The 274,669-nt window shown below is 32.6% G+C and overlaps 1 protein-coding gene across 1 annotated transcript; it reads left to right on the plus strand.

The window, feature by feature from the left end:
• The first annotated feature begins 71,175 nt into the window (after nucleotides 1-71,175).
• Nucleotides 71,176-220,606, plus strand: LOC114330209 (odorant receptor Or1-like). Its single transcript, XM_028279530.2, has 5 exons — nucleotides 71,176-71,192; nucleotides 71,259-71,358; nucleotides 138,209-138,313; nucleotides 218,280-218,438; nucleotides 220,467-220,606. Exons 1-5 carry the CDS (start codon nucleotides 71,176-71,178, stop codon nucleotides 220,521-220,523), a joined length of 438 nt encoding a protein of 145 aa, XP_028135331.2. The 3' UTR covers nucleotides 220,524-220,606.
• The last annotated feature ends 54,063 nt before the right edge of the window (nucleotides 220,607-274,669 follow it).

The following is a 274,669-nucleotide window of genomic DNA, read 5'->3' on the forward strand; positions in this document are numbered from 1 at the left end:
GAGCTTTGACAGTAATTATTGGAATTAATCCATATTTTGAAGTTTGCCCGGCAGATTCAAGTGAATCCAAAGTATTACCTATAAAAAATAAGATTCGATCATAACACAATCACATAAAAAAGTTATAATGAGAAATTTAAAAAAATATTCCTAAACTCAAAAATCGTTGCAAGTACTTATTACATTTTGAAAAAGCTTATCTTATTCAAAAATAATCCTAGAATTTTTTATAATACACCATTTTCAGGTAAACGGAATAAGCTTTCGTTTTTATTATATAATATATACCTAAATATAGAAAAAAAAATTATAATGGGAAATTTAAAAAATAATCGTAAAAAATATAAAAACTCGTTAAAAGTATAAAATCTTGAAAAAGATAACCTCTTTAAAAGAAGTCGTACAACATTATACAGTAGAACATTTTAAAGGTAATTGATTTCCTTTCGTCCTACATGTACCTACCGTTACATATGCCTAAAGTTGCGTAGAAAAAAGTTACAGAACAATATTTGCGAAATAACAAGAAAAATTGCCCAAAATTGCTGTGAATGGCGAATTTTGAAAAATCATATTTCGAAAACTGTAAATCCTAATGACCCCTACCAAACATCATTTTAAATCGAAAATATGTAAGTTATTTTTCTGTGAAGAAATGTCTATACCTATATCCCCGTGGACAAAAGTTATGGAACAAAAAATAAAATTTCTTTCTTTTGAGTTTCTTTGTGCTTTTTCTTTTGAATGTATTTTTGTAAAAAAAAGTATGTTTGACTTTTAAAAGTTATATTTAGATAGGAAATTTTACCAGGAATAATTTTTATGTAGACGTGTTTGTACCAAAAGTGCATAGATTTCACCCTAATGCAACCTGTGCCCAGGGACTAATTCACCCATTTCTCAAAAACGCACCGCTTTAAATGGTAGCACTCCACGGTTTTTTCATATATACAGATTCATTGACCATATGAAATAATAAAACCTTGTTAACGTTGCAGTTCCTTTCTATAGTACATAATCAATAGCCTAGTTGGTAACAATTTATTAATCACAATGTATAAATTGTTTTATTCGAGTTGATAATTATTGTTATCGAGGTCATGACAAAAACCAAATTGATATTAAATATAATAATTTTAATAATTTAATACGAGCCATAACAACTATGTATATATTGCATAACTAATTAAAATATATTACAAACTCAAATGTTTACAAATTATCTGAAATTAGCAATATTTTAAATAAAAAATAATTATAAAACGTAATTAATATTTTTTTTTGTTATTTATGTACCATGTCCTTTCAGAACGTTGGTTACCATCATTTCTATATTAATTTTATTCACTGCCACCCTAAATAGCATGTTTGTATCGATACCGTATCAATCTCGCAAGTTCTTCAACCGTAAAGTCCTTCTTCGTCCTGCACTGCGTTTGCCTTCTTCCATTAAATCACTGGTAAAATAAAAATCATCAAAAAATTAATTCTTTTTGTAAATCTTTATTATCATACAGAGAACCATTCTTTACAATAATTATCTCTTAAAGATAATTTCTTGTAAATGTTTGCCGTGAGTGAGTACGGTTAAGATGGTCCATTCTGAAGTTCCAATTCTCGACTACGCTTTCGAGCATTTAGATTGGTATTTGACCAATGACTCGAGTAACCCATTGAATCCTCATGACGCCTAAAGACATCATACCGGTATTAATGTCATGTAAATAAAGCATGACGGTTTTAGGTCTCATATGCAGACATGCACAACATTCGTCTAGAGGTTATTATAAATATATTTCTATCGAATAGAATAGAAATATGCTTTATTGTCATGGAAAATTGTACAATTTTATCGACAGAGCTTCTAAAAACTTAAGAAAATAAAACAATAACAATTCAATTTACTAAAATTACATAAATCGTCAATACAATTAAAAAAACGCTGGACGGAAGGGCCTCCCGAGAACTTTATCGTACCGATCTATTATCGTTATCGTACTAGATACTGGCATTCTATAAAAATAACAAAGTTACTCGTTATTTTGATATTTTAGAAACACCTTGTATACCTGAAAATATTTTATGGTTCTTCTTCTTCTTCTTCAGGTGCCATCTCCGCTACGGAGGTTGGCAATCATCATAGCTATTTTAATTTTTGGTTCTACGCATCATTAATTCCTGCATTTGAGAAAATCTTTGATGCCATATTTCGGGGACACACTATAGATTATTGCATATATCAATAGAATATTAGTCATACTTGCATTTCAAATTAGTTCGTTTTTCTGAGAAATTAATAGTTTACAATATTTGCATTTTACTGCATGGATTTTAATGAAATTTTGGGAGTAGCCCAATCTCCTAATTGAAAGGCTATCCTATATACTATATACTATGGCGCTTTTATCATGGGGGCGGTTCCCACCACTTCTCGTGGATATTTTATTTTCGAATTGCATGGAGCAAAAGGAAGAATTTTAACAAAATTTAAAAATGCGCTCTATAATTTGTTCTTTTTTTTTCAAAAATCTTTCATTTTAAACCCGTCCAACTTTTTGAAAATAGAAATAACACTATATTAAGAGGTATTGCAAAAGAAAAACAATGCATTTAAATTCTGGTGGATGACGGGTTAAATGTATGTACTTCTCATTTTACCTTAAAGTACATTAGTCATATAACTTTTTGCACCATATCTCGCTTAGTTTGAATGTAAGCGACATTTAACGGTGCTAGTTTTAAAGGCCTTTTCAAACACTACAAAAGTATGAGACTTTGAGCATGCACCAAAAAAAAAAACTCTTTTTACCTACCATATCTCTTCTTGTGTTATATGTAAATAGAAAATTTACGAAGGAACGAATCTCTTTGTTATTTATAATCTAAAAAGAAAATTATATAGTGTTTTCAGTTTGATGCATAGTTTTTAAGGTATTCACAAAAAACCGTCCGAAAACGTGTCATTTTTAAATGAAAATGGCCAATTTTCAACTACGCATAACTCAAAAAGTATTGAGTTCTCAAAAAAAAGTATAGATCAATTTTTACTTAAAAATAGGTTCTCTAGCCACTTCCATGCTTATTTTGACCAACAAATTTTCTACCCCCTTGAAGGGGTGGGAATTGCGCCAAGATAAAAGCTCCATAGTATATAGGGTAGATTTTGTTTCTTGAGCTATTCCCTATTTACTGTGAAAATATCAAGTATATCGATGTAGTAGGATGGAATTCGGAGCCAAATACTCTCATGACTGCCCTATAATAATGCTCTGCTCTGATCGTGTGAGAGAGGACACACATAAGATTCTAGCAAAATTTCTATTTTCTGTAACTTTTCGAGTTTTTGAGTTACAGCAACGAGTTTTATGTCATTGGAAAGGTAATTTTGCATCCTTTCAAAATGTGTAAAAATATACAGGGCGTTTTTAAAATATTAAGATTTTTTTCATTTCCGGTTCAACCGGAAGCCATATTGTAGATAAAATTTATTGTGATAATAGATGATAAAGTACTATATACGTCTGCCAAATTTCAAATTTTAGTTTCCGCCATTTTGGATTTGGAAATGTCAAATTCCGTATTTCTATTTATCTATCGATGAGCTAACTTTAAGTTAAATTTCATTCGTTTAGGTCAAAATTTGCAAAAATGGGCCCCAAATAACCCCCCTATTTCGGCCCCCCTTTGAGAGATTTTTTTCAAAAGCTTAGTTTCTCGACAAAATTCTCTTAAACTTACTCATACCGAATTTCATCGAAATCGGTCTAGTAGTTTTTGCTGGGCGGTGGCGACATACGTACGTACATACGTACATACTTCCCACATGTTTTTTTTTATTTGCTTTTTAGACTCAGGGGGACTCAAAACGTCGAAAAAAAGTGAAATCTGAAAAAATTTTTTTTGCACGATCCTATAACTTTATCTATTATACTCATACTTCGTATGTAGTACGATAAAGTAAAAATATAATAATAATGAAGTAAAACAAAAACAATTAATATGCAAAATTTAAAAATTGAAATGAATTGCAAATTGCCTAGTTTACCTACTAACTCATAAGTTTAAAATTTAAGCTGCTGCATACGATAGCCAAATATAGATAAAAAAATTTATAAAAATACTAGTTGTGAAAGGGTACTATAATTTCTTAGTTATTGATTAAGAAAATCTTCTACTGAATAATATGGTCTTTCAGGTAGGTGGACTTTTGTGATTTTACGGAATTTGGGGAAACATGCTGCAGATTAAAGTTGTAGTGGAAGATGGTTGTATAGTATTTTTGCGAAATATAATAACTCAGAGGACGGGGTCCGTAAATAGACGTTAAAGGTAGAATTTCTCGTGAAGTAGTCATGAGTAGGTCTTGGTGTAAAGATATGTAGATGTTTACGAATTAAGCAAACAGTTTCTAAAAATAACAAAGATGAATGGGTTAAAATTCCGTGATTTTAATCTCTTTTTTGTAATTTGAAAATAACATCTAATTGGGCAGATGTACCAGAACCCCAAAAAGGAGGACCATATCGAAAATGCGACTCGAACAAAGAATATGTTATTTTAGAAGATGCTAAATTAAGTAATTTCGAAACAGATCTTATAGCATAGCAAGCTGAAGATAGTTTCTTCCTTAACAAATCGATATGAGGGGACCATTTAAGGTTGCTGTCTAAAAAAATACCAAGAAATTTTACAGAACCAACGGTACTGATCTGGCTGTTATTAAGAGGTAAGGGTTTAAGAGCTCCTTTATAAGAAAATGTTACTCTCTTATCTACGTTAAACGAGAGTAAATGAGAGTCAGACCAGGTTTTTATTGTAAGTAGATCAGAAGTTATATTAGCATGAAGAGTTGCAATATTTAGGTTGCTCCAAGTGATACTGGTATCATAATCAAAAAGAATAATTTTTTCACCATGTGAACAAGTTAAACCAGGGCTCAGATGTCACCTGGGACATATTAATGAAAAATACTTTAAACATCCACGCTTAAGTTAGAATTTTTAACCGATGTTTCCTTCACGTAATACTTGTACAGGGCTTTGACCCACATATTTTTGTAATATTATATCTTGGTGTTTAGCATGTAAATTTCACGTAAGCACTGATGATGATTGGTAAACCAATCGAAAACTAGTTCTGTGATATAGCTCTTTTTAGGGATTTTAAATATCGTCGCCTCCAAGCAATAGTAGGATATGTAAAAAAATGACTTTTTTGATTTCCATGTCAAATGATTCGAAATAATCCCTTCTGAAACACTAAGATAAATAAAAAGTGAAATAATTTTTTCATAATATTACATAACCTTGTGTAGCTTAATTCCTTTTAGCCCAAATTCTATAATGCAACACTAAGACAACATACATATCATAACATTATATTTTGTCGTTTACCCATTTTGGTCATCAATATTAATGCAACACTAAGTTATCTTACCCAAATATCCTGCCTACTCTTAGTTGCCATGTAGTTGTTGCTGAGTTGCGATTATGTCTTTGCTTATATTATCCAGCTTGTGGTCGCAATTTTATCTTCAGTAATCTTAAACAATATTCCTATTACATTGATGTTAAAAGGTGTAAGTTAAGAGTAGAAATGAATAATTCAGCCAATTTAAATTGTAAAAATTATGGGTATCTAGAAAAAGTCAGTATTTAGTGTATTTAGCGAACAAAAATAATACTGATTCTGAGTTGTTATCTGGAATTTATCAAGCACAGGAAAAAGTTAACATTATGATAAATTCCTCTTTAGAAATTTCGGGCTGATTTAAGAAAATGCAATAGGTTTTTACTTTCACAATTTTCAGCATCCGCTATTACCAAAACTGATTCTGGTGATTTTTTCATTTTATTTTTTTTTTATTATCTTGTCAAATTTTTTAATTTTTGGAAAACAAGTATGTTTATGTTATAATTTATGTAATCAAATGTTTGAACAACAAAATTGTTTTGTTTTTTCTATTGAATTGTGTAAAATTTTAAACAAAGCTTTAGTGCAATTTAAGGTTATATAACAGAAATTTACGGATATCGTTATAAAACAGGTTATCTTTGAGGGCAACAGTAGGAAAACTAACTTTTTTCCAATTATTTTTCACTTTTTTATGAATGAATATAAATTGTTATGTGATGCATATAAAGTTAGGTACTCAAACAAAATTCCATGTAAATCCATTAAAATATAAAAAACTTATTAATTACTGAAGTTTCGTAAAATTTTTGATTGCGTTTTTCTCGAAACTACATTATTTTACATATCCTACTGTTGCTTTGACGCGACGATATATACCTTTTATAAAGGATTTTATTGTTTTTTGTATTACATGGTATACTTACAGCCAACTACAGGAAAGCTTTTTCCTTGTGGATCTTTAAGGCTATTCAAAAATTCTAACAAACTTTTACATTTTCAGATCTCTATACCCATTCGATTGTAGCGTCACCCCTATATACGAATTCATCTACATTCTCCATTGTTTCATTAATGCATACCTCGTCAACTGGGCGGTACTGGGATTCGATTTTTTATTTATGGGAATTTGCCGGAACATTGTTAGTCAATACACTTTGTTACAAAAAGCATTTTTGCAGCTTGGAACGGAGAAGGAAAAATATCTAAACACGAAGGTACGAAGTTTAAATATTGACTTAATTATGAACGATAACTTACGAGAGAATGGGAATTCGACGCTGCTTGTGAAATTGATTCAACTCCATCAGCTGCTGCTAAAGTAAGTTAGGTTATATATATATATATATATATATATATATATATATATATATATATATATATATATATATATATATATATATATATATATATATATATATATATATATATATATATATATACGTCTTCATATCAAGGCGAGATCCGACTAAATCGAGGACAACCCGAGATCCACCAATAGGAAATTAATTATTGGAGTATATTGTTCATAAGTATCTTTATAATTAACATATTAATCATGGCACACTTAGAGGGGAAAAGATTTTTGTACTTAAATTTTTCTGATAAATTTACAGCGAAACGAGATCCGTCGCTGAAAAGTAAAGGGGAGGACTTATATACGAAATTTTAGATATTTACCGTTCAACGCGAGATCACACACTGATGCCAGCTCTAAAGAGTATTAGTCGAGCGGTTGGAGCTCGTGTTGTATTGTATATTTCCCACGATATAAAGATATATAATGGGCGTAACTTTTAAGTATCGCTTCTTTTGTGTCTTTAAAGTCGACGATTGACCTTTCAGAAAGTCCCTTAGTTTTATTACATACTAAGGGTGTGAAAAAAGAAAAAGAATACTTGACAAATAATAACCATTTAATAATGATAATTATTTGCAATACAATATTTTAAGAGGAAACAGTAGCGATCAACAGGTAGCGAAAACGCATTCCAAGATTGCGGCTGTAATTTTGAATATTTTTTCGAGATATGTGGCACACGTATTCGTAATATAATAAAGAATGGCGGTACAGAGCCCAATTTAAAAAATATATTAATATGTGGAAATTACTCTGTAATTAAATACAATATTAAAAAAACGAGCCTGTACCGCCACTAAGAAGAACAAAAAAATACACTTTCTTCAAATAAACTTTTTTATCCGATGCCTAGATTTTGTGTCATTGTGGAACTACTAAAATTTTTTATTTCATTAGTAGTTCCAAAATGACACAAAATCTAGGCATCTGATAAAAAAGTTTATTTGAAGAAAGTGTATTTTTTTGTTCTTCTTAATGGCGGTACAGACTCGTTTTTTTAATATTGTATTTATTTACAGAGTAATTTCCACATATTAATATATTTTTCAAATTGGGCTCTGTACCGCCATTCTTTATTATATTACAAATACGTGTGCCAAATATCTCGAAAAAATATTCAAAATTACAGCCTCAATCTTAGAACGCGTTTTGGCTACCTGTTGATCGCTACCGTATCACCTTAAAACTATACATTAATATTCTTAAAAAACACTTACTACGAAACCAAAATGTAATTATTATATTCTTAAATAATACAAATTGTTACAAAATAATTATTTAAATGATTGCTTGTTTTAAAAATACATTACAAGAAAGTAAAATTTTTTATAAATATTATTAAAGTTTAAAAAATAAAATAACTCAATATGTAATTGAGGACCTTGCTGCAAGAAGGGGGCAGCTCCATTTATAATAACTTTTGGGAAAATAGAAAAAATGTTTTAAAAAAATTTACTCATGTATTAATTAAAATAAAGCAGTTAAGTTAAAAGATAATCATATTGGTACACCTGCCAACTTTTTCCTTTATTTATATAAGCTTCTTTTTTGCTGAAAAAATGCAAAAAAATTTGGAGCTGCCCCTCTCTTGCACCAAAATTACAAAAAAATAGTATCCATTGTAGTTATTATTGGAAAATAAAAAATAACTTACTGCAAAATCTGTTTATTATTATTAAAAACTGACAAAAAAACGTTTTTTCTTTTATATTCAAACAGAAAATCAGTCTATTCGTCTACTTGGTCGTCGTCATCCGTGCCTGAAATCTGGGAAGCATGGTTGTCATTACCAACGTCATCACATTTAAGGGATTGGTAAAACTCCATTTCGTTGGCTGGAACGTAGTTGGTAGCTAACTGCATTACGTCTTTGTACTTGGCCTTTTTTATGGGTATTGATGACTCGTACACCATTAAGTTTGTTTCAACTGAAAGATTATCTTTATTGTCCCTCAAAATGTAGTACGATTCAAAGATAGGAATACCAGTTGTAACAGACACATTAACTGTATCCATGTGGTCCTTGCTGTATTCAAAAATCCGGTATTGAGAAATCTTAAACCTCTGTTTCTGAGAATTCATTATAACTTTTTTAAAATGGTTCTCAAAATGACTGCTAAAGTTGAAGATCATATCTTGATGAACCATAATGGGTATGAAATATTTGGATGTCTGTTGAATAAACTGACAGTATTGTGTAGGAGAGAAAATATAATCTTTTTTTCGTAAAAACTTTTCTATAACACCAAAACAACGGTCACACGGTAGGAAACTGTGCCCTGGTTCAGGAAAACGATGTTGAATATTCTCCAAAGACGTGGTTCTTACAAGAAGATGCAGAAACTGTAGTATCGTTGAATTTTTATTTTGAGCTGCAGCATTATCAGAAAAGAGGTACAGTTGTTTGACATTTTTTGGAAGGATATTTTTTATGTAGTGATAAAGAAAAGAAACAACTTCATTCGGTGATTTTCTAGCGGTTGTTTCATCGTAAATGTAAAAATGAGCTTTGCCGGTTTTGCCCGAATGTATGCAAAAATTGTAGACCCATAGTTGACGTTTGTAGAAGGCTTCGCCGGCCGGAATTTTCGGAAGAGGAAGATTCTGCTGAAAATCAAACGTTAAAATTTCTATGTCGTTATTTTGTTGGCTCAGTTTTGTCTTTTCTTTTAAATCTGTAAAAAAACGACTTGCTTTAACCTCATGTACTTTCTTTTCAAGTCGTAGATTTTCCTTTTCAGTATCATCAAGAGCTGGATCTTGAAGGCTATTGTGTAATATGTCACATCTTTTACAGGTGTCTGAACGAGGCGCCCCAAAACTATAATTAAAATTTGCTTTAAAATACCTAAAATAAAAATCGTAGGTTACTTTAGGTTTATAGGTTTTATCAACAACATTTCCCGGTTCATTCACTTGCAAATAAAGTTCATGCATCTTTTTAACATTGAGATCAGGAGACAAATAAAAACGGGACGTTTTCACTCGGCTGTAGTGTGACTCACGTCGTGGAAAACTTTTTATGTGATTATCTACCTTCTGCAGTAAATCTTTTGAAATGCGGTTTTTTCTATTTTTATGTTTACCTTGTTTGCTGTTCGGTGGTGTAATGTTGTTACTGCGAAAAGTTTTAGCAATATTATCCACTCGTTTTTTGGATATCCCGTGTATTGCTCCAAATGCACTCCTACAAACTCGTATTTTTTCCATACCCAGCTTAATATAGTACTTGTGAGCACAACTACGCCTCTCTCTCTCACCAGTTTTAGCTCGAGTTCTGGCAACATTGCTTGTTGTTATTAAACCACCCAAGTAGATAGTTTGAATCTGTTTGTCTCCTATTTCATTAAAGTTTACTAAAACTGCTTGCCTCTGTTCTTCGTTCACCTTTTCAAAACATTTAAACTTACATTCACAGTTACGTCCAGTTTGCCTAGGTCCCACACTACTACCTTTCCAGTTAACATAACTTTTTCCTTCTGCAATACACTTTTTCTTAATGTTCCGTTTCCACTTAGCTGGATCAACACTTTGTCTGTTCTTCGCAAACGAAACACTCTGAACCTCGTTTTGAACTGTATTGACTGGAAGCTTGTGTTTTTTTACACGCCTTCTTTTCACTGAAGGCCCTGCTTCATCAGGATCAGAGCTTTTTTCCGATTCGGATGGATTATACAGATCAGACGAACCTGTACTAAACAGACTAACATCATCAAAATCAGATTCTGTACCACTCATGATACAAATAAATAATAAAAAACACTTAAAAAATAAATAAACAGTTGTATAGAAACACACGTGGTCAACTTTCGTAAAATGCACTGCGAGAATACGTTAGACCGTTATAGCAATGGACTTCAATCGACTGAATCATAGACTGAATACTAAACTTAAACTTCCGTTAATTTCATTCGAGGCCAAGCTAACGGTTACAGCCGAAGCGTCTCGATGTTTGGCGAAAGAAGGGGGCAGCTCCGGAGCTGCATCTTTCTTGCAGCAAACAATTTCGGAGGCAGGTACATAAACAGTTATAGGTTTGCCATTTATAAATGGATCTGCTTCTTTCTTGTACCAATCGATTCAGCTAATTTTTTTACATAATATGCATCTTTAACCCAAATTTGACCAAAAATGGAGCTGCCCCCTTCTTGCGGCAAGGTCCTCAATTATTATTTGATAGTTAAAAAATGATTTTAAGTAAAATGATTTAAAAGATAAAAAGAAACACACATAATTTTCAGGGTCAACTCCTAATTGCATGAAAATTTGGATTTAGATTCTACCCATCCCCCACTTCAAAGTTAAATTTGTGCCGTTGATTGCTTTTACTTGGAGGGTGAAAAAATATACGTTTAAAATAAGTCCGGAAACAGATCTGACTAAGTTTAAGCAACTTTTGTTCTATAGAGTTTTTTTAACTTAGGTACTAGGTTAATTTAGTAGTAGGTACTAGAGTCACTTGCGACTAAAAATATTTACTTTTCAACAAAAAAAAACACGTTTTTCGGCGGTTTTTCGCAAATACTCAAAAAGTAAGTATTATATCGAAAAAATATTCTTGGAAAAAATGTAGCATATAAAAAAACGAAAAAATGGTATATTCTTAGTCTATAGAACCAGTAAAAGTAAATTTGTAGCTCATAAAAAAGACGATCTTATCCTTCAAATTCCAAATCAAATATTTTAACCTGATACATGGTACCAAAAAATGAAGCTCTTTTCGGGGAAACCCATTAAAATTTTTTTAAAGTGTTAACAAAAAGCTTTATTTTATTTTATAAAAGTTATATACGGGTAGGAGAGACAACGGAACGAATTTTTGAACGTTTAAACAGACGACATCCCAGATTTACCAATTTCTGGACAATTGATCCAAAGGCTGGATTCTAACAACGAAACAGTTGTGGATTTTCAAGTTTTCAATGAGAGTTAGAATGAAAAAACATTAGTGACCTTGAGTATGATGGTTTGGAGAATTTGGCTGGTTATATCTGCCATAAATTGAAGGACTCCAGTATTCAATCCGAAGATGTTTCAACGTACACGTGGGTTGATCATTTGAGTAAGTGTGGTTTATGTAAACCATCAGACACTCTCTTGTCATATATTAAGTAACTGGAGACAATTTTTCCTTCCACATGAATGGTGATTCCATTTTGGTAACTAAAAATTATTTAGAAAACCTTATGCCAAAAGTGTAACTGTAGACTGTTCTAACAAAGCGAACAAGTTATTTTTTAGGTCTCGGATGTACTTCCGAATTAAAGAATTAAACAAGTCTCTTAACAACCTGACATTGCGTAAAAGAAAAATTATGAAAACTGCTACATAGTTGCTGTATGTACGTCTATTTCACATGCACAAAATTTAAATAAAGTGCATGGCATGAAAACTGTAAAACTTATTTTTGTCTTTTCCAAGCCTCTTACTTAAATCTGATGAAATACATTATTTAAAAAGTAAAAAATTTTGGTTTTTTATCAATCCATTAAATTTATGGTTTTATTTTGGGGCTTTTCTTCCCCTTGGTAAAAATTATATTTACTAATGTGTAGGCCACTAATCAATTTTTGCCAACTAACGAAATATAATAATTTTAGTAGATATCGATTATATGAATATTTTTATTTTCCGGATACCAATATAATCAAGAAACTGGGAACTTTACAAATAACTGAAAATCAATTTAAATAAAAGTAAATAGTTTAATGATTTTCCTCTAAACTATAAAAATCACTTAGTTTCTTTTGTACTATTCTCAAATTTCATTCGCGTTCGTATTACGAACGCATAGACGGGACTATGCTTTACTCTGTTGTTAACGTCATGCGCCAATCGGACGAGCTTACGTAACTAGAATATCAGGGTGTGCATATTTCCGGGTCCCGGTGAATTCGTATCTATTTTAATCCCCATCCTAATTACAGACCAACTGGCAACTCTGGTGCGCAGGTAATTTTTAAATAACGCATTAACTACCGGTGAATTGGTAACTTTCATTTTTTAAGTATTGTTGATAATCTAATATCGGTATTCCAGGTATTTAGCGCTGCACTCCTAGAAAATGGAAAAAATGTCACAGGAAGTGAAACCGATGATGAAACGAAACGCAAAAGAGAAAACTTGGATGATTGTTTTAATAGAAGTAAAATTAAAAAACGGTCACCAAGCAAAGCAGGCAACGAAAACAAGGAAGACATGAAAAATGTTATGATTACAATAATGAAAGAGCTAATGAATAAAAACGATGAAATGCTTCAGGAAATAAAACAAATAAGGAAAGAATAACAACAAACCAATAAAGAGTTAATGGGTGTAAAAGCAGAGAAACAAAAACTAAAAAAAGAAGTAAAACAGCTACATGAATGAATGGAGCAACTGGAGAAATTTAGCAAAAAGATAAGCTTGATCGTAACTGGGTTGAAAGTAAAAACAAATGATTATAAGAAATTAAAAGAAGAAATGGAAAATTTCAGAGCCCAAGAGTTGCAAATACAAATAAAACTAAGAAGTGCAAAAAAAATAGGAGAAACAGTATGCGCAATAGAAACAGAAGCCCTCACGGATAAAATGGAAATCCTAAACAAGAAACGTAAACTAAAACAGCATAAAGATCGTATCTATATAAACAACGATTGGACATCTAAAGAAAAAGAAATAGAAAAGGAAATAACTAAAATAGCAAAGGACGAAAGAAGCAAAGGTAAGCAAACGAAAATAGGCTACAAGAAATTAATAGTGAATGGCAAAATCTAGATATGGGACGAAGAGAGAGAGAGCAGCTGATAGAAAATTCAAAAAACTAATAAACGAAGAACAGCGGCTGAAATATGATATTGACATGGCAAAAAAAGACTCGGAAATGCAAACGGTTAACGAAAACAAAATAACGCACACAAAATAAAGAAAGAATCTCAATAAGAAGAAAAGAACAAAACCCATTAGAATGGGCTCTTGGAATATTAGAACCATGCTGGCAGCAGGTAAGATGCAAGAAATAGCTCTTGAAATGAAAAAATACCAACTAGAAATCCTAGCCGTACAGGAAATACGATGGAAGAAAGAAGGAAAAATTGAGAAGAAAAACTTTAGCATGTATTATTCGGGAGAAAACAAACAGGGAACGAATGGTACGGCATTTATGGTGAACAAAAAAATGAGGGAAAAACTGATACAATTCAAAGCAGTTAATGAAAGGATATCTTACATAAGAAAATAAACAAGCCCACATCTCGATAGTCAATTGCTATGCACCCACCGAAGAAGCAAACCGAGAAGATAAAACAGAATTCTAAGACATCCTGGAAGAAACCTGTGAAAATATTCCGAGGAATGACATATTAATAATATTGGGTGATTTCAATGCAAAGATCGGAAAGGAGGACTATAATCGTAATGTAGCTGGCAAAGAAACCATTCATGAAACTACGAATGATAATGGAGGAGAAATCTGCAACCTAGCAGCAGCAACAAATACATATATAGTTAGTACTGGGCATAAACATAAAAAAGAAAACAAAATAACATGGATGATACCAGGAAGAATGGATGGAAACCAAATAAATCATACTCTAATTTCGAAAAAGTGGACACAAATAGTACCAGACGTAAGGTCATATAGAGGGGCAAATGGAGGCACTGACCACATATTGTTGATAGCAAAACTTAAGATGAAAATAATCACAGCAAATAATCATAAGGAAGGAAAAAGGAGGAAATGGAATATAGCCAATCTGAAAACGCAAGAAACAAAGCAACAATATACAGAACAACTGGAACAGAAATTGGGTCAGTACGAGCACATAGAAATAGAAGGAGAATGGAAAAACATAAAGAACAGCATAATAGAGACAGCAGAACAAATAATAGGATTCCAAAAAAACAAAGAATCGAAAGAATGGTTTGATGAGGAATGTCACCACAAAAGTCAACTGAAGCACCTCGCAAGAAACAAATGGCTACAAAGTGCCGAACAGGAACAACTGGACCAATATAGAAAAGAAAAACAAGAAGCATTAAAACTCTATAGAAGAAAGAAGAACACATGGATCTCTGAACAAATGCAAGAATTAGAAACGAATAATAAAGACAACAAGAAATTGTTCGAATAGATAAAACAACAACACAGTACCAAAAAATCTGTCACAAAAATAAACAAAAAAGATTGGGAAAAACATTTCACGGACCTAGACAAAAACGACAATAAGGCATATTCAGAAGATGAGGATATAAGAGATAACAGAGATGAAGAGGAAGTCGCACCTACTTATTAGGAATTCATGGAGGTATTAAAACAACTAAACAAGTAATGGAGTAAAAGGTAAACAAAACGCCAGGGCCAGATGAAATCAACAACGAACTGATCATCAACGGCGGAGAGGAGCTCACGAAGCGAATGCACAATTTAATGGTTACAATTTGGAAGGACGAAAGCATGCCCATAGAATGGAAAAACGGACACATCGCACCAATCTTTAAGAAAGGAGATCCAACTAAGTGCTGCAACTACAGACCAATTATGCTACTAAATACAACGTATAAGATATTGACCACAATTATAAGAAACCGACTAAATCAATACACAGAAAAAATTATAGGACCATATCAACAGGGTTTTAGAACAATAGATCAAAGGAAGATCAACAATAGATGCAATACACGTACTGACACAAACAATTGAAAAAAGCTATGAACATGACATAGAATTACACATACTATTCATCGACTTCCAACAGGCCTTCAACAGCATATACAGACAACAATTATTAAAAGAAATGAAAAAAATGGAGATACCGGCAAAATTAATAAGACTAACTAGAATGACAATAAAAGACTCAACAGCAAAAGTTAAAACAAATGAGGGCGATACAAATGACATCAAAATAGAACTTGAAGTAAGACAAGGAGACAGTCTGTCAACGACAAACGACACTATTTAATATCGCTCTAGAAGGAGTAATTAGGGACACAGGGCTGAAAAAGACAATTATTCAAAGCTCAACACAGATCATAGGATATGCAGATGAACTGGGACTGGTAGCACGAGATAAAAAAAGACTAGAAGAGGCACTTTTAACCCTGGTAAGAGAAGCAAAGACGAGAGAACTAATAATCAATCAGAATAAAACAAAATATCTTATAAGCACACGAGACAATGTAAACAGAATAGCAGAAATAAAGATAGGTGAAAATACATTCCAGAGATTAGATTGCTTCAAATACCTGGGGGTGATGGTGGACGGCAAAAACGGAAGGAGTATAGAGATAAACGACAGAATTAAAGCAGGTAATAGAGTATATTGGAAATATCACCAACTACTCAAGGACAAAAACCTGAGCAAAAAAAACAAAATCAAAAATATACACAGCAGCAATCAGATCAGTGATAGCCTATGGAACAGAAGTAATGTGCCTTACGAAAAAAGACGAAGAAAAGTTAAAAATAATTGAGAGAAAAATTATAAGGATACATGGCCCAGTAAAGACAGAAACAGGGGAATATTGAAAGCTGATGAACCATGAAATAATAAATATAAATAAAGGAGAAGATATAGTAAAATTCATTAAAGCACAAAGCCTCAGATGGTTTGGGCACACACAAAGAAGAGGGGTAGAAGAACTGATCAGAAAGATAATGAACTGGAAACCAGTAAAAAATAGACCAAGAGGAAGACCAAAAATTAGATGGGAAGATCAACTGCTAGACGATATATCAAAGATGGAAATTGCAAACTGGAGAGAAAAGATTCAGGACCGGAGAGAGTGGAAGAAGATAGTAGAGAGGGCAAAAAAACATCACAACCTATGAACTAAGACCTAAAGGAAAAACGGACTAATTTACCGCGTGAAATGGATTAAAAGAGCTCATATTTGAGCGAACTATACTCTAACAAGAGTGAACGGTCCATATAATAATTCCAGGTATGTACCTGTATAAATTACCCTCCTTGAAGTTGGTGTAAAAGGTATTCACCATTTATGTATTGTCTTTTGGAAGGATTACTAGAGAAAATCCAAATAAATTTTGAAAAAATGGCTGAAATCGCTGAAATTCTTGTAACAGATTCCGTAATGAGTGTACATGGGTGGTAAATGATTTTAAATTTCACTTAAAGAAAGTGCTAAAAAGTCTAAAACATTTATGGTACTGTTCTCCATCTGGTTTCCAGGCAACCTGTTATACCGACGGTTAGTTTTTTTAATATTTTGAGTAGTAACTATGTTGGTTATCAACAATTTGATGTCAAAAATGCACATTTTGCCATTTTTTGTCTACCAGTAAGAATAAAAACATTCAAAACAAAATTTAACATAACTGCATTATAGAGCATGTAAAACAATTTAAACAAGTTTTGTAAATTTCGCTATACTTAATTGTTGCTTATAAAACTATAAATTAAGTCAGTTTAACGTTAATATAACTTATGTAAAAAATACAACTTATATCTCGATATTACGTGAAATAGCTCAAAGAAATGAGTAAAAATACACGGTTTTTATGACACTCAGTGTAACTACGTAACAATTGTTTTAGTTTCTATATGGACGGAAAAACAAAATTTATGTAAATCTGACCAATTTTTTCTCAATTTAATTATTTATTGACAATTTAAATGAAAAATAGCCGATTTTAAGAATTTTCGTCTATAAGTTACAATATTTTACCAAAAAACTGAAAAAAGAACCGATTAGTTTATTGAAATAGCCTTAAAATGAGTTGAAGTAAAATAGAATTGGAGCTTTGTTTATCAATAAACATTAACTATTCAAATTTATTTCTTACGTTTTAAGCTAACTACCTGAGGTACCCCTAAACCCTAAAAATGTCATCAAAACGACTATTTTGAAGCTCTTCCGACTGGATTAAAGAAGCTATTATCGATTCAAACAAAAGTTGTGTATTTTTAATTATAAATTTCAACTATTTAATTAAAAATAAAGTGTTTCAGTTGAAAATTCAAAGTTGCTACACCCACCGCTTTCGCAGGCAGAATAAGAACCCTGCTATTGCATAAGTATATAGATTTTGAAAAACCATTCAAAAAGCATTCCAAAGTTTTTTCGATATGCCGTCTAGTTCTCGAGATATTTGACAATCGCCTTTCTGGACAGAGCCCTTAAATAATGTAAACATTCTTATTCAAGCTAGACATAAGCCGAGTGAGAGAGCTGACCGTGAAATTCATTTGCGATGTTTCCAAATTTACCGGATCTCGGGTTGTCTGCAAAATATATATTTACCATATACACAACGGATCGCGCGCGCTGCCCTCTACAGCGGATTTAGTGGAACCACTGCAATATAAAATTCACCAAAAGGGGTGCAAAATGAGGTCCAGACAAAAATCGATTTCCTTGTACCCTAACCATTGTTACATCGAGATGTCACTATATACACGTGAATACAAGGTGAGATCCAAAATCGGATCTCGCCTTGCAAAACGGATCTCATCTTGTATAGCTTATGATACAAACGGATCTCGCCTTGATATGAAGACATATATATATATGTATATATATATATATATATATATATATATATATATATATATATATATATATATATATATATATATATATATATATATATATATATATATATTGTTAACTTAATGTTTATACACAGAGTGTGCCAAAAAAAAAACAGTCCACCTCGATATTTAGCAGTAATTATTAGATTTTAACAAAAATTACGAAACAAGGAAATTTTTTATTTAAGGGGGCACATTTACATATATCTGTCATTTGTTAACCCCCTCCCTTTCACTTCCCCCACCTCTTATTGTTAAATATGAAATAGGTGTCGTGTGGTAGCTCATTTGACTGGAACAAATTCAAAATCCTAACGAGACAAAAAATCAGAAAAGATTCTCACCTCATTGAAAATAATCGAATACTGTCAAATCCTCAAGACAAAGCAGAAGTCTTCAAAAGATATCTTGAGAGCACATTCATTACCCCAGAGAATCAAAATTTCGAACAACAATTCCGAATAGATACTGAGCAGAACGTACAACGATTGCTGGGAAACCCAGCACCCATAGTAGGGCCCAACTATCAACAGATAGTGGCCCAAACATACATAGAAACCGTCAGGAGACTGTGTAACTTTGGCAAAAACACAGCTCCTGGCCCAGATGGCATACATAAGAGATGCCTCAAACAACTTCCTGATGCAATTTTCCCGCTTCTAACAAGAATAATCAATGCATGTCTACTGTTAGAATATTTTCCTAATCCTTGGAAAATATCTAACACAATCCTGATCCCTAAACCAGGGAAACCCTCTACTAGCGCTGAATCCTATAGACCAATCTCGCTTCTAAATACTCTAGGCAAGGTCTACGAGAGGCTCCTTAAGGAAAGGCTCGTAGAACACCTAGAGAGCCACAATATTCTACCAAGTTTCCAGTTTGGATTCAGAGCTAGTCACTCCACAAGAAATGCATTGATAGAAGCAACAACTTTCACGTCTCAGGCAATGAATGAGCGCGGCAGACTAGCAATAGGCATCTTTCTGGATGTCCAGAAGGCCTTCGATCAAGTCTGGCATGCTGGACTTATCGAGAAATTGCACCGTGCTGCTGTGCCCATTCCTTTCCTGAGAATAATAAATTCCTATCTAACTGCTCGTACTGTTCGGGTAAAAGTTGCAAAGCACATCTCAGAACCTTTCACTCCTCAAGCAGGAGTGCCACAAGGTTCCGTAATTGCGCCTATATTATACACAGTCTATAACAGCGACCTTCCTAGCCCTAGGAATCCTACAGAAAGTATCTTGCTATTCGCCGATGACACAGCCTTAATCACCACTGGCCCACCTCTCCGTAAGAGGGGGGAGAGCTCGGTATTCGATAAAGCTCAAGCACAGCTTGACAGAACTGTCGAGTGGTGCAACAAATGGAGAGTGACCCTAAATCCTGCTAAAACCCAACTAATGTTATTTAGAAACCCTAAATGCCACGCTGCTTCTTTGGAGCAGAACAACCACATTAGACTCAACGGAGAAAGGCTCGTTTTCGCCCCGTCTGTTACCTATTTGGGTGTCGAATTATCCAAGACACTCAACTGGGATAGAGACGTTAAAAACACTCTAAACAGAGTAAGGAACAGAGCCAATCTGCTGAAGTGTCTAATGGGTAGAGGGGGTACAAGCAAGGCCACTCTCCTCCACACATATAAAATGTACGTAAGACCACTGATCGAATACAGGGCTGTCCTCTACTCCACACTAAGTCCGAAGCTTATGCACTCGGTCTTAGCCACGGAGAGGAGGATCCTGAGAAGGATAATGGGCGTGGATTTCGACTACCCATCGGCTGAAATCCACCAACTAGCAAATATCCCCTCGATCCAGGATAGAATCAGTAAACTTAGCAAAAGATACGTCCTAAGAACAATTAATAGCAACAACACCAGAGCTAAGGAGGTCCTTAAGACCAGAGTAGATCGTAGAGGACAAATACTCACCAGGAACCCAGCAACAAAAGTTCCCTTCCCGCCTGCCAAACTTCTAAATTTGGCAGGCAACGAACTTCCTGAGGAGTATTGGAACGTCCTTGAATCAATTCCCCTATTCTATCGTAGACAATAAGAAGTCTACACTCCCAATGCTGATTCCAAGAGCCGTTCCTAAATAAGATAAATGAACTTGTGTCTAGTAGCAGCACACCCCAAAAAAAAAAAAAAATACCAAAAAAAAAAACTCAAAAAAATGTAAAGATGTAAATGGCATGTCGTACCACTCCAAGCAAAACCCCAGTCCAGTCGTCTGGACAACTTACCAACCTGTCAACCATAAAATTCGCACCCAAGACGCTAACATTTCTCAAAACTCCCCCCGCAATAAAAAAAAAGGGGGGGAATCTGCCCTTGAAGAGGCTGCAAAGCCTAAACGAGGTTAATCAACAAGGTGGAGCTCATTTGAAAGGCTATTTAATTCTCTATTCAGTAATATAAACATTAACATAATTCAAAAATGAATATCCATTTTCAATTTCGTTGCAACACCAAACTACAGCCGCATCAATATTCCAGTTCAATCAGAGTGCAGCAAGCACCTCTACCGGTTTCGAAACTTATTAGTCTCTCATCAGGAGGCACACATGCTGCTCTCTTTGACCCAACTAGTACAACCCCCGGCGTGCAGTCACGAATTGCAACGAACGAAATGGCAGGGATTCCCTAGCGGCAACTGCTATCAAAAAACTAAGTTTTCAATCTAATAGCACATAAAACAGCATTCAAAAATGTTATTCTATATCCTACCAGACTGAAAACAATGGGAACCTTCCCTGGTAACACCTTTTTTTTATTAAAATTATTATTTATACTGGGTGTCTATGAAAAAAATATAATCAACTTAATTGTAACAAAAAGAAGAATATACGGTATGTCCCTGTAAGTTGTATCCATATGGAAAACTTTTTTATTATTAATTTTACGAAAAAAAGCTATTCTTCATAAAAAGCTCTGCATGGTCCAAAACCTAAGATTCAGCCATCACATATCAAATTTTATGAATATTATACGAGATATGTCAAAAAGTTTGAATTTCACTCAAGAGTAAAGTAGCTTTATTTTTCACAATATTGAAAATTGCTATTATGAAAAGTTGTTTGGAACTAAAAACTATATTCTAATATGCCATTATATCCTTCTAATTAAAATTTTTTTTTTGAAAAATTTTGGATATCCAACATTATTTGCAGTAATTTTAATTCTAATAACCCTTTTATTATTAATTTTACGAAAAAAGTGATTTGTAGTAAAAAGTTCTACATGGTCTAAAATACTCTAAAACCTAAAATACAACCATCTTATGTCAATTTTATACGAGGTGTGTCAAAAAAGATAAATTTAGATCAAAATTAAAGTACCGTTATAGTTCAAAATATTTCAATAAGAAGGATGTAATTACATACTGAAACATGGATTTTAATTCTTAAAAACTTTTCATAATAACAATTTTCGATATTGTGAAAAATAAACGTATTTTACTCTTGAGCCAAATTCATATTTTTTGACATACTTTGTATAAAATTGATAAAATTTGACATAAGATGGTTGTGTTTTAGGTTTCAGACCATGCAGAACTTTTTATTAAGAATCACTTTTTTTCGTAGAATTAATAATAAAAGAGTTATCAGAATTTAAATAACTGAAAATAATGTTAGTTATCCATAATTTTTCAAAAAAAAATCAATTAGAAGGATGTAATTGCATATTAGAATATAGTTTTTAATTCCAAACAATTTTTCATAATAGCAATTTTCAATATTGTGAAAAATAAAGCTACTTTACTCTTGGGTGAAATTCAAACTTTTTGACATACCTCGTATATTCATAAAATTTTATATCTGATGGTTGAATCTTAGGTTTTGGACCATGCAGAGCTTTTTATGAAGAATAACTTTTTTGGTAAAATTAATAATAAAAAAGTTTTCCATATGGATACAACTTACAGGGACATACTGTATATAATTTATTTAAATAAAAATACATTCTACTGCTGTCACAAAACAGAAAGAGATGTTTTTTGAAAACCAAACATTGCTTTTCGCTTAATTTCAGTGCCCAAGCTGCCACTTATCTGCCCCTTGGTAGGTTGAATATTGAATTTAACCAACAAACAATGTTTATTTATAAAATAAACATTTTTTTATGTTTTCTGTCAGCGGTATAATGTATTTTAAGTAAAATAAATTGCATACATTCTTCTTTCTGTAAGAAATAATTTAATTCAAAATAATTTTTCTTGGACACCCTTTATAAATAATTATGTCAATGTTAATATTACTGAATAGAGAATTGAATAATCTTTAAAATGAGCTAGCACACGATCCCTATTCTCTATATAAAAATAGGGGGTGGGGTAATGGAAGGGAGGGGGTTGACAAATGACAGATGTTTGCACCGTAAAAATGTGTCCCCATTAGATCAAAAATCGACCTGTTTCGTATTTTTTTTTAATCTAATAAATACTGCCAAATATCGAGGTGGACTGACTTCTTTGGCCCACTCTGTATACTAAATTTATTGTCTTTCGGTTGGGTGTCGCTTTTGGAACCTTTAAGGGTATTTATTTAGGATCTCAAATATTTCGAATAATTCACCTTTGTTTAAAACGCTTGTGTACTGTAAAATGAAACAAAAACAGTTTTCTTGATGTTTTAGATATTTTTAAAATTAATTAATAAGGGATTTTTTAAAACAAAATTTATAACATTCTAATAGTGAAATTATTATATGGCAGTTTATATTCAGAGAAGCGTTGGACGAGGTTTAAGTTGGAATCAAGTTTAACGGAACTAGCATAGACAACATCAGGTACGCTGATAACACCGTCCTAATAAACGTACCAGACCTACAAATAATAAATGCGGTAGTTCGTCACAGCGAAATGTTCGGTTTACATCTTAATGTTTCCAAAATTAAATTTTAGTATTTTTCAACACCAATAAACGTACATTGGTATGTCAAGTGACAAATAATAGAGCAGGTGACTTCCATAAAATATTTTGTCAATAGTCAGTGTAGTCAAAAAAAAAAAAAAGAAATCCAATCAACAATCGAACAAGCGAAGAAAACACTCATGAACATGAAAACATTCTTTTATTAGATTAGACTTTATAGTCCTGTCGCCAGTGGGGCACAACGGCCTACTTTATTCAGATGGACTTACCCAAGTTTTTTTATGTATTTTGACCCGTAGAACACGAATTTTTTGGGTAACAATTGATCCGGATGTCGATAAGATTGTTATAAACAAAGAACTTGGGTTGATTTTTTTGTATTTATTCGGTCATTCTTATCACAAAAAGATCTTACAAATTTTTTCGTAGGATGCATAGTTTGCGAGATAAACTCTGTTGAACTTTCAAAAAATCGAAAAATATTAATTTTTGAACCCGAATAACTTTTGATTAAAAAATAAAATAACAATTCTGCCTACCTCATTTGAAAGTTCAAGTCAAATTATACCGGTTTTCATTATTTGCATTGCTAAAAATTAATATTTATATTGTCAAACAAAGCTATATACAAATAGTGTTTCTTATGCCCAATGTATGCGTTTTAGTAGAAATTGCCTGTTTGTAGGCGCGCCTACTCGTTCGATTTTAAGGGGATGGGTGCAAACTTTCGGCTTCAATGCTATTTAAATGGGATTAATTTTTTTCGATTCCTGAGGAAACTAATAAGTATTTTTGAATAATTTAAACCCCAGAATGAAAGATTGCGTTATTACCGAGGGCAGAAAGTCACTGAAAACTTCTATAATCTTTATTTTAATAAGTTACAGGGGTGAAAAACTAAGAGAAAATTTAGTGTGATTTTTAATTTCAAATATCTCATTCAAAAGAAACTTTTTATTCATTCTTAGGGACTTTCGGCCCTCGGTAATAAAGTAATATTTCCTCCTGCATTTCAATTTTTCAAAAATGCTTATAAGTTTTCTTAGGATTCGAAAAAAATGATTATATATAAAATGCATTGAAAATTTTGACAGGCGTCAAAATGTTCCTTTTCTCTTAAATGAGAAATACATTGAAAACATCACTCAAGCACTATGTGTTTATACCTTTGTTTAACAATAAAGTAATTTATTTTTAGCAATGGAAGTAATCAAAGCCGATAGAATTTGACTTGCTTTCAAATGTGTTAGGCAGAATTGCTAGTTTATTTTTTAATCAAAATTTATTCGGGTTCAAAAATTGCAATTTTTCGATTTTTTAAGAGTTCAACCGCGTATATCTCGAAAACTATACATCCTACGGAAAAATTTTAAAGAATATTTTTGCTTAGAATGGCCCAATAAATTCAAAAAATTGTTTTGTTTTGCGGAAAATCGCTGTTATGTAATTCCTCAAGTTCTTTGTTTTCAACAATCTTATCGGCAGCCGGATCAACTCGACTCATTCAGCGAAGACTGTACTAACTCATTTTTTAAGTTTTCGAATGAAGCAAGATAAAGTTTTGATTAATGCAAAAATCAGGGGTTTTTATTTACTAAATTCTTTTTATATTTATCCATTGTGTTTACCGTGTTGTTCTATTTGTTCTTTTGAACATGTGAATTTTTTTCTTTATATGGTTTTTGAATGAGTTAGTACAGTATTCGCTGGAAAAAATCGGGAAAATCCTGGATAGTACATCCTGGATACTTATTTATACTTATAAAATGCACCTTCTATTCACATGTATTATTTTTATCTAATAGAAATTTATACGCTGTACAACTTTTATAACGTAAACAATGTTGTTCATGTACACGGTTCTTAGACATTCCTACGGTTGCCTAAATCGACTAACCAATGAACATTAAGGGTGAGATTACGTCACGAGAGTTTACTGTCATTTGAATCGTAATATGATTTTTTTCGAATCCTGAGAAAACCAAGTATTTTAGAAAAATTTAAACGCAGGATGCAAGATTACATTATTACCGAGGGCGGAAAGCCCCTTAAAATAAACAAGCAGATTCTATTGAATGAAATATTTGAAATTAAATATCACACTTCCCTTTTATTTTCAGCCCTGTAACTTATTAAAATAAACATTATAGAAGTTTTCAGAGACTTTCAGCCCTCGGTAGTAATGTAGTCTTTCATTCTGAGATTAAATTTTTCAAAAATATTTATTAGTTTTCTCAGGATTCGAAAAAAATGAATACAATTAAAACACATTGAGAATCAAGTATATTCAAATGGGAAATAAGCCACAATTTTATGGATTTTATTTATATAATTTTACTATGGAATCTCTAACGCGAGAATTTCAGTACCACCGTTGCATTTGGTTGTCTTTTTAAAGACAGATCACATGCTATGATTTTTTTGTGGCGGCTATTCTTGAGTTGGGATTGATTTCATGTAATCGAATGAACTATCTTTTAGTAAAGTCGTCCCAGGAACGCAACTCATCAATATTGGCAATATCATTTTTAAAGTCGTCTACTTTAAAATGTATAATACGTGTCTGAATTGCCGATATAAATGAGTCAGATTAAATAAATTATTAGAAGAATTTTTTACTAAGCAACAACATTTTTGTTTATTTAATATTATTTTGTATTTTGACAACGACACCCGACTTGGGCGTCGAAACGTTAATAAAATCATTTTTAGGTAAAATTGTGGCTTATTTCCCATTTGAATATACTTGATTATAAAAATGCCACAAGAAAATAGCTTCAGAACAACACATTGAGAATTTTGACATGCGTCAAAATTTTGCATTAACTCAATGTAAAATTTTGAACTGCTGAATTCCAGCTTCCCTAATAATTATTGTACATCAAAAGACATTAGAAACTATTTGTAGAGGATTGAAATCTGTATTGGAAATAACTGTTAAAATTGGTCTAAGTAATTAAACATATTCCAAAATTTTGTAAAAATGTAATACATTTTAGTTTTCAGCCCAAACTTAGGCCACACACAATGCAATAATGTTCACATTTTTGAACTGTCAATATTTTTATTTTATCATCTATTGTTTAAAAACAATACAGTTGATAAGATATAGTATTTTTACTACCAAAGCGATATTACGTAGGTCAAAATTTTTGACGTAAGAGAACTGTCAAAACATTAGAATGTGACTTTTCATTATTGCCATGTTTATAGTAAACATGACAATAATGAAAAGTCACATTCTAATGTTTTGACAGTTCTCTTACGTCAAAAATTTTGACCTACGTAATATCGCTTTTGTAGTAAAAATACTATACCCTCAGTTGCGGAGAAAGGATTAATAATAAAGATTTTTTTATTCAGTCAATGGTGTGAGCACTGTCAGTTAAATAGTAAAGTGTGGCCTTACTTTTACACGCATACCTATTGTGGCAAATGTATCACATTTTTCAAAATTTTGGAATGCATTTAAATTTTAGAACAATTTTAACTTTTGATTTTAATACAGATTTTAATTCTCTACAAGTATTCTCTCATGACTTTTGATGTAAAATAATTAGGGAAGTAGGAATTCAACAATTCAGAATTTTACATTGAGTTTCCTATGGCCCTTTTTACGATTCACCACCCGGTATAAGATAAACTGTGTACTATTTGTCTAATTATTTTATAATAACACAAATAATACACATATATACACAATAACACACATTCAATGATCGAAAATCATTTAAAAATATGGGAATGTAAACTCTTGTGACGTAAAGTCAAAAATATAATTCTCCCCACCACCGTCGGACAAGACAACCGTAATAAAGTCTAATAACCGTGGTTCATGTAGGCGTACTTTACTTAACCTTAAAATGCGAAAACTATTCTAACTCACGAGACAATGACGCTTCCGTTCGGAATGCCGAGGAATACTATACTCTTTGATTATGCGATTATGCTTTGATTGAGATAGGAGATAGGGAGATAGGACAGTTTTCGTGGGATAATGTAAAGATACAGTCCTTTTCATGATCATTTGTCAGTGCGTAACAGATGATAGGAAAAAGGGTAAGTCCGTGATAATACACATTTATGACATTTATTCTAACATGACATTTTAGTTAAATCTGACAGTTGTCACATTTTATTTTCAATTTGGAATAAAAACAAATCAAATATGTTTCTTGCATTTATAAAATGGTATTCTCTTTGATTTGTATAGTCTTATAAATTATACAGATTATATTTGTAATATTATTATCTAATTAAAAAAAATATTTTTTATTATGGCGCCATCTATCAGTAACTAGAATAACTAGAATAAATGTTATAAAAATGTCACCGACGAAATGTAATCATCGACGTGCCTTTTTCTGTCACATACACTTTAATGCGTTAGAAAGAAATCGAAAAACTGTGACGCACTGAAAGATGATCATGAGAAATACTGTATACAAGTTAGTACAATATCGAAGTGCAAAATTGGTTGCCTAAACGTGAACAAATTAACACAGAACTTTGTTCGTTGAAAGGCATCACGGTTATCTAATTTTTCAGGGGTATAACTCAAAAACGCCAAAAGTTGAGTTAGTACAGTCTTCGTTGGACGAGTCGAACTGTTACCCAAAAAATTCATGTTTTACGGGTCAAATACATAAAAAACATTTGGGTAAGTCCAACTGAATAAAGGAGGCCGTTGTACCTCCCTTGGCGACAGGACTATTTAGTCTGAAGCTCAGAATACGATTGATCAGCTGTTACGTTTTTATGTCGTTATGGTATAGTCGGTTCGCTAAACTCAGATGCAACTGGCTAGATATTTTAGTCGATAATTTTTTTGTTTTTTGCCAATTTTGCAAAAATTGGCAAAATTACTAACTATTTAGTGATTATTAACCATTTAGTAATTATTTTTTGCCAATTTTACTAAAATTGGGAAAATTACCGACTAAAACATGTAGAAAGTTGCGTCTGAGTTTAGCGAACAGACTATATAAGTGTAAAAGTTAGACAATGAACTATGAAACAGAAAAAAAGAAAAGACGCCTTTGAGATGTGTATACATACAGACAAATGCTGAGAATTTTATGGATACAAAAAGTTTCTAAAAATGACGAACTTCGGCGCATGATTAAACAAATAGAATTACTAAGAATATCAAAGAAAAGAAAATAAAATACCTGGGTCGGGTATTGAGAGGTGAAAGATTTGAGTTACTTTAAATCCTAAAGTAAGTAAAAGACATGGTATAAGATCAGTAGAAAGACGCCAAAACCCATGTCTGAAACACATGATGAGATGTTTTAACTATTCATCCACAAAAATCTATTGCGAAGCAGTTTTAAAAAGCCACAATGTTATTTGTATCGCCAACCTTCGAAAGGACATGGCGCAATAAGAAGAAGAGCAAAATAAGTGGACAATTCGATGTAAATATCAGGTTCGAGTTTTTTTTCCTAATGCCCTTTTGTCCAATTCTTCTCGATCGACGATGGTAAATAAATGTTTGAAGTGTGGAGTAAAAATATGGTTTTATTGACAGCTACTGACAATTACACTATGATTGTTGGTCAGGTAACTTTCTATAATAGACTGCGACTCAAAATAGCACCTTTGGCTAATTTATAGTCTCATCAAAATATACAACTCATCAATAACTTGCATGATAACAGGGAACTATGAACTTGCACTCTACAGTTTAATCGAGAAAGCTATTGCAAAACTTAGGAAGTTCAAATGGAAATACCACGATTTGGCAATTTATTTAGGCTGCAGAAAGTTAACTGGAATCTAATAATTAAAATATTACTCGATATGTTTCCCAACGTTTCAATTATAATATACGGTGAAACTATAAAAGTTTAGGAAGATAAGAATAGTGTGAGATTACAAATTAAGGGATTAATTTGAGATTGAACAGAAATGAAATGGATAGATGAAGTATGAAACACTTTTTTTAAATGTTCTCGTGCTATTTATGTGTTTTAGTTTTATTTCACGCATTTACGTGTTTTACTATTTTACGATTTTTTACCAAAAAAAAAAAGAAACTTCTACTACTTACTTTTAAGGTTGGAAACTTTTTTTTAAACAAAAATAAAGCTTCTTTAAACACCTTAAAAAGTTGTACTTAATGACTACTTCGAAAAATGCTTGATTTTTTGGTTATTTCCCGTTGATATATTCGATTTGGAATTTGAGAAATAAGAACCTAATTTTCATTAGCTATTATACCTACTCAGCGAACGAAATAGTTTGCAGTGTATTGTTAAAAAATGAAATATTACTTATTGCTTACTAAAGTAATGGTAAGTATAATAAAATTATACACGTAACGTGAAGTATCCAACTGCTTCTACTGGATCTATAGACTTTATGTATATTATGTTACCGGCCAAATCCGATTTCCGGATAAACTAGTTTCGCCTAGGCCAGTGGTCGGCAAAGTGCGGCTCCGGAGCCGCATGTGGCGCTTTGGTTCCTTAGATGCGGCTCTGGCACAAATATCCACGGAAAGCATTATAATATTTTCATTAAAAACGCTGGACGGAAGGGCCGCCCGAGAACTTTATCGTACCGATCTATTATCCTTATCGTACTAGATACTGGCATTCTATAAAAATAACAAATTTACTCGTTATTTTGATATTTTAGAAACATCTTCTGTACTTGAAAGTATTTTATGGTTCTACGCATCATTAATTCCTGCATTTGAGAAAATGTTCGATGCCATATTTCAGGGACACACTATAGATGTATAAACTATTGCATAATTCAATAGAATATTAGTCATACTTTCATTTCAAATTAGTTCATTTTTCTGAGAAATTAATAGTTTACAATATTTGCATTTCAATTCTATTTCGATTACGCCAGTCAATGCGAGAGATTAAGAACAAGATATTATCTCCGAATTCTATCCTACTGCATGGAATTTAATGAAATTTTGGAAGTAGCCCAATCTCCTAATTCAAAGTCTATCCTATATACTATGGCGCTTTTATCATGGGGGCGGTTCCCAATTATAGAATGAATTTGATCACATTTTTTACAAAAACCATTCATTTTAAACCCGTTCAACTTTTTGAAAGTAGAAATAACACTATATTAAAAGGTATCGCATTTAAATTATGGTGGACGAGGAGTTAAATGTATACATATACTTTTAATTTTTCCTTAAAGTACATTAGTCATATATTTTTTTGCACCATATCTCGCTTAATTTGTATGTAACCGACATTTAACGGTGCTCGTTTTAAAGGCCTTTTCAAACACTACAAAAGGTGTTGGTAGCATTTGTTATATTTCTATTTGATATGAAAATTAAATTTTGATAATTATAAACAGAATTCAATTTAATATAAAATATTTTCAATTTTCTCAACCACGGGCATATAAATTTAGAACAACCTGTATACAACAAATTGTTATATGTAATTTTAAGAAGTGATTAGAAGAAGCTTACGAAACTCGGGACAATGCGCCGAGAATAAACAAAGTGAATGGCGCGTACCATTATCGTTGTTCGCGGAAGGTTCGATCATTAGCCTATGCTAAATAAGACTCAGTTGAAATATATAATAGGTCATTATCGTTGTTCGCGGAAGGTTCGATCATTAGCCTATGCTAAATAAGACTCAGTTGAAGTAGATAATAGGTCATTAAATTTTGTAAATAGTAGAAAGTAATTTTAGAATGGGAATTAACTATTTTTTTTTGAAATCCATTAAGCATATTTAGCAAGATTAAAAATTGGTTTTGAGGAATACTGCGAATGAGAGTTGGTGGTGGAAGGTTGATTTGTGAATCTGGAGGGGATATTTAGAAAGTAGGGGAATGAATGAAAAATAGAGATCAGAATGTTTTGAGCTGTCGAGAAGTGAAGTCCAGTAGTAGACGGTAGTGTACGGAGAGTGAGAAAGCCGGTGTAGTTCCGTGAGTGTGGAGTATCTATCGTGGAACGAGAGGTAGGCCAGGTCGAGAGTAAAGAACCTCCTTGAGCCAAGAGTGTCCCGGTAGCTGATTGAAGTTTCGAAAAAGGTAGAAACACGGCATCACGACAGAAGCAGGAACGGGAGCTATACGAGCTAGTTTTCAAAGGAGAACATTACTGGAAGCCAGGACGAGGTGTTGATCGCAGCCAAGGATAGCAGAAAACGGGTCTTGTGTGAAGACATTCTCATTTCACCAGAAAAAGGTCAGTCTCATTTGTTTGGACATGAATGTATGGGTTTTTCGTATTAAATACCACATTTAAAATTGAAGAACATAATCAATAATATCAGAAAAGCTTCATCAAACTAAAATAGAATTGTTGCTAATAAATCATAATAGTTAAATGTTAATAAAAACTTTCAATTGGAAACCAAAAGGAAATAAGATTCCCATTTGTAAATATTATGTTTAAGAATAATAAGATATAGCAAATATTAAGCAGTGATTGCCATTTAAATAAAATAAACAATATTTTGATTATAATTGTAACCCATATGTGTGTATTATTTTACTCTTTTCTTTCCTATCCCGATTAGGAACCATTGAGAAATACTTAGAAGCCACGTAAGTAAGTAATTAATTTTATAAAAAGCCCTGAGATTGAAAACATATTGATATGTGATCTGGTAAATTAATTAGATTATTATTAATGCATTGATTAAATAAAAGAGATGGAGAAAGTACTTTGACAGCTTATTAAATGAAGAATTTGACAGACAGCCTGTAGAGTCAACGGAGACAGTAGCAGCAATGGTCACCAAAATAACCAACGAGGAAGTGGCTCAAGCGCTTCAAAAAATAAAGAAAGGAAAAGCGGTAGGACCAGATGATATTCCTGGGGAAGTATGGAGAGCATTGGGAGAGACAGGAACAAGGTGGCTAGCAGGTCTATTTAATAGAATTATGGAAGTCGGACAAATGCCAGACGAATGGAGAAGCAGTATACTGGTACCTGTTTACAAAAACAAGGGAGATATACAACAATGTACAAACTACAGGGCTATAAAACTGCTTAGCCACACCATGAAAATATGGGAAAGAGTAATTGACAGACGGATACGTGAAGAGACCGAAATATCCGAGAATCAATTTGGCTTTATGCAGGGTAGATCAACAACAGATGCAATTTTCATTATAAGGCAGTTGATGGAAAAATACAGGAGTAAAGAAACAAACGCTCATATGGTATTCATTGATCTTGAGAAAGCATATGATAGAGTTCCTCGAGAGATTCTGTGGTGGGCACTCAATAAGAAAGGAGTCCCTGGTGAATATGTAAAGATTGTGAGGGATATGTATGAGGGAGTAACGACTAGTGTTAGGACAGGTGTGGGAGAGACTGATAAATTTCATGTGAAAGTAGGATTGCACCAAGGCTCTGTGCTTAGTCCGTATTTATTCTCATTAGTTTTGGACCAGATAACAGCGAAACTACAGGGTAACATTCCATGGTGCTTAATGTATGCTGATGATGTCGTGTTAGTAGGAAATAGTGAAAGAGACTTAGAACAAAAACTGGAACAGTGGAGACAAGCTCTGGAGGAAAAAGGTTTAAAACTTAGTAGGACAAAAACAGAGTATTTGGAATGTTCATTTAAAGATGGAGCTACTACAAATAAAATGGTATCTTTGGATGGTGAAATGATTGTGAAAAGCAATAGTTTTAAGTACCTAGGATCGGTATTACAGAGTAATGGAGAAATAGATGGAGATGCATGCAGTAGAATTAGGGCTGGATGGATGAAGTGGAAAGAAGCGAGTGGTGTGTTGTGTGACAGAAAAATTCCAATGAAGCTGAAGGGAAAATTCTATAAAACAGCCATAAGACCGGCTATGATGTACGGAACTGAATGTTGGGCAGTGAAAAAGAAAGAGGAACAACGAATGCATGTGGCGGAAATGAGAATGCTTAGATGGATGAGTGGAGTGACAAAGAAGGATAAAATTAGAAATGAGTATATTAGGGGAAGTCTAGGTGTGGCACCAATTAATGCCAAAATGAGAGAGCATAGGTTAAGATGGTTCGGTCATGTTCAACGTCGAGACGTTAATCACCCAATACGAAGAATAGCTGAAGTGCAGATTCCTGGAAGGAGTAGGAGAGGAAGACCAAAGAAGACCTGGGGGAGGCGATAAGGCAGGACATGTTGGTAAAGGGGATTAACATTGATATGACCCAAGACAGAATTGTGTGGAGAAATGCAATTAGGGAAGCCGACCCCGCATAGGGATAAGGCAAAGAGAATGATGATGATGATTATTAATGCATTGATTAAATTAAATGACATATAAGAATATTATCTCATATCAATAATCAAGATCACATCAACTGTCGTCCAACGTGGAAAGCATGGAAAAGTATTTCTAGTGGCAAATTTGAAGGATAGAAAGAGTAAAGCCGGTATTTGAAAATTTATATGCCTGTGGTAAAAAGTGAGATACTTACATGTGATAACATAAAATTTTAGATCTCTTTAGGTACAAATTTACATAACTGATTTAATATTTTATTTTTACGATATTTACATTTGATATATTTATTGACAATTTATAATATTTGGGTGAGAAAAAGTCGTCTTGGTAACATACTAGTAAAATTTCATATTTGGCGGGGACAGTACTTCTTGAAAACAACTGTCTGTGACAAGAAGCCAAAGCAAAGACAATAAAAAACAAAAAAGAACATTCAGATCAAGAGGAAAATTCAGACCAAGAAGATATTTTAGACACAACAATCATGGAAACAGGAATAGATAAACTATTACAACTGATGCAACTCCAGTCACAAAAACTGGATGACAATCAAAGAGAAACAAAACAAGCAATGGATGAAGCAAAAAGGACAATGGATAAAAATCAGGAGGAAACAAAACTAGCAATGGATGAAGCAAAAAGGACAATGGATAAAAATCAGGAAGAAACATCAAAGAAAATGGATGAAACACAACAAAAAATGGATGAAACACAACAAAAATTGGATCAAAAAATGGATGAAACACAACAAAAAATGAAACAAGCAATAGAAGAGAACAACAAGAAAATGGAGGAACGCATAGGAAAGTATGAAAAGGAAGTAAAAGGATGTTTAACAACAATGAAAAACGAGATGAAAGAACAAGAAATGAAAATTCAAAATAAAATGAAGGAGTTAACGAATTGCCAGAAAAAAGAAATGGAAAGTTTGGAAAACAAGTTGGAAAATGCTATTCAAGTAGACAGAGAAGAAATGGAAAAAAGAATCACAGAAATAGAAAAACAAGTCACCGAAAACAGGACGCAACAGAATGTCGGAGAAAGAAGAGAAATGGTTATACATAGCACAGATGACGTGAAGATAAGGTTTGGCGGGGATGTAAGAAGATTACACCCAGTGCCGTTCATAAATAGCCTAAAAAAGAAAATACAGCACATCGGAAATTTCGAAACAGCAAAAGAAACTATCAGAAACCATCTCAAATATGAAGCAAGCCTATGGTTCGATAGTAAAGAAGAAGAAATCGGCAATTGGCAACAATTTGAACAAAAATTTTTGAATTATTTCTGGGGAAAAGTCCAACAATTGGAAATTAACAAGGAATTGCAAAATGGGAAATACAATGATAGGATGGGGGTATCAGAAAGGACATATGCTTTACAAATTTACAATAATGCAAAGCATTTACAATATAATTACTCATCGGAACAATTAATCGAACTGATTGCAAGACATTTCGAGGAAACGCTGGAAGACCATATCACATTACAAAATTACAAAGACATAGATAGTTTATGCCAATTCCTACAAATAAGAGAATCACGTCTAAGAGAAAGAAAGTCAAGAAGGTCGTGAGAAGATTACAGGCCCCGAGAAACACAAGATTACAGAGATAGAAATCAAAATAGGAGGGACTATACAAGACGAGATTTTAATCCCAGAAGGGAAAACGAAAATAGAGACAACGGAAGAGGAAATTATGAACAAAGAAATAGGCAATGGAATGAGGATAGAAATCGAGAATACCAGAATAGAAACACCACACGCTCAAATCAAGAAAACAGAAATAATGGTAGACAAAATGAACAGGTATATCGAGAAAACCGAAACAGATCCGACAGACCAAGAGAAAATAGAAGAGAAGTAAATAATACCCAGACAGATGAATATGACGGAGAGAGACATTATGACGAAAATATAAACAACGATGAGCAACCGGCGTCTTTTCACGACGGCGCTCACTAAAAACCAAAAATCAAACAGGAATCTTTTGTCACCCCAAGGAGTTTATTAAATTGGCAGGAAACAACGAAAAGAAAAATGGAGTTAATTTAAAATTTGTGGATGGATTTATCAACGAGAAACCAATTAAAATTATGATAGACACTGGATCTGAAATAACATTGGTCAACAGAAAACTAATAGAAGAAGTTAACTTAACAAATTTAATTTACAAAATACCTAGGGTAAATTTAGTGGGCGCAAACAAACGGACATTGGCAACTATAAATGAAGGCATACGAGTAATGGTACGACTGGGTAAGAAGATGTATGCACTACAATGTGTAATAATGCCAAACATGTCACATGACATGATAGTAGGAGTTGACGAATTTGCAGAAAAACATGTAGTGATAGATTTTAAAAATAATACGATGAATCTAACAGAAGAAAAAGAAGAAGAACAGGACAAGGAACAGGAGAAACAAAATACGGACGAATCAGGTAAAGAACAAACAGTGGAAATGAATTTGGCAACGAAGCAAGGACAAAGAAGAAAAGGGAGAAAAAGTCAGAAAAAGGTAAAAGAAAATGAAACCTGTGGCTCCTCAAAAGAAGAGTTGAGCCCAGAAGAAGAAAAATTGAGAGTATCAAAAGCAAAAGAAAACTGGGATTCCTCAAAAGAAGAGATGAGCTCAGGAGAAGAAGAAATAAAGCTAACAAATGAAAGCGAAAAAGATATGATCGAAACAGTGGCATTTGAAGAGGAGGCATATGAAAACGAGGATGCAGAATACACGGTAAAAGTATGTGAAAAATCTGAGGAAAAAGACAGAAGATTGATATGGGAAAAAGGGAAAGACAACATAATAGCCGACACTCTAACACAGGATGAGGACACTGAAAATAAGGAAACAATTACTCTACAGTTGGGACTAATTAGAGTAATACAAGAAGAAGGGGTATAGACGTAGATTAAAGTAAGGAAATATACAGGGAGTTGGTTTTGCCTCGAGAAAATTTATTTAAAAATGCAGATAAATTTTATCGAATACAAGGCGGGGATTTGTTATATTTCTATTTGATATGAAAATTAAATTTTGATAATTATAAACAGAATTCAATTTAATATAAAATATTTTCAATTTTCTCAACCACGGGCATATAAATTTAGAACAACCTGTATACAACAAATTGTTATATGTAATTTTAAGAAGTGATTAGAAGAAGCTTACGAAACTCGGGACAATGCGCCGAGAATAAACAAAGTGAATGGCGCGTACCATTATCGTTGTTCGCGGAAGGTTCGATCATTAGCCTATGCTAAATAAGACTCAGTTGAAATATATAATAGGTCATTATCGTTGTTCGCGGAAGGTTCGATCATTCGCCTATGCTAAATAAGACTCAGTTGAAGTAGATAATAGGTCATTAAATTTTGTAAATAGTAGAAAGTAATTTTAGAATGAGAATTAACTATTTTTTTTTTGAAATCCATTAAGCATATTTAGAAAGATTAAAAATTGGTTTTGAGGAATACTGCGAATGAGAGTTGGTGGTAGAAGGTTGATTTGTGAATCTGGAAGGGATATTTAGAAAGGAGGGGAATGAATGAAAAATAGAGATCAGAATGTTTTGAGCTGTCGAGAAGTGAAGTCCAGTAGTAGACGGTAGTGTACGGAGAGTGAGAAAGCCGGTGTAGTTCCGTGAGTGTGGAGTATCTATCGTGGAACGAGAGGTAGGCCAGGTCGAGAGTAAAGAACCTCCTTGAGCCAAGAGTGTCCCGGTAGCTGATTGAAGTTTCGAAAAAGGTAGAAACACGGCATCACGACAGAAGCAGGAACGGGAGCTATACGAGCTAGTTTTCAAAGGAGAACATTACTGGAAGCCAGGACGAGGTGTTGATCGCAGCCAAGGATAGCAGAAAACGGGTCTTGTGTGAAGACATTCTCATTTCACCAGAAAAAGGTCAGTCTCATTTGTTTGGACATGAATGTATGGGTTTTTCGTATTAAATATCAGAAAAGCTTCATCAAACTAAAATAGAATTGTTGCTAATAAATCATAATAGTTATATACACCTAAAACCTACCATTCCTCTGTTATTTTAAGTTGAATACACCAATTTGAGCATGCACCAAAAAAGAAACTATTTTCATCTACCATATCTCTTTTTGTATTATAAATAGAACATTTACGAAGGGACGAATATCTTTACTATTTATAATCTAAATAATGTTTTATATAATGTTTTTAGTTCGATGCATAGTTTTTAAGGTATTCACAAAAAATCCGTCCGAAAACGTGTCATTTTTCAATGAAAATAGCCAATTTTCAACTACGCATAACTCAAAAAGTATTGAGTTCTCAAAAAAAAAGTATAGAGCAGTTTTTGCTTAGACATAGGTTCTTTAGCCACTTCCGTGCTTATTTTGACCAACAAATTTTCCACCCCCTTGAAGAAGTGGGAACCGCCCCAAGATAAAAGCGCCATATTATATAGGGTAGATTTTGTTTCTTAAGCTATTCCCTACTTACTGTGAAAATATCAAGTACATCAATGTAGTAGGATGGAATTCGGAGCCAAATATCCTCATTAACTGCCCTACAATAATGATCTGCTATGATCGCGTGAGAGAGGACACACATAAGATTATAGCAACATTTCTATTTACCGTAACTTTTCGAGTTTTTGAGCTACAGCAATGAATTTTATGTCATTGGAAAGGTAATTTTGCATTCTTTCAGAATATGTAAAAATATACAGAGCATATCTAAAAAAATTAAGGTTTTTTATTCATTTCCGGTTCAACCGGAAGCCATATTTTTGGTAAAATTTATTGTGATAATAGATAATAAAGTACCATAGATGTCTGCAAAATTTCAAATTTAAGTCTCTATTATGAAAGAAGTTACGGGTACTCGAATATTTTTTAATAAAAAATTCATAACTCCCCTCCTATGGGGAGTTAAGAAATCTGACTAGTGTCATTCAATTTATCGATAGGATATCAAAAACATATCAAAAAATAAAAAAATTCCTCCGAGCCATTTTTGAGAAAATCGAGTTCAAATTTATGTCAAATTTTGACCCCTTAAATATGGGCAACCCGTAACTTTTTTTTGAAAAACGATAACATCCTTCTTATAGTCCCATCTTTAGGCTATATAACGACGTTTTCAAATAAAACTTATCTTAAACAAGTTTTTAGATAGGTAGGGAAATTTGTCGGGTGGGCGGTCGGCCATGTTGGCCACCATTTTGAATTTGGAAATGTCAAATTCCGTATTTTTATTTACCTATCGATGAGCTTACTTTGAGTTGAATTTCATCCATTTCGGTAAAAATTTGCAAAAATGGGCCCTAAATAACCCCCTATTCGGGGGGCCGAACCCCCTTTGAGAGGTTTTTTTTAAAAGCTTAGTTTCTCGACAAAATTCTCTTATACTTGCTCATACCGAATTTGATCAAAATCGGTCCGGTAGTTTTTGCTGGGCGGTGGCGACATACGTACGTACGTACATACTTCCGACATGTTTTTTTTTATTTGCTTTTTAGACTCAGGGGGACTCAAAACGTCGAAAAAAAGTGAAATCTGAAAAAATTTTTTTGCACGATCCTATAACTTTATCTATTATACTATACTACGTATATAGTACGATAAAGTAAAAAACGGTAGGAAAACATTACCTACATCTTATTCTCATAAATTAGCTTTAATCAAACTTACAAACTTTAGCATTTGTTAAAAATCCTCTTAATGGTGGGATAACCGAGTTGAAATTTCCTCCTTTTGAAATTGGCATTAATGGCTTTGAAATATAATTTCTAGATTTAAGAACAACGAGGTATGACGCTTTCATTTCGAACGTCTTTGTGTTAAATTGGAAATATTGGAGAAGAAAAAAATGTTAACCACACAAGTGGTCTACTTTGAATCATAGGCGTAACCAGGGGGAGTTTTAGGGGTTATACTTTCTTTTGGATTTACTTTGAACTCTATATGCTTAACAACATTACTATTCCATACTCCCCAGAGACCATCCACTAGTTGTAACCCCCCTTAGGATAATCCTGGTTACGCCGTTGCTTTAAATGTACTGGAGAAGGAAGACATGATCATTTTCAACGCTTGGAATAGTATTCCTGATTCTTATGATCAGCTGAAAAAGCTCACGTTTGCTATTCTTTCACTTTTCGGTTGTACATATCAACATTAAAAAAAAATAAATTTTGCGCCAAAAATTTTGTAAAACATATAGGATAGAACATAAAACCGTTGTTCTCTAATAAAACTTTACAAAACGAAACGTTTCTACGATGATTAGAAACGAAGACATCGAAAAAAACCGAAGAACACATTTTAATTTTTTGGCGGGTTTATGGATGTGGCTAGGCTTTTAAAATTTTTTTTGGTCGAATACTTTTTGATGTAAAACATGTGGTTTTTTTATTTATGGAATATCGCTGGGAGCATTTTTCACTGTCTTCCGAATAAACCCTTTAGTTTTATTCATTGTAATAAAAGTTTGCTGAACACACAGATTTAAATCCCAATTTTTTTGAATAGTTATAATGTTCATATTTGGCTCTTTGGCTCTTTGGCCGACCACTGGCCTAGGCCAAAGTGGTTTGTCCTGAACGCGTTAGGATAAACTAGTTTGGCCTAGGCCAAACTAGTTTGGCCTTAACGAGATATGATAAACTAGTTTAGCCTAGGCCAAACTAGTTTAACCTGATATTAATACGGACACTGCAGAATAAACCAGTACGGCCTAGTATAAACATTTTAGTATAATCTACAAAGCCAAAATAAATAGCTTAACTAACAATAAAACACTGAAAACGTTTGTTTTCTATACTTCCACAAAATTTATTACAACTAAGTGACTACAGCTGTTTCGGCAGAGTGCCTTTCTCAAGTGATATAGTTTACAATGTGTTTGTCTTTTTAAGTCTTTAACTGAAGAGGTTGAGGAGTGGGGAGCTGTTTGTCTCGAGTTGGTCATTCAGAATTATATCTGTATTTTTCAATATATTAATTTCCATAGATTCTAAAAAAGATAGCTTAAGGCCTTTATTTGGTATATCGATGGCTTAGTGTGAAAACCTCGTATCTCATTTTTTTTTTTTCGAAAATGACATTTTGGTGGTTTTAGTTTGAAAACCTTGTATCTCACGATTTACAACTGTTAGAAAAAATCCAAATACACTAGACTATTTTCTACAGCCGAAAAAAGAAACCACGTATATCAATTGCTCTCTTGATTTAGTGTGAATACCACGTATATTTATAACCAAGAATTTGGTACTTAATTTGAAGTGTTTGTTTGAGGGATTCGACTTGGAGAAATGTTTTTGTGAACAACAAAAGGTAGTCCTGCATACAGAAACATTTTATGAACCTTAAATCAAAAGATTTGTACTGTATCAACCTAGTATTTGGAGGTGTGCAATAAGCTACGAAAAATTAAAACCTCGTAAATAATAATAAACACAATCTCATTTGAGATGAAAACCACGTATATCAAGATATACGAGGTTATCATAGTTACTTGGGCAAAGGCTCTATATACTGCAAGGTTATTTACGTGTTTTTCATAGTTAATATTTGTATTTCCAATTTAATAGCAACATTTAACACTTTTAGCTCTAAGCCAATATCAGATACTTGTCTCAATGTGCTCAAATTAAAAATACATAACAGCAGTTTTTGTTTTTAGGTTATATTATGCAGAAAATCAGTTTTTTGCCTCTCCTGTAAAATTCTAATTTAATGAGATACGAGGTTTTCACACTAAGACATCGATATGCAGAATTTGAAACTCTTCATTGAAAGAATGATTATGATCTAGAAGGTGAAGTGCGTATGTAGAAGTGTCTGTAGAAAGCCCTTTTGTGTTCTGCTATCCGTTTGTCAAAGGTTCTGCCAGTTTGACCGATGTAAGTTTTCGGACAGTCACCACAAGTTAGTTTGTACACACCACTCTGTAGTTGCTTTCTCTTTCGGCTTTTATTGTTCTTAATATATTTGCTTAAGTTGTTGTTAGTTCTGAAAGCTGGTGTTATTCCTTTCTTTTCTATGTATCTGGCTATTTTTGTTGTTATCTTGCCAGTATATGTGAGAGAGCAGAAGGTATTGGGTTCTTTCTGTGGTGGTGGATACACTAATTTCAGGGCATTCTTATAAAGTTTTTGGTTTAAAATTTTGTTAACTTTTTGTTCGTTATAGCCATTGTTTACTGCTATTTGTTTAATGATGTTTAGTTCTATCTCGAAGTTATTTTTTGTCATGAGATAGAACTTCGAGATAGAACTAAACATTATTAAACAAATAGCAGTAAACAATGGCTATAACGAACAAACAGTTAACAAAATTTTAAACCAAAAACTCCATAAGAAAGCCCCGAAAGTAGTGTATCCACCACCACAGAACGAACCCAGTACCTTCTGCTCTCTCACATATACTGGCAGAACTAACAACAAATTAAGTAAATATTTTAAGAACAATAAAAGCCGAAGAGAAAGCCGAGAAAGCAACTACAGAGTGGTGTGTACAAACTAACTTATGGTGACTGTCCGAAAACTTACATCGGTCAAACTGGCAGAACCTTTGACAAACAGATAGCAGAACACAAAAGGGCTTTCAACAATAGAAAAACAGACACTTCTACATACGCACTTCACCTTCTAGATCATAATAATTCTTTCATTGAAGAGTTTCAAATTCTGCATATCCAAAATAAAGGCCTTAAGCTATCTTTTTTAGAATCTATGGAAATTATTAAATTGAAAAATACAGATATAATTCTGAATGACCAACTCGAGACAAACAGCTCCCCACTCCTCAACCTCTTCAGTTAAAGACTTAAAAAGGCAAACACATTGTAAACTATATCACTTGAGAAAGGCACTCTGCCGAAACAGCTGTAGTCACTTAGTTGTAATAAATTTTGTGGAAGTATAGAAAACAAACGTTTTCAGTGTTTTATTGTTTGATAAAATAAACTTCCATCAAATAACAGTCGAATCCATCAATTAAATAGCTTAAACTGATTAAATTATCTGTAAATGGATGTAAGATAATTATTTTTGTTAAAACGATAATGATTCGTCGTTAAAACTAACGGATAATTTGTAATGCAAAGAGTCATATTATCAAAAACTTTAATTTTTAAAATTATTATTTATTTTTTTATCGACATAGTGCTTTAGTGACACTTATAACTGCATATACCCTATTCCACGAACATACGTCTGTTGTGGATTATCTCGACAACGAATATTTTACTGTGCAAATTATGAAGAACGAAAGTAAATTGCAAAATACATTGTTGTTTATTGGAACAATTATTAGAGCCATTTACTTTCGCACTTCTTATGTTTCACACTAAAATATGCGTTGTCGCAATAATCCAAGACAGACGTATATTCGTGGAATAGCCGATACTATCAGTGCATTCTTGCACTTGCATCTGTTTGTGGAGCAGTTTTTGTTGCAGTTACAATTAACAAGACCTGGTCCTGAACCAACTGAATTTCTTATAGTTATTAACACATTCGTAGACACGACTGTATATGCAGACACTTACAAAGGGACATGACTGTCTGCATATGAAGCTGTATCGGTGAATGTAAGAAAAAAAAAACAGAATATATTTCCTGAAGGACACTAAGTTTGGTGCCAACTTTCTAAAATTAGTCATTTGTCTGAAGAATAACTCTAAATTCTAATGATGTCTCTGAGATCACCTTTGCCTGTTAGCGTTATTGTCTTTTCTTAGATTAACAATGTTGCAATTATTGTCTATTTTCTTCCTTAAGTTATCTTCATCCTGAATTCCATTTATGATTTCTTGCTGCAAAGATGAAGCCGAATGTCCTAAACCAAGTCGCTGAAATATCGTTAAGGGTTGTAGCTACGAGATACTTAGTTAAATCAAAATAAGGTTTTGCCCAATACACCTGCAACAAAAACTGTTCCATAAACAGATGCAAGTGCAATAAGGTAATGCTATTCCGCAATTCTACATAAGTGTCATCAAAGCACCCCACACGAAAAAACAAATATAGCCAAGTCGGGATAGCATTTGACCTTGCAATAGGAGCTGCCCCAAATTTTATTTTTCTAATCTTTAGGGAGGGTCAATATTAGTATAAATTTAAAATCTCGACTGAATTCCCCCGTTGCGTTAACCGCCATCTTGATTTGAAACGATAACCGTTTTTGTTCAATATCTCTGCCATTTTCAATTTTTTGACAAAAAGTGTACAAACTGAAATTGTTGAAAATGCGACTTTCTATAATTTCATTTATTATAATTTTTTTCGTGCGGTCGATATTTTCCGAGTTATGAGTAAAAAATAGTGACAGTTGTAGCATAATTATATAATTATTGAATTATCTCCTTTATTATTAGTTTTACAACAAATATATATCTATACAAAAATAAAGAGAACTAAATTTTTTACAATTTTGATGCCATTCATTTTTTTGATAAAATCAACATTTAAGGTAGTGCGTATGTGGTAAAGGTGCGAGCGTAAGACCGGATTGATTTTGTAGCAATTGTTTTTGTTCAATATCTCCGCCATTTTCAAGTTTTCGACTAAAAGTGTAAGAACTGAAATTGTTGCAATTACGATTTACTACAATTTTTCGAGAGAACCAGTGGCGGGTCTACAAGGGGGAAATGGGAAAATTCCCCCCAGCAGGGTCCAAAATTTAAAAAAAAAATGTTGAAACATCACGATATATTAGCTGAAATAAAACTTAAAATATCGAGCGACAAATTCAACTAATAAAACCCGCTAGTTAATAAAATTAAGTGAACTTAATGCATATAATGTCTTTTTATGTCTTTTGAAGTTATACTTCTTTACCGGCGATAGAGGGTAAATTTTTATATGGGAAAACCTAGCGACCGGGCGCATGCGCATTATAACTTTGTTCTGATTGGATGTTCAAATGACATGTCAAAAATTATTCATTATGCCGACTGTGGCACAGCTGTAGTTAGATTATTTATGGTTGTTGCGTTTTAAAATTTGTGTGAAAAGAAACAACAAACAAAAGTTAGTTAATAGTTAGACTGCCTTTTTAAATAGTATTCATATACCTATATTTTTGGACTTTTGGACTAATTTGGACAAGGAAAACTCATTCTAATTTGGTAAGTAGTTTTTATTATAATCATATTGTAATTATACATTTGGATTAGGTTGAAATACATACATTTATTTTCTCAAGAATGCGGATTTTAGAGAGAAATCCCAAATTAGGTTCGATTTTTATTTTTAAATTATGATTTTTTGGCGTAGATTTATTTATCTAGTAGGTACCTATGTAATGCTTTGATTTACATACTTAATTTGATTACCAACAAAAGTTCTACCAATCTTCATCTAATATATTGTTTTCTTACTGTTTTGTTATATTTTTATATTTTCTTCCACAAAATTTAACCTACATAATTCAATTTTCAAAACAAGTGTCAAACAGTAAAACGTTCAGTTACCGTATTTTTCCACATGATAAGTAATGTCGGATTGGACGAGTGAGTCTACGCTTCGATTACGAGTCAAAGCGGCAAGCATTCAAGGGTTCAATTCCCGATGCAAGTTTTATTTTTTTATTTTTTTATACATGTTATGATTGTAAGTATATTTGTTATATAATTTTTTTTTTCAGAAAATGCGTATTTAAAATTTTTGCCAACAATTATTATCGTTCAGAAATCATTTTTTCTTTGTGGCATTTTTCAATGTGTTTGTGTGCGTTTTATTCTTTTATTTTTTTAAATTTTTGGTATTGTCTAAAAAATCACATAATATGTAGTAGAAGTATAACTTCTTACGTGCGTACAAAGTACACACACATTCTTGTTATATACTCAGTTTGGTTGACGTTTCATTGGAAGTTTCAAAAATTGTATAAAATATAATTCTCTTTATTTTTGTTTATGTGCAATTATGTCGTAAAGTTAATAATAAATAAGACAATTCAATAATTATGCTTCCCTTCCGCTTCCATTATTTTCCCCTTAACTCGGAGAATATTGAATAAAAAAATTGTGCCAAGGAAATTGTAGGAAATTGCATTTCCAACAATTTTCTTTCCTACCATTTATGTCGAAAAGTTGAAAATGGCGGAGATATTAAGCAACAACAGTTCTCATTTAAAATCAATATGGCGGCTAATGCAACCGCGGAAATCAGTCGAGATTTTAAATTTACACTACTATTGATCTCTCCTAAAGGACATAATTATAAAATTTGGGGCAGCTCGGAAACAAAATTTAATTCAATAATTATGCTCCCCCCACAACTTTTTACTATTTTCCCATGTAACTCGGAAAATATCAACCGCATGAAAAAAATTGTTAAAAAGAAATTGTAGGAAATTATATTTTGAACAATTTTAGTTGAAAATGGCGTAGATATTGAACAAAAACAATTGCTATAAAATCAATCCTATCTTACGCTCGCGCCATTACCGCATACGTACTACCTTAAATATTAATTTTAGCAAAACAATGAAAGAGATCAAAATTGTGTATAATTTAGTTCTCTTCATTTTTGTGTAGGTACATATTTGTTGTAGAACTACTAATAAACGAGATAATTCAATAATTATATAATTATGCTACAACTGTCACTATTTTCCCCTCATAACTCGGAAAATATCGACCTTACGAAAAAAATTATAATAAATGAAATTATAGAAAATCGCAATTTCAACAACTTCAGTTTCTACTCTTTTGCCAAAAAATTGAAAATGGCAGAGATATTGAGCAAAAATCGTTCTCATTTAAAATCAAGATGGCGGCTAACGCAACAGTGGAATTTACTCGAGATTTTAAATTTTTACTAATATTAACCCTCCCTAAAGATTAGAAAAATAAAATTTGGGGCAGCTCCTAATGTAAGGTTAGGCTTGTTATTCGTCTAACCCGACTGGACTAATAATAATTTTTTCGTACTTCCGGGCCTAAAGTGACAACTTCACTCCCTTGTGACAGGTACTAAAGTGTCACATTTAATCCCTCCGGGATTAAATATTGACGAAACTCCCGGAACGATTAAATCACAAACAAACGAATTTAAGGGATATTTTATTGAAAAATATAATTAATTAGAATGGTAATTAACGTTAATATTCAAATTAATATTGTGACAGTTCGTCATATTGACCAGTCTTTCCTGGGTTAATGCAGCAGGTAACTGACGAGTAACAGATAGGTCCTTTTCATATTGAACTGGTGTTTGTTTCGAAGATCCTGCGGAAACAGGAAGCGAGAATGAGGACTGTGGCATAACTATAGTGGACGAATCGGCGACTTGACCAAATATTTTATCTGAAATTTTTTGTTTATTTTTAATAGACGATTCAATATATCCCTCGGCCACGTTGGAGGATTTCCATCCTCCATGTCTCTTCAGCACGTCTATTGTTGCTCCCGAATCAGCTAACAAAGACGCAGATGTGCGTCTAAAACAATGTCCCGTATAAGACGTCGCATTTTCTAATTTCAAGAAAGCTGCTATTTGCCGTGGAATTGTACCAAACATGTTTTTTCCTACTACTCGCGTAGTACATTCTTTGTTGATGTATTGAACAAAAAATTTTGAATGAGTTGTCCCTGTCTTTCGCAATGCCACATATTTCCGAAATATCGCCACAAAACTGATGGCACTGTTTTCTGAATTTTTGATCACAAAATTTCGGTCAATTTTATTTTTGGTGTTTCTAATCGCAATTAGGAAGGAATCGCCCAAATCTCTCACATCGTCGATTTCTAAATCAACCAACTCTTTTCCACGACAAGCTCCCGCAACGCCCAAAATAAGTGCAACCTACAAAAAAATTGATTTCTTAACCCTTAAGTACTAACACCCCGTCTCTCAGACGGCATCGCTTATCGAAAGTGGGATATTTCTATTCCTAGAAAATTTTGAAGGTCACCCGTTTATGACTTTTCAAGTTGAGTTGTTCTTTAGTAGTACTGAATTCGGCAAGTTGCTGAAGGTTTTTATTCGAAAGATATTTAGGCTCAAAGTGTGATTTCCGTCTAATAGACGGGGTGTTAGTGTTTGCGCCCAGTTCGTCATTACACATAATGTGCCCCAGTTCGTCAAAAAACATCAAATAAGGGAATAAATACCCTGAGGAAACTCTTTTGAAAGGGTTTTATGGGGTAGAAGACGACATAAGCGAAGTGGAATCAATTTGTGATGAAAATGTTGTCACTGACTACCATTGCTACACTGTACTAAGTGTAGTACCTGTCAGTTTTTTTTTGTTTTAACATTTTTTAAAAACCTTATTATTTTCATTTTTCTTACTATTTGTTTAACTCGATTATAAATTTTTATTAAGATTCTTTAATTTGTTTAATTTTTATCACACTCTTTGTCAGGAGTAAAAAATTACACAAACAATCCTTCCATTCTTGTTATAATGTCTTTTATTTTAATAAATACAGAAAAACGAGATTAATTACTGTGTTTTTTAGATAATCAATACTTTCAGTAAGTCATCGAGATAATTTTTTGCATTAAAATGTTTAACAAAAACAAAAATTAGCACTAAAATGTTAAACCCGTCTGTCAGGCGGTTAGTTAGTGTTTACGCCATTTATTTAAGATGTTAGTACTTAAGGGTTAAAATTTCTGAATATAAACAAATTTCCAAATTTACCTTAAGCATTAAATATTTATCATCCGGAGCCTCCCGTAAGAACTGATCTACCTGCTCAGACGTGAGAATTCTTGACTTCTTTGGCTTAAATCCCTCATTTCTTCTCTTCAAAAAAGCTAATAATTTTGGAAATTTACTTATATCAATATCTTCTCTAATGTTAATAACCGATTTCAGCATTGAGTAATGTGCCCAGAGAGTTGAGGCACAAACCGCTTTTGATTTATCATCGAAGTAGACTAACAGCGCATTTTCAGTAGGTTGTCTCACATTTTTTAAGCGGCACCACTTTTTAAAAGCATCGTACTGCTGCTCGTATAGTTTTCTAGATTTCGGTGGTAACAATTCTTCACCTACTTCGGCTGCTCTTTTATCAATATCAGATACACCTTCTTCACTCATGATACCAATAATTATCAATAACAATGTTTCTTTACAATGACACTAGTAATGACAATGTTTCTAAATTATAACTGTCACAACGCAATGTTACTATGGTAACTTATTTTAAAGACAGTTTATTAAATGAGTTGAAGAGAGAAAAAACTGATTGAAATTATTGAAATAATTAATAAAATCATACCGGAAGTACGAAAAGTATCGTATATACCTTGCGACTGAAGTACATTTAATCCTTCAGGTAAATTATGGCCCTCCCTGCGGTCGGGCCATAAACTTTACCTTCAGGATTAAATGTACTACTTCAGTCCCGCGGTATATAATGTACTATTATAGTTTGAGTAATAATTATTGTTTTAAACATAAAACACTGATTTTTGTATATGATTGTTTGTATTTCCAATGGTCCATTAGTTTATGCCGAATCAATATCGTTTTATTAAAAATGATTATCTTACATCCAGCTAGAGTATTTTATTCAGTGTATCTATTTACTTTGGCTTATATCAGGTATTAGTCTAAGAGCTAGAGCCGAAAAATCATCGTCATAAGTAATATGGAATATGGCATGTGAAATGTGTCTATTGAATATTGATAATTATTATGACCTCTTTCAGACTGACACCTCAGTGGATACAGGAAGTAGCAAAAAGGCATAAAAGGGGAAAGTTAGTGTAGTCTTTAAAGGTTTTCACCTCCTATTATGTTAAACCTGCATCGATTTGCATGGAAATTGGTGACTAGTTTGAGCATACCTCAAGAAATAAAACTGATTTGGGGCCAATTTGCACTTTTACCCTGGTGGTGAATACCACCCCTTCACGCGGGTTAAAACAATTTTATTAAAGATAACCCCACAAACCGAGAGAGGGACCAAATTTAAGTAAAATTTGTTATATCATGTTATTAAAATAACTCAATACTTTTTGAGTTATTATAGATCAAAGATTTGTCTATTTAAGAGCATATGCGTGAAGTTACGGATTATAAAAAACATATTAATTAATTGTAGGTTAGTAAAATATTATTTTTATATTATTTCGATATTTAATTGAATTTTTTCTATCAATATAAACTGAATATGTATAGAAACTGGGGGTGTCCAATAATGGGTACATTTGACGTATTCGAATACACTTTTACTAAATTTATAATATCTAAATATTATAAAAATAATATTTTAGTAACATACCCTTCATTAATATGTTCTTTTTATCATCCGTAACTTCACGCATGTGCTCTTAAACAGACAAATCTTTGATCTTAATAACTCAAAAAGTATTGATTTATTTTAATAACATGATATAACAAATTTTACTTATAAATTGTCCCTCTATCGATTTGTGGGGTTATTTTTAATAAAATAGTTTTCACCCCCGAGAAGGGGTTGTATCCACCCCCAGGGTAAAAGTGCAAGTTGGTACCAAATCATTTTTATTTCTTGGGGTATGCTCTAACTAATTTCCAATTTTCATGCAAATCGATGGAGGTTTAACAAAATAGGAGGTGAAAACCTTTAAAGACTACACTAACTTTCCCCTTTCATCCCTTTTTGCTACTTCCTGTATCCACTGAGGTGTCAGTCTGAAAGGGGTCATAATTATTAATATACAATAGACATATTTCACATGCCAAACTCCATATTACTTATGACGATGATTTTTCGGCTCTAGCTCTTAGACTAATACCTGATATAAGCCAAAATAAATAGATACACTGAATAAAATACTCTGTAGCTGGATGTAAGACAATCATTTTTAATAAAACGATATTGATTCGGCATAAACTAATGGACCATTGGAAATACAGACAATCATATAAAAAAAAATCAGTGTTTTTTTTTAAACAATAATTATTACTTAAACTATAAAAATTATTATTTTTTTTTTCGTGGAGTGCTTTGATGACACTTATGTAGAATTGCGGAATAGCATTACCTTATTGCACTTGCATCTGTTTATGGAACAGTTTTTGTTGCAGATGTATTGGGCAAAACCTTATTCTGATTTAACTAAATATCTCGTAGCTACAACCCTTAACGATATTTCAGCGATATGGTTTAGGACATTCGGCTTCATCTTTGCAGCAAGAAATCATAAATGGAATTCAGGATGAAGATAACTTAAGGAAGAAAATAGACAATAATTGCAATGTTAATCTAAGAAAAGACAGTAATGCTAACAGGTAAAGGTGATCTCAGAGACATCATTAGAGTTTAGAGTTATTCTTCAGACAAATGACTAATTTTAGAAAGTTGGCACCAAACTTAGTGTCTTTATTCTTGCTTTAATTTTTCTTACATTAACCGATACAACTTCATATGCAGACAGTCATGTCCCTTTGTAAGTGTCTGCATATACAGTCGTGTCTACGAATGTGTTAATAACTATAAGAAATTCTGTTGGTTCAGGATTGGTTCAGGTTGGTTGGTTCAATTCAGTTCTTGTTAATTGTAACTGCAACAAACATCCATCGATTTGCATGAAAATTGGAAATTAGTTAGAGCATACCCCAAGAAATAAAAATGATTTGGTACCAACTTGCACTTTTACCCTGGGGGTGGATACCACCCCTTCTCTGGGATGAAAACTATTTTATTAAAAATAACCCCACAAATCGATAGAGGGACAATTTATAAGTAAAATTTGTTATATCATGTTATTAAAATAAATCAATACTTTTTGAGTTCTGTATCTGTAGAGTAGGGAGTGTGAGTCAAGTCCCACAGCACTTAGGCCACAATTGACCCATTGTACATCCTCCCAGGGGGTTGTCGTCCTTAGTTCATTATCCATCCTGCCATTTCCAGGAAGGTGGACAAATCACCTGGTGACATCTCCCCTATATCGGCAGGTGTAGGCCAAGGCTCGCCGAACGCATACTCTCGTATTGACGATAACTCCGGACATTCACATAGGACATGCTCGACAGTTTCGTCATCTCGTTCACACCCCCTGAATAGAGATGTGTCTACTAGCCCCAGTGTGTGGAGGTGTTTTCTTAGTTGACAATGGCCAGTTAAAAAACCAACGGTCAAGCGTAGGTTTTTCCTGGTCATTCTCAAGTACTTTTCTGATGCTGACTTCCCAAGGTTCCTTAGTGTTACCCTGGCAAGTCTACATCCTGGCCCTTCTTCCCATCTTCTTACGGTTTGCGTGTGGGAGTGACATTTGACAGTTTCCGCGATTGTTGTAGTCGACAAGCCAAAAAGATCACAAGGTCCTAAGAGTCTTAGGCCTGCTGCCCTTCTAGCCAGCTGGTCAGCAATGCGGTTGCCTTTATTTCTGTTGTGTCCTTTAACCCACCTCAGGATGATGTTGTTACCATCCGAAGCTTGGGCTAGTGATTCATGACACTCCATTACTAGCCCTGATATGACGCGTGGTCTGTTCAGGGTTAGTAGCGCTTGTCTGCTGTCTGTGCAGATTATTACAGTTTTGCCGGCTATACCTTTCCCGATTATCTCTTTTGCAGCTATGGAGATACCAGCCAGTTCAGTCTGAACTACGCTGGCATTTTTGCCCATACCCCATTTTATACTAAGGTTCAATGATCTGGAGTATATTCCACATCCTGAGCCTTCTTTCGTTTTGGAGCTATCGGTGTAGATGCAATATGCATTTGCCACGTTTGACTCCCTATGTTGACTTGTTTCGATTTTGTAGGGTTTGTCGAAGACAAACGTAGGTTTAATTGAGTCGCATCCATGGCCCGCATGCAGCTGGGGCAGTGCCTCCAGCTCACCCCGCCAGAAACGACATCTCAATTGTCCCATTCCTACATCAAGGTTTGCACCCGCTGAGCGTAACCTCATCATCGTCATCAGCGCCACCTCTCTGACATATATGTCTAAAGGGGTAATGCCAATGAGCAACTCCATTGCAGCAGTTGGTGTTGTTTTCATGGCACCTGTTATATTTAGGCAAGCCATCCGTTGAATATGGTTTAGTTTGTTGATCGCTGTTGCCTGTAGCACTTTTGGTACCCAAGCAATGGCTCCGTAAGTTAGCATTGGCCTAATGACAGTAGTGTAGATCCAGGCGACCACCCTGGGCGAAAGGCCCCAAGTGCGTCCGACCGTTCGCCGACACTGTTCATAGGCAATATATGCTCTTTTAGCTCTACTATCTAAGTGAGAGTTCCATGTTAACTTCCTGTCAAGGGTAATACCAAGGTATTTCACCTCTTCAGAGAAATTCAGACTGCAGTTTAGAATCCTAGGGGGTATTAAGCCCGTGATCCTTCTTTTTCTGGTGAAGAGGACCATCTCTGTCTTTTTTGGATTTATAGACAGTGAGTGTTCCTTACACCATGTTTCTATTAGTCTGAGAGCAACTTGTAATCTCTCGCATAGTGTGTTCTCAAACTTACCGCTTTGTAAGACGGTTATATCGTCTGCATAGGCTATTGTGTAGAAACCGTTCTTGCTGAGTTGGTAAACCAGGGTATCCAACACTATGTTCCAGAGGAGTGGTGATAGCACCCCCCCTTGTGGACATCCCCTCGTAACCATCCCTCTAACCAAAACGTCTTCTACATTTATGCTTATTGCTCTATTTGACAGCATACTGAATATCCATTCGCTCACGGCCAGAGGGACATTCCTGACATTGAGCTGTTGGGTGATGGTTGGGAAAGTTGTTTTATCAAACGCTCCCTCAATGTCTATGAATATACCTAGGGTGGATTCTTTATTATCCAGCGATCTTTCAATTCTTCCCACTACTTGATGAAGTGCAGAATCGGTAGATCTTCCCGAAGTATATGCATGTTGATTTGGATGAAGTGGATTATGAACCAGAACTTCATCTCTTATGTACCTCTCGCATAGCCTTTCCATCGTTTTCAAGAGAAAAGATGTCAGGCTAATTGGTCGGAAAGCCTTCGGTAGGGTGTAATCCATCCTACCTGGTTTTGGTATGAAGACCACACGTACCTCTCTCCACTCTCTAGGAATATATCTCAGAGCCAAGGAGGCTCTGAACATTCCCACAAGGTGCGGCAAAAGAATATCCAGTCCCCACCGTAGTAGGGCTGGATATATGCCGTCAGGCCCTGGTGACTTAAAAGGGGCGAAGCACGATATGGCCCATCTTATCTTTTCCTCACTAATTAATGTTCTGGCAAGATGCCAGTCATTTGGTGTGGGTATGATTATTTCTTCCGTCCAGTTTGGTGCTTTTGAAATACTAGAACCGGGGAAGTGTGTTTTCATCAGGACCTCAGCACTTTCGCAAAGGTTGGAAGTTTTGCTTCCATCTTCCTTTGTTGGTATGCTGATATGCCGATGTGGATCTTTTGAGAGCGCTTTTTGTAGCCTGGAAGCTTGCGGAAAATCTTCGATTTCCTCACAGTAGACTCTCCAAGCAGCTCTTTGTTTTTGTCTACAGACTTTCTTAAACTCTCTGAGGTTTGATTGATAAATATCCCAATCCTCTTTGAGTTTGGTGCGTTTTGCTTTATTAAAAGAAGTTCTTGCTGTCTTTCTAAGGTGTTTCAGTTCAGTGCACCACCAAGAGTTGGTTTTGCGACTTTCCTGGACCATCCTTATCGGACAGGATTTTTTATAAGCGTAGCTTATTTTATTTTGGATAGATACCGTGTACCTTTCCAATTCTGTATTAGTTCCTGGAGTTAAAGCCTTTTCATTCTGCAGAGCATCTTCTAAGAGGCGGTTGTAGAGTTCTACATCCGTCCACCTAGGGTCGCGAGATTTGATAAGGCTTTTTTCCAGACTAATAATATAGGTCAACCAGCGGTGATCAGACATAGAGATGTCCTCTGAGACCTGCCAGTTCTGAATTTTATTAGATATTTCTGCTGTTGCTAGCGTGATATCTATAACAGTTTGGCTACGAACATTAATAAATGTAGGTTCCGTGCCTCTATTTAAGATATACAAATCTTTACTAATAATATAGTCACAAAGAGACTTACCTCGAGAGTTGTTATCTTTGCTGCCCCAGCCTAGATGGTGAGAATTCGAATCGCAGCCGATAATAAGTTCTACCTTCTGGCTGAGAGAATGGTCTACCAGATCTTCCATCTCCTTTGTTGGTGGTAGGGTGGCTGCATCTGAGGGTAGGTAGACCGATGCTAGTATCAACTCTCTGCTTTTGCCTTTTCCCCATGGGCATTTTACTTTAACAGCAGTTACGTCTGAAGTACAAAACTGCACCAGGGGGGAGGCTTTAATTTTCCTGGGAACATATATTGCTGTTCTCGGTTGTTGGTTGCTTGGTAAGCTGAAGATTTGACCATTTAGACTGCCAAAACCAGTTATTTTGGTCTTAATTATCCAAGGTTCTTGGATTAATGCTATTGCATCCTCCTTTACATCCAGGTGGCGGCAGAGTGTCGCTGTTGCCACCTTTTTGTGCTGGAGGTTGCATTGAATAATGGTTACATTTTTCCTGACGTCTTTGCCCATGGCGAAGGTGTCGTATTGGTTCTTTTTAGGCGTCCATTTCCTCCTCACTTGAGGAGGCGGCAGCCTTAGTCGTTTCGGTGCTTCCTCTGCAGGGTTCGTCGACCACCATCTGATGGTCGTCGTCCTGCTGTGGAACCACGGGTGTTTCAGTCTCAGTGACCGTATCCGGTTGCCGAGTATCTGAGGTCCCTGGTTCCGAGGAGGTGCCCTCCATTTTTGTTTGCTTGCTTTTAGAGTCAATGAGGTGAACGCGTAGCTCAGCCTCATTGCTCTTTTCTTAAGGACAGCCATGTCCTCGTCTCCGATTCCGAAGACGAACAGGTGTCCGTTTGGATCGGTTTTGGCCTCATGGTGGAAGGTGCACCATCTCGCAACTGACATGTCCGGATTTTGCGCCGTTAGCCTCCGCAGCACTCTTTCTGTGTCATCGGAGGTGTTAGTAACATCCTCCGAGATCCATAGAGAGGCTTTAGTAAGCTTCGGCAGCTTATCCTGACTGACAACAGCCAGTGATGCGTCCTCCCACGGTTTGAGGTCATCTATAGCCTTTTTTAGCCACGCAAGCGCCTCGTCGTCATCGCAGGCCACTCTGATTATCTCACCAGAGTAGGTCCACGACTTAAACGTGGGCGCTCTTGCTTGGCTGTTGGAGGTGGACAAGATTGCTCTGTCCAATTCCTCCATCAGGCTGCGTTTGATAAGGTTTTCCCGGTCGGCAGAAACCTTGCCGTACGGGTTTACCTTATCTATGATAGCTACCTTAAGGTGTGTTACGGAGGCTTCCGCGAAGCTTTGGGAAGGGGCAGTGGTGTTTCCACCGCTGCGTACCTTCTTGTGCTTCTGCGGCGTGCTCTCCGTGGAAGTGCTTGGGTGAAGGCGCTTCACACCGGGGGCTGTCAGTTCCTGTCCTCTTTTGGAGGTGGAACTGTTGACAGCTTCCGATGCGGGCACCCTCACCTTTGTTTTTGGAGGGGCTGGAGAGGGATGGGTGGCTCCCGTAGGTGCCTTCCCCGCCGCCTCTCTGGCCTTCCTCCTTCTTTTTAGCTCGGCGCCACTAAGTTTGTGGCGCTTTTGCCGATTTTCCCGAGGTGATCCTTGTCCGGCCTCTGCTGGGGCTGAAGCTTGAGTTGAACATTGCTGTCCGTCCTCAACCGCGGCCTCCAGCTGAGGTGAACGTTTTGGTTCAGCCTCGGGATTTGGTTTTGGTTTTTTGTTTGTTATTGTTAGTTTGTTGTTTGAGTCCATGATGTTCCCACGAGTAGCTAGGGAAAGGTTTGTCACCCCTGGAAGAGCCCCGCATTACCAGAGGAAGGCTATATGCAATGGGGTTTCGCCTGGTACCCCAAGGGGATCGTTCACGACCACATACACCCTGTGGCCATCCAGCCATCGGCACGATTACCATCCACCTTAGCTTGGGTAGGTTTGGGGTAGGCTGCTTCTTGGTCGCTGATGCAGTTCGTCCACTTCTAGTGTCTAGACTACCTAAGAGAGATTCCCAGATACCCCAGAGAACCAAGTGGTGACAGGAACTGATCTAGCAAGGTCGTTTCACATCCTTTCATACTTCCCATTCATCAGGCCTAGCCCGTTTATAGGGGGTACCTACACTCAGCGGAGAGCTCCTTATTAGGGAGATCCTATTCATTCACACATGCATACTTGTTCCACTTCCTACACCAGACTACAGCCCTATCTAAACTGTCAGCTTAAGCCCCCGAACTCACGTCAAAGTCTTGCAGCCACTATCGGGGGTACTTTTTGAGTTATTAAAGATCAAAGATTTGTCTGTTTAAGAGCACATGCGTGAAGTTACGGATGATAAAAAGAACATATTAATTAATTGTATGTTATTAAAATATTATTTTTAGAATATTTCGATATTATTAATTTAGCAAAATTGTATTCGAATATGTCAAATATACCCATTATTGGACACCCCCAGTTTCTAGACATACTCAGTTTATATTGATAGAAAAAATTCAATTAAATATCGAAAAAATATAAAAATATTATTTTACTAACATACAATTAATTAGTATGTTTTTTATCATCCGTAACTTCACGCATATGCTCTTCAATAGGCAAATCTTTGATCTTTAATAACTCAAAAAGTATTGATTTATTTTAATAACATGATATAACAAATTTTACTTAAAATTTGTCCCTCTCTCGGTTTGTGGGGTTATCTTTAATAAAATTATTTTAACCCGCGGGAAGGGGTGGTATTCACCACCAGGGTAAAAGTGCAAGTTGGCCCCAAATCAGTTTTATTTCTTGAGGTATGCTCAAACTAGTCACCAATTTCCATGCAAATCGATGCAGGTTTAACATAATAGGAGGTGAAAACCTTTAATGACTGCATTAACTTTCCCCTTTCATCTCTTATTGCTACTTTCTGTATCCACTGAGGTGTTAGCCTGAAAGGGGTCATAATTTTCAATATACAATGGACACATTTCACAGGAAAAACTTGATATTACTTATGACGATGATTTTTCGGCTTTAGCTCTCCGTCTATATACTATAATTTTATAGTAGGCCGTACTAGTTTATCCTACAGTGTCCGTATTAATATCAGGGTAAGCTATTTTGGCCTAGGCTAAACTAGTTTAACCTATCGCGTTTAGGACAAACTAGTTTGGCCTAGCCCAAACTAGTTTATCCTATCGCGTTCAAAACAAACTAGTTTGAAATCGGGTTTGGGCGGTAACATATACACCATTTTTGTCACTTTTTATAGACTATATTTTTGCTATACATAGTATATGTATTTTATTTTTCGATAAAAGATTTACTGTTTGAGTTATTTGTGAAAAACCGCCCAAAACGTGTTTTTTGTTGAAAAAATGAACATATTCACTCTAAAATAACTCAAAAAATATTGACCTGAAAAAACTCTAGTGAAAAAACTATAGAAAAAAGTTCCCTGGAATTAATCATTTTATCCAATTCCTGAATTATTTTGACCACACGTTTTCTTTATCCCCGAGGAGGGGTGAAATTCACCCCCAGGACAAAAGTCCACATCGGCACAATATCACTTTTTTTCTTTGACATGAGTGTGTGTGTGTGCCAAGTTTGATATGAATCCAAGCGGTTCTTTAAAATTCGGAGGTTTTGCAATATGTTACCGTGAGTTAATGGGCTATGCAATGGACATTTAAAATGTAAACTTAAAAAAAAACGACGACTTGGTCACTGATTAATTTACCAGTAAGAATGTACTGAAATACTGCGAACTTTGATAACGCTAAGTACCAGTGTGCTATTTATAGATCAGAAAACTAATATCCATAACGACCTTTTAACAATCTATATTTGTGAGATATTTATTCATTAATATATTTTACATTAAACATTAATCAACAAGAATAATCCATTAAATGGTAAAAAATGGGCGATATGAAACTTTTATTAATCCAGGAACCGAAGCTTTTCACCTCGCAATTTTTACAGAATAGATGGTTTTGCTTAAAAATTTGAGAATAGGTAGAGGAAATTCCAAGGATCAAAATCTATATCATGCCGAAAGGCGCTTTTACCATGGGGGTGGTGGCCACCCATTTCGTGGGTGGAAATTTTTAATTAAATTTTGACCGCAACAGTTGATATGTAAAAACATTCATTCTAAGCAAAAAATATTCTATACTTTTTTGGTAAAATTAATAATTTTCGATTTATTCGCGATCAAAAGTGTTAGTTTTATATCGAAAAACATTGATTTTTCGAATAGAAAGATTAGCGTCAGGGCTAATCGATAGCGTCGATTTATTCGCGATCAAAAGTGTTAGTTTTATATCGAAAAATCAATGTTTTTCGATATACTCATTTACGTTTCACTCAATTTTTGACGTAGCAAAAGTTTTTTAAGCCAAGTTCTTGGGAATTAAATAACCTACAATTTCATATTTAATCATTTTTTCGTATATCTGATGCTAATCATTCTATTCTGAAACTACAAAAATTCGTTAGTCCCTTTTGACTCCATATGTTTTAAAACTAATCATTCCAAGTAAATCAAACTTCTAGAATCTATTATTAATATCTACATAAATTAAGAAGAACGAATAAGGTCAATGAATAAAAACACCGCTAACTTACGTTATTATGCTTCCAATTGGATTTGTCCTTTTTCTTTTCAAAAAAATATATTGATTTTCTAACCGAAACTTTTTTAGTTTTTATCTTAGAAAGTTTTTTAAAAAAGAATTTTGTATATTTTTACAAGATATATAGGGCTGTTAAAACTAAATCTTTTTGAAATCCTCAGTCACAAAAAAGGTGACTTTGAAAGGGTTGGTAAAGATGGTTTTTGTATGTTATTACAAGTTTTAATTGTCGATAGCTCACTCAATTTTTACCGCAGAAAAAATTGTTGTAAAGCGAGTGCTTGAAAATTAAATAATGATCTTCAATTTCATATTTAAACATTTTTTCGTATCCCTGACGCTAATCTTTCTATTCTGAAGAAAAGGGCATTTTCTAACAAACTACAAAACTTCGTTATTCGCTTTTAACTCCATTTTTTTTTAAAAACTAATTATTCTAAGCCCGCCAAACTTCTAGAACCTATTATTAATACATAATTAAAGAAGACCAAATAAGGTTAATGATTAATTTTAATTAGGGTGGTAATTAGGGGGTTTTGTCTAATCACTTTTTCGCTGAAAAAAATAGGAACTGACATTCTCTTCATTATAAATCACTTAACTTTTCAGGTAAAGACTTTTTTTTATTTTCGTAGATAGATATTTTTAAATACTTTAAATTAGTTTGAACAAGTTGTCCTCGAAAAATGCATATTTTTCCCGTCTTTTGATTTTGAAACTACATTATTTAGCATTTGACGAAGAAGAGCTAACATATAATAAAGTATAGCTCGATTACTGTTGGTCTTAAAGAAAATAAAAAAAACTGTTTTGTTTATTTTTTCAAAAGGTACATTTTTGTTAAGCAAAGTTGTTTATCTAGCAATAAAACACTGAAAACGTTTGTTTTCTATACTTCCACAAAATTCATTACAACTAAGTGACTACAGCTGTTTCGGCAGAGTGCCTTTCTCATGTGATATAATTTACAACGTGTTTGCCTTTTTAAGTCTTTAACTGAAGAGGTTGAGGAGTGGGGAGCTGTTTATCTCGAGTTGGTCATTCAGAATTATATCTGTATTTTTCAATTTATTAATTTCCATAGATTCTAAAGAAGATAGCTTAAGGCCTTTATTTTGAATATGCAGAATTTGAAACTCTTCATTGAAAGAATGGACACGCGCCAACTCGTAACTTTTAATGACAACAATTTTCAAATCAAAATGTACACCGGCCAATTCGTAACTTTTTTTACCTGACCTGCCAACCCGAAACTTTCTTCAAGTGAATTCGAAACCATTGATTAAATCTAATACCTTAAATCTAAACCGAATGTTTCTTGGTTTGCTTAAAAACATTATATTTGTACTATATGTACCTATAAAAAATAGAAAAAATTTAAATATCTTAATAAAATAATTGAAACAATATTATAGTGTTTCATTAACACGTGTTATAATATTATTTCCATTAAGTATAGCTCTACACGAGCTTGGTTTTTATCAAGTAATTGTAAATTTAATATTTTTTAGATGGTTAGGAATGATAAATTATTTAAATCCATCTGATAATTTAAAAGCAAAGAGATCTTCCATATGTTTATTTCATGTCTAAAAGATTATACCTTTATTTAGTTACGAATTCACCGGTAGTTGATCGGTTACCGAAAAATTACCTGAGAGGGTCAGAGTTACCAATTGGCTTGTAATTAGGAGGGGGGATTAAAATAGTTACGAATTCATTGGGACCCGAAAGAATGATTATGATCTAGAAGGTGAAGTGCGTATGCAGAAGTGTCTATTTTTCTATTGTTGAAAGCCCATTTGTGTTCTGCTATCCGTTTGTCAAAGGTTCTGCCAATTTGACCGATGTAAGTTTTCGGACAGTCACCACAAGTTAGTTTGTACACACCACTCTGTAGTTGCTTTCTTTTTCGGCTTTTATTGTTCTTAATATATTTGCTTAAGTTGTTGTTAGTTCTGAAAGCTGGTGTTATTCCTTTCTTTTTTATGTATCTGGCTATTTTTGTTGTTATCTTGCCAGAAAATGTGAGAGAGCAGAAGGTACTGGGTTCTTTCTAGTCCAGAAAGCCACTGCGCATCCGCTAGGAAAAATATTCTAATTCGGATTTTTTGCACAATCTTACTCAAAAAGGACCCCTTTTAACAAATTTGCATGTTGCCAGGACCAAAAGGTGGTCAAAAATTTTTTAAACGTTTTTTTTTTGTTTTTTTCCTAAAATTAATTTTTTTGCATGGAAAAAGGTTTTTTTTAGGTTTTTGGATCATTCCAAACAGAAAAGGTCTTTAGTGACTTTTCTCTAAAAATGATAGTTTTTGACATATATGCGATTAAAAATTGAAAAATTGCGAAATCGGCCATTTTTAACCCTCAAAAACTATGTGAAAAACTGAAAATTTAAATGTTGCCAAGGTAGCTATATATTCTTTAAACATCGATTGATGAAATCCCGAAGAGTTTTTTGCAATACAATATTCAAAACTCCTTTGTTTTTTAATTGTTAATCAAGCGTGCGCGACACTATTTTCCACCGACAGTATGTTGCAAATGAAAGGAATAAATTCGTTATTTCGTAAACCGGCGGCTTTAAGGAAAAATTCCGAAACAGGTCGATTTTTATTTTTAAGTTATGATATTGTGGCATATATGGTATACTAGTGACGTCATCCGTCTGGGCGTGATGACGTAATCGATGATTTTTTTAAATGAGAATAGGGGTCGTGTGGTAGCTCATTTGAAAGGTTCTTCAATTCTCTATTCAGCAATGTAAACATTTACATAATTATTTATAAAGGGTGTCCTTCTACTTCTTTTTTTGTCAAATAATTTAATTTAATAAAAATTTTTTGGACACCCTGTATAAATAATTATGTAAATGTTTATATTACTGAATAGAAGATTGACGAACCATTCAAATGAGCTAGCACATGACCCCTATTCTTATTTAAAAAAATTATCGATTACGTCATCACGTCCAGATGGATGACGTCACTAGTATACCATATATGGCACAATATCATAACTTAAAAATAAAAATCGACCTGTTTCGGGATTTTTCCTAAAAGTTGCCGGTTTACGAAATAACGAATTTATTCCTTTTATTTGCAACATACTGTCGGTGGAAAATAGTGTCGCGCACGCTTGAATAGCAATTATAAAACAAAGGAGTTTTGAATATTGTATTGCAAAAAACTCTTCGAGATTTCATCAATCGATGTTTAAGGAATATCTACCTACCTTGGCAACATCTAAGTTTTCAGTTTTTCACATAGTTTTTGAGGGTTAAAAATGGCCGATTTCGCAATTTTTCAATTTTTAATCGCTTATATGTCAAAAACTATCATTTCTAGAGAAAAGTCAGTAAAGACCTTTTCTGTTTGGAATGATCCAAGAAACCTAAAAAAACTTTTTTCCATGCAAAAAAAATAATTTTAGGAAAAAAACAAAAAAAACGTTTAAAAAATTTTTGACCACCTTTTGGTCCTGGCAACATGAAAATTTGTTAAAAGGAGTCCTTTTTGAAGAAGGTTGTGCAAAAAATCCGAATTAGAATATTTTTCCTATCGGATGCGCAGTGGCTTTCTGGACTATTCTGTGGTGGTGGATACACTAATTTCAGGGCTTTCTTATGGAGTTTTTGGTTTAAAATTTTGTTAACTGTTTGTTCGTTATAGCCATTGTTTACTGCTATTTGTTTAATGATGTTTAGTTCTATCTTCCACCCCCACAGAAAGAACCCAGCACCTTCTCCTCTTTCACATATACTGGCAAGATAACGACAAAAATAACCAGATACATAAAAAAGAAAGGAATAACACCAGCTTTCAGATCTAACAAAAACTTAGGCAAATATATTAAGAACAATAAAAGCCGAAAGAGAAAGCAACTACAGAGTGGTGTGTACAAACTAACTTGTGGTGACTGTCCGAAAACTTACATCGGTCAAACTGGCAGAACCTTTGACAAACGGATAGCAGAACACAAAAGGGCTTTCAACAATAGAAAAACATACACTTCTACATACGAACTTTACCTTCTAGATCATAATCATTCTTTCAATGAAGAGTTTCAAATTCTGCATATTCAAAATAAAGGCTTTAAGCTATCTTTTTTAGAATCTATGGAAATTAATAAATTGAAAAATACAGATAAAATTCTGAATGACCAACTCGAGACAAACAGCTCCCCACTCCTCACCCTCTTCAGTTATAGACTTAAAAAGGCAAACACATTGTAAATTATATCACTTGAGAAAGGCACTCTGCCGAAACAGGTGTAGTCACTTAGTTGTAATAAATTTTGTGGAAGTATAGAAAACAAACGTTTTCAGTGTTTTATTGTTAGATAAAATGAACTTCCATCAAGTAACGGTCGAATCCATCAATTATTCAAAGTTGTTTAGATAAAACAAAAACTTGAGTTATTAGCAGAAAACTGATTAAAAGTATTTATTCTTTTGATATAAAACTAACATCTTTGATAGCAAATAAATCGAAAACTGTTAATTTTATGAAAAAAATGTATACAAAGTTTTTTGCTTAGAATGAATGGTTTTACTAACTTTTGTGGCCAAAATATATTAAAAAATTTCTACCTCCGAGATGGGGTGGCAACCACCCCCATGGTAAAAGCGCCTTTCGGCCTCATATAGATTTTGATCCTTGGACTATCCACTACTTATTCTTAAATTTTCAAGCAAATCGATCCATTCTGTAAAAATTGCAAGGTTTTGCCCTATTTTAAGCTTCATTACTTGGACTATATTAGTAATGTCTAAATCTAATCGATATACATACAGTGAGCACGTAAAGGTTGGAATAAATTAATTTTATCGAGAATGGACGATTTTGATAAAAAATCCCAAAACAGGTCAATTTTTATTTTCAAATTTCGACTTTTTGACATATGTATCATACTAGTGACGTCACCTATCTGTACGTGATGACGTCTTCTATAATTTTTTTAAATGAGGATAGGGGTCGTATGATAGCTTATTTGCAAGGTAATTCAATTCTCTATTCAGTAATATAAACATTAACTAATTATTTATACAGGGTGTCCAAAAAATTTTTTTTTTGAATTAAATTTATTGACAAAAAGAAGAATTTGTGTAATATATTTAACTTAAAATACATTTTACTGCTGTTAGAAAAAACAGGAAATAATGTTTATTTGACAAATAAATATTGTTTTTTGCATAAACTCAATATTAAAGCCGCCACCCACCTTCCTCTTAACAGTTTGAACATTTGATTTAAGCGAAAAGGAATGATTATTTTCCAAATAAACATTTTTTCTGTTTTCTGAGAACAGTAAAATGTATTTTGAACTAAATAAATTACATTCATCCTTCTTTTTATGTCAATAAATTTAATACAAAACAATTTCTTTTGGACACCCTATATAAATAATTATGTAAGTGTTTATATTACTGCATAGAGAATTAAATTACCTTTCAAATGAGCTATCACACAATCCCTATTCCGATTTAAAAAAATAATCGATGACGTCATCACGCCCAGATGGGTGACGCCACTAGTATGATATATATGACAAAAAGTCGTAATTTAAAAATAAAAATTGACCTCTTTCGGGATTTTTTTCCAAAATTGTCCATTCTCGAGAAAATTAATTTATTCCAACCTTTACGTGCTCTCTGTATATCTAAATCGTGCCCAGTATTTATAAATTATTTATTGAAATGATATTGGAAATATACTAGAACAACAATTCAATTTATTATGGCCCAAAATATTTATAAAACAATTTTTTTAAATTTAAATAAATTTTAAGGAATGACAATAAATGCAGTTTTCAGTGAACTATAAATAGCATGCTGTGGTGAACTATAAATAGATAGACACATCCAGTGCTTCAGGAAACTTTTTAATGTTTTATTGTGATTTGTTGTTATGTTTAATGCGCGAACGGATATGCTCTGTTTATTAGTATGCATATTTATTAGAATAAAATGATGTTGAAATCTCAAAAAAGATAATATGTAGTTATTCTTGGTAATCTAAGATATACCATTATTTTTCACTTGATTAGGATTCACCTAATCATGCTTGAATCACATTGTTATCCAGTATATTGCCATGTGAAAATTGAACTGGGTAGGACACAGGAAGAATGGAATACAACCGTTGGACAAAGCGAATTCTGGAGTGGCGACCACAAGAAGTAGAGGCAGACCACAAACAAGATGGACTGATGACAACAAGCGTGTGTATGAATGGACACACCTAAAAGTGTGCGCCCACTACGAGGTGCCAACCCTCGCTCCCTAGTATTGCTCGTACTGCTCGTAACCATATTATCGATCGCCAGGTAAAATAATAGTATATTATTCAACGAGCATGTAATGATGGCTATTACTCACTCTGATGAATTACGACACTCGCCAAAGCCATTACATGCAAGTAGAATACTATACTTTTTCTACGACCTTTTTTTATTTGGATTAGTAGAAAAATATAATTATCAACTACTAACATTATTTAAAACGAAATATTTTATTTTTCATAAGAAAATATATTTTATATAACTATGGCAACACTGTTAGAATTACACTCGTTGAGCTTATGAAACAATCAAACAGTTGTCATTATGTCATGGAATGGCGGTGGCTTTTAAAAATAAGACATCTTTTAAGGCAATTACATGAAAAAGAACGTGTGCTCTCAATTAAAATATTTTGTACAATGAACAGTAAGTAAAACAGAATTCATTGATATGAATTTCATATCCGTAAGCCCTTTTACGAAATTAATACCGATTGTTCATTGTTTACCTTTTAATAACGTCAATCTTAAAATGTCAAATATTCAAATTTTAACGTAAAAAATATACTAACCCATTGTTAAAGTTAAATATCCGTTAAACATTTTTCAAATTTAATTTTCCATATAAATTACAATGATTATTTTATTACATAAACAAGTTTAGGTAATTTTATTTGCTATTAGGTATATTAAAATGCCATGCACCACTTGAATCTAACTTCAACCCGTGAGTAATGACCCGCGAGTAACTTCAGCCCGTGAGTAATGAATTATTACTCACGGTAAAGTAATGGGTGTTATTATCTATTCAAAAATAGCAAATAATGAGTATACATATTATTAAACAGTCATAGAAAAAATACATTATTTTTAATGCGAACGTATACGAAAATGAATAGTAATAGTCCAGGTACCGAAGTTTTTAACCTCGCAATTTTTACAGAATGAATCGATTTGCTTGAAAATTTGAGAATAAGTAGTGGATAGTCCAAGAATCAAAAGCTATATGATGCCCAAAACCGCTTTTTCCCTGGGGGTGGTTGCCACCCCATCTCGGGGGTGGAAAATTTTTATTATATTTTGGCCGCAAAAGTTGATAAAAACGTTCATTCTAAGCAAAAAATGTCCCATATATTTTTTCGATAAAATTAATAGTTTTCGATTTATTCGCTATCGAAAGTGTTAGTTTTATATAGAAACAATCAATGTTTTACCAATTTTACTCATTTACGATTCAATTAATTTTTGCCGTAGAAAAATTTTTTAAATCAAATACTTGGAACTTAAATAGCGTACAATTTCATATTTAACATTTTTTCGTATCTCTGATGCTAATCTTTCTATTCTGAAGGAAATGGCATTTTTTACCAAACTACAAAAATTCGTTATTCGTTTTAACTTTAGTTTTTTAAAAACTAATCATTTTAAGTCACTTAAACTTTTAGAATTGATTAACAATACAAAAATAAAGAAGATTGAATAAGGCCAATGACTAAAAACACCGCTAACTTACATTATTATGCTTCCAATTGGATTTCTCCTTTTTTTTTTCAAAAAAATATATTGATTTTTTAACCGTAACTTTTTAATTTTTTACCTTAGAAAGTTTCTTAGAAAACAATTTTGTAGGTTTTTACGAGATCTATAAGTAAATTGTTAATAAATCTTAAAAATCCTTAGTCGCCAAAAGAGGTGACTTTGAATGAGTTGGTAAAGATGGTTTTGCATGTTATTGCAAGTTTTAATTGTCAATAGTTCACTGAATTTTTGCTGTACGAAAAATTTTTGCAAACCAGGCTCTTGGGAATTAAATAAGGTACAATTTTATTTTTAAAAATTTTTTCGTACCTCTGATGATAATCTTTCTATTCTGAAGAGAAAACCATTTTTTTTCAAACTAAAAAAATTCGTTATTCGCTTTTAACTCCATTTTTTTTAAAACCAATCACTCTAGGCCGGTCAAACTTCTGGAACTTATTGTGACTAATGGAACTACTGGAAATACAATGACTAATTTAAATTAAGGTGGTGATTAGGGCGGCTGCTTCCGATTACTTTTTCGCTGAAAAAAATAGGGACTGACATTATTTTCGTTATAAGTCACTTAATTTTGGAGCTAGACTTTTCTTCTATTTCTGGAGATAGATATTTTTACGTACTTTAAATTAGTTTCTACAAGTTATCCTCGAAAAATGCATAGTTTTCCCGTTTTTTGACTTTGAATCTACAATATTTAGCATTTGACGAAAAAGAGCTAACATATTTTAATAGCTCGATTACTGTTGGCCTTAAGGAAATTTAAAAAAAAACGGTTTTGTTTATTTTTTCTAATTGTACATTTTTCTTAAGAGGATCGGTACGTATTTTCGGCTGCAATGCTATTCAAATGGGGATTCATTTTTTTCGAATCCTGAGAAAACTAATAAGTATTTTTGAAAAATTTAAACGCAGAATGAAAGATTACGTTATTAGTGAGGGCCGAAAGTCCCTGAGAACTTCTATAATGTTTATTTAAATAAGTTACAGGGGTGAAAAACTAAGAGAAAATTTAGTGTGATTTTTAATTCCAAATATCTCATTCAAAATAAACTTTTTATTTATTCTTAGGAACTTTCGGCCCTCGGCAATAATTTAATCTTTCATTCTGCGTTTAAATTTTTCAAAAATATTTATTGGTTTTTTCAGGATTTGAAAAAAATGAACACAATGCCGTGGTAATATTTTCCAAATCTATCTTTATCTTACAACGCACTCAGCCGAATATAATATTGTCAGCATATATTGTCACTCAGACACTGACAATCAGTGACAATTTTAAATATTTGACATTGCATCGGGAATATTTTAAGGTATTGATCAAATATTATTGATAAATACTTGTATTTGATAAATAATTGATTTAAGACGTAAACTTAATAAAAAGTTATTTATTGTGTATTATTTGTGGAAGATCCAAGCAGAGAATACATCAGGATAATATATTCTGTGATCCAAGTATTTTGTTGTTAAAGATGTTCAAAATTGTAAGCGCTCCATAACAATATATTATTAAAAAATCACTTAAACATTTTTCCTCTTTTCTCGATTGAGTATTAGTTTTTGTTGTACAAATAAATTATTACAATCACTGAATATATATTTAGTGAAAAAATTATCACATTTATTAACTGAATTAATAATTTGCAATTATAAAAATAACAGTTATCCAAGAACATTCAAAAGCCGTCTCTTTAAATTAATGATGACATTTTCAAGTAGAATGACATTCTAGTAATGTTTACATATCCATACCAGTGTGAATTTTACTACACGTAATTTGCCGTGTAAAGACAGAAAAAGTAGGGATACACGTAAAATATTTGCGAATTATGTACCCATAGCCTTAATAAAGTTGTTTTGATAAATCGAAAACTTTTGGAGTTGTTAGCTAGCGGAAAACTTATTAAAAACATTGATTTTTTCGATATAAAACTAACACATTCGATAGCGAATAAATCGAAAACTATTAATTTTATCACAAAAATATATAGAACGTTTTTTTTGCTTAGGATGAACGTTTTTACCAACTTTTGTGGTCAAAATATAATAAAAAATTTCCACCCCCCAGTTGGGGTGGCAACCACCCCCATGGTAAAAGCGCCTCTCGGCATCATATAGATTTTGATCCTTGGACTATCCACTACTTATTCACAAATTTTCAAGCAATTCGATCCATTCTGTAAAAATTGCTAGGGTTTGTCCTATTTTAAGCTTCATTACTTGGACTATAATACGATACTTTGCTCTAGGCTAGGGGTTTCACCCCTATTCAGCGGTCCCGATTGAGCGGTCTCAATACAGCGGTCCCCGTTTAAGCGGTACCCCGATTCAGCGGTGCCCGATTCAGCGGTCCCCATAAACGCGGTCCCCAATAAAGCGGTCTCAATAAGAAAATAATAATATGACAATGATAAAAATAATTAGTTTTATTGTAGGATATTATTTTAACCTATTCTTGTTTGAAAATATACAGGTAATATCTAAGTATCTGGTATATACCCCAGTTAATAGTGCTACACCGTTTTGCTGATAGGCAGAACTGGTAGCGATATGGGTTCTGAAAAGTTGTTTGTTTGTTTATTTACCAGCTAGCTCGAATAAAACAAAATAAAACAAACATTTAGGACTGTGATAGGTTAAAATTTATTAAATTAAGAGTATCGATGTTACGATGCATATACAGCGTGATGGAATCTTAATACCAGCGAGAATATAACTTTAATTATTGTGAATGGTATTAAATATGATAAATATATACAATATAAGAAAACAAGAGCTGATAGAATGCCCAAATCGTGTCGATACGTTTGTTTACACAGTAAGTATTAAATTGAGTATTTATTTATATATTTATCTTTGATAAGTATATTCCTGTATTGGTGAATCTTTATTTTGGTTTTAGTTATTTCTGTTTGGCGCAGGAAAATGGAAAGAGCTTACTTGGTTGTTGGTAATGAAGTGTAGGGCTCCTTGTTGTTCTGCCTGTACAGTAAATACCCTGGAACGGTATGAAGAGTTCGAGCTTACGTCTCCTAGGCTATATTTAATTATCTACTTGTGGATCATGAAGTTGCAGAATTTACAAGTTGGAGTACAAAAGTAGAAGAAGGACAAAGGCCTAAAAGTAGGTAATAAAAGTTATAACTAAAACTATAGGCAGAATAGAGGTTATCTTACCAGAGGTGTAGTATGGCCTTATTAGTGGTAATTTCGAGTAGACTACAAATCCAACAACAGTTGATTATTTTATCCTTTAAGATAATTCAATAATTGTCTATCTCGAGATCCTAGAAAGCTATCAAAGATCCGCTAAAATTCGCTAGCACAACGTGCAAAATGATCAGCTTCCTATTTTTTTGGAAAAGAAAGTGGCGCGAGAAATGTCTAGATTTGAGAGGGAGTAGTGAAATCTTCTTCTCAAAAATGGCCTACAACTATGTGGTTTCTAACCTATATGAGACAATTTACCAGTTTACTACTTAATATAAATTGGCAACTAGATAAAATATTAGTATATTATTATTATTATATATTATTTAATGAGATTAGATAAAATATTACCATACTAACGAACTATTATTTTGTTTTAGGTGCTTAACCATGGAAGTACAGGATTTAGAAGAATAGTTTTAATTGATTGGTCATATTTTTATATTTTACTGTGGAATAAAATAAAGTTTTATAACAATATCAGTAAGTAATTATTATTTATTTAGTGAAACCGTAACAATAGGGAAAAAAATCATCGATTTCACGTAAAATGTTCTACAGGGTTTTCAAAGTTTTAAACGGTAGATGAGGGATAACTGATGATAATTCCGTGAAGACGTACAGCTGATTTTGCTTTTTTCTTTTAAACAATTGTAAAGAATGAAAAAAGCAGTTTTTGCAAATAAATGTAGATCTTAAAAAGTTCTTTAATTTGGTGGTAAGCATATTGTAATATATAAACAATTGACCGAGATAATTGCAATTGCAAAGCTATATATAGGGTGATTTTGGGACAATTTATTGTTTATTTTATAAAATTCATTTTTATTGTTTAAACTACTGTCCCCAAGAGGGTCCTTTTTTTACTCATTTTCCTGAACGATGCCCCTCAAACGGCATGCTGCAGAACCAAACGCCGCTGAAACGGGTCGGTGGAATCGAGAACCGCCGAAACGGGGACTGCTGAAATGGGTACCGCTGAACCGGGGACTGCTGAAAAGGGTCGGTGGAATCGAGAACGGACTGTTAAAATGGGGTCTTACCAGGCTAGGATATGATGCGATGGTCTCCGGTATGAACGCGGCCTAAGCGAGGAGGCCACATTCGACGATGGATGGAATAGCTGTTGATGATGATTTATGTTGGAGGGTAAAATGGTTCTAGAAATTTACACAGAAGTATAACATAAAAGTACATATCTTTTTTTTATTTCAGAACCACTAAAAACGTCGAAAACGTATTTAATCTGACGGCAGCTTGTCAGTTATGTAGCAGTATTGTCGCTATTTGTGTTTCAGGATTTATATCCACAAGGGTACGTACTAATTAAATTACACAGGCCAACGATGGAAAAACTTTTTTGATAAGATTACCTCTACCTTACGTATTTTAGTATGCTGAGTCCGAAAAGCATATTAGTTCAGAGAAATAAGGAAAAAAAGTAGCCTGTTGGTGACACAACCTCCTCCAGGCCGAAACCAAATTTTTTGAGTAGTGTGGACATGTATAATAATCACCTATATGTTTCCTGCAGCCGATTTTGATGATATACATTGTTATAAATAATTGAAGATCAAAAAACGCTAAATTTTCGCTTTTTTCGCTTATTGCCAAATGGCTAAGCATTTTCAACAAATTTGGAAGTAAGAAACTCATAAACCATATAAAAGACTTCAATATGGCTTTCGCTGAATATGTCTATCCTTATTGGTTGCTTAGAAAATTGCAAAATAATTCATAAATTTTGAGTTTTTATAAATATTCATAACTTATGTAAAAATGAACTTACAATCTTCTTATTACACGAAATGCTGGGACTTCTGGTGATTAAATTATACACTAAATTTCATAACAATTGGTCAACTAGTTTAAAAGTTATTTAATTTGTTTATCCCAAATAAATTTTTTTGTAACACTATAAGTCAGAAAATGATGAAGTTACAGTAATACCTTGGATAGCTTATGAAAGAAGAAGATTTATGCTAATAAATTAATTAAAAAAGAATGACAAAAAATAATTCTAAGTATCGCAAAATTATTTTGCAAAAACATGTCGATTTTTTGCTTATAAACAATTAGAATAACTTTTTAACCATTACCCGTAGAAAAATTATTTTTTCACATTTAGAAACACTGAATTTTTATACAAATTTAAAAAAGAAAAAATTGTCCTAGGACAATTAGGGACGAAGTTACCGCCCCCCATTTTTTAATTCAGAGCAGCTTTCTTTATAACAATTACGAAATCAAATTAGTCACATTGGAAAGAACATACTTCAGAGTTTTAATGTACCAAATATAAAAAATATATACTTTTAAACAAATCGTCCACAAAACTTCAAAATGTGACCCTTAAAATCGGCCGGCCTCGAAACTTGGGAGATCGATGAGAACGGGGAAGGAAATGTTAGTTGTATCTCTTGTTCTCGCCTATGAATTTCTACGTTTCTTTTTTTAATTTGTATGTACTTTTTGCGTACAGTACGACTATGCAATATTTAAATAAATAAATTGTTACATACACCATCAAATTTGTTTAAACATTTTTTTTTTCAATTTTTTTTTAATAAAATTTGAAGTAATTTTAATCACAAAACATACATATTTATGAATAATATAATAATACATAGTTTTTTATTAAACTTAGTAATAATTTAAAGTATGAAAAAACAAATTATCCCATTCGATGGTTTCTAAAAATAGAATTCGTCTATGGAAATCAGAAAATCTCAAATAAACTAGGTTTTATTTTTTTAGTAAACATGCTATTAGATGAATGAAAAACTTAAGTTACAGAACCACCAAAAAAGAGATAAACGTAATTGATTGGGGTTGGAAATTAAGCTAAGAACCCTTAGTGCCGATCCGATCAACAGATCTTCTTTATATCAGATATGTTATTAAAATAAACTATCTGATCTTGCAAAACTGGTTGCACCGAGTACTTGTTAGTACAGAGATATAAATAGTTTATGGACTTCGATTATCAAAACCTCAATCTTTCTCTATTATCTATTTTGGAGTTTCTTTTTTTAATCTGTATGTACTCTTTGGGTACGTTACGGATATGTTTTTTGTTAATAAAGTGGTTATTTAAATAACTATGTAAATTGTGTAAACAATTTTTGGAAATTCTTTTACGATATTTTTAGGATGACTTTGTTGGCAATTATAGGAGTGGATCATATGCACTTGACTTTACAAAAACTTATAATAAATGGGTAACTGGTAATTGTTACGTTTTTCATAAAAATACAAGTATTCCTAGATAAACCTCCTTTAATTTTATTTTAATAGTCTTGCTATCATACCAAAATATATGGTAGGGGAGCAAAGTATGCTAAATGTGCAGTCACTCGAGCGCTTTGGAGACCTAGTGGGTTGTGAAGAGTAGGTCCTAAAACCAAAAAAAGGTAAGTAACATTTTCCATTTTAGTGGGCGCTTGCCATTTTTTAATTTAATTTTCCATTTCCAACAATCGTCTTTTCCGATTATAACGCCATCTATGCATAATTCGAAAAAATGTTTCCAATAAAACTTACTTATTTTTTCGCGAGGAATCCAAATCTGTAATAAAAAATAAGGTAACCTATTTAAGATTTTAAAGTAACCCCCCACCCCACCTCCGTAGGGGGTCGTGTTTGGTGCCATTCGATGTATTTTTTAAAAATATTAAATAAGTGTATTTTACAGTTTTTCGATCTGATGTTCATTTCGCGAAATATCGCGGGATTCGTATTTAAAATATTAAATTTACCCCACACCCATCTCCGTGGGAAGTCATGTTTGGTATCATTCGATAGATTTTAAAAAATATTGAGCGCATATTTTTTAGTTTTTTGATCTGTCATTCATTTCGCGAAATATTCGCTTTTTTTTTGTGAAACTTTGGGACTCACCCATTTCCTTACGCCCGGCTCAAATCGTCAGATTTTTGAAATATACACTCTTTTGAATGTACTTAACTTACCTTATCTTAATCTGACAATTTCGAGCTTTTATAAGGATAGATTTTTTTTTCGGGCCCACCTTAACGAACTCCCTGTGTTAAGAGCTAATATATGGTAGAGGTACATCTGCAGGATACCAGGTTTCTCTCCATATGATAATCTGAAGCGCTCGAGTAACTGCAAAAATCCCCGCTTGGGCTCCCCTACCAGTATGAAATATCTTAATTTTTGTTTTTTTGCAATCTTAAAATTATAACTTTCAATGTTGTAAGATACAATTATTACAATATTGTAGAAAATTTCTGAAAATAATTTTGTTCTTTTTATCCTCTCTCTAATTTTGTTACATTTCATTTTTCGTTTATCTAGTAGCATGTTTATCAAGAAGCAAATCCTAGTTTATTTGAGATTTTTTATTTTCAATTTAATATTATAGGCCAATTTTAGATTTAGGAATAATTGAATAGGATTAGTAATATAATAATTACAGGGTGTAACAAAAATACAGGTCATAAATTTAATCGCATATTCTGGGACCAAAAATAGTTCGATTGAACCTAACTTACCTTAGTATAAATATGCACATAAAAAAAGTTACAGCCCTTTGAATTTACAAAATGAAAATCGAATTTGTCCAATATATAGAAGAGAGTTTTTATTGAAAATAGACATGTGGTATTTTTATGGCAGGAGCATCTTACAAAAAAATTATAGTAAAATTTTTACACCCAATAAATATTTTATGGGGGTTTTGTTCCTTTAAACCCCCCAAACTTTTGTGTTCGTTCCAATTAAATTATTAGTGTGGTACTATTAGTTAAACACAATGTTTTTAAAACTTTTTTGCCTCTTAGTACTTTTTCGAAACGTCAGTTTTTATTGAAATATTTTAAATATTCTTCAAATCCACCACATATTTGTATAATATGGTTAAGTACGATTATGAAGACTTGGTAATCGTATGAAAATTTATTATTTATAATTTACATTTTTAGGCATATTTTGAATCATATTAAAAAAGAAGCCACATCTTGATAAAAGGTGCCTTATCGAAAAAATACTCAGAGACAAAAAAGTTTTAGAAACATTGTGTTTAACTAATGGTACCGCAGTAATAGTTCAATTGGAACGTACCCAAACATTTGGGGGGTGTAAAAAACAAACCCCCATAAAAATTTTAGGTAAACATATTAAAAAAGAAGCCGCAACTCGATAAAAACGTTGCCTTGTCGAAAAAATACTAAGAGGCAAAAACGTTTTAAAAACAGTGAGTTTAACTAATGGTACCACAATAATAATTTAATTGGGTTATACACAAAAGTTTTGGGGGTTTAAGGGAACAAAACCCCAATAAAATTTTTATGGGATGCAAAAATTTCACTATAATTTTTCTTTAAGATGTTCTTGTCATAAGAATGATACATGTCCATTTTCAATAAAAAATCTCTAATAGTTTTCGATATATTGGAAAAAATCGATTTTAATTTTGTAACTTCAAAGGGCTATAGCTTTTTTTATGTGCACATTTGTATCAAGGTAAGTTAGGACCAATCGATCTATTTTTGGTCCCAGAATATGTGATTTAATTTATGACCTGTATTTTTTTTTACGCCCTGTATAACTAATATGTACGTTTTACAATAAAAGTTACATCAAATGTTATTAAAAAATTGAAAAACAAAATTGTTTAAACAAATTTGATTGTGTATATAACAATTAGTTTATTTAAATAACACATATTCGTAATGTACGTAAAAAGTACATACAAATTAAAAAAAGAAACAACGAAATAAATAATCGAGAACCAGAGATACAGTTAACAGCTCCTTCACCCCTCTCATCGCTATCCCAAGTTTCAACGCCGGCCGATTTTAAGGGCCACATTTTAAGCTTTGTGGACGATTTCCTTGAAAGGAAATCTTTTGGATACTTGGTACGTTAAAACTTTGAAGTATGTTCTTTCAAATGCGGTTAATTTTATTTCTTAATTGTTATAAACAAAGCTGCCGTGAATTAAAAAAGAAGGGGGCTAACTTTGTCCCTAATTGTCGTAGGACAATTGTTTTCTTTCTAAATATGTATAAAAATTTGGTCTTTCTAAGTGTGGAAAAATATTTTTTCTGCGGGTAACGGTTAAAAAGTTATTCTAATTGTTTATAATCAAAAAATCGACATGTTTTTGCAAAATAATTTTACACTGTTTATAATTATTTTTTGTCATTTTTTTTTTAAATTAAGTTAATAACATAAATCTTCTTCTTTCATACACTGTCCGAAGTATTACTGTAACCTCATCGTTTTCTGACTTATAGTGTTTCAAAAAAAATTCATTTGGGATAAACAAATTAAATAACTTTTAAACTGTTTGACCAATTGCTTTGAAATTTACAATATAATTTAAGCAACAGAAGTCTCAGTATTTCGTGTAATAAGAAAGTTCTAACTTAATTTTTGCATAAGTTATGAACATTTATAAAATTTCAAGATTTATGAATTATTTTACAATTTTCTAAGCAACAAATAAGGATAGACATATGCAGTGAACGCCGTATTGAAGTTTTTTATATTATTTATCAGTTTCTTACTCTCAAATTAGTTTAAACTGCTTCAATTTTTAGTAATAGACGAAAAAAGCGAAAATTTAGCGTTTTTTGATTTTCATTTGTTTATAGCTATGTATATCATCAAAATCGGCTGCAGGAAACATATAGGTTATTAATATAGATGTCCATACTACTCAAAAAATTTGGTTTTGGCCTGGAGGGGGATGTGTCACGAGAAAAATCTTATTTCTCTGGACTATATTAAAAATGCTGTATCGCCCACCATTCTTTCAAAATTTAACATTTAAAATTGCATAATTTCCTTTGAAACCAAAATGACTAATAAGGAAAACGAAGCTTGTATTGCATGCAAAAAAGTTTTAACCAAGTTTTTAGGTAATGTGAAAGACCCTAACTACGGCCTTATATTAGCTAATTTATTAGATAAGTTTTTTAAGATATTAGATAAGATTTAAGATTTGGGATGTCAAATGAGCCTCAAAATCCACCTTTTGCATGACCATCTGGACTTTTTCCCTGAAAATCTGGGTGATGTCAGTGAAGAACAAGGCAAACAATTCCACTAGGGTATCAAGGTGATGAAGAAACGATACCAGGGACGTTGGAACACCAATGCGATGGGCGATGGGTGACTACTGTTGGTCACTTCATCAGGAACAACAGAGTGCCTCGCATAGGAGAAAAACTACTTCAGAAGTTTTACATAAAAAAGAGAAAAAAAAATACAAAAGCATTGACACCTGAAACTCTTGCACATACCTGTAATATTACCAAATAAGAATTAGATAAAATCCATAAGGAAAAATTTCCCGTAACTGGCTGTATACCATTAATTACAAAAATTGAAGAAAGACTTCTGTGTAAAAGGTATATTAATTAAAACCCCAATAAAGGGTTACATTAAAAGACAGAACGTTTTCTCTCTAAAGAGAGGATCATCAGTGTCCTAAGCAAGCTCTACATGCTAAGCCACCAAAAATACATAGGTTAAAACCCTTAAAACGCCGACCAAAAGTCTTACATTGGCGTGTATTATGTTAAACCCTGGCGATGGGTGAAAATGAAAAAGATATACCTCACAGCATTATATGACTCTACCACGTGTATGTGGGTGGTTGAGTTGATTTCTCTGTGTTCACAAAGAGTTGACTTTCACCTTTCTCTTTGTGAAGAGAGAGAAATCAACTCAACCACCCACATACACGTAGTAGAGTCATATAATACTGTGAGGTATATCTTTTTCATTTTCACCCATCGCCAGGGTTTAACATAATACACGCCAATGTAAGACTTTTGGTCGGTGTTTTAAGGGTTTTAACCTATGTATTTTTGGTGGTTTAGCAGGTAGAGCTTGCTTAGAACACTGATGATGCTCTCTTTAGAGCGAAAACGTTCTGTCTTTTAATGTAGCCCTTTATTGGGGTTTTAATAAATATACCTTTTACACAGAAGTCTTTCTTCAATTAGATAAAAGGTTTTATTCTAATTATGTATCATTTTAATGTATTTCGGTATTTTGTTTTTTCAAATTATTATAATGTATAAGTGTCATATTGTGGGAAAACTATGGGTGATACGTAAAATCTAATTTCAGATTCTTTTTTAGCGCCAAAAAATTTATAAGAAAAGTTTTTTAAATTTTTGTTTGTTGGCCTGTGTTATTAATGTTAATTGATTAGTAGATATATTAGCTCGTATCTTAGCTTGATCTCTTATCGCGTATTAAATACATACATAATAGTTTAACTGTTATGTAATCGATATATAAATACCATTTTACGGCAAGGATTAAAATGTTAATTAAATCAATATACAAGATTAACAGTTAACTATTTATGGAATTGGTGATTAGTTAATGGAATTTTATGTTAAGAGACAACATCAGCGCGCAGAAAATGCGTTCCAATATTATTTTATTTTATTTATTTTGCTCAACAGACCATGTAGGTCCTGGGCGTGAAATACACAATTATATTTTTTTTTACTATATACAATATACAACAATAATTTGACTATTAAAAATACATTATATAAATATATACATATATCCCCCAATTTATAGTTCGTGGCATATTTTTGTGTTACAATTTCTCTTGCGCTCTTCTTACCAATTCTCTACATTCTCTTCTGTCTACTGGTCATTCGGTGATTTTCCAATCTTTGCATATGTCACAGCCATCTCATTCTGTGCGCCTTTATTATTACGGTGATTTTTGGTTCCGTATACAGCTCTTCCAACTCTTTATTTGCCCTTCTTCTCCATCCCGTTTGTGTATTGATGCCTCCGTAAATTGATCGTAGCTCTAATCACTGTCTTGTAAATTCTTTCTTTTGTTTTTCTTGAAACAAACTTAGACTTCATAAGGGGTCTCAGCATTCCGTATTTCTGGTTGCCTTTTGTAATTCTGGATTCTATTTCTTTATCTTCATGTCTATTTTCCTTTAGTTTCACACCAAGGTAGGTAAACTCTTCCACTCTGTCAAAACTGTATATGTAATCATTATCCACTTGTATTTTTATAAACTCTTCGTTGTCTTGCTGTGTATCTCCCATTATCATGTGCTTAGTTTTGTTTTCATTTATCTTTAGGCCAAACTTATTTTTGCTTCTTTTTTTACCTTTTTAACAATTCTTTTCAATTATTTCTTTGATTTTGCTAATATTGTTAGATCATCCGCGGAAACTATACATTTATGTTCATTTTTCTTCAATTTTTATGCTGCAATTCCTCATTATTACTTCAAGAAAAAAAATTGAATAACGTGGTTGACATCGGGTCACCTTGCCTGAGTCCTTGTTTGATTTCGAAGTCCTCTGAGACGTCTTTCCACACTACTTAACTTTTCGTTATTATTAACGTCATTTCAATCAAGCTAATCAATTTTTTGGGAATTTTTGATTCTTTCAGAGCACGGTACATTTCTTTTCTATTTATACGATCATATGCCTGCTTGAAATCTATGAACAGCGCATAAATGGTAGTTTTGTACTCATAGCAATTGGCGTGTAATTATTATAGCGTGAAAATATGGTCTGTTACCGAACTGTTAGATCGAAAGCTTGCCTGGTACTCCCTCACAGTATCCTTCATTAATTCGTTCAGTCTTTCACGTATGCATTGTGCTAATATCTTATACCCTGTCTCTAGGAGTGCTATTCCCCTACAATTTTCACAGGTTTGTTTATCTCCTTTTTTATGTATGGGGCAGATCCTAGCCAGCCTCCAGTTATTGGGCTTTTGTTCCTCTTCCCATATCGTTTTCACCAGCTCATATAGTTCCTCGTACAGCTGTTTTCCTCCTGCCTTTAACATTTCAACTGTTATTTCTGCCACTCCTGGACATTTGTTGTTTTTAAGTTGGCTGATTATATTCATTACCTCTTGTTTTGTTGGCGTCTCCACTATCGTATCGTTTTTATCCATGTTCTGTATTATGTCCATTTCGTCCTCTTTAACATAATTTAATAGCTCTTGGAAATAATTTTTCCATATTTCTAGCACCTGCGCTGTTTCATTTATTAGTAATCCTTCTTCATTCTTAATATAGATGCTTCGGCTTTGATATCCTTTGCCCATTCTTTTAACCTCTTGGTAAAATGACCTTATTTCTTTAGTTTGAAAATTTTCTTCAATTTCCTTTAGCTTATTTTCTTTGGATATTCTCTTCTTTCTCCTACATTGTCTTTTCATTTCCCTGCTTCCGTCCCTATACACATTTCTGTTATTCTCATTTTCCTTTAACAGCAATATTTGTCTAGCTCTCCTCACTGCTTCAGCTGCTTTTCACACTCTTCATCATATCAGTCATTTACTTTTCCTTTTATCACTGTACTCTTTAGAACTGCTTCATTTGCCTGCCTTATTTATGTTTTTACTTTCTCCCATCTTTCTTCGATTTCCATGTCTTGTGCGCATGTTGCCGGTTCTATTTCTACTTTCTCATTATATTTATTTTTTACTTCTTCTTCACTATTCAATAGGGTTGAATTGTATTTTCTCTTACTTTCCGTTCTTTTCCTTTTTCCCTTCCCAGTCGCACCCCAGTTTCCCATGCATGTCACTCTTACTAGGTAGTGGTCTGAATTGCATTCTGCTCCTCTCATGCTTTTTATTTTTGACATAAAATTCATATCCATTTTCTCTATTAGTACATGATCTATTTGGTTAATTGTTTTTCCGTCGGTCGAATTCCATGTTCCTTTGTGGATTTCCTTCCGGCGAAGATGTGGACTTCTATTACCATATTTCTCTCCATTGCAAAACATACTGCTCGGTGCCCGTTATTATTTGTTATATCATGTCTGCTATGTTTCCCTACTATGTCCTCATATATTATATCTTCCTTTCCAATCTTTGAGTTGAAATCGCCCATTATTATGTATTTTCATATCGTATTTTGGTGTTTTTTCGTATTCCTCTTCTAGTTGCTCATAGAACATGTCTTTCTCATCTTCGTTCGCATTTTACCCTTGATTTCAAGTTTTCCTCTAGTATACAACCTGTTCCTCTGGTCCTGTCTTTTCCACCACTTTTAAAAAAGATTGTGCCCTCTACATCCACTATTTCGGTTCCTAATTGTTTGATTTCTTGTACTGAAAGTCCAATTTATATTTCTTGACTTCTCTTACTAGTTCTTTCAGATTGCCTGCACCATACATTCCTATTACATTCCAAGTTCCAAAGTTTATTTTTCAATATTGCAGCTTTAATTTTGAATATTTTCTCGAGATATTTGGTACACATATTCGAAATATAGTAAAAAATTAATAGCGCTACAAGGCCCAAATTAAGGAATACGTCAGTATGTGTACATTACTCTATAATTAAATAAAATATTACGAATGAGAACCTGTAGCGCCATCAGTTCCACGTTTAGGTCAATTGACGCCCTAGGCAATTCTCTAGTAGCCGCCCTTCAAACATTTTGCGAAAAAAATTGCAGAAATTGCTTTTTACCATTTTTGCGAAAAAAATTGCAGAAATTTTTATTTAAATAAGCATACACTAAAAATGGATTTAAACTACGATGTTTATATACCTGTAATAGAAAACATTGTCATTCTTCATTGAAAAAACTTCTTTTCAAAAAAAAAAAATTGTTCTTGACAAAATCGACAAATTGTTAACACGTTGTTGCGTCATACTAAATGGGAAAATATTTTTATTTCTTGACATTTTCGAAAATGACCTTTCAGCGGACACGTTGGCAACTGGGAAGCACAAATAAATGTGCAAAGCAATGTCAAAATTGGGTAAAAAATTTTTCAATCCACTTAGTGCAGTCACTGAAAGTTTTCACCTCCGATTTCGTTGAATTTCCATCGATATTCATGAAAATTGGTAAGTTGTAAGAGGATACCTCAAGGAACAAAGGTGACATGATGCCAACTTGCGCTTTTACCGTCCACCAAAACTACCACTTTAAGTGAGGGTGAAAGAAATAATACCATAAATCGATAGAGAGACAAATTCTTAGCCAAATTTGTTATATAAAATTATTAATATAAATCAAAACTTTTAGAGTTATTAAAGATCGAAAGATTTTATTTTTTCGTAAAAAAATGCATGTCTTAAAGCTTAAGCTTTTACAAAAAAGTTATTATTACCAAAATTGAAGATAATAAAAAGCTGAATACATTCCTCACTTAAAGAACTAAACTAATGTTAATTCAAAGTGAGTTATGGGTAATTGAATGTATATTATTTGGACGAGTACTCAAATCGAGTATCAAGTATTTAAGCTTAAATAACGGTAAACCGATGCATTTTATAAAATATGCGTGCTAAACAATTGTCAAAGTACTTCGGAGTAGCTATCAAATGAGCTCCAGTAGAAGTTAATAACATCACAATTAAGCAAGTTATGATGAAAATAAGACAACCCTTTAGAACTTTTTAGGAAAAAGTGAAAAATAAAACATACGCCATTTCCACAAAAATCAAAATTTATAATAATCCTTAGAAGAATTTGTTTATATTAGGATAAGTAATAATTTCAACACTTTTGACCGGTTTATAATGCATATTTTTGAAAAAAAAAAGATGTAATTTATAGAAGTTTATTATTATTAGATATTATTTATCAGAATTTCTAAAATTATCGTAATTTTCATTTTCTTTTGATAATACTTAACTCCAAAAATACTCAATACACGTAAAAAGTGATATATGTATAACCATAATTTTAGTTTTTTCTAAATTAAATATTTTACCTTTTTACTATTTCTGTAGGGTAAAAAATAAGCGAGATAGAAACGTTTAAAGCTTAAATTTTGCTGCGAGAACCATGTAACCGGGGCATTCAACCATTTATTTTTAAAAAAGTAAGGGGTTTAAAGATTAAATTCAACGTGGTTAAATAGCCAATAAAATTAACTTTCAAACCGTTTTTAGGCAAACCTAATATCATAAAAATTAACGGAGTTATTAAAAAAAAAACAATAACTTTTTTGGAAAAATTTTTAAAAGGATAAAAGTTGAAAAATATTTTGTGCATAAATTTTAATGCTATCAACTTGTTAGGGGGCTCATTTGATAGATATTTGTAAGTATTTTGACAAATGTTTAATAAGGTTTTGTTATAAAATGCATAATTTTCCCGTTATTTAAGCTTGAATACTTAGATTTGGGTACCTACTCGCCGAAAAAAAAAAATTACATTCAATTACTCACTTTTAGTTAAAATTAAAAGGTTTTCCCAGTACGGAGTTTATTTCGTTTTCTATTAGCTTTAATGTACGTAATAATAACTTTTTTGTGAAATCTTATAGTTTTTGAGTTATTTATGAAAAATCGGTAAAAAACATGCATTTTTCTCACGAAAAATTAAAATCTTTGATTTTTAATAACTTAAAAAGTATTGATTTATTTTAATAACTTTATGTAACAAATTTGGCTCAGAATTTGTCCCTCAATCGAATTTCTAATAAAATTTCTAATTTTCAGGGGATATTTCTAATAAAATAGATTTCAGTCCCGAGAAGGGGTGGCATCCACCCCCAGGGTAAAAGCGCAAGTTGACACCATGTCACCTTTGATCCTTGAGATATCCTCTAACGACTCACCAATTTTCATGCAAATCGATGGAGGGAGGTTCAACGAAATCGGAGGTAATAGCTCATATCCACCTTCAGTGACTGCACTAACTCTTCTTTAAATATTAAGATATGTCAATTGGTGATTTTGTTGTGGTATCCAAATGACCCTTCAAGTGAATGCATTCATGTATGAATGATGTATTTTGGTCGCCTTTATTTTGTATCAGATTCTCAGCTTCTTTAATAATTTCTTCATTGCTTAATTTTGGCAAATCTGTTACTTACAAGAAAACGTTGATAAATAAGTCGATAAGATTCCAGACGTCTATTCAGGTCTCTTATCACAGTGTCGATTATAACATAGAATGTGTGGATTTTCATCTCATCACTATAGCTGAAAAGTTTAGTTCATCATCGGCCCCTTCGTCAAATTTAATTTCTCTTTCTTATTTCTTTATATGTTTTATTTGGGCACATTTTTTGGCTTCCTTGCGGTAAAGTAATTTGAAAGAGATACTCTTTAATGACAGAACCTAGATTTATAATTTTTATATACAAATATTTTTTGTACAGTATTTTTGCCGCCCTCTCATAATGTGCCGCTCTAGGCGACTGCCTATATTGCCTAATGGATAAAGCAGCCCTGAGCGCCATTAAGAAAAACAAAAAAAATACACTTTCTCCAAATAAACTTTTTATTCTATGCCTAGATTTTGTGTCACATTGGAACTACTAAAAATCGATTATCTCTAATAAGAAATCGAATTTGGCAGACTTGGAAACATTTAGCGCACATATGGATATAATAATTATTGTTATCGCAATACTGTGCCGTTTTTGATAGTACAGTGTCACTGTCACTGTCGCACTGCCAAAGCACTTTTGCCGCACTGTTGAAAGTTCACAGAACTTTCAAAAAAATATATTGATGGCGCGCCGTTGTAGCCTCTTAATTTGAAATTTTAAGAAAACCTAAAAATATAACACTTTTTTGTTATTTGTTTAAAGAGAGAATGCAAAAAAAAATATGAAAAAATATTTTTAAGAAACGCTTTTCTTTAGCTACGAGTGACTAAAATTAAACATATTATAAACAAATCAACTAAAAAGCAAAAAATAAAAAAATTGAAAAAATCTAACACATTCGTTAAAGAAAAGCGTGGTGCGAAAACCGTTTATTCGATGAAGACAAGCCACGCTTTTCTTTGACGAATGTGTTAGATTTTTTCAATTTTTTTTATTTTTTGCTTTTTAGTTGAATTGTTTATAATATTATGTTTAATTTAAGTCACTCGTAACTAAAGAAAAGCGTTTCTTAAAAATATTTTTTTCATATTTTTTATTTTTACTTTTTAGTCTTACACTTTTCAAACATTAAAATATATCGTCATGTTTATTAAAATATGTACTTATAAAACATAATATGATGCACAAACATGAAAAGTAGTCGGAATCGGCAAAAAATTTGAAACTTTATTGTTTTTTATGAAGCACAACGTTAAAAGTGAAATTATGTATAGTTCATATAATCAGCTACAATCTGTAAAAGTTTCAAGTTTCTTCATTGTAAAAAACTTTTAAAAATTTTTATTGACTATTCGTCTATTGTTCCCGCGAATTCATATGTCTGCAAATTTTTAGTCATTTACATCGAAGAAAAGGCAGTCAAATTAACGTCCAAAGATTTTACCCAAACGATTCAACTAAAGAAAATCGTTTGATTAATTAGTACGACAAAACGAATTCTAATGTTAATTGTAGCACAAAACGCCTCTACCGGTGGTTTTTCTAAGACTACGATAAAAACAAAAATTTTTTGAATTCGAGTTTTGGTTGAAGTTTTGTTTCGTATCGTATTGAAATTTGACACGAATAAACGCCGATTTATATGTAAACAAATATATGAGCGTTCAAAATTTGAAACTTTATTGTTTATTTATGAAACATAACGTAAACGATTAACGTAAAAAGTGAAATTATGTATAGTTCATATCATTAGCTACAATCCGTAAAATTTTCAAGTTTCTACATTGTAAAGAAAAAGAGAATTAAGGAATTTTCCATTAACATCGTTTTTTTTATTTAAACAATTAATAAACATAAATTTTTTTTATTGGCTATTCGTGTATTGTTCCCGCGAATGCATATGTCTGCAAATTTCCATTCATTTATATTGAAGAAAAGTCAGTCAAATTATCGTCTAAAGATTTGATGCAAACTATTGAAGTAAAGAATAGCGTTTAAAAATTAGTGATATTCATGTAAAAGATATCTTGTTTTGGATAAATAACTGAAAGAAAGGATGGATAACAAAAGAAATAAACCTAATTAATAAGAGCACAAAATCAAACACAGTTAATACAATAAATCTTAAATAAAATTATTAGAAAGGTTGCATAGAACTAAAAGAAAACTTCATATTAAAATTTGTCAAGAAATAGAACCGTTTTTTTTTTAAGTCGACTTTTTGGAAATCGACATTTACACGTGTCACAGTACCTAGACAAGGGCATTTAGCACAAAATAAATCGATTTTTAAATACAGCACTAGGGTGGACCAAAAAAATCGATTTTCAATTAATAATTTGCCTATATGCGGAAAGGTGGTCTAGGATTAAATCTTAACTTGTGTTAAAATCTTTGCTCAATCTGATGTTATTTAGTGGTGTCCCCACTCACATTTATGAGTATACGCTTTCTCTTGCTTAGTAAAAAATTCTGCTATAATTTATTTAGTCTGACTCATTTATATCGGCAATTCAGACATATATTTAACATTTCAAAGTAGAAGACTTTAAAATGACATTGCCAATATTTATGAGTTGCGTTCCTGTGATGACTTTACTAAAAGATTATTCATTCGATTACATGAAATCAACCCCAACTCAAGGATATCCGTCGCAAAAAATCATAGCATGTGATCTGTCTTTAAAAAGGCAACCAAATGCAACGGTGACAGTAAAATTCTCATCAGTTAAAATTAAAATCATTTTTTTAGTTAAATTGTGGCTTATTTCCCATTTAGAATAGTTGATTACCGAATAACATATTGTGTTAGATTCAGAACCAAACTCTGAGTATTTTGGACATCTTATGTACTTTACAAACTGGTTCAGCAAGAAATATTGCAGACAATTTATTCAATTCCTTAACATCGAAATGTGACTTCTACTTCAGTTGCAATTGGATGCGATGGAACAGCGGTAAAGACTAGCGTTCACAATGGTGCAATTCGCAAATTAGAACTTCAAATTAAGAAACCATTACAGTGGTTCTCTTTGTCTTTTGCATGGAAACGAGCTACCAGCACCACATTAGATTAAGTATTTAGATGGAGAAACCGCCGGACCTACCTGTTTTTCGGGTGAAATAAGAAAGCTTTTAGAAACTTGTGAAACCCTAACTGGTTTTAAATTTCGAAAAATTTAAAGTGAACTTCCTGAAGTAGATATTAATACCTTAATGCCTGGTTGCACCAACGAACCTTAAGCTCCAGCTTAGCCGAGCTCAGCTTATAGATAGAGATGCTTTATCTATCACTTAATTTGCACCATAATTTTCCATTCTTATTATCTCAATCCACGTGACAATCCATTGTGGCAATCTGAAAATTGATCTAAGACTCAATAGTGCAACGCGTATGTTTCGTAAGCTGAGCTTAAAGTAACGTTTACACGTATCCAGTAACTGGCGCCAATCTCACTGGCACCCTTATTAAAAATCTCAATACTGCCATTGAAACCACAGGTACAACAGCGCCAGTGACTGGAACGCTGTGTTTACACGTGTCTACAACCACTGGCACGGGGTTAAAGGGGACGCGGACGAGGGCCACTGGCATGAAAAAAAGACCAGCTTTCTATTCGAGACAGCGCTGGTACCCCGTCAAAATAGCCCGTCAAAAAAGCTCCGACAAAATAGCCCCGACATAATATCCCGCACACAAAATAGCTCCGACAAAATAGCCTGCAGACAAAATAGCCGCGGAATAATAGCCCGCCGACAAAATAGCCCCGACAAAATAGCCCCGAAAAAAAAGCTCCCTTCAGAATTCATCATGAAATAATTCCTTAAAAATACATTTTTTCGGAAATGGTAATTATCCTCTATTCAGATATTTATCTTAACCACATTAAATAAAAATTGTCTTTTCAGAGAACTCGAGTCCTGTCTTTCCTGCCTCTTGGAAGTTTGAACATTTAAGTTAAGATATAAACATTTTTTTCTGTTATCGGGCAACAGTAAAATGCATTTTAAATTAAATAAATTGAATACGTTCTTCCTTTTTGTCAAAGAATTTAAATTAAAAAAAAAGTTTTTGGATACCTTGAATAAATAATTATATAATTGTTTATAAGAGGCTGTTTTAGCCGGGGCTGTTTTGACCGGGGCTATTTTGTGTGCGATCTATTTTGTCGGGGCTATTTTGTTTGCTGGCTATTTTGTCGAGGCTATTTTGTGTTCGGGCTATTTTGACGGGGCTTTTTTGACGGGCCTGTTTTGACCGGGATATTTTGACGGGTCACGCTGGCAGACAGCGCTGGACTGTACCAAAAATGCGTTTACATGATGCCAGCACTGTCGTTCCAGTGCGACTGGTGCCAGTTATTGCATACATGTAAACCTGCCTTAAGGCACGTCTTAAACTTAAACTTAAAATATGTTGGTGCAACCAGGCATAAATTAAGTACAGACCAAAAATATTTGTAGGAAATAAGCAAGGCTGTAAGTAATGGTATCGTATCAGAGAGCTTTGAATATTGATAAACGGGAAAGATGGCACATTCGAGATATATTACAACAGCAAACATACTTTATGTACTAATAGGAACTTTAATTCGGACTACCGATTTAAATATTTTGGCAAATTATCTGCAAAGTGTGTATGTTTCTACTTGGTTTCCAATCAAAATAAAGCCAGAAGTTAAATAAGGGCCAATTCATTTATTTAACATGATTAAATGCTCGCAGTATTTATCACTAAAACTAAAGAAAACAGTGAACAAAGTCATTCAAGGTAATGGATATTTTGCAGATCCTGAGAATATTCTCCTAGCCATGTTTAGTAATAAACGACTTCACATCCGAGAGCTTGGTTCGAAGCGCATATTAAAGTCTAAGAATGGGCAAGAAACCAAGGAAATTCGCCAGTTTAAAATTCTAACTATAAATTTTGGAGCAATAGGGTATTTTGACTTATTAAGTGGCAAACTCGTGTAATATCAGAACCACCATTAAAGAAACAATTGTCAACAGATAAACTTAGAAAAATGATTGATGAAAAATTTGATAAATTTTGAAATTCCTAAATTTCCTTGTCATTCGCAAGCAGTGGAAAGATGTGTCAAACTAGAGACAGAAGCATCATTATTGGTTTGTGGAGATGAAGCAAGAGATGGATTCATTAGAAATCGAGTTTTTTCAAGACAAGTATTACTAAGTTTAAAACAAAATCCGATTTTTTTTTGAAATTTTACAGTAAATAATTAAATAAACTACATATTATGTTGTAGTAAATTTTGAGTTGTAAACAAGCAAGAACAACATTTATATAAAATAAAAAAGTTATGTTTTTTTTCAATATTTTTTTTCATTTGTAAATTTTTAAAGCTCTGGGGCACCGGAAGATATTGTTCTATAAATCCCAAATTTTGGATAACGTTTTGCAATAACATCTAACCACTTTTCCGCATATAGGACATACCAATTTGTAAAAAAAAAATTTTTCTTTGTTTTCGCCCCACCCTATACAGCACCTAGAAACTTACAACTTTTTCCATTATATTCGGGATGGTAGCAATAAAAGAGTATACAATAGAAACATGGGTAGAAATGCATAGTTGCAGTAAGTGCATAAAATACATCCAAAAGTCCATAAACAAATAAAAATAAAATAAAAATGTGTGTACCATTTTTATATATTCGGCTGCAATACGAAGGAAAAACAATCTTACTTTTTAATTAGAATAAGGAGTGCAGCCAGTCCCTTTAACTGCAGTTTTCTGCTCTTATTGGAGCGTCATCAGAAGGAACGTAGGCACTGTTCTCCTTAATCCAATCAAATCGCATCGAAATGTTTTCCCAAATATTGCAGCCAAAATGATGGTAATGGGTGGCTAGCGCCATCTGGCCGTAAAAATACGAAGCAAGTTTTCAATCCTAATAGCAAATAATTAATATTGAAAAATACCAAAAATTACTAAAAGATTTTTAAATTGAAAACTTACTGGTACATCCCCATGTATACGCCTCCAAGACTTCTACAATTTGCAAGTCATATGGATGCTGCAGTAAAGACGATAGGGAAGGAATTCTAAACCTTGCAATTCAAATCCCCCGTCTGCAGCCGGCTAGGAACTGAAAGATGCACCATAGTTACTCTACTGAGTAATAAGAAAATAAAATAAAAATGTGTGTACCATTTTTATATATTCGGCTGCAATACGAAGGAAAAACAATCTTACTTTTTAATTAGAATAAGGAGTGCAGCCAGTCCCTTTAACTGCAGTTTTCTGCTCTTATTGGAGCGTCATCAGAAGGAACGTAGGCACTGTTCTCCTTAATCCAATCAAATCGCATCGAAATGTTTTCCCAAATATTGCAGCCAAAATGATGGTAATGGGTGGCTAGTGCCATCTGGCCGTAAAAATACGAAGCAAGTTTTCAATCCTAATAGCAAATAATTAATATTGAAAAATATCAAAAATTACTAAAAGATTTTTAAATTGAAAACTTACTGGTACATCCCCATGTATACGCCTCCAAGACTTCTACAATTTGCAAGTCATATGGATGCTGCAGTAAAGACGATAGGGAAGGAATTCTAAACCTTGCAATTCAAATCCCCCGTCTGCAGCCGGCTAGGAACTGAAAGATGCACCATAGTTACTCTACTGAGTAATAAGAAAATAAAATAAAAATGTGTGTACCATTTTTATATATTCGGCTGCAATACGAAGGAAAAACAATCTTACTTTTTAATTAGAATAAGGAGTGCAGCCAGTCCCTTTAACTGCAGTTTTCTGCTCTTATTGGAGCGTCATCAGAAGGAACGTAGGCACTGTTCTCCTTAATCCAATCAAATCGCATCGAAATGTTTTCCCAAATATTGCAGCCAAAATGATGGTAATGGGTGGCTAGCGCCATCTGGCCGTAAAAATACGAAGCAAGTTTTCAATCCTAATAGCAAATAATTAATATTGAAACTTGCTTCGTATTTTTACGGCCAGATGGCGCTAGCCACCCATTACCATCATTTTGGCTGCAATATTTGGGAAAACATTTCGATGCGATTTGATTGGATTAAGGAGAACAGTGCCTACGTTCCTTCTGATGACGCTCCAATAAGAGCAGAAAACTGCAGTTAAAGGGACTGGCTGCACTCCTTATTCTAATTAAAAAGTAAGATTGTTTTTCCTTCGTATTGCAGCCGAATATATAAAAATGGTACACACATTTTTATTTTATTTTCTTATTACTCAGTAGAGTAACTATGGTGCATCTTTCAGTTCCTAGCCGGCTGCAGACGGGGGATTTGAATTGCAAGGTTTAGAATTCCTTCCCTATCGTCTTTACTGCAGCATCCATATGACTTGCAAATTGTAGAAGTCTTGGAGGCGTATACATGGGGATGTACCAGTAAGTTTTCAATTTAAAAATCTTTTAGTAATTTTTGATATTTTTCAATATTAATTATTTGCTATTAGGATTGAAAACTTGCTTCGTATTTTTACGGCCAGATGGCGCTAGCCACCCATTACCATCATTTTGGCTGCAATATTTGGGAAAACATTTCGATGCGATTTGATTGGATTAAGGAGAACAGTGCCTACGTTCCTTCTGATGACGCTCCAATAAGAGCAGAAAACTGCAGTTAAAGGGACTGGCTGCACTCCTTATTCTAATTAAAAAGTAAGATTGTTTTTCCTTCGTATTGCAGCCGAATATATAAAAATGGTACACACATTTTTATTTTATTTTCTTATTACTCAGTAGAGTAACTATGGTGCATCTTTCAGTTCCTAGCCGGCTGCAGACGGGGGATTTGAATTGCAAGGTTTAGAATTCCTTCCCTATCGTCTTTACTGCAGCATCCATATGACTTGCAAATTGTAGAAGTCTTGGAGGCGTATACATGGGGATGTACCAGTAAGTTTTCAATTTAAAAATCTTTTAGTAATTTTTGATATTTTTCAATATTAATTATTTGCTATTAGGATTGAAAACTTGCTTCGTATAAATAAAAATAAGTGTCTTGAGGGCCAGATTCTGTTACTCCGAAAGTTTTTGATGCCACTAAAGACGAATACGCCAACAGAACCGACCACTGGAGCACCTGGAGCCCAGGTTCATTGCTAAGGTAGGTGATCTGGAGTTTCGAGGGTTTTCGACACTAAATTGATGCAAATAGATTAGTTGGGGTTTTGGGGTTTCTGAACTAGAATACGTCATCGGAGCCGGCACCCGGTGCACCTAGTGCCCAAAAACCCTCCAAGCTCCAAAATATAACATAACTTATTCACTTCGGTTGGCGTACTCATATTCAGCGACCACAAAAACCGCCAAGTAATATATTTGCATACATTCAGCGCCGAAACTTGTCGAATGTGCAGAATATGACGTATCTTAGCAGTGACCGTGGGCATCAGGTATTCTGGGAGTCGGTTCTGATGGCGTATTGGTGGTCATTAACCCCAAAAACGCCCCGTGTAATCTGTTCGCATCAATTTGATGTTGAAGTTACTCGAAACTCCAGAAGATGACGGGACTCTATAGACATAAAGTGATCCGTGTGTCGTTCTGATGGTATATTCGTTTTCAGCAACCCCAAAAACACTGCCATGATGTGCCGTAGCCGTGACACTGAGTACCATGTGCTCCGGGATCGGTTCTGATGGCAAATTCGTATTCAGCGACTCCAAAAATCTCCAAGTAATTTGTTTGCATCAATATAGTTCCGATAACCCTCAAACCTTCAGATGCCGTGCCTTAGCTGTGACCCTGGGCATCAGGTGCTCTGGGGGTCGCACTGATGGTGGTGCTCTGGGAGTGGGTAACTGATGGTGTAGTCGTGTTCAGCAAAAAACCCGAGTACCAGAATCTGGCCCTTAATATGCTTAGTTTGACATGTTAATCACTTTTGATGCACCCAAATTTTTTTGTCTACTATTGTCTACTATTTTTCTATAGTAGACTTTTTTCCTTACATCATCCTGAACACAATGCAAGATGTTGTAAGTCTCTAGGTGCTGTATTAAAAAATCTGTTTATTCCGGTGTTTTGAGTGCTAAATTCACTCATCTAATAATGTAGCCAGTTAACTCACTCCTGAACAACACGGCCTTGTTCTTTTTGCACACATTAGTGTGCTACAAAATACAATCACCTAATCATAAAATAGCTATTTGTATAACAAGGGAGGAAAGTGCTACTTTTCCTCCCGAGAATGAAGTTTACTGCCCGACGCGTAGCGGAGGGCAGTAATCATTCAAGGGAGGAAGAGGCACTTTACTCCCATGTTATACATATGGTTTTTCCACCTTCCTCAAATTAATAACAAGTCATTTTTCATTTTTACTTAATTTATTTATGTAACTAACCAACAAAATTTATTAAAATTAAAACTAACAAGTAGGTACAATATAACAGTCAACTGTCAAATATAAGTCAAATTATTAATGTAAACATTGTTAAATCAAAATAACAATTTACTGTTTTTTACCATTCTGCAAAATACGTTTTATATAGTTTTATAAATAAACGTTAAAATGTATAGATACTTACGTAATAGAAAATCGATATTGTACAGGGCGTCAATAAGTTATATTTCATGAATGACCTCACTTTTACTTTTCCTCCCTAGGGAGGAAAAATATTTTCCTCCCTAGGGAGGAAAAGTACAACTTTGCTCCCTACAATCAGGTCCAGAAAAGTATACTTTCGGTAGAGGTAGGTGGAAAAATATTTTTCCACCTACCTCTTATGAAAGTATATTTTCCGGACCTGATTGTAGGGAGCAAAATTGTACAAAATTGGAAAAATATTTTTCCACATACCTCTACCGAAAGTATACTTTTCTGGACCTGATTGTAGGGAGCAAAGTTGTACTTTTCCTCCCTAGGGAGGAAAATATTTTTCCTCCCTAGGGAGGAAAAGTAAAAGTAACGTCATTCATGAAATATAACTTATTGTCGCCCTGTACCATATCTATTTTCTATTACGTAAGTATCTATACATTTTAATGTTTATTTATAAAACACCCAGTATTTTGCCGAATGGTAAAAAACAGTAAATTGTTATTTTGATTTAACAATGTTTACACTAATAATTTGACTTATATTTGACAGTTGACAGTTATATTGTACCTACTTGTTAGTTTTAGTTTTAATATATTTTGTTGGTTAGTTACATAAATAAATTAAGTAAAAATGAAAAATGACTTGTTATTAATTTGAGGAAGGTGAAAAAACCATATGTATAACATGGGAGTAAAGTGCCTTTTCCTCCCTTGAATGATTACTGCCCTCCGCTACGCGTCGGGCAGTAAACTTCATTCTCGGAAGGAAAAGTAGCACTTTCCTTCCTTGTTATACAAATAGCCATTTTCCGCTGCTATTTGACGGATGATTTGACGGATCTTTGCTTATATTGATGATTCAGTATAAAATATACAATAATATACATACTTCGATCCATCTAATATCGGCATTTAACTAACTTGGGCCTATATTCCTTTTATTGATTACGTGATAAATTATCTTAAATTATAGATGCGTCTTCGGTATGTTGTTACTGTATCAATTGTTGTAGAAATCCTCACCCTATTGCTCTGATTTGGTTATATAAAAGAATCAACCTGATTTGGTGCAGAGCTTACAGGGTTGCCTTCTGTGTAAAATAATGTGTAATTATAAGAATCTACGTAACAAAAATCTAAACATAAATTGTTTTAAACCGTTACCCTATCAATGTTGGTATCATCTTTTTAGTGACTGCATTGAATTTGAGATTTTATTAGGTACATAATATATGCTGCAGTTGTAGCGCACTCACATCGTCCTAGATGACGTTCGCGTGGACTTCCAGCGTCACAAGAACTCCGCCACAATTGACTTGTAACATTTTGAGAGACTCCCATACGCTCAGCTACATTAGTTTGCCGCATGCCACATTTAGTCCAGAGTAATAAGGATTTTCTCGGGACACTCAAAGATCCAGGTAGCTGACTACTTTTTTAGTTGTTGTAGACATATAGGAAGAAAACCTCCCTGTTTTCTGGCTAGAGTTCGTGTCTGTTTTTTAGTTATTAACAATTTAGTACAAATATCGCGATTTTTTCGAATTTTTGCACTCTATTTAGAAGCTAAATAGTTGAGACAAAATTTCAAAATTCAGTTTTTTAGAACATTGAAAAACTTAACTGAACAAAATAAGTGAAAATCGTTATTTGTTAATAACTTTTACTACAACTACCTTAGAACTTTAGTGTTTGACTCAAAGTTGGGCATTGGCGTACTTAACAAACCTTCAAAATTTGAGACCGTTCCATTAATTATTAGTTTAAGAGTTATTCTGTTTGGTTTTCCCAGAGACCTTTGTTTTGCAATAAGATGAAACAGAAGATAATGAAGATAGGGCAATTCTGAGTATGCCAAATGAAAGTAGAAGAGTGATAGTATCAAAATGTATTAAAATGTATTAAAAAAAGATAAAAATAATTAATATAGTAAAAAATCCTATTGCCCAATTTTTTGAAATTTTGTAGTTTATTAAACATTTAGAATAACTTTAAAAATGTTGTCCGTAGAAACAATCTTTTTATATAGTCGAAAATTTTAACACGAATTTTCAAATAAAAAAATTTAACCTGGGTTCGTTTGGGACAAAATTAGCCACATGTTTTTTTTTAATTCACAGCTAATTTGTTTATAATAATTAAGGAATCTCATTAATGCCATTTTAAAGAATGGGATTTGTAATTTTTCTTAAAAAATTTGCACAAACATTGTACCTTCACAGCACCCTCTACCATTTTTCAAAAATGTAGTTCAAACGATTACTAGGGGGAACCTACAAATCCACCGAGTTAAAATACCGAAAAAGCAATTTCAAACACCCGTGTTGAGCTGGCCCCCCCACTTGCAAAAATTAAAAAACAAATAGCCCTGATTTATGAGCTATTTATGAGCTCTCATATTCCGCAAACTAAAAATTTTGAGCTCGTTCCACTGAGCAGGAATTTAATACCCTAGTGGGGAATATACTTAAAAATAGGAATATTGAATCGGCTTTTGCGGCAGAATTACGAGCTATTTATGTGCTCTTGAAATTATATAGTTTCGATTTTTGAGCTCATCCCCTTCACCCCCAAACAACCCTTGAATTGATTTAACTTAAGAGAAAGATGCTGAGAAAACTTAAAATATATCGTATTGCGGATATAATTCCTATAGCTTATATACTCTAAGAATAAACTATTAAATCAAGGCCATTTCGATTATTGAGCTACAACCCCTTCGCAAGAAAACCACCCTATCTTCCCGGCTTAAGAGAAAGTTGTACTTAAAATGCGTTAAACTAATTATTTGGCGACTACATATCATTTAATAATTTATAAGCTTCCAAATTACGCGCATTTAGATCAGTAAATTGCAATTTATTTTGTATAGTGCAGTCACTGAAAGTAAAAATCAACGATTACCTTCAATTTCGGTGAACCTTCATCGATTTTCACGAAAATTGGTCAGTGGTTAGAGGATACGTCAAGAAACAAAGGTGACTTGGTACCACCTTGCGCCTTTACCCTGAGGGTGGATACCGCCCCTTCTCGGGGGTGAAAATTATTTTATAAAAAATAACTGCACAAATCAATAAAATAACAAATTAAAAGCAAAATTTATTATATAAAGTTAATAAAATAAGTCAATACTTTTTAAGTTATTAAAGATCAAAGATTTTAATTATTTGTGAAAAAAATGCATGTTTTGAAGAGGTTTTTTGTAAATCACTCAAAAACTGTAAGTTTTTACAAAAAAGTTAATAGTAGTTTAATTCGTATAGCTTATATTCTAAGAATAAACTCTAAAATCACGCGCCTTTCGATTATTGAACTACAACCTCTTCGCAAGAAAACCATCCCATATTCCCGGCTTAAGAGAGGGTTGTACTTAAAATAATTTAAATTAATTATTTGTCGACTATATATTGTTTAATAATTTATGAGCTCGCAAAATATACGCATCTCAATTATTGAATTGCCATTTTCTTTCTATAGTGCAGTCACTGAAGCTAAAAATCATTTTCACGAAAATTGGTGAGCGGATTTTGATACTATCAACTTTTTCTGGATCTTATTTTTGATGGGTATTTCTAAGTACTTTGACAAGTATTTAGTACCTAAGTGTTATAAAATGCATCTTTTTCCCGTTATTTAAGCTTAAACCCTTAGATTTGAACAGTCGCGGAAAAAAATATACATTTAATTACCAATAACTTACTTTAAATTAACATTAAAGGTTTTTTAAGTAAGCAATTTATTATATTTTTTATTAGCTTCAATTTTAGTGATGAAAACTTTTTTTGTAAAAACTTACAGTTTTTGAGTCATTTATGAAACATCGCTCTAAAGCATGCATTTTCTTTCCAAAAATTAAAATATTTGATCTTTAATAACTCAAAAAGTATTGATTTATTTTAATCACATTATATAACAAATTTTGCTTACAATTTGTCCCTCTCTCGATTTGTGGGGTTATTTTTAATAAAGTAATTTTCACTCCCGAGAAGGGGTGACATATACCCCAGGCAAAAACCCCAAGTTGTTATTGTCAATTCGTGAAAATAAATGGAGATTTACCGAAATCGAAGGTAATAGTTGATTTTTACCTTCAGTGACTGCACTATAGAAAGAAAATGGCAATTCAATAATTGAGATGCGTATATTTTGCAAGCTAATAAATTATTAAACGATATGTAGTCGCCAAATAATCAATTTAAATTATTTTAAGAACAACTCTCTCTTAAGCCGGGAAAATGGGGTCGATTTCTTGCGAAGGGGTTGTAGCTATATAATCGAAAGGTGCGTGATTTAAGAATTTATTCTTAGAATATAAGCTATACGAATTAAACTACTATTAACTTTTTTGTAAAAACTTACAATTTTTCAGTGATTTACAAAAAACCTCTTCAAAACATGCATTTTTTTCACAAATAATTAAAATCTTTGATCTTTAATAACTTAAAAAGTTTTGACTTATTTTATTAACTTTATATAATAAATTTTGCTTTTAATTTGTTCTTTTATTGATTTGTGCAGTTATTTTTTATAAAATAATTTTCACCCCCGAGAAGGGGCGGTATCCACCCTCAGGGTAAAGGCGCAAGGTGGCACCATGTCACCTTTGTTTCTTGACTTATCCTCTAACCACTGACCAATTTTCGTGAAAATCGATGAAGGTTCACCGAACTTGAAGGTAATCGTTGATTTTTACCTTCAGTGACTGCACTATACAAAATAAATTGCAATTTACTGATCTAAATGCGCGTAATTTGGAAGCTTATAAATTATTAAATGATATGTAGTCGCCAAATAATTAGTTTAACGCATTTTAAGTACAACTTTCTCTTAAGCCGGGAAGATAGGGTGGTTTTCTTGCGAAGGGGTTATAGCTCAATAATCGAAATGCCCTTGATTTAATAGTTTATTCTTAGAGTATGTAAGCTATAGGAATTATATCCGCAATACGATATATTTTAAGTTTTCTCAGCATCTTTCTCTTAAGTTAAATCAATTCAAGGGTTGTTTGGGGGTGAAGGGGATGAGCTCAAAAATCGAAACTATATAATTTCAAGAGCTCATAAATAGCTCGTAATTATGCCGCAAAAACCGATTCAATATTCCTATTTTTAAGTAGTGGGGGGGGGCTGACTCAGCCCCCCCCCCCCACTAGGGTATTAAATTCCAGCTCAGTGGAACGAGCTCAAAATTTTTAGTTTGCGGAATATGAGAGCTCATAAATAGCTCATAAATCAGGGCTATTTGTTTTTTAATTTTTGCAAGTGGGGGGGGGGGGCAGCTCAACACGGGTATTTCAAACGAATATCATTTCCTGTATCTCCGGATTAACTCAATGGATTTTGATCTTTCTTTTTTTAGTTTGTTTGTAATTTCCATGTACATTACAAATATGCAATTTGTTTATAAATTTATTAATTAATAAACAGTCTAATTTGCTTAAACCATATTTGAAAAAAAAATTTTGTTTTACAAAAATCTATTTTTTTAATCACAGTATCATTAATGATCATAGAAAAAGTTAAAGTACACTTTAATAAATAAATGATCTTTATTAGATAATTATTTATTGAAGATAATTTATTTAATATAGTATACCTCAACTTTTTCTATGACTAATAACGATAGTATGATTTAAAATCATGGATTTTTGGGAAAAATTATTTTTTCAAAAATTGTTTAAACACATTAGACTGTTTATTAATTAATAAATGTCTACACAAATTACACATTTGTAATGTAGACGAAAATTACATACAAATTAAAAAAAAACGATCAAAATATATATTCAGTAGATCCCGAGATATAGAAAAAGATAGTAGTTTTAAGTTGCCTTTTTAGTTTTCGAACTCGTGCATTTGTCGGCTCCCGGCTCCCCCTTCACTTACCACGACTAGTCACCAATTGAACTACATTTTTAGAAATTGGTGTATAGTCCAGAAAGCCACTGCTCATCCGCTAGGAAAAATATTCTGATTCGGATTTTTTGCACAATCTTACTCAAAAAGGACTCCTTTTAACAAATCAGCATGTTGCCAGGACCAAAAGGTTTTTTTTTGTTTTTTTCCCAAAATTATTTTTTTTGCATGGAAAATTTTTTTTTAGATTTTTTGGATCATTCCAAACAGAGAAGGTGTTTAGTGACTTTTCTCTAAAAATGATAGTTTTTGACATATAAGCGTTTAAAAATTGAAAAATTGCGAAATCGGCCATTTTAACCCTCAAAAACTATGTGAAAAACTGAAAATTATAATGTTGCCAAGGTAGGCAAATATTCTTTAAACATCGATTGATGAAATCCCGAAGAGTTTTTAGCAATACAATGTTCAAAACTCCTTTGTTTTTTAATTGATAATCAAGCGTGCGCGACACTATTTTTCACCGACAGTATGGTGCAAATGAAAGGAATAAATTCGTTATTTCGTAAACCGGCGACTTTAAGAAAAAATCCCGAAGCAGGTCGATTTTTATTTTTAAGTTATGATATTGTGGCATATATGGTATACTCGTGGCGTCATCCGTCTGGGCGTGATGACGTAATCAATGATTTTTTTAAATGAGAATAGGGGTCGTGTGATAGCTCCTTTGAAAGGTTTTTCAATTCTCTATTCAGTAATGTAAACATTCATATAATTATTTATACAGGGTGTCCTTCTACTTCTTTATTTGTCAAATAATTTAATTTAATAAAGAATTTTTGGACATCCTGTATAAATAATTATGTAAATGTTTATATTGCTGAAAAGAGAATTAAAGAACCTTTTGAATAAGCTAGCACACTACCCCTATTCTCATTTAAAAAAATCATCGATTATGTTATCACGTCCAGATGGATGGCGTCAGTAGTATACCATATATGCCACAATATCATAACTTAAAAATAAAAATCGACCTGTTTCGGGATTTTTCCTTAAAGTCGCCGGTTTACGAAATATCGAATTTATTCCTTTCATTTGCACCATACTGTATACACATGCAACGGTGGAAAATAGTGTCGCGCTCGCTTGATTAGCAATTAAAAACAAAGGAGTTTTGAATATTGTATTGCAAAAACTCTTCGGGATTTCATCAATCGATGTTTAAAGAATACCTAGCTACATTGGCAACATTCAAATTTTCAGTTTTTCACATAGATTTTGAGGGTTAAAAATGGCCGATTTCGCAATTTTTTAATTTTTAATCGCTTATATGTGAAAAACTATCATTTTTAGAGAAAAGTCACTAAACACCTTTTCTGTTTGGATTGATCCAAAAAACCTAAAAAAAAATTTTTCATGCAAAAAAATAATTTTAGGAAAAAAACAAAAAAAAACGTTTTTTGACCGCCTTTTGGTCCTGGCAACATGCTAATTTGTTAAAAGGAGTCCTTTTTGAGTAAGCTTGTGCAAAAAATCCGAATCAGAATATTTTTCCTAGCGGATGCGCAGTGGCTTTCTTGACTAGCAAAATACCTACCAGCTCTTCTAATATGTAAAATGATTTTTTCTACGGACAATAATTTAAAAGTTATTTAGTATAGTATAGTTGATCCAAAAGATGGCATAACCCAGACATCCAAAGTGAAAGTTATCCTTCAACACCAAATTGTTCTATATGGTACACACAATGTCCAGAAAAAAGTCACACCATTTTAAGCGTCGGATTTGGGGGGAGAGGGGGGAGTAATCGGTAAATTCGTAGTTTTTTAAGTTTTTCGCCAATATTTCTAAAACTATGCGGTTTAGCATGAACAACCTTCTATACAAAATTGTTCTACATTAAATTTGAAATAAAAAAGGCCCTATGCATAATCTTTCTAAAATGAATGGTTCCAAAGTTAGGGAGGTAGTATATTATAACTGGTCCAAAAAAAGGCCTAACCCAAACATCCAAAGTAAAAGTTTTCCTACAACACCAAAATGTTCTATATGGTCCACATATTGTTCATTAAAATGTTACACAATTTTGAGCGTCCGGTTTGGGAGGGAGATGGGAGAGAAGCCGGTAAATTAGTAGTTTTTTTAAGTTTTTCGTCAATATTTCTAAAACTATGCTTTAGCGTAAACAATGTTATGTACAAAAATGTTCACATGAAATTTAGAAAAAAATGTTCTATACATAATTGCTATAAAATCAACGGTTCCAGAGTTACGGGGGGTGAAAAGTGATGTTTTCGATACTTTTTATATTTTTTGGGCAATATTTATGATATAACTATACCAAAAACCCAGACATCCAAAGTGAAAGTTATCCTCCAACACCAAATTGTTCTATATGGTCCACATAGTTTTCAAAAAATAGGCACACCATTTTAAGCGTCGGGTTTGGGGGGAGAGGGGGTAGAAATCGGTAAATATAAAAAGTATCGAAAACCTCCAATTTTCACCCTCCGTAACTCTGGAACCGTTGATTTTATAACAATTATGTATCGAACCTTTTTTGTTTTAAATTTTATGTAGAACATTTTTCTATAGAACATTCCTTACGCTAAAGCACAGTTTTAGAAATATTGACGAAAAACTTAAAAAAACTACTAATTTACCGACTTCTCCCCCATCTACCCCCCAAACCGGACGCTCAAAATGGTGTAAATTTTTACTGAACAATATGTGGACCATATAGAACAATTTGGTGTTGAAGGAAAACGTTTACTTTGGATGTATGGGTTAGGCCTTTTTTGGACCAATTACACTATACTACCTCCGTAACTTTTGAACCGTTCACTTTAGAAGTGTTATGCATACGGCCTTTTTTATTTCAAATTTAATGTAGAACAATTTTGTGTAGATGGTTGTTCATGCTAAACCGCTTAGTTTTAGAAATATTGACGAAAAACTTAAAAAACTATGAATTTGCAGATTTCTCCCCCCTCTTCCCCCCAAACCCGACGCTCAAAATGGTGTGACTTTTTTCTGAACATTATGTGGACCATATAGAACAATTTGGTGTTGGAGGATAACTTTCACTTTGGATGTCTGGGTTTGGGTCTAACTATACCATACTAATTCTAAATGTTTATAAACTACAAAATTTCACAAATTTGGCATTAGGATTTTTGACTATATGTATTAGATATCTTTTTATCTTTTTTTCAGTACATTTTGATAGCATCAGTTTTCTACTTTCATTTGACATACACAGAATTGCCATATCTTTATTTTCTGTCTTATGTGATTGCAAAAGAAGGTCTCTGGGATAAACAAATGAAATAGCTCTTAAACTAATTAATGGATCGGTCTCAAATTTTGAGGGTTTGTTAAGTACCCCAATACCCAACTTTAAGTGAAACACTAAAGTTCTAAGTTAGTTTTAGTAAAAGTTATTAACAAATAAAGATTTTCATTTATTTTGCAGTTTGCGTAGCAACAAATTAACATTTTAACTTTCAAAAATCGGCATTTTGAAGGTTTTTTAATGTTCTAAAAATTAAATTTTGTAATTATATGTCAACTATTTAGCTTTTTAATGGGTTGCAAAAAATCGAAAAAATCGAGATTTTTGCACTAAATTGTTAATAATTAAAAAACGGACACGAACTCTAGGCAGAAAACAGGTAGGTTTTCTTCCTACATAGGTCTACAATAACTAAAAAAGTAGTCAGCTACCTGGATCTTTGAGTGTCCAGAACATGGTCTATTTCTAGCTTATTACCCTGGAGTAATTGAAGAAGGCCTACAGTCCTACTATCTCATCCAAGGTTAAATGACGTCGTTCTATGATAAAAAAAATTATTTTCAATGCACTAAGTAAACAAGAACTTTATGTATAGCATGAATAAAATCGAAACTCTCAGAATATTTACTGTACTATAAAACCAAATTTTTTTCCCACTCTATAAAAAGCTTTCTCAAATATTCGTTATCAACTTTGCTGTTATTTTTTAATCATAAACATCTACAGAATGATCAACTTTACAAATTTAATTGAAATTTTAAACGATCACGTGAATTTATTTTTATTATTACGTATTTTTTATGGGAAATAAGCCACAATTTTACTAAAAAATTAATTTATTAACGTTTCGAAGCCCAAATCGGGTTTCGTTGTCAAAATACAAAATACTATTAAAATAAACAAACATGTTGCTAAGTAAAAAAATTCTTCTAATAATTTATTTAATCTGACTCATTTATATTGGCAATTCAGACGTATATTATACATTTTAAAGTAGAATACTTTAAAATGATATCGCCAATATTTATGAGTTGCGTTCCTGGGACGACTTTATTAAAGATAGTTCATTCGATTACATGAAATCAATCCCAACTCAAAAATATCCGTCGCAAAAAAATCATAGCATGTGATCTGTCTTAAAAAGACAACCAAATGCAACGATGACAGTAAAATTCTCGCGTTAGAGATTCCATAGTAAATCACGAGGGAAAACCAGGAAAAAACCTCGTGATACTATCCCGACATCGTAAGTATTTGGTCTTACATTTAATCTACCTTTAAAAAACTAATTCCAAATTCTGACTTTAATATGTTTAAATTATAAATAATATTAATATTACATAGATATACAATAAGTAATACTAAAATATAAAATTTGTACTAACTCGATATGTTATTGATTTACTAATCGTGGTATTTTCTTTCTATTGACTTCCTCTTTCAGTATGGGTAACCACATCTTACTGCATTCTACCGAGGAATTTGCGACACAATTGGTTTCATTTAGCATAATTAGAGCCGCTTCTTTGATTTTTCTCTTTTTACTATCTGATTCTTTCAGGACTATACTTGAATCTCTCCACTGAACTCTATGTTCATTATCCCATGCGTGTTGACATATTTGAGATCTATCAAATTCTCTATTTTTAATATGAAACTGATGTTCACTTATTCTAACGTTTAATGGTCTTGATGTTTCATTTAAATAAAATTGTTCGCATTCACAAGGTATTCTATAAATGCAATTCTTTGTTCTTTCTTGTTCATTGTTAGGTTTAGTTTTATATAGAATAGATCTCAATGTGTTTGTTGTTTTGAATGTTGTTGAAATGTTGAATTTATTTCCTATCGTTTTAAGTTTCTCGGATAGTCCTTTTATATATGGTATTCTTATTTTCCTCGTATTATTTCTTGTGAATGTTGTAGGATCCCGTTCTAAGTTGTTCTGTTCCATTCGATCCAATCTTGTCAATTCCTTATTTATAAACGATAAAGGATAATCATTTTTTAATAAAACAGATGTTAACAACTGTTTTTCTTCTAAAAATGAATTTTCGTTAGAACAAGTAATTTTGGCTATATCATATAAGGATTTAATGATTCCCTTTTTAACGTTGATGTTGTGATTTGATTTGTAATTGAGATATCTGTTGGTGTGTGTTGGTTTTCTATACACTTGAGTCTCATATCCAGTATCCTTCTTTGAGACTAAAACATCGAGGAAAGGCAAAGTGTTATTGTATTCCTTTTCCATTGTAAATTTTATTGTCTCTTTTTTATCGTTTATAATATTCAGGAATGTATCCAACAATTCTGATGTATGAGGCCATACTGAAAACACATCATCTACATATCTCCACCATATTTTAGTCTCAAAGAAGGATACTGGATATGAGACTCAAGTGTATAGAAAACCAACACACACCAACAGATATCTCAATTACAAATCAAATCACAACATCAACGTTAAAAAAGGAATCATTAAATCCTTATATGATAGAGCCAAAATTACTTGTTCTAACGAAAATTCATTTTTAGAAGAAAAACAATTGTTAACATCTGTTTTATTAAAAAATGATGATCCTTTATCGTTTATAAATAAGGAATTGACAAGATTGGATCGAATGGAACAGAACAACTTAGAACGGGATCCTACAACATTCACAAGAAATAATACGAGGAAAATAACAATACCATATATAAAAGGACTATCCGAGAAACTTAAAACGATAGGAAATAAATTCAACATTTCAACAACATTCAAAACAACAAACACATTGAGATCTATTCTATCTAAAACTAAACCTAACAACGAACAAGAAAGAACAAAGAATTGCATTTATAGAATACCTTGTGAATGCGAACAATTTTATTTAGGTGAAACATCAAGACCATTAAACGTTAGAATAAGTGAACATCAGTCTTATATTAAAAATAGAAAATTTGATAGATCTCAAATATGTCAACACGCATGGGATAATGAACACAGAGTTCAGTGGAGAGATTCAAATATAGTCCTGAAAGAATCAGATAGTAAAAAGAGAAAAATCAAAGAAGCGGCTCTAATGAAGGTAGAATAGAAGGTAGAATGCAGTAGGATGTGGTTACCTATACTGAAAGAGGAAGTCAATAGAAAGAAAATACCACGATTAGTAAATCAATAACATATCGAGTTAGTACAAATTTTATATTTTAGTATTACTTATTGTATATCTATGTAATATTAATATTATTTATAATTTAAACATATTAAAGTCAGAATGTGGTATTAGTTTTTTAAAGGTAGATTAAATGTAAGACCAAATACTTACGATGTCGGGATAGTATCACGAGGTTTTTTCCTGGTTTTCCCTCGTGATTTACTATGGAATCTCTAACGCGAGAATTTTACTGTCATCGTTGCATTTGGTTATCTTTTTAAAGACAGATCACATGCTATGATTTCTTTGCGACGGATATTCTTGAGTTGGGATTGATTTCATGTAATCGAATGAACTATCTTTTAGTAAAGTCGTCCCAGGAACGCAACTCATAAATATTGGCGATATCATTTTAAAGTCTTCTACTTTAAAATGTATAATATACGTCTGAATTGCCAATATAAATGAGTCAGATTAAATAAATTATTAGAAGAATTTTTTTACTTAGCAACATGTTTGTTTATTTTAATAGTATTTTGTATTTTGACAACGAAACCCGATTTGGGCTTCGAAACGTTGATAAATTCATTTTTTAGTAAAATTGTGGCTTATTTCCCATAAAAAATACGTAATTATAAAAATGCCACAAGGAAGTAGCTTCAGAACAATATTTTTATTAATTTTATTATATTTAAAATGTGCATAAAAATATCCGTAAACTTTTCCGATGTGTGTAGGTATTAACACATAACATGGTATAAGGATTTTAAAATACCTTTATGTCTTCTTTCCATTTATTATTATTCATATAAATTCAACAAAATTTCCGAATTTGAGAATTTCCGCCAAAGCTTCCTGGATAAATTCTAAAAATAAAAATCATTGAAAACATTCTACCGATTCACAAAGTTGTGTGAACATTTTCAATAATTCAGTATATTTTTCCGTCGACCATGTCCTCAGCAAATAATCAAAAATGTAAATTTGATGATATCGTAGAGTTTACAGTATATTATTAGCTTATCAATATGTATAAGCTTAATAGTATGTACAAGAAATATAATGCTAAGATAATGGTTAGACACTCTAACAAATTTATATTCATTAGTTAAAATTTCAAACAAAAACAATTAATTTAAAACTTAAGTAGGGGACACTACATCATGTTCAAATAGAAACACATCTTTGCTAAAAAAAATATTGGTAAAATATCTACAATTAATTATCAGTAGTAATTGCACAAGAGCTCTAAAATTATTGAATTTTTCCCGAGTGACACTTTAACAGTTTTAATTTCACGAGCCGAGGCGAGTGATATTATGTCAAAGTGTCACGAGGGCAAAAATTCTATATTAATTTTAGAGATCGAGTGCAATTTGTTGCGAATATTTTATGAATAAAACTGTTCAACACCAAAATTTTATTGTAATTTATTTATGTAAGTACAAATTAGTACAATTAAACACACAGTTGTTATAAATATTAATTTGACGTTTGAAAGTCACCACTTTCATAATTTTTAAAACATTAATTGTCATTAATGTCACTGAATGTATTTTTTCGTAGCGACGAAGGGCATCTGACGTAATATACTTGACGACGGGAAATTATCAAAAATTATCGATTTAATTTAGATTTATGTAGCTTTCTATTGGTCAGAATCTCCTATGAATGAAATAATCAGTAGTAATTGTACAGGAGCTCTAAAATTATTGAATTTTTCCCGAGTGACACTTTGACAGTTTTAATTCAAGTCAAAGTGTCACGAGGCCAAAAATTCTATATTAATTTTAGAGATCGAGTGCAATTTGTTGCGATTATTTCATGAATAAAACTGTTTAAATCATCTTGGAGGAGATTACTAACTCAGTGAGCTTTATTAGTGGACTGTTTAGCATAGGGTGAATTTAAAAATAGAATAAAAAAAAAATAACAGTAAAAAAACCAGACCTTAAAGTAAATTGTAATAAAAATATTTCCTACCTTGTCATTTCTCGTTGCACAAGCTGGAGCAGGCCTGCTATTTTTCGTACTGCTATTGCTGAGTAGTATAAAGTATAAATCACTCGCGAGGACTATATTGAGTTTCTATACACTTTTCGGAATGATTGTAAGTGACTGTTAACCAAGAGAGTTGGTTGGCGAATTGTCTTTTTAAAAGGAGGCGAGTAGGCAGGTAATTACATACAAAAAACTTTAAGGTTTTTACTTGAAAATAATGATAAAAATTAATACATACTCACTGAATTAGGTATTGGCCTACTCGTATATACGGGGTGTCCCATAATATTGAAAAGAAAATGAATTAAAATATTCTTTACAAAAACAAGAAAATTAAAAATTGTTATTCCTACTTATGTGGACGAACCACAACCGCCCACCACAATACGCAGTATTGTTACGGCTCAAAAGGCAAAGGACATAATTTTACTATAGAGCGTTTATATATACCACTATTAGTTTTCACGGTGGCCACTCTAACTATACCATCAGATCCAGGATGAACCTCAATTATACGGCCCAAAGGCCATTGTAGCGGGGGAATATTATTTTGGCGGATTACCACTAAGGTACCTAGTTGGACGTTTGGAGACGGAGAATTCCATTTAGCCCTTTGATGAAGAGTTTGGAGGTACTCCTTAGACCACCGTTCCCAAATCTGTTGGTGCAACTTATTTAATAATTGCCAACGATTCAACCGATTGTGCGGAACATCGAGCAACGTTTCTTCGGGCGGAGCACTCAAAGGCTCCATGGTCAAAAAATGTCCTGGAGTTAACGCACTAAGATCGTTTGGGTCTGAACTTAACGGGCATATTGGCCTCGAATTCATGATGGCCTCAATTTGAGAAAAAATAGTATATAACTCTTCAAAAGTTAGTACTTGTTCTCCAATTGTGCGAATTAAATGACCCTTTACCGTCTTAATATTAGATTCCCATAAACCTCCAAAGTGTGGAGAAGAAGGGGGAATGAGATGCCATTGAATAGATTCATGAGAAGCAGCTTGTGATGCCAATCTGTTAAGTTCTGCTCTGGCTCCAACAAAGTTAGTGCCATTGTCACTATAAACATGTTGACATCGGCCTCTACGACTGACAAATCGCTTAAACGCAGCTAAAAACGCGTCAGTGGATAAATCAGATACGAGCTCTAAATGAAGAGCTTTTGTGGAGAAACAAATAAAAAGCGACAAATACGCTTTAAGAGTTTGAGACTTTCGAAGTTTGGAAGCTCTTATAGGAAAAGGGCCCGCAAAATCAACTCCAACATTACTGAAAGGTTTTAGTTGAGATATTCGAGCTAGCGGTAGATTTCCCATTAACGGAACTGGAGACAAAGGATTCACCTTAAAACATTTAACACATTTAGACAGTACTCTACGAATGGCTCGTTTGGAAGATATAATCCAAAAACGCTGAGAAATTAGGTATTGAACAGTTTGAAGCCCGGCGTGTAGATATTGCAGATGAGTAGATTCAATAATCATATCAGTTAATTTACAACTGTTAGGAAGTAATGCCGGAAATTTGCGATCATACGAAATGGGCGCATTAGCTAGGCGACTACCTACACGTAGAATTCCCTTTACATCGATAAAAGGTGAAAGCTTTCTTAAATTTTTTGGAAGCAGCTGTTTATCTTGGATAAAATTTATTAAAGTATTAAAAAAGATCTGCTGTGTTCGTTTAACAAAAACCAGTAAGGAGTTATGTTGCTCCAATAAACTTAAACAACCTATTTCCAGATTACCATATCGGTTTTTGGTTACATAATGGAAAAAACGAATAATGTAACACAAACATCGAACACACCTATTTAAAGACGAATGACGATCCAATAAAATATCTAAAAAATTATTGGGAATTTCAGCAATCAATGCGACAGTCCGCACTTCCAAATTTACATTAGTAGACTCCTTTGAATTAAGTTCAAAGAACGTTAGCGGATCAGATTGTAAGAAGGTTGGCCCCACCCACCATTTGGAACAGTTAATTAACTCAGAGGGTAAGCAACCCCTTGAACCAATGTCAGCAGGATTTTCTTCAGAAGGAACATAGTGCCAACATGAAGAAGTTACTCGATCCTGCACAAAAGCTACTCTATTGCTCACAAAAGTTTTCGACTGATGAGGGGAAGATTGTAACCAACGTAATGTAACAGCAGAATCAGAATAACAGTATATTTCCTTGATTTCTACTTTATCTTTAATAACAGAAGAAACAAAGGAGACTAGTCGAGCCACTAAAACCGCAGCAGACAATTCTAATCTGGGAATAGTAAGTCCCTTATTAATGGGTGCGACCTTAGATTTAGCTATAACAAAAGAAACAAAAGGTTGGCCTGAAGGTGATAAGCATCGAAAGTACAAGACAGCGCAGTAACCTTCCTCGCTAGCGTCACCAAAACAGTGAACTTCTAAGCGTAAAATATCGTCAATTAATAAACGACGAGGTAAATTTAATTTACTCAAATATGCTACATCATCAATGTATTTTTTCCACAAACGGATAATTTCTTTTGATGGAGCATCATCCCAACCAATCTTTTGAGTCCATATTCTTTGAATAAGGTGTTTAATTAGAAATGTTATTGGAGATAAAAATCCAAGAGGATCAAATATTTTTGCTAAATTGGACAAAAGATGACGTTTTGTACAAGAAGAGTCTAAAACTTGAACTTTAAAAGCAAATGTATCCGAAGAAGCGTCCCATTCCAACCCTAATACTTTAAGTGTTTTGGACGAAATATCATCATTAAATGTAAGAGGTTTTATTGCTAAATCTGATACAGCTAATCCTTTCAATAAATCGGGTACATTACTGGACCATTTTTTCAACTCAAAACCTCCTTTGGCAAGTAAGGCAATAAGTTCGTCTCTTAGTGCTAAGGCATTTTCGAAACTAGGACAGGAAGAAACGATATCATCAACGTAGGTTCCAGTTTTAAGTGCCTCGGCTGCTAGAGGAAACGAATCCCCGTCATCATTAGCCAACTGATGTAGACATCTAATAGCAAGATAAGGAGAACAAGAGAGACCATAAGCAACTCTGTTGATACGAAGATCTCGAACAGGTTCAGAATTATTAGAACGCCAAAGTACTCTTTGATAATCTGTTTGAGTAGGATTAATTAAAATTTGCCTATACATTTTAGAAATATCGGCCGTAATTACATAACCATGCAATCGAAAATTAATCAAAATTGTACAGATGTCAGTCTGAAGCTTAGGACCAGTGAATAATTTGTCATTGAGTGAGGGTTGATTTGGAAGATGCCCGGAACCATTAAAAACGACCCTTAATTTACTTGTTAGACTTTCAGGTCTTAAAACACAATGATGCGATAAATAGTAAACATAAGGTGAATCGAAGTTATTCAATGGGACAGGTTCCATGTGACCGAGCTCAACAAATTCCTTCATAAAGGTGCGGTATTGGTCATAAAGTTCAGGAGATTTTTGAAGCCTTCTTTCTAATGAATAAAACCTACTAAGAGCAAGTGATCTAATATTAGGAAAGACAGGATTTTCTTCCTTAAAAGGTAGATCTACTACAAAGCGTCCTGAATGTTCACGCGTATAAGTATTCATAAACATATTTTCCACTTTAGCGTCATCAGGAGCTAAGCAAAAAACTTCAGGGACTGCTTCTAATTCCCAGAATTTCTTTATTTGCTGATCCAAAGAAACCGTATCTTCAACTTGGCAAAATAAAGACGTAAGAGTAGGTGCCTTTGAAATATTTACTTTTCCCATAAGCACATAGCCAAATATAGTATTAATTGCATCAGGTTCATCTTGATTGCCGTAAATACGTCCATCCAAAAGAATGGTAGAGAATACATCAGCTCCTAAAAGAATGTCTATGGATCCTCTACGAAAGAAGTTATCATCTGCTAACTTTAAATTAGCAATATGGGGCCAAGTATTAACTTCTAAATTACATAAAGGCTGATCCTCACATATTTTTGTCAAGACTAACGCATCGGTTGTCAAAATAGGAGAAGATTTACGTACTGGTTTAAAAGAAATGGTAACCCCACCTAAATTAGTGTTCGACTGCATAGAACCTAATCCTTGGATGTTAGCTGAAGTTTTCATGGGACGTAAACCTAAACGCCTAAGGGTCTTTTGACAGATGAAGGACGTCATGCTTCCCGAATCTAACAGACACCTAACAGGTTGGTAGTTACCGTGACAATCAAGCACCTCAATACATGCAGTGGAAAGCAAAGTACTTTTATCAGCGGAAGAAAAACACACAGAAACGGATGATCCAGTCGTTGAATTTAAAGTGGATGCCGCCGAATCTTGAACATTCTCTTCTTTCTTAGAAGAGGAGAAGCAAAGGAGTGTATGATGTTTTTTATGGCACGAGTGACAAGTCCATGTAGATTTGCATAGGCTAGAACGATGTGATCCAAGACAGTTAATACACATCTTGTTCTTTTTTATTAATTGAAATCGATCTACAGGAGATTTTGCCAAAAAAACGGAGCATTTATAAATGGCATGGGTATCATTAGTTTTACAGATAGAACATTTTGGTTCAGGTTCTGTTTGAGCAAGCAATGATGTAGATTTGGAAGAATTAGGTTTTTTAGAAAAGTTAGATTTTGGTTTAGTGTGAAAATCAATATTATCTAAAGCGAGACAACTTTGATTTAAAAAATCAATCAGTTTTTTATAGCTTGGGATGGTTGAATTATTATGAAAAAGCTCAAAACGTGTTACTAAAGAAACAGTTAATCGTTTTAAAATCATTTGAACAAGTATAAAATCCCAATGTACTGTGGCTAGTCCTAGCTTATTTAGAGATGCCACATTTTTCGAAAATGTATCTAACAACTTGCGTAGTTCTTTTGGATCTTCTGAAGTCAGTTGTGGTGAACTTTCAAGGTTATTCCATAAATTGGCAGCGATTACCCTAACATTATTAAACCTTTCACAAAGCAGATCATAGGCAATTGGATAATTGTTTGCTGTGATGTCAATATGATCCACAGCATCGCGCGCTGCACCCTTTAAACACGATAGTAACAAATTAAATTTGTCAATTGGTTGTAAGTAAGTAAGAGTATGAACGCGAGCATCAAACTGATCTATAAAACTTCTAAATTCAGTTATTTTTCCACTGAAAGATGGCAATTCCGGTTTCGGTAAATTAAAATAATTTATAGGTAAAGGATTTTGAGACTGTGAAGTTGATGTAGTTTGCTGACTTGATGTTAAAGATTTTCTAAAGGCTTGCACGTATGTTAATTTAATTTTATAATATAATTTGTCAAAATTACTACGGCAATCATCTTCGACTTTAAATAGCGCGTCCTCATTATCTTGCTCAGAAACTAACATAATTATTTTATTATGAAGATCATAAAAATTGTCACGAATTTTTTCCAATCCTTCATACATAACTTCCAAAACCGGGTAAAAATTCTTATCGTCAGCAGCTACCTTTAAAGCAACAGCATGAATTTCAGTCATTTGTTGCACTTCAACTTGTCTTAAAGATTGATATTTTTTAATTTTATCTGCCATTTTGTAAATTTAAATGTAGAATTAATAAATTTAGAAAAATATGAAATTAGCGTTAGGAAATAAAATAGGTTCACCACACGAAAATTAATAAAATACAACCGAACTTTGTGCTAATAAAATAGAAAACTATGTCCTCTGCTATTTGAATATTTATAGACAAAAAATAATTATAAAACATAAACCCTTTAAATAAAAATTACTGTGTAAAATAAACACACAGTTTCATCTATAATAGAGTCAACCTGTATAATAATTATTATAACAAAATTTGTCTATTGGCCGACGTTGACAATTTAATAATAATTACTTTTACATTAATGTGTTCCTTTTTTACTTAAAAAACAACATTAACTGAGGTATAGGTACCACTAACGATCGGCACAAACAAAAAACCAATTTACTAATTGATACGTGATTTTAATTTTGTAAAGAATATTTTATCGCCTTATGTTAAAGAATAACAAAAAAATAAAGTCAAAGGAAATGCGGTTAAATAACCTGAATTTGATTCTGATCTTTGTAAATTAGCAAAGTATGACAATAAAATCAAACAATTCAGGTTTAAAAGAAACTTTCCCCGACTATATTACCCTCTTAGAAAAATGAAAAATGCAAGAAAAAAATATAGAAAATGGATCTATCCGGCTCGAAGGACCAATAAATCATCTTGGAGGAGATTACTAACTCAGTGAGCTTTATTAGTGGACTGTTTAGCATAGGGTGAATTTAAAAATAGAATAAAAAAAAAATAACAGTAAAAAAACCAGACCTTAAAGTAAATTGTAATAAAAATATTTCCTACCTTGTCATTTCTCGTTGCACAAGCTGGAGCAGGCCTGCTATTTTTCGTACTGCTATTGCTGAGTAGTATAAAGTATAAATCACTCGCGAGGACTATATTGAGTTTCTATACACTTTTCGGAATGATTGTAAGTGACTGTTAACCAAGAGAGTTGGTTGGCGAATTGTCTTTTTAAAAGGAGGCGAGTAGGCAGGTAATTACATACAAAAAACTTTAAGGTTTTTACTTGAAAATAATGATAAAAATTAATACATACTCACTGAATTAGGTATTGGCCTACTCGTATATACGGGGTGTCCCATAATATTGAAAAGAAAATGAATTAAAATATTCTTTACAAAAACAAGAAAATTAAAAATTGTTATTCCTACTTATGTGGACGAACCACTGTTCAAAACCAACATTTCATTGTAATTTATTTATGTAAGTACAAATTAGTACAATTAAACACACAGTTGTTATAAATATTTGACGGTATAAAGTCATCACTTTTATAATTTTTAAAGCATTAATTGTCATTAATGTCACTGAATGTATTTTTTCATAGCAACGAAGGGCATCTGACGTAATATACTTGACGACGGGAAATTATCAAAAATTATCGGGTATAATATCGCAAGAGAGTGAGAATAAATTAAAAATAATGCGACAGTTTTTCGAAAATTTGTTGTCTGGCAATAGACACGAGAGCCCGCAGGGCTCGAATGACTAATGCCCAATGACAAAAAATTTGAGTAAAAATGAAGCATTATTTTCTTACTTATTCTTACTGTCGTGTGATATTCGTAAGATTATTTTTTTAATACGTATATTATGGATATTTTCTTAAATGTGACAGTTGTCAAAACTAGGAAACTGGTTGCCATTAAACAGAAACAATCTACTTGAAAAAATTCTATCGGTAATTTTCTACAGTAGGAAATTCTCAGTATAATTTTAATGTGATTGGATATAATTAAACACGTGATCAAATATCTTACTATACGATTGGAAGTTAAAATCATTAAAAAATAATCAGTTTGATTTTGATTTCTGTTGCTTTCTATTGGTCAGATTCTCCTATGAATTAAATAATCACTTGTAATTACACAGAGCTCTAAAATTACCGATTTGTATCCCGAGTGACACTTTGATAGTTTTAATTATATCAAAGTTTCACGAGGGCAACACGAATGGGTAATGTAAAACATCGAAATTGCCATTAATGTCACTAAATGTTCATTTTTGCGTAGCAACGAAGGGCATCTGACATAGTACTTGACGGCAAATTATCTAAAAAAATTCCCGCTGTAATTTTTATTCTTGTAGGGTTCTATTTGTCAGAATATCTAAGAATGAAATAATCAAAAAAAAATATCTAACATTAAATCACAAGAAAGTGAGAATATATTATTGAAAATAATGCGACAATTTTTCGAAAACTTCTTTCCTGGCAGTAGGTACGAGATCCCGCAGGGCTCGAGTGACTATTACCGAATGGAAACAAGTTTGAGAAACAAATTGGAGCATTATTTTCTTAATTATTTCGACTATCATGTGATATTCGTAAAATTATTTTTTAATTAAAACATACATACAAAATTTAAGCATAAATAAACAATCAGTGAAATTTATCGTAATTAATGTGTTTCAACTTTTCAAATTACACAGCACAAATTAGCAAATATCAATAAAATATTATTTAATATTTATAAATACAGTTTTAGTCATGAAATAATCTTACCGGATTACAAACAGAAGCAAAATATTTAAAAATTATTCTCAGTATAATAATGTGAGTAGATTATTCCCAGCATAATAATAAACTGATTGAACGGAATTACAGATGTGATGAAAAATATTACTACGTGATTGGAAATAACCTTACTACATGATTGGAGAACAATAAAAAATAATCGCTGAAATTTTTCTATTGGTCAGAATCTTTATGAATGAACTAACCACTACAATTAAGGTGCAGACCGAGTTCGGAAACCCGGACGTTGGGGTACCACAAAGAGCAGTCCTGTCACCTCTGCTGTACACAATATACACCGCAGACGTACCTAGAACATCAGGTACCCTTATGAGTCTTTACGCCGACGGCACAGCGATAGCGGCCAAACACAGAAACGTAGATATAGCAGTGACCAACCTGAAAACAGCGTTAGAAGACATCGAGGAATGGAGTATAAAGTGGAAAATAGCCATCAACTCAGAAAAGACGCAAGGGGTACTATACAAGAAAGGAAGACAACAGCCATACGAACATCTGACTATGCAGAACAACCCCATCGAGTGGAAAGATGAAGTCAAATACCTGGGAGTCATCATGGACAAAGGATTAACCTTCCAAAAACATGTAGAAGCCACAGTCCAAAAGGCCAACATGGCGAGAGCAACATTAAAAGGACTCACAGGCAGGAAAAGTAAATTAAGACTAAAAACGAGGTTAAGATTATTAAACAGCATAATATTACCAGTACTAACATACGCATCTCTCGCATGGGGACAAGTATGCAAAACACACAAAAAGAAGATCCAAGCGGTTCACAACAGCAACCTAAGAGAAGCAGTCAAAGTCCCGAGGTACGTCGCAGAAAGATTCCTGTTCAGAGATCTACAACAGCTGAGAGTCGCTTAAATGATGACAGACAAGGCTAGGGTCAAATTCGCGGAGCTGCAGCACCACCCAAGCCCCATTCTGCGAGAGATGCTAGGGTATAACGCTTTTCACCGATGGAAGCACAAACGTCCTAAACAGCAAATAGTGGAATAAAGTAAAGGAAATAAAGTGAAATAAATAAAGTAAATAAAGAGAGACTCAAAGAATAAACTGAAAGTGAAAGTAAAGTAATAAAGAAGTAAAATTAAAAAATAGTAGATAGTTCGTAGCTCGAAACACCAAGTGCCGAAGAAACACGTAATCCAAGCGTAGGTCCAACACCACGATCAGGTAAAGTCAGCCCATAAAAAATAGAAGAAATAGGCGCAAGCCACCAAAAAAATATAAAAAACAAAAAAAGGCGCAAGCCACCAAAAAAATATAAAAAACATGAAAACAAAAAAATACTTGAGCACCAAGCCTTTGGACTGAGCTCAGTGGGGCTTGGTACAATGACTTGGGGCCCAAGCAAGCAATTTAAGTTCCGCGGATAAATAGTTAGAAGATAAAGGCATAGAGCGCTTCACGCTTGCCTAATTTTGAATTCGATTAGGGCACCACATTGGAATCTTATTACCCACGATTCCATTGCGAAGAGCATTTGGCTACGATAGTTGTGCCCCCATCGCACATCAGCGTGTTATGTAGGGGTCGACAAGACAAGAATACTTGTCTTGACAACAACTTCTTGTTTTGTCTTGAGAAAAGGTCAAGAAATTTAAAAAAAAATCTTGTCTTGATGTTTTCTTGGCATCTTGTATCCTGTCTTGGCTCAAGAAATTTCAAGATCTTGAAATATCTTGATTGCCCGGTCGGGTGATTCCACGGCGAACTTTTTATTGCGTTGCGTGCTAACACGGCCTCCACTGCCACTCTGGGAAGTCCCTGATCTACATTTGTTTCCTGACGAACCCAAAATTGATGTGTAGTTGCATGCTTACAATAAGCATTTTGTATGTTTTGCATATATGCTAAGCTTAGCTGTCCAGGATTTCATAAAAATTGCTGAATCAAATCGAAACAATTTAGACATCGAAAGAGATTTTGATTATTTGGAGGATGAGATCGAGGTACAAAAAGCTATAAATGGTAGGTAATACTTTAGTTTTTAACTCTCCTGTAAGTAAAATTAAATACCTTAAAACAATTTAAAACTCAGGGCAAATTCAACTTAAACTTAACAGTGCTTGCGAGACCATAAATTGTAAGATAACTATGCCAGAACTAGATGTGCCTACAAGGTGGCATTCAACTTTCCGGATGCTAACATGGGGCTTAAGTGTAAAAAATGATTAAAATTATATTTTGTGACAACAACCAAAATCTAAATAATTGGAAAATGTTAGATAAAAAATGGTTCTTATCAGTAAATTTTGTCCGTATCTGAGAAGGTTTAAAACACTTTCTTCAATATTCGAAAGGGGAAAAATATTGCACACTCCCATCGGTGGTAATTGGAGTAAATTTACTCTTGGACAAACTGGAAATATGGGCCCATGAACTTAATAATAAAATTGATAAAGACGCTACCGATGAGCAATTAATTTACTACATTCAAGCTGCGAGAGATAAAATACTAAAACACTATAACAGAACTAATTGGATATACTGTATGGTTGTTATTTTGAATCCTCGTCACAAAGTAGAGGCACTTTTCTCTTCATCTTGGGAAAAGCTTCTATACTCAGAGAAAGTACAAAAATTTTAACAAATATTTAAAACTGACTACTTTAATAAATCCCAGAATGAACTATAGAATCCAATACCAGAGCCAGTACATATGAAAAAACAAGATAACGAATTTTATTTAGATATTACTTACCTATTTAAGAAAGTTGATAATGATAACTTACAATCTTGGCAGTATAAAATTGAAAAATACTTAAATGAGCCTAGGTCAAAAGATTCTGAGAATACACATACTTGATTGGTGAAAAAGACACGAGAATATCTACCCGTCATGATCGAAAATTGCCAAAAATTTTCTAGGAACGCCAGCAACATCTGTACCTGCGGAAAGGCTATTTTCAAGAGCAACTTTAACAATAACAAAGCCAAGAAATCAGCTAGGCGTTGACTCCATAAGAAGTTTTATCTGCCTTAATTCATGGCTTATTAATTCCGATTTAAAAATGTGCTAAAGGGCCTAGCCGGGTAAGATGGTGAAAAGTGCCCCCAACCCAATTTAAATTCCCTATAGGCCACTTTTTAGCACATATAGAGGAACTCACTTTCTGAAATTTTTAGCCTCCTAGGTGGTCACGTGACCCCCCTAGAGCCTAATTAGGCTTTTTATGTTTTTATTTTTTATCTCAGCCGGATCAAGAGCTAGCCAAAAACTTTATTTAAAAAAGTTGTAAGTTTCAAAAAGATCTATATGAAAAAAAAATTTTTTTTTGGCGGGAAATTCGAATTTTTAGAACAATTTTAAACTTTTAAATAACTGAAAAAAAACTAAGACACTCGTTTTTACGAAAATCAATTATAATGTGTATTTCTGCACAATCTTTCACCCTAAATTTAAAAACCACAGTACCTTTAAAAATAAAAAACCGCATTTTTCGTTTTTTTTTTCGTTTTTTGATAAAATTTTATACATATTTTTCAAAAAATTTAAGACCGTCACTAGAATAGTTAAAAAACTGAAAAATAATTGGGGTTTGCTTAAAATTTTTTTGTAACGCCATCCATTTTTAAGATACAGGGCGTTGAAGAAAACAAAATTTTACATATTTTTTACGATTTTGCCGAAACTACTGTCAACATTGTAATAAAACTTGGCGGGTTTTAAGAGGTAGTTATTGTGCATGTTTTGACATAAAATTAAGGATTTGATATTCATCATTGGCGCGCATAGGGGTAATGGTCTGAACTTTTCAAAGAAAAAAGATAATATGCCACTGACATATTTCAAATTAACAATCATTTTTTAATTCCTCGTTCAATTTGCAATAAAAATCTATCTTCTCATTTTTTTCATACGACCGACGCGCCGTTTTGCTGCAAAAAATAAAATATCTTAACGCTTCCAAAGTATTCGAATTAATTTTGATAATGGATGTACGAGTTTATTATGTAGATGTAGAAACTACTAGTAGAGGTTCGAATACTTTGTAAGGGTTAAGATCTTTTATTTTTTGAATAAAAATGGCGCGTCGCATAAAAAATAAGAAGATACATTTTTTGTCACAAATTGAACGAGGAATTCAAAAACGATTGTTAATTTGAAATATGTCAGTGGGGTACTATCTTTATTTTTTAGAAAGTTCAGACCATTACCCCTATGCGCGCCAATGATGAATATCAAATCCTTAATTGTATGTCAAAATATGCACAATATCTACCTCTTAAATCCCGCCAAGTTTTATTACAATGTTGCTAGTAGTTTCAGCAAAATCGTAAAAAATGTGTAAAACTTTGTTTTCTTCAACGCCCTGTATCTTGAAAATGCATGGCGTTACAAAAAATTTTTATTAAGCAAACCCCAATTATTTTTCAGTTTTTTAACTATTCTAGTGACAGTGTTACCTTTTTTGAAAAATATGTATAAAATTGTATCAAAAAACGAAAAGAAAAAAACGAAAAAATGCGGTTTTTTATTTTTAAAGGTACGTTTCACCAATTTTAAAAATCTGAAAAAATTCAGGGTGAAATATTGTGCAAAAATACACATTATAATTGATTTTCGTAAAAACGAGTGTCTTAGTTTTTTTTTTTCAGAGTTATTTAAAAGTTTAAAATTGTTCTAAAAGTTCGAATTTCCCGCCAAAAAATAAAAAAAAAATTCATATAGATCTTTTTGAAACTTACAACTTTTTGAAATAAAGTTTTTGGCTAGCTCTCGATGCGCCTGAGATAAAAAATAAAAACCTAAAAAGCTTAATTAGGCTCTAGGGGGGTTACGTGACCACCTAGGGGGCTAAAAATTTCAGAAAGTGAGTTCCTCTATATGTGCTAAAAAGTAGCCTATATGGAATTTAAATCGAGCTGGGGGCACTTTGCACCATCTTACCCGGCTAGGCCCTTTGTTATTTAAAATAAAATCTAATTTTTATTATTAGGTAGTCAAGATATTTCAAGATTTCTTGTTTTCTTGACAAGAAATCTTGGTATTGGCATAAAATTTTTTGTCTTATCTTGAAATATAAAATTACTTCTCGTCTTGATCTTGTCTTGAAATCAAGACAAGGTCAAGACAAGATCTTGAAATTTTCAAGAAGTTGGCAACCCCTAGTGTTATGGGGGGGGAAGGGATGGCCTGGGGCATTGCAGCGAGGTGGGGTGATCCCTGTTTTCACTCGGGTCAAAACACCTCGCCCCAATGAAGTGTTACACCCGAATGTACTTTTTCGATAGGGTGGACATCTCCCACAGGTAGGGTTAAATCAAATTGCTTCCTTGCTTGCTACAATTAAGGTACATATCCCATTGTTTCACGAACCCATGCATACCCTGTTTAAAGAATTATTGTGGCTGTTGCTCGAAGAATTCTTTTAGGGTATTTTGTACTTCTCCATCCGACTGGAAACGATTATGTTTTAGCGGTTTTTTTAACTACTTTGGCAACTTTAGACTGAGCATTGCCGTGCCCAGGAATGTCACCACGCGAAAGCTTATCTGGACGTTTTCGTCTTATTGCTTGATGCTAATTTAATATAAGACAATAATGACACCTACTAATTAAGGAACGAAAGTCATTATGATTTTACTAAAAGGGAAGTTCCCTAGGTTGGCTGTATACCATATAGTTAAAAAACTCTAGCATGAAGTAAAACCACTTCTATGTAAATTGGTATATTTATTAAAACTTAAAATCCCAATGGATTGAGTAAAATATGTCCAATTCAGAACGTTTTCAGACCTATCGGTCCATCATCAGTGAATCTACAATAAAATAAGTAACCCCACTATTAGAATTGAAAGATGCTTGAAATTTTTAAAAGCTAAAAAAGTGTGGTTAGATTACTTACGTAATAAATAGCCCCAGAACCAAACAATGGTTGAATTTAAAATTCGATTTACATTATTTAAAAATAATATTAAACAGGCTAAACGCCGATGTTACAGGATATAACCTACGGGAACATGGTGAAACCCTACCAAAAACTCAATCAACCATCTTAGGCCAACTTTGACTATAAAGTGTCAAAAGTGTGTAAGGAACTGTTTGAATTTGGCAGTATGACGGTAAGTCTAAGCCAAAAAAAAAAACTGTTTGAAGTGACATTGACAGTAGAGAAAAAGGTAGTCGATTTTTCAATGTTTGTTAACCAAAAGGTCATGAACCAAAACAAATGATAAATATTTTAATATCTGAAAATGTCTAACATTTTTAAATCTATTGGTTTTTGAAAAGAAAATTGTGATATACAAATTAATTTAGAATATAAGATTATTTATGTTGACTATATACTATAACATTAGATTGATCAAATTGATAGAAAGAAAGTTAAGCTGCTGTCAATAATGATAAAAAGATAAAAAGGTGATGGTGAGAGAAGAGAAAGAATAAGTATTAGTTGAAATGTTATTGTACAAAATGAATAAATTGGTAGGCAAGTTAATCAAGTCTATATTGTATTGGTGGTTGTATATGTAAAAGGAAAATATTGTTATTTAAAAATAAATGGAAATTTTTGTAAATAATGGATTTGAGTTAGGATACAGTCAAATACTTAAAGTGTGCAATATGTAAATGAAGAGGACTGTAATTATTATGAGATGTTTTTTTTATTTTAAAAAATTTTGAGATAATTCTTGTGACAAAGTGAGGGTATGTGAAGTTAAAGATAAAGAAATGTATGATTATAGCTGAGTCCAGTTGATACAAGAATGAAATTAAAATGAAATTAGTATTGAAAATGTACTGAATAAAATACAACCAAAGTAAGAAAAAAGAATATTGATATAATTTAATTGTAGTAATAATGGATCTGAATGTGAGAACTGAAAATAAATGATGGGATGTTAGTTGGAGAGGTAAAAAGTACTTGGAAAAAGTCAAAGACAAAAAGTAGAGGGCTGTGGTGTAAGGTATAAAGACAAGAATTTTAAGGGAAAGAGAGGGATAAAGAAAAGATGGGGTGTGGAATTTAAACTGAATGAAGTAATGAAATGAAAAAGAAGTGAAAAGATAGTAGGGTGAATTAATGAGGTGATGGTTAATAGGGTTCATGTAGTTAATAATGTTAGTTGGGTAAAGGAGTTTGGAAGCAGTGAAGAAAAGAGGAAAAATTTTGAAAAAAGGGGGAAGAGTAAGTTAAAAAAGGAGAAAGAATAGGATAAAAAGAGGAAGTTGAAAATAATAGGAATTATGAGAATAATTGTTGGTGAATGGGGACACAATTGCGGTTAAGGGATGTTTGTCTATTGACACAGTTGGGACTCTTCTTCAGGTCCTTGATAATGATCAAGTCAATGATCTTGTCAATGACAATGATCAATGATCAATTATGATTTTGTCTCTATCCCGTGAGTGATACAGACTTAGTGTGATTTAAAGTGATTTACTAATGCGAATTAAAAGTGTGTTAATGTATTTTATCTACTCTATCTCATATTATGTATAACTTTTTAGTTTGTGAAAACTGTCATTATAGATAGCAGTGCGTGAAGGATTTAAAGTGTGCGTGAAGTAACAATGTATTTTAAATGGGATTTACTTTTTCGCACTGTTTTTTGGCACACTTTCATATAAGCAAATATCCTTAACTTTCGCGTTGTCATAGTGATGACATGTGAGTAATAAATTACAACAAAAGTTTTGACAGTTTTGTGGTTTGAAAGAAGTTAGAATTTTTAAATGTCAAAGTTTTAAAAATTGTAGAATAGAAATGAATTCCAGTGACAAAGAGTTACAGTTTTTTTATTTGTTTATCGTAGATAAAATATTGTATGAAACTGTGCGTGAAGTTCTTTTTGCGAACTTACGTGATGTATAGCACTCGCGCCGCTGTCGCTCGTGCTCTAAACATCGCGTGCGTTCGCAAAAAGCATACTTTACGAACTGCTTCATAAATAACTATTGTTTGCTATACTTTTACTATGTATAATACAACTATGTACTATACTATGTATAATACAAACTTTTTATTTACTCTATCTCATATTATCTATAAGATTTTAGTTTGTGAAAACTCTCATTATAGATAGCAGTGCATGAAGGATTTAAAGTGTGCGTGAAGTAACAATGTATTTTAAATGGGATTTACTTTTTCGCAAGTGGCGTACTGAGCATGGTTCCGCGTGTTCCGTGGAACCAGGGCCAGGGCCCCACAGGGGCCCTCTCTAGCGCCCTTTCTGCTTCTTTTGTTTCTAACTTCATATGGACATTTGAAACCATACAAGTACCTACAATCCTACACAGTACACACTATAGACCAGGGCGCATCTGTAAAAATATTAGTACATTTGGACGTTGAGAGGTGACTCAAATTTTTTTGCAGAAATTGCTTGAAAATGAATCAAATAATAATATTTGAGTTATCCTCCCTCTCAAAAAGGTCCGGAACATTGTTTAAATAATCAAAATGTCAAAAAATTAAGGAAAAATTCGATGTTTTTCTTGGTTTTTTGATTATAACTTTAAAAGTATTAATTTCCGAGAAAAGTTGTACTGACATAAAAATTGCATAATTAAATTTCCTACAATATAGAATTACTTAAAAATTTAAGAAATAGTCACCCTTGTTGCAAAATAGCAATAATTGTGAAAAAAACATACGAAAACAAGTATTCGCATTTTACGTTTTTCAACCATTTATGCTACACTTAGGACCTTCATATTTCACCCTGAAAAATTTTATGATACAGTAAAACAATAATGTGAATTTCATTAAGATCGGTTCAATAAATTTTGCAAAATAAATTTTGAAAATAAATTTCGTAAAAGAAATTCATTTTTTCAAAATTTTACAGGACTAAAAATAAAGCAGATAGCAAGTTAAAAATTTTTTTGCATATAGAAGTGTACTGTACCTTTCATTTGCAATTTTGCAAAATTAAAATCGCTTAACACCACGGCGTCAGGAAATTTTTAAATAAACATTAATTATTGGTGCTACGCGCAGGACAGCGGATAGGTTGCTCTGATTGGGCATTCCAATGACCTTTGATAATGATTGATACATTTTAATTTTTATGACATTTCGATATAAATAAATAAATTTGTTTATTGCAAAATAAAAACACATACTCTATCCTTTGAAATACCACTTTTATTAGCAAAAACTTTCTTTGTTCATATATTTTAACTTAAATAATAAAAGTTTATTATTTTTAAACATATGCAATTATTTAAACAATATTTCACAAAAAATAATAAAATTAGTTTGATTTTTGTGCAATTAAAAAATTAAAATACAACAAAATATAGAGTAAGAAAATATTATATTAGATAAAGATTGGAAAAAATTTTGGTGGAAATCAACCTGTGTGAATTGAACACCGCTGTCCTGCGCGTAGCACCAAAAATTATTGTTTATTTAAAAAATTTTCTGACACCGTGGTAATTAATCGATTTTAATTTTGAAAATTGCAAATGAAAGGTACAGTACACTTCTATAAGCAAAAAAAAATTCAACTTGCTATCTGCTTTATTTTCAGTCCTGTAACATTTTGAAAAAATGATTTTTTTTTCGAAAGCTGTATTGCAAAATTTATTTTAAAAAATCTATTGAACTGATCTTAATGAAATTTACAGTATTATTTTACTGTATCATAAAGTTTTTCTGGGTGAAACCTGAAGGTCCTAAGGGCCGATTTCTCATATCGAGTTCAACTTCAGTTTAACCTGAACTTCTCGTAAACGTCAGTTTAAAGTCAAAATCGTCTTTCTCAATTCCCGTTCAACCGATGGCAGTTTAAACTTGAACGATGCTTGAACGGTGGAATTCGGCCGTTCAAAGATTTCAGAACTCAGTTCAGATGATTTCATGGACTACGCATGCGTTGTATTAACACGAAACGCTGTCATAATATAAATATATCCTATTTTATTATATTAAACCTAACGATAAACGATAACATTATTTGTGTTTTTATAATATTTATTTATAATTATTAAAATGACTATTTGATTATAAATACTTAAATTTAACTTTATTCAGAAACGGCATAAAAAAGGTAGTTCAAAATGGCGACAGGTTTTTACCTTTTGCCATCTATTGGCATTTCTCGAAAGCTGTACAACGAGCACTGACATGAACGCGCAATGAGAAATGCATTCCAAACAGAACCGGAGATCACCCGTGAACCCGGTTCAACTGAACCATAGATTAACGCAGGTATGAGAAATCGACCCTAAGTGTAGCATAAATGGTTGAAAAACGTAAAATGCCAATACTTGTTTTTGTATGGTTTTTTCGCAATTATTGCTATTTTGCAACTAGGGTGACTATTTTTTAAATTTTTAACCAATTCTATATTGTAGTAAATTGAATTACGCAACTTTTATGTCAGTACAACTTTTCTCGGAAATGAATACTTTTAAAGTTATAATCAAAAAACGAAGAAAAAAATCAAATTTTTTCTTCAATTCTTGACATTTTGATTATTTAAACAATGTTCCGGGCCTTTTTGAGAGGGAGGATAACTCAAATATTATTATTTGATTTATTTTCAAGCAATTTCTGCAAAAAAATTTGAGTCACCTCTCAACGTCCATCTCAAAACAGATCCGCCCTGGACTACTAGGAAATTTAACTGCTTCATAAATTTTAATTTTTTTGTAGGTACTTATAAATAAAAACGAAGAATACCTACCAATATCAAAATCAAAAAATTTAAAAACAATATTCATTAAAAAACACAGGGACTGGATAAGTCCGGAATTGGACGAACTAACTAATTCTAAGCAACTTTTTTTCTATACCGTTTTTGTATTAAGTCAATACTTTTCGAGTTATTTGCTAGTAAAAATGTTTATTTTCAACAAAAAACCACGTTGCAGACGGTTTTTCGCAAATCACTCAAAAAGTAAGTATTTTATCAAAAAAGTATTAATAGCAAAAATATAGTTTATAAAAAAATGATGTAAGTATGTATAAGGTGTGTAGACCCAGTAGAAGCACAGTTGTAGCTAATGAAAATCGAGTTCTTACTAGTCAAATTCCAAATCGAATATTTCAACGTGAAATAACCAAAATATCAAGCACTTTTCGTGGAAAACTCAAATTTTGTAAAGTCTTTGAAAAAGCTTTATTTTTATTTCTTAAAAAAGTTTCTAACATCAAAAGTAAGTAACTTACGATCAAAAGAATGTTGGTTCATTTTTTGTTTATAAAAAAAATCGTGAAAATCACTTCCAATTAGCATCAAAAATTAAATTAGTCGTTCAGAAATTACTTTTTATATTTTAATAAACATTAAGTTTTACTTTGATATACAATGTGTGTTTCTATTGGGCGAGCAGGACCGCCTCCCAACTGGAACCAGGGCCCGCTGGTCTATCAGTACGCCACTGTTTTTCGCACTGTTTTTGGCATACGTTCATATAATCAAATACCCTTAACTCTCGCGTTGTCATGATAATGACATATCGTGAGCAATAAATTACAACAAAATTTTGACAGTTTTGTGGTTTGAAAGAAGTTTAGATTTTCAAATGTCAAAGTTCTAAAAATTAGAAATGTATTCCAGTGACGAAGAGTTGTATTTTTTATTTGTTTATCGTAGATAAACTATTGTATGAAGCTGTGCGTGAAGCACTTTTTGCGCACTTATGCGATGTATAATAGCACTCGACCGCTCGTGCTCTAAACATCGCGTGCATGCGCAAAAAGCACACTTAACGAACTGTTTCATAAATTGCTATTTTGTTAGAGATTTCTCTGCTTCTATATAAAGATTGTAAAATATAGTTAATTATTTTCATACTAATATCAATATCAATATACGAATATTACGTAAACTTTTAGGGCAAATTCATTCAGAGCAGGTCATAAGTATTTTGTCCTGTTTATAGACCAGTGCAGATAGCTCTAAAAAGGACCAAAAAAATAAAAAATTAATAGCAGGATGAGACCAATTCCAAATGAAAGTACACATATTAGATAACATGTGGAACATTTTTCACCAAATCTGGATGAGGGGAACAAGGGTTGGGGGAGCGTTTTTAGGGGTGAAAACGGTTAATTACGATTTGCGGCAAAACGGCACATCCTATTGAAAAAAGTTAAATCACAAAGTTGTAGGCAATAAAAAGATCTACAACTTTTGTAAATAAACATTTTTCAGATAACCTCAAAATATCCGAGAAAATCGGAAAATATGATGTTTTTGATTTTATTTTTTTATCACTGAAAAAAATTTTTTTTTTTACCAAATATGGTGAAACTTACCTCTTTCTGTTCCAAACACGCTGTAAATTTTTTGTATAAAAATATTTTTTAAAACTCTTGTTTTTTATGTTTAAGGAAAAATGTAAGCATTTTTTCAATTGAAAAATCTCCCGAAATTTTTTTAGCTTTTTTTAAAGAAGTTGGCATTTTTTTTGTTTATTGAAACCTCTATCTTCTGACGGTGTAAAAAAATATATAAATTACTGTGGAAAATTTTGTCACAAAAGGAAAAAATCGGAAATTTATTTTCAACTTCTCACCATTTTCAGATTCTCAGACGTAATATAAGTTGCATAGCGAGCAGGAACCAACGAACCTCTGTTAAAAATTTACTACACCTATGCCGTTGTCTGTGATTTTTAATTTTGTGAAAAAATTATAGTTAAAAAAATAAAGAACACGCTTTTAAAGCACTAAAAATTCAAAAATAAAATAGTACTAGCTTTAATTTCAAAAGTTATTTTTAAATTTTTAGTGCTTTAAAAGCGTGTTTTTTATTTCTTTTAAACTATATATTTTTTTTAAAAAGTCGGCCTACTTACAGCCGGTTTCATAATCATTCGAAAAAGTGGACTTTAGTAAAAGAGGCTTCATGTTAAAGTGGACTTTAAAGCGGCTGTTAACGATTTTGATTTCATAATTCGATTTAAAGGATGCTTTTAGTAAAGTCTGTTTTAAAGAAATCTTATACTGTTGGTTAAACTGAATTATGTTATATTTGAACTAAAATGGAAATAATGATATTTGAATGTCATACATTTTGCCAGTTTGTAGCGTTTTGTAGGATACCTACTCTTGGATACTAATCCTATAATTTTTGTTTTTATTACAAAAAGTTACTTATTATTACTTAATTATTATTATTTGTTATTACTATTTCTATATATTTATTATTACTCTACTTTTCTTTTTAATCACCTAATACTTACTTTTTAATTTTATTATTGTATATAGGTATTCCTTTTATTTAATAATTATATACACCTACTATTACTTAATTAGGTACTCATCAATAAAAAGTGAAATTTAAAAAAATGGACATAATATAACGAGATAACAAAAAATTACTTCTACAAACTTTAGCAAAGAGGAGGAACTTCTTTTGTTACAAAAGATAGAAAGTTATAGAAATATAATAAATAAATGTGAAGAATAAAGGAAAGGTCGGTACAATATTTTATTTGTTAAAAATCATTTACATTATCCAAATAATTGAGTATCATCTACAGGCAAGCTAATGTTCATTTGCATTGCATATTTGCAGAAGAGAAGAAAAAAAAGGATAGAAAGGGAAGAGGCAGAATATAAAAAAATAAAAATATTGGATTTAAAAATAAAACTACCTAACAGGCCTGGATCCCGCACACCAAAAAAAGTTGATTAATAGCAAGCTGAAAATTTGTTAATAGCTTAACGGTGTCTAGTCGGACAAACTTTGATGTATGGGAACACTGGAAGTTTTAATTGTGGAACAGTTTAAAAATTTGGAAAGTGAGATTACGAAAACGTCCCATGTATTTTGTTGGACAGAACATCCAATTGATTTGTTTCCTTTCATTAAACTCTCATGCAAAAATCAGACTGCTATTACTAACCAACATGATTCCTGTCATGTGACATGTTCTTCGTGTTCCACTCATTAAAATGCCCAGTTGTTGATAAACACCAGTCTGATTTTTTGCATGAGAGTTTAATGAATGGTAACAAATCAATTGGAAGTTCTGTCCAACAAAATACGTGGAACGTTTTCGTAGTTTTACGTTCCAAATTTTTAACCTGTTCCACAATTAAAACTCCCCCCATTCCAGCGTTACCATACATCAAAGTTTGTCCGACAGACATCGTTAAGCTATTAACAAATTTTCAGCTTGCTATTAATCAACTTATTTTTGTTACGTGGGATCCAGGTCTATAAAAAATGGGATAAACTAAAATAAATAAAAAGTTCAATACATTCATTTTGTTTTTATTAATAAATATATTAACAATCTACCAAAGTGTTCATTTATTAACACAGTTATATTGTTTTCTGAAATATTTTCATTATTTTTTATCTGTTGTAATTATTCATTGTTTGCTTCATCTTCAGTTTTATTCACAGGAAAATTGTCATCCATATCAATGGCAATATTATGAAGCACTCTAGTTGCAACAATCACAGTCATGTTTTCTAATTGTAGTCTCATTCCTAAGCGGAGTATAGGAAATCTTCATTTCCACAACCCATATTGCTGTTCTACTACATTCCTTGTTCGTCACTGTCACCAACCAATATGTAATTGCCAAAGATACCACTTTCAAAATTCAGGGGGTTAGGGTCAAACAAGCATAACTACATTAAACTTCTTATTTAAGATTCACATGAACGTATGTCCACCTGCTTTAGTTCTGATTTGGACATGCATATCTAGGCTAGGTACCTACATATTATAACGTTCAGTTACCGTAACCCTAATATTTCTGTAGACGAAAATAAAACAAAATGTAGCTACATTTGTGTGATTCTAAGCCCCTGAATTATGCTTCAGCCTACTATTATTAAAAATGTTTTATTTGATGGCCACAGTACAACAATATCTCTAATTTTAAATTTTGCATCACTGACTGAACATTCAATGCAAAAAATGATTTGCTGGACCTGAAAATTTCTGCATCCTGAACACCTGCAGAATCTATTTTAATTAAAGTATAACCCATTGCACTCATTATTCTAGGGAATACAGCAATCTTGTAAAAATCTTCAACAGCTTTCCATCTCTTGATGATTCTTGCAATTGTAAAGGATACTATTTTTATAATTCTACTTGCTGAACCTCTGGACACTGCCGTAAAATCAGCTACATTTAATTGCATACTTCCTTATGCATAAAATCCAACAGAATTAGTTGCATGGGAGTAATGCATAGCATCCACCTCTAAAATTAATAAACAGCATTGTTTTTACTTACATCAACAAATTTTTAGTCACTTACCTAATAGTAGGCAAAGTTATTTGGTTTTCTATTTAAGAAGGCACACAAAACTGTTTGTTTTCAACCTAAATCTTTGATAAAAATCCAGATCATCATAATTATTATTGTTCAAAACAGTTTGTTCTTAATCTGTTCTGGTTAATTTTTGGTCTTCTGAATACAATAAATTTCTTGAACTAGACGTTTCAAAATTATACACAATTGTACTTTTAAAGTACAATTAATTAATCCTAGTAATAATATAATAATTATTATTGACTGTTATGTTAACCTTAAGTTAAACAACTGTGTTTTCATCTCAACAAAATAGGTTATGTATCCTTTAAAGGAGACTTTAGCAACTTAAAGGTCCGAAATCTGCACTTTAAAGTTAAAGAGGGCTTTTGATAAAAAGGGCCCTTTAACTTGATTATGAAATAAAAATCTCAAGTTAAAGGCAAATTTAAATTTAAAGCCTCCTTTAACTTCATTATGAAATCGGCCGTTACCTATAAACTACATTTTTTTAAACTTTTTTCTCATGAACCAAATTAAATTCGCAACAACTTTTTTAACGAAAAAGTGTATTTAATACAAAAGAAAGTAATTATTATAATTTTAGTGGCCAATTTTTCATCAATTAATTAAGTTTTTGGTTCTTTGATGGCATTTCTTCATCACATTCGGTAATGCTTACAGATTCTGCAGTTTCCTCTAAATCTTCTAGACTCTAGACCATCATGGTCTTCGTCTACATTTTCTTCATTTGGCGTTGGTTTCTCATCCCTAATGTCATCATATTCATTAATATCAAAAAAATGGTTTTTCAACATTGGAGCATTTATCAGAAGTACAATTTGAACATAAATTGGTACATTTCAAACCATGCTTTCCTCACCCACATTTTTGACTATACATACTATTGCATCCAGTCTCACAGCTGCAGCAAATACTTTTTAGTAATATTTCTGGAATTAATTCTGCATTTGTGAATATGGGCACAATGCCACGTTTATGTTGCTTCCAGCCCCAATTTGTTGCCGTCAGTTTGTTACCCATCCAGGATTGAATCTGATGGTATGCTCTGTAACAGTGTTGTTCTGCTGCGCCTTCAGTTGGTGGGAGATTAGCTAGTTTAAAAGAAGTTTTTACTTTTGCTAATTGGTATTTATTAAATCTTAATTGATTCAAACTTATATTTTCATTTCTACATTTATAAATTGATAGAATTAATTTTAAACCATTTTTGGCGATATTTTCTTTACTTGCATATTTTTTGTAGAAAATATTGGCTGAATGTGACAAGTTTTCCTGCAAAACCCGATATTGTATCGCAACCCGGAAAACAATGCAGAAATGCAACGATTAAATTTTCTTTAAAATAAATAAATATATCACTAAATTCTTTTCACAAAATTATGTTTAACACGTACGTTTGATTCACTGTATGTGTCATCATGGTACACATAATAACCGCGGCGCGGCGTCTGGCTGGGCTGCACCTACTCGCTATGCAACTTACATTACGTCTGAGAATCTGAAAATGGTGAGGGGTTGAAAATAAATTTCCGATTTTTGCCTTTTGTGACAAAATTTTCCACAGTAACGTGTATATTTTTTTACACCATCAGAAAATAGAGGTTTCAATAAACAAAAAAAAATGCCAACTTCTTTAAAAAAGCTAAAAACATTTCGGAAGATTTTTCCATTGAAAAAATGCTTACATTTTCCCTTAAACAAAAAAACGAGAGTTTTAAAAAATATTTTTATACAAAAAAATTACAGCATGTTTGGGACATAAAGAGGTAAGTTTCCACCATATTTGGAAAAAAAAATTTTTCAGTGAGAAAAAAAATAAAATCAAAAACATCGAATTTTCCAATTTTCTCGGATATTTTGAGGTTATGTGAAAAATGCTTATTTACAAAAGTTGTAGATCTTCTTATAGCCTACAACTTTGCACTTTAACTTTTTTCGATAGGATGTGCCGTTTTGCCGCAAATCGTAATTAACCGGTTTCACCCCTAAAAGCGCTCCCCCAACCCATGTTCCCCTCATCCAGATTTGGTAAAAAATGTTCACATGTTATCTAATATGTGTACTTTCATTTGGAATTGGTCTCATCCTGCTATTAATTTTTTATTGTTTTTTTGCTATTTGCACTGGTCTATTAGGCCCGGATCGAATTATCAAAATTAATTTAATCAAAAGTTTTAAATTCCTTTAAATATCGGTGGTATTCTGATCGGCCCCTGGCAAAACCGCCTGCGGTGTTCTGGCTGATTGAATGTATCAATCACATATCTTTAGAAACAGAATGTTAATTAAATTTACTTCCAGAACAGGAATCTGGATGTCTGTAAAATATTATAATACTGAGAGAGCTACCTATCATATTTTGATTTTAATTAATAAAAGGGTTGATATTTTTGTGTACGGTATCATACAAAGACCAATATTTAATTTTACAAAAGAATTTACACTCTTTTTTTCGTTTTTCGTTCTCCCATTACTTACATTTTTTCGTGATCTTCTCGAAATATGTAGCAAACTGTTAGACCATAACTGATCTGTGAAAAAACGTCTATTTTTGGATGTGAGAGGTGACATTCGGATTTATCAGATAAAGTTACGTGACAACTTCAATAATAATAATTGACTTACGCTCCTTCTCAAATATGCCCGGAACATTAATAAAAAAAATTAAAATATTTAAAAATTTCGATAAACATCGATTTTTTCTACTTTCTTTGCTTACAACTTTGAAACGATTCGTTTTGGAACAAAATTGTAGCAAAGTAAAATAAATAAAATTGAATTTTGTATGCTATGCGACTGGTTAAAAATGTCTTAAAATATTACCCTTTCTGCAAAATAGCAATAAATACAAAATAAGGGGGCAAAGTATGCCTGTTGTTTTTCAATGTTTTTTAACAACTTTGGTGGCACTGGGAAGCTTAGTAATTCACTTAGAAAATTCTTATAGCATATAAATAAAAGAAGATAATACCCGAAGATTGACAGACTAAACGTGGTTCAATAAAGATCTAATCACAAAAAAAATTAATTTTATGCAGTAGAGCATCATGTTGCTGGAAGTAATCCATTGGCATCCAACTTACGCCAAATTCTTTTATAATTTTTACTATGTAGTTTGAACATACAACTTAACCAGTGTTTGGCATTGTGGCTATTTAGCAAGGACAGGGAGTTCACTGATGATCGAATGATAAGTCCGAAAACGTTCTGAACGTAATCCTTTTGGATTTTTAAATTTTTTTTTAATTTGTATTAAAATATACCAACTACACCAGGGAGTGTTTACTTCACGTTAAATTTTATTCTTATAGCATATTTAAACTGTCTACCAAATTTCATTAAAATCGATCCAATAGATGTTGCATAATAAATTTGCAATCTAAATTTATTTAAAAAAGTTTAAATTTTTTAAAAACTTGCTGAACAAAAAGTAGATTATTTAGAAGTTCGCTAATTTTTTTACATTATAAAGAGGCGCTCTACCTATGTAACACACTTTACAGAATTAATTTCGAATTATTTAAGCGGCCTCAGCAATGTTTTAAAATTATAAACAATTTTTTGGCTTATAAACAAATAGCTTTATTTAACAATAGAAAAATTAATTTTTAGCAATGCAAATAATTAAAACCGGTATAACGACTGAAGCTTTCAAATTCTGTAAGCAGAATTGCTATTTTATTTTTTAATCAAAAGTTGTTCGGGGTCAAAAATTGCATATTTTCGATTTTTTGAAAGTTCAAATACAAAAAAATGTTTTATTTTTTTCATAACAATCTTATCGACATCCGGATCAACTGTTAACCAAAAAATTTGGGTTCTGCGGGTCAAAATACATATAAAAACTTGGGTAAGACCATCTAAATAAAGGAGGCCGTTGTACCCCCTCCCTGGAGACAGCCCTAATTTATTTATAAGCCAAAAAATTGTTTATAACTTTAAAACATTGCTGAGGCAGCTTAAATAATCCGATTTTAATTCTGTAAGGTGTATTAGATAGGTAGAACGCTTGTTTATATGCAAGAAAATTAGCAAACTTTTAAATGGTCCACTTTTTGTTCAGACATTTTTTAAAAATTTTGAACTTAAAAAAGAATTATATTGCAAAATTATTATGCAAAATCTATTAGTAGTCCAGGAACCGAATCATTTCACCTCGCAATTTTTACAGAATGGATCGATTTGCTTGAAAATTTGAGAATAAGTAGTGGATAATTCAAGGATCAAAATCTATATGATGCCGAAAGGCGCTTTTACCATGGGGTCGGTTGCCACCCCATCTTAGGGGTGGAAATTTTTTATTATATTTTGACTGCAAAAGTTGATAAGAACATTCATTCTAAGCAAAAAATGTTCTATACATTTTTTTGATAAAATTAATACTTTTCGATTTATTCGCTATCGAAAGTGTTAGTTTTATATGGAAAAAATCAATGTTTTTCGATATATACTCATTTACCATTCACTCAATTTTTGCCGTAGAAAAATTTTTTTAAACCAAGTTCTTGGGAATTAAACAACCTACAATTTCATATAAAAACATTTTTTGGTATATCTGATGCTAATCTTTCTATTTTGAAGAAAACGGCATTTTTTACCAAACTACAAAAAGTCTTTATTCGCTTTTAACTCTAGTTTTTTAAAAACTAATCATTCTAAGCCAGTCAAACTTTTAAAATCTATTAATAATACATAAATAAAGAAGAATTAATAAGGCCAATGACTAAAAGCAAAGCTAACTTACATTATTATGCTTCCAATTGGATTTCTTTTTTTTTTTTAAAAAAATATATTGATTTTTTACCGTAACCTTTTTAATTTTTATCTTAGAAAGTTTGTTAAAAAATAATTTTGTAGGTTTTTACAAGATCTATAAGATTATTAATACCAAATCCTTTTAAAATCCTCAGTCGCAAAAAGTGGTGACTTTGAATGGGTTGGTAAAGGTGATTTTTGCATGTTATTACAAGTTTTAATTGTCAATAGCTCACTCAATTTTTACCGTAGAGAAATTTTTTGCAAACTATGTTCTTGATAATTAAATAAGCTACAATTTTATATTTAAATATTTTTTTGTATCTCTGATGATAATCTTTCTATTCTGAAGAAAAGGGAATTTTTTACCAAACTTCAAAAATTCGATATTTGCTTTTGACTCCATTTTTTTAAAAACTAATCATTCTAAACCAGTTAAACACTTCTAGAACCTATTAATAATACATAAATAAAGAAGACCAAATAAGGTCAATAACTAATTTTAATCAGGGTGGTGATTAGGGGTTTGCTTTCGATCACTTTTTCGCTGAAAAATATAGGGTCTGACATTCTTTTCATTATAAGCCACCTAAATTTTGAGCTAAAGACTTTTTTTTATTTCTGAAGATAGATATTTTTAAATACTACAAATTAGTTTAAACAAGTGATCCTCGAAAAATGCATAGTTTTCCCGTCTTTTGACTTTGAGACTACAATATTTAGCATTTTCCGAAGAGGACCTAACATATAATAAAGTATAGCTCGATTACTATTGGTCTTAAAGAAAATTTAAAAAAACGGTTTTGTAGATTTTTTTAAAAGGTACATTTTTGTTAAGCAAAGTTGTTTTGATAAAAGAAAAATTTTTTAAGTAATTTGCAGAAAACTGATTAAAAACATTAATTTTTTTTAATATAAAACTAACATTTTCGATAGCGAATAAATAGAAAACTATTAATTTTATCAAAAACATGTATAGAATATTTTTTGCTTAGAATTAATGTTTTTACCAACTTTTGCGGTCAAAATATAATAAAAAATTTTCACCCCCGACATGGGGTGGCAACCACCCCCATGGTAAAAGCGCCTTTTGGCATCATATAGATTTTGATCCTTGGACTATCCACTACTTATTCTCAAATTTTCAAGCAAATCGATCCATTCTGTAAAAATTGCGAGGTTTTCTCCTATTTTAAGCTTCATTACTTGGACTATAGGTCGATTTTAATGAAATTTGGTGGACTGTTTATGTATGTTATACGTATTTTTTTAACAGATTACGAAGATTCTAATTGCAATAAAAGTGGTTGAAAAACGTTGAACAAAATCAGGCTTATTTTGTCCCATTATTTTGTATTTATTGATATTTTACAGAAAGGGTAATACATTAAGACATTTTGAACCAGTCGCATATCATACAAAATTCAATTATCTTTATTTAATTTTTTACAACTTTGTTCCAAAACGAATCGTTTTAAAGTTATAAGCAAACAAAATAAAAATATTTTAATTTTTTTATTAATGTTCCGGCATATTTGAGAAGGAGCATAAGTCAATTATTATTATTGAAGTTGTCACCTAACTTTATCTGCAAAAATCCGAATGCCACCTCTCACATCCACCTCAAAACAGATCCGCCCTATGTTCATTAAGCAACATTTTTTATCTGCTTCGGCCTTAACGATATGGAGAAACTTAATTTTAAGATTTTTACTTTGTTTTATTAATTTAGAATTATACTGTATGCAGTTTAGTTCCTAAGCAATGTTATTTGCATAAAATCAAAAATCTAACTTACCAGATCTCCAGTGGTAGAGATAATTCTTAAATCTCTAACAATTATTGATATTATCAAATTTAGAAAGTTCTACATCTTTCATTCCAATATATTCTTGGATCACATTAAAATAAACCGTTAGAGATTTCACTCCCCTTTGGGCCGTGAAATTAAAGCTGTCAAAGTGTCACTCGTGATAAAAATCGACAATTTTAGAGCTCGCGTGTAATTACTAATGAAAATATCCAAGTAAAATGTTAGCGGTGCTTTACTAACGGAGTGTGTAGTCTCGATAATTCGGATGCGGCAAATTGCTAAGAGACGTGTTTTCTCGTCACATAAAAGAAAAAGCGAAAGAAAAATATTACCTGCTCTGACTCTTCTTCTGAAAGTGCCGTGCATTTCTGCGTAGGCCTCCATTGTACATTTTCTTGTCTGGTAAGATGTTAGAGATTAAAAATTAAATTATTCTTTTTTTAGCAGCATTGCGAAGCATTTCATAGCTGTTGAAGTATAATATTGTAACACTCTGTATAAAATATGTTTTAAGGTATGGCTCTACATTGAAAATTTTGACAGGCGACATTTTCCGCCTTTCCCCTTAAGGTAGACCTTTCTGTATTACTGAAACATTAATTTTTCTTTACTTTTTTAAATTTATAAATTATGTTTCAGGAAAATGTTAGTAAAGTCCAGGTGATAACAATGACGTTTTACTTGGTTGGTCATTTGATCCAACTATATCTTTATTGTGCAACTGGGAACGAACTTTTATACGTGGTACGTATGATTCTTTATAGTCCGTATACATAAGTATTGATACAGTGCGCTTAGAGTATGGAAGCATAAAGATATCTGTAACACTCCGTAAGACATAATATGTATAGTAACAAAATGTTGGTTATGTACTAATACGCCAGTCAATGGGAGCAAGAATAGGATATTACCTCCGAATTTTATCCTACTGCATGGATTTTAATGAAATTTTGGTCCCAGCCTCTACTTATCTCCTTATTCAAAGTCTACCGTATAGTGTGCTTTTATCTTGGGGGTGGTTCGAACCCCTTCTCAGGGGTGGAAAATTTGTTGGCTAAAATTATCACGGAATTCGCTAGGGAACCTAATTCTAAGCAAAAACTGTTCTATAATTTTTTTTTAAAAACTCAATTCTTTTTGAATTATTCGTGGTTGAAAAGTGGCCATTTTCACTGAAACATAATACCTTTTCGAACGGTTTTTTGTGAATACCTTAAAAACTATGCATCCAACTATGGGCCATTCCACGAACATATGCCTATTTTGGATTACTTCGACAACGAATATTTTACTGTGCAACATAAGAAGTACGAAAGTAAATGACGCTAATAATTATAGGCTATTGATTATGTACTATAGAAAGGAACTACAACGTTAACGGGGTTTTATTATTTCATATGGTCAATGAATCTCTATATATGAAAAAACCGCGGAGTGCTACCATTTAAAGGGGTGCGTTTTTGAGAAATGGGTGAATTAGTCCCTGGGCACAGGTTACATTAGGGTGAGTTCTATGCACTTTTGGTACAAACACGTCTACATAAAAATTGTTCTTCGTTAAATTTCCTATCTAAATATAACTTTTTAAAGTCAAAGATACTTTTTTTTACAAAAATATATTCAAAGGAAACAGCACAAAGAAACCCAAAAGAAAGAAATTTTGTTTCTTGTCCCATAACTTTTGTCCACGGGTATATAGGTGTAGACATTGCTTCACAGAAAAAAAAAACTTACATATTTTTTCTTTAAAATGATGTTTGGTAGAGGTCATTAGGATTTATAGTTTTCGAAATATGATTTTTCAAATTTCGCCACTCACAGCAATTTTGGGCAATTTTCCTTGTTATTTCGCAAATATTGTTCTGTAACTTTTTTATACGTAAATTTAGGCATATTTATTGGTCCACGTAAGAGGAATAGAAATCAATTACCTTTAAAATGTTCTACTGCATAATGTTGTACGACTTCTTTTAAAGAGGTTATCTTTTTCAAGATTTTATACGTTTAGCGAGTTTTTATATTTTTTACGATTATTTTTTAAATTTTCCATTATAACTTTTTTTTTATACATTTAGGTATATATTATATAATAAAAAGAAAGCTTATTTTGGTTTCTTTAAAATGGTGTATTATAAAAAATTCTAGGATTATTTTTGAATAAGATATGCTTTTTCAAAATGTAATAAGTACTAGCAACGATTTTTGATTTTAGGATTATTTTTTAAATTTTTCATTGTAATTTTTTTATGTGATTGTGTGTTATGATTGAATCTTATTTTTTATAGGTAATACTTTGGATCCACTTGACTCGGACTTGACTTGACTTGAAGCTCCTGCACCACAAGATTTGCTTGAAAAAATAGCATGTAAATGTACCAAAGAATGTACAAAAAACTGCGGTTGTAGGAAGATAGGAATTAGTTGTTCAATATTCTGCAAAGGGTGCATGTGCATGGGTACTAATTGTGGGAACTCTAAGATAACTAAGATAACTAAGGTGTCAGAGGAAGATATTGAATCTAATGCTAACGAAGAGATGAACTTTGATTCTAAAAATTTTTTAAATGTCAACGTTTAAATAATTTTAACTAAAGTGATGTTTTCTAAGACTAATGTTTTTGTAATTTTTGTAAATGAAATAATTTTAAATAATACAGTTAAAAAATACCAACGAATGACTAAGTTTCCATTATTTAAATATAGATGATACACCATTTTAAAGAACAGAAAGTGAGCCATCTTTATTGAGCAAAATATAGTATATTCATGTACAAGAAAAAAAAGGTATAATGAGAAAATTTAAAAAATAAACCTAAAATCAAAAATCGTTGCAAGTACTTAATACATTTTGAAAAATATTATCTTATTCAAAAATAATCCTAGAATTTTTTGTAATACACCATTTTAAAGTAAACAAAATAAGCTTTTTTTTATATAATATAATATATACCTAAATGTAGAAGAAAAAAGTTATGAGAAATTTCAAAAATAATCGTAAAAAATAATAGATATGTTTTTATATTAGGTATTATAATATAATATATAATATATAATATATAATATATAATATATAATATATAATATATAATATATAATATATAATATATAATATAAAATATAATATTATATAATATATTATATAATAATATTATTTTATTTTTATATTATATTATAAAAAATCGTTAAAAGTATAAAACATTTAAAAACCATAATCTCTTTAAAAAAAGTCGTACAGCATTATACAGTAGACCATCTGAAAGGTAATTGATTTCTATTCCTATTACGTGTACCATTGCATATACCTAAAGTTACGTAGAAAAAAGTTACAGAACAATATTTGCGAAATAACAAGGAAAATTGCCCAAAATTGCTGTGAGTGGCGAAATTTGAAAAATCATATCTCGAAAAATATAAATCCTAATTACATCTACTAAACAACATTTTAAAGAAAAAATATGTAGATTTTTTTCTGTAAAGCAATGTCTATACCTATATCCTCGTGGAAAAAAGTTATGGGACAAAAAACAACATTTCTTTCTTTTGGGTTATTTTGTGCTTTTTCTTTTGAATATATTTTTGTAAAAAAAAGTATCATTGACTTTAAATAGTGATATTTAGATACGAAATTTAACCAGGAACAATTTTTATGTAGATATGTTTGTACCAAAAGTGCATAGAACTCACCCTAATGTAACCTGTGCCCAGAGACTAATTCACCCATTTCTCAAAAACGCACCACTTTAAATGGTAGCACTCCGCGGTTTTTTCATATATAGATGTCCATTGACTATATGAAATAATAAAACCCCGTTAACGTTGTAGTTCCTTGTAGCTATCTTATTTTGAATATAATCAATAGCCTATTATTCCAATAAACAACAATGTAATTTGCAATTTACTTCAATCTTCAATACAACAATCCAAAACAGGCGTATGTTCGTGGAATAGGGTATAAAAACGATATTAAACATTTTTGTAAGTTACAAAAAAACAAAGAGACACAAACTCTTCTAGTTATAATACAAAAAGAGATATGGTAGGTGAAAATAGTTTGTTTTTTGGTACATTCGCAAATTAGTATACTCAACTTGAAATAACAGGGAAACGGTCGATTTTAGGTGTAGAATGCTACCAATACCTTTTGTAGTGCTTGAAAATACCTTTAAAATGAGCTATATTAAAGATCCAATGCATTAAAACTAAGCGAGATATGCTGCAAACAAAATTGATAACTATTGTGTAAGAAAAAACGAGAAGTAATTTTAACCCCCATCCACCAAAATGTAAGTACTTCGTTTTATTTCTACAATACCTTTTACTATAGTGTTATTTCTATGTACAGAAAGTTGGACGGGTTTAAAATGAATGGTTTTTGAAAAAAAAGATCAAATTATAGAGCACTTTAAATTTTCTTTAAAATCTTCCTTTTTCTCCATGTACCTTGAAAATGATAAGAGATACAGTAATGAAGGATAAAAAAGAAATTTTTATCTAGAAATCCCTACATTTTTGTGTAGTATCTTTTTTTCGTATCTCTTATCATTTTCGAGTTACATGGAGAAAAAGAAGATTTTTAAAAGAATTAAAAAATGCGCTCTATAATTTTAATCTTGTTTTTTTCAAAAATCATTCATTTTAACCCATTTATGCCCAACGGGTCGTTAACGACCCAACTGACAAAAATATGTTCCAAGCAAATATGTCGAATTTACCAGTCGCTGTTGGTTTACAAATTCATTCCTGGCTATGCAAGTAAGCAATTTATTTAGTGCAAAACCGTTTATTTCGCTCGTAGTGTTCGCAGAATTACATCAAAATAAAAATTGAATAGGGTTCTCAGCATGGCTTCATTCAAACGTGTGTAATTACATTTAAATAAATCATTTTATTATTTAAATTCATTTTATATAGATAAACATAAGTTGTATTAACACATTATAATATTACTAGTATGAAAATAATTTGATATAAATATGTTATAAATATAATATTATATTTTGATGGGTCGCTAACGACCCGTTTGGCACATGACACATCATATTGAGAAAATGTTTTTTTAGTAAGAAACCATTATCTAATGCAAAAAGTCTGGAGGAAATAGATTGAAAATAGTGAGACTAGATCGGATGATAAATCTCTGATGTTTGGGATAAATTGCTTAGGTCTGAATTTCACAACAATCATATTTTGATGCCTTCTGGACCAAAGAAATCCACTATTTTTATTGGTACATACGGTTTAAGTCTGCAATTGTTCTATAGACATGTTACCTAATGAGCATGGAACGGAGCCAATTCAAAAAGCAAGCGTATATTCATCAAAAGAAAAACTAAAAATTCAAATCGATCAACAATTTGTAATTTCGCAATACAACAAATTTATGGGCGGAGTCGACTTGATGGACAACAACATTTCGAACTACAGTATAAAATGCGTGGAAAAAATGATACTTTCCAATATGGCTATGGGTGCTGGATGTTTGTGTAACTATTGCTTGGACACTAGCACGACAGTTTGGATATTAAAAATGACAACTTAGAATTTAGAAGATATATAGTTCGTACATTATTATCTAACTATGGAAAGTCGTTCTATCCGTTCTTCTGGACCTCAAAATATGTATAGCAATAATTTCTGCTCCATCCCCATCAACACAGCATCTAATCATTAATGGTGCTCAAAGAAGGAGATTTCGTGTATGTTCAAATAAAACTACAAACGCATTACATGCGATAATGTGAAATTCCACTACACGATAAATTCTTCAAAGATTATCACACAAACTATTTTAAGCCTTAAGTAATATAATTAATCTATGCCTGCTTAATTGTTTTAAAAATAAAGTAAAATAAAATGTTATTGCATAAAAGTAATTATTTTTATTTTGTACCCCTATGTGTCCAACGGGTCGTTAACGACCCAGCATATTTTTCGAAAATCAGTTTTTGAAAAATTTTTTTAGTCATTTTTCAATGCATTTTAGAGTATTTTATTACATTCTTGAGAAAATCATTGATATATTTGACAAAAATAGTTGTGGGCATAAATGGATTAAACCAGTCCAACTTTTTGAACATATAATTAATAAAAAATGAATAACCATTTTCAATTTCGTTGCAAAACGAAAATACAGCCGAACCATATTCCAGTCCAATCAGAGAGTGCTGCAAGCACCTCTACCGGTTTCGAAACTTATTAGTCTCTCATCAGGAGGCACATATGCTGCTCTCCCTGATCCAACCAAAACAAACCCCAGCGTGCAGTCCCGAATTGCAACGAACGAAATGGCATAGATGCCCTAGCGGCAACTGCTAGCAAAAGACTAAGTTTTCACTCTAATGGCATATAACATATCCCACCAGAATGAAAACAATGGGAACCTTCTCTGGTTACACCTCCGAGGCTTCTACAATTTGCAAGCCATACGGATGCTGAGACTAAGGAAGATGAGGGAATTCTACAATTTACAATTCACGTCACATCTGCTCAGCGCGGTAAAGTTCCAACGAGACTGGTTCCCTTCATACTCCACACAGAGTAAATGTAAATCAAAAATGAATAACCATTTTCAATTTCGTTGCAAAACGAAAATACAGCCGAACCATATTCCAGTCCAATCAGAGAGTGCTGCAAGCACCTCTACCGGTTTCGAAACTTATTAGTCTCTCATCAGGAGGCACATATGCTGCTCTCCCTGATCCAACCAAAACAAACCCCAGCGTGCAGTCCCGAATTGCAACGAACGAAATGGCATAGATGCCCTAGCGGCAACTGCTAGCAAAAGACTAAGTTTTCACTCTAATGGCATATAACATATCCCACCAGAATGAAAACAATGGGAACCTTCTCTGGTTACACCTCCGAGGCTTCTACAATTTGCAAGCCATACGGATGCTGAGACTAAGGAAGATGAGGGAATTCTACAATTTACAATTCACGTCACATCTGCTCAGCGCGGTAAAGTTCCAACGAGACTGGTTCCCTTCATACTCCACACAGAGTAAATGTAAATCAAAAATGAATAACCATTTTCAATTTCGTTGCAAAACGAAAATACAGCCGAACCATATTCCAGTCCAATCAGAGAGTGCTGCAAGCACCTCTACCGGTTTCGAAACTTATTAGTCTCTCATCAGGAGGCACATATGCTGCTCTCCCTGATCCAACCAAAACAAACCCCAGCGTGCAGTCCCGAATTGCAACGAACGAAATGGCATAGATGCCCTAGCGGCAACTGCTAGCAAAAGACTAAGTTTTCACTCTAATGGCATATAACATATCCCACCAGAATGAAAACAATGGGAACCTTCTCTGGTTACACCTCCGAGGCTTCTACAATTTGCAAGCCATACGGATGCTGAGACTAAGGAAGATGAGGGAATTCTACAATTTACAATTCACGTCACATCTGCTCAGCGCGGTAAAGTTCCAACGAGACTGGTTCCCTTCATACTCCACACAGAGTAAATGTAAATCAAAAATGAATAACCATTTTCAATTTCGTTGCAAAACGAAAATACAGCCGAACCATATTCCAGTCCAATCAGAGAGTGCTGCAAGCACCTCTACCGGTTTCGAAACTTATTAGTCTCTCATCAGGAGGCACATATGCTGCTCTCCCTGATCCAACCAAAACAAACCCCAGCGTGCAGTCCCGAATTGCAACGAACGAAATGGCATAGATGCCCTAGCGGCAACTGCTAGCAAAAGACTAAGTTTTCACTCTAATGGCATATAACATATCCCACCAGAATGAAAACAATGGGAACCTTCTCTGGTTACACCTCCGAGGCTTCTACAATTTGCAAGCCATACGGATGCTGAGACTAAGGAAGATGAGGGAATTCTACAATTTACAATTCACGTCACATCTGCTCAGCGCGGTAAAGTTCCAACGAGACTGGTTCCCTTCATACTCCACACAGAGTAAATGTAAATCAAAAATGAATAACCATTTTCAATTTCGTTGCAAAACGAAAATACAGCCGAACCATATTCCAGTCCAATCAGAGAGTGCTGCAAGCACCTCTACCGGTTTCGAAACTTATTAGTCTCTCATCAGGAGGCACATATGCTGCTCTCCCTGATCCAACCAAAACAAACCCCAGCGTGCAGTCCCGAATTGCAACGAACGAAATGGCATAGATGCCCTAGCGGCAACTGCTAGCAAAAGACTAAGTTTTCACTCTAATGGCATATAACATATCCCACCAGGACTGGAATATGGTTCGGCTGTATTTTCGTTTTGCAACGAAATTGAAAATGGTTATTCATTTTTGATTTACATTTACTCTGTGTGGAGTATGAAGGGAACCAGTCTCGTTGGAACTTTACCGCGCTGAGCAGATGTGACGTGAATTGTAAATTGTAGAATTCCCTCATCTTCCTTAGTCTCAGCATCCGTATGGCTTGCAAATTGTAGAAGCCTCGGAGGTGTAACCAGAGAAGGTTCCCATTGTTTTCATTCTGGTGGGATATGTTATATGCCATTAGAGTGAAAACTTAGTCTTTTGCTAGCAGTTGCCGCTAGGGCATCTATGCCATTTCGTTCGTTGCAATTCGGGACTGCACGCTGGGGTTTGTTTTGGTTGGATCAGGGAGAGCAGCATATGTGCCTCCTGATGAGAGACTAATAAGTTTCGAAACCGGTAGAGGTGCTTGCAGCACTCTCTGATTGGACTGGAATATGGTTCGGCTGTATTTTCGTTTTGCAACGAAATTGAAAATGGTTATTCATTTTTGATTTACATTTACTCTGTGTGGAGTATGAAGGGAACCAGTCTCGTTGGAACTTTACCGCGCTGAGCAGATGTGACGTGAATTGTAAATTGTAGAATTCCCTCATCTTCCTTAGTCTCAGCATCCGTATGGCTTGCAAATTGTAGAAGCCTCGGAGGTGTAACCAGAGAAGGTTCCCATTGTTTTCATTCTGGTGGGATATGTTATATGCCATTAGAGTGAAAACTTAGTCTTTTGCTAGCAGTTGCCGCTAGGGCATCTATGCCATTTCGTTCGTTGCAATTCGGGACTGCACGCTGGGGTTTGTTTTGGTTGGATCAGGGAGAGCAGCATATGTGCCTCCTGATGAGAGACTAATAAGTTTCGAAACCGGTAGAGGTGCTTGCAGCACTCTCTGATTGGACTGGAATATGGTTCGGCTGTATTTTCGTTTTGCAACGAAATTGAAAATGGTTATTCATTTTTGATTTACATTTACTCTGTGTGGAGTATGAAGGGAACCAGTCTCGTTGGAACTTTACCGCGCTGAGCAGATGTGACGTGAATTGTAAATTGTAGAATTCCCTCATCTTCCTTAGTCTCAGCATCCGTATGGCTTGCAAATTGTAGAAGCCTCGGAGGTGTAACCAGAGAAGGTTCCCATTGTTTTCATTCTGGTGGGATATGTTATATGCCATTAGAGTGAAAACTTAGTCTTTTGCTAGCAGTTGCCGCTAGGGCATCTATGCCATTTCGTTCGTTGCAATTCGGGACTGCACGCTGGGGTTTGTTTTGGTTGGATCAGGGAGAGCAGCATATGTGCCTCCTGATGAGAGACTAATAAGTTTCGAAACCGGTAGAGGTGCTTGCAGCACTCTCTGATTGGACTGGAATATGGTTCGGCTGTATTTTCGTTTTGCAACGAAATTGAAAATGGTTATTCATTTTTGATTTACATTTACTCTGTGTGGAGTATGAAGGGAACCAGTCTCGTTGGAACTTTACCGCGCTGAGCAGATGTGACGTGAATTGTAAATTGTAGAATTCCCTCATCTTCCTTAGTCTCAGCATCCGTATGGCTTGCAAATTGTAGAAGCCTCGGAGGTGTAACCAGAGAAGGTTCCCATTGTTTTCATTCTGGTGGGATATGTTATATGCCATTAGAGTGAAAACTTAGTCTTTTGCTAGCAGTTGCCGCTAGGGCATCTATGCCATTTCGTTCGTTGCAATTCGGGACTGCACGCTGGGGTTTGTTTTGGTTGGATCAGGGAGAGCAGCATATGTGCCTCCTGATGAGAGACTAATAAGTTTCGAAACCGGTAGAGGTGCTTGCAGCACTCTCTGATTGGACTGGAATATGGTTCGGCTGTATTTTCGTTTTGCAACGAAATTGAAAATGGTTATTCATTTTTGATTTACATTTACTCTGTGTGGAGTATGAAGGGAACCAGTCTCGTTGGAACTTTACCGCGCTGAGCAGATGTGACGTGAATTGTAAATTGTAGAATTCCCTCATCTTCCTTAGTCTCAGCATCCGTATGGCTTGCAAATTGTAGAAGCCTCGGAGGTGTAACCAGAGAAGGTTCCCATTGTTTTCATTCTGGTGGGATATGTTATATGCCATTAGAGTGAAAACTTAGTCTTTTTTTATATAATTAATACTATAATAAAACGTATTGTAGAAGAAAAAACATGTATTTAAATTCTGATGGATGAGGGGTTAAATATACTTCTCACTTCTTCTTAAAATTCATTAGTCATAAAGTTTTTTGCAGAATATCTCGCTTAATTTGAATGTAATCGACATTTAGTATTGCTCATTTTAAAGGTATTTTTAAGCTCTATAAAAGTTTTAAGTATCATTATACACCTAAAATCGACCGTTTCTCTGTTACTTCAAGTTGAATACACCGATTTGAACATGCAGTAAAAAACAAACTTTTCTTACCTACCATATCCCTCTTTCTATTTTAACTAAAAGATTTATGAAAGAACGAATCTCTTTGTTTTTTTATGACCTACAGAATTATTTTATATAGTTTTTTTGTTAGATGTATAGTTTTTAAGGTATTCACAAAAATCTGTCCGAAAAGGTGTCATTTTTGAATGAAAATGGCCAATTTTCAACTACGAATAACTCAAAAAGTATTGAGTTTTCAAAAAATAATTAGAGAAAAGTTTTTGCTTAAAATTAGGTTCTCTAGCCTCTGCCGTGGCTATTTTAATCAAAACATTTTTCACTCCCGAGAAGTGGTGGGAACCACCCCCAAGATAAAAGCGCACATCGGCATAGGGTAGACTTTGTTTCCTGAGATATTCCCTACTTACTGTGAAAATATCAAGTAAATCGATGTAGTAGGATGGAATTCGGAGCCAAATGCAGTAGACTCGCGATTATCCGAGGTAACTGGGACCGTGACTACCTCGGATACGGAAAAACTCGGTTAACACTGAGATTGGTTATATTGATAGAAAAACACGTAAATAATCATAACTGTGGATATTTTAATGACAAAATTAATACAGTACTGTCTATAAAAGATAAAAACATTTACCTTATCAATATTACTGTTTAAAAAAGTCTTTGATTTTGCATAAGCTCTTTTTGATTTTGAATTGGCGATGTTGCGTCAAGGTTGAAAATTGTAACTCACCTGTTATTACTTTTGCCTGGGTTAACCGAGGGGCTCGGATGACCGAGACTCGGATAATCGCGAGTCTACTGTACCCTCATTGACTGCCCTATAAGGTTGTTTAAATGTAAAGGTACGAAACGACACTGTGGATATAAAGTCTTTATTCAAATTATTCACCCTTGGCCTGAGCAGCACAACCATCCCATTGATTAACAAAATGAAGGATACTTTGTTCCCAGAATTCTTGTGGCCGTGACGAGACCCAGTCCATCACAGCGTGCTTCAGTTCGTAGTCAGCATTAAAGCGCTTCCCTTTGAGTTGTTTTTTTTTTTCAGGGGACCAAACACATAGAAATCGAAGGGCGGCCGATCACTTCTCACTAGGTCGTCCACCTCAGAGTTAACAGTCCTAGGGAATCTTCCCTATTACACCTAGGGAATTTTCAGCCAGCTTAGGGAAAAAGGGGATTTTATTCAATTCTATGAAAAATCTAGGGAACTCTTAATACATATTTGCAAGACGATTTTAAAAAATCTGTTGTATTTTATAAACTTTACAAAATTGCACATGTGTTGTCTCTTTGGAAATCGTATTATTCGGAATACACAGCAAAGCGTCGAAGTTTAGAAGTGAAGAGAATATGACAGATTATTCCCCATTCTATTTGTCATTAAAGGCAAACAAACATCAATAAGGTTATGTTATAAATCCATAATTAATCAGGGTTGCTGATTTATGTGATGTAGGATTAAATTATTATCCATATATAAAATCCTCGAAGAGATTTCTCTGGGATTGGGTTCTTCCATTACCATTGTATAAACAATGATATAAACAATTTCTATAGTTGGAATATTATTAATTTTTTGAGTTTGACACAGCATTATATCACATTGTTGAGTCAAAAAAGAACAACTGAAATAGAAAATATAAAAATATTAGATAACCATCAATGTTTGATTATTTTGGTTGGTCGCTTGTCAATATTAATCGATTCGAATCGATCAGCGTTTCGATTATTTTAATTTTGACCATTTCGGACATTATACAGTGTGGGAGTATAATGCTAGAAGTGTACAATATTCTCCGTACAATGCTAGGATTGTCCAATTTGGGGCATAGCTCGTAACATATACACAAAAATACTAGATATACTCGCGGAGCACATCCTGAACTTACCAAGAGGGAACACGCATGCGCGTTAGCTTTTCAGAGGGAAAAATTCGACCTTATCTAACGCCCAATTTTGGCTCTCTCCCTCTGGATAAGTTTAGGATGTGCTCCGCGAATAGACTTATTGAAAATATATAGGGAATTCTAGGGTAAAGTGATTGTCAAGTTGTTAGAGAAATCTAGGGAAATTTTGGCAAAAAGTCTAGGGAATGTTTTTTTTGGTGGTCGTCTGACATATGTCTCCAATGGAACTGCAGCCTCATGGGCTTATTGTGCCAACCATCCTACATTTTATGTCACCCAATCCACAAGCTTGGTTCCACGTACCAAATTGTACATCCCTAGCATGTGTTGGGTGGCATATTCTGCTGGACTTAATTTTGGTTGTCCATAAATAGCCTACGGACATGTCCTGGTAAAGAGACAGTGAGGTCGATTTGAATCTGCTCCGCAATTTAGCTTCAAAATTACTGAGGTATTGCGAACAGATAAATCACCAAAGTCTTACAAAGTGTAAATAAGTGAATTAAGTAATTTAGAGTGTAAACTAAACAAGAATTTTAAAAGTAAGATCCAACCATTATTAACCTATCCTAGCTTAAATAAAAATATATTTTAAATTACTAACAGTAAAACAATAATTATCATTAAGTTTTTTGGCACTGATAAGAAGTCACGGTTCGCTGGGGCGACTAGCCGTTGCTTCTTTTCGCAGTGTTAATGACTAATAGATAAATTCAAGTTTTTTGCACCTATCGAAAAATACAGAGTCGAAATATTATTGTTGATATAAATAAATAACCGATAATTAAACAATTTTTAAATAATTTTAAAAGTAAAATAAAATAACAATAATATTAATACAGAGTAATAAGTAAATACAGAATTAGGTCTCTAAATAAAAACACAATGAGTGAGCATAGAAGCGAAACTGGAAGCGAGGTAGAAACAGACGAAGAAACTAAACGGAAGAGAACGGAAGGAAACGATGACAGTTTTGAAAGAAGTAAAAAAGCAAAGAGAACACAACAGAAAAATGAAGCAGACAAAGATACAAATGCAGTCATGATTAGAATGATGAAAGATCTTAAAACAATAAGCAATTAATGGAAATGAGGCAAGAGAATCAGAACTTGAAAAGAGAAGTGAAGCAACTACAGGAAAGAATCGAATACATAGAAAAATACAGTAAGAAGAAAAACCTGATAATATCAGGATTAAAAATGGACACAAACGACGATAGAAACATTAGAGAAGAAATGGAAAATTTCCTAGTCAGAGAACTGCATGTTAAAGTGAAATTAAGGAAGGAACATAACAAACACAAGCACCGACAGAAAGGGAGATAATAACAGTAATAAAGGACCTAAAAAATAATAAAAGTGCCGGAGAAAGCGGAGTTCCAGCAGAGATATTAAAGGTAGGAGGAAATATACTGCAGCAAAAAATAGCTGGACTTATAAAGAAAATATGGGACAACGAAAAACTGCCGGAGCAATGGAACACAGCACTAATCTGCCCAATTCACAAGAAAGGTGGTAAGACCATATGTGAAAATTACAGAGGAATCGCACTGTTAGAAGTGGTGTATAAGGTATTAGCAAAAATTATAAGAACTAGATTGAAAGCTTATGAATCAGAGATAATAGGAGAATACCAGGCTGGTTTCAGACAGGGAAGACGAACAACCGATCAAAATTTTTTGCCAAAGTTATTGCAAAACAATAGTTATGAACAAAATCTAGGATTACATATGCTCTTTATCGATTTTAAACAGGCTTACGACTCAATCTCACGAAACGGGCTATACGAAGCAATGAGAGCACTAGGAATATCAGAGAAGCTGATACGATTAGTTAAAATGACGTTAACCAACACAGTCAATAAAGTCATGATAGAAGGCAGTTTTTCAAATCAGTTTAACGTCAACAGAGGATTAAAACAAGGGGACCCCCTGTCAACAGACTTATTCAATCTAGTACTAGAAAATATAATTAGAGGAGCCAATATCCAGACAAGCGGCACGATTCTTAACAGAAGACAACAGTGTATAGGTTTTGCAGATGACTTGGTGTTTCTGACGCGTTCAAGAATAGAACTTCAAAAAATGTTCAAGCAATTTGAAGAAGAAGCAAAAAAATATGGCCTGACTATAAACCAAGGAAAAACCAAGTATATGGAAATGAGAGGAGAAAATGCTGAAGAAAATAAGTGGATTACTCTAAGGACAAATGACAAAGATTATAAATTTGAGAAGGTAACTGAATTTGAGTACCTTGGAGTCACAGTTACACATAGAGGAGACGAAGAGAAAAAGATAGATAAACGGTTGTTAAAAGGTAGCAAAGCAGTAGGTTCATTAAACGCACTGTTGAAGGCAAAAAACCCAGGGCTGCCAAGATCCGAGCGTATGAAGCAATAGTGAGACCAACGGTGCTGTATGCATGTGAAACTTGGACAATGAACCAGAAAGTAGAAAAGAAGCTAGAGATTTGGGAGAGAAAAATATTGAGAAAAGTTTTTGGTGGTATAAAGGAGGATAACGGGGAATGGCGCAGAAGAACAAACCAGGAGCTAATGGAGATGTATAAGAAACCTAAAATAACTCAGAAAATCAAGGCACGGAGAGTTAGATGGTTGGGCCATGTTTTACGAATGCCACAAGAAAGAAACGTCCTAAGAGTTTTATCAGCAGGAGAACAAGGGAAGAAAAGAAGAGGGAGACCACGAAGGAAGTGGTTTGATGCCGTCCGGACTGACCTAGAAGAAATGGGTACAAGAGACTGGAGAGGACAAGTACAGGACCGCAAAAAGTGGAAGAAATTAGTCAAGACTATCGAAGCCAAGGGCTTCTAAGGCCTGTAGGGCTGTTATATATAAATAGCCTGCCTCTTGTGATCCAAAGCCTCACACTCGTACAGTACATGACATGCTGTTTCAGTTCCCCTACTGCACAGTCTGCAGTTAAGGTTCCCTTCGTACAGCCCAATTCTATTCAGGTGTTCTTTCAGGGCACAGTGACCCGTGAGAAGACCTGTAATTATGCGGAGCTGACTCCTATGTAATTTTATTAGTTCCTCAGCTCTCCGTTTTGAGGGTTCCCTTATTAAGGGCCTCTCGTGTCGCTGACCAGGTACGTTCCCCCAGTATTCTTTGTGTTTGTTTTTGACCCATTCCCTGACTTGTCCCCTAATTATTGTTTTAGGTACTCCTAGAGCAGGTTCTGGGCTAAAATATGAAGTTGATGAACCGTTCCTTGCCAGCTCATCTGCTTCCTCATTACCGTCTATCCCGGTGTGTCCTGGCATCCAGAATAGAGTTACACTATTTCTTTCGGCCAGTTCTTCCAGTTCTTGCCGGCATTCCCATACCAGCCTTGACGTCACTTTCGGGCTCATTAGTGCTTTCAGTGATGCTTGGCTGTCTGTGAGTATATTGATCCATCTATTTTCATAGGCCCTCAAGTTGTTCATTGTGACACACTGCAGAATTGCGTACATTTCCGCTTGACACACAGTTGTGTATGTTCCTAGTGAGAAACTGAGTCCTACATTCTCTGTTTCACTAAAAGTACCAGCTCCAGTGCCTTCATCGGTTTTTGATCCGTCTGTATACCAGATCGTTCCCCTGATTTTGCTACTGATGCTGTTCCACTCCCTTCGGTCATTGATTTCTATTCCGAAGTTCCTATTAAATGTGTATTTTGGTACCATGTGGTTGGTTATCAGATAAACTTACCCCACCTTGGTTTCAAATCTGCTTATGCCCAAGGTTCTCGTATTTATCCCTTGGTTTTCCTTGCAGCCCGTATGCTCCCATCCTCGCTTTCCCTTTGATAAATATATCAAGAGGGGGTAGGTCTAACAGGGTTTCCAGTGCCGCCGTCGGTGTTGTTTTTAGTGCTCCCGATATTCCCAAGCATGCAAGTTTTGTATCCTGTTTTTCCATGTGTGCGTCTGGTCAGCATTAATGTCGCCTCCGCTCTTTTAATTACTCTTTCAAGCTGACGGTTCCAGGTAATTTCTGGGTCCAGTATAACCCCTAGATACTTTACCTCTTTAGACAGCTCCAATTGTTCACCATTAAGGATCAGAGGCCCTAAGTCCTCCAGCTTCCTTCTTCTGGTGAACGCAATTGTGACTGTTTTGGAAGGACTGACTCTAGGGAATAAAATAATATCATCTGGCAACCCTGGTCCACCTTTTCGATGAGATCGGCAGTGGCAGTGATAGCCGTGTGGGCCTGGCCAGTCTCGGTTCATCAACCACCAGAAACCCGATAACGCCTCGCTGTTCCTCAATCGTCTAATTTTGCAATGTGAACGCCATGATATCCTCACATCGCCGATCCGGAATAAGAATGACGTAACAGCAAAAAGACAAATTTTTCAGGAGAACAAAAAAGATATTTAAATATTTAAAATAGGGATTAAATGAGAAGTAATCGTCCAGGAGCATCGGTATGGCGTTTATTATTATGATGGCTTTTAGTTTCATACCCATCGGTTCGAATTTCATTATCTCAATTTAATCCCCCCATTTTCAAGGTTATCTACAGTTGCGTCATTCTTGATCTGAAAATTTTTCTGTACAAAAAACTATTTTTAAATATTTATTTTGCCGTTTATTCTTACAGCGGTGGCTCTTATTTTCATCCCTATTAGTCTGAATTTCATTATCTTAATTTAGTCCCCCCATTTGCAACCCTATTCAGAGTTGCGTCATTCTTCATCCGAAACAAGGTCTAAAATGGTGCGTATTTCAATAACGACGCAACTAGCGTGTGGTGGCTCAGCATATAGTTACAGTTCTGTCGCTTTTGTATCATCTGTATACAGTATTTTAGAAGTTAATTACGCAATAAACAGGAATTGACAAAATTTGCAGTTACGTCAGATTTATTCCGGACCGGCGGCATCTAAACATTCCGTATATGTATATGGAACCTAGGAGTTTTCTATTGGCTCGTTGCAGCACGCGGTAATATTTTAACCAATAGGCGGCGAGGTTCCAAACGCATATACGGAATGTTATTCGGTTACAAATTCATATACGGAATGTTAAATATTCGTACACCTAAAAAGATAAGTTTATATTAGAGTCTCTTAAAAGGAGATTGATTTTAAAATACTTGTTACTGTTCATTGAAACAAAAATAAGACAACTATAGTATTTGGAATGTTATTTGGTGCGAATGTTAAATATTCGTAGAACAAAAAGACGATTTTTATTAAAGCCAGTTAAAATGAGACTGGTTTTTAATAGTATATTATGCAACAAGCATTTAATGATGTTCATTATGAAGCGAGTATAAGGGATACGAAACGAACCGCCTAGCGGCGAGTACGTACATAGAGTACGAGCTACATAATGATAATTAAATGCAAGTTGTATTCACGATTTTTTCTACGATCGTTCACAAAAAAAAATATATTCAAATTTATTAATTTTGTAAAACAAACAAATTAAGTAGTTTGTCAGTCTGTTTGTCAGTGACAGTTTGTTTACATATTGAGAACTGTCAAAGCGTATATATTTGACTCGCCATTGGGTACTGCGCGTGTGCCACCTTTATCGCGAATGTTATATCGCGATTCTATTGGTTAAAAAATTGTATCTTATTGAAAATCTGTATCATAATGTAGTTCATTATGATACAGGTAGTGACATCATAATTGATATAAGTATGAGAATAGAAAAATTATTGTTACTGTATTATTAAAGTTCCATAGGGAAAAAGGTTTTCCTGTAGTTGGCTGTATACCATATAATACAAAAAAACGAATAAAGTCCTTTATAAAAGGTCTATATTTAAAATCCCTAAAAAGGGCTACATCACAGAACTAGTTTTCGATTGGTTGACCAATCATCATCAGTGCTTTCCTAAAATGAATATAACCTTATAAAATGGTGCAAAGGTAAAGGTTTTAAAATTTTGACTACGTTTAAAAAAAGTTGTACGTTATACTCACGTGATCTTACATGCTAACCACCAAAATATTTGTAATTATGTAATATATGTAAATAAAATTTGCAATATTATATTTTCGTGGTTAGCATGGTAAGGTCACGTGAGTATAACCTACAACTTTTTTTAAACGTAGTCAAAATTTTAAAACCTTTGCATCATTTTAACAGGTTATATTCATTTTAGGAAAGCACTGATGATGATTGGTCAACCAATCGAAAACTAGTTCTGTGATGTAGCCCTTTTTAGGAATTTTAAATATAGACTTTTTATAAAGGACTTTATTCGTTTTTTTGTATTATATCGTATAGAGCCAACTACAGGAAAACCTTGTGGATCTTTAATAATACATTAAAAATAATTTTTCTATTCTCATACTATAAAATATATCAATTATGATGTCACTACCTGTATCATAATGAACTTCATTATGATACAGATTTTCATTAGGATACAGATTTTTAACCAATAGAATCGCGATATGATATTCGCGATAAAGGTAGCACACGCGCAATAACCAATGGCGAATCAAATACATACAATTTGACAGTTCTCAATATGTAAACAAACTGTCAGACTGACAAACTACTTAATTTGTTTGCGTTACAAAATTAATAAATTTGAATATATTTTTTTGTGAATGATCATAGAAAACATCGTCTATACAACTTGCATTTAACTATCATTATGAATCTCGTACTCTATACGAAACTCGCCGCTAAGCGGTTCGTTTCGTATCCCTTATACTCGCTTCATAATGACCATCATTAAATGCTCGTTGCATAATATACTATTAAAAACCAGTCTCATTTTAATTGGCTTTAATAAAAATCGTCCTTTTGTTCTACGAATATTTAACATACCGTATATAAATTTCGCACCAAATAACATTCCAAATACTATTATTGTTTTATTTTTATTTAATAATACAGTAACAAGTATTTTAAAATTATTCTCCTTTTAACAGACTCTAATAACAACTTATCTTTTTCGGTGTACGAATATTTAACATTCCGTATATGAATTTGGTACCGAATAACATTCCGTATATGCGTTTGGAACCTCGCCACCTATTGGTTAAAATATGACCGCGTGCTGCAACGAACCAATAGAAAACTCCTAGGTTCCAAATACATATACGGAATGTTTAGATGCGGACCGGCGACATGAACTGCCGCGTGAATTGGACGACGCTCTTATAAAAGCATTCTACTCTCTCCTGCGAATGCGGGCGCCCGCCCACCAGGGCATGCCCTGGTTTAAGCCAAAGGCTACATTTGTATCCCTGGATGTCTCACTACGTTATCCCAAAGTAAATAAGTACTTTTTTTTTAAATTTAGGAAAAATCTTCTATGGGGATGAATTTTTTTGACGGATCTAAAAAAACTTTTTGGTAACTTCGACATTAAAATAAATCTTTAAATAATAATACCGTGAACTTATACCAGTAGTACTTGTATGAAATAATCATTTCTTTTCACCTAAACCTTTATTTAAAACAGGTCCAAATTTGAAACATTTTTTTTTTGTTTGGTTTCTGGCCTTGGTGTTGAACCTTTAGCCACGTAGTTAAATATCTTCTTCTTTACGTGCCATCCCCGCTACGGAGGTTGGCAATCATCATGGATATTATTAGCTACATATACTATTATTAGTTACATATACATACTTATAGCTAGCTCAGGGTAGTAATGTGTACCTAGTGTGTATGTTGAATAAATGTCTTGTTACTTTGAAAAGTCAAATTTGAAATCTAAGTCAATATGTTGTTCTGAAGCTATTTCTTGTGGCATTTTTATAATTAACTATTTAGATGAGAAATAAGCCACAATAAATTGAAAAAAAAGTATTATTTTGTATTTTGACAACGATACCTGATTTGGGCGTCGAAACGTTAATAAATTTTTTTTTTTTTTCAATTTAATTGTGGCCTATTTCCTATCTAAATAGTTAACTAAGTCAATATATTTTTTTATTGGTCTATAGAGCAGCGGTTCTCAATCTTTTTGTGTCATGTACCACCAAATACTTTTTATTATTTTTGGTACCACGTAACTGAAATACATATCTAACTAGGTGATCTAATTAACTATAATAGTGTGCTGATTTTGGCTGTTGATGCGTTTTGTGTACCACCTCAAGAAATGAAATGTACCACCAGTGGTACATGTACCACAGATTGAGAACCGCTGCTATAGAGGTTATATTTGCGGTTTTCAGTTAATTTTCCTATCAGCGATAACTCTGAAATATTAATTTCTTTTGAGAACTATAGTAATATTTTTAACTTAAAATTAGTTTTAAATAAGTTTTTGTCAACGATTTTGTCAGCAGTCAGCTTTAACCAATATTTATCATCATCTAAAAAGTAGGTTAGCTGATAGTGAGAAACAATCAGAAAATATTTATTTTACCAAAATAGTGGCTGAAATGAATGTTTAATGATTTTTGTTTGCATTTGCATTGCTTACAGAATAAACAATAATTTTGACTTGATTGTATTTTTTAGAAACATGGATCGCTAAATATGTATTCAAATTTTGATCTTGTGAGCAGCTGCCCTTATAAAATATTCGGTAATAATCGCAGATGTTGCAAAGATCCTTTATTACGAATGAGTAGAATCGCAATGCGCCGTTGTTCCGAAAATCGTACCACCCAACTTTGCTCGGTATATTGTGATCTACACTGAAAAAATGTTTCCAAATATATGAGGAAACTGTTAAACCGTATTAATCTGATTAAAGTATGTTACATTATTTGCTAGGCCGATATTTATTAGGCCTGGATCCCGCTTACGATAAAAACGTTTATTAATAGCAAGCTGAAAATTTGTTAATAGCTTGACGGTGTCTAGTCGGAGAAACTTTGATGTGCGGGAACACTGGAACAGAGGAAGTTTTAATTGTGGAACAGTTTAAAAATTTGGAACGTCATATTACGAAAATGTCCCATTTATTTTGTCGGACAGAACGTCCAATTAATTTGTTACCCTTTCATTAAACTCCCATGCTAAAATCAGACTGCTATTACTAATCAACATGATTCCTGTCATTTGGCATGTTCTTCGTGTTCCACTCATTAAAATGCGGAGTTGGTGGTAAACACCAGTCTGATTTTTGTATGAGAGTTTAATGAAATGGTAACAAATCAATTGGAAATTCTCTCCGACAAAATACGTGGAACGTTTTCCTAGTCTAATGTTCCAAATTTTTAAACTGTTCCAAAATTAAAACTTCCCCTGTTCCAGTGTTCCCGTACATCAAAGTTTGTCCGACTAGACAGCGTTAAGGTATTAACAAATTTTCAGCTTGCTACTAATCTACTTTTTTTTGGTACGCGGGGTCCAGCTCTACATAAATATACAGAACAATATAGTTTTAAAACATTTAGAGGTTTGAAACAATCCCCTAAAAAGGGAATTTGAAAAAACAGAAAATAATTATTAATCTTCTGCGTCGGGTACACTACATTAATGAACATTTTTCATTACTTTAACAAAATTTTCCCTACTGTAATTCTTCTTCTTCTTATGCAATCCTCTAATGAATGTTCGCTATCACGTTTAGAGGCTTGGGTAGCTGATTCGTATTCGAGGGCGGCGGACAAGACATCGAGCAGCGTCTTGTGACGAGCTAATCGCAGTGTTCTTTGCATTTTATGATCACGAAGGCCATCAGTGAATGTTGGAAAAGCCAACTTTTCCATCATGTCTTCAGGAGCTGTTGGATATGCATATCGTACTAACCTGGCAATATCTACCTCGTATTCTTGAAGAGCTTCATCTTTCTTTTGTCTTTGATTTTTAAACTGCGACTGATAGACATGCTCTAAATGTTCGTAACCGTATCGCATATTTAGTCTCTTTTTGAGTTGCTCGAAGTCATCTGTTTCCTCTACTGCTATGGTCTGGAGGACATCCAAAGCGTCGCCTCGAAGAGGAATATTGAGGGTTTACAGCCTTTTCTTTTTCGGACCATCCGTTCGCTCTTGCTGCCGATTCGAACTGTTTCATATAATTGTTCCATGACGACTTTCCGTCGAAATTTGGCACCTTAACACGAGCAAGACTTACACTCCCTTCAACTATCGGCCGTGGCTCCAATTTGTATTTGGTTTCATCATCTTTAATATCTGATAAGATGGGTTCCATCTCTTTGTCTGCTTTTTTCGTTTCCTCCATTTTCTTTTCCATTTCTTTGATTTTTTCTTCAAAGGTAGATTTTAAGGACGACATCTTGTCGTCAAAATCAGAAGTGACTTTAGAGATCTCGTTAGTCATCTTGCTTTCAAGGGTTGAAATATCACCCGAGACTTTCGAAATCTCACTAGAAGCTCTATGTTCTAATGATGTTATATTCTCTGAAACTTTCGAAACATCCGACGAAACTTTCGAAATCTCGCCAGAAACTAATTTGAAAGATTTTACCAGAAATTTTGCTCTCTGACGATGTAACGTCTGTCGAAACTTTGTTCTCTAACGATGCAATGTCTGTCGAAACTTGGGAGATTTAACCAGAAACTTTGTTCTCTAACGATGTAACGTCTGTCGAAACTTTGTTCTTTAACGATGCAATGTCTATCGGAACTTGAGAGATTTCACCAGAAACTTTGTTGTCTAACGATATAATGTCTGTCGAAACTTGGGAGATTCCACCCGAAACTATCGAAATCAAAGCAGCATGCTTGTCTTCAAACAAATAGGTTTCTGGATATTGACCCTCTTCTTGCAGAGCGTTCCTTAGACGTTCGGCTAGATCAGCCTTTTTCACAGTAGTGTCCATGTCTCTCTCTTCTTATTCGTTTCGTAGCTCCTTAACGAGCAGCTCAGTAAGTTTCTGCTTATGCTCTGAAGACATGGTCACACACTTTATTTATTATCATTTATATTGAGTTATTATTAAAGATTCCACACTGTATTTAAACCGAGTATATTTTCTTTATCATTATCCACTTCTGATCACCACTGTTACAAACCTGACTTTTCTATGGTCTTTTAGGCACTAATGTTTAGTTTTAGATGACTTATTTATATTTAGTAACTTTTAATTACAAATTCAAAAGTACACCGACGGTTTCAAATTTAAAACTGACTTACTAATAGGCTATTGATTATATTCAAAATAAGATAGCTAAAAGGAACTACAACGATAACGGGGTTTTATTATTTAATATGGTCAATGAACATCTATATATGAAAAAACCGCGGAGTGCTACCATTTAAAGGGGTGCGTTTTTGAGAAATGGGTGAATAAGTCCCTGGGTACAAGTTACATTAGGGTGAGTTCTAAGCACTTTTGGTACAAACATATCTACATAAAAATTATTCCTGGTTAAATTTCCTATCTAAATATCACTTTTTAAAGTCAATGATACTTTTTTTTACAAAAATATATTCAAAAGAAAAAGCACAAAGAAACCCAAAAGAAAGAAATTTTGTTTTTTGTCCCATAACTTTTGTCCACGAGGATATAGGTATAGACATTGCTTTACAGAAAAAAACCTATATATTTCTTCTTTAAAATGTTGTTTAGTAGAGATGGTTAGGATTTATAGTTTTCGAAATATGATTTTTCAAAGTTCGCCACTCACAGCAATTTTGGGCAATTTTCCTTGTTATTTCGAAAATATTGTTCTGTAACTTTTTTCTACGTGACTTTAGGTATATGCAATGGTACACGTAATATGAATAGAAATCAGTTACCTTTAAAATGGTCTACTGTATAACGTTGTACGACTTTTTTTTAAAGAGATTATGGTTTTTCAAACTTTTATACTTTTAACGATTTTGTATAATATAATATAAAAATAAAATGATATTATTATATTATATATTATATAATATTAGTTTATATATAGTATATATAATATAATATTATATTATATATTATACAATACCTAATATAAAAAAATATTATTTTTTGTGTTGAATGAATATACAGTATACATATATGAATATACTATATATTGCTTAATAAAGAGAGCTCACTTTCTGTTCTTTAAAATGGTGTATCATCTATATTTAAATATGTAATTGAAACCGAGTGATCGTTTGATATTTTTTTACCTGTATTATTTAAAATTATTTCTTTTGCAAAAATTACATAAAAATTAGTCTTAGAAAACATCACTTTAATTAAAATTATTTAAGCGTTGACATTTAAAAAATTTTCAAAATCAAAGTCCATCACTTCGTTAGCATTAGATTCAATATCTTCCTCTGACACCTCAGTGTGCCTCAATTATCTTAGAGTTCCCACAATTAGTACCCATGCACATGCACCCTTTGCAGAATATTGATCAACTAATTCCTATCTTCCTACAACCGCAGTTTTTTGTACATTTTTGATACATTTACATGCTATTTTTTCAAGCAAAGCTTTGACAGTAAATATTGGAATTAATCCATATTTTTAAGTTTGCCCGGCCGACTCAAGTGGATCCAAAGTATTAACTATAAAAAGAAGATTCAATCATAACACACAATCACATAAAAAAGTTATAATGAGGAATTTAAAAAATAATCCTAAAATCAAAAATCGCTGCAAGTACTTATACATACTTATATTATTACATTTTGAAAAAGCATATCTTATTCCAAAATAATCCTAGAATTTTTGATAATACACCATTTTAAAGTAAACAGAATAAGCTTTCTTTTTTAGTATATAATATATACCTAAATGTAAAAAAAAGTTTTAATGGGAAATTTAAAAAATAATCGTAAAAAATATAAAAACTCGTTAAAAGTATAAAGTCTTGAAAAAGATAACCTCTTTAAAAGAAGTCGTACAACATTATACAGTATAACATTTTAAAGGTAATTGATTTCTATTCCTCTTACATGTACCATTGCATATGCCTAAAGTTACGTAGAAAAAAGTTACAGAACAATATTTGCGAAATAACAAGGAAAATTGCCCAAAATTGATGTGAGTGGCAAATTTTGAAAAATCATATTTCGAAAACTGTAAATCCTAATGGCCTCTACTAAACTCAATTTTAAAGATAAAATATTTAAGTGTTTTGTCCGTGAAGCAATGTCTATACCTATATCCTCGTGGACAAAAGTTATGAGACAAAAAACAAAGTTTCGTTCTTTTGGGTTACTTTGTGCTTTTTCTTTTGAATATATTTTTGTAAAAAAAAGTATCTTTGACTTTAAAAAGTTATATTTATATAGTAAATTTAACCAGGAAAAATTTTTATGTAGACGTGTTTGTACCAAAAGTGCATAGAACTCATCCTAATGTAACCTGTGCCCAGGGACTAATTCACCCATTTCTCAAAAACGCACCCCTTTAAATGGTAGCACTCCGCGGTTTTTTCATATATAGAGATTCATTGACCATATGAAATAACAAAACCCCGTTAACGTTGTAGTTCCTTTCTATAGTACATAATCAATAACCTATAATTCCAAAAAACCATATTTATACATTATTACAATGTTCCAGAATAAGAAAGATTATTACGGAAGAATTCATCTTATTCTAGAATAACAATCGAAGAGTTATTTGCATAAATATCAAATAAGCATTTTCTAGAATGAAAAAGAAATATCAAGGTGTGTACCTGTTAAAACGGTCCCCTTTTGAAAGCATTCACAAACAAATATATATCAAATATTAAATATGCCAAGAGCTGAAAACAGTCGGGTGACATAATCATGTCACAACTAGTTCACTTAAGCTTTCATCTTACATATTTTTTGTTTTTAAAGCTGATATTTTGAAAATGGCATCGAAAAACGCTAAAATTGTTTTTTCGGCATTTATAAGAAGAACCGCAATTATAAAAAACTGGTCTCGAAGACACAAAGTCAATTGTTTATAATTCGATTTATTATTTTATTTGGGAATAAGCCACAATTCAAGTTTGAAAATTAAGTTTATTTGACGTTTCGATTTTTCCCCTTCAGAAATTTTTATCAAAATACAAAACAATAATGGATTAAACACATTTTGGCATTTTTTCGACAAGGGACATCTTCCTATAACATAGTATGTAGTATAAGTTGTAAGAACGAGTAATAGAATAATGACAGTAAAATCTGTGCTTGATAAAAAATTATTGAATGTTTGTGTGTGTATGCTCCTTAAACAAATCCGGATGAAAATGAAAGAAAAACTTTATTCGATAAATCAGGAGACATAGTGATAGTGAGCGATATTTCGTTAGAGTAGAGGAAAAATGGCTGACTTTAATGGACGTAAAGTTCAATCCAAGGCGGAGCATGAACCAATACATGGAAGACTAGGCTTTGGAAGTAAAAAAGAAGCTGGAGATGATATATGACTAAATTAGTATTAGAATTAGATATGAATAGAAAATTAGATATGAATTAGGATAGAAAATTATTTTTTGGAGGCAAATAAAAGTGGGCGAACAGCCCGATATGAGTTTTTATAAGTACTCTAGTCTGGGATAAAAACCATCGCAGTTCCATTGAATTAGTCTTGACATAGTACTAGTATTAATAAGAGCTGATTTGAGAGAATTGGGATGACTATGAACTATCAGAATTATAGTTGTCTTTAGTACGATCGGAGGAAAGCTTTGGGTTGGGTATATTTTCGTTAGCCTACTTTTAGTAGACCTCTCCTGACAACTAGATGTAATGGTTAAATTATCCCTGAAACATTTTCTGTAAACTTATGAGCTTCAGCATAGAGGTAACTAGATGGAAAGTATTTTTTATAAAGGCTGTAAAGTTTCCTGTTGAAATAACAAGTGATTCTGAGGTTTGCTTAAAGGCTTCTATGATATCGTCTTTTGTTAAATCAGAAAGGTAACGTTCTAACGGTGAACTTGTACTGGGTTTTTTTTGTTTCTTAATATCTTTACCAGGGGAGGCATGATGTTGACCGCGGACGGATTTGCGACGGATGTGTTATCGGGAATATCGGTCTGCTCACTTGTGGTGTCGATTTTAGGGTGGCCACATTTATAATGTGGGCGATTTAGTCGTTGTAGTATTGTTTAGTTATGGAGCAGAGATGTATTGTAGTGTTGCGGGTTCTATAAAAGATTGTAATGGTGTGAGATTTGTTTCGTGGGTTAATATGTACGGCTGAGTCTGGGGAAATGTTGCCAATCTGCGGATAATTATCCAATTTGCGTACCTTTTTGAGAGTTGTCGTATCTTCTTCGTATCTTTAAATAAATCGGATATTTGTGGATATTTTTCAGTGTATCTACCATCGACTAAGACTTTCTCATCCATATATGCCCAACACTAACAGCACATTAATCTATTTGATTCCACCCAAATTTTTATAAATAGCCTATACTCGATGACTGTGAAGTGATATCCGATATATTTCATCTTTTGACAAAAGGGACATATGCCGATTCTTTTGTTTAGAATTTAAATGCACAAGTGCGTCCACTTAAGGCATACTAATCCAATTCAAATTTCAAAAACCGTCTGCCGTCCGATGTTATTTATGAGTTTTTAGTTTTTAGTCTTTAAAATTATGAAAGCTAATTCACGCACGATTTAGTTTTATTTTCATTTTATGTAGTGCAGTAAAATAATTTTATTCCATAAGTGCCTTCCACCCTATATATTTAACTCAACTAAATAAAAGTACGGCAGTCAATGTAGATCGAAAACTTGCGTTGTTTTGGAAAAAATCAAAAAACTTATATTTTTCTAAAATATAATATGTTAATTTTTGTTAATTTAAGTTAATTAATTGTTTAAAAACAACAAAAGCTATTTTGTAGAAACAATTCTAACAATATCGGTGAATTAATCTTTTTACCTTGATCAAAAATGTTTTTATTTTGTTTTTAATTATGCTGGATCCGATTCTGACGTAACAATTGGAAGATTAAAAAAAAGCTCTTATACAGTGTGGGTGCGTAACTTGGAACCATATGGGAATTTTGTTATTGTCAATTTTACGAAAAAGTTATTTTCCGTCAAATGCTCTGCATGGTTTAAAATATAACAATCAACCATCATATATCAAATTTTATCAATTTTATACGAGCTATGTTAAAAAATATGAATTTCGCTCAAGAGTAAAGTAGGTACTTTTATATTTCACAATATTTCAAGCAGAATGATATAATTATTGAATATTAAAACATAGTTCATAATTAAGAACAACTAAACATTATAGCATTATAACAATTTTCGATATTGTGAAATATTAAGGTACTTTACTCTTGAACAAAATTCATATTTTTGACGTACCTTGTAGAAAATGGATAATATTTAAAATCTGATAGTTGCATCTTAGATTTTATACCTTACAGAGTATTTTATTAAGAATAACATTTTTTCATAAAATTGATAACAAAAAAGTTTCCAATAGGTTCCAAGTTAAGCAGACAGAGGTACTGTATCAGAGCTAAAAATTTTTTTTTGACATTTAATATATTTAAGCTTGTTATTAAATGTATTTTGGGTAAATGACTGTATAAACACAGTCAGACTTTGTTTATACAAAGTCTGATGACTTTGTATAAACATTTGTTTAACTGATACTTTTCGGTGGTTTCATTACATTTTTTATCTTTCTTAATTTTCTCAAAAAGAAGTTGTTTATTTCATTTTTAAAGTAAAATAGTTTAGTGAATTTTAAAAATTACATCTGATAAGCTTTAAAAACACCTATAAAATGGTAATATATCCGTTTAAACTTAATATCCGTAATATCCCAGTGGTATTAATTCTGTAAAACTACAAAGTACATATTCAAAAATTACATTTTTTAAGACGTAATTTAAATTAAATTTTTGAGATTTTTTTGAATGATTATTTAGTACGATGTTTGAAAAGTATATTGTGCAAATTTGAGAGTTTTATAGGTAAAATTGTAATAGTACCATATATTATTCTCCGCTTACATTTTTAAATAATACTTATTAGCTTTCTCAGGACTCGAAAAAAATATTGCATTTTAAAAGCATTGACCAGAAATTTTGCGCCTATGCTATTAATGTAGCTTTAGTTTATTTTGTATTGATTTGTTTCTTATTTATTTTTCCAGTACCTACCTAGTTTTAGGTAGTTATTACGTTTTAATAAATTAATATTTAAAAGTGTTTTTTTTTTTACTTAAATAATTATAATAAATATAACGATCCAAATAATGAAATATTTAGATTTATTGATTTATTTAGAATTTAACACTTACTATAATACAAAATACGAATAATATAATAATAGTAAGTAAATAGTATTTGCATAATACATGAATTAGGTAATCAGCTAGGATACGAGATTTTCATCTATAAACGAAAATTTTTAAACTGTGAAATAGAAAATCCAGTAGATTAAAGCGCCGGTTTTTCGAACGCTAATCAGAAATGGAATCAACTGATCATTATCAAATATTTAATTAATGTCAATGTGAACTTTGATTGGGTTGCTGAAAACATAATTGATTACAAGTATGAGATTAATTGATTAATTAATCAATTATGTTAATAATTGTTACGTTAATTGATAAATAATAATTAATTAATAAATCAATTATGTTAATTATCATAATGATAATTGATTACAATCAACTGGTTGGCGTACGAACAACGGATTTTGTTATTTGATGGTTGTTAAGGGGACTAAAAGAATAACATTGACAACATTGATTTTAATAACAGAATAATTTTTGACCAAGCGTACCTTTTCGTGACAAATCGGATATTTTTCGAGCGATCATCGGATAATCTAGAGAAATGCGATTGGCAACACTGGTCTGGGGTGTTATATCATTGGGTGGAGGATTGAGATATTTTGGGGCAATGTGCCCTGATTTCTGGCATATGAAGCATTCTATTTTGTCTGAGGACAAGAATTTTCTAGAATAGATTCCGCATCATATTCTAGAATAGGATATATTCTAGAATATGATGCGGCTGTATATTTATTTTGCAACGAAATTGTAAATGGTTATTCATTTTTGATTAACATGTTTACTCTGATTGGAGTACGAAGGGAACCATTCCCGTTGGAACTTTACCGCGTTGAGCAGAGGGGACGTGAATTATAAATAATTGTAAAATTCCCTCATCTTCCTTAGTCTCAGCATCCGTTATGGCTTGCAAATTGTAGAAGCCTCGGAGGAGTAACCAGAGAAAGTTCCCATTGTTTTCAGTCTGGTGGGATGTAGAATAACATTATGTTGTTTTATATGCCATTGGATTGAAAACTTAGTCTTTTTCTAGCAGTTGCCGCTAGGACATCTATGCCATTTCGTTCGTTGCAATCTGTGGCTGCACGTCGGGGTTTGTTTTGGTTGGATCAGAGAGAGCAGCATATGTGCCTCCTGATGAGAGACTAATAAGTTTCCAAACCGGTAGAGGTGCTTGTTGCACTCTCTGAATGAACTAGAATATGATGCGGCTGTATTATCGTTTTGCAACGAAATTGAAATGGTTATTCATTTTTAAAAATATTCTGTTTTCATTTCTTTCTAATGGGATGACCAATGAAATTTCGAAATTTGCACATTGAAATTGTCATCAGAGGGATAAACATATACTTGCCTTCTAACGCTCATGATGTGCGACTGTTTATCATCGGGGATACCTGCTCTTTAAAATGAGACGAGGAAGCCAGTTGGAGACCAAGTTCTTTTATTATATTATTGAAATTGAAATTGAAATTGAAAATGGTTATTCATTTTTAAAAAATATTAGTTTAAAATACCGTAAAACATATTGGTTCATATCCTTATAACAATTTTCCAACATTTATTTAAAGAAAACATCATTTACAAGAAACGTAAAGTTTAGGACACACGCCCGCTCATAAATAATTAAAGGGCACCCCTTCTGGAGGGTTAAGAATCTTCTTCTTCTTCTTCAGGTGCCATCTCCGCTACGGAGGTTGGCAATCATCATAGCTATTTTAATTTTTGAGGCAGTAACTCTAAATAGTTGTTTTGAGCTGCATCCAAACCATTCTCTCAGGTTCTTCAGCCATGAAATTCGTCTTCTGCCGATGCTTCTTCTGCCATCTATCTTTCCCTGCATTATGAGTCGCAGGATGCCATACTTCTCGCCACGCATCACATGTCCGAGGTACTGTAGTTTTTTTTCTTTAATTGTAAGTTCAACTTCCTTTTCTTTACCTATTCTTCTCAGTACTTCATTGTTCGTAACTCTATCTACCCAGGAAACCCTCATATTTCTTCTATACGTCCACATTTCAAAGGCGTTAAGTCGTCTCATTTTCTCTACATTTAACGTCCATGATTCCAGTCCATAGTATAGTACACTATATACGTAACATTTTGTTAGGCATACTTTAAGAGCTAATGTTAAATCTTTGCTACATAGGACCTTTTTCATTTTCATAAAATTAGAACGTGCTTTCTCGATTCTGACTTTGATTTCTGCAGTGTAGTCATTATTTTTGGTTATAAGTGTCCCTAGGTAAGTGTACTTTTTTACTCTTTCGATCTGCTGGCCCTCTACTATCAAGATTTCGTTAGTATTATGGTTGTTTTTACTAATTTTCATAAAATTTGTCTTTTTGATATTGAGAGAGAGTCCGTACCCCCTACTACACCTTACTATTTTACTCATGAGTATTTGCAGGGCTTGTAAATTATCGGCTATTATTACTGTATCATCTGCATATCTGATGTTGTTAACTAAGACTCCATTTACTCTTATGCCGACTGTTTCATCTTCCAGAGTTTCTCGCACTACCTCTTTAGAATAAGCGTTAAATAATAGAGGTGATAGTATGCAGCCTTGCCTGACTCCTCTCTTTATTTCCATTTCTTCAGATGTTTCTGTTTCAATTCTTACTATTGCTCGCTGATTGTAATAGAGATGTGTTATTAGTCTTAAATCTACTTCATCTAGGTTTTTAGTTTTTAGAATTTCCATGAGTCGGTCATGTTTTACTTTATCAAACGCTTTATTGTAGTCTATAAAACAGACGTAAAGAGAACGGTTAACATCCAAACATCTCTGTGTCAGCACGTTGAAGGAGAATAATGCCTCTCTGGTGCCCATTCCATTGCGGAACCCATATTGAGTGTCACTAATGTCCAGCTCCAGTTTAGAGTGTATTCTGGCGTGGATAATTTTCAGCAGAATTTTCAAGGTATGTGATATTAAGCTTATGGTTCAGTAGTCACTGCATTCTTTGGCATTCACTTTTTTTGGCAAACACACAAATGCTGATGTCAACATTTCTCTAGGGATGATTCCCGTAGTATAGCTAGCGTTGAACAGTTCTACTATTATGTCCAGGTTTTTCTCGTTGACCAACTTTATCAGCTCGCTAGGTAATTCATCTGGACCAGCAGATTTATTGGTTTTCATAGAGTTTATTGCCTGACTAACCTCTGATTTGGTTATCTCTGTGCCTACATCTCCGGTTTGGCTATCTACGGATGTACTAGCTTCTCTCTGGTCATGAAATAGTTCCTCGATGTAGTCTTTCCATCGTCGTAGTTTTCGTTCTGTCTCCATTTTAATATTTCCGTTTTTGTCGAGCAATATATTTGATGTTCTTCTATTTCCTATTCCGGCTAGTAATTTGACTTTTTTATATAGGTTGAAGTTATCATATCTGTTTTGAAGTTCTTCTATTTCTTTACATTTTTCAGAGAAGTAGGTTTCTTTAGCCTCCCTAATTTTTCTTCTTATTTGGTTTTGAAGCTGTTTATAGCGAGTCTTGTTAATTGTTTTGTTTTTTCTTCTTTCATTCATCAACTCTAGAATTTCCTCCGTCATCCATTCTTCTTTCTTACATTTGGTTGTTGTAAGTACTTTCTTACTTGGCTCTAATATAGAGGTTTTGAAGAATTGCCACTGCTGTCCTACGTTGCAATTATTTCCTGGGTTTCTATCTAGATTTGTGTTAATTTCATGTTTCAAATTTTCTTTTATTTCTTCTGACTTAAGTTTCTCTATGTTAACTTTATTGTTGCTGCGGCTTTTTTGCGTCTTTTTTAGTTGAAGTTGAAACCTAGCAATAAGAAGACTGTGATCAGAAGATACGTCCGCTCCTGGATATGCCTTTACTGCCTGAATTGAGTTTCGATATCTGTGCTTTATTAGGATGTAGTCAATTTGATTTCTGACAATTTTGTTGTCTTTGTCAGCTGGCGATTTCCATGTATAAAGGCGTCGCTTAGGTAATTTAAACAATGTATTTGCGACTACAACATTATGTTCCTGGTAAAATTCTATTAGGCGATCCCCTCTGTCATTTCGTTCGCCAAGTCCATATGGCCCTACATTAGGGTAGCATTTTCCTTCGCCAATTTTTGCATTGAAATCACCCATGATCACTGTTATGTCTCTAGATGCTGTGAGCTGTAATTTTTTTTGAAGTTCGCTATAAAAGTTCTCTATTTCTTCTTCATTTTTGTCAGCAGTTGGCGCATAAATCTGAATTAGGTTCATTTTTCCATGAGCTGTCAATAACTGCAACATTATAATTCTTTTGGACACCGGAACGAAGCCTGTTACTGATCTCGTTACTTTTTCACTGAGGATCATAGCAACTCCATATCTGTGTTGGGTGTCGCTGCTTCCAGAGTAATAGATTCGCCCATTGTCTGTATTGAGTTCGCCAGAACTGACCCATCTTGTATCGCTTATTCCTAATATATCGATATCTAGTCGCATCATCTCTTGCTGTATATTCCTCAGTTTTCCAGGTTCATACATACTTCTTACATTCCATGTAGCGATTTTGTAGTTGTATTTGTATATATTTAGGGAACAGGGATTTCGCTGACTAACGGCCTGGGAAGCCCTGTCGTTGCTGTTGTTTCTTCCTCTGCCGAATCTTGGCATCTGAGAACCATGATTAGTAGGTTGTTGATTGTCATTTCTGTAAGCCATGACGATTTCTAGGGATACTCCATGAGTCTTTAATGCAGTGGTTTCCCGTTGCCTTTTGCATTCTTATACCGTTGACCATTCTGTAGGGTTCATCCGCCTTCGAGAGCGATTTCTCAGTCTCAGGACAAAAGAGTGCGCTGCCACGTACCAACTTATCCGCCCGAAGCCGTTGGTCAGTAAGTGGGGGATTGCTTATACCGGCAATCATTCGGTGAAGAGCAGGTAGGTTGTAGAAAGATATATAGTGACCCGTCTGCCCTCGGAAACCTAATAGCCATTCAGGGTCGGAAGAAGAAGAGGTAGCCAAGAGAGGCCGAGAGGAAAGGTTAAAGACATTTCACTCAAGACTAGTTGAAAAAGAGTAAAATGTGAAGGCCCTTATGATCCGCCAGGTGCGTTTCATAAGCGTATGAGTATTAATACACTTTTCCGCAAATCGCCAGAAAATTTTGACATTCCTGTCAAAATTTCTTGAAGAAAAAGTCAGGACTTCCTTACTGTAAGGAAATGTCATTTCCTTACTGTTAGGAAATGATATTTCCGTACAGGGGCCCGGATTACGTACACTCGATACGCATCGTATCCGCCATGTTTTACCGTAGCGCCTTATGGGAAAACATGGCGGATACGATTCGTATCGAGTGTTCGTAATCCGGGCCCAGTTGTTAGTGTTCTACATAAATGATAGAAAAGTTTGACAATTCAACCTCAATACGTTTCCATAGTAACCGAAGTAATTTTATTAGGAATTTCAAAGCACCATTTATTTGGGAATAAAATTATCGCGTTTTTTTTTTAAATCAATCAATATCTGTCGAATTTTAAACGATTTGCGGAAAAATAGTATGTTTACCTCGTAGGAAAAGCCACATTCCTGGACTCTGTGTTGCTAAGTCTCGGCTTGCGCCTCGACTTAGCAATCTTCACAGTCGTCCAGGAATGTTAAGCTTTTCCTACCCGGTAAACAATGTACTATTTTGTTCCCGCTCATACTTCGGGGTGTTGACTACAGGCTGTATGGCTCGTCCAGCATGCCATAGCACGGAAGGTAGGGTGCATGTCATTTTACAATGTAAACACCCCAACTCCATGGCCTGACGCATAGACGCATGGGTTAAGAATAGAAAATATAAATTCAGTCACTTAATCTCTAATCCTTCGCCATTTCTGTAATACTGACGTCACTTCAAACTGGCATTAATTAGTCATTACTCATTTTTTTACGTCTTCAACTTTAGTTTATGAGATGCTCACCATTCGCAAAAATCTTTAATAACAACAATAAAATCTCATCCTTTTTCCTTTACACCATTCTCATGGTTGTAAATATATTTAATGTTTCCGGTTAGGATTCATTATAGACAAGATGAGCTACGGTTTTCCTCTTACAGCACGTTTATATTGGCCGTAAACATCTACCCACTATAAATTTTGTGATTACATTTGCCACTTCTGGAATAACTGCTTAAGATTATTATATTATACACATTATCCTTGGCCTAACAGAATTAATTACCTCCACCGATCGTTGAAATTATTTTACATGTTTGACAACCTCCGACGTTCGTACACAGTATACACACACCCAAACTTATATGGAATCACCATGTATTTCTAAGTAATATATATTATTTCTTTTGAAAAAACTTGTTATTGTTGCAAAGAATAATGGTTTTTATTAAAAATAAACAAATCTATAAGACAACGAAATAGTACAGCTCGGTACGGTATAGGTTATTTGCTTAAATTGCAAATTGAATTAAAATAAATACACTAACTTGTGCGTCCAAAAAGGAAAATATGCCTCATGTGGGGGTATAGAACTTAAAACATGGAAAGATTATTGGTCTTGTGGACCAAGTAATGTTAGTTCTCAGAGGGACATAGCTGTAAAGCTAGGCGTAACACAGGGCGTTCTGTCCAAAACCTATGCTAGGTAACAGGACTAAGAAAGCTCAAAAATAAAGCAAGGGAAAGCAATGGGTATTTTTCATGGTTCAATCTGTGACGTCATCGACTGTAAAATGAGAAGATGAAAGTTTAATTTAGTTTAATAAAAAGAAATATGCGAAAAAGTAATAACGGCTCGCCACGATCCTTTAGTTAAATTAACCATTAGTTAAATTCAATATTCATAAAACTTTTTTGCCTCTTAGTATTTTTTCGATAAGGCAGTTTTATCGAGTTGAGGCTTATTCTTTAATATGTTTACATAAAAAATTTATGGGGGTTTTGTTCTTTTAAACCCCCCAAATATTTGTGTACGTTCCAATTAAAATATTACTGCGGTACCATTAGTTAAACAGCGTTTTTAAAACTTTTTTGCCTCTTTGTATTTTTTCGAGAAGGCACCTTTTATCGAGATGTGGCTTCTTTTTTAATATGGTTCAAAATATACCTAAAAATGTTTATCATAAATAAATTTTCATATTATTACCAACTCTCCATAATCGTACTTTACCATATACAAATATGTGGTGGATTTGACAAATATTCAAAATATTTCGATAAAAGCTTACTTTCCGAAAAACTACTAAGAGACAAAAAAAGTCTTAAAAACATCGTGTTTAACTAATGGTACTACAATAATAATTTAATTGGAACGTACACAAAAGTTTGGGGGGTTTAAAGAACAAAACCCCCATAAAATTTTTATGGGGTGTCCAAATTTCACTATAATTTTTTCTTAAGATTCTACTGCCATAAGAATGCCACATGTTCATTTTCAATAAAAAATCTCTAATAGTTTTCGATATAATGGAAAAAATCGATTTTCATTTTGTAGCTTTTTTTATGTGCACATTTGTACTAAGGTAAGTTAAGTTCAATCGAACTATTTTGGGTCCCAGAATATGCGGTTAAATTTATGACCTGTATTTTTGTTACACCCTGTATTTTTGGTCCCAGAATAGGTGATTTAATTTATGACCTGTATTTTTGTTACACCCTGTATAATTCCATATAGTTACTAGGTGTAACAAAAGATGGATCTAGTAGAAATAAATGGAAGGTTTGTTCATCAAAAATGTAGGAAGACGAACAACAAATTAGGATGGCGATCTTCCTACCTAGTGCAGTCACTGAAGGTTTATACCTCCGATTTCGTTGAACCTCCATCGATTTTTATGAAAATTGGTGAATAATTAGAGCATACCTCAAGGAACAAAGGTGACATGATGCCAACTTCCGCTTTTACCCTGGGGGTGGATGTCACCCCTTCTCGTGGGTGAAAATTATTTTATTAAAAATAATACCATAAGTATATATAGAGGGACAAATTATAAGCAAAATTTGATATATAAACTTATTAAAATGAATCAACACTTTTTGAATTATTAAAGACCAAAGATTTTATTTTTTCGTAAAAAAATGCATGTTTTAAATGGGTTTTTCACATATAAATCAAAAACTATAAGCTTTTACAAAAAAGTTATTATTACTGAAATTGAAGATAATAAAAAATTTAATACATTTCTTACATAAAGAACTAAACTAACGTTAGTTCAAAGTGAGTTATTGGCAATTGAATGTGTATTTTTTTCGACGAGTACTCAAATCTAAGTATTCAAGCTTAAATAACGGGAAAACGATGCAATGTATAAAATATTCCTCCTAAATATTTGTCGAAGAACTTCGGAATACCTGTCAAATGAGCTTCAGAACAAGGTAATGGCGTCAAAATTAAGCAAGGTATAATGAAAATAAAAGAACCGTTTCGAATTTTTTAGGAAAAAGTGAAAAATTAAACATACGCCATTCCCACAAAAATTAAAATTTATAGTAACCCTTACAAGAACTTCTTTATATTAGCATAAGTAATGTTTGTGACAATTTTGATTGGTTTAGAATGCATATTTTTGAAAAAAAGATATAATTTAAAAAAATCATAATTTTTAAAATTATTGTAATTCTCATATCCTTTTGATAATAACTCCAAAAATACTCAATAGACGTAAAAAAATTATATATAACCAAATTTTATTTTTTATGTGCCAAATATTTTACCGGTTTAACTATTTCTATAGGATAAAAAATAACCGAGATAGAAACGTTTAAATCTTAAATTTTGCTGTGGGAACCTTGCAACCGGGGTCAATTAACCTTTTATTTTTAAAAAAGTAAGGTGTTTAAAATGTTAGGTTCAACGTGTTTAAATAGCACTTGGAATTAGCTTTCAAACAGTTTTTAGATAAACCTGATATCATAAACACGAACGGAGTTATTAAAGAAAAAACAATAACATTTTTTGGAAAAAATTTTAAAAGATAAATTTTGAAAAAATTTTGGAGCATAAATTTTAAGGCTATCAACATTTTCGGGGGCTCGTTTAATAGATATTTTTAAGTACTTTGACAAATGTTTAATAAGTTTATGTTATAAAATGCATCAATTTCCCGTTATTTCAGCTTCAATACTTAACAGTTTTTTACTCGCCGAAAAAAATATATATTCAATTACCTATAACTCACTTTTAGTTAACATTAAAAGGTTTTCCTAGTAATGGGTTTTTTCTAGTAAAAGCATACATTTTTCTCAAGAAAAATTGAAATTTTTGATCTTTAATAACTCAAAAAGTTTTGATTTATTTTAATAACTTTATATAACAAATTTTGCTTGAAATTTGTCCCTCTATCGAATTATGGGAATATTGTTAATAAAATAATTTTCACCCCGGAAAAGGGGTGGCATCCACCCCCAGGATAAAAGCTCAGGTTGGCACCATGTCACCTTTGTTCCTTGAGATAACCTCTAACCACTCATCACTTTTCATGCAAATCGATGGAGGTTCAACGAAATCGGAGGTAATAGCTCATATCCACCTTCAGTGACCCCACTAACCATTTAGAGCGTAAATGTAATAAATTACAATTCGAAGGACCACCCACTTACGTGGGAAATAAAGTCACAAGTATTAACAAATATGTAATTTAAATGACTAACTTTGTTACTACAGTAGAACCCCGCAAACCCAAACTAATTGGGGGGACAGCCTGTTCGGATTCCGAAAAGTTCGGATTATCCGAAAGTCCGTAAGTTAGCCTTAACTAGTAGTTCAAAGCTTTCATTGTGATTTTTAGTAGCGAAACGTTCTCGCAAGAGTGTGGACAATATTTTTGGACTCAAGTTGACTACGAGAGAACCAAAGTAAGTTTGTGTTTAACCTTTATTAGCCCAGTAAATGAACGGGAAATTCGGCGATACCGTGTAATTTTCAGGGGCAACTCCGAATTGCATGAAAATTTGGACTTAGGTTCTACTTACCCTCCACTTTAAAGTTGAAATTGTGCCGTTGGTTGCTTTTACTTGGGGGTGACAATCACCCCTTCTCGGGGGTGAAAAAACATACGTTCAAGGTAAGATCGGAAATAGATAAATTGACTGATTCTAAGCAACTTTTGTTCTATGGAGTTTTTTACGTAAGTCAATACTTTTCGAGTTATTTGCCATTGAAAATGTTGATTTTTCGATAAAAAACTATGTTTTCAGACGGTTTTTCGCAAATAACTCAAAAAGTAAATATTTTATCGAAAAAAATTTCCTTAGGAAAAGTGTAGGTTATAAAAAACCACCGCAAAAAATGGTGTATCAGTTAAGCCTATCAATCAAATAAAAACATAGTTGTAGCTCTTGCAAAAAACGTTCTTATTCGTCTAATTCCAAATCGAATATTTCAAGGTGAAATCACCAAAAAATTTAGCACTTTTCGGGAAAACCCCATTTAAACTTTTTTAAAGTGTTCATAAAAAGCTTTGTTTCAATTGTTAACAAAAGTTTTAGCATTAAAAATAAGCGAGTTACGCTCAAAATAAAGTTGGTCCTCTTTTTTTTGTAAAAAATCATGAATATCTCGCCGTGTTTAGCTCCCCAAATGAAATTAATCGCTGCCGCTTTACAAACAATTTACTTACCTATCTATCTTTTATATGATCTGTCAGTCTCACCGGTTAAAGTGTTTATTTTTGAAAGGGTTATATTTGAGAAAACTTGAATGGGTCACTAATCACGAGTGTATGCAAATTTTGAACAGCCATATCTTAACTAATGTTTGTCTTACGGAGAAACAAAATGAAACTAGCATATTTATAATAGCAAAACCTACATTTTTTATTCTTTAAGATTTTTCTTATCACTAATACTTTTTAAGTTATTTTGAAAAAATGAAATTTTTCAAAAATTTTTAGAAAAATTTTTTTTACTATAAAACCAAATGTTTTCATAAATAAGCACTTCATACCAATCAAACTTACAGATCATATAAACAATACACATACAGTTAAAACAGATGGTAAAAACAAACGATTAATTTCATTTAGGGTGCTAAATAGAGGGAGGTTTTCAGGATTTTTTTACCAAAAAAAAAGGGGCCAACTTTTTTTCCGTGTAACTCGTTTATTTTTGATGCTATAAACTTTTGTAAAAAAACAAATAATAAGCTTTTTTAGATACTTTAAAAATGTTAATAAGGTTTTCCCGAAAAACGCTTCTTTCTTCGGTGATTTCGCGTTGAATTATTCGATTTGGAGTTAGACGAATAAGAACGTATTTTTCATGAGCTACAACTTTGCTTTTACTCAATTTGTAGACTTTACTGCTACACCATTTTTTTCTTTTTTTTTATAGGCTACACTTTTGCTAGAAATATTTTTTTCGATCAAATCTTTACTTTGTGAGTTATTTGGGAAAAACTGTCTGAAAACGTAGTTTTTTTTGTCAAAAAATCAACATTTGAAATCGCGAATAACTCGAAAAGTATTGACTTACGTAAAAAACTTTATAGAACAAAAGGTGCTTAAAATAAGTCAATTGATCCATTTCCGGCCTTATTTTAAACACGCGTTTTTCACCCCCCGAGAAGGGGTAAATGTCACCCCCCCCCCAAGTAGAAGCAACCAACGGCACAAATTCAACTTTGAAGTGGAGGATAAGTAGAGCCTAAATCCAAATTTTTATGCAATTCGGAGTTTCCCCTTGAAATTACACTCCAAAACGGTCATTTATTATATAAACACTTTATAAACCTATATATTAAAGTATAATATTTATTTTTAAGAAATTTTAAATGTCAAAGTCCTAGTAATCCTACATTGTCCAATTGTCTGGCTTTACTCTGTATAATAAACATGTTTTTAAGTTTTTGTCTTGAATTTTTAAATTTTTTTCACTTTCCGTTGGTTCGGATTTGCCGAAAGTTCGGATTAGCGGGGTTCGGATTTACGGGGTTCTACTGTATAACTAAAATAAGATCTGGTCAGAGTTTTAGCGTAAAGTTCTTATGTTTAAACCGCCGATTTAATGTCAAATTTACGCTAGTTTGCGACACATCACACGAGAGCACTGTTACAATTTAAATGTCACTAATAATCACATGAACCGATGATGTTTTGTTTAGAATTAATAACCTTACAATCAAAAATAACTACACAAAATACGCGAGAGTTGAAAACTCTAAACAATACAAAATAAAAGTCTATACAAATCTTCTTCTCTTCTTCAAATGCAAATCCACTAATGGATGCTGGCGATCACATTTTCCATTAACTCTCTGTTTCTTGCAATGTGGATCAGTGATTGTATGTCGGTAATCCCTGTCCATTGCCTTATGTTTCGGAGCCAGGACATTTTCTTGCGTCCTATTCCTCTCTTGCCTTCAATTTTACCCTGGATTATAAGTTGAAGGAACTGGTATTTTTCGTTTCGCATGATGTGACCCAAATACGCCGTTTTTCTTTTCTTGATGTTTTCAAAAAGCTGACGTTCTTGGTTGATTCTTTTAAGGACATCCACATTTGTGACTTTCGCCGTCCATGTTATCTTTAGGATACGGCGATAAAGCCACATTTCGAAGGCTTCTAATCTGTTTATATCCCTCGTTTTGAGTGTCCAGCCCTCTATGCCATATAGCAGCACCGACCACACGTAGCATTTAGTAAACCTTAGTCTCAGTGTAAGGTCGAACTCTGAGCAGCTCAGTATCTTCCTGAATTTTACGAAAGCTTGTCGAGCTTGCTCAATGCGACATTTTACTTCCCTGTCCGATGCCCAGTCTTCAAAAAGCCACGTTCCTAGGTATTTGAATTTGCTCACTCTCTCAATGGACTTAGTATTCAGTGTTATGGTGGAGTTTTCAAATGCATCCAAGTTTCTGGAGATGATCATGAATTTGGTCTTTTTGGTATTAATCTCTAATTCCATTCGCTTACTGTATTCTCCGATTATAGTGACAAGTTGTTGAAGATCTGCTATGTTGTCGCAAATTAAGACAGCATCATCAGCATATCGTATGTTGTTGATTAATACTCCATTCACTTTGATTCCCATCTCTGCATCTTCCAAAGACTCTTGAAATATGGCTTCCGAATAAATGTTAAATAAAAGAGGGGAAAGCACACATCCCTGCCGAACACCCCTTCTTATATGTATGGATTTGGATATAGAATTGTCTATTTTTAATTGTGCTGCCTGATACCAGTACAAGTTTTCAATGCATCTTATGTCTTTTTGGTCTATATCAAGCTTCTTGAGGATCTGCATTAACTTGTGATGTTGGACACGATCAAACGCTTTCTCGTAGTCTAGAAAGCACAGGAATACGTCCTTCCTCTGATCGTAACAATTTTGGACCAACACCTATACAAATGGATACCAAACACCTCTATACAAATGGATACTATGAAACTAATTCTCGAGAGTTGAAAACCTTAACTTTTGTGTCTGGCTATCATTGGTAATTGTTTTATCTAAATCATTGGCGATAGTACAATTATTTTTATTCCAGCTTTCAGTTATTCCTAAAATTATTCAGAACGAAGAGATTTATAATAACACCCAAAGAAAAAATGCATAAAATATATTAAAAATACCTGTCAAAGTTTTTACACCATTAAGTCCACACCTGTGGCACCCGGGTAACAATAATGTTTAGTAAATCATGAAGCTGCGTCTAGTTTTTTTATAATAAAAGTAATATAGAAATATAAAAAAAATTACAGTTCAAACATATTGTCCGCAATTACTTATTTTTACTGAGTGTTTGTTACATAGTGGACGATTACAGACATTACATGATTTTGGTGTCTTTTTTAGCCGTTTTTCTGTAAAGACATACAAATGTACCAATTTCCAACAATTTTGAGGCGTCTTGTGGAATCTCGGAGAGATAATGACTCTGCTGTATTACTTGAATGTGTAGGTAGAGGTAACCACACACTTTGAATGTTTGCTAACAGGGGATATCCTAGGTACAAGTTTTCAATGGTTTAAAACATCTATTGAGTGCATTATACATGGGCTTTCTTGGGAATATACTAAAGAAAGTTACTCGAAAGCTTTTATGAAAGTACTTATAAGTTATTTTACTGCCAATGGCGTAGCATCACGTTTGCAGAAAAATTTGTTACAAAAATGTATCCAAGGTAATCAATTAAACCACTATGTAACAGAGGTTTAAACTTACAAAATTAAAATGTTGATTTTTTACAATATCCCTTTTCAAATACTGTTGCTCAGTTTATAGTTACCCTAAAATATAATACTCCAATAATATGAAAGACGCAAATGGGAAACTAAGTTTGAATACTAACGAAACATGGAAGAGAGGGGCATAATACATCAATGAGTTGTTCAAAGACAAGAAAACATAACAGATGGAAGTAGAGGTAGAGGATGGTGTCGTTTAAATGGCATTAAAAGAGGAAATTAAAAATAGTAAAAAGGGAAAAGCAGTAGGTGCAGAACAAAACTTAGTAGAAGGCTTAAAATGTGCCAACATACGCTTTTACACTGGAGGTGGATGCCACCCCTTTTTGGGGTAAAAATTATCTTATTAGAAATAACCTCATAAATCAATAGAGGGAAAATGCTAAGCAAAATTTGTTATATCAAGTTATTAAAATAAGTCAATACTTTTTGAATTGCTAAAGATTAAAAATTTTAATTTTAAATTAATAAACTAACACAAAAACTTTTAGAACAAACTTATTATTACCGACATTGAAGATAATAAAAAATCAAATATACTTCTTATTTGTGTGTTTATGTTTTATTGGCACTGGTTTAAGCAACCAACTGGCCAGTCAATGTGTTTTGAATTCTCTCTTTTACAAAATATATGCTTAGTATCTAAATTTAAAACTATTAGTACTACTGTTTTTTTTACTCTGTTTTTTTTTATTATTTTTTTTATTATATTTTTTAACATTTTTTTATTACATTTTTTTTTTTTTTTGTATATATTTTTTTTTGTATATATTTTTTTTGTATATTTTTTTTTGTATATTTTTTTATCGCGCTAAGACCTAAACCCGATTCAACCTCGCGGAGGTTTAGATCTTAGTAATTTTATTTAATTATTTTTTTTTATTTTTTTTTTTATTTTTTTCTCAGAGCTTTAATTTTAAACAATTAACATGGTTGTACAAAATTTTATAAACATCTAGATTGTTTGATTGTAAAAGGTATATAAGATTAAAAGGAAATTGTACATTAACTTGAACTAGATTGGCAAAAAAGTTTGATATTTCAATAAAATGTAAAGGACATTCTAACAGCATATGTTGTAGATCAGCTAGCTCTCCACATAAACATTCATCATTATCCACAAGTCCTATTTCTCTTTTGTAGACTGGAGTCAGACAGTGATTACTTCTTATTCGACAAATAGTTTTGATAAAGCCTTTGTTGGAAACTTGATTAAACCATGTCTTGATGGGAAGTGTAGGCTGGATTTTTTTGTAATAATTTCCTTTGTCTGAATTATTGTATTGTTCCTGCCATTTCGTCCGTTTGATAGATCTCATAATAGAAATTATGTCTCCCATAGGAAGTTGATAAGTATGCAGAGTGGATTCCTTCGTTGTTGCTTTTTTAGCCAGATCATCTACTATTTCGTTGTTTTTTATACCAATGTGTGCTTTTATCCAACACAATATTATATTTTTGCCCGATTTCAAAGCTTCACTGTTCATTGCTATGATGTCACTGATGATATAATTTTCTGCAAAATTATGTACATTGTATTTCAATGTCTTTACAATGCTTTGGCAGTCTGTAAATATAACATAATTGAGTTCTTTTTGATTAATACATATTTTGTATGCTTCTTTGATTGCAATGAGTTCAGCTGTGAAAATTGTCATTTTATCAGGTAATCTGTTGTTTATTTTTATACTTTTTTGTGGGTAATATATAGCATATCCAACTTTTCCTTCCATTTTTGAACCATCCGTATATAATTTCTGATAACTCCCCCAGTTTTTTTGTACACACTGAAGGTGGTCTATTTTAGTAAGGAAGTCTGTCGCACGAATATTACTTAAATGACAGTTAACTGGAGATAAATAATCTTCATAATTTAGCTTTCGAGACGAGCTTTGTTCAATTTGGTGTATGTCGCCAATGGAATTAGAAACGTTGAGGAAGCTTTCCACAACTAAAAGCAGTTTCTTTTTTTCCCAGTAATAATGAGTTAGGTATGAGGTGGTTAAATGAACAATTTTATTTAATAGCAGTTTATCGTTAACCGCTGTTTTAACTATAAATTTCTCACTTAGGTATTCCCTGCGTAATGAAAGTGGAGGTTCATTAAGCTCACATTCCATGACCAATATAGGTGTGCTACGAAGATAACCAGTGCATAACCTAAGTGCCTTATTTTTGATCCTCTCGATTTTTTGGAGTACAGAGTTTGATGCTGAGCCATAAAAAATAGATCCATAGTCTAAGATTGATCTTATCAAATTTCTGTATAGTAATATTGATATGTTTGGATCAGCTCCCCAGTTACTGACACTTACAGTCTTCATGATATTCATTGCATTTTCCATTCTTCGTAATATGTAATTTGTGTGTTCTTTCCAATTTAATTTGGAGTCTAAAAATACGCCAAGAAATTTTATTGAAGTTTTATAAGGAATACTAGTATTATCAAATTGTAGATGGCTTTGAGGAACATATCGTTTTTTAGTAAAGGTAACAATGGTTGATTTACTCTCTGATATTGTTAAGTTATTATCGGTAGCCCATTTTTTTATAATATTCAATGTCGATTTAAGGTAGTTATTACATCTATCTATTGACTTATTTTCTGCATATATCGCAACATCATCAGCGTACTGTAGGATTTTTATGTGTTGAGGAAGTTTAGTTTCTAAGTCAGCAGTATACAGTATATATAATATAGGACTTAGGATGCTACCCTGAGGTAGTCCCAAAGATGTGTATCGGGAGTTAGATTGATCTCCATTTAATCTAACGTGAACTGCTCGATTAATGTATAAGTTAATGATGTTCCATGTTACTATCTCGGGTATTCCTATTTCCAACATTTTCGCGTATAGTATGTGAAGATTAACGTTGTCGTAAGCCCCTTTTATATCTAAGAACAAAGCACTAACTGCTTTCTTATAAGTAAAGGAACTATAAATGTCTATTAAAAAGTGGCAGAGGCTATCTTGTGTGGATTTACCTTTTCTAAAACCAAACTGACTTCTTGGTAATAGGTCGTTCTTTTCTAGCCAAAATTCCAGACGGTTTTTAATAAGTCTCTCATATGTTTTTAGTATACAGGAAGCCAGACCGATTGGACGGTAAGAATCCCAATTCTTTGATGATTTTCCTGGTTTTAAAACCGGGATAATAGTGTAAACGTGCCAATCGTCAGGAATCTTTAAGCGGCGCATCCAAATTTCATTATATATATTTAGTAGTGCAGCCTTACCAATTCTTGAAAGATTTGATAGCATCGAGTAATGGATATTATCGGCACCTGGTGCTGAATTTGAGTTTTTCTTCAACGCAAAGTTTAGTTCAGTGGCAGAAAATGGTTTGACTAGGAAACGGATTGGTTCTGGATAGTCGTACAGAGCATTTAGTTGTAAATCAGGAATTACTAATTCTGCAGACGGCGGTGTGATATTTTGATGGAACTCTTCTATCCACGAAGCTTCCGACAGAATAACAGGGACTTTGTTCTTTGTTTTTCTATTTTTTATTCGGTTAACTTTTGACCATACATCTTTAATAGGGACTGACCTATTTAGGGATCCGACATAATCTCTCCAGCTATTTCTTTTAGTTTGTTTAGTGATCTTCTTGACATGTGCATCATCTTTTTTATACTTAAGTAGGTTTTCATGGTTTGGATTTTCTTTGAATATACAAAAACTTTCCTGTCTTCTTCTGACTGCTTCTTCACATTCTAAATCCCACCAGTATTTTCCTCTGGAAGTCGGTTTTTTTATTTTAAATTTGGGGATGCAGTAGGATGCAGTTGTATTTATATTGTGCAAAATTTGTTCATAAGAATTTATATCTTTAAATTGAGAGAATACATCTTCCGAATACTGTTCATATAATTTCCAGTCGGCATTCTTTAAATTCCACTTTTGTGAATATGGATTATATGTATGAGTTGGTTGATCCTCTAACTCTACTCTTATAGGTGTATGGTCTGAACCAAATAGGTCTTGAAGTGTTTTCCAAGTGATCAGGTGGTTTAAGTCAGGAGTACAAATGGTCAGGTCTATTGCCGATTTCGAGAAGTTCCTAAAGAAAGTAGGAGAGCCATCATTTTTGAATATTAAATTATTATCGTCTATACAGTCCATCAAGATTTTACCTTTCATATCTGTTTGGTTGTCTAGGCCCCAGGCAATGTGGTGAGCATTAAGGTCACCTCCTATTATAAATGGTCTTTCTATAGATGTTATGAAATTGTTCCATTGTTGTAACAATAACTTGGTTCCTGGGGGAACATACATAGATATAAATGTGACAGTATATGACTTAAACTTTATTTTTATTGCTACTTTATTGACGTTTATTAAATCTACTTTCATGGTGACTTCCTCGTAATATAGGTTTGAATTTATTAAAATTGCTGAGCCACCGCCAACAGTTACTGAAAAGCGGTCGTCTCTGACAATATTGTACCCGTGAAAGTTATAATACTTTTCTGGTTTAAATCTAGTTTCTGATAATAATGCGATATCAACTTTCTGGTCTTCTAATAGGTGGATAAGGTTTTCTCTATTAGAGTTAGCCGATCTACAATTCCATTGACAAATTACCAATCTATTCATTATTATATAAGAGAGAACTTAAAACTGATTGAATTGAATTTATTAGAACTGATTTTTCTGGAATTTCAAAATTTTTGTGATTTATATTAGAGATAATACTTGTAACTATATTTGATATTAATTCTGTTAATTCTTTTGATGGTTCATGTATTTTAGATCCTTGTTCTGGATTAAATGTAGATTGATACGAAGAAGAGGTGATAATACCACCAGGTCTGTTGGACATGGGGTTTAACTTTATTATTTTTTGATGTTCCATTGTTACTTGGTCTGGTGAGGAAGAGATAGGTCGTTTGTATTTTGGTGGTTTTATTATTGTATATCTATTTGAAACTGAAGGTAGAGCGAACTGATTGGAAGATGTTTGAGACGTGGACAATTGAGTAAAGGAATATGAAGAGGATGGTGCATTCATATTTGGAGTTTGATGAGAATTTATTGAGGAATTATTGGCTGCTATAGATGCATAAGTTATCTTAGGAAAGAGTTTAATTGTTTCCTTAAAAGATAAGCTGTTTTCAGACATATAATGTTTTATTTTCTTTTGGCGATCAAATTCTGGGCATATCTCCCATTCATTAGTGAAGTGTTCACCTTCACAGGATAGACATTTTTTGTTAAACGATGATAAAGAACAAGAATCGGAAAGGTGAGATTCATGACACTTAAAACAGCGAGGATTACTTTTACACTGCTTACTCATGTGCCCATACCTATAGCAGTGGTAACAGATAATTACCTTTTGCTGGTATTTTTCAACAGTGTGTAAGACATGATTAATTACTACATACTTTGGTATATTCTGGCATTTAAAAGACACAATAACTGATTTTGTTGGATTAAATATTACTTTGTCATCTGCTACTATTTTTCTTGTTATTCGTTTCACATACTCAACCGAGAATTTGCAATGGTGATCAAATTCCTTTATTCTATTTTTAAGATATTCTTCCGATATATCTGAATCTATATCCCTTACTACACCTAGTTTAAACAATTGAAATTTTGGAATGTATGCGGTCAGATTTTTTTGAATAAGGAATTTGGAAGTAACTAAAGCATTTGCGCTACTATAATTTTTAAATGAGACCCTAACTCGGTTGCGTCCGATTGAGTCAATTTTTTTTATATAATTGTCAATTTCTGGATGTAACGTAAATAGGATCTCGCCTATTTTAACAGCGTTTAATTTTCCTGTAAAATTTAAACTGGAGTTTTCAATGAAAATGTAAAAAGGTCCTAAATCAATTTTTTCGTATAAATAAACAGGCCTGGTTTTATCTGGTTGATCTGAGTTTACTAAAGTATTTTTTTTTTCATTAATATTGTTAAGATTAATACTACTACTTATCTTATTTTGAGGCTGGTTGGGTAGAAATCCATTTAAATCTTGTAAATCACAGCTACTATCCATCGAATTCTCAATATCAGGCGGTTCGCCTCCACTAGATGACTCCATAGAGGAGTTTTCAAGTAACGTTTAACTTATGAACACTTTCAAAATGTAAACTAAATAAGGAAAAGTTTAACAAAACTAAACAAACTAAATTAAAACGGTATAAATCAAATAATCCGCCAAAATTTAATATTTTTCGGAGAGATTTCCAAATTTAAATTAACTTTGACAATTATTTTGACCTACTTCTTATTTAAAAAACCTTTTAATATTAATAGGTATAGATAATTAAATGTACAGTGCGTCCATAACGTAACGCATAAATTCATTATTACCTAAATAAACAACATTATTAGAAATTCTTGAAACAGGTCGATTTTTATTTCTAAATTACAATTTTTTGACATATACATCATACTAATGACTTCATCCATACGGGCGTGATGACGTAATCGATGATTTTTTTAAATAAGAATAGGGGTCATGTTATATCTCATTTGAAAGGGTGTTTAATTCTCCATTCAGTAATGTAAATATTAACATTATTACTTATACAGGGTGTCCCAGAAATTGTTTTTTACATTAAATTAATTGAGGCAAAAAGAAGAATCTATGTAATTTATTTAATTTAAAATATGTTTAACTGTTGTCAGAAAACAGGAAAAAAGTGTTTATTTGACAAATAAATATTCTTGTTCGCTTAAATTCAATATTAAAGCTGCCACCCACCTGTCTCTTGGCAGTTTAAACATTTCATTTAAGCGAAAATCAATGTTTATTTTTCAAATAAATTTTTTTTCTGTTTTCTGGCAGTGGTCAAATGTATTTAAATTAAATAAAATACATACATTCTTCTTTTTGTGTCAATTAATTGAATTTAAAGAAATAATTTTTGGACACCCTGTATAAATAATTATGTTAATGTTTATATTACTGAATCGAGAATTGAATACCCTTTCAAATGAGCTATCACATAACGCCTATTCTTATTTAAAAAAAATCATCAATTACGTCATCACGCTCAGATGGATGACGTCAAAAGTATGATATAGATGCCAAAAAATCGTAATTTAAAAATAAAAATCGATCCGTTTCGTGAATTTTTAATAAACACCTTAGGTGTTTGTTCTTCCAGATTGTGTCATTAAGAGATCCCTCCGCTTTACTTGCTTTTAAGCTTTGTTGTCGTACTTCCCCTTCAACATTTCCTTAACTGATTATATCTATTTCCAGATATTTAAACTTTGCTTCCTGCTTTATTCTTTTCCAATCGATTTCGATTTTACATCGTAGTGGGTACTTAGATGTTGTCATACATTTGGTTTTTTCTGCTGATATTATCATATTGTATTTCTTGGCTGTTGTATTGAAGATGTGTGTTAATCTTTGGAGATCGTCTTCTGTCTCGGTGATTAATGCGGCGTCGTCTGCATAACATAATATTTGGATTTCTTTGTTCCCCATTCTGTAAACATGACCTTTACGTACTGCTTTTATTATTTCGTCCATTATTATATTACAGAGCAGTGGACTTAACGGGTCATTTTGTCTGAATCCGCTTTGTATTGGTAAAAACTGCATTAGTTTTCCATTTATCTTTGCCTGTATTCGATTATGAAAATAGACGTTTTCGATGTTTTGTATAATATTGATTGGTATGTTTCTTCTATACAGTAAATGTAAGACGCCATCGACTTGGATGTAATCGAAAGCCTTTGTTAGGTCTATAAAACGTAGATATGCTGGTTTAGTGTACTCAATGGCCTTTTCTGTGATTTGTCTCAGTACAAATATGGCATCTACGCAGGATCTTCCGGATCTGAATTCTTTTTGTTCATCTGATAAAGTTGTTAGTTTATTGATTTTGTTGGTTAGGACTTGTGTGGTTAGCTTAAGTGCGGTGTTCAGTAGATTTATACCTCTATAATTGTTGGGGTCTTCCTTGTCTCCTTTCTTGAACATTAGTATCATTATGATGTTTCTCCATGCGTCTGGTATCTTGCAGTGCAACATTAGTTTTTGTATAAGTTTTGTCATCTCTAGGGTTATACTTTCTCCTCGGTATTTTAGAAGCTTGTTGGTTATTCCATCTGGTCCTGATGACTTTCTATTTTTGAGTGAATTTATGGCTATCTCTATAGAATAGAATAGAATATAAATATGCTTTATTGTCATGAAAAATTGTACAATTTTATCGACAAAGCTTACAAAAAGTCAAGAAAAACAAACCAATAACAATTCAATTTACTAAAATTACATAAATCGTCAGTATAAATTAAAAAATAATAATAATAATGACGTTAAACAGTTAATCAATTGCAAAATTTAAATAAATTGCAAATTGCATAGTCTACCTAACTAGTAATTAAGTTTAAAAGTTTAAAAGTTAAGCTGCTGCATATGGTAGGGGAGCCCAAGCGGGGATTTTTGCAGTTACTCGAGCGCGTCAGATTAGCATATGGGAGAAACCTGGTACCCTGCAGATGTATCTCTACCATATATTGGCTCTTAACACAGGGGAGTTCGTTAAGGGGAGCCCGAAAAAAAATCTATCCTTAAAAAAACTCGAAATTGTCAGATTAAGATAAGGTAAGTTAAGTACATGCAAAAGAGTGTATATTTCAAAAATCTGACGGTTTGAGCTTTGCGTAAGGAAATGGGTGAGTCCCAAATTTTCACAAGAAAAAAGCGAATATTTCGCGAAATGAATGATAGATCGAAAAACTAAAAAATATGTGCCCAATATTTTTTAAAAATCTATCGAATGATACCAAACACGACTTCCCACGGAGAGGGGTGGGGGGTAAATTTAATATTTTAAATACGAATCCCGCGATATTTCGCGAAATGAACATCAGATCGAAAAACTGTAAAATACACTTATTCAATATTTTTGAAAAATCTATCGAATGGTACCAAACACGACCCTCATGGATGTGGGGTGGGGGGTTACTTTAAAATCTTAAATAGGAGCCCTCATTTTTTATTGCAGATTTGGATTCCTTACGTAAAAATAAGTAACTTTTATTCGAAACATTTTTTCGAATTATGGATAGATGGCGTTATAATCGGAAAAAACGATTGTTGGAAATGGAAAATTAAATTAAAAAATGGCAAGCGCCCACTAAAATGGAAAACTTTACTTAACTTTTTTTGGTTTTAGGACCTAGTCTTCAGAACCCAATAGGTCCCCAAAGCGCTCGAGTGACTGCACATTTAGCATACTTTGCTCCCCTACTGAAGTAAGTTCTACAATGTGTTGTTCTTCTGAGACTAAACAGATATCTTATTGCTTTTTTTGTAATTTGAAAATGACATCGAATTGGGCAGCTGTACCAGAACCCCAAAAAGGAAGACCATAACGAAGATGTGACTCGAACAAAGAAAAATATGTTATTTTGGAAGATGCTAAATTGAGTTCATTCGAAGCAGATCTTATAACATAGCAAGCTGAAGATAGTTTCTTCCTTAACAAATTAATATGGACGGACCATTTAAGGTTTCTGTCTAAAAAATACCAAGAAATTTTACAGAATCAACCGTACTGATCTGGCTGTTATTAAGAGGTAAGGGTTGAAGAGCTCCTTTAAAAGATAATGTTACTGTTTTATCTACGTTAAACGAGAGTAAATAATTGGAGTCAGACCAGGCTTTTTTGTAAGTAGATCAGAAGTTGAGTTGCTCCAAGTGATACTGTTATCAGCTGCAAAAGGAAAGATTTTTTCATCGATTTTTAAACTAGTGGTGTCATTAATAAAGATAAGAAAAAGTAGAGGACCCAATACTGATCCTTGAGGTACCCCACATACAATGTTTTTGAGACTAGAGTCTGTATCATTTGCTCTAACAAGTTGTTCCCTATCATTGAAGTAAGATTGAAGCTAATTCAAAGAAATACTTTAATTTCGTAGAGATTTAGTTTTTTTATCAGAATGTTGTGATTTACACAATAAAAGCTTTGGCGTAGTCACAAAAACGGTGGCAGTGTGAAGATTATTGTTCAGTGCTTGATAAACCTCATGTAGTAGTACAGAAAACATGGCATCAGTGGTGCACTTATTATTTAAAAAGCCGAACTGATTTTGTGATAAAATGTTGTTTTCAATTATTTGTCCCATTTAAGATTTTAAAGTAATCCCCACCCCACCTCCGTGGGGGGTCGTGTTTGGTACCATTCGATAGATTTTTCAAAAACATTTTGAGGAAGTGCATTTTGCAGTTTTTCGATCTGATGTTCATTTTGCGAAATATCGCGGGGTTTGTATGTGAAATTTTAAATTTACTAATCACCCCTCTCCGTGGGGGGTCATGTCTAGTACCCTTCGATAGATTTTTGAAAAATATTGAAGACGTATTTTTTAGCTTTTCGATATGACGTTCGTTTCGCCAAATATTCGCTTTTTTTTTGTGAAATTTTTGACTCATAGATTTCCTTACGCCCCTCTCAAATCGTTAGATTTTTTAAATATACACTCTTTTGCATGCACTTAACTTACCTTATCTTAATCTGACAATTTCGAGTATTTTTAAGGATTAATTTGTTTTTCGGGCCCCCTTTCCCTGTGTTAAGAGCCAATATATGGTAGAGGTAAATCTGGAGGGTACCAAGTTTCTCCCCATATGATAATCTGACGCGCTCGAGTAACTCCAAAAAATCCCCGCTTGGGCTCTCCTACCAATGATAAGTATTGTGTTTCTTTTTAATTACGAGTTTTATAATTTTCACAACTGTCACATTTAAGAAAATTAACCAAAATAAATTTTAGCTCTTCATGTAATGTCAAAGTAGGCAGTTTAATTCCTAAAATAATCTTACCGAATTACACTCGAGCTTCTAAAATTACCGATTTGTATTGCCCTCGTGATACTTTGGCGTAATTTCTGTGAATGTGTCATTCTGTATACAACAAGTTTTATGGATTAAAAAAATATATAATTTCGAGTGATGTATAATTATGACTCTGGTTTATAATTGGTTAGGATATTAATAAATGTTCTTTATCTATTTTTATAAATTCTCTTTATCTTTATTTATTTTAATAAATTTTTTAATTTATAAAAATATCAATAAAAAAGTTTTCTTTTAATTTCAACAAATTTTAAGCGTTGAAAAAAAAATGTTACTGTTATACACTCACCGGTACAAAATTCTACCACCAAAATTTTTGATTAAATTTTGCTGAGATTGCATTATACGGGGGTGAATGAAAGCGTTGAGTTTTCTCCTAATTTTAAACAATTCTGTGGAAAAATTGGAGGGCTGATTTTGTTACCTACTTCTTTTTATATTATAGAGATATTCCCAAGATTTTTCTTTTTGAATTATCCGAATATTCCTTTTTTGTAAGATCTGTACAATTTTTTGTAAATAAAAACACTGATTGGCTCATAAAAATAAATATCTTAAATAGAGGCTGGATTGATAATATTAGAATGGCCCGCATGTATCCCAGATCTTAATCCTATTGAGCATTTATGTGATGAATTAAAAATAGCTATTCGCCGTCTCCTAGGCCTCCAGAAAATTTGGTACAGTTATGGCCCTGGTAGGGGAATATCGAGCTATTCCCCAGGCAAGGATAACACATCTTTATTCGATGTCAGACAGATAGCGAGCAGTCGTTGTTTCGAGAAGTGGACACACCAGCTATTGGATTGTTTTATTTTGTTGTTAATTTTAGTGTGTTTGATATTTTTAATTAAGTGAACCTTCAAAGCAGTATTTTTATTTACAGCTTTAAAAAAAGAGAGATATTCGGATAATACAAAAACAAAATCTTAGGGATAGCTCCAGGATAATACAAAAGAACTATGTAACAAAATCAGCACTCCAATTTTTCCACAGAATTTTTTAAAATTAGGGCAAATACAACGCTGCTATTCATCCCCGTATAATGCCCCACGTATTCATCCCCGTATAATGCCATCTAAGCAAAAAATTTGTTACCAAAATAAGAACAAACGACACCAAGAAAAGTACCTATACAAACTGATGCCAGAATCATGAAAATCGGAGTATAAATACTAAACTAATAAATGGTCAATCTTAATCAAAAATTTATAAATATGACCTTGCTGTAGAATGGGTTAAGATAGTTATACTGTAGTAAAGCCATAGTTAACTAACGGTTAAAAATCTAAGAAATCTAAACGCCAATCCCACGAGATTTTGTGCACTACAGAACCAGTGTGCAGCTCACCGACATTTAATTTTTTTCAGTTACGAGCATCAATTTTTCAGACATCCGTTTTAACGGCGAAACTTTTTGAAAGTTTCTTTAAGTTCGAAGATAAGGCCTGTTTTTGTACGACGATTTCATAATTTTAAAAAGTTTTCTTGTACAAAACACTGTGGCTCCAGTAACTTTCGGTCAAAGTTTGGAGACAATCATAAAGTTAGTATTAGATAAGTGGGCAATTTGTGATAAATTTATACACACAGTGCTAAGAATTTTGATACAAAATTTTAATGTCAACCACTTAGTTAAATAGTGGAGTCAATGAAGGTTTTCACCTCCGATTTCGTTGAACCTCCATCGATTTTCATGAAAATTGGTAAGTATGTAGAGGATACCTCAAAAAACAAAGGTAACATGGTGTCAACTTGCGCTTTTACCCTAGGGGGGATGTTACCCCTTCTCGGGGATGGAAATTATTTTATTAAAAATAATACCACTAATCGATAGAGGGACAAATTGTAAGTAAAATTTGTTATAAACAGTTTTCCAATATTCCAATAAATCAATAGTTTTTAAGTTATTAAAGATCAAAAGTTTTGATTCTTCCTGAAAAAATCCATGTTTTAAAGCAGTTTTTCATAAATAACTCAAAAACCATAAGTTTCTTCAAAAAAGTTGCTATTACCAAAATCTAAGATAATATAAAAATAAATAAGCTTCTTATTCGAAAAATCCTTTATTACATATACAAAGTGAGTTATATGCAATTGAATATATATTTTTTTCCGCGAGTACTCAAATCTTAGTATTTAAGCTTAAATAACAGGAAAACGATGCACTTTGTTAAATATAGATATTAACATTTTAATAAAGTGCTTAAAGGTAACTATAAGAAAGCTATATAAGAAGTCGATAGCATCAAAAATTAAGCAAGTTATGATGGAAAGAGGACCCTTTCAGATTTTTTAGGGAAGAATGAAAAATGAAACATACGTCATTTCCACAAAAAATAAAATTTATAGTAACCCATTTAAAACTTTATTTATTTTTACACAAGTAATAACTTCAACAATTTTGACCGGTTTAGAATGCATATTTTTGAAAAAAAATACGATTAAAAAAAATTAGAATTTTTAAAATTTTCGTGAATTTCATTTTCTTTTGATAATGACTCCAAAAATACACGATATACTTAAAAAATGATAGAGAACAAAATTTTAGTTTTAACTGTATTTAAGCTTTTTCTTTTTCTAATATTTTTTACGACAAAAAAAACCGAGATAGAAACATTTAAATCCTAAATTTTAATGCGAGAACCATGTAACCGGGGCACTTTCACCTTGTATTTAAAAAAAATAATGGATTTAGAAAATTATGTTTAACCCGGGAGTAGTCGCGCTCACTTCTGTAACGTCGATAGTCGCGTGTGAGATTCTATCTCAAAATACGAATTTAAAACAGATTTTTATTTTGTACTATTTTTATCTACTTTTTATATTGGAAAATATATATTTCCAACAATTTTATTAAAAAAACCTGTGTTAACGGCCACCTGCCAACATCGGCCACCTGTCCTAACGGCCAGTTTAAAAATTTCCTTCTTTCATTTTTAGTGGCCGTTACTGACAAATTTTACTGTACAGTAAAACCTGTGTTAACGGCTGCCTGCTAACATCGGCCACCTGTCCTAACGGCCAGTTTAAAAATTTCCCAAACTAATTATATGTAGACTACAAAAACTGGCAATAGCGGCCACCTTTCTATATCGGCCAATAGTTCTTTTATTTTTAGTGGCCGTTACTGACAGGTTTTACTGTATTACGAAAAAGGATGAAATGTGAGATTCTATCTAACGGCGCGACTACTCGCGGGTTAAAGCTAATTGGCTCTCCCCAAAGCCATAAATTCCACAGAAAGAAGAAGAAAAAGAAGAAGAAAAAAAATTCCTACGCATTACTACACCCTTCCTCGAAGCACCTACGAAATTTTTTCAAAATTGCAAAATTTTTCATCAAGTTATCGCGAAAAAGGATAAAAATTGAGATTCTACCTCACCGCGCGACTACTCGCGGGTTATTACAGTGTTATAGACCCTTTACTTAGTTTTGTAATGGTTTTGAATAAATCTCATATTTCAAAAATTAACGGAGTTATTTTAAAAAAACCAATAATATTTTCTTTGAAAAAATTTTATAGCGAAGATTTTGTATACAGGTTGTGGGAAGTCCAATTAGTCGTTTGTTGTAGGAGATACGAGAAAAGTTTATTTAGGTGAGATTGGGGCATAGATAATATCAGAATTTAAAAACATTTCCAAATATACAGGGCCACCCATATTGACAGGGTGAAACAAAATTATATTTTGTTTAATGGAACACCCTGTATATTTTTACATTTTTGGATTCTCCTCTATGTTTTATTTCTTAAAATATCAGGTTTTGTGATGTTACACGAAGTAGTTTAATAGATAATTACGTTTTTTTTCAAATTTCATAGCAACATTCACCCCCTGTATAATTGTAGTGATTTGACATCAGAAAATCAATTTATGTTCAAGTGATTTTTAATATAGTCTATTATTGTTAAAAATTATTTATCTAGCAAAACGTTTAATTTTAGCTAATACAGGGTTGGTCTAAACTATTTGAGTGTTTTCTCAAAGTTTGAGAGTATGAGTTTTCTCAAACGGAGCAGCCTGTAATGCCTGCAATGAGCATTGTAATGAAATGATCTTTATTTAAATGGCACTTTATTATTTCCCACCCTGCCAGTGAGAACTGAATTTACTTTTGAAATCCCTAACTTTATATCTTTAATCATTTTAAATATTGTAAACGATTAAAAAACAATCAAATTAAATTGAAATGAATAACCAGTGTATATCTTCCACATTTACTTCATATTTAACGTAGCCTCTACCATAATATTGCATTATCCCTGTATAGCAACGATATACCATGAATGTGAATTCATACTTGAGAAATGTCCTATATCCAGTCTCACAAAAAAAGGGATTCCTCAAACATAATATATATGCAGACAAAATCAGGCAAAGTGATTTTTTAGTATGTTCCGTTTGTTTGTTATGTTAGTTATGTAGAATTATATTTAGTTAGATTTGCTTTAATTATTAAAATAAATAAATTTTCAATTATATTTTATGTATTTGTGGAAAAGGAAACCTAGCATTAGCGGCCACATTTCTATAACGGCCAATTGTTTTCTATTTTTAGTGGCCGTTATTGACAGGTTTTACTGTACCAATAATATTTTATTAAATTATGAAACATTATTTAAATAAAAAATTTATAAACTTGATAAAAGAAAGTTGGCTTAGAATTTACTCCTCTATCTAATTATTATGGGGTTATTTTTAATAAAATAGTGTTCACCCATGAGAAGGGGTAACATCCACCCCCAGGATAAAAGCGCAAGTTGGTATCACATCATTTTTGTTTCTTGAGGTATCCTCTAACTACTTACCAATTTTCATGAAAATTGATGGAGGTTCAACGAAATCAGGGGTGAAAACCTTCAGTGACTGCCTTTTTGGAAATATGAAAGAATGATTTTTTTCCTGATTGTCAATTTGCTAATTTTCTTATTTTTGGTTGCTATAAGGTTTGAAAAATTAATAAAAAATATAAATCATGCACATAAATGTAAAAAAAAATATTTATTTTACTTAATTAAACAAGATTGATTGAGCCAGAATGCTGAAATCTGCATTTTTATCATTAAAAAAAAGGTGTATTTCACCCCTAAAATGCAGAAAGCGCAACTTGGTGCCGTATCACTTTTGTTTTTTGAGGTATCCTCTAACAACTCAACAATTTTCATGAAAATCGATAAAGGTTCAAATAAATCGTGGGTGAAAACATTCAGTGACTACACTTTCAGAAATATAGAAGACTAAAGTTTTCGTTATTTTTGACTTGTTAATTTTCGGATTTTTGGTTGCTATAAGGTTTGAAAAATTAAAAAAAATATAATTCATGTACATAAATGTAAAAAAAATATTTATTTTTCTTAATTAAACGAGATTACTTGCGCCATAATGCGGAAATCTGCATTTTTTACAATTTAAAAAGTAGGAGTGTATTGCACCCCTAAAATGCAAAAGCGCAAGTTGATGCTATATAAATTTTATTGCTTGAGGTATCGTCTAACCACGTAACGATTTTCATGAAAATCGATGAAGGTTCAACGAAATAGGAAGTGAAAACTTACAGTGACTGCACTTTCAGAAATCTAAAAAATAATTTTTAAAAAAGGGGTGTATTTCACCCTAAAATGTAAAAAGCGCAAGTTGGCACTATGTCACCTTTGTTCCTTGTGGTATCCTTTAACCACTCACCAATTTTTATGAAAATCGATGGAGGTTCAACGAAATCTGAGGTAATAACTCATATCCACCTTCATTGACTCCACTAAAAATACATTATTTTATAGGTTTCTAAAATTTATGTATTGTAACTTAAAACCTACTTAATAAATACATAAAGTTATTAATAAATATAATAGTAACAGAGTAAGAGGAAGTAACCATCAATGATTTATTGTAAGCCTCTTTAGTCTTCTCTCATAGTCTTTAAATAAAGTCTTCTGTCTACTGGTTGGTTAAGTAAATTGCGATGCAAAAGTTCTCTTTCTCTCTTGGACCATCACTCCTAGTGGAGTATTGGGTGCATCTGCGTTTCTTGGCCGATAGTGTAAGACGGCTGGTGGCCAGCTCAGCGCTTCTTCTTGTGTTTATTCTCTGGTTAATCTGCGTACCAGTTCCTTACATTCTTCTCTGTTTCTTGTTTTGTTTTTCACTTCCCCCCAACTTAAGCCGATTCTGTTCTCTGGTTACTATTTTCTTCCAAGTATTATCTGGTCGTCCCCTCTCCCTTGTCCCCTCAGGTTGATATTCGAATGCTTGTCTTGTGATGTTACTAGGATCTTTTCTTAACGTATTGCCGATACATTTCCATTTCTTCTGTCTGATTGTTGTTATTATACTGGTTTGTTTCGTTCGTTTCCATAGTTCTTCATTCGTTATTTCATTCATCATCATCATCATCATCATTATCATCCAACCTTCTGCATCCAAAGTTGAACATAGGCCTCCCCTAATTTCTTCCAGTTTTGTCGATCTTGGGCTTTCTGCAACCAATTCCCAGCAATCCTTTTGACGTCGTCTGTCCATCGTGTAGGTGGTCTACATCTACTTCTTCTGTCTCCTCTTGGTCTCCACACTGTATTTTTTTGGGTCCACCTCCCATCCTTCATTCTGGCTACATGGCCCGCCCAATTTTACTTTAGCCATGCTACTCGCTCTATGACATCTGTGACGCCTGTCCTTCTTTTGATTTCTTCGTTTCTGACCCTATCTCTGACAGTCAGTCCAAGTAGTGACCGTTCCATTCTTCTTTGGGCCACTCTAAGTTTCGTTGCTATGGCCTGGGTTAACGATAATGTTTTGGCGCCGTAAGTCATGACTGGAAGCGCACATTGGTTGAACGTCTTCCTTTTCAAATAATTTGGCAAGTTGCTCTTGAATATGTCTGATAGAGCTCCATATGCGGCCCATGCTAAGGTCATCCTTCTCTGTAATTTAGCAGTTTGATTGTCCCTGGCAATTTGGACTGCATGCCCTAAGTATTTATATTTATGGACCAATGCTACTTCGTTGACGTCGACTTTTGGATTTTCGCTTGGTACCAGCTTTGTCATGTATTGTGTCTTTCCAAAATTTATGGTTAAACCAACTTTTTTCCAGGCGGCATCTAACTCAGTAAGCATAGTTCTAATCTTTTTTAAGTTGTCTCTAATAAGAACTATGTCCTCTGGGAATCGTAGGTGGGAGAGCCTTTCAACGTCGACATTTATTCCTTTGGCGTCCCACTCCAATTTTTTGAAAGCATGTTCAAGTACTGCCGTAAAGAGTTTGGGAGATAACGTGTCTCCCTGTCTAATTTCTCTTTTGATTTTTATAGATTTGGTATCTTGGTGTAGTCGGACCGTCATGGTTGCATTATTGTTTATGTTCGCTATCAGTTTGGAGTACCGATAATCTATAGGACTTTCCTCCAATGCTCTCTTTATGGTGTTAATTTCTATCGTATCAAATGCTTTGCGAAAGTCTACGAAAGCCAGGACCAATGGCCGGTTGTATTCGATAGATTTTTTTATAATTCCTTTTATGCAGTGTAGGTGGTCGTTAGTGGGAAAGTTTTTCCTAAAATCCACCTGTTCTCTACCGAAATGAATATTTAAATGTTTATGATTATTTTTATATCTAGTATACATGATATAGCCTTGCAAAGATTATTCACGACTATTCAAGACATTTATGTCTTCTATGTAATCTGAGTTTATATCTGATTTAAATTTAAATTTAAATTTAAACTCTCCCCACCAATTTAAATTCCATTTTATGTACACGAAATATAAATTTGTATAAAATTGTTTATAACCACTTAAAAAATATGAAAATTGATATTAAAAAAAAATTAAAAAAAATTAAAAAAAAAAAATATATAAAAAAAGCAAAAAAAAAGAAAAAAAAATAATAAAAAAAATAAATATTAAAAACAATAAAAAACACCAAAATAAAGAAAAGCAAAAAAAAATCACAAAGAAGGCCTAAACCTCCGCGAGGTTGAATCGGGTTTAGGTCTTAGCGCTGAAAAAAAAATGTAATATCAATTAGTGGTTTAGTATAAGTATTTAGTAATAGTGTTTAATATTAGTATGTATTTTTAATGTAATGTATGTAATATATGTTTGTAATTATTAAAATATAATGTATATCAGTTAAAATTAGGAAATTGTGTCTATGAAAATAAAAAAAAATGAGCTGGCCAATTGGTTCAAACCAAGGTCATAAATCTAAACACACACACACACACACACATCTGATTTATGTCTTTTGGTAGGTTTTTCATTGGAAGTTCCCCTCTAAGGCAAATTTACCCTTCCAAGGCAAATTTGTAGAAGCCTCACTGCCTCAGGCACGAACAAATCTTTTTAATTCTAGTCCGTAGTTCCTAAATGGCTGCCGGTGGATCTATATGACTCCTTCATGCCTATGTACGCATCTGGTGGCGTTCGTTCTGGTGAATGGCAACCCCCAAAATGATATCGCAGTATTCGAAGAGACTCCTTGGCAGTCTGACAGGTTGCCCTGTCCTGCTGAAACCATTGTTGATTATAAGCTTGAACCGTTTTCGCCATATTTTCCGTATTACCGAAAATAGTACTCCAGGTTAAAAAAAATTCTGTAAAACTGAGAAATATTCTAAAGCATCTAACATTAACACGACATTCACATAAGTTATAACAACGTTCGGAAACCACTCAGTTCGCTTCGGCGCCTGACACATACAAATTTGAGGCATACGAATTTCAGTACCGTTTATTTTGCTGCATACCGTATATTTATATATACACCTTTTTTAGGCGTTCACGCCCTTCCGGTAGGATACTGTGGAAGGGTATCACCAAGCCGCAAGCCCGTATCGCTTGCCGTACCGCTCCTCTATAGATCACCGTTCTCCTTCATACCGATCCGACACCAGCTAATTTTGAACTAAGCCGTATATTCTGTACAATCTACAGAATATACAGCTTAGAACAGAATTACCGGTTACAAAGAATAACATTTAATAGCATTCATAGCATTCAATAGCAAATTCATAGCATTTAATGCTATGAATAAGACTCTAAGAAAAAGACGAATAATATAATACAGTAGTTTTAATATACGATTTATTGATAGATTTCATACAATCTATTGGCTTTGATATCATCAATTTAGAAAAAAATAAGCAGAAAAATACGAAACCTGTTTCATTATGAAATTCTGGAACATTAAAAGAGTCAATGACAAAGAGAAGTTTAAAGTATGTAAATATTTTTTTTAAATCGATTCTTATATTGGCAACATTGGCACTTTTATTTCCTGTTGTATTCTCTAAATACTCATTAATTTGTGAGGAGGTGAAAATCTTCAGTAACTGCACTATAAATATGTATATTTGTTTGTATTATAGTCGAGGAAATGAAACTGAAAAAATGGCAAAACCTCGCAATTTTTTCGTCTAGCATCGATTAATATGAGCAAAACTTGGTTTTGATTGGTTAAATAATGATTGTTTATGCTAAAGGATATGATATCATATTTCATACCTTAAAAACCACCCTTAACAACATTGCAATTTTTTTAAGTAAATAATTTAATAGATCTATACAGAAAAAAAAGTAGAATTAAAGAATTACAAAAACAAATAATTACACAAAAATACGAATTTACAAATATGTATAAATACAAATAAAAATACAAATACAAATAGTTTTTTAGTCATCTTTTAGTATAAAAACCAGTTCTGTGGTATTTAGGGGAGTGCAACTGGAACGAAAACATGCATTGTTTCGGAAAAATTCAAACAAGCTTTTATTTTTCTAAAGCTTATTTTGTTAGTTTATATACATGTTACAGTAAAAAGTTCTACTCGCAGATTTGGCCGCTACTGGTTTATTAATTGTTTAAACAATAACAATTGTTTTGTATACCTAAATAATTTTAAAAATATCATTAAATTCATTATTTTACTTTGATCAAATATGTTTCTATTTTGTTTTGATTATGCTGAATCCGAATATGGCATTTAGTCTGGGCTGATTATAATTATCCGAGAATAGGCCATTTTTGGGAAAAGTTATTTACCAGCAATTTTATTGCTGGAATCGAATTATAAGATCCTATATATTATTAATATAGGTATGCAAAGTCCTCAGATAGTGTGCTACTTTTTTTATAAACAAAATGGCGCACGAAAATCGTGTTTTTTTCAATTATTGCTCTATAACTCCGAAGATTTTAAATTTACAACAAAAACACTCAAATAAAAATTCACCGTGATTAAATTATGCATAAAGACCTGTTTTTCCCGATCTGCTCCGACGAAAATTTTCCTCGGAAAATGCGGGTTTTCCCAACAAATTCTTTAATTTTCAAATAAAGTTTTAGGTAAGTAATTATCTATCAATAATTAAATAATTTGGTGACTTAAAAGCGTTCTTGGTTTAGATTATAGTTCCAGAAGTTGGTGAAAATTAAACGAATATTTTAGGCACAATTCAATTGTTAATTAATAATTTGTGGTCGCAATAATAACCAAAATAATTATGATACACTGATTAAACTTTAAAATCTTATAAAGATGAGATGCCTATTTAATATTTTGTCGACAAAATATAAATTTTTTATTTTTTTGTATAATCTTTAAATGTTAAAAAAAAATAGTTATAAACAAATTAACGTTTCTCAGAAAGTTTTTATTATATTATAATTTTAAAAAATAGCTAAAATGCGCATTTCAAATATCTTGAAAATTAATGCTTTAAAACTTTTTTGCAACCATTTGCAAAAAAGTTATGAAACAGCAAATAAACATACGATTACTACGGTGTGTATAATTTGTTTTTAATTCTTTCAAAGCGTAGAAGTGAGTTTAAAGTACAAGCTAATTATTTAAAAAATATATAGATTATAAGTTTATTAATGGTTATATTTTAATTAAAGGTTATAAATATATTTTTTTGTAATTTACACGCGCGAAAGTAGAATAATACAGTACTGTAGCTAAAATTTTCACTCGGAGCGACGACCGGTGGCCGCGCGACGTACACTTTTAATAAATAATGAATGCTGCGTGCCAGTCGCTTCGAGTGAACATTTTGGCTCCGTCTCTGTATCAGGCCTACTTTTGCGCTAGAAATTAAAAAAAAGTATTTTTAATCTTTGATTAAAATATAACCATTGCACTAATTTTTGACGTTCTTTGTGAGTAATTAGATTGTACCATAGACTCACTTTTAAGCTTTGAAACAATTAAAACAAATTATAAACAACAGAGAAATCGTATATTTACTTTGCTGTTTCATAACTTTTTTACAAATGGTTGGAAAATTTTTTAAAGCATTCATTTTCAAGACCTATGAAATACGCATTTTAAGTATTTTTTTAAAATTAGAAAATAATAGACAATTTCTGAGAAATGTTAATTTGTTTATAACAATTTTTTTAAACATTTAAAGATTATGCAAAAAAATGAAAAATTTGTATTTTGTCGACAAAATATTAAATAGGCATCACACTTTTATAATCTTTCTAAGTTTGATCAATGTCTCATGATTATTTTGGTTGTTATTGCGACTGTAAATTGTTAATTAACAATTGAATTGTTGCTAAAGTATTCGTTTCATTTTCACTGGCTTCTGAATTTATAATCTATAGCAAGAAAGCTTTTATTTCACCAAGCTATATAATTATTCATAAATAATTACTGGCCCAAAAAAATTAGTTGAAAATAAGAGATTTTGTTGGGAAAACCCACATTTTCCGAGGAATATTTTCGTCGGAGCAAATCGGGAAAAACTTGCCTCTATGTAGAATTAAATTTGGGTGAATTTTTATTTGTGTGTTTTTGGTGTAAAGTTAAAATCTTCGGAGTTATAGAGCAATAATTGAAAAAAATACAATTTGTCGGCGCCATTTTGTTTATAAAAAAAGTAGCACACTATCTGCGGACTTTGCATACCTATATTAATAATATATAGGATCTTATAATTCGATTCCGGCAATAAAATTGCTGTTAAATAACCTTTCTTTGTACTTTACTAATTAGACCAGCGTATTATAACTATTTTTTTTTTTTCAAAATTTAAAGATTATGCAAAAAAAGAAAAATTTATATTTTGTTGATAAAATATTAAATAAGCATCTCATCTTTATAATCTTTATAAGTTTGATCAATGTATCATGATTATTTTGGTTATTATTGCGATCATAAATTGTTAATTAACAATTGAATTGTTGCTAAAATATTCGTTTAATTTTCACCGGCTTCTGGAATTACAATCTATACCAAGAAAGCATTGATGTCACTAAGTTATTTAATTATTGATTAATAATTACTTGCCGAAAACTTTATTTGAAAATTAGAGTTTTTGTTAGGAAAACCCGCATTTTCCGAGGAAAATAAATTTTCGTCGGAGCAAATCGTGAAAAATATATCTCTGTGCAAAATTTAATTGCGGTGAATTTTTATTTAGGTGTCTTTGTTGTAAAGTTAAAATCTTCGGAGTTATAGAGCAATAATTGAAAAAATACGATTTGTCGGCGCCATTTTGTTTATAAAAAAGTAGCACACTATCTGCGGACTTTGCATACCTATATTATTAATATATAGGATCTTATAATTCGATTCCAGCAATAACATTGCTGGTAAATAATTTTTCCATGAATTTTGCTAATTAGCCCAGAGTAATTGCAATTTGAAAATTCTTATACAGAAGCTCTTATACAGTGTGTCTGCGTAGCTAGGAACCACATGGAAATCTTTTTTATTGTCAATTTTACGAAAAAAATTATTCCTAATAAAATGCTCTGGATAGCCAAAAATCTAAAACTGAACCATCAGATATCAAATTTTGTCAATTTTGTACGAGTTATGTCAAAAATATGAATTCCGTTAAAGAGTAAAGTACCTTTATATTCCAGAATATCAAAAAATGCTATTATGAAAAGTTGTTTGAAATTAAAAACTGTGTCTAAATATACAATTACATCATTCTAATAAAAAAAAAATAATTTCAATTTTTTCTCAAATTACGGATACTCATCATCATTTTATTACAATTAGGATAACTATTTTATTATCACTTTTACGAAAAAAAGTCATTCTTTATAAAATACTCTCCCTGGAATAGAATCTAAGATACAACCATCAGATATCAAACTTTTTTAATTTTATACGAGGTATGTAAAAAATATGCATTTTTCTTAAGATTTAAGTGCCTTTATTATTCACAATATTTTAATTACAAGGATGTAATTGAACACTAAAACAAATTTTTAATTCCAAACAACTTTTCTTAATAAAAATTTTCGATATTGTGAAATGTAAAGGTACTTTACTCTTGAGTGAAATTCATATTTTTTGACATACCTCGTATAACATTAATTAAATTTGACATTTGATGATTGCATCTTAGATTACATACGATGCAGAGTATTTTATAAAGAATAACTTTTTTTCGTAAAACTGATAACAAAAGAGTTATCAATAGGTTCCAAGTTACGCAGACATTCTGTTTGAGCTAAAAAAATTTTTTTGCCGAACATTTATTATTGTTGAAGCTTATTATTAAATGTATTTTAGGTAAAATTTACAGAAAAGCGTTTTGATCACTTTGTAGAAACATTTGTTTAGCTGGTAATTTTCGGTTTATGTATTACATTTTTGTTATCTTTCTTAATTTTCTTAAAAATAAATAGTTCATTTCATTTCTAAAGTAAAATAATTTAGTGCATTTTAAAAACTACATCCTAAGCTTTACAAAAGCACTTATAAAACTGTAATAGATCTGTTCAAACTTGAGTAATACCGTCTTAAAATGGTGGTAATTCTATAAAACTACGAAGATTTCAAAAATTATATTTTTTGAGACGTCATATCATTTGAATTAAATTTTTGAGATTTTTTTTGAATGAAACATCATTTAGTAAGATGCTTGAAAGGTAAGTTGTACAAAATTGGGAGTTTTATAAGAGAAATTGTATTAGTTACACATTTTCCGCCCACACCGTACTTATGTCCATACATTTTATGTCTTTCTATTATATCGATAGGATAGCTTAGTTATTCTTCTTTCATGTTCAATTTGCAGAATTTCATTTGATCCATTAGTTAAAGAATTACATTAAAATAACTCAACTGTGCACTTCGCCGTACGTTAGTTTACACTGCGCCAATGTTTGTGAGAATGGTGACTTTAGCGTTATAAATAGAAAATTATAGAAGATACTGATTTAATTTTAGAAAATTCTTTATATAAGTTTTTTTTTGTAAAATTTTCTGAATTTTTCAATGGTCATCAGTTTTTTTCTAATATTTATGTTTTCGAAGTTATTTAAAAAAACATCTAATTTCGTAGTTCATTGGTTTAAGAAAAAATGAAGCACCCACTTCTCGAGTAGAGCTTTTTGATGTGCTGTGTATTAAACATGTCTTAATGAAATTACAAAAAGTTCTATCTTGTTTGATTTTTTCCGAAGTGAAAATCTATATGTACTCCCCTAATTATATACATTGAAACTTCTTTGTAAGCCGATTATTCAAATTTTTCGAAAAAGAAAAATTCGTTTTATGAACATAGCTCCTTTATTTTTGGCGATAAAAAGTTTTTTCAAAAATCATTTTGTAGGATTTTTGAAGAGCTATAAGTCTGTTTAAATGAAATTGCGTAAGATCCCTTATTTTTTAATTGGGGTGGGTTTAAAAGCTCAATAAGGAGTGTTTTCTCGTAAATAGAGGTTTTAAACATCTATATCTCGCTAACTGTTCACTGTACGTAAAATCTATGCACAAGAGAATTTTAACTGTTAAAAAGCTACACTTTAGTCGTCCATCATTTTTTTTGTTTTTCCAGTATCTTCGGAGATATTTTGAAGAAAATGGTGAAACATACGAAATTGTAAAAAGCCAATTTCTCTTTAAACTCAAATTTTTCTAAAAATTAGACCTTTTAAATGGGTCCACCTTCTTGGGTGTATTTACAATACAAACTTTAAAGGAATTACAGAAAAGTGAAGACATATTTTTAATTAGGACGGTAGTTAGGGGGTTGTTTTCACTGATTTTTCATAAAGAAAAGCAGGTACCGACCTTTTTTTGATCATAAGTCACTCAATTTTTATGCTAAAAATTTTTTGTTATTCTTTTTGAAAGGTCCAATTGTATCCTTGAAAAAATGTTATCTAAGTTTTCCTCAAAGAATGCAAAGTTTTCCCGTTATTTGGCTTTGAATATTTCAAATTATGCATTTGACGAAAATAGCTAACCTTTAACATGCCGTATCTTGGTTTGTGTTGGTCATAAAAATAATATAGAAAATGAATTTGATTTGTAATTCTAAAAGACACAATTTCGATAGCCACAGTTTTTTTGATTAAATTCATATTTTTCGAGTTATTCTCAAGAAACCCTCTAAAAAAGTGAATTTTTTCGTCGAAAAACTGTTACATTAAACCGCGAATAACTCGAAAAATATTAGTTTTACGCAGAAAATGTAACAACATTTTTTTCCTAGAATTACGTTTTACATCGATCTATATGGTTAAAGTTTAGTAAAAAATGCCCACCTGCGAGATGGGGTGGCAACCACCCCCAAAGTTTTAGCGTGCAGCGGCATGATATAGAAAATGATTATTGGTCTATTCCCTACCTTCTGTGAGAATTTTAAGTAAATCCATGCTGGACGAAAAAATTGCGAGCCAAAATGCTTCATTTGCTGGCCTATTGTTTACTTTAATAAATTATGTTTTTTTGTTTTAATAAATTATGTTGATTTAGCGTCTGTACATTTATATTATTTTTTTTTGGAATTAGATAACGGTAATTACATTCTATGCCTTAAAATCCACCAAATAAACGCAAAGTATCGTTCATGACTGAAAAATAGGCCCTGAATTACAATGTTGCCCGAGGGGCCCTGTAGCCTCACTGACCCGCAACTGATTTTTTATATATAGTTGTCCACCATGTACTTCAGCAATATACAGGGTGTTTGGTAAAGAATGGGCCATAGCTTAACCTTAGATTCCTGAGATTAAAATAGGTCGATTTAAGCTAACTTACCTTAGTACGAAAGTTGATAATAACCGAAATACAGGGTGCAAAATTAAATTTTTATTTTATTTATTCTTTAATATTTCCTGACAGGCATGAGCTAACAACACGAAATATGGTCAGCGGGGTTTTTTTGGGACGAGAAATCTAAATTATTCACCAAAAATGATGTATTGCTCAGAGGGCGCCACATACGTCTTTCAGCGCTTATTTAATATGTTCAATTTTTTTATACCCCCCTCTACATACTTTTTGAATCGAAATTTTTATTCTCCTGATATTTTTACGTCAAAAAGATATATTACATTCATTTCGCTAAACTTAACCGCTTTCGAAATAAACGCATTTTAAATCTGCGATGCAAGATAATATTGTTTGCGTAATATCATTTTAGTTACATCCGAAAATAATCTTCGCAAATTTATTCTAATGGAATTTGGGATTCAATAACATAAATATGAGAACTTTATTATGGTTTTAAGATTAGTTTTCGGGTGTAACTACAATGATATTATGCAAAAAATGATGTTGCATCGCAGATTTAAAATACATTTATTTCGAAAACGGTTAAGTTTAGCGAGAAAAATTTAGTATAACTTTTTTAAGTGAAAATATTAGAAGAATAAAAATTTGTTTTCAAAAAGTATGTAGAGAGAGGGGATAAAAAAATTGAACGTATAAATGAGCGCTGAAGGACGTATGTGGCGCCCTCTGGCTAATACATCATTTTTGGTGGCGAATTAAATTTTTCGTCCCAAAAAACCCCCGCTTGCCAAATTTCGTGTTGTTAGCTCGTGCCTGTCAGGAAATATTCAAGAATAAATAAAATAAAAGTTTAGCTTTGACACCCTGTATTTCGGTTATTATCAACTGTCGTACAAAGGTAAGCTAGCTTAAATCGACCTATTTTAAGTTCAGGAATCGAAAGTTGAGCTATGGCCCATTCTTTACCAAACACCCTGTATATTTATAGAATTCTAACTAAGCGCTTGTAGATCTGAGGGTGGTTTGCCAGCGGTTGACTGTCTAGTCCCATTCCTTCCCTAGTAACTTACTACTGCCGCGGTTTGACGACGTTGGGCGGTTGCATATCTAAACGATACTCTGCAGTTGCATTTGTACCTTGGTTACTTGAACCGCGGCGTTTGGGTTTTTCAGGTTATCGCGACGTCAACGTTGGCAAACCATCTTCATGTGTACACAAAGCCTAAGAGCTTACTTCACAGAAATAATATCGCTCATCCAAAGACATACGTTTATATCTGGGCACTTTTATATATATATCATTTCAAACTACATTTTAGTCTAGTAAAATAAAATTACACTACATGTAAATCAAAATGTAAATTCGTACAGGTTGAAACAAATTTTATATCAAAGCTTAGGTGGGTACAAAAGATATTTTCAAGAAAGTATCCAAATCATACAGGGGGATCATTGTTTAAATAGTTAAAAAGGGGTCATTTTTGCAAAAAAATTACTTTTTTAACTGCTGAGGTCATTCAATTACTAATGAAGGTCTATAGGATTTTTTTCTGCAAAGTTGAAGGGTAAGTCTTTCACATAAGACTTACTAAATTAAATTTGACCCCCTATTTATTTAAATAATTATATATAAAACTTTAAAAACAAATTTGCAAAAAATTATTTTTATCGTTTTAAATAAACACTAATATCTTCTTTTACAGGAGAAGCTGCACTATGTTAATAGTATTAATATAAAAAAAATTGGTCGAAAAATATTTAATATTTTTTGAGATATTGAATTTGTTTATTAAATGTTACTCTATTTTCAATTGCAAAAACGCGGTTGTTGCCAAAGAAATATTGACCTGTTTTAGATCTCATTATTTTTATTTTTATGTGTATTTTCGATAAATGTATTGATAAATTCTAATTTCAATTAAACTCCCCCCTAAAATGCCATTTGAAAATTATTCAAATTTGTTTATAATTTTTTTTTAATAACGTCGCAAGGATTAAATATTTTGAAATGCCGTTTCGGTAATTGGGTTTCTGGGAATTTTTCACTAATTAATAATTCTTTTTACCTTTTTTTCTTCTTCTTTTTTTTTCTTGGAGTTATATTACTACGGGCCCGTTTAGGGGTCAGTTTCATTAAGAATGTCGAAACTCTGAGTTGTAGATTCTAGACCTAAAAATATTAAGATTGGTCTAAATCACTTAAATAAAATGTGGCTATTTACTGAATTTTATTTAAAAATTTAAAAATTATTTTTACCAAGTACTTTCAAACTATTTGACGTATCCTTATCATGCTTGGCAGAAAGGGTGGCTACTATACAGTTTACTAAATTGTGATAAATAAAAGTTTCTAGCTACTACCAGAGGCGTACGACAGGGGATAGTGAATGGTTGACCCTTTCCAAATTCTACGCAACTGAAGGAATTACTATTTTAGCGAAATTTTTCGATTCTCCAATACTTTCTATGTAAATAATATACTCTTTATTGATAACGATTAAGTCATTAGTTTTCGAGATATTGGACGTTAAAAATGAAACGGCATAGATATTTTGATTCATTCATTCATTCATTTTAAACTTCCAATATCTTGCAAACTGGTAACTTTATCGATACCAATAAAGTTATTTACATAGAAAGTATTGGAAAATCGAAAAATTTCGCTAAAATAGTAATTCACTCAGTGGCGTAGAATTTGGGAAGGGTCATTCATACACTATCCCCTGTCGTACGCCTCTGGCAGTAGCTAAAAACGTTTATTAATCACAATTTAGTAGGGTGTATAATAGCCACACTTTCTGCCAAGTATGATAAGGATACGTCAAATAGTTTTAAAGTACTTGGTAAAAATAATTTTTAAATTTTTAAATAAAACACCCTGTAACTCAGTAAGTAGCCACATTTTATTTAAGAGATGTTAGTTAAATCTTAATATTTTTAGGTCTAGAATCTACAACTCAGTGATTCGACATTCTTAATGAAATTTAACCCTAAAAGGGCCCCCAGTAATATAACTCCAAGAAAAAAAAAAGAAGAAAAAAACGACAAAAAAAATTTGTTAATTAGTAAAAAATTCCGAGGAACCCAATTATCGAAATGGCATTTCAAAACACTTAATCCCTGCGACGTTATTAAAAAAACAAATTATAAACAAATTTGAATAATTTTCTAATGCCATTTTAGGGGGAAGTTTAATTGAAATTAGAATTTGTCAATACATTTTTCCAAAATATACATAAAAATAAAAATAATGAGATCTTACGCAGATGAATATTTCTTTGGCAACAACCGCGTTTTTCAATTGAAAATATAGTAACATTTAATAAACAAATTCAATATCTCAAAAAGTATTAAATATTTTTCGACCAATTTTTTTCCTTAATACTGGTAATATAGCGCAACTTAGACTCTAAAATAAGATATTTTATAGTGCTTAGTTAAAACGCTAAAAATAATTTTATGCAAATTTGTTTTTAAAGATTTATATACAATTATTTAAATAAATAGGGGGTCATATTTAATTTAGTAAGTCTTATGTGAAATATTTACCCTTCAGCTTTGCAGAAAAAAATCCTATAGATCGTCATTAATAAGTGAATTACCTCAGCAGTTAAAAAAGTAATTTTTTTGCAAAAATGACCCCTTTTTAATTATTTAAACAATGATCCCCCTGTATGATTTGGATACTTTCTTGAAAATATCTTTTGTACACACCTAAACTTTGATATAAAATTTGTTTCAACCTGTACGAATTAACATTTTGACTTTTTTTATTTTATTAGGCTATTCGTAAAATCATATTATTGTGTTCCCCGAATCAATATAACTTCGAAATAGAAAATTGAAATGAGATATTCTGAATTATTTTCATGAAATTGCATTCCTGGAATTACTGTCACTATTTAGACCTTAGATCGGATACATCACAATGTATTCCTAAGACGTTTACATCTCTGTGCTGTGCTAGTAAATTCTATGACAAATAGGTGTCCTGGTGTAGTTTAGAAAGCAACAATCATTATATTAGACTGGCGCCTGTCAGAATTAGTATAATTCTAAACAGGATATGACCGGTAAGAGTCGGTTTCTTAAAGTTACAAACTTTTTCGACTTAATAATAATTTCTAAAACCATAATGATATTTTCTTCTTTCTTCTCTTCATGTATCTTGATACAATGCTTTTTAAATGCAGTAATTTTTTTCGAATCCTGAGAAAACTAATAAGTATTTTTAAAAAATTTAAACGCCGAATGAAAGATTACATATTTCCGAGTGCAGAAAGTCCGCAATTCTTCTAAAATATTTATTTTAATAACTTACAGGGGCGGAAAAATAAAAAATTAGTGTTATATGTAATTTCAAATATTTCATTCAAAAGAAACACTTTTTGTTTATTTGAAGGGAGAGTGAAGCATGTGCTAGTGGAAAAGTGTGAAAAGTTCAATAGCCATAGAATTGGAAACCACTTAGCAAATAATCTTAAAGACATTTTAGACTATAACAACATTAATAAACTATTCTTGTTTCTAAAAGACTCTAATCTACTAAACAAAGTGTAATCAACTGTAACTCTCCCGCTAATAACCTCATTAGGTTAAAGCGGATTATTGTAAAAAAAGTATATACAATTTTTTTAAATGATATTTTTCGGTTTCCGTGTAATATTTTTTTTCTTTTTCTTAATTTTCTCAAAAAGAAGTTGTTTATTTCATTTTTAAAATAAACTAATTTAGTGCATTTTCAAGATTACACCTTAAGCTAAAACACCTATTAGTCCAGAAAGCCACTGCGCATCCGCTAGGAAAAATTATATTCTAATTCGGATTTTTTGCACAATCTTACTCAAAAAGGACCCCTTTTAACAAATTTGCATGTTGCCAGGACCAAAAGTTGGTCAAAAATTTTTGAAACGTTTTTTTTTTTGTTTTTTTCCTAAAATTATTTTTTTTGCATGGAAATTTTTTTTTTAGATTTTTTGGATCATTCCAAACAGAAAAGCTCTTTAGTGACTTTTCTCTAAAGTTGATAGTTTTTGACATATAAGCGATTAAAAATTGAAAAATTGCGAAATCGGCCATTTTTAACCCTCAAAAACTATGTGAAAAACTGAAAATTTGAATGTTACCAAGGTAGGTAGATATTCTTTAATCATCGATTGATGAAATCACGAAGAGTTTTTTGCAATACAATATCAAAAACCCCTTTGTTTTTTAATTGCCAATCAAGTGTGCGCGACACTATTTTCCACTGTTGCATGTGTATGCAGTATGGTGCAAATGAAAGGAATAAATTCGTTATTTCGTAAACCGGCGACTTTAAGGAAAATCCCGAAACAGATCGATTTTTGTTTTTAAGTTATGATATTGTGACATATATGGTATACTAGTTACGTCATCCATCTGGGCGTGATGACGTAATCGATGATTTTTTTAAATGAGAATAGTGGTCGTGTGCTAGCTCATTTGAAGGGTTCTTCAATTCTCTATTCAGTAATATAAATATTTACATAATTATTTATACAGGGTGTCCAAAAATTAATTTTTTTTCAATTTGCCAAATGATTTAATTTAATAAAAATTTTTTGGACACCCTGTATAAATAATTATGTACATGTTTATATTACTGAATAGAGTATTGAAGAATCTTTCAAATGAGCCAGCACACGACCCGTATTCTCATTTAAAAAAAATCATCGATTACGTCATCACGCCCAGATGGATGACGTCACTAGTATACCATATATGTCATAATATCATAACTTAAAAATAAAAATCGACCTGTTTCGGGATTTTTGCTTAAAGTCGCCGGTTTACGAAATAACGAATTTATTCCTTTCATTTGCACCATACTGCATAGGGGAAGGACGTCGAAGATGACGCACCTAAGCAAAATACATTTTATTTAAGGGTAAAAAATATTTAAGCTAACTTTGAATGATACGAGCCTGTAATTTGGACATTTCTATAACCAATTTCTAGGATTATTTTTAAATTCAATAAAAGGAAGTATTTTTTATGCGGCTTTAAAAAAAACGCTTTTGCGCCATCTTACCTTCCACCGAGGGAAAGATGACGCACAGTGATGGTGAAGATGGCGCATGTAGGTATCTATATTAAAAGCGCAAGTGATATGAAAAGAAAATTTATTTTTTAATACTGAAAGTAAGAAAATGTAAACAAAGCTTTTTTAACATATTAACAAAAGTCACAAATATAGTTTTCGGGACTTTTGGCTCCACTGCATTCTTTATGCACCCATTGTCCACAACTTGTGCATCTGAACCATGTTTCCGTCTTTTTGCCGAAGTCTCCACACAATATGCAGATATCAGTTTCACCTCCCTCGTTGATTATGTCATCCAACTCATCGTCATTGCAAAGACCTTCTTCATCAAAATCGCTTTCTTCAGTATCGCTATCCTCCAAGATTTTTTTGTTTATTTTTTGTTTGATTATTTTTTGTACTTTGGCTTTCCCTTTATTTTTATTTAGTTTTAATCCTGCATCATTAACCAATACTTGTCTGGTTACTTTTTTCTTTCCTTCTTCCGACTTCGCCAGTTTTTCTTTTTTTTATTCTCTTTTTCTTCTAAGAATTCTTTTAAAGGGGTGCTTGTTAGAATTTCAGAATGTTGCGTTTGTCGTCCATATTTTCTTTTAATTTTTTTATTGGGCAAAGGAACTGGAGAAATAAGTGAAAGAGAAATATGTGGACGTTTGGTTATTTCATTTTGTTTTGTGGGGGTTGTGTGACGACTTTCAGGAGACTGTCGGCTGGTTGATGGACGTGGTAATTCTGGTTCTCTTATAGATGGTGTTGTTATTAGTGGAGGTGTTCCCTGAGGTGCAGGTTCAGGAGAAACATCTCTATCCAAGCTATCATTGTTTAAATTATCAGCAGAAAAAAAGTCATCTTCTGTGAACTTATCAGAGTTTAACGGAAAAATTGCGCACGTTCCGAAACCAGAAACGGCCTTATCAATATTTGCCACCTGATCATATGCTAACTTAAAAATCTCGGCGACATCACATGGGGTAATTTTATCTTCAAACTCTGAGTTGCTGATCTTAGATTTTAGAAAGGAATTGCAATGGCGACCATACGCATATTTTAATGCAGAAAAAAATGACACATCAAGAGGTTGTAATTTGTGGGATGTGTGGGGTGGAATACTAACCATTATAATCCCATTCTCTTTGCAGTAATTATAAATATCCAGTGAAATATGGCTCGAGTGATTATCTAATACTAACAGCACGGGATTATCTGGACTAGACAGGACTTTTTTTTGGAAATGCTTCAGCCATAATAAAAACATAGACGTATTACTCCATCCATTATCCGTGCAGTTGTAAATCTCACCGCTTGGTCCATTTTTCTGAAGCTGTGGGCTCATCCTCTTCCTGGGAAATATAAATAATGGAGGTATGTAGTTACCGGAGGCACTGAATGCCATTATTACCGTGATATTCTTCCCTCGTTCCCACGAAGAAATGATTCCAAACTGCTTTACTCCTTTGGGTCCAAGTCTTTTACATGATTCTTTAGGAACCGTAGATATACCGGTTTCATCAACATTGTAAATGCGATCTGGCAGAAATTTATATTTTTCTTGCACTGTTTCCAAATTTTTAAAAAAGCGGTCTACTTCTAGTTTATTGAAGGCTGTTATTCTATTAATGCTTGTAGCTTCTGGCTTTCTCAAGGAAATTTGAGGATTTCGTTTTATAAATCCTAGATACCAGTATTTTCCAGCCATTTGTTTATTCTTATTAAAATTGTGTTTAATTTCATTGCGTTCTGCATAAGCAAATGCCATGGTTCTCAGCTCTATGCAAGTGATACCAAAAAATAAATTGGCCAGCTTGAGAACATGATCTAGTATCTCCTTTTCATAATGTGCCGAAAACAATGGGGCTCTACCAAGAGACTCTGATTTGACTTCCTTTAATAAATTTTTAACCTTAAGTTTTCTCCTCAATATAGCTTCTGGTATTGAAAATGCCCTTGCCACTTCCCGAATTTTACGACCATCTCTACAAATTGCATTCAATGCTGCACTAAGAGCTGCTGCAGAAAATGATCCTCTCTGTGTTTTTCGTATATATTTTCCCATTTCTAAAAAAGAAAAAGATGCCTCAAAATGCAAAATAGACACTAAATAATAAATATTCTATACTCCATTGTTATTTAAGGTAATGAACTGAAAAGGCAAAGATGACGCACTATAACAGCAAAGATGACGCAGTCTGCGTCAACTTAGCCTGTTCAGCATAACCTACAAAAAATGGTTATCAAAATTATCCATCATCAAATATTTAACAGATAAATCCTCGCTAACTGAAAATAAATATCACCTACTCCCATGAATATGAAGAAAATCCAATGGAACCATTTTTAAACAACTTACCATTAATATTCGCAGTGTCAAAAATAACAAGAAATCAACGTGTATCGCGTTACTCTGCCTCATAGATACTAAACAGTACGAAAGCTGACCGATGAAGTTTTAAAGTAATAGTAGTTTCTAAAGGAGGGCGCCACGGGTATAAAAACTGAATTTAGTGAAGTACTTGATAAAATACAGAGGTGCGTCATCTTAGACGCTGCGTCATCTTCCCCGTCCTTCCCCTACACATGCAATGGTGGAAAATAGTGTCGCGCACGCTTGATTGGCAATTAAAAACAAAGGGGTTGTTGATATTGTATTGCAAAAAACTCTTCGGAATTTCGTCAATCGATGTTTAAAGAATATTCACCTACCTTGGCAACATTAAAATTTTCAGTTTTTCACATAGTTTTTGAGGGTTAAAAATGGCCGATTTCGCAAATTTTCAATTTTTAATCGCTTATATGTCAAAAACTATCAACTTGAGAGAAAAGTCACTAAAGGACTTTTCTGTTTGGAATGACCCAAAAAACCTAAAAAAATTTTGTTCCATGCAAAAAAAATAATTTTAGGAAAAAAACAAAAAAAAAACGTTTAAAAAATTTTTGACCAACTTTTGGTCCTGGCAACATGCAAATTTGTTAAAAGGGGTCCTTTTTGAGTAAGATTGTGCAAAAAATCCGAATTAGAATATTTTTGCTAGCGGATGCGCAGTGGCTTTCTGGACTATATTAAATTGTAATGCCCTTAAAATTTATACTCTAATGGTTGTTGCATCTTAGAACACATACCATGCACAGCATTGTATAAAGAATAAATTTTGCAAAATTAGTAATAAAAAATTGTCCCATAGGTTCCAAGTTATGCAAGCATAAGTACTGAATAGGAGCTCAAAAATTATTGTTAATATTTATTATTTTTAAGCTTTTTATTAAACGTATTTTAGATAAGTTATACAAAAAAAAAATTTATATTTTTGAGTATCAACATTTTTTTAATTGATATCTTTCGGTTTTTGTATAACATTTTTTTATTTTCTTAATTTTTTCAAAAAGAAATTTTTTATTTCATTTTTAAAGTAAAATAATTTAGTGCATTTTAAAGATTACATCTTAAGCTTATACACCTATAAAATTGTAATGTAGCCCTTTAAACCTTAGTAAAGTTCTGCAAGCAAACTAAGATAGTCAATAATATTCAGTTCAACGGGGTGCTATTCTTCAAGGTGTGAAATTCTATCAACAAAGGATCTACTTATTCTATGGAATGATCCCTTGTTTATTTTACTACATTTTTACATCAATAGCACCCCGCTGAGCTAAATATTATTGACTCTCTTAGTTTTCTTGCGCAGAACTCTAGTATCCCCTTGGTAGTAATTTTGTAAAAATACGAAGTACCTAGTGATGCGTTCATAAGTTAACATGATTCTTTTGTAACTTGGCTACACCGTGCTGAAGTTGACCATCTAGTCTGAAAGATGTTTTTATAGTTGCTTTCCACCTTTTTATGTATTTTCTTTTGTATTCACATTCACATTGCGAGTTGTTTGAAAATGATTTTCCTTTTTGTGTTTAATGTTTAGTTGACTAGTTTTTTTTTTTCTTTCATTCACAATTTTTATTTATTTCATTTTTAATAGATATATAACTTATTCCTTTTAATTGTTTGTAGTCCAATAATTTAACTCAACAAATCTTTGCCAGTAACTGGTACGAGATAGAAAATGTTAATGTTCAGAAGGATATCATCTTTGTCATAAAGAATGCTCAAGTTCCAGCAAAAATTACAGCTTTTAAAGTTTTCCCTCTCAATTATGCGACATACATCAAGGTAAGTATTAACATTTTAAATAGAATATTTATTATTACGTATTTTTTATGGGAAATAAGCCACAATTTTACTAAAAAATGAATTTATTAACGTTTCATATATAGTATCACGAGGCTTTTTCCTGGTTTTCCCTCGTGATTTACTATGGAATCTCTAACGCAAGAATTGTACTGTCATCGTTGCATTTGGTTGTCTTTTTAAAGACAGATCACATGCTATGATTTTTTTGCGACGGATATTCTTGAGTTGGGATTGATTTCATGTAATCGAATGAACTATCTTTTAGTAAAGTCGTCCCAGGAACGCAACTCATAAATATTGGCGATATCATTTTAAAGTCTTCTACTTTAAAATGTATAATATACGTCTGAATTGCCAATATAAATGAGTCATATTAAATAAATTATTAGAAGAATTTTTTTACTTAGCAACATGTTTGTTTTATTTTAATAGTATTTTGTATTTTGACAACGAAACCCGATTTGGGCTTCGAAACGTTTATAAATTCATTTTTTAGTAAAATTGTGGCTTATTTCCCATAAAAAATACGTAATTATAAAAATGCCACAAGGAAATAGCTTTAGAACAACATTAAGAATATTTATTAATAACCCTATTACTTGAAAGACTGGTAAGTTTTTACACACTTGAATAAATGAAGGAAATGAAAATATAGTATGTCAAAGTATGTAAATACACATATCGCTACATTTTAAATGGCCTTCCTACTGGTCTCTTGCCTATTGGATTTGAATCTCTGGCTATACGGGCTATTCTCTTGCTGTCCATTCTCGTCACATGCTGATTCCATTCTCATCTTCTGTCTTTTCCACCATACTATGTGTTATATGTTACATAGATCTCTTATTCTGTCGTTCAGTATTCTGTCTCCCAGTGTTTTTCCAGTTATTTACCTCATCGTTCTCCTTTCTGATGTTCTCAGTATTCTCTTGCTATCTGCTGTATCTTGTTTCTATCGGTTACGTCATGATCGGTCTTAAACATGATTTGTAAATGCGTGCTTTCCCTTCCGTCCTCATATCTTTATTTCTCCAGATGACATCCCTGAGACATCCTAACACGTAATTGGCTTTATTTGCTTGCTTTCGGACGATCTCTTTAACAACCCCATAACTTCATATTTCGACACCCAGATAATTGAATCTCGAGACTTGTTCAATTAGTTCGTTGTTAGTTACTATTTTGCATCTTATGGGTTCCCTTTACACTACCAGGAATTTGATCTTAGCTGTTGGTATTTTCATGCTGCAGTTAAAATAAATATCATTTAATCATGAACAATATTTGGTCATAATCTGATTCCGTAATAAAGTACATACCGCCGCGCCGTCCCGGAAAAACCATAATGTAACTGCAAATTTTATAAATTCCTGTTTATTGCGTAATTAACTTTTAAAATACTATGTAGAAATGATACAAAAACGACAGAACTGTACCTAAGTGCTGGGCCACTACAGGCTACAGGGTAGTTGTGTTGTTATTGAAATTGTATCGCGCCATTTTAGACCTTGTTTCAGATTAACAATGACGCAAGTGCAGATAGGGTTGAAAATGAGGGAATTAAATAAGGTAATGATATTTGAACCCATAGGAATGAAAATGAAAACCATCGTTTTAAGAATAAACGCCATACTAATAATACTAAGTATTTAAAAATCGTTTTTTCGTATAAATTAATTTTAAAGTGAGCAATGATGTAACTGTATAGACGTTGGATGAAAATAAAAGCCATCGTTGTAGGAATAAACGTCACACCAATGTCCCTAGACGATCACTCTTCATTTAATCCCTATTTTAAATATTTAAAAATATTTTTTTTCTTTTTTGAAGAATTTTGCTTTTTGCAGTTACGTCATTCTTCTTTCGGACCGGCGCGGCGCGGAGGCTATTTTATTTATAACTGGCGCATTCGCCAAAATGTAGTGCGGTGCCTTGTATCCTGATTGATTTTGATTGATTAAAAGTTTTATAATAATTCGTCAATACAAGCGTTTATTATTTTTTCAGGTTCTTAGATTGTCATTTTCCTTCTATACTCTTCTTTCATCGATGATTAATAAATAAAGAGAAAGCGGCTGATATGAATAAACTCAACAAGGCGTAGAAATTTCGTAGAGATTATTAGATTGTAAGCACAAACAGTTGTTGTTAATAATAATAAAGCATCAACCATAAAATTTTACTTTCCTTTAATTAAATTAATATCTATAATGGGTTTATAGCGATTAAATATGAGATAACTCACTTCATATAATTAGAAATCAGGCAGATTATATTCTAGTAAACAAGAGATTTAAGAATGGTGTCAAGAAATCAACGACATATCCTGGTGTAGATATCGGTTCAAACCATAACCATCTAATAGTTGACATCCAAGTGAAGCTCAAAAAAGTCTAAGAAAGCCCCAAAATACCAAAATTACATATCTCAGCATTCAACAAAACGCTAATAGAAAATGACCTGAATAATCAGCTAAAGAATGCAACAAATGAAACAATACAGAAATATGGAATACGTTTAAAGATGTTACCTGGAAAGTAATGGAAAAATATACAACAACGATGCAGAGGCACAAAAACAACAATGGATGACTGATAAAATCCTGGAATTGATGGAGCAGAGAAGAAAATTGAAAGATAACAAGACAGAATACAAAGAAAAACAGAAATTAATTAAACAAAAAATAAAGGTAGCTAAAGAAAAATGGATGGAGGATAAATGCAAAGAATTAGAAAAGTTGAATTAAAAACATGACACGTTTAATATGTTTAAAAAGTTAGAGAAGTAGCTGGTTTTTATCATAAGAAAACTCCACATGATATAACCGATTCGTCGGGTAAAATGATAATAGACGAACACGAAATTCGAGCTAACTGGTATAATTATGTAAATGAACTGTATAATGATAATAGACCCGAAGAACTGGAAAATTTAGATGAAGGTAAAGGACAAGAAATACTAAAATCAGAAATACTAAATGCTACAAAAAAACAAGAAAGCCGTTGGTCCTGACAACATACCTACAGAAATGTTAAAGCTCATAAATGAGGAAAACATCAGAATACTAGTCAAACTTTTCAATGATGTTTATTCGACTGGTGATATCCCTGAAGATTGGTTAAAGTCCGAATTCATAACCCTACCAAAAAAACAACGTCCGAAAAATTGTAGCGATTATAGAATGATAAGCCTTATGGTAGGGGAGCCCAAGCGGGGATTTTTGCAGTTACTCGAGCGCGTCAGATTATCATATGGGGAGAAACGTGGTACCCTGCAGATGTACCTCTGCCATATATTGGCTCTTAACACAGGGGAGTTCGTTTAGGGGGGCCCGAAAAAAAAAATCTATCCTTAAAAATACTCGAAATTGTCAGATTAAGATAAGGTAAGTTAAGTACATGCAAAACAGTGTATATTTAAAAAATCTGACGATTTGAGCGGGGCGGGAATTGGTGAGTCACAAAATTTCACAAGAAAAAGGCGAATATTTCGCGAAATGAAAGTCAGATCGAAAAACTAAAAACTACATGTTCAATATTTTTCAAAAATCTATCGATAGATACCAAACACGACCCCTTGCAGAGAGGGGTGGGGGGTAAATTTTAAATTTTAAATACAAATCCCGCGATATTTAGTAAAATAAACATCAGATCGAGAAACTGCAAAATACACTTATTTAATATTTTTGAAAAATATATCGAATGGTACCAAAAGCGACCCCCCACGGAGGTGGGGTGGGGGGTTACTTTAAAATCTTAAATGGGAGCCCCCATTTTTTATTGCAGATTTGAATTTTCTGCATAAAAATAAGCAACTTTTATTCGAAACATTTTTTCGAATTATGGATAGATGGCGCTATATTCGGAAAAAACGATTAATGGAAATGGAAAATGAAATTAAAAAATGGCAAGCGCCCGCTAAAATGGAAAATTTTACTTAACTTTTTTTGGTTTTAGGACCTAATAATCACAACCCAATAGGTCACCAAAGCGCTCGAGTGACTGCACATTTAGCATACTTTGCTCCCCTACCATTATGAGCCACACTTTGAAAATCTTTCTACGTATCATCCACAATAGAATCATAGATAAATGTGAAGAAGGCCAGGATGAAACACAATTTGGCTTCAGATATGGACTGGGAACCAGGGACGCACTCTTTGCACTAAATATATTATTGCAGAAATGCCGAGATCAAAGGAAAGACGTGTGAAAGTTGCTGTTTTTATTGACTATCAGAAGGCCTTTTATCGAGTACAACATCACAAATTAATTAAGATATTAAAGGAGACAGGAGTTGATAGTCAAGATGTACGAATCATAGAAAAATTATACTGGCGTCAAAGAGCGACAGCTTGCCTAAATGGAAAATAAACAGAAATATTCAAAATACAAAGAGGTGTCAGACAAGGTTGTATACTGTCCCCACTGTTATTCAATTTATATTCAAATAAATAGAATATTTAAGGAAGCGCTGCATAATTTGGAATGGGGTGTGAAAGTTAATGAAATTCTGATAAATACAATCAGATATTCAGACGATACAGTTATTTTAAGTGATGATATGAATGGCTTAGAATACCTTTTAAATGCCATTGACACAGTGGGAAGAGAGTTTGGCCTAAACATAAACTGTTCAAAAACAAAATACATGGTATGTACTCGATTGGCCCATTCACGGTTATATGTTGATGGTCATATAATTCAAAGAGTACCCAGTTTTAAATATCTTGGTTGCCATATTACTGAACAACTATGTAGGTCGAGATAAAGAGATAACATGTAGAATTGAGATAGCCCGCACGACATTTTTAAAAATGATTTTTACAACATCCATAATGATAACTTGCAACTTCAACTTCGAAAGCGCATGATTCAGTGTTATATTTGGTCAGTCATCTTGTATGGTGTCGAAGCATGGACATTACAAATATCCACCATCAATCGTTTGGAGGCCTTTGAAATGTGGCTGCACAGACGTACACTGAAAATACCATGGACGGCTATGCTGACAAACGTGGCAGTCCTTAAGAGAGCAAATGCTGCCCGCCAGCTGCTTGATAACATCAAATTTAGAAAGATGGCATATATTGGACACGTAGTAAGGGGAGACCAGTATAATATTCTTCAATTTATTATGGTGGGTAAAATCGAAGGACGCAGAGGAATTGGTAGAAAGCAGGCCTCTTGGTTGAAGAATAACCGGGAGTGGACAGGAATAAAGAAAGCAAAACAACTAGTAGAATAGCTCGAGACAGAGACAGTTTCGCCATATTAATCGCCAACTTCAAGGGGACTTAATAGGGCACGTTAAGAAGAAGAATGGGTTTATTGTCTTATTAATTTTTACCATCTTTTTTTTGGGCTGAGAGTGAGAAAAACTAATAAACTTGGCTTATTTGACTTACCTACCTCTCATAAAAGTTACAAAAGGCACCAACCGAAAATTTTGGAATAACCGGTTTCTTTGATTAGTTATAAATAACCATAACTAAAAAACGGTAAGTTAAATTGCGATGGGTGGTTCCTGAGATACAACCGATCAAACTTGACCGGCATGTACGGCAAAGATATAAACAGTAGGATGGTAATTTTCAAGCCATCACGTATTTATTTCAATTATTTTTCTCCACACAAATTTTCATATCTTTGGAAGACTCATAACATTTATTATAATAATAAAAACTACCGGTATTATGGGTGAAAAGTACCAAAAGTACCAAAATTTTATATGCATAAAATTATATACATCTGCATCTTACAATGCAGAACGCAAAGTTTATTATGGTCCATTTGCTTAAATTTAACAACTGTCAAAACTAGAAAACTCGTCACTTAACAGAAACAAAATACTAAAGTGTATTCTCGGCATTAATATCACAAGGGAGTGAGAATAAATTGAAAATAGTGCGACAATTTTTTGAAAAGTTGTTGTCTGGTAATAGACGCTGTGTGGCTATTAGGGTGGTGCGAAAAAAGTCAAGTTGATAATTGAGTGTCGCTATAGTGCGGAAAAGTTGTGATTGGTTATTACAAGAAAAACAAAAAGAAATTATTCAAATCGGACTTTATCTTCCGATCCCGCAAACGGGCCTAAAGATTATGAAAATAATGAAACTTAACCTTTTTCAAAAAATTTTATTTATCCTCCATGTACTTGTTAGTTATCGCTATAGTAAAATTTATTTACAGTTTATATGGTTGAATAATACAAAAAATACCTTTCCGCATTCAACGAATATCTTACGATCCCGCAAGGTCAATCAAAAGCTATAAAAATTGAAATTTTGGATGATTTTGATAAATCAAAATATATTTAGTTATTTCACGTTTCTGTTACATTGTGAAGCTCTTTGCTTCTTTATATATTGTATGACAATATTTAAACAACCCAGAACTCACAACGAGAAGGTGGTTGCACTTCTAGCTTCACTCACATCCTTCTCTCCAACCAACAAATGAGTGTCTGTTTTTTTTTATATTATTTTCAGATGTACATTTCTTTTTGATCGGTTTGTGTATAGCGTTTAAACGCCAACTTTTTATTGTGATTTGGTGGTAAAATATGGCAGCATGTACCTTGATTTAAGTGTTGCCCTGATGAATCCATCTCTTGATTGGGACCCACGACTAACATACATTAGACGATGCTTCCGTGACCAACTTTCCGCACCGCCCGACAGCTTGCGGGTGGCAGGGATAGTTTTGTACATTCCAGTCTGTCATGATGTAATGCAGGAACTTATATCTTCATTTGAAACTCTGCGAAGAACTGGTGGATAAGATAGTTTTGCAACATTCTAGTCTATTATCTCAGTGTAGTCCTGCTTCAAAATTTAAAGTAGGTGGAATGAAATCTCTAATACCTTAGCCCTTGGTTTTAGTCTGTCCGGCTTTTAACTCTCTCCATAGCCCTAGCTCTCTAATGTGTTTCCTTTCTCCCTACTACTTGAAATTTTGAAGCACAGAACTAAACTAAAATGATAGACTGGAATGTTGCAAAACTATCTTCTCCACCACCTCTTTGAAGAGTTTCAAATGAAGATATAAGTTCTTGCATGACATCGGGCGACATGCCAGACTGGAATGTACAAAACTGTCCCTGCCACACGCAAGCTGACGGGTCGTGAGTAGAGTTGGCCACGGAAGCATCGTCGAATGTCTAATGTATGTGGGCCCCAATCAAGAGATGGATTTATCAGGGCAACAGTTAAATCAAGGTCGATGCTGCCAGATTTTACCACCAAATCTCAATACAAAGTTGGCGTTTAAAAGCTGGACACAAACAGATCAAAAATAAATGTACATATGTAAATGATGTAAAAAAAACACACTCATTGGTTGGTTGGAGAGAAGAGTGTGAGTGGAGTTAGTAGTGCAACCACCTCCTCGTTGTGAGTTCTGGGTTGTTTAAATATTGTCATACAATATTTAAACAAGCGAATAGCTTCACAACGTAACAGAAAAATGAGATAACTGAATATGTTTTAATATACCAAATCATCAAAAATTTTAATTTTTTATAGATTTTGATTGACCTTGCGGGATCGAAAGATATTCGTTAAATGTGGAAAAGTTTTTTTTATTACTGAACCATGCAAACTGTAAATAAATTTTAATATAACGATAAATAAAACGCACATAGAGGTTAAATAAAAATTTTTGAAAAAAAGGTAAAAATTCATTTTTTCATAATCTTTAGGCCCGTTGCGGAATAGGAAGGTAAAGTTCGATTTGAATAATTTTTGTTTTGTTTTTCTTGTAATTACCAATCGCAACTTTTCCGCACTATAGCGATACGGAAGTATCAACTTGACCTTTTTCACACCACCCTAGTAGCTATTGCCCAATGACAACAAAATTGAGGAAAAGTTGAGCATTATTTACTTATTTATTCATAATCTCGTGTGATTACATAATCGCAATTTTAATTTTTGTATGTATTTATTGGTCAAAATCTCTATGAATTAAATAATCAATATTATAAACCCATTGCACAATCCATTTGTGGCCGCCACTGAATTCGTTGAAAATGACGTTATACAAAGAAAAGCGAAGCGTAGAATAATTCAGGTGCAGGTTTAAAAAGTCAAGTAGCTTTATTGGATAATGTTTCCATTAGATTAGCGCCAGACGCAGCCAGACTGCGGACGAGAGTTTTGGACTTGTGTTTTATTCAACGATAAAACTAGCAACTAGCCGCTATCTACCTCAATTCACTTTTGTAGAGCGTTAAAACTGTTCAACGAACTTTGACTTCGGATTTGATGTGAATGTTAGCTTTTCTAAAAAACAAAAAACCGGATATATTTTCTGAATTATGTTTATTGTATTTTAAAAGCAGTTGTTCTCTGATATGTAAACTTTGCAATGATACAGCACAGAAGCGGGGAATGTTCACTTAGACTATGCAAGTTATCAATCATATTTTTACGTTATTACTCAATCATATAGAGATATAGTATTAACGGCATTAAAGATCCAATGATTATTATAATTATATCCAATTGGTTATTAAAGGGTACGTGCCGTTAATTCAGGCAATGCCTTAACGGCGCACTCATTTCGTAAGCGCATGAATGCCCTCATTCTTAGAATTATTTTTAAATTTTTGCACATTAAATAATAAGACTCAGATCAAGTTTAATTGTCTCCCATCTTACCCCTCCCCTCTCTCAATGCTAGAAACACCCAATTTGAACCCTTCTAAAAATCGATGGTGACACTATAATATGGGAGAGAGCTAAGAAATATGCGACGAAGATGTAACTTAGATAACAATAACAACTGGGTAAAAAACAGAAGAGTAGAATGGAACGGCCACATAATCCAAACAATGACAACAAATTAATATAGTAGCAAGGACGGCTAGCGACGGTTGCTTAATAGGAAGACGATCAGTGGGAAAACCACGAAAAAGATGGAACGGCATGGATGAAAAAACAGATAGAGCCATGTCTACATAAAAAGGAGAATATTCTTACTTAAAATAGCAAATAGATATATAAGCAGGTGCAGCTGATAAGTTTTGAGGTTCGACTCTTAAAGGCTGTGTACGTGAAAGAGTAACTTGCGATAGCACTTCGTACAATAACTTCCGCTAACGTTTACATACAGTCTTTTTACTACAAAAGTACCCATACGTCAGTCAAAATTTCTGTCATTAGAGCATTAAGTATTTTCTATGGGAAATAAGCCACAATTTTACTAAAAAATGAATTTATTAACGTTTCGAAGCCCAAATCGGGTTTCGTTGTCAAAATACAAAATACTATTAAAATAAACAAAAATGTTGTTGCTAAGTAAAAAAAAAATTGTTCTAATAATTTATTTAATCTGACTCATTCATATTGGCAATTCAGACGTATATTATACATTTTAAAGTAGAAGACTTTAAAATGATATCGCCAATATTTATGAGTTGCGTTCCTGGGACGACTTTACTAAAAGATAGTTCATTCTATATATATTTATATTTCATATATTTTATATAGTTCATTTTATATATTTACTAAAATATATAAAAGGACTATCAGAGAAACTTAAAACAATAGGAAATACATTCAACATTTCAACAACATTCAAAACAACAAACACATTGAGATCTATTCTATCTAAAACTAAACCTAACAATGAACAAGAAAGAACAAAGAACTGCATTTATAAAATACCTTGTGAATGCGAACAATTTTATTTAGTTGAAACATCAAGACCATTAAACGTTAGAATAAGTGAACATCAGTCTTATATTAAAAATAGAGAATTTGATAGATCTCAAATATGTCAACACCCATGGGATAATGAACATAGAGTTCAGTGGAGAGATTCAAGTATAGTCCTGAAAAAATCAGATAGTAAAAAGAGAAAAATCAAAAAAGCGGCTCTAATTATGCTAAATGAAACCAATTGTGTCGCAAATTCCTCGGTAGAATGCAGTAGGATGTGGTTACCAATACTGAAAGAGGAAGTCAATAGAAAGAAAATACCACGATTAGTAAGTCAATAACATATTATCGAGTTGGTACACATTTTATATTTTAGTATTACTTATTGTATATCTATGTTTTATTAATATTATTTATAATTTAAACATATTAAAGTCAGAATTTGGTATTAGTTTTTTGAAGGTAAATTAAATGTAAGACCAAATACTTACGATGTCGGGATAGTATCACGTGGTTTTTTCCCAGTTTTCCCTCGTGATTTACTATGGAATCTCTAACGCGAGAATTTTACTGTCATCGTTGCATTTGGTTGTCTTTTTAAAGACAGATCACATGCTATGATTTTTTTGCGACGGATATGCTTGAGTTAGGATTGATTTCATGTAATCGAATGAACTATCTTTTAGTAAAGTCGTCCCAGGAACGCAACCCATAAATATTGGCGATATCATTTTAAAGTGTTGTATAATATACGTCTGAATTGCCAATATAAATTAGTCAGATTAAATAAATTATTAGAAGAATTTTTTTACTTAGCAACAACATTTTTGTTTATTTTAATAGTATTTTGTATTTTGACAACGAAACCCGATTTGGGCTTCGAAACGTTAATAAATTCATTTTTTAGTAAAGTTGTGGCTTATTTCCCATAGAAAATACTTAATTATAAAAATGCCACAAGTAAATAGCTTCAGCACGTCATTAGAGCACTACCAAAACATTAGACTATGACTTTGCTACATGGTGGCATCAGTGTGTCAAGAAACACACTTTGACAATGTGGAGAGACTTTATCTTAATACTCTCTCATAATATTGTTTTTATTTAATATATTTCGGCAAATAATAATCGGCATCATTAATAAAAATAAATAATTATACATATCACTTTCATAGTAAACAAGAACAAAAAAAAATATCTCTGAAAATTAATGATGCGTAACTTCTCACTGTACAATAACTATGACGATAATAGGTCTATTCGTGCAGCACATCCTGAACTTACCCAGAGGGAGAACGCCTACGCATTACAAAATTGGGCGTTCGATAAAGTCGAAATTTCCCCTCTGAACAGCTAATGCCCAAGTGTTCTCCCTCTGGTAACTTCAGGATATGTTCGGAGAATCTGCGCGAATACGACTAATGAAGAATCACAATCTAATGTTTTGGCAGCGCTCTGACGTCAGAAATTTTGACTGACGTAAAGATGCTCATATTATAGTAAAAAGACTGTTCAAGCAAATAATTGGCTACATGGGAGCAGTTGCCAAAGGCCATAAAAGAAGCAAAAAATTGGAGCAATTTCTTGTGGCAACCGCTATACCAAGACAACTTCGTGAATAATTTCAGCAAGTGATATCGTACCTGTTTACACGATATACGAGGACAGTAGGTAGTGTGGTAAATTAAAATGTATCGTTACAGAAAAAAAGAGTCGCACCAGCTGCTGGTTTTTCATAAAATGTTGTGTTTTAACATTAGACCTGTGGTCACATATGGTTGTGAAACGTGAACCCTCTCAACCACTGATGAAAATCCGCTGAGAATATTTGAGCGCAAAATACTAAGGAAGATATTTGGACCAACCCGATGCAGCGATGGTTTGTGGAGACTTACAATGAAGAACGAGCTGGATGAGCTAATGCAAAGCGTAGATATTGTTAGATTTGTAAAGTCACAAAGACTAGACTGGCTTGGTCAGCTAGAAAGAATGTCAGATAACCGAGCAGTAAAAGTAATTCAAAAAAGAAATCCCCAATGAAACGGAACGAGATAAAGACCCCGTAAAAGATGGATAGACGACGTAAAGGGGATCTTAAGTTCCGACAGGGCAGAATGAATAAACAGTGTTAAGCAGGCCAAGACTCACACAGGGTTGTAGTGCCATTAGAAGAAGAAAATTTTAAACACACAGAAGAGAAAGAGAGAGTTGAGAGAGTTCTAGATAAAGATGGTGGGTTAAAGAGTATCTAAAGCTAGCTCGTTGACCAATTATTGGTACGGATTATAACAAGTTCTATTATCTGGATTGGGAACTTAAGATTCGAAGCAGTTAAAAAAATTTCTGGCTATGTCAGCAGCCGATTTTAATTCTTTTCCTAACGTTCGTAGCTACTAAGATATCAAAAATTGCCTCAAACATGCGTGAATCCATTAAACCAAGAGAACATTTGGCCCGTTAAGGGGATGGGTACGTAGTTTCTGCTCCAATTCTATTAAAATATTATTCATTTTTTTCGAATCCTGAGAAAACTAATAAGTATTTTTAAAAAGTTTAAACGCAAAATGAAAGATTATGTTATTAGCGAGGGAAGAAAGTCCCTAAGAACTTCTATAATGTTTATTTTAATAAGTTATAGGGGTGAAAAACTAAGAGAAAATTTAGTGTGATTTTTAATTTCAAATATCTCATTCAAAGTAATCTTAATATTTATTCTAACGGACTTTCGGCCCTCGCTAATAGTATAGTCTTTTATTCTGCATTTAAATTTTTCAAAAATATTTATTGGTTTTTTCAGGATTCGAAAAAAATTAACAAAATGTAGCTGGTAATATTTTCCAAATCTATCTTTGTCATACAACGCACTCAGTCGAATAGAATATTGTCAGAATATCGTCAGTCATACAGTGACCATCAGTGACAATTTTAAATATTTGACATGGCATCGGGAATATTTTGAGTTTAAATAATATTGATAGTGTATTTGATAAATAATAATTGATTTAAGACGTGAACTTAATAAAAAGTTATAGAGTGAGCACGTAAAGGTTGGAATAAATTCATTGTCTCGAGAATGGACGATTTTGGAAAAAAATCCCGAAAGAGGTCAATTTTTATTTTTAAGTTACGACTTTTTAGCATATATATGATACTCGTGACGTCACACATTTGGGCGTGATGACGTCACCGATGATTTTTTTAAATGAGAATAGGGATCGTGTGATAGCTCATTTGAAAGGTAATTTAATTATTTATTCAGTAATATAAACATTAACATAATTATTTACACAGGGTGTCAAAAAAAATTTTTTTTGAATTAAATTTATTGACATAAAAAAAGAATATGTGTAATTTCTTTAATTCAAAATACATTTTACTGCTCTCAGAAAACAGAAAAAAATGTTTATTTGAAAAATAATCATTGCTTTTCGTTTAAATGAAATGCTCAAATTGTCAAGAGGCAGGTTGGTGGCTGCTTTAATATTGAATTTGCAAAAAACAATATTTATTTGTCAAATAAACATTTTTTCCTGTTTTCTGATAGCAGTAAAATGTATTTTGAATTAAATAAATTACACAGATTCTTCTTTTTATATCAATAAATTTAATTCAAATACATTTTTTTGGACACCCTGTATAAATAATTATGTTATTGTTTAAAATACTGCATAGAGAATTGAATTACCTTTCAAATGAGCTATGACACGACACTTATTCTCATTTAAAAAAATCATCGATGACGTAATCACGCCCAAATGGGTGACGTCACTAGTATGATATATATGCCAAAAAGTCGTAATTAATAAATAAAAATCGACCTGTTTCGGGATTTTTTTCCAAAATTGTCCATTCTTGAGAAAATGAATTTATTCCAACCTTTACGTGCTCACTGTATATTGTTTATTATTTATGGAAGATCCAAAGCAGAGAATACAGCAGGATATATTCAGTGATCCAAGTAATTTTTGTTAAAGATGTTCCAAATTGTAAACGTTTCATAGTACCCAACAATATAATATATTATTATATAATACAATTAATATATAATATAATAATGATATTATTAAAAACTCACGTTAGCACTTTTCATCTTTTCTCGATTAATTATTAGTTTTTGTTGTACAGTAGATAAATTATTACAATCACTGAATACATACAGTGATGTTAAAAATTCCTACATCACCTAAGCGCCTTATAGTTTTTGAGGTTTAGCACAAGTTTTTTGTATATTTTCGCCAATTCATTTTAAGTTAGTGCTTGTAATTAGCATTATCGGTATACTTACTAATGTTTTTTTAATTACTAATAGCTCAAAATTCTACAGAAAAGATTAAAATAATAGATTAAATTGAATCCTAATGACAAATTTGCCACATATTTTGACTATATAGACACTGTAGTTACTCTAACACATTTATTCGCGCTTTGATTTTTGATCAAAAGGTCAAAATGTCATCCCAAACCAAACAAACTAAATTATCGAACGAAAAGCGTTTTGAAACTATTTTTCACCATAAAAACGACAAAGCTAGTCGCGAAATAGCATCCGCAGTAAACTGTAATCAATTTGCAGTAATTAGAGTCATTAATAAGTATGCTGAACAAGGAAAAATCGACGACAGACCGCGTATTTGGTAAGGTGATGCAGGACTTTTTAATACCACTGAATTAACTGAATTAATAATTAAGACAATTAATTACACACGTAAAAGTTATCCAAGAACATTCAAAAGCCATCTTTAAAGTGAATGATGACATTGTCAAGTAAAGTTTACATATCCATACCAGTGAGAATATTACTACACGTAATTAGCCGTGTAAAGACAGAAAAAGTAGGGACAGCCGTAAAATATTTGCGAAATATGTACCGATGGCCGTATAGTCCAGTCGGGTTAGACGAATAACAGGCCTATCCTTGCATTAGGAGCTGCCCCAAATTTTATTTTTCTAATCTTTAGGGAGGGTCAATATTAGTATAAATTTAAAATCTCGACTGAATTCCACCGTTGCGTTAGCCGCCATCTTGATTTTAAACGAGAACTGTTTTTGCTCAATATCTCCGCCATTTTCAATTTTTTGACAAAAAGTTTACAAACTGAAATTGTTAAAAATACGATTTTATATAATTTCATTTATTATAATTTTTTTCGTGCGGTCGATATTTTCCGAGTTATGAGGGGAAAATAGTGACAGTTGGAGCATAATTATTGAATTATTGAATTATCTCGTTTATTATTAGTTTTACAACAAATATGTACCTGTACAAAAATGAAGAGAATTAAATTCTACACAATTTTGATTTGTTTCATTTTTTGCTAAAATTAATATTTAAGGTAGTACGTATGCGGTAATAGCGCGAGCGTAAGACCGGATTGATTTTATAGCAATTGTTTTTGTTCAATATCTACGCCATTTTCAACTAAAATTGTTCAAAATATAATTTCCTACAATTTATTTCTAACAATTTTTTTCATGCGGTTGATATTTTCCGAGTTACATGGGAAAATAGTAAAAAGTGGTGGGGGGAGCATAATTATTGAATTGAATTTTGTATCCGAGCTGCCCCAAATTTTATAATTATGTCCTTTAGGAGAGATCAATAGTAGTGTAAATTTAAAATCTCGACTGAATTGCGCGGTTGCATTAGCCGCCATATTGATTTTAAATGAGAACTGTTGTTGCTTAATATCTCCGCCATTTTCAACTTTTCGACATAAATGGTGGGAAAGAAAATTGTTGGAGATGCAATTTCCTACAATTTCTTTGGCACAATTTTTTATACGATCAATATTTTCCGAGTTAAGGGGGAAAATAATGGAAGCGGAGGGGAAGCATACTTTTTGAATTGTCTCATTTATTATTAACTTTACGACATAATAATTGTACATAAACAAAAATAAAGAGAATTATATTTTATACAATTTTTGAAACTTCCAATGAAACATCAACCAAACTAAATATATAAAATACATAAAAAGACATTATATACATTAACTTCACTTAATTTTATTAACTAGCGGGTTTTATTGGTTGAATTTGTCTGTCGATATTTTAAGTTTTATGTCAGCTAATATATCGTGATGTTCCAACAATTTTTTTTTAGTTTTGGACCCTGTTGGGGGAATTTTCCCATTTTCCCCCCTTGTAGACCCGCCACAGGTTCTCTCGAAAAGTTGTAATAAATCGTAATTGCAACAATTTCAGTTCTTACACTTTTTGTCGAAAAGTTGAAAATGGCGGAGATATTGAACAAAAACAATTGCTACAAAATCAATCAGGTCTTACGCTCGCACCTTTACCACATACGTACTACCTTAAATATTGATTTTATCAAAAAAATGAACGGCATCAAAATTGTACAAAATTTAATTCTCTTCATTTTTGTATAGGTAGATATTTGTTGTAAAGCTTATAATAAACGAGATAATTCAATAATTCAATAATTATGCTACAACTGTCACTATTTTCCCCTCATAACTCGGAAAATATCGACCCCACGAAAAAAATTATAATAAATGAAATTATAGAAAATCGCATTCTCAACAATTTCAGTTTCTACACTTTTTGTCAAAAAATTGAAAATGGCGGAAATATTGAGCAAAAACGGTTCTCGTTTAAAATCAAGATGGCGGCTAACGCAACGGTGGAATTCAGTCGAGATTTTAAATTATACTAATATTGACCCTCCCTAAAGATTAGAAAAATAAAATTTGGGGCAGCTCCTAATGCAAGGTCAAATGCTATCCCGACTGGGCTAGTAAGGTTTTTTTGGGTACAGAGATTATAAAGTTTCCTCCGAATTTTGCCAGAGTTGAATTTTAAACGATTTTTGTTTTTTTTACGCTTGAATTTCTATACTATGAATTTTTTATTTTATTTGCCATAATAGGGAATTTGCATAAAATTTTAAATTCGAAAAAATGTTATAAATCACAACAGGAGGTAATTTAAAACATGTAGGTATCAAAGATAAAAAAAGTTGTTTTTGGGTTCCGTTTGGCCCCTAAAGACTATTCTGAATTCAAATTATAGCAGCTTGCCCAAAACTCGTCCTGACGTCATATGGTTATATGTTTACCTTCTGCACCAGCAAAGTAAACAAAATTGTATAAAATTTTAAATTAGACATTATAAACGTCAGTAGAAAAGACAGTTATGTGACTCACAAATGTTTTTGATCGTTTGAACTATTTTAAATACATAGAAGAGTTTAAATTTGTATTGTTAGTTATTATAAGATTTAATTCATAATTTCCTGTATCTAACTCCAATCTGAACAAACTGGTATATCTTATTACAATGACATACGATAAGAGTCATTAAAACATAAATATTTTTCCCTTATTCCGCAAAGATGAGCTGGCCAAATACCCAAGTAGGTGGAGGCCAATAAAGTAAATAAGAAGAAGAAGAATACAAATATTACTTTAGAAGTAATCAATGTAACACTGTAGCAAATAAAGAAATAAAAATAATTTATTAGTAGTACATTTTACAAACAAAAACACAACCACTATATGCAACATATTTGAAACAATTAAAAACTATCTTTTTATGTAAATGCAACCAATAAACCAAGAAAATTAGTAATAAGTTTTACAAAAAAACACACAAACACAAAATACAATATTTTGTAAAGTGAAATTAAACACTACTTTTGTATGTATATGTAACAATGTAACAAATAAAGAACGAAATATAATTTATCAGTAATACATTTTGTAAAAAAACATGTTTGAAAAAATTAGAAGCTACTTTTAATAAGATATTTTTAATATTTAATTACATACATAAGGTGTTCAAAATTATCTCCTAACACATTTATGTACGCCTAAAAACGATCATTTAATGAGCTACTTACTCTACGGAGCATTTGTAAATTAACACATCGAAATACACTTTGTATTCTATTTTTCATCTCATCCCTTGTTGTTGGAGGTATTTTATAAACTTCATTATTAACTTAACCCCAAAAAAATCAGTCCGGTTTATTAAATTTTGGTGATTTGAGTGGCCACGCTACTGGTTTATTAAAAAATGAAAATATCTCGAAAACTAATAAATTTAGACATAGGGAATGTTATCTAAAAATTAAAGTAGGATAATGGTACTTTTCAATAGTGATATAAAATACAGGGTGTTCTATTTAAAATTACTGAGAAAATAATGTACTTGCGTTTTGACTCACTCTGTATTTGATATAAAGAAAATTAGCAATATCGACCATTTTTGAAAATTTTGACAATACTTTAAAAAATATGGCATTAATAAACCATTGTTGTTTTGCTTTTTTTTATTTATACAGGGAGTTGAATTTGTTACGATTTTTATTTAGAATTGGATATAACTTTGTAAATACCCTGTATAACATAACAAACCTTTATATTTTTGTGACGGAGAAGTTAACAGGAATTCGAATTTAAAATAAAATATAGCGTGTTCCATTTAAAAAAACAAAAGTTTGGTCTGCCACTGTGTTACCGAACACCCTGTAACATTCTAACTAATTTTGTAATATGAAGCTCAAAGGTGGCTAAAATTTTTGTTATTAACTTTTATTGCAATCTATTACTATAGCGGAGCTATTGAGCTTTACCCTACTAATCAATCACCCTGTATAAACGAAATTTTCGAATTTCTAAATCTGACTGAATTGCAAATTGGGCCAAGTTCCATCTTAAATTTCAGGAAAAGACTCACCCATTCATATGTCAACTATCCATTTTGGTCCAAGGGTGTGGAATTTACGGCCCTTTCAATTTAGGGTCTGTTTTTCGTTCTCGTCCCCAAAACTCCCAAAAACTTCGAAAATGTAACTCCGACCTTTGCGGTTTCTAATAGAAGCGATCATTACCTTTCCAACCATGTCTAATTTTGAAAATCGGTTATACCGTTCAAAAGTTACCGAGCTCAGAAATATGAGTCAATTTTTATTTAAAAAAGGGAAAATGTTTGTGGATATGTATGTATCTATGTATGTATGTATGTATGTATGTATGTATGTATGTATGTATGTATGTGTGTGGAAAAGTTAAACCGATCTGAATTTTTTTCTGTGTTTCTAGAGGGAGAGAGGGCCGATTCAGAACCGTTGTAGTTTGTGAGTTTTGACTACCCATAAGCCAGCTATAGGACTTGGTAGGTACAAAACGGCATATTTGTTGGCGGTACATATCTTCGGTTCAAGAAGAGACACGAGAACAGTAAAGACACCAAATTAATAGCGTTGAGTTAAGCTTCCAAATGGTGTCTAAGCTGTCAGAATCAGACATACACACGGCTCAGTATAGCCGAAAAACTGAAAAACTAAACTTTGAAAATTTTGGTTTGTCGACAATTACTCAAAATTTCAACCTACGAATTAAGCCAATAACTGAGCGTTTATGGAAGGACTCTAGACGAATCTAACGGTGTATACCTTATATCCGGGAAAATTCGAATTATTAAGTTATAGGCTTCATGAGTATGATTAAATCTATTTCTTATGGGAAAAACGGTTTTACAAGCTCAAGAATTCCTGTAATAGCTTCAGTTATCATACTTGACCTTAGAGGCATAAGATACTACTTGTGAATATGTTTCAAACTCAATGGTGGCGTGGACGGAATGTGCCAGAATATTAGTCCAGGAACCAAAGCTTTTTACATCGCAAATTTTACAGAATGGATCAATTTGCTTGAAAATTTGAGAATAAGTAGTGGATAGTCCATGAATCAAAATTTTTATGAAGCTGACAGTCCCTAACGCACCATGGGGGTGGTTGCCATCCCATCTCGGGGGTGGAAATTTTTTAATATATTTTGACCGCAAAATTTAATAAAAACATTCATTCTAAGCAAAAAATTTTTCATACATTCTTTTGATAAAATTAATAGTTTCTTATTTATTCGCTATCGAAAGTGTTAGTTTTATATCTAAAAAATTAATGTTTTTCGATAGTATACTCATTTACGATTCACTCAATTTTTCCCGTAAAACAAATTTTATCAAACCAATTTCTTGGGAATTAAATAGCCTACAATTTCCTATTTAAATATTTTGTCGTTTTTCTGATGCTAATCCTTCTATTCTGAAGAAAATGACATTTTTTACCAAATTGCAAACAGTCGTTATTCGCTTTAAACTTCAGTTTTTTAAAAACTAATCATTCTATGTCAGTCAAACTTCTAGAATCTTTTACTAATACATAAATAAAGAAGAATAAATAAGGCCAATGACTAAAAACAACGCTAACTTACATTATTATGCTTTAAATTGGATTTCTCTTTTTTTTCTTTTTTTTCTTTTTTTTTTCAAAAAAATATATTGATTTTTTAACCGTATTTTTTTTATTCTTTTATCTTAGAAAGTTCGTTAAAAAGAATTTTGTAAGTTTTTACAAGATCTATAAGGCTGTTAATATTAAATCCTTTTAAAATTCTCAGTCACAAAAAGTGGTCGCATTGAAAGGGTTGGTTAAGGTGGTTTTTGCATGCCATTAAAAGTTTTAATTGTCAATAGCTCACTCAATTATTGCCGCAAAAAAATTTTGCAAACCAATTTCTTGAGAATTAAATAAGCTACAATTTCATATATAAATATTTTTTTGTAACTCTGATGCTAATCTTTCTATTCTGAAGAAAAGGGCATTTTTTAGCTAACTACAAAAACTCGTTATTCGCTTTTAATTACATTTTTTTAAAAACTAATCATTTTAAGACGATCAAACTTCTAGAACCTATTAACAATACATAAATCAAGAAAACCAAATCAGGTCAATGACGAATTTTAATTAGGGTGGTGATTAGGGGGTTGTTTATGATCACTTTTTTGCTGAAAAAAATAGGGACTGACATTGTTTTCATTATAAGTCACTTAATTTTTTTAGCTAGTTTTTTTTTATTTGTGGAGAAACATATTTTTAAATATTTTAATTTAGTTTTAATAAGTTATCCTCGAAAAATGCATAGTTTTCCGTCCTTCGATTTTGAAACTACAATATTTAGCATTTGATGAAAAAGAGACAACATATAATAAAGTATAGCTCGATTACTATTGGTCTTAAAGAAAATAAAAAAACGGTTTTGTTTATTTTTTCAAAAGATACATTTTTGTTAAGTAAAGTTGTTTTGATAAAACGAAAAATTTTGCGTTATTAGCAGAAAACTGATTGAAAACCTTGATTTTTTTGATATAATAAAACTAACACTTTCGATAGCGAATAAATCGAAAACTATTAATTTTATCAAAGAAATATATAGAACGGCTTTTGCTTATAATGAATGTTTTTACCATCTCTTGCGGTCAAAATATAATAAAAATTTCCACCCCCGAGATGGGGTGGCAACCACCCCCATGGCAAAAGCGCCTTTCGGCATCATATAAATTTTGATCCTTGGACTGTCCACTACTTATTCTCAAATTTTCAAGAAAATCGATCCATTGTGTAAAAATTGCGAGGTTTTGTCATATTTTAAGCTTCATTACTTGGACTATATTGGAAGTGCTAGTATATGGAGGTCCAGGATTAGTTAGATTCTACTGTACATCCATTTAAATATACATAGATGGACAGATCCTTTGGCTTCAGCAGAATATAGTTAGTGAATCGAGGCACCATTTGCATGTGTATAATTCGAAAGCCCATTATCCGCACTTAGCGTTCGACGCTGTTAAATATTACACAGCCGAATGTTATAGAGTAAATTATTTAACGGTAACTCAAAACAGTTGCATTAAATTATGTCCTCAAAACGAAAATTGCTTATTACAATAATACTTACAGTAGGAAAAATTAAAGAATACCCATGAACGAACATATAAAACACGCTGTATTTTCCTGTCACCGTGTCACACAAAAAATTGACCAGCGCAAATACATGTAATAATTATTATTACATGAACTTGCGATGGTCAATTTTCTTTGTGACACGGGGACAGGAAAATACAGCGTGTTTTATATGTTCGTTCATGGGTATTCTTTCATTTTTCCGACTGTATATTATTACAATTAATATCTCTTGGTACAATGCATTCAATTTTTTCGAATCATGAGACAACTAATAAATATTTTGGAAAAATGAAACGCAGAATCAAAGACTGCATTATTACCGAGGGCCAAAGGTCCCTTAGAATAAAGAAAAATTAAAGAAAAAAACATTACTATATTTAATAAAGAAAAAGTTTCTTTTGAATCAAATATTTGAAATTAAAAATCACGTTAAATTCTCTTTTTTTTAACTCCTGTAACTCAATAAAATAAACAAGTTTTCAGGTCCTCGGTAAAAATTTTTCGTCCTGTTCCAGCGTTTAAATTTTAAAAAAATACTTATTAGTTTTCGCAGAATTAGAAAAAAAATGCATTTAAATAGCATTGGACCAAGATTTAGTATCTATAGAGGGTGTTTAATTAAGAATTTTCCATATAGTACCTAACTAGAGAAACCTTAGCATAAAATACCACGATTTAACCTTTTTTTTTTTTTTCGTGGAATTTATGGCTTTGGTGAGGACCAATTAGCCAGACTATGTTAGATTGTATAAATAGTTTGTGTAAATTGTTTCATAGTATCAAACTTGAGCATGATGTATTCATTTGTTTTGTTAGTAATATGTAGCATTAGTAAAGTGTAAGGTGTTTCATTTTTTTTTACCTTCCGCGCTAGAGCATCAACCCGGTTCAACGCCGCGGAGGTTTTAGCCCTCTTTGTGTGTGTTTTTATTTTTTTTTGTTTTCTTTTTTTTTGTTTTTTTTTGTTTTTTTTTGTGTTTTTTTTGTTTTTGTTTTGTTTTTTTTTGTTTTTTTTTTGTTTTTTCTTTTTTGTTTTTTTTTAATTGGTTCATTTTTTTTACTTGGTTTATTTTTTTTTATTATTTTTTTTTATTTTTTTTTGTATTCACCTTTTTTTTTCCTTTAATGCTTTACATTTAGTTTGTTTTGCAGAATTGCTTACAAAATTGGTTAGTAATTTTACAATTTTAGTTTACAGTTGATGATGTGTTGATGAAGTACATAAAGTATATTATTATTTCCTGAAAAAATAATACAATTTAGGTCTATTGGAAGGTTTATCTTGTAGTGAATTAAGTTTTTATATAGATTATTAATGTTTACAATATTTATTGGACATTCAAGTAAAACATGTACCTAACCTAAACCAATTAAATAAAATATTTCTCCTTACCCGGATACAAAATGTTTTATAGCCCTGGATTTCGTGTACCAAAAAAAAGTTGATTAATGTCAAGCTGAAAATTTGTTAATAGCTTAACGGTGTCTAGTCGGACAAACTCTGATGTACGGGAACACTGGACCAGGAAAGTTTTAGTTAATTGTGGAATAGTTAAACTAAAAGTTATTATCTATCACTACTGTCATACGAAATGTTTATTTCGGCCAAAATTTAAAAATTCCTAAATTGTAAGTAAATGTTGATCTTTTTAATGATTGGCGATAAAATGTTGTATGCGCCACGTCGTTATCGAACTCGTCTGTTACTATCCTCGCTCGTTTCGCTCCCTCTGATCGTAATATCAGACTCGTTCGATAAATAATCACTTTACTGACTTGGTACATAATATAAATGACTATACATAATAAATGATTATCAAAAGTCCTGTAATGGTGCTGTCGTCTGTTAGGGTATAACTGTAGATACTTTTGAGCAGCAGCACGCCTTGTATAATTTGCTCGTGCAGAAATTCAAACCGTTGATTGATGAATATACTGACTCAAACCATATTCTATATTTCCGCCTTAAAAAAATATTTTGACGTGACATTTTCACAAAAAACTAAATAATACCAGTAAGTAAGCTTTTCAATTACAATAATTAGCGGTCTGAAAGTTGTAATAGAAGAATAGAATAAAACAAACCGGCATATTTATATTTCGTGAACCTATTTAAGAAAGCATTTGATAGGGTCAAATTAAAGGACGTTATCCATTTGTTATACTCAGTAGAGGTGCCTCTAGAAATAATTAAAACGATTGGAAACATCTACCAAAACAACACAATAAAAGTAAAATTAGAGATGAACTAACTGGCCCAATTGAAGTCGGCAATGGGATAAGACAGGGGGATTCCTTGAGTCCTTTATGGTTTAACAACTTGATCATGGATGAAATAATAAAAAAGTATGAATTGAAAAAGGAAACCAAATGGGAGAAAAACAGCTTAAAATAATCTGATATGCAGACAATGCTATACTAATCTCTCAAAGTGAAGATGACTTACAAGTTATGCTGCACCAGTTTATCATAACTGTCAGAAAATTTAACATGTTAATTTCCTCAAAAAAGGCAAAATGCATGGTTATAACAGCAAATCTAATAAGATGTAAATTGGAGCTGGAGGATCAAATAATAGAACAAGTGGTGGGGTTTAAATATCTAGGCATGACACTATCTACGTAAGTGTAGCTACGGAAGGCTCGAAACAGAAGTGGAAGGTCAAGTGAATAGAGCAAACAGACACAATATGGAGAAATAAAAATATCGGAAAAGAAATTAAAGGCGCAATTTACAAAACAGTCATCAGACCAATAATGACATACGCGGCAGAAACACGACCCGACACAGTGAGGAAAAAAAGCGATGGCGAGACTTTATGGGACATAGCTAGAAGTACAAATATACGACGGAGGGGCAAGGTGAACAACAATAATAACTGGATAAGAAACAGAAGAATAGAATGGAATGACCACATAAGCCGAATTCCAACAAATAGAGTACTAAGGCGAGAGACGGTTCCCCAATAGGAAAAAAGATAGATTCACATCCAAGTAAGACACTAGAAAAATCACCAAATATTTTTTTTTGGTTGATCATGTCGGCCTTTGACGGTAATCCTTAAGTATTATATTATACTAATACGTCGCTAAAGAGTTCTAGAGACAACTGCTTTTTATATAAAAGCAGACTAAAAATCTAAAAATTAAAAGAATAACGCAAAAAATACAAAAATCGCCGACATAACTAAATTAGCCTATGAAATGCCATTAGTGTCAAAATTTCATAAATTTAAATACTGTCAAAATTTCTCAACAGTGGAGTTAACTTTCCTGTGGTTGGACCAATTACATACAAGCTTTATCGCCCGTAAAATTTGAAATACTCCTCCTTTAAAAACAATAGTTAATTTTAAATTAACAAGCATAGTTAATTTTAAATGAGCTCTACAAAATGTAAGGTTGATAATTTCTGAAAAAGAGAGTGATTTCCCAATTCCATGAGTTGAAGAAATATACATAGTGACTAATAAAGATCCATGATAATTTACGACTAGAATTAACAAAATTTATCAGCAACTTGCTTAAATTTAATTATGAAAGGCACTCATGTGAAATAATCAAAAAATAAGATTATGTATTTTAAATATTTCCTTTATGAAAATAACTTGAAAACTACCTACTCTATCACATTGAGATAAAATAATGATATTTACCTAAACAGTGACGAAGAACCAAAAATGCATGCTGAAATGAATATTACGACAGTGGCATAGATTACAACTACCTTTTAACCGTACTTAAAGTATCATATTATTTAAATTATTTGTCAAGTTTGAAATTGGAAGTGAATTCGAGATATTGGAAGGTGCTAAACAATGGAGTTAAATCACTTGGGAATATTTCTAATAAAATACTTTCTATTTCGGTAAGAATTAGGGATGGGAAAACCTACCGGCTTAAACCTAAAACCGGTTTTTTTAGTTCGCAATAACCGGTTTCACCGGTTGTTTTTTTGTCCCGGTTATAACCGGTTTTTTCTTTTTAAAGTAAAAACCGGTTATTAGGTTTTTACGGTGATTAGGATTAGGTAAGGTATTATTTCGGATCCCAATCCTAATTATTATTCTCAAGTAATTATTCCAAACAAAACCATAATTCAAATTTTATTTTATTTTATAAAATACAGAAGCAAACTGAAAGTGCAATCTCTCATCCGCCATGAAAAATTATTAAGTTTTATTATAATATTTCCTTGAAAAGGTATTTGTAATCATAATATTTCAATAATATTTACATAAGAAGTGACCTGGTTGAATTAGACGCAAACATCATCTATTTTTCACACTTAAAGGTAGGTTCAAACCCGATACACTCATACAGGAAGTATTAAATGAGTTAAAATGTACCTATTCTACAAATATACAAACTTGTTAAAAGTAATACATGTTCTTTCGATAGTACTAACTTTGATCATATTGATATCGAGTCGAATGGAGTATCGCAAACTAAAGTGTATTGTAAATCTAACTTTGTAACCTGTTGGATTAAAAAACCGAAAACCGGTTTTTCCAAAAACCAGTTTTTTTGGCCGGTTATAACCGCCAGGTTAAACCGTAAACAAAAAAAACCGGTATAACCGAAAACCGGTGTTTTGTCAAAAACCGCCATCCCTAGTAAGAATGAATATTTTATTTAAATGTTTTAGGTTTCTTTTTCCTAAAAAATGGCTTTGGCAAGCCAATTAGCCAGACTTGTTTGTGATTGACTGCAGATTCATAGTTAATGTAGGAAACAGATTGAACCTTGCAAAATGGACACAAGTCCAGTTTTATTTTTTTTCTGGTATATCAAGGGGTGCTTATTATAAAACTCACTTTTTCTTAAAAAAATTTCGCCCCGGAACCCCCTTTTCATCCCTTTAAAGGGGGTAATTTGTGGTTTTTGCGGAACGTAGCCCTTCTTGTACCGTTTGCAAAAAATTTATTTTATAGAAATATGAAGAGCACTATATTTTCTACGCTTTATTTCACAACAGCATATGTCTATCACCAACCGTTTAGCGGGGTTGGGGCCCCAAAGTTGACAAGTTTTTGTAAAAGATGTTTTTAGAAAAAAATTATTTTTCCTTAACTGTAAAGGAAATTAAAAAGAAATCCTGCGGCAACTATTCACAAATAAGTGATTGATTTTTTGGAATAGGTTTCACTAAAGAGTATTAATTGCCCTTTTTTAATTACAGGGTGTTGCATTTTAAAAATCCCCTTTGTATACTATCTGAACGGTTTATGATAGAGTAAAAAGACTTTCAGCGATTACCCACGTACTGGTGCTATTTACAAATTTGTATAATGCACCCCCATTTTTCCCCGGAACAACCCCAAAAAAAGAAGAATTAATAGAGAAAGTGATTTTCTTGGAATCCTTCACACACAATGCCCTTTATTAATAAACTTCATGCATACCATTTAGTGCACGTTATTATTACCCATGCATGGACACCAAAAGCGATTTCCTAGTGCAACCCCTGTAGCCAAAAAAAAAATAAATAAAATTGGGGGGTTGAAAAATTTTTTTTTTGCTTTTTAATCGATATGGGCATATGCTTCATCAATAGTGTTTTTCAAAAATATATATGGTTATTGCAACATCCCTGCGGAGACTACCCCTTTCCTTGAGAATATACTGCAGAAACTACCCCTATCCCTTGGCGTGCATGTTTTTACGATTTTCTTATTACCTATGCATTCTTTTTTAACAGAACTTATACAAGGTTAAAGACCACTATTTACTCTAAAAATTTTATAAGCTATCGTATAAGCAACTGTTACGGCACAGTGGCGCCGTAAACCTCAGTTATGCTTTGGCGGGCTCCACTTTTTGTTTTTTGCGTCACCTGTTCGTTTTATTGATAAAGTACTTATATAAAATAAAACAACACAGTGTAACCTACAAGTTATGACCTATGCACATTTTACATACTTTGCGCCCCAAAGCCACAGTGGCGGCCCAAAATCAATTTTTGCATATTTTCGCCACCTACACGAATTTTATTGCATTAATGCTACCTTCATAGCACAATATTAACCCTTAAGTGGTCGCTAAGCAGTGGTGGATCCAGGGAGGGGTGATGGAGGCGATCACCCCCCTCTCAAACCAAGTGATATTATATTTAAAGAATATAAAAATATTCATTTATTTTTATAGAAATACTAATATTATATTATTATTTTTATAAGAATGGCGTACTTTTTATGCTTTAGCGACAGTGGCGGATCTAGCATCGTTAAGAGGGGGGTGCCAATTGTCTAAATTTCTATAAAAATAAATGAATATTTTTATAATCTGGTTTATAATATCACTTGGTTTGAGAGGGGGGTTATCGCCCCCACCACCCCTCCCTGGATCCGCCACTGCTTAGCGACCACTTAAGGGTTAATATTGTGCTACTAAGGTAGCATTAATACAATAAAATGCGTGTAGGTGGCGAAAATATTCAAAAATTGATTTTGGGTCACGACTGTGGCTTTGGGACACAAAGAATGTAAAATGTGTATACGTCATAATTTGTAGGTTACACTGTGTTACTTTACAAAAAAAAACATAAACTGGAGCCCGCCAAAGCATATCTGAGGTTTACGGCGCCACTGTGCAGTAACGGTTGCTTATACGAAAAAATGAATAAGACCTAATTTTTAGAGTAAATAGTGGTCTTTAACCTTGTATAAATTTTGTTTAAAAAGAATGCATAGGTAAGGAGAAAATCGTAAAAACATGCTCGCCAAGGGATAGGGGTAGTTTCTGCAGTATATTTTCAAGGATAAGGGTGGTTTCCGCAGGGATGTTGCAATAACTATATATATTTTTGAAAAACACTATTGATGAAGCATATGCCCATATGGATCAAAAAGCAAAAAAAAATTTTTTTTTCAACCCATTTTATTTATTTTTTTTTTTTTTTGCTACAAGGGTTGCACTAGGAAATCGCTTTTGGTGTCCATGCATGGGTAATAATAACGTGCACAAAATGATATATGAAGTATATTAATAAAGGGCATTGTGTGTGAAGGATACCAAGAAAATCACTTTCTTTATTAATTCTTCCTTTTTTTGGGGTGGTTTTGGGGAAAAAATGGGGGTGCATTATACAAATTTGCAAATAACACCAGCACGTGGGTAATCGCTGAAAGTCTTTTTACTTTATCATAAACGGTTCAGATACTATAAACAGGGGTTTTTTAAATGTAACACCCTGTAATTAAAAAAAGGGCAATTACCCTTAAGTTAAACCTATACCAAAAAATCAGTCTCTTATTTGTGAATAATTTCTATAGGATTTCTTCTTAATTTCCATTATAGTTATGGAAAAATAATTTTTTTTAAAAACATCTTTTTTAAAAACGTCAATTTTGAGGCCCCACCCCCACTAAACAGTGGATGATAGACATATGCTGGTGGGAAATAAATCGTAGAGAATATAGTCCTCTTCATATTTCTATAAAAGAAATTTTTTGCAAAAGGTGCAGGAAGGGCTACGTTCCGCAAAAACCACAAATTACCCCCTTTAAAGGGGTGAAAAGGGGGGTTCCGGGGCGAAATTTTTTAGGAAAAAGTTAGTCTTATAATAAGCACCCCTTGAAATATCAGAAAAAAAATAAAACCGACTTGTGTCCATTTTGCAAGGTTCAACCTCTGTTTCCTACACGTCATAAATTTATTAGTTCACAACAAAAGTCCTACAATATTATTGTTATAGATGCATAGGTACATTGTGTTGCTTTTTTTAGTTTGTTTTTTTATTATATATTTAAATTTGTGGTAAACACTTTTTTACTTCCTTTTTTTTTGTTATTAATATTTTATTATGTGTTCTTTTTTATATATCATTTTTTGCTTTTTAATTTTTTCAAACCATATTAACAAATTATGCCTAGTTAGTACATACTAAGTTTACAAGTTGTATTTACATAATTTAACATGTTTATAAATGAGTTGAAGAATTCCCATATCATTTGTAAATATTGAAATATTAAGTTTATTGGGAAACAACATTTAAGTGTTTTAGGTTAACTTCATGTATTTTGTGCTAAGGTTTTACTGGGTGCTATATGGACAATTCGTAATAAACCACCCTGTAAAGGTATAATTAAGAAATTTGATTGCACATCCACAGGTTCAAATTAAGATTTTTTTGGTTTAGGCAATTGTATTACTTTATTCTGCTCTTACGTTGAATTGATTTAAGCATTGATTTCTAAATTTATCTAATAAAAGAGTTATCAGGATATTTTAGCATTTTAAGGATTTTCCTGTCTTTTGACATAAAATACGTACAAAATACGTTTATTTGACACCATTACAGCTTAAGTCTCGCATTGTTGGATTTTATTCTGTAATTAGTGTAATGCAATTAGTTTGTTTTCTAGTGCCTTACATGCTGCTACTTTTTGTGCTGTAAAACAGTACAAGGCTTAACTTTTTTAACCAAGTAAGACAGACTTTGGTATATCTCTTAACTATATTTTTTTTCTTTTGCTAAATAAATTTCTTATTTATATTTGGTTGAAATACAGATTATACGAGATTTTCTTGGACAAAATTGTTTTAGCTTGTAAACTAAAGTAACTAAAATAAAGCTGGTCGCTCTATTCTTGTTTGATGTACGGGAACACAGGAACAGGGGAAGTTCTAATTGTGGAACGTGATTTTAGTTGTGGAACGTGTCATACCTACAAGTTTATGATTGTGAAAACTAGCAGGTTGTTTTTAAGTTTATTAAATTGCAAACATTATATAATATATGAAAAAAAATTTGTCAGACAAATATATTGGGCGTTTTAATATGTCCGACACGTAGAATATTTCAAATGACAGGATTTGTGTTGGTGATAAATAGCAGTCTGATTTTTGCATGAGAGTTTAATGAGACGGTAACAAATCAATTGGAAGTTCTGTCCGACAAAATACAAGGGACGTTTTCGTAGTCTGACCTTCGAAACCTGTAACCTCTTCCAGAATTAAAACTTCCCCTGTTTCAATGTTTCTGTACATTCCTGTACACCCCAGACCTCGTTTTTCTCACCTATCTTTTTAATAATTTTTTTTGATTTTGGTCCATTTTTTATTCGCATTAAATTCAATTCTAAACGCATTCCACCCATTACAGCATTTAAAACTCTTTGCGTTTACGTGTTTTTTTTTTGGAAAAATGACTGTAAGGTGCAAATGATGAAAATATCATCATGAATTAGACGTTTCTGCTGTTTCACCTGGAACTAAGAGTGCTATGGGACAATTTTGGTGTTATTTATGTCAGAGAAAAAAAGAACGAAAGCCTCGGCATAACTGTATTGTGTGTAAAAACTTTGTGTTGCTCACACTGTGAAAAATTTCATGTGTTTGTCTTGCAGGGATAATATTGTTTTTAAGAAGGAATGAGTACTTGTTTGTAAAAATATAATTCATAATATGAAACACAAGTCCTAATTATCTTTCAAATCAACGTCCCCAACGTTCACATATAAAAAAAATGGATATACCGATGGGGTGCAAATGCACCTCGCACCGTTGTTTACGTAAGAATTCAAGCACCGCCTTACGATGGTTAAGCCATTAACAAATTTTCAGCTTTCTATTAATAAACTTTTTTTTGATACGCGGGATCCGGGACAAAGAGTAGTACGACTAAATAAAATATGAAATCTATGAAAAGTATGTATGAGATAAATAATTATTAACGTAGTAATACTTACAAGTATAAAGGTTGTAACAAACAGGAAGGTCATAAATTAAATCAAATATTTTGGGACCAAAAATATTTCGAGTGAACCTAACTTACCTTAGTACAAAAATGTTCACATAAAAAAGTTAAAACGCCTTGAAGTTACTATTAGAAATCTTTTGTTGAAAATGGACATGTGGCATTCTTATGGTAGGAAACTCTTTTTAAAACTTTTATGTCTTAGTACTTTTTCGATAAGCCAGTTTCTGTCGAGATATTTGTTAATTAAGATTAAAGAGACGTAGTAATAATGTTATGCCAATAATACGTTATTAATATATTAATATATTAATAAACATAAAAGGTTAATAGGTGGTGGATTTTAAAGATGTTCAAAATATCTCGATAAAAAATGACTTATCGAAAAAGTACTACGTTATAAAGAGTTTTAAAAAACATTGCCTTTAACTGATGGTACCACAATAATAATTTATTTGGAAGGTACACCAATATTTGAAGAGGCTCAAAGGAAATAAATGCTTATGAAATTTTTGCGGGGTGCAAAAATTTTACTCTTATGTTTTTAAAGGTTTTCCTGAAATAATAATGAAACGTGTCAATTTTTAATAAAAAATATCAGTAAACGTTTAGGTCATCAGCATATTGAATATTTTACGACAGTAGGAAAGGACCTGCATATTTGATTTTGTAAGAATGAATAATATAGTCGAAGGTAATACAGATCTTTGACGGTTACCCTCTGTAGGAATATTATAGTTATAGTTAATATGTATTTAGATTTATACTATATACATACTTAGTTTAGTTTAGTTTGTTAATTTTCAGTGTCATTAAATAAAATATATTTAACGGACATATCATGGCGCAGTTCTAAAAAATACGAAATAGAAGATGCCAAAAAGAAAGACCAAAACCAGTATGTTTTTAACGAAGAAAAGATTTCCAATTATCTGATTACAAATCTCGAACATTTTGTAAGTTCCACACAAGATAGCATGAAATCTTTGCACGATATGATGCAAGTACTTTTATCAAAAACTACTGTTGTCTCGACTGATAACTCCGCAGCAACATCTTCAATAGAAGAAGAGGCTGAGAGTTCAAAAACGTTGACTAACAGTATAAACTACAACTTACATTTATCAAATGTGGCTGGTCCTGAAAAATTGGTAGAAAGCTTATCTTACTTACAGTTCAAGGACTGGAGACGAAAATTTGAGAATTATATATCCTTTCAAAACGTAGAAGACGCTTCCAATAAAAAATTATTAGCTCTTCTTAAATCATATTTTAATCAAGATATATCAGATGTGGTCCGGTTAGTTATAAAATTTGAAAAAGAATGTGGCTCAAATTACATAAATCTACTAAATAAATTGGAAGAATATTTTAGAAAGAAGGAGAAGGGTCACTTGAGAAGAAGTCACTTCATGAACAGAAAGCAAGTGCAAGGAGAACCTTTTTCCTCTTTTTATAGAGAAAAAGTCAAATTGTTCCAACTTACAGATCCATGCTCAAGTTGCTACGATCAGTTTCTAGCCGATCATGTCATATAGTCACTTTTTGATGCTAACATGAGAAAAAAATGCAGAACTCTCCCAGATTCATCAAAGATTGAAGACGTTATCAAATAATTCCAAGCTGAAAAAGCAGCCTTAACTGAAGGAAATATATGTAACCAAAGCATTGCAAAAATCAAAGTTAATCAGCCTAGTAACAATTTAAATAAAAAGAAATGCTTAAAGTGCGGTTTTTCACGGTACAATAATAACAAGTGGAAACTGGTTTCTTAACTAGTAAACAGTGTTTCCGATTAGCTCTTAGTTTTTATCAAAATTAAGGTGGTTTTACTTGTTAGAAAATTATCAAAGTTGGTATAATAGTGTATTATATAGTGCTTAATCCGATTTTGGGATCAAACTGTAAGTTAGATCATCTTTATTACTATTTTTTAATCGACAAACAGTAAACAACGGTTATAAATACCAGTAACGAGGTAATTAAGTAGCTTAATTACTAATGAACCTGTCCAAGCACAAGGGCCGTAATCAGGCAACATAGGCCCAATATGCAGGAAATTTCAGAGGAGAGATCTTCTTAACTTCAAAATTCTCAAGATGTCATTAATCCATCCAATCAATCAAAATTATATTCAACCGCTCTGACTCAACCTAACAAAAAATTCGCAAGCAAAAACCAAGCCATTTTATTCAATTCACTTCCAAATACAAAAATTGAAGATTATTTAAATGCCATAGCAACTAAAGTCGATCCCAATAAAATTCTCGCCATTTCCAGGATTGTAAATGATCGTATTTGCGTATATTTTACTACTGAAGAAACAGTCACCGAATTTTTAAGAACAGATAATGGAACAATAGTAATCAATCAGGAACGTATCCAAGCCAGGAAGTTAGTCACACCAAGCGAAAAACTGATAATTTCTAATGTCCCCCCATCAATACCTCACAGTATTATGGAGACTCAACTACAAAATTTTGCAATTCATCAAATAACTCCATTGGATTTTCTAAGAATAGGTACAACTAACTCTTTATTTAAGCATATCTTGAGTTTCCGACGCTATACTTACATTTCTCCTAAAAATCTGGAAAATATTCCTGAGTCTATATTAATTAACTATGAACAAATCAATTATCGAATTTATTTTTCACTTGAAAAACAGTCTTGTTACATTTGTAAAGAACAAGGTTATCTAGCCTCTCAGTGCAAAAAAAATACAAACACTCAAACATCTATCGAAAATTCATCACCTACTGCTCAACCAAATTATATCCAAAATTGCCACCCTATCATAACAGATGCTCAGCCAACTATCCATCCTTCACAATCTTCGCAACAATCCACCAGTGCACAATCAAAAGAAACAACCAATACTTCTCTATTTGATTCAAATCCCATTCAAACACCTATCCAGCCAGATAATGTTGAAATGAATAATCACAGCCAAAATCAACCTCCTACACCCTCTGACACTCAATCGTCTAAACGAGCGGTGTCAGAAATAACGTCTCCTTCAACATCAGTAGACCAGAACCCATTTAAAGAACCTCTGCGTAAATCTAAGAAAGCAAAAACTATTCCTGAAGATAATAAGACTTTAGCAGAAGATCTTATTAAATGCACTAGTTCTTTTTTCCAAGATAATTCTGACAACGGATATTTAACCCAGGAAGAACTAATTGATTTCTTTGAAAATGCATACGGCTCTGCAGATCCTCTCAGCATTGCAAAAACGTATACAGAAGATATCGAAGGACTACTCAATTTTTTAACTAAAATCCATCCAGCATTAACTCCCAAGTATCTGAAAAGTCGCTGTACAAGATTAAAAACTAAGATTAATAAACAGCTATTATTATCCGCTTTCTCTACTGATCACAGTGAATACAGCAGCGACGCCTCTGCTGAAATTTAAAACAACATTCAACTGTATACTGCAATGGAACCTAAATGGGTATTACACCCATTTAGAAGAACTTAAATTAATTATAGCTAAGTTTAAACCATCTGTAATATGCCTACAAGAAACCCACTTCAAAGAAGATAACTGTCATAATTTAAGAAACTATACTCCGTACTATAAGAACAGAATAACTGCTAGCCATGCTAGTGGGGGAGTAGTAATATATGTCCATAACTCATTTAATACCGAAGTAATACGTTTAAGAACTGAGTTGGAGGCAACAGCAGTATCTATAAAAGGCCCCCACAAAGTCAATATATGTAATATTTATTTTCCTCCGAACTTAGACCCGTCCATAAAAGAAATAACTGAACTCTTCAATCAAATTCCAGAACCGCGTATTATATTAGGCGATTTTAATGCCCACAATATACTTTGGGGAGGTAAAAAAACAGATTCCTTGGGACGTAAAATCGAACAAATTGTTACAGATTCTAATATGAATATCCTTAACGATGGAAGAATCACAAGGTTCAATATTTCCACCGGCAATGGATCCCCAATAGATTTATCCCTCTGTGACCCTGTCTTACAACCAACTCTGTCGTGGGATGTGACATCCCATTTGCATGGAAGCGATCATTTTCCTATCCTAATTACGAACAATAACCATATCTCCTCATCAATTCCATCCAATAAATGGTGTCTGAAAAATGCAGATTGGTCTCTATATTCCTCTTTAATTTCACAAAAAATTTCTCAGTTGGTTCAGCCCTTTGATACAGACATTGATATTAACTCCAAAGTACTCCATCTCGTACAGTTTTTAACGTCAATAGCTCACGAGTCCATAGGTTATTCAAAATTTCCAAAAAAACGTGCTCCAGTCCCGTGGTGGAATTCCCACTGCGAAGCAGCAATTAAAGAGTCAAAAAAGGCGTTTTATAAATTAAGAAGGCACCCAACTTTAAATAACCAGCTAGAATTCAAAAGATTAAGGGCGTATTGTAGATACACCTTAAAGAAGAGTAAGAGAGAAGCCTGGGAAAATTATGTATCATCTTTAAATTCATCTACCCCGACTTCTGAGGTTTGGCAAATGATAAGCAGAATGTACGGGAAAAAATCATTTAACACCATTCATTACCTAGAACATCATAACCATATTTATTCAACTAAGCAAGAAATAGCCTCCGTACTAGCAAACGTATACCAACAACATAGCAGTGACGAAAATCTATCTACAAGTTTCCTAGCCCATAAAAATAAATTTAATAATGCATGTATAAATCTTGATGACCACAATAATTTACCTCTAAATGCCATATTTACGATGGATGAACTGTTAGAAACTTTAAACAAAGTTAAAGACACTAGCCCAGGGCCTGACAACATCCCTACGACATTTTTAAAAGCTATGCCAACGGAAGGAAAACAATATCTTTTGGATCTTTATAATTTCATTTGGACGTTACTATTATTGTACCAGTTCTTAAACAGGGCAAGAATAAATCGGACCCAGAGTCTTACCGACCAATCTCCCTAACATCTAATATGTGCGAAGTACTTGAAAAAATGGCAAGCAACCGACTAATGTGGTACCTAGAAGATCGACAGCTACTTAGCCCTATACAAAGTGGATTTAGAAAGTCCAGATCTACATTAGACAACATAGTGGATATTGAATCTGTAATTCATGAGTCATTTGGATGTGGTCAAGAATGTCTGGCTGTATTTTTTGATATAACGCGTGCATATGATACAATCTGGAGATCAGATATCATAAGGATCCTGTCAAGTTGGTCGATTAAAGGAAATATTATCAAGTTTATTAATAATTTTTTATATAGGCGAAACTTCAAAGTTCGAATAGACAACTTTCTTTCAGACTCTAAAATCCAATTAAACGGTATTCCTCAAGGGTCTACTCTTAGTGTTGCACTTTTCCTTATTGCCATCAATGACATCGCTAAGTCACTTAGCCCATTAGTCAAAGCCCGTCTATTTGCTGATGATCTTGTTATATTCTGTCGTGGTAAAAATATATCAACAATGACGACCCATATACAGCAAGCCATTTACAAACTAGAGAATTGGTCGAATACTACTGGCCTAGAATTTTCACCCACTAAAACGAAAGCAATGATCTTCAGTAAAACTCCAAAGAAACAAGTAAATCCACCGAAACTCTTCCTAAAAAATTTACCAATAAAGTATTCAGAATCGATCAACTTCTTGGGAGTAAAACTGGATAGCCGACTATCTTGGCAAGACCACATCCACTCTCTCCGTCTGTCAGTTCAAAACGGCCTTAACTTAATGAAAAGTATCTCTCATAAACAATGGGGTGCCGATTTCCAAACTCTTATGACTGTATACAAAACCCTAATTCGTTCAAAACTAGATTATGCTGCTGTTGCCTACAACTCAGCCAAAGGTTCACTATTGAAAGTGCTAGACACAGTTCATAATTCAGCAATTAGAATTGCACTGGGAGCACACTACACAAGCTCAGTTGAGTGTATGTATGTTGAATCAGGCGAACCATCCCTTCAACTCAGGAGAGAATACCTTAGCCTCATGTATGCCTTAAGAGTATCAACTAACCCACATGTACCTGTTTATAAAAACACATTTACAGATAGATTTCCATCGACATTTAATTGTGGGAAAAGATTGGATCCTCCGTTTTATCATCGAGTGAGAGCAACGTTACAGAGCTTAGACACAATAATTCCACACAGTTACAATACTTTTAAAGTCAGCCAACACATATTACCATGGACAATTGCTCTCCCTGCTTGTAATACAAACCTATCTGCATTCAAGAAAGGTGACACACCAGCAAAAATCTTCAATCAGAGATTATTAGAGATATTAAATGGTTTTAATGATCACATTCATATTTATACCGATGCATCCAGATCTGCAAATGGAGTAGGAGCGGCTTTCACAACAGATAACTATAACAGTTCCTACCAGCTCCCTCCCCAAACCTCCATATTCTCAGCTGACCTCTTTGCTATCCTCCAGTCATTAAAGTTTGTTAACACACATGACATCAAATTCTCAATAATCATTAGCGATTCCCTAAGTGCATTAACGGCCTTGAGGCGGGTATACCCCAAACATCCTATCCTCCTCTTAATTAAGGCGGAACTCTTGATATGCCAACAAAATCAAAGATTAGTTCAGTTCCTCTGGGTACCATCACATTGCGAGATAAGTGGAAATGATAAAGCTGACACATTAGCAAAAAATGCGAGTGAGAATCCCTTATCAGACATCATAACTACTTGCGTTCATACTGATCTAAAGCAATATTTTAAAAACAAGATCATGACAAAATGGCAAACAAGTTGGAACGAATCAAACTCTACATTAAGAACAATCAAACAAAGTATATCACCGTCGAAACATCCTACAAAGAGAAGAGACCAAGTGCTCATGTCCAGATTGCGACTTGGTCATACGAAGATCACCCACGACTTTTTATTAAAGAAGGAAGCCCCTCCGATGTGTTATGTGTGTGATAGTGAACTAACAGTGCAACATATAATAATAGACTGTCCCCTCTACGTTATAGAACGGCAACATCAACAGTTACCAACTACAATTAAAGATTGTTTAAGTGAAAGTAATTCATGTAAGACTCTTAATTTTTTACGTACTATAGGACTCATTAACCAAATTTAATATACCTAAATTTTGTAATTTGATGTAAATACAGTTCATTGCTAATAACCCTTGTGGTTGAAGCAAATTGTAAATAAAAAAAAAAAAAAAAATTACAAGTGCCCAGCTAGCAATGCAACTTGTGAAAAATGTAACAGAAAGGGGCATTAAACAAAATGATGTTTATTAAAAGAGATTCGTTCCGTAGATATTGCAACTGAACCCATAGAAGAACCTGTCAATATAGGGTGTTTAAAAATTACTTCTATCAATAATCTAAATAAATCTATTCAATAAAGGTAGAAACCGACAAATTGAAGTAAAAATAAATTAAATTTCAAACAAACACATGACATTTTCTTATAAAGCCACCCCTGATACAGGTGCAGAAGTCTGTGCGGCAGGTGAAGAGCTTATGCGTTTGCTTAAATATACCAGATCTGATTTACAACGCTCTAATTTGGACCTGGAATCCGCAGACAAATCTAAACTTAGCGTAACTGGAAGTTTGCAGTGTCAAATAATCTATGAAAATCGTTCTGTTAACATGGTGAAGAGCTTATGCGTTTGCTTAAATATACCAGATCTGATTTACAACGCTCTAATTTGGACCTGGAATCCGCAGACAAATCTAAACTTAGCGTAACTGGAAGTTTGCAGTGTCAAATAATCTATGAAAATCGTTCTGTTAACATCGCAGTATACATTTGTAGTGGAGTTAAAGAGCTGTTAATCGACAGAATGTCCATGATCCATTTGGGTGTAATCCATTCAAAGTTCCCAAAGCCAATCTTCAGTGTTACTTCTTTCAATGTTAATTAAATTCCTGAAAATCCTTCATTAGCAATATGCGAAGACATAAGAAATAAAATTTTAGGCATGTACAATGTACAAATATATAATTAACTCAAACGACATCTTGAAACCTATGAATAGTACGCCAATGCATATCTATTTGAAAGAAAATAGTGTCCCGTATACTGTAATCTGTCCTAGAAGGATACCATTCGCTTGGAGAGATTATGTAAAAGCTGAATTAGATAGCCTGTTAAGAAAAACATCATTAAACCAGCTGATGAGGTAACTTCAGATTTCGTTAGTCCCTTGGTAATTGTACAGAAGAAAAATGGTAAAATAAGAGTCGGTGTAGACTTTACTAAGCTCAATTCTTTCATAAAATGACCAGTTCATCCTTTTAAGTACCCCTGGGAAGCAGTTTCGAACATATCCGGCAATCCACAGTACTTCAGTACGCTAGATACTACTAGTGGTTATTGGCAAGTGTTACTCGATGAGGAAAGCCAAAAGCTCACTACATTTCTTACTCCTTGGGGACGATATATGTTTTTAAGAGCTTCAATGGGTCTTGTAAGTTCTGGAGATGAATTCTGTCGTAGAGGTGATGAGGCCTTAGCAGGCTTTAATAATTTGGAGAAGGTCGTAGATGACATTCTAATGTAAGATGAAACATTTCGTTAACACTGCAATAGAATTATAAAATTTCTTGATACATGTAGAGAAAAAAAGATAAATCTTAACCCTGATAAGTTTGTTTCTGCCTAGAAAGAAGTTGAATATGTCGGATACATCGTAGGAAAAATGGAATAGAAGCAGATGACAAAAAAGTCTGTGCGATCCAAAATTTTCCAACACCAATATGTTTAACTGAATTACTCTCATTTATGGATATGGCAAATCAGCTGGGAAATTTTTCTAGCGAAATATCTAAGCTGGCATCACCATTAAGAGGCTTATTAAAAACAGAAAACCATTTTGTTTGGTGTTCAGTACATGATGAAGCATTTGATAAAATTCGTGAGGCTTTGAATAAACCTCCAACCTTAGCCCACTTCAATCCATTATTACCAACCGCGCTTCATACAGATGCTTCTCGATCGAATGGCCTTTGTTATGTGCTTTTGCAAAAACACGACGAAAACTGGAAGCTTATACAGTGTGAGTCAAGGTTTCTGTCAGATACAGAAACCCGATATGCTATGATCGAGATAGAACTTCTTTCTATAGTATGGGCAGCCAAGAAGTGTAGGTTATATTTGCTAGGTTTGAATGAATTTAAGATTGTAACAGATCACAAATCGCTCTTACCGATATTAAATAGTTACACCCTGGACATGATTGAAAATCCAAGGCTACAACGTCTAAAAGAAAAATTAAGAGGGTATAATTTTGTAGCTGAGTGGACGAAAGGCAAAGACCATCGCCCAGATGCACTCTCAAGAGCACCAATAGATGTTCCATGTGGAGAGGAGTTAGAGGAAGAAAAAGCAGCTACACAGCTGAAATCATTCATTATTCAACAAATTGCTCTAGTTTATGGTACTGAAGAACTAATAGAAAACTCACTTCTGCAAGATTCGTTATTAACTGACTTAATTAAGGTATCAGAAAATGATGAAGTATACCAAATGCTAAAAGATGCAATCAAAAATAGGTTTCCTGAGGTAAAAAAGAAGTTCATCCTTCACTGACACTTTACTGGAACATTAGAAACGAGCTTAGTTGTGATGATGGACTAATTTAAAAAGGCTGCCAAATTGTCATTCCCCTATCTGCTAGAAAAATGATTCTACACAGGCTACATGACTCTCACCAAGGGATAGAACGTACAAAACGACGAGCCCGACAAACAGTTTACTGGCCAAATATGAATAATGACATAAAAAATACCATAGAGATTTGTAAAGCATGTCAGATTATTAGGCCTTCGCTACCTAAAGAAACTTATTTGAGCGATCCTCTACCATCACTGCCATTTCAAAATGTCTCAGCAGATCTTTTTTCTTGTTCTGGAAAAAAATATTTAGTATACGTAGATAGATTATCTGGGTGGCCAGTAGTATGCCAATATGGAAACCGAGATCCAACCAGTGCGGGAATAATTAAAGACTTAAGGAAAACATTTGCAGACACCGGTATACCCCTACGCTTATGCTCGGACAATGGGCCACAATTTAATTATTCCTAATTTAATTATTTCCTTAAGAAATGGAATATTCTACGTTGCACGTCTAGCCCACACTATCCTCAGGGTAATGGTCATGCAGAAGCTGGAGTAAAAGCTATGAAGCATTTGATATTAAAATGCATGTTAAATGGCAACCTTGACGAACATAAATTCTGTTCTGGTTTACTTAAATGGCGTAATACCCCAAAATCTGATGGCCACTCACCAGCCGAGATTTTATATGGACATCCAATACATCCTTAGTACCCATTCATTATAAAGCTTTTTCAAAGAAATGGCACACGAAAGTCAAAGACATGGAACACCGAGAAATGGAAAAAGAAAAAGCAGTTGTGTATTATAACCAACATGCTAAACATTTAGATCCAATTAAAATAGGTACTAAAGTAAGGATTCAAGATAAGAGAAATAAACTATGGAACAGGATAGATGAGATAATCGAAATAGGAGAGAACAGAAAATACATCATAAAAACGCCAAGTGGTAGACTTCTTATAAGAAATAGAAGATTTCTTAAAAAGTGTTTCTGATAGCAAAACGCTAAAGAGGGAGGTGTAGGAATATTATAGTTATAGTTAATATATGTTGTTCTGAAGCTATTTCCTTGTGGCATTTTTATAATTAAGTATTTTCTATGGGAAATAAGCCACAATTTTACTAAAAAATGAATTTATTAACGTTTCGAAGCCCAAATCGGGTTTCGTTGTCAAAATACAAAATACTATTAAAATAAACAAAAATGTTGTTGCTAAGTAAAAAAAATCTTCTAATAATTTATTTAATCTGACTCATTTGTATTGGCAATTCAGACGTATATTATACATTTTAAAGTAGAAGACTTTAAAATGATATCGCCAATATTTATGAGTTGCGTTCCTGGGACGACTTTACTAAAAGATAGTTCATTCGATTACATGAAATCAATCCCAACTCAAGAATATCCGTCGCAAAAAAAATCATAGCATGTGATCTGTCTTTAAAAAAGACAACCAAATGCAACGATGACAGTAAAATTCTCGCGTTAGAGATTCCATAGTAAATCACGAGGGAAAACCAGGAAAAAACCTCGTGATACTATCCCGACATCGTAAGTATTTGGTCTTAATACACACCAACAGATATCTCAATTACAAATCAAATCTCAACATCAACGTTAAAAAGGAAATCATTAAATCCTTATATGATAGAGCCAAAATTACTTGTTCTAACGAAAATTCATTTTTAGAAGAAAAACAATTGTTAACATTTCTTTTATTAAAAAATGATTATCCTTTATCGTTTATAAATAAGGAATTGACAAGATTGGATCGAATGGAACAGAACAACTTAGAACGGGATCCTACAACATTCACAAGAAATAATACGAGGAAAATAACAATACCATATATAAAAGAACTATCCGAGAAACTTAAAACAATAGGAAATAAATTCAACATTTCAACAACATTCAAAACAACAAACACATTGAGATCTATTCTATCTCAAACCAAACCTAACAATGAACAAGAAAGAACAAAGAATTGCATTTATACAAAAACCTTGTGAATATGAACAATTTTATTTAGGTGAAACATCAAGACCATTAAACGTTAGAATAAGTGAACATCAGTCTTATATTAAAAATAGAGAAGTTGATAGATCTCAAATATGTCAACATGCATGGGATAATGAACATATAGTTCAGTGGAGAGATTCAAGTATAGTCCTGAAAGAAACAGATAGTAAAAAGAGAAAAATCAAAGAAGCGGCTCTAATTATGCTAAATGAAATCAATTGTGTCGCAAATTCCGCGGTAGAATGCAGTAGGATGTGGTTACCCATACTGAAAGAGGAAGTCAATAGAAAGAAAATACCACGATTAGTAAGTCAATAACATATCGAGTTAGTACAAATTTTATATTTTAGTATTAATTATTGTATATCTATGTATTATTAATATTATTTATAATTCAAACATATTAAAATCAGAATTTGGTATTAGTTTTTGAAGGTAAATTAAATGTAAGACCAAATACTTACGATGTCGGGATAGTATCACGAGGTTTTTTCCTGGTTTTCCCTCGTGATTTACTATGGAATCTCTAACGCGAGAATTTTACTGTCATCGTTGCATTTGGTTGTCTTTTTAAAGACAGATCACATTCTATGATTTTTTTTGCGACGGATATTCTTGAGTTGGGATTGATTTCATGTAATCGAATGAACTATCTTTTAGTAAAGTCGTCCCAAGAACGCAACTCATAAATATTGGCGATATCATTTTAAAGTCTTCTACTTTAAAATGTATAATATATGTCTGAATTGCCAATATTTAATTTAAATAAATAAATAGTTTTATTAAATAGAGTCAGATTAAATAAATTATTAGAAGATTTTTTTTTACTTAGCAACAACATTTTTGTTTATTTTAATAGTATTTTGTATTTTGACAACGAAACCCGATTTGGGCTTCGAACCGTTAATAAATTCATTTTTTAGTAAAATTGTGGCTTAATTCTCATAGAAAATACTTAATTAGTGAATATATATTTTATACTATGTACTTAGTTTAGTTCAGTTATTTGATTGTCAGTGTCATTAAATAAAATATATTTAACGAACATTATCACCTTCATATTCAGGTTGAGATTGAGAAAGCTTATTGTTAACAGCCGTTTAAATAGTCTTTCATTAGACATTAAAAATAAAATAATTGTACTATGTAAATTAGAGTAGGAGAGTCTTTACGATTGAAGAAAAAGCCCCTTCAACGTCAAATTAATATAGTCGCTATGAATAGCAGTAAAGCAGATCCTAGATCGTATTCGGCTGCTACCTCAGTAGCAGCGGAATAAAATCTTGCAGTATAATGTTATTATTTTACTTAAACTACTTGCAGAAAATTAATTTTACTTAAATTATCAAATATGATGGGCCTTTAGATAACCCACAATATAACATAATTTCCATTCAAATTTAGTCAATTGTATATTATTTATGTAGCAAAAAAAGTGAGAGCCACGGATGGCTCAACCGGTCTGGAGGGCAGATGTCTTCCCAGGCTTGTCGGTACTTATTTGGCTAAATCACGGCGTTGATGGTTACTTTCAATTATTGCATTACTTTACAAGTAACTCTTGAATGCATAATTTGAGAAGTGTTATAAATAGGGCAGTTTTTCTTCTTGTGAAACTGAACAAGCTCGGATAAAAAAACTATATGATACAGTAATGCAAGATGAAAGTTTTGCCAGTGAATGTGACACGGTGGCAAAAAATAAATTAGGAAAGATAAAATATGGTACATGTGGCTGTTTTTTTTTATTTATAACTTCACATCATATTACCCTATTTTGAAACTGCAAACACTGAAGTGTTCCCTTAGACCGGTATTATTCAATGCTGTAATACATAATATTGCACCGTGTCTCTTTACCAGCTCACACGGTCTGATGTAAAATTTAGCTGTGAGACACACCTGGAAGCTCCCCCGGTCCGGCAAGATCGCAACACCATGAGACAGCATCTGTCTCACGCGGGGCTGAACGTGTTAATTCGTGAGGAACTTTGAAAAGCGTGCTTAAACTTGACAGGTTTTTGACGATTTTGTTTCTCTTTCTTTTTTGTTTGTTTTGTGTCTTTTCCTTTGAAACTAATAAAAAATTGTTGGTTTTAAAAGGTATGTCCAGCTTAATTTTGATTAAATAAATTTAACTTAATTTTAGCTTTAAACTATGCCAATAAATTTTTTGTGGAAATCTGAGATCAGTAATTCGATTTGGACTTCGGAGTTTAATTAATAACCATTACTATAGAAATAAATAAAAATGTATTTATTTTTTTTTTATTTAGCTAATGCCTCCACTACTAATGGCCATTGGCATGGTAGGTACGGTAAATTTTTGCAGTTAGGTACCTAGTGTCATGTGTAATGTGTGTGTTGAGTAAGTATCTTGTTACTTTGCAAAGTCGACGTCATTGTCTTTGCAAAGGGACGCTAATTGTACCAATCCCACAAGGACAGAAAATATTTTCATTTATTAATTTATAAATTATTAAATGAAAATAAACGTGAAATTTCTGACCCTGGTGTGGTTCGAACTCACGACCATTTAGACCTTTAGATCCAAAGGTAGGCGCTCTTACCACTGAGCCACAGAGGGGGTCAAATAAAAATTTATTAATAAATCCATAGGCGTAAGAATGAAATCGCTAACTTTACTTACTTACTTACTTACTTACTTACTTACTTACTTACTTACTTACTTACTTACTTACTTACTTACTTACTTACTTACTTACTTACTTACTTACTTACTTACTTACTTACTTACTTACTTACTTACTTACTTACTTACTTACTTACTTACTTACTTACTTACTTACTTATCCTATTCGTTCCCACTGGAACATAGGGCATCTTCTGTCACTGTCCATTTTTGCCGATCTTTTTCTCTGACTTCTTTCCAGGTTATACCGACGATTTCTGCTTCTTTAATAATTGTTTTCTTTCATGTATTTATCGGCCTCCCTGTTTCCGTTTTCCTGAAAGTTGGAATTCCAATGCTTGTTTTCTTATGTCTGTGTCTGCTTTCCCCAGAGTATGGCCCCATTATTTCCATCTTCTCTGTCTTATTTATTTATAATGTATTGTTTTTTACTTCGTTTTTTTCATAAGTCTGAGTTTGTGATTCTTTTGGGCCAAAATATTCTTAGAATTTTTCGTAAGCATTTACTGATGAAGGATTGAATCTTTCCAGTGTTATGTTTTGTTATTCTCCAAGTTTGTGATCTGTATAATAGTACTGCCTTTACATAACTATTGAGTATTTTTTACTGTGGTGTCCAGTTTTATTTCATTAGATTTCCATAATATATTATGTAAATAGTATGCTGTCTGTGCTTTTCCAATTCGTGTCTGAATTTAATTTTGATTTAATACAATTTGTTTAAATTAATTTTAGCTTTAAACTAGGGCCATTTAAATATTGAAATGGTTGCTGATGTGCGCACATATTATGTAGGGTAGGTTATATAAGTCTACTACTCACAAGCCTATTCGATTTTATTTATTTAAAGTGTAAAAGTAAAAGTTGGGCGACCGGTTTCGATGTTTAAAATATACATCATCATCAGGTAATAAGTAGACTTATTACCTACTCTTCATAAAAAAATATTACCATTTAATTTTTTGGAAATTTGAGATCAGTTGTTCGATTTGGACTTCGGAGTTAAAAATAAATACAGTGGAACATCGATAACTCGGATTAATCGGGACCGCGGCTGATCTGGGTTATCGAAAATCCGGGTTAGCCGGAGAATATGGTAAAAATTAATAAAATACGGTATACTTACAGATAAACTCCGTTAGAATTGAAATAACATGAAATATATATAAATATGCACAGTACCTACACATCTAAATTACTAAAAACACGCAAACACAAACCTAAGCAAACGGAAGCGAACAATACAATACTGCATTCATACAGTCACAATCGGAACGATGTTTTGTTATTATGTATTAAGAACAGTGAAAACTAAGACCATTGATTAAAAAAGAATTTTTTAATTAGTCTTTCTTAAACAATGCTAACACAGTTTGAAATAAAAAATAAAGGAATACTACAGACAGGTGCCTGTTGTTTCTGTCGGCTTGTGCCATGAGTCATTTTTACTATCGTATAGTTCAAATTACACAAATACACATTATTTCTCAAATATTATATTACATACATTCATTTTTATTCTTGAAATGTTTATCTGATTATTTCATTCATAGGAGATTCTGACCAATAGAAAGCAACAGAAATCTGAATTAAATCGATAATTTTTGATAATTGCCAGTCGTTAAGGGTACCCCGTCAAAATAGCCCCGTCGAAAAAGCTCCGACAAAATAGCCCCGACATAATATCCCGCACACAAAACTGCCGTCCTTAGGAAAAACGCCGTATCTGCAGAGAGATCGCATTTGAGTCAAATCGGTTTTTGTTTAAATGTCTAGCCGTTGAAAACTATTTAGAATTTTTTTTTGTTTTCTACTTTACATACATAATAAATATCATACAATTCATATTTATACTGATGTGATCTTGATTATTGATATGAGATAATATTGAGATACTATTCTTATATGTCATTTAATTTAATCAATGCATTAATAATAATCTAATTAATTAACCAGATCACATATCAATATGTTTTCAATCTCAGGGCGAATTATAAAATTACTTACTTACTTACGTGGCTTCTAAGTATTTCTCAATGGTTCCTAATCGGGATAGGAAAGAAAAGAGTAAAATAATACACACATATGGGTTACAATTATAATCAAAATATTGTTTATTTTATTTAAATGGCAATCACTGCTTAATATTTGCTACATCTTATTATTCTTAAACATAACATTTACAAATGGGAATCTTATTTCCTTTTGGTTTCCAATTGAAAGTTTTATTAACATTTAACTATTAGGATTTATTAGCAACAATTCTCTTTAAGTTTGATGAAGCTTTTCTGATATTATTGATTATGTTCTTCAATTTTTAATGTGGTATTTAATACGAAAAACCCATACATTAATGTCCAAACAAATGAGACTGACCTTTTTCTGGTGAACTGAGAATGTCTTCACACAAGACCCGTTTCCTGCTATCCTTGGCTGCAATCAAAACCTCGTCCTGACTTTCAGTAATGTTCTCCTTTGAAGATTAGCTCGTATAGCTCTCGTTCCTGCTTCTGTCGTGATGCTGTGTTCTACCTTTTTCGAAACTGCAATCAGCTACCGGGACACTCTTGGCTCAAGGAGGTTCTTTACTCTCAACCTGGCCTACCTCTCGTTCCACGATAGATCTCCACACTCACGGAACTACACCGGCTTTCTCACTCTCCGTACACTACCGTCTACTACTGGACTTCACTTCTCGACAGCTCAAAACATTCTGCTCTCTATTTGTCATTCATTCCCCTACTTTCTAAATATCCCTTCCAGATTCACAAATCAACCTTCCACCACCAACTCTCATTCGCAGTATTCCTCAAAACCAATTTTTAATCTTTCTAAATATGCTTAATGGATTTCAAAAAAAAATAGTTAATTCCCATTCTAAAATTACTTTCTACTATTTACAAAATTTAATGACCTATTATCTACTTCAACTGAGTCTTATTTAGCATAGGCTAATGATCGAACCTTCCGCGAACAACGATAATGACCTATTATCGATTTCCACTGAGTCTTATTTAGCATAGGCTAATGATCGAACCTTCCGCGAAAAACGATAATGGTACGCGCCATTCACTTTGTTTATTCTAAGCGCATTGTCCCGAGTTTCGTAAGCTTCTTCTAATCACTTCTTAAAATTAAATATAACAATTTGATGTATACAGGTTGTTCTAAATTTATATGCCCGTGGTTGAGAAAATTGAAAATATTTTATATTAAATTGAATTTTGTTTATAATTATCAAAATTTAATTTTCATATCAAATAGAAATATAACAAATTCCCGCCTTGTATTCGATAAAATTTATCTGCATTTTTAAATAAATTTTCTCGAGGCAAAACCAACTCCCTGTATATTTCCTTACTTTAATCTACGTCTTATATCCTAACTTACTATCTACTTCATGTAATTCTGTCTTTTATTCGTGATATTTGTATACATCGTGAATATTATAAATTCCTCGGATCTTTTCCGAGTTCCTGTGCCTCAACTCATAACTATTTATCCCATTTTCATTATTTACGATGTACGGGCCTTCGAAAACAAGCATCAACTTTGCGCAAATGCCCCCAGGAAGATTTGATACTCGTAATGCCCTCACAAGTACTTTTTCACCCTTTTGGAAAGTCACTGGTCTTCTTTTTCTATTTTGTTCCTGTCTTTGGATATATTTTTCGTTGCTTCGCCGTAATCTTCTCTGTACGGTTTCAATCACCTGTTGATATTCTTTTGGCTCTTGGTCTTCCCATGGCCTTATCGGCAGTACACCCTTCATGATGTATTCTGGGGTCTCTTTTGTTACTGTGCTCGGAATTGTATTTAGATACCTTTCTATTTCCGCCATTTTCCTGTCCCAGTGGCGATGTTGACCATCTGTTGCAATGCGAAGAAATTTCGTCACTTCCTGTATGAATCGTTCCGAAGGATTACTCTGTGGATGCCTGATGCTGACAAAATTTGTCTCTATTCCTCGTTCTCGAAGTTGTCCCTTGAAACGATCATTTCGGAAATACGTTGCATTGTCCAGTAGAATCTTTTTTGGTGTTCCTACTATGGCTATAAAATTGTCGATTTTTCTTAATATTTCTTCCCCCTTTGTGGTGCGGCAACTATATAATTTTACGTATTTTGAAAACACATCCACCATTACCAGAATATGTTTGTTCCTTTTAGTGGTCATAATTAGATCGCTTAACATATCTATTGCTACAATGTCTAGTTTGTTTCGGGCTTCAATATTTTTGGCAACATTTTCGTTTTTGAAATTCCGACTCTTATATATATGACATACATCGCACTTCTGGGTAATTTCCTTTGCAATGCGGTAATCCTGTCGGCTGATGTAATTTTCCCTAAAAACGAGCCAAACTTTTCTGCTACCGATATGCCCATTGTCCTCATGTAATTTCTTTATTATCTTTTCGGCCAATGTCTGTGTCACTAAATATAGTTCCTTTCCGTCTATTCTCTTAAAATATATGTTATTTTCTACTTCCGCTCTTCTTTTTTCTCTTTCCTCTAGGTCTTCCTGGTTTGTCCTTATCTCATTTAACGAATATATCCCTTCTTCTTGTATTAATCTATTTAGTCCCACCTGTAGAGTAATTGTTTCCTTTTTTCCGGTGTCCTCATCCCGTGTTAGAGCGTCGGCTATTATGTTGTCTTTCCCTTTTATATATCGGAACTCAAAATCATACTCCTATAATAATAGAATGCCTCTATGTATTCTATTATTTACTAATCTATTCTTCATGATATGTACTAAAGATGCATGGTCTGTTTCGATTGTGAATTTTGCTCCCAATAAGTAAAACCTCAATTTGTTTACGCAATATAGTACACTGGCAAACTCCAATTCTGTAACACTATATTTTCTCTCATGTGTTTTAGTCACTCGAGATATAAAACATATCGGCACTTCTTGGTCGTTTTGTATTTGAGACAGAACTCCTGCAAATTTTAAATTAACTCCATTTTTCTTTTCGTTGTTTCCTGCCAATTTAATAAACTCCTTGGGGTGACAAAAGATTCCTGTTTGATTTTTGGTTTTTAGTGAGCGCCGTCGTGAAAAGACGCCGGTTGCTCATCGTTGTTTATATTTTCGTCCGAATGTCTCTCTCCGTCATATTCATCTGTCTGGGTATTATTTACTTCTCTTCTATTTTCTCTTGGTCTGTCGGATTTGGTCTGTCGGATCTATTTCGGTTTTCTCGATATCCCTGTTCATTTTGTCTACCATTATTTCTGTTTTCTTGATTTGAGCGTGTGGTGTTTCTATTCTGGTATTCTCGATTTCTGTCCTCATTCCATTGCCTATTTCTTTGTTCATAATTTCCTCTTCCGTTGTCTCTATTTTCGTTTTCCCTTCTGGGATTAAAATCTCGTCTTGTATAGTCCCTCCTATTTTGATTTCTATCTCTGTAATCTTGTGTTTCTCGGGGCCTGTAATCTTCTCGCGACCTTCTTGATTTTCTTTCTCTTAGACGTGATTCTCTTATTTGTAGGAATTGGCATAAACTATCTATGTCTTTGTAATTTTGCAATGTGATATGGTCTTCCAGCGTTTCCTCGAAATGTCTTGCAATCAGTTCGACTAATTGTTCCGATGAGTAATTATATTGTAAATGTTTTGCATTATTGTAAATCTGCAAAGCATATGTCCTTTCTGATACACCCATCCTATCATTGTATTTCCCATTTTGCAATTCCTTGTTAATTTCCAATTGTTGGACTTTTCCCCAGAAATAATTCAAAAATTTTTGTTCAAATTGTTGCCAATTGCCGAATTCTTCTTCTTTACTATCGAACCATAGGCTTGCTTCATATTTGAGATGGTTTCTGATAGTTTCTTTTGCTGTTTCGAAATTTCCGATGCGTTGTATTTTCTTTTTCAGGCTATTTATGAACGGCACTGGGTGTAATCTTCTTACGTCTCCGCCAAACATTATCTTCACGTCATCTGTGCTATGTATAACCATTTCTCTTCTTTCTCCGACATTTTGTTGAGTATTGATTTCCGCAATCTTTCTTTCCACTTCTTCTATGTCTGCTTGAATAGCGTTTTGCAACTTGTTTTCCAAACTTTTTATTTCCTTTTTCTGGCAATTCGTTATTTCCTTTATTTTGCTTTTGATTTCTTTAATCTCTGTCTCTTGTTGTCCCATATCGTTCTTGATTATTGTCAAACATCCTTTTACTTCCTTTTCATACTTTCCTATGCGTTCCTTCATTTTCTTGTTGTTCTCTTCTATTGCTTGTTTCATTTTTTGTTGTGTTTCATCCATTTTTTTATCCAATTTTTGTTGTATTTCATCCATTTTTTGATCCACTTTATCCATTTTCTTTGATGCTTCATCCATTGCTTGTTTTGTTTCTCTTTGATTGTCATCCAGTTTTTGTTGTGTTTCATCCATTTTTTGTTGTGTTTCATCCATTTTCTTTGATGTTTCTTCCTGATTTTTATCCATTGTTCGTTTTGCTTCATCCACTTTTTGTGACTGGAGTTGCATAAGTTGTAATATCTTTTCTAATTCTGACAATTCTTTTTTTCCTGTTTCCATGATTGTTGTGTCTAAAATATCTTCTTGGTCTGAATTATCCTCTTGATTTGAATGTTCTTTTTGTTTTTTATTGTCTTTGCTTTGGCTTCTTGTCACAGACATTTGTTTTCAAGAAGTACTGTCCCCGCCAAATATGAAATTTTACTAGTATGTTACCAAGACGACTTTTTCTCACCCAAATATTATAAATTGTCAATAAATATATCAAATGTAAATATCGTAAAAATAAAATATTAAATCAGTTATGTAAATTTGTACCTAAAGAGATCTAAAATTTTATGTTATTAAATGTAAGTATCTCACTTTTTACCACAGGCATATAAATTTTCAAATACCGGCTTTACTCTTTCTATCCTTCAAATTTGCCACTAGAAATACTTTTCCATGCTTTCCACGTTGGACAACAGTTGATGTGATCTTGATTATTGATATGAGATAATATTGAGATAATATTCTTATATGTCATTTAATTTAATCAATGCATTAATAATAATCTAATTAATTAACCAGATCACATATCAATATGTTTTCAATCTCAGGGCGAATTATAAAATTACTTACTTACTTACGAGGCTTCTAAGTATTTCTCAATGGTTCCTAATCGGGATAGGAAAGAAAAGAGTAAAATAATACACACATATGGGTTACAATTATAATCAAAATATTGTTTATTTTATTTAAATGGCAATCACTGCTTAATATTTGCTACATCTTATTATTCTTAAACATAACATTTACAAATGGGAATCTTATTTCCTTTTGGTTTCCAATTGAAAGTTTTATTAACATTTAACTATTAGGATTTATTAGCAACAATTCTCAAAATTCGCAGTATTCCTCAAAACCAATTTTTAATCTTTCTAAATATGCTTAATGGATTTCAAAAAAAAATAGTTAATTCCCATTCTAAAATTACTTTCTACTATTTACAAAATTTAATGACCTATTATCTACTTCAACTGAGTCTTATTTAGCATAGGCTAATGATCGAACCTTCCGCGAACAACGATAATGACCTATTATCGATTTCCACTGAGTCTTATTTAGCATAGGCTAATGATCGAACCTTCCGCGAAAAACGATAATGGTACGCGCCATTCACTTTGTTTATTCTAAGCGCATTGTCCCGAGTTTCGTAAGCTTCTTCTAATCACTTCTTAAAATTAAATATAACAATTTGTTGTATACAGGTTGTTCTAAATTTATATGCCCGTGGTTGAGAAAATTGAAAATATTTTATATTAAATTGAATTTTGTTTATAATTATCAAAATTTAATTTTCATATCAAATAGAAATATAACAATACATAAGATTGGCAAAATATATTTTATTTACTCTAAAAACTCATGTTACTGCGTTCTTTCTAAGTATACTACATAAAAATTAACTTCTTCCTCCTTAGGAAGAATGCAGTACTGCGTTTGCGCTAAGCATTTTCTTATTTTATAATACAGTAGGCTCTCTCTATAACGAACACGGTTATTACGAGGTTTCGCTTATAACGAGGTACACTAGATGTCCCATAAAATTCCTATTGAACTGAACATTTCTATAACGAGGAAAAATGAAATCGTAAAATATGTATCTTTATTATTCTTTATCTATTTTTAGCGCTGTAATGGCTATAAGTAAATAGCCCAACTACCTACCTGTATACATAAATTCCCAACATCTGTGCGGTTCTCCAGGGTAGTACTTATTTAATAGGTACTCCGTGGCGTTACAACCCTTCGTGGGTTTTAGCCGACTCGACAACATGCCTTCACTGTTTTCTGTTGAGGCCAACTCCACTGAAGATATCGAGGGTAGTGCTTTAATAAAAATCAACGCCTACCTCTAATAAAGTTCTTCCTGCTCTGTTTATTTATTGGCCGATACTGAATATTGTAAAAAAAATTATAATTTATGATGGCGAAACCTTATTGTCGAAGAAACAATATTTAGCAAAATCAATGGAAAAATCCCAATAGTTGGCTGTATACCATAGTTTAAAAAAACCTATACAGAAGTAAAAACTTCAAATTGTATTTTGGTATAAAATAGTTTATTTAAAACTTCTAAAAGTCATCCACATGGATTGCAAAACGTTTTCGTTCTGAACAGAACATCTTCAGTGCATTCCGCAAAGTAGTTGTAACTAGCACACCAATGAAGGTGGTAACTTCAAAATATATGGCTTACATTATACCTTATGATAAAATATTATGACTACAAGTCGATGTTACTAGATTAAAATATGTATGTGCCTAAAGAGCAACATGCTTCCCTGCTCGAAAAGTATATCATAAGGTATAATGTAAGCCATATATTTTGAAGTTACCACCTTCATTGGTGTGCTAGTTACAACTACTTTGCGGAATGCACTGAAGATGTTCTGTTCAGAACGAAAACGTTTTGCAATCCATGTGGATGACTTTTAGAAGTTTTAAATAAACTATTTGATACCAAAATACAATTTGAAGTTTTTACTTCTGTATAGGTTTTTTTTAATATTTAGCAACTTATATTGCTCCGAATGGCATCACTATATAACAGAAAGTTAATATTTTAGACAACGATATAGGTATGTATGCACAATATAATTGTTGTCTGATATAACGAGATCCGCGTATAACGAGGTAATTAGTCTGCCATTTCAGTTCTCGTTATAGAGGGAGTCTACTGTATAATAAACACAATATAACGATGAAAAAGGAGAATAAAAAACATTTTTTATAAAAGTGTGTCATGAAAATGGATAAAAAAAGTGTTGGAAATAATTTTGGAATTAATAAGTTTGCCGCTAAGGGGCGTTTCTTGAATTTTAAAATAAAAAAACATTCCAGAAACGATTAACATTTACGATCAAGTTTATTTTTAATTATTAATTTTTATACATTGATTTAACTATGTACTTTTATAACACATTTTCTATTTGGAAATTCTACGACGTACGGCGATCAAAATACTTCGTACCAAAATTCCTATTTCGAACAAACTTTATAAAATTTGCACTGTTTAAAATGAAAATGCCTGATGTAACGTAATAATACAATGTCGCATCAACAACAATATTCATACACATAGGAAACTCCGCTATACCTCACATTATTTCTTGATCACCAACAACTCAAACATATTTGTTTAGATTTTCTATTGATAAAGAAAAAATAGCCTTCTGCAGTATTAACTTTGTACTATTTTCTATTTGACATATTTAAAAAATTATATCAAACAACCGTTCACGTTGAAAAATGGCAACAAACTAACCTTATTAAAAATTTTACACATGCTGTAAAAATCTGTCAAATGCTTAGGCAGAACGCGGCACTAGTGCCTGCTTAGGATAAACGCGGCAAGTGACCTTTAAATACGGCTTTTTTTCTAAGTATTTTTCAGATGACGCATTTATTCTAAGTATCCATGAACATTTTAGCAGATACGGCATAAAATGCGTTGTGTTTAATGTATTTTGGCTTAACTTACGTCATTTTTAGTAAGCAAATAAGATAGATATGCACATTTGGGTTAGAAAAATGTATAAATCTAATTTTTTCAGATTTTTGCAGATACGGCGTTTTCACTAAGCACGGCAGAAAATAGCTCCGACAAAATAGCCTGTAGACAAAATAGCCGCGGAATAATAGCCCTCCGACAAAATAGCCCCGACAAAATAGCCAGGACAAAAAAACTTCCTTCATAATTCATCATGAAATAATCCCTTAAAAATACATTTTTTCGGAAATGGTAATTATCCTCTATTCAGATGTTTATCTTAACCACATTAAATAAAAATGATCTTTTCAGAGTCCTGTCTTCTCTGCATCTTGAAAGTTTGAACAAATTACATACATTCTTCTTTTTTTGTCAGATAATTTAAATTAAAAAAAAGTTTTTGGACACCTTTTATAAATAATTATATAATTGTTTATATTACTAAATAGAGAATTAAATAACCTTTCAAATAAGCTAGCACACGACCCCTATTCTCATTTTAAAAAATCATCGATTACGTCATCACGCCCAGATGGATGACGTCACTAGTATGACATATATAACAGAATATCGTAAATTAAAAATAAAAATCGATCTATTTCAGGATTTATCCTTAACGTCGCGGGTTTACGAAACAACGAATTTATTCCTTCAATTTGCACCATACTGTACCTACGTTTGAATTGCCGATATGAATGAGCCAGATTAAATTAAATTATTAGAAGAATTTTTTTACTGAGCAACAACATTTTTGTTTAATTTATTAAT

The sequence above is a fragment of the Diabrotica virgifera genome, chromosome 5 (assembly GCF_917563875.1).
Source record: "Diabrotica virgifera virgifera chromosome 5, PGI_DIABVI_V3a".
Lineage (NCBI taxonomy): Eukaryota > Metazoa > Arthropoda > Insecta > Coleoptera > Chrysomelidae > Diabrotica > Diabrotica virgifera.

What these genes read in the sequence shown, in the direction of transcription:
- LOC114330209 (XM_028279530.2), top strand. An exon ending in CAGGATTTATATCCACAAGG is followed by an intron (nt 71,359 to 138,208) that starts GTACGTACTAAT and finishes ATTATGTTTCAG; the next exon opens with GAAAATGTTAGTAAAGTCCA. An exon ending in GGAACGAACTTTTATACGTG is followed by an intron (nt 138,314 to 218,279) that starts GTACGTATGATT and finishes AATTGTTTGTAG; the next exon opens with TCCAATAATTTAACTCAACA.